We start from the raw sequence: 228,652 nt of genomic DNA, 5'->3' as shown, positions 1-228,652 counted from the left end.
ACAACAAAATTCACGACGTTTCGGCCACAACACAAGTGGCCTTCATCAGGTGAAGGGACCGGACTGTCCAGAGGACAGCGTTGGAGTGAACAAAGTCAAGCGCAGTCGCCTCCTTTAAGCTGTGTGGGTGTAAACAGAAAAAAAAACGCCTTGACAAAGGAATTAGCATAACATGTAAAGCTGTGCAAGCTTGGAGTTAGCATAAAAAATACATTAGCACCACCGTGAGAGTTTGGGATGCCACTAATTGAATAAACATACTGTATCATTAAAAATTACTTTAACGTTTGGTTCGATTTAGAACATCTTTCCAATGGTTGCTTAATTTGAAACCATCTTCTGCCGAAGCTGATCACTGTTACAACGCTGTGGGTGATCACGATATAGTCTTCTCCGATATCAAGGTTCTCTGTAAACCCACGTGTTTCTGTCAGAGATTTGTTCACGAGGCAATTCAGATTTACAAACACAGACACAATTTCAACGAAGAAGATGGTTTCAAATTAAGCAACCATTGGAAAGATGTTCTAAATCGAACCAAACGTTAAAGTAATTTTCAATGGTACAGTATGTTTATTCAATTAGTGGCATCCCAAACTCTCACGGTGGTGCTAATGTCTTTTTTTTATGCTAACTCCAAGCTTGCACAGCTTTACATTTTTAGCTTATTCCTTTGTCAAGGCGTTTTTTTCTGTTTACACCCTCACAGCTTAAAGGAGGCGACCTGCGCTTGACGTTCTTCACTCCAACGCTGTCCTCTGGACAGTTGGGTCCCTTCACCTGATGAAGGCCACTTGTGTTGTGGCCGAAACGTCGTGATTTTTGTTTTGTCTTTTACCTACGTGACTTTACCGAATAGAACCAAAGAGTATGGATCCTTGCAGTCACGAAAGCTTCAAATCTAGCGTATCACTCACTCACACTCTCACACTCACCTACTCACTTACACTCACTCACACTCACCTACTCACTCACACTCTCACAACAACCGCCGTGGCGGTGACGTCACCACGACGCTTGTGCCAGGCCATGTGGACCTTGAGGCCACGTGAAGTGTCGAACGGCCGCTGGCAGGAGGTCACGGGGCAGACCCAAGTGCCACGGATCGACTGACTAAGATGACTGAGATGACTGGCTGATGCACCACCTGAGCCCCCTACTGTGCCAACCTGCTGTGCTTTAGCCACCCGGCGCTCTGCTCGTTGTTGTGAGCGTCGCTCATCCGCCCTCCGTTGTTGTTGGAGGGCAACTACCTCCAACTGCCCAGTAGCGTCCTTCACGAGCCTCCTCCACAGAGGCCGATCTTGACACCGCTGGTACCGGTCATCGGCAACTCCACTCAGCTCCACGTCCTCCTGTACCACATCACTCCATCTCTATTCTCTAGCCCGTGCCGCGCCTATTTAGCCCCCTCGATCCGGCCGAACAAAAGCTGTTTCGGCATACGGTGGCTGGGCATGTGGGCTACATGACCCAGCCAACGCAGCCTTGCCCGCCGGAGGAGCTCACCGATGGGACCTTGCCCAGATCTTTCAAGGATTTGTGAGCTCCTCACACAATCCAGCCTGGTTAAACCCAGGATGGATCGTAGGCAGGCCAGCCTAAATGTTTACAACCGGCGAAGATGTTCCATTAAGGGGGTCCACGTTTCGCAAGCGTAGAGAAGGGAGGGAATGACCGTGGCCGAGAAGACCTGAAGCTTAGTGCGGAGCGACAGACCAGGTAGCTTCCACACAGCGTTACGCAACAAATGAAAAGAGATTGCCGCTCGACTGATTCGGAGTGGGACCTCTGCTGTTAAACTGGAGCCAGTCATAAGCACACTGCCCAGGTATGGGAAACTCTCCACTCTCTCCACAACTGCCCCATCACCGATTGGGAGTTGTGGGGGTGGAGTGTCCGATGGTACAAAATACCCAGACAGGTGCTTAGTTTTGGTGGGGCTGATGGTAAGGCTCCATCTCTTAGTGGCACGCTCCAGTCTCAGCAGCAGCGTCTCCAACTCCTCTGAATGAGCAGCTATTACCAAATCATCGGCATACATAACGTGGTTTAGCAATAGGGAGCCATCCCTTGACCGCACCCGGGCATTGATCAGCCTCCCATTATATCTGTACCAAATGGAGATACCCTCGGTACAGCTATTGAAGGCTTCACGAACTACGTGGTCAAGATAGATGTTAAATAATGTGGGAGCCAGAGGACATCCCTGTCGCACCCCAAGGTGGACAGGGAATGGCTCTGACTCCCGGCCACGTAGTTTTACCCAGGCCCGCTCACCATCATGAAGGTCCTTAATGGTCGTGAGCAGAGGGTCAGGGACTCCAAAAGCACGAAGAACAACCCAGAGCCCAGGCCTACTCACTCACCCACTCACTCACACTCACCTACTCACGCTCACTCACTCACACTCACTCACCTACTCACACACTCACACTCCCTCACTCTCACACACTCACACTCTCACACCCACTCACCTACTCACTCACACTCACTCACACTCACCCACTCACTCACACTGACTAACTCACTCACACACTCACTCACCCACTCACCTACTCACTCACACTCACACACTCACTTACTCACACTCACACTCACTCACTCACACTCTCACACTCCCTCACACACACTCACTCACACTCACTAACCTACTCACTCACACACACTCACACTCACTCACTGACACACACACACTCACTCACACTCACTCACACTCACTGACACACACTCACTCACACTCACTCACACTCACTCACACACCTACTCACTCACTCTCACTCACTCACACTCACTCACTGACACACACTCACTGACACACACTCACTCACACTCACTCACTGACACACTCACTCACACTCACTCACTACTCACTCTCTCACACTCACTCACTCACCTACTCACTCACTACTCACCTACTACTCACACCCTCACTCACTCACTCAATACTCACTCTCACCCACTAGTCACGCTCTCACTACTCACTCACAAACTACTCACTCACCCACTCACTACTCACTCACCAACTTACGCACGACTCACTCTCCAACGTACCCACTACTCACTCACAAACTCACCCACTACTCACCAACTCACTCACCAACTCGCTTACCTAAATCACGAACTGACGCACCAATCACGAACTCACCTAATTCTCGGAACTCGCCTAAATAATTTTACTCACCAACTCACCAACTCGCTCACTCACCCGCCTCACCAGCGTGAGCCCAACACGGGCTCAGCGCCTCACCTCCCTCAGCTGCGATGTTGGCAGCGGCCTCGCAGTGCACCTAGCCTGGCACGCACACCGAGCTGGTGGCATCGACGGGGAGCGGTGCCAACATCGGTGATTATCTGAACCGGTCCTGGGGTCTCACCTAGGTCGACTGAGCCTTAAATAAGTACCTGGTGTGGTGTGTAAACGTCACTTACTGGGAATACAAAGGCGGCCGGGCGTGGTGCTGGCTACTCGCGCTCACAGCACTTGCACCGCCAGCACGTGCAGGCTCTACGGAGAATGTTTGTGTTTGCGTGCAGTAAAACTCTGGTAGTCCGGCGAGGTGAAATGCACAAAGCATGAACGTGTTGTGTGTACGTACGTTGAACTTCTTTCGCACAACCGTGCTAATCTGAGTTATGGGGGATGGACAACACAAAAATCAGTTCTAACACTAAACACAAAAAAGCAGTTCCAGATAAATGTCTTCGATGATTTAAAAGTGCATGGCTCCAGCGGCTTCCTAATATCGGTAGGAAGAGCGTTCCAGACGGCCGCAGAAGCGCATCTCAAAGCGCGTGATGCGGTGACCGCCTTTGCTTGACGGTTAGCCAAAAGCCGCCGCTGCTGCTGCTGCGAGGATGATGATCCGAGTTCGCCCGATGGTGGTTTACGCTCCTTGACGAGATCAGCGAGGTGTCGCGGTCCATTCTTGGCAAGCGCTTTGTGTGTGGTGAGTGCGATCCATACTCTTTGGTTCTTTCGGAAACAATCGCTGAAGTAGCTGAAGTAGCAATTGTTTCTTGCCGTGGTTATCCCGCCTGATGACGGACGCTTGTGTTGCGTCCGAAACGTCGCAGATTTAATTTATTGTATTTTACACCCACGTGACCTTACCGAAAGAACCAAAGGGTCTGGATCCCTGCAGTCACGAAAACTTCAAATCTAGAATGAGTGCGACCTCGCGACGTATTCGTTCGGCAATCAGGAACCCAATGCAGCTCGGCGTGCACCGGACGTACACGGGCGTCGGATCTTTTGCACTGCCCCATCAACGACCAGCGCCAAAAGGGTTTTGGCGCACGCTGCAGCTTGCCGTTTTTTTGCCAGACGTCCCGAAGAGTAGCGAGTTGCCACAATCGAATCTCGTCGATCACGATGCCACACGCCCCAGTGTTGGCTGTGTCACGACTCAATGTGTCGTTGAGCCCTGATATGAAACTTGCAGGACCTGACTATATTTTGCACCTGGGGATCCATGTACGTCTGTCTCTATCCATGTGTCGAAACGATTTTTGTTTTTTTTTACCAGGTGAGGCCCCATGAGCTATGTAGCTTTTTCAGAAGCGACCTGGCCGCAAATAATAGCTCAACGAAGCGGCTTATGTGGAAATTAATAGCAGCCAAATAATCTAAACGCACGCCGATTCTAAATGTGATGGGGAAATCCAGGCAACCCGGGTAAAATCCACACGAGCACGGAGACATAGAAACTCCAAATATACAGGGGTCAGGGTCGGGATCACACCCACGTCCTTCCTGTATAACCAGGCGAGGCAGTTCGCAGCTCGCCAACGTGGCGTCCAATCTTACCCGCATCTCTCCGTGTTCTGCATCACCCCACGTGCCGATGGAAGCGCCCAGGACGTTGAGATTCACGACGAAGTGGCACAGGGCAGCTTCACAAATGTGACCGGTTTAAACCCTGGAATCATTTGATCGGTTTTCATTCTAGAGCAGGAACATCTATCTAGGTTGGTGTTCACGTAGTTAATTGAGGTTCCAAGGGCTCGGGTTTTTGGTTCGACTGCCAGGCTCCGATCTCTGCACGCGGTTTTCGGGTGCCAGACGCAAGGGAATGGCGGTCAGGGGGGACGATGCGGGGAGCCGATACCGGCACAGAAAAGAAGCCGAGCGCACACAATGCACCACCACCGGCAGTTTGATAAATGCGCTTTATTGAATTACGAAAACATTCTGCAATTGCAAAGGTTAAAGCAACGTCAAAACGTTTTAGATCTGTCACGGCACACTTCTGAAATGCTAAAGCATGGCGGCGTGGACGGATGGGCGACGTTTCTTGATTTGAAAGCGACGGCCCGTAACTTACTCGCGAGACAAACCAAAAGCTGAAGCGAGCTTCCTCGCGAGCCATGATCTCGCGGTCGTTAAGCGGCGACTACATTCGCATCATGATAAGAAGTTTCCCCCCCCCCCCCCACTAACAACTAACGAAGTATCCTATAACAACAACAAAAATGAACATATAAAAACGTCACTTGTTAAAACTTGGCCACGGTGGAAGTGGAACCGGTCGCCCCGCGCTGCAACGGCTAACCGAGTCTACGTGTCCGCTTCCAAGAGGCTGCGCAAGTAACGCTCGTAGCAGCGATCGGCCTCGTTCCCGGCGCGGATCTGCCGCCTGAGACGAGAGATGCCCCGGGAGAGCGACTCGGACGGGTCCCTCACCCACCAGGCCTCCCCCCCCACCTCCTCCTGGGGCTCGTCCAAATCCACCTCCCAGTTCTCTTGCGGCAGCAGCTGTAAAAACAGAATTAGTCGGCGCGTTGCTCTCCTGCAGCTCAAACGAGCCGATGAGGCATTGGTGCTAATCTTCCTGTTTGCAGCCCTGCCACACAGCCGGTGGTGGAAATTTGCACATTTCTAAATGGGACAAAAAACAATGTTAATCTGTCTAAAAAAATTGGTACTAAATGTATCAACCCCAAAGGGATGATGATGATGGGGCTGAGTGTACTCCCAACTTGGATTTCAACTCACGACCTTGGCATGGGGTGGAAGCCACTTGTGTTGGCATGGAGATATGTTCAGCCATTATTAAATAATGGAAATATGAAAACGTGTGAAACGCCCTTTAAAGATACGCTCCTTGAAAATCCGAAATTCATCCAGAGCACCTAAGGCACGATTCCTGCTTCAAAAGCGATTTAATGTAGGGATGCACAAGTTCTGTATCACAAGCACAGGGTACATATGGTACCAGTCACATGATAAGACTCAACGGCTGCCATCTGCCAACGCACCCTCACAACCTTGACAACTACCTTATTGTCTCACACTGCCACTGTATTTATAATTACTTTTTAAATTTGACATAGCGGTGTAATTAGTGACACTGCATCTCAAATACTGTAGAATTTGTAGCGTGCAGTTTTCACGCAGACGCGCTGGAAACCACAAGCAGTAAGGCAGCCAGAAGTTGTGCCAACATTTGCTCAAGGTTTGTGGTCCTACTTCCGGATGTTTGGCCAATTCCATGAATGCGTGTTTAAACTCATGCGTGCGAGTTGGGAACACTCAATTCCCGTATAGATGGAGATTGGTCAACAGTTGCCGGACTGCCTTCATAAGCTGGCCATAATCCAGGAGATGGTAACCTCGATATTCACAGGTAGGAAGGAGTTTTACAACATTTGTGTGATCCACCAACCCTTGCATTGGTGGATGACCATGGTGGATGACAACAACAGTCTGGAGGTGGTGCAGCACAGCTACCAGTGCCTGGCGGTAAGTCCACAGATGTATTGTGTGTACGGTGAGCGGCAGTGGAGCGGTTAGCACACTGCGCTATGAACCCGGCGACCCGGGTTCGATTCCCGCTCACGGCCAACACCAGTGACGATTATCTGAACCGGTCCTGGGCCTCCCCTAGGTCGACTAAGCCTCAAATGAGTACCTGGTCCAGTGTGTAAACATCGCCACTGGGGAGACAAAGGCGGTAGAGCGTGGTGCTGGCCACCCACCCCCTCGTGTACCGTTCCAGGCTTCATAGCTGCTTGCTAACAGCACTTGCCCCTACAGTCTGTTAAGGCTATATGGGGAATCTTTTTTTTTGCATGGTGAACTTCTTTCGCACCGTACGTAGTCAACCGTGCTAATTTAAGGTGCAGGGGAAGGATAACAAACTGAACACAAAATAAGTTCGAAATAAATTACTTTTCAAGTGCATAACTCCGGAGGCATACCTAATTACGGAAGAGCGTTTCAGATGGCCGCAGAAGCGTATACGAAAGAGTGCGATGCGGTGACCATCTTTGTTCGATGCCCAACCAAAAGTCGCTGCTGCGAGGATGACCGGCGTTGGCGTGATGATGGTTAATGCTCCCTGACGATATCAGCGAGGTGTTACCGTATTCGCAACGGGCGGTCGCAGTGCTGTTTCTATCACAGCGGCGTGCAACTCACCTTTGCTTTCGCGGGGGTGCAGGTGAGCGAGCTTGCCGACATCTCGGGCGGACCGCAGAGCCACGCCGAGAGCTGCCGCTCAAAGCTGCAACGATGACAACGACTAAGACTTCACGACAAACGCAGGGAGCCCAGTTCCTCCACGCGGTCGCGCAAACGGATGCCACCGAGTAACGGGTTCGAATGAAATTAAAAAAAATCTGAACGCATCCACTGCGCGTGCGGCTTTCCGGGCTGGGCGGCGCGTCGAGCATTTCTTCAGGAGTTACAAAGACGACCCCCCCCCCCCCCACCCCTGCAGCCTCCCATCCCCCCCGCCTCCCAAAAGCGCTTCCCAATTCAGAGCACTGCACCGATTATATGCGGCTGTGGAAACTTATCGATAGAAAAGTCATTTCAAATTGGAAAACGTTCTGTCAAATAATTAGACTTGCCATTTAACGCAACATAGCATGTAAACTTGGCACTCCGCACCCAGTTTTCCACCGGTCAATTAGCCCAAACAAATTTGGGTCCTAAACACCACCACCTGCTGATTGGTTCTTGTGGATAGGGAAATGTACAGTGAGTCCTAACAGTGGAGATAAAACGTCAACAGCCTCTTTGCAAACATTTATAAAAAAATGTTCACAACCCATCATCCACACAGCCTTCTGAGGTCGTATTTCAGCAACCTTAGTTCCATAATGCGAACTCTGTACCGGTTTTAACATTCAACGTCTCATCAGCAGTCAGGCTTGCTTAAACCAATGTAGGTGAACTGCCAGATCTTTATAGTCAAGGACTCTCCTCTCTATAAGACATGGCGGCTCCTAGTTCAACAGAAAACAGTATCGTACGTAATAATAATAATCTTATTTCAATTGACATGGCACTTTTTTAAATGCCTCAGCAATTTAAAAAGTGCTTTCCATCGAATCTCGTGTCAACACAAGGTGACTCGGCGGCAGACTGCGAGTGGGCCGGAGCCTGCCAAAAGGAGACGGGGATTGGTGCTCTGTGCTATCTCACTTGAGGAATTTTAAGGTAGATCTTGCAAGAGCGGCCAAATACTCTGAACGGGAAATGTCGACTCCAAATTTGGAGGAAAAAAACCGGAGGACCCGGAGAAAAAACCATGCGGCCACGGGGGGGGGGGGAGGGGGAGAGAGAGACACGCAAACTCCAAATACGCAGGCGTTAGGGTTGGGATCAAACCCACGACCGCCTGTATACCAGGCGAGGTAATTAACATCTCGTCACCGCGGTGCCCCTTAAGCCAACGTAATCACGAGCGTGGGCACGCAGTGCAGTGTGGGAGACCGTGCTGTCGTCATGTCACACAGCCTCACCTGGCGTTGTCCTCGCGCTCGAGCTGCAGCGCCTCCTGCAGCTCGGCCGTGAGCGACTCCGGCAGCAGCTCCGCGGCACCATCCACCACGGCAAAGTGGACAGGCCGCCGCCGACGCCGACGCTGCCCGACGTCCGCATCCTGCTGTGATCTGCAAGGCAGTCGCCAACTTTACGAGCCCCATCAGCGCAAAGTGCCTTTTGCGTTTAGTTTGTCGTCTTTCCCTCGCACATCCGATTAGCATGGTTGGCTACGTACGGTGCAAAACAAGTTCAACATACATACACACATAGCACGGTTGGCTACGTACGGTGCGAAACAAGTTAAACTTACACGTACACATAGCACGGTTGGCTACGTACGGTGCAAAATAAGTTAAACTTACACGCACACATAGTACGGTTGGCTACGTACGGTGCGAAACAAGTTAAACTTACACGTACACATAGCACGGATGGCTAAGTACGGTGTGAAACAAGTTAAACTTACACGTACACATAGCACGGTTGGCTAAGTACGGTGCGAAACAAGTTAAACTTACACGTACACATAGCACGGTTGGCTAAGTACGGTGCGAAACAAGTTAAACTTACACGCACACATAGCACGGTTGGCTAAGTACGGTGCGAAACAAGTTAAACTTACACGCACACATAGCACGGATGGCTAAGTACGGTGCGAAAGTTCAACATACACGCACACAGTACGGTTGGCTACGTAAGGCGTGAAAGAAGTTCAACATACACACATCCGTACAGCACCGACCGCGGCCCAACCCTGAGTAACTTGCACTCCACGAGTGCGTTCACACCACCATAGTTCAACGCGTTCCACCTTGAAGGCCATCGCAGGTTCATGAGGTCGTTGTGATGGATTGTGGCTTGTGTAGAACATGTGTGCACACACACTGCGCTCATAACGCCTAACACGAGGGTTTTATGCAAGGTCTCAAATTGGAGGAAACGGTGGGCGCAGTGGTTAGAGCACTGAACATCGTGGCTAATATTGCTGGCAAGCGACGCCCGAAACGGTCCTGGGCGCTCTCTTCACCAACCCACACGAACGGGCGTGGTGAAGTATAGTCAAACGATCCCCTTGATCTGCCTCTCGGTCAGGATTTGTTAGACCACGGGTTGGTGATGTGCCAAGAACCAGTTCCGATATAATTTATCGGCAAGTACTCTGTTAGATGTGGACCGCCTTTAATGCGAAACTCTAACACACGCCAATTATTGGGTGCCGCGGTGGCGAGATGTTAACTACTTCGCCTGGTATGCAGGAGATTGTGGGTTTGATCCCGATCCTGATGCCTATTTTATATTTAGAGCTTGCATGTCACTTCTCTCTCTCTCCCGGTGATCGCGTGGATTTTTAATTGGGCCCTCTGGTTTTTCCCTCCACATTTAGAAATACGCGCTTTAGAGTATTTGGCTGCTATAAATTTCCACAAGATAAGCCGCTTCCTGTTGAGCTATCATTTGTGATAGCTAGATCGCTTTTGAAGAAGAGCTATACAGCTCGGTGGGGGCCTGACCTGGTCAAATAAAAAATAGTTAATCGTTTTTTTCCAGTTCTATTATTCTCTGGTGTATGGTGTATGTACGTGTTCAAGAGCGGCGGCGGCCGGCGTCTGTGGCAGCGCTTGTGCACGTACCGAGCGGCCCTCAGCGTGGCTGCCTGCGCTTCCTCCCACGCGGCCGGGGGCCGGTAGCTGTGGAGGTCGCGCTCGAGGTAGTAGACCAGCGCGTCGCCCTCTTCGCTCAGCGCGTCTGCAGGCGGAACGGCGACACGAAGTGGCAGGGCCGCAGCCGTGAGGCAGCGGCACGCCAAACGCTGCGCCCTGCGCGCCTTGCACCACACACTCCGCGCCTTGCACCACACACTCCGCGCCTTGCACCACACGCTCCGCGCGTGTGCTCCGTCGCTGGGCGAGACGCGGATTTGGCGCAACAAATTAAATCTGCTCGATTTATTTTATCCTCGGAATCGTTAGGTGTAAAGAGCGGAAGCGTAAAACGTCATCTCAGTCGGAACGCGGCAATTGTCATTATTATGAGTCCACTTTATTGCCCAGGAAAGCCTTCACTGCTTTTCTGCAAGTGAATGCAGAAGTGCAAAACGAGACCTTGGATATTAAGTAAAACATAAGTGGCAAATTATTTTAAGTACTGTTTTAAAAAATATTTTATTGTAAATTTATTGATGTTCTATTAAATGTGCTTAAAAAATATTTTTCTGCATTTTATTACATATTGGGACCAAAATGTTTTCCATAATAGACGTCAATGGGAAAACATGGCTTGATATACTGAATTTATCTTCACGGACAGCTTTTGAGGAACTCGTCTGTTCCGTTATCAAGGGATTCCCGTAATTGTTCAAAATTGGCTAAATTAGGATGATGACACCAGCAGACGATGACCTACCACCCCTCTTCGAATGACGTCAAGGGACCGTTGACATCCACCACGAAGCAGTTGGCGTGTCGTTATTTTTTTTACGGTTGATACACAGACACCACGGTATTAACTCGGGCGGCCGGTCGAAACCAATCCGGGAACCTCTGCAAGCGGCGAACGCGCCACCGCCGGGCCCGCGTCCTCGGCCCCAATTGCGAGCACGGGGCATGTCGAGTGCGTGCACCTGGAGAGACGTGTTCCATCTCGAGGAAGCACTCCGACAACTTGTGTCCAACGCAGCAATCGAGCAGTTCGTCCCACGGCACGGCACAGCGCACTCCGAGGCGCCGCTCCTCCTCCTCCTCCTCCTCGTCCTCGTCCTCCCCTCCCCCACACGCACCGCGATTCGCGTCCCTCTCCATGCCGGCTCTCTTCAGAATCCGTGCCAGGTTTGACAACAGCACCGGCCGGGACTCCACGGAAGCCACGCGTGGCACGTATTTCTCCAGGGCGTCGTCGACGGTCGACCAATCGGCTGCGTAGCCAGGGGAACACAGGACAGCGCCGCGCGGGTGATTGGCCGAGACCGTTATGGGTGACGCGCGATTGCGCTGCATTGACGCTGTGCACAACAACGTCTTTGTAGTTTCAATCTCAACTTGGCTCAACGTGAAATGTAAATGTGCAGCCCCTGCAATTGATAGCTCGTGCACCGACGGCAGAAGGGCCTCCACTAAAGCCAACTCTGGAGGGTATTTCGGACTCCTCTTTCAAGCTGACCGAGGGCCGGCGTACCCAAATTTTACCCCACCATACGTAACCTGCCCATCGACTGGGATGCAGCCATTAATGCAGCTGGATGGACAGTGGGCACGGTGGTGAGAGATGGGAGAAACTGCCGCACCGAGACATGGAACTGAACCGACGCCCTCTGCATCCCAAGTCCGGTGCGTGCAAACCGCTAACCCTCACACCGCTGCGGGAGCTCCCTTCGTTCATCAGTTAATAATGGGGAAAACGTTTCTTCGTCGCTCGACATTCCTTTACACGTGTGGGAAAATTCATAAGCAGGTGAGGAATTCCGTCTTGATGCGCAAAACTCCAGCAGCAAATTGCGCACTTTGGTTGGCGGTCGACGTTCGAAGCGGACCGCGACCCCCCCCTCCCCACCCCGTGGTCGCCCCCCACGATGCGTGGATGAAACACATCGGTCGAGACGTAGCCAAGAGCGGTTGATGCGAACGCTAGCGCAAGAGGTCACACGTTTGGCGCAAAGCTCCTTCGCCAACTGTGCGGTGATGAACGAATGAATATTTCGTTTAAATAAAAACGCCTCGGCGTTTCTGGCGTGGGCAACCCCCCCCCCCCACCACCACCTTCTTGCGGGGGCGGCGGCAGCTGGAACCCCATGAGGACGGCCTCGAGCCACCGCAGGTGCCGCGGCGAGTTCCAGCCCAGGTGGGGCGGCAGGGCCTCGGCGCGCGAACCCCGGGAGAACTCCGCCGGCGGCCAGGACAGCGCGGCCAGGCTCGCGGAGCAGGCGACGGCCGCCAGGTGGCGGATGACGCCGTTGTACAGCTCCACGATGGCCTGGGGAGACTGCAGCGGGACAAGCGCAGCGCGGCATCCGCGCACGGCGAAAACCACAACACGCCAGTGATGACTCGCAACAAAGCTAAGGAATAAACAGTTCCACAGCAGTGACAATGTAAACCTCGTGTTGCTGGCGAGCTCCTCCGCCCGCGTCGAGAACCCGGTTGAGCAGACCACTTTGTCTCGTCCACACTGCGCTCAACCACCAGACTTGTTGGCCACGACAACTCATTCACCTACTCACCCACCCAAGCCACCCACTCACACACCCGTCCATCCACTCGCCGACTCACCGCACTGCAGGTCACACAACACTTATCTTGCCGATTCTTCTCTCAAACTGCTTCAACTATTGAATCCCCTCCAATCATCTCTTTACTCAAGCTTTTTATAATAACGTCGCTCAATTCAACTAACATGTGAATTCTTAAGTTAAATCACTGATAGTGCCGTTTGTTGCTGGCTCCTTGAGGTCTTGGGCCGCTGGGACTGTGGTTCAGCAACTGTGTTTAAAATAAAAGTATGGAATGAATTATTTTATATGTTTCGTTCAAGCTATCGTTTTTTTTTTATACATGTGGGGGATACGGAGACTTTATACATGGTGCTTTACAGTTCTCAGTGTCTCCTTTGAATACCACAATGCTCGAGGAAGTAAGTGAACACCGGTGAAATTACCGTTAACATGTCCTGACAAAATCTCCACTTCCAGAATGAAACGGTCGTCACAACAACCGACGGACGTGAACTACGGCCAAGGGCTTAATAAGATACGAATGAGCAAAAACAGATATGATGTGCAACAAATTTTCTCATCAAAACTGAAAACTCAACAGTACAAGTACAGCTCGGGTAACCACTGAGGGAGACACGAGATCAAACCGATGAAACGTAGACGAACCCAAGGCAGGTGGAGGAGCTTTTGAATCGATTTGATCACGAAGAACAAACATGCCGACGTGTACTCTTTGGTTTTTTCGGTAAAGTCACGTAGGTAAAAAAATTAAATGAAACAACTCAATTAAATCACGACGTTTCGAAGGCAACACAAGCTTCCGTCTTCAGGTGGAACCGTCACAGCAAAATTACTGTATCAAGTGACGAGAGCTCTCAGAAACACGACCTTATATACTGGTTAAGGGGAGGGGGGAGGAGCCAGGATGGGCCATGGAGGGGGGGGGGGGGTTATAAGCTGGTGAGGTAACGCCTGGAGCTGCAGCTGAGGCTTTGCGATGTAGATGGCGGAAGTAGATAAAGCAAGCCAGGATTAAGCCGCCTTTTGTTATGCTGCCGGGTGGGTAAAATTCCCAAACAGGCAAACAGCGTGTGAAAAGCTAAAAAACGTGTGGTAATGCTGATGGTAGTGTGTGGAGCTGGGGGTAACACACTGACCTACGATCGGTGTGCATTACCAGACTCTCCGGCAAGTGTAACGACTTAGACACTGCCAAGGAAAACTGAACCACCCAGAGAAGTCTTCAAACGAACACGGAGAGCGCGCACGCTTGGAAAATTACACCGAGAAACTGAGGTAGGGCGAAGAAGAGCTAGAGTCTCTCGCCAGGGAATGGGTGGTCTGGACCGGCCAACTCAGCACGCTGCAGCCGCCGCAACCCTCACCAGGACAATAGGACTGAGAAACGAATGAACGAACTGACGTAGGAGTGAGAAGGACTGCAGCAGAGCAGACCCCCCCCCCCCCCCCCCCCCCAAGGGGTGGCGGCGGGTGTGCGGAGTCTTTCATCTAACAGTGGATAAACAACGGCCGACGATGACCGATGACGGCCACAACAAAACAATGTAATAATAATGTACCCACGGTAAAAAGCTCGGGCGGACTGCGCTGACGAACGAGTTATACGCGGAGAAGCTACACCCAGTCACAGTGGACGAGGCGAGGCAAGGCAAGGCAAGGCGGACCTGTGGCCCCGCTTGGGCCCGGCGGCGGGCGGCCTGGTCCGGGTAGAAACGGCTCCCAAACTCTCGGCAGACACCCTCCTCCAGGAAGCCACGCACGGAGTCGCAGCAGAGAGGCGGCGGCGCGGGGCAGCGGGACGCGAGCCAGCGCACGGCCTCTTTGAGCTGCACGGGGACACGCGGCACACGTTCACTCTCGGCGGGCGGCAGCGGTGGCGACAGAGCAATGGTGGTGCAGCCTGTTCTATAACACGGCGGGGTAGTGGTTGCGCTCCTGAAGAGCACCGCGTTGTGGGATAATCGCGTTATAATAAATCATGTATAATGTAGGGTGAAGCACGGTCCACAGTAACACGAGAGATGTGTACGCAGGCTGAACAAATCCAGAATAAGAGTTTGTTTTGGGTTAGATCGCATGAATATAAATGTGTCGTTAAACCCGCCACCGCCCAACGTAGCCAATCGGTAAGGTTTGTCACGTGAACAAAACATGCCAATTCGGTACTCGTTCAGCACATCGATGTGTTGGAGAGTAAACCCACAACATTTACAATTCGAGTACGACGTTTCAACGGTAATTGCAACCAGCCTCATCAGGAGACAGCCAGAGCAGTGGATAAATCCTCCTCCTGTTTCGGTCTTAAATAGAGGGGTGAATATGACGTCGTCACTTGTGAGCCAATCAGGTGCTGCGTCTGGTGGTGGCGGGTTTAACGACACATTTATATTTATGGGATTTTATCCAAAAAACATCTAAAGGTTAATATTGGTCACGAAAGCCTACGTGTTAAACAGGCTGAATAAAGACTGAGGCGCGTGAGTAGCATCTAGAAGAATCCAGCAGCATCCCGCCTCATCTGATGCTACGCCGAGGCAGCCGTACAACCGCTTATTCCTGCTCGCGCGACGTAGTTCCGTTCGCTCGATATCAAATTTGCATCCTCGTTATAAAAAACATGTGGTCCGATACATTTCTCACATTACATCCAATTCAAGTTATGAAAACAACACGCAACATTTTCGGAGAACGGGCTGTAACCGCTCGTGCCTCACATCGAAAAGATCCTGTTCGTACATTCAGCATGGGTTTGTTACTTGTTACACGCAAATGACTCGATTGGAATTGCCCGTAGCGACATCCCCCCGTGGGTCGGGTGCAGCAAGGCGCCGAGTGTAAATGCAGTAGCGGTTTACGGTTTGCAGACGCATTTACCGTTTGGTTGGATTGAAGGAAGGTAGCGTCTTCAGCCATGTGCACGACCCTGTAGTCGCTGATCCTCCGATTGGCAACCAGTTCCTTCAAACTCAATCCTGCATACGAAACACACAATGGGGTCCGCAGTAAAGGTTTTGTCGCGTTAGATCGCGTAAATATGAATGTGTCGTTTAACCCGCCACCACCCGACGTCAGCCAATTAGTAAGGTTTGTCACGTTATGACTACAGCACACTGGAGTGTTGGAGAGTAAACCTACAACATTCACAATTCGAGTACTGTGACGTTTCGCTGGTGATTACAATATCCGATCTAACCCAATTTTGTAAACATTATGGAAAATATTGGTCGCGAACGCCTACGTGGTAAACACACAATGGGGTATTAACACTTATATTAAAGGCTATTATATTTAAATGGTGATTATAGTACGTCTCCTTTCCATATCTGTCACTGCACATGAATCACTTAAGATTTTTTTACACATACCATCAGCCACACGACCTTCTTGGAGTGCATAATATCAGCAGGGTTGGTTCATTAGAAGCAAACTCTGTATTGGTTTCTGATCAGCAGAGTCAGGCTCGCATACACCAATGCTGATGAACTGCCATATATGTATAGGTAAGGACCCTGTCTATTGGACAAGGGTCCGAGTTTGGCGCAAAACGAAATCATACCCAATACAATATTGTAATTTGCTCTATCAGATCCATCTGAAACCCACTGACTGAGCAAATGTAACCACATCTACGAAAGCCGAATGGGAATTGAGCCAGGAGCTACAGGCTGCAGTCGCAATGACAAGAGATAGAGAGATGAGCTGCGCCAGGCCGTGATCTCGGTTTGATGGAACGGGGGGGGGGGCTCCTTAGCACACTCGCTCAAAAATATCGCCCTCCCATTAAATTCCTGGAAAACATCTCCCCCCCCGCCCTCTTCCCACCCCTCCTTTTTTTCTTCCCCTCCTTCTCCCCGCCCCCTCTACTTAACTTTAGTTCTTCCTCCCTTGCCTTTCCCTCCCTGTATAAAAGTACATGCTCCCGCTCGCGGTCCCCACCTATACTAAAAAACTAAACTATTTATATTTAAAAAGGTAAGGTCCACTGAGCTATATAGCTCTTTTTCAGAAGCAACCTGGCTATCACAAATGATAGCTCAACGAAGTGGCTTGTCGTGTGCAAATTTATAGCAGCCAAATACTCTAAACGCACGTTGATTTCTAAATGTGGAGGGAAAAAACGAAGGACCCGGAGAAAAATCCACTCGACCACAGGGGGAACACGCAAACTCCAAAGATACAGGCGTCAGGGTCGACCTCCTGCATACCAGGCGAGGTAGTTAACATCTCGCCACCTTGGTGCACCTAGGTGGGGCAGTGAGCCCAATGTCTCCCCCCCCCCCCTCCTCTAAACCCAGGAGCGTAGAGTTTGGGAACTTCTGTCCGTGGAGTTTCTGTGCTCTCTTCCCCCACGTCCCGGTTTGTTGTGCTCTGTAACGGGCTCGTGTTGAAACACAATGACAAACAAAATAATCCTGGAAAACCCTGCATGAGTGCAAGCTCTTGGGACCTTTCCTGCTCCACACTAATGATGATCTATCTTTTATCCCATGGTTAATACAACCGTGCCATCGTCGTTAAGTCTTGGGACAAAGTATCGAAGGCTCGCAGAGCTGCGTTTACCCGTTGTGTACGGTAATTGTCCATAAGAGAATATTTCATAGAGAAGCTTCTCAAGTTCCTTACGGTGACACCATCGTTTACACACGAAGGGGTGCACTTTGTCGTATGACACGAGAACTGACAATGTAACATTCCTAAAACTGAAAATGTGGCAAAATTATCTGAAAAAACAGATTTAATATGGTGTTTATTGTGAAGACCATGATGACTGGGCTGACTCCACCAACTCGCTGAACTTGAGAACTCGGTGTAACCACAGGCCGTGGCTGAAACCCGGATTCAAACCGAAGGCTGCTCTCCCAGCGTTAGTGGCTTAATGGCTTGACCCGCGATCCATTCGGCCTCCGCAAAACAAATTATTTTCGCTGAATAGGCTGCGCCCATAGTGCAGTGCGCTGGGCGATTACACCATCAATCAGTTAAACTCCTACAAACCTGCACAGTGACGGAACAGCTTCAACACCGTCATGAGTAAAGAATGGCCATCAGTGCCCATGTTCAATGCAGACATACGTGCACCCACACAACCGTACTTATTACAATTCACGATTAAAGTCAACTTCGGCACCGAGTCCTAATGAGCATTAGAGACTCACAAAGTCTTACCGTGCTCAACCTGCCGGGTGTCCAGCATCCGCGCGGAGTGCGGCACTAGCACGGCCACGGGCGTGGGCGGCCACCGTGGGCCACCCTCCAGCGCCTGCGCCAGCTGCAGCCGGCCGCTTTCCCAGTACTCTTCTTCGGGGGTGGCGCAGGGCCACGCGGGCGCGGTCATGCTGGGCGCACCGACGCCGCGGTGGAGCCCTCTTCCAGCCTCGGGCTCGGGGAGGAGCAGCAGCACCGCGCTCGTTCCCAAGAGGGCCCGGCTCTCCTCCGCTCGCTTCGCTTCCGTCGCGCTCAGCGTTCTCTCCATCAGCCGTACGCACACGTGCGCTGGCACTGCGTTTCGGAGACTGGATCCCCGGTCTTCCTGTTCCAAGTCTAGAATGAGAGCATCGCAGCACAACGTTATAGCTGATCCCGCAGCTGCTGCGGTCGACACGCGGCGACCTCCGCAGTCTGCCCTGACATTCTCTCGCCATCCCCCTTCAGGGGCTTCTCTTCTCCCTGGTGGCCGGCTACAATGCCGACAATCGGCCCTCCATAGCCCTGCACGAGTGTCCCACCCGGGGCAGCCATCCCCGTGGCTCATCGTATCTACGTTGACCTGCCCCACCTTCCCATCCGGACTTCTGCAACGCTCATCCTGTCTTGCCACTAATTTCCCAGCATATGTCTCAGGTGCCTGCGCTCGTTTTGCCAGAAACGTTTCTTTGAGCTGCTTCAAGGCCGGCTGGCTGAGCCACACATTAACACCGCACTCTCCTGCCTCGAATCTGCCTTTCCCTTACACTCAACACTCATCTCGAATTACCACTGCCATAACGTTCACTGCATTCCAAATCATTGTATGTCCTGGATGCAATTGATGACGAAACCACCCGATCGTCACACTCACTCATTGAGTCTTCTCCATTCGCAGCATCAAAGCTGCTTGCTGATGTGCTCCCGGGTGGGCAGCGCACGGTATAAAGCGACAGAGTCTTCAGAGATTCCTCCTCCTCAATCTCCTCCTCAGTCCCCGCAGCCCGGTGATTTGTGTCCACATTGCCTCGCTGAAACTTGATCTTCAGCCATCGGCACAACAGCCTGCAAAAAAAACCCGACAGCAGGAGCAGCCGGTATGATCTCGACTGACGCCTGTAAATCCAGTGGTCTCTGCCAAGGATGTGACGGTGACTTCGATTCATCCATTCACATCAATGTACCGATTGCGCCCGTAAGAAGCAACCGTTTATGAAAATAGGTAAGGTATATGTAAAAGACGCACCCCACGCGATGGACAAACCAAGAAATGAAAGAAATGAGACGGGGAAACGGCAAGATGAGAATTGGTCCTCGAGTTGAATCATGGCTCCGAATCGTGGCATTCACTGCGGTTTTCATTCACTACAGCCTTCAACCACCACAGCGTTTATTTCCCCTCTATGCAGAGCCCGAATCGCGTGAGCAATGAACTCGTGAATCCATCGGCAGCACGGCAGTCCCTGGCGAGCCGTATGTGCGTGTGTGTAAGCCAGAGTTGACTGAAGGGCCACGGTGAGTCTCTGTACAGCACCCACGGTGCCACCTTGCAACTTTTCTTCTCTGAAGGGGTTGGAGTTTATCTGCACCGTTTCTTTCTCTTTGCTTTGACAGCTAATTCCTGTAAATGTATCTGGGTAGCACATTAACAGCGCTGATGTATTTATGCTCCATTTCTCGCTGTTCTGGGGATTCGAGGCAGATAGTGGCAGCCTTGATGCGCTCTTTACAACATCTTGGGAGTGAAAATGCTGAAAACACTAAATTTGGTGCCTTTAGAACTCACCTGTCCTGTTTTGACCTTGCTCTGCTTGGAGGTAGCAAGAGCAGCAGCTTCCAGTAGAGAGCGGGCTGTGGGCTCGGCACGCTGCTCACCAGTAGCTGGGCAAGGTCCAGCGGGGCCCACACAGCCTCCCTGTCAGGAACACGTACGCACACATGCTTACATGGACACACACACCTTCATGCACGTGACGGAGGCATTGGGAACAACAACTCACAAAGATGAAACCCGGTCCAGGCTTTGCCCCGAAGACCTTTGGACTAATGGACTTAAATGTTATTATATTCAGTAAACTACTTGAATCCGAGCCTCCTTGCCCTCAAGACGCAGTAGTCTTATTGGCCCACTCTCTCTAGCCACCAGAGTGCCATGCTCTGACCTATAAATGTTCAGATCTCAGTGCCAGAGCCAGTGGAAAAATAATAAAACATGCCTCGAGTACTCCCACCCTACACCCCACCGCCATCACCCACTCGCACCGAGCTCCCTGGTACCCCCCATCTCCACCCTCCCCATATTACGATGTAACTATTTATATTTTACCTGGTAAGGCACACTAAGCTGTACGGCTCTTTATCAGAAGTGACCTGGCCACAAATGATAGGTCAATGAAGTGGGGTATCATGTGGAAATTTATAGCAGCTAAATACTCTAAATGTATGATTCTAAATGTGGAAAGGAAAATCGGAAGACCGGGAGAAAAATCCACAAGACCACAGGGAGAGAGACATGCAAACTCCAAATATACAGGCGTCAGGGTCGAGATCGAACCCACGACCTCCTGCATATCAGGTCAGCGAGTTAACATCTCTCCACCGTGGCGCTCCACAGTGCCCCCCACCGGTCTCCACGTCTGAGCTGCAACAACTGCATCACCACAGAGGACTTCTTCAGATAATCGGAGCCACCACCTCTTCATGGTGTCGCCATCATACACGTCCACTGCCATTAAATTCTAAATCACGACTTGGTCATTAAAAAATGCCATCTCCTTCAAGAGTAGGTTAATACTGTGAGTGAAATTAACCGATAAACACATGTCATATGTTTCACAAAGTAGGCCTACTGCGTAACCGGCATCATTGTCAGATTTTGTACCATTTTCAAAAATCACTCGTAAAAATTCCTTGATGTCGAAACGCAAAGCGATTGTTGCCCCCCCACTGTGAAATCTTTGAGCAGGACACTCCTGAAATCGGGTCTCTCTTGGGTAAACAAGTGTCAGGTAAATGTAACGTCAATCCGCTGGTCACAGCACAGCACAACGGTCATACCCGAGAAGTTTCCGGTAGATGCTTTGCACATTGATTTGATGAGCGACTTGCTTCCTGAGCGAGAACAGGCTGTAAACACACAAAACATCACGCCCAACGGAGACATGAGTTACACAACACGTCCAGGAGAGGATTCCCTGTCATGGTCCCCGCTCATCATCTCAGATGACTCGCCACCGTTGGTGGTGGGGGACAGGGCGTGTTCGGACAAACCACGTAACGTGACGACAACATGAGTGCGCATCCTGGGGGCTTTGCAGAAACGCAACGGCTTCTGCCAGGGGTACCGCACGGTAGACAGCAGTGGAAATTCGTTTCACGTACGATGTCCCCCACAGGTTTGCGTCTAACTCTATTAAGTTACGCAATTAAGCACACGGAGTATTTTTTACAATTACGGTTCATTGTTCAATTAAATTGGGCAAAAATGTCTCCGAGGCTCTGTACCTGCCTGAGGCTCGCTTGTAATTACCAACACATGCCGACTGGTACCAGCGGTGTCAAGATCGGCCTCTGTGGAGGAGGCTCTTGCAGGACGCTACTGGCCAGTTGGAGGCAGTCGCCCTCCAACAATAACGGAGGGCGGAGGAGCGACGCTCACAACAATGAGCGGAGCGCCGGGTGGCTAAAGCACAGCAAGTTGGCACAGTAGGGGGCACAGGTGGTGCATCAACCAGTCATCTGAGTCATCTCAGTCAGTCGACCCATGGCACCTGCTGGGTCTGTCCCGTGACCTCCTGCCAGCGGGCATTCGACACTTCACGTGGCCTCAACGTGCACATAGCCTGGCACAAGCGTCGTGGTGATGTCACCGCCACTTAGTGGTGAATGGCGGTTGTTGTTGTCTACACCAGGTGCAGGTACATATCTATGCCATAATGATTACCTGTGGTTGTGAACTGAATTGTTGTGAGACTGGTGAGTGGTGCTTATCTCCACCGGTGGCCCCGAGGCCATGCAGCGACGCGTCACGATTTGAGCGTGGCATCTAAATTATTATACCAAAAGAATAACCGTAAACACTGTGCTTTAAATAGCCGGCATCCTAACTAATGCAACATTATTCAATTTCATGAAGCAAAACTAACATTTATCACTTCTAGCTATATTAAACAATCGGAATGTTGTGGAGCTGAAATGCCGGTTGGGGGTTGACTCGGCAAATTGTCCCTCCTCCCAGAGCCGCTACAATAAGCAACACTTGGTGGGAAAGCCAACATCGATTGTCCTATGGGGAGAGACTCTACCGCCACAGGAATGTAGAAATTCCACCACTGACTTCAGCTTTTGAGCAGCAAGCCGCAGTCTCCACGTGCAGCCTTTTAACCGCCTGCCGCCCTCGCGCTCGGCACCTGCTCGTGTCGATGTGGTCGCGCGGCTCGGTGCCGTCCTCGCGCTCCGCCTGCGGGAAGTGGCTGTGGTGGAAGGCCGACGCGCAGTAGGCCGGCGCCGCCGGGAACGTCAGCATAGACCTCCGCAGGCGCTTCCTGGCGGCCAGCCTCGTGCTCCACCTGCAAACAACAAACCACCCGAGTGATATCTCGAGCGCTCAAGCGATGGGAATATCTCATTCCTATGTCGGGGGCCGTGTCTATCCGTAGGACAACCGCTGTTCGAGATGTTAACTCCCTCGCCTGGTATGCAGATGTTCGTGAGTTCGATCCCAACCCTGACGCCTGAAAAAATGGAGTTTGCATGTTATCCCTGTGGATTCTTCTCCGAGTCTCCCTCCGGGTCGATAAAATTAGTACCACTCGTGGGAAAGTCAACAGGAATTAAACTTAACGTGTTTATTTTACCAGGTAATGGCCACTGACCTATATAGCTCTTGATAGCTCAACATAGTGGCTTATCATGTGGAAATTTATAGCAGCCAAATACTCTAAACGCGAGTTTCTAAATGTGGAGGGAAAGAACTGGAGGACCCTGATAAATATCCACACGACTAATGAGAAGATGCAAGCTACTAGTACATAGCTGTCAGAGTTGGGATCGAACCCACGACCTCCTGCGTACCACGCGAGGTAGTTAACAAGTCCGAGCCACCGTGACACTGTCCTGGCACCTTGAAAATGACGAATTTGTATATCCTTATATTAACGTGGAAAATCATCTTTGATGTGAAGAACTTTGCTCATACGCATAATGTGTCTACAGAATCGCATGAAGAATCTCTTGGAAATACGTTGGGGGGGCATACCTGTGGAAGTACTGCCTGGTACGAGACAGCGACACGGCGGCCGCTGCCAGGGCGAGGCTGCGAGCTCGCTCTCGTGCTCCCTGCTGCAGCTGAGTGACGAGCTCTGACACCTCTTCAGCCATGACCTGTTCCAGCAGGAAGCCGCTGACCTCTTCACCGCAGCGCGAGATCCGCTCCCTCAGCATCTGCTCCTCGGCGAGACTGCGCGCCCAACAGCCATTCCAGCAAGCGTCAGCGTGGGGCATCGGCACCGGCGATAGACAACGGGCGACCATAAAGCCACCTGAGTTCATCCGCATCTTCTCAAGACCAGGCTGGACATGCACTGAGAGGAACAAAGATCCACAAAACATACACAGTCTGTTCTTCTAGAACATGGTAGTTGCGTTCCTGGAGAAGACCCCGTGATGGAAAAATGGCTTTGTAAACACATTGCTGCGGAGGGAGCTGGTAGGAACGTTGGGTTGCTCGGTCAGTGGCCAGGGTCAACGGCGGCACCACGTGGTGTATTCCGCAAATGTGCCCGACTGTGAGGGCGGGCACAAGCCGGCATGAGTAGGTTAAACGTTGAGTTTTATAAGGGCACCACGGGGTGAAAAGCCCCTCCCCACCCAGCCCCACCCCTCCCACCCAGCCCCACCCAGCCCCGCCCAGCCCCACCCTCCCCACCCCTACCCTCCCCACCCTCCCCACCCAGCCCCTCCCCACCCTCCCCAGCCCAAGCCCACCCTCCCCTCCCCACCCAGCCCCTCCCCACCCTCCCCTCTCCACCCAGCCCCACCCCTCCCATTTTATCCGGGTGTCCGGATACACGTGGACAGACATCCACAGACATACACAATTAATCCCCTGCCTCCTGTGAATTAATCCCGGTTGGGATTCCAGTCCACTACGTTTCCTATCAGTATAATATAGGGTACAGCACCGTCCGCGATAACACGTGAGGATGCGTACGCAGGCTGAAGACTGAGGCACTTGGGTAGCATCTAGAAGCATCCAGCAGCATCCCACCTTGTGAAATGCTACGCTGAGGCAGTCGTACAAACGGTTATTCCTACTCGCGCGACGTAGTTCCGTTGACTCAATCGCGTTATATGCAATTCGCATCCACGTTATACAAAAAATTTGTTCACTAATACATTCATCGCATTCTGTCCAATTCGCGTTATGAAAACAACACGCCATTATAGCAGAACAGACTGTACAGACCTTATCTTGTAGACACGTGCGGAGTGTGCCCCAGGCTGCCTAACATGAGTGTACGTACGGGTTTGTTAGTGAGGATGAGGAAGTGAGGGCTATGTTCCAGTGTGCCATTATGAAACTCGAGCGAATCGAAATCGCTCCCATTCGTTTTAACTCGCCAATGTCAGGAGGTGTCGCGACAATGTCGGAGTGCCTAACTGCGGTGCTCATTTATAGGTACGCATCTAAAAAGAAGCGGTGTTTGGATTGCATCTTGCTTTAATTGCATATATGCCGACTTAAAGCTTTCGTGACTGCAGGAATTAATAATCTTGGGTCGTTCGGTAAAGTCACGTAGATAGCTTCACGCGAAATTGATTTCTCTAAGACGAAAGTACTTTGCAAGCCCACTGGCTATCAACAAAGATTCGTTCATGAAGCCACCCATATATATAGACAGAGACACAATTTAAATCGAGAAGCTGGGCACAAACTGAGCAATCATTGGAAGGACGTTATTAACCAGTTTAAGTCATAACTGGCTGTGATGTTTCCATCCTACTTTCCGATGTTAGTAGTTATTTTCGACTCTCTGGTTTTACATTAACAGGTTAAATGCCTTTACATTAAAAGGTTAAATGTCTCGCTAACACAGCCATCTTACATTGGCATGCTAATCTCTCACAATACAATGGCCACCTCCGCAGCTTCGTCGTTGTGGAGGTAGCTCTCCGATCTTACATTGACATGCAAATTTCTCACTTTAACATCACTAGCCCCGCCCACTTCGCTTATGACCCTTGGGCTACACCCATTTCAAACCTTTAAAACATCCTGCCTCAGCAGCTTTCCCGCTATTTTTTTTTCTTCTCCGAAGGACGATTGCTTGTGTTGCGATCGAAACGTCGTAGTATTTTGAACCTATCTACGTGACTTTACCGAAAGACCCAAGAATATGCATATACAGTAAAACCTTGGATTGCGAGCACAATTCATTCCGGAAACGTGTTTGTAATCCAAAGCACTCGTATATCAAAGCACTCGTAGATCAGTTGTGATCACGTGATGCTCGGCAGACAAAGCGTCTATACCTACTACTCGTATTGCAAGACCTCGCTCGTTAATCAAATTAATATTTGTTAAAAAAATTTGCTCGTCTTGCGAAACACTCGCAGACCAAGTTACTCGCAATCCAAGGTTTTACTGTATGCCATTCAACAAAATTCTTGGCATCCAAAATAAATAAAACTTTCAAATAAACAAGTGTAAAACGTGTTGAACAATTGCTTCCTCCATTTCTGCACGTGTAAAGTAGGAACACGCGCACACACAATGTGAACATTAAATGTTTCGTCATAGATCTTTGGGTCACGTAAGTAAAACGTGAGCAGTAATAAAAAAAATATTTACGAATCATATTGGTCGCGAAAGCCCGTATGTTAAATTAATTGTTATGGGGCGCCACGGAGGCGAGATGTTAACTCCCTCGCCTGATATACAGAACGTCGTGGGTTCGACCCCCCTGACGCCTGCTGTATATTTGGAGTTTGCGTGTCACTCTGCCTGTGGTCGCGTGGATTTTTCTCCAGGTCCTCCGGGTCATCCCCTCCACATTTCTAAACATGCATGTAGATTATTTGGCTGCTATACATTTCCACGTTATAAGCTACTTCGTTGAACTATGATTTGCGATAGCCAGGTCACTTCTGCAAAATAACTATATAGCTCCGCGCGCCTTCCCTGGCAAAATACAAACAGTTTAGCGAGTTATATGCGTTGTATGCGGACGCGGCCAATTGCCCATCAGCAATGCACGAGCTCACCGGAGCTGCGTGGCCGCGATCTCGGAGAGCAGAGCAGATGCCACTTCCTCGGTGAGTTCATGGCAGATGGCCAGCGCAGCGTGCTCCCGCACCTCGGCACGCAGCCTGTACACGCATGCACACGCACGCACGCATGCGCACGCACGCGCACACACGCACATATGCGGCAACATGTAATCGGGTCACCGGCAAGACAGCCACCACAGCATCAGCAACACTTCCATCTCTAGTATCCCGCCTCTAATGCTTCCTTAATGGCCCACAAGGAGAGCATCCCAATTGAAACGATTGCAGGGAATGTCTGCCCTTCCTTTTAACCGCGACTTCATGTAGAACAAAACGTGGCACAAGAGCGCATCTCAAACAACAGGTGTCACACCATCGGATGAAAAATCAACAAAGTAGAAACATTACGATCAGATAATTAGCATTTTTTGCCACGGCAGCAAAAACGAAGAGTTCAATGGCACGAGTGTGGTGCGGCTCATTCACCGCTCTTGTAAGATTTTCTGTTTCTCCTCGGCGATGCATGCACTGCCGAGCTCCCGCACGGCTTCCAGCGTGACGTCTTCAGTGAGCGCGCTGGCAATGCCCTCTGCGCACCTGCGGCACCATAGCCAGGCCCCCCGAATGCACCGTGGTGGAGATAGACATTATTACAGAGTCCAGGACAGCAAGCTTCGCAGCTCAAGTTTTACATCATAAGAAAACGGCCATTATCATGGGATCATCATAAAATGATCAATTTGGCCTCACCCAAAAATAAATTATGAATCTAAAATATTTCAGATACAAGGTTTCAGGTGTCATCTCAAGGTTACCTAAGACACTAAGGCTGATCTGGGTGAGTACTGGACACACAATGGCAGTCCGAGAGATTATTTGACCAAGGAAGAAAGTGGCTCTCTTTCTAGGCCACCTGACTCATGATGGCAGTACAAGTAAAATCACGAATATAATGAGCCAATAATGTCCGTGTGTAACGCACGTGACGTCACTCCACGTCGACCAGCCCCCCCCCCATTAATAATCATGAACGGGGTGACCTCACTCCGCATGAAGATGGGGTGGAAAGGAATATTTGTTTACGCAAATTATCTTTCATTTTGACTTTTCTTTATTAAGCTTATAAAGAAATCAACGCAGCAACTAATATAACGAGCCATAAAAGGCTGTGTGTGTGTGTCCCGTGCGTGACGTCACTCCACATGCGCCCCCCCCCCCCCCCCATTATTATTCATGTGTGCCTGGATCTTTTGACTAACGCAGAAGGTCGAGCGGCGATGATCAATTTTTAAAGCAAATTCGCTTTATAGAAAGTGAAGGCAATAAATAATTATACGCTGCATCACAGTGCACTTGGTGCCTTTGATTTCTTCGGCACGTCCAACAAAAGGCAAGTGATCTACTTTACGCTTCCCAATTATTCTACAATGAACATTTCTCTGCTACTTTGCAGACACTGTATCGAATTCCAATTGTTTTCAATCCCAGCGAGCGGAAGATAAGCATCAGAGGGGTGCATTGCAAGTAATGAATGTCCGTTAAATACTGTACTACTGTGACATTACGTCAGGTGTTTTATGACATAGTTGCGCGCAACAACCACTGCCATTCATGCAGTGCTGCGGTCAAATGCTGTGACGTGTTTTATGACTTCCTTTTGTGCAACATTCACTGCCATTAATACAGTGCTACGGTGAAATGCAGTGAAGTGTTTGATGACATACTTTTTGTCAATATTCCCTGCCGTTACATTTAGACAAGATACAATTATACTCTGATCAACTTAATCCTAACTCTAATGCTCCTCTTCGGTCTTCGTTATTTGCTAAGTTACTTCAGACATTATCAGCACTCTACTTTCTTCACTCTGCGCTATCAAGCGGCCATCGGTGAAGATAAATTTGTGAGTTAACAGGTTCAGGTGATTTGAAAACAGTGCTCAAGTGAAGTTACAGGGTTTTTTTTAATTATACAGCCAAAGAGATTGTTGTTTGCCTTTGCCTATTGTGTAAGATACCGAATAGTCCCTGGTCAAATTTGTTTACCAAATTGGATGCTTCTTTTGCCTCTATGCTCGCTAGATTTGGCCCCTCTGCCCCTATACAGTGTCTAAAAAGCCGTGTCAAAATCTAAATATCCTCGGTGGCTCAAATTGTTCATCAAGGATAGTCAACTGCAGGGAAACCTTTTGAACAGTGATAAGAAATTAACACAAAATATCGAATCCCGAGAAATCTTTTAAAGTCCTTAATTTCATGTAATAACTGAAGAAAAAATATTTGTGCTACATTTCCTAATAAAATTAACAATCACACAATAAAACGTTAATTTACATCTTTAATATTACAGCTTCCATCATAGGACAGGCTAACAAAAGCAAGTGGAGAGAACGCACACAAGCAGAAAAGGTTCTCGAATGTGGATGCAAGGTACTATAATGTACTCAAACGTGAACCTGGACTAACATTAGAATAAAATATCACAAGACGAAAACAAACACGTGATATTCTCATGAAAACAAGCAGAACAGTCAATCGATTGCAAAGGACGGGCATTCGCAATAGGCGAGTGAATGGGTTCACCTGACGATACCACACGAGACGCGCACACACGCGGCGTACACACACGCACGAGACGTACACACACGCACGAGACGTACACACACACACGCGGCGTACACACACACACGCGGCGTACACACACGCGGCGTACACACACGCGGCGTACACACACGTGACGGGGCCTGCGCATTCGAGTCGAAGGCTGCAGCGACATTCCTGTCATTTGTGTCGGAGACAGGGACAGGAAGCAAGCGCGTACAGCGGTGGCGACATGTTTTTTCCATCGCCTGGTATGCAGGAGGTTGCGCGTTTGATCACGACGCTGACACCTGCTGTATATTTGGAGTTTGTGCGTCTCTCTCCCCGTGATCGCGTGGATTGTTCTCCGGGTCCTCCGGTTTTTCCCCCCACGTTAAGAATCAACACGCATTTTGCATTGTTTGGCTGCCATAAATTTACACGCGATAAGCCATATTGTTGAGCTATCATTTGTGGCCAGGTCGCTTCTCAAAAAGAGCTACATAGCTCAGTGGGCCTTGCCCTGGTAAAATAAAAATACTCCCAAAAAATGGAAGGCATACCCATATGCGAGGCTGAAGTGGCGCATCACCTCCACGGCGAGCTCCCCGCTGAGCTGGGGCACCACGGAGAGCAGCAGCTCTCCCCACACGGACTCCACGACCTGGCACACACCGCATGATCACGCGTCAGTCACGTCACGCACAACCACAACAAGGCGCCAACGTGACGGGACAGATGCGCGTCCCATACACGGACCTCGACACAGAAAATTGAGCCAAATGACAACAACAGAAGCAACCGTAGATGTTGGGGGGAGGGGGGGCAGATGTAATAAAAATGAGGATGATGATGTCGACGATGATCGGTACTGCCTTTATATGGCGGTTGCCTTGAAATGACTCTATAAACTCAAAAGCCCTTTACATCATATCTCATACCGAACATTCGAAGGGCAACCCCAGCAACTGCTGTCCCTGTTATGAACAAGGTGACTCAGCACCAGTCTGAACATTGGACATTATTCTGCCAGTAGGGGGAGATCATTGTTTCCTCTGTGTATTCCAAATTGAGTGATTTGTGGATATTTGTAGAAATTTTGAGAATAAGTACCCCGACGCCGATACACAATGGGCTGCTTGTTTTAAATGACATCAGGTGATCTGTAACGACCACTGCGAAGCAGACGCCGCACAGTAAATTAACGCACCGGAAGGAGTAACTGGGGCGGCCCGTCAGATTCGAATTGTAAAACTCCGTAACAAGTGTTACCGCTGGGCCATGTTACAACCACAATGTGGCCATCTTTAGTGCAATGATGTCAACTCAACTATTTTTATTTCACCAGGTAAGGCCCACTTCGCTATATAGCACTTTTTCAGCTCAATTAAATTACTTATCATGTGGAAATTTATAGCAACCAAATACTCTTAACGCATGTTTCTAAATGTGGAACCTGGACAAAAACCAACTTGGTTACGGGGAGAACATGCAAATTCCAAATATAGAGGTGTCAGGATTGGGATCGAACCCACGACCTCTTGCACACCAGGCAAGGAAGTTAACATCCCACCACCGCGGTACCCTTCTCGCCACTGTGAGCAATAGCACTCCTCTGAATGTGCAGCCATGCGTCCGTGTGTTAGTACGGTGACGTGGCTCAGCAGTAGCGCAATTGCCACTTGTAGCAGAGGTTGGTGGTTCGAGCCTGTGGGCGCCCTAGTTGATGCACGGTGTTAACCACGGTATTAACCATGGTATTAACCGCGTCGGATGGGAGCGCTTTTTCAGAAAGAAAGTAGGGCCATGTGTGCCAGCGTCAAGGTCCAAAATTGAGAGAGCTAAAATGGCTTGGAAATTACTTCATTAGCAAACGCAAAGCAAGCGTTGTCCCTTGTTGCGAAAACTAAGCAGGAACCTCCTGAGAAAAGTCTTCAGCCTCAGCGAGGCTTTTCATGGGTCATCGAAAATATTAACAATCATAAAAATGTGTTGGAAAGTCACCTTGGTGAAGGGTTGAGCAGCACGTTTCACCAAAACACACACATTTTTGTAGGCAACTTAACTAAGGCACCAACACACCGTTTCGCCCTGTGGTGCCCATCCTGTGAAGCCCACCCTAACCCCGGCTGCGTGGCGCGTGCACTTCACCTGCTCGTCAATGAGCGCAGGAGACCGAGCAACGGCAGCGACCGGAGCAGCAGCAACGGCAGGTGGAGGAACGGCGATAGGCGGAGGAGCGGCGGCGGGCGGAGGAGCGGGTGCAGCGGGCGGCACCGGCACGGCCGCGGCAACCCTCGGCGGGGCGGCCGCGGCAACCGACGGCCGCTGGGGGGGGGGCAGCGCCGATATTGGGGCCACGGCGTCCGCCGAGGAGCCTCGGCCCTGGGCCGACATGCCATCCTCGCCACCTGGCAACGGAGGAGGCTCCGCTAACTCACTGGGACGCTGAGGCTGCGCACGCGCATGACACGGAAGGGAGGGCGGGGAAGGGAGGCAGGGAGGGAGGGAAAACGATGCATTGTTAGAGCCACAATCATAGTCGTCTGCAGCTGAGATAGGAAGCAGAGGTCACGGTGGCTCAGGAGGTGATGGTAAAGTGGGTGAGGAAATTAACAGCAAAGTTCACGCCAATGTGAGCCTAAGATTTCCCGCACCTCCGATGATCACGGTTGGCTATGTACGGTGCGAAAGAAGTTCAACATACAAACATATGGGTAATGTCGTCTATGCCACCGCAGCATGCAGTCACTTCCTGCTTTCTACCTTTCATAGTCAACATCCAAGCACTAGTCTGTGCGTCCATCGTGATATCCCACCATCTGGTTTCAGGTCTTCCTCTTGGTCATCGCCCTCTAGAGTGCCACTCCCAATTCCTATCGAGGCAACCTGCCCTCCTACATTCTGCACACTTTTTTTTACTATTTTAAAATATTTGTACTATTTTGTATTTTACCAGTTAAGGCAACTGAGCTGTATAGCTCTTCTTCAGAAGAGACAAATGATAGCTCAACGCAGTGGCTTTTTGCGTGTAAAAACAGGAGGGGGGCCTGGAGCAAAATCCACGTGACCACAGGGAAAGAGGCACGCCAACTCCAAATATACGGGTGAGGTAGTTAACATCACGCTACATGCCCCGGCCACCACAATCTCCTTTGCCTAATTAAAGCCAACATCACTTCCTCACGATGCCAAAACGAAAAAAAAACAGCTATTCTCATTGGCGTATAAACTCCCATTGTGGCACAAATGTATTCATCAACAAAATACCCTGATTAAACCACAGACAATGTCAAAGGGAATACATTTGATGTACCATTTAAAATACATTTCACTGGATGGTGCTCAGGGTCAAAGGCTCAATAAATATAGTGTTGCAGCTTGTGAGTACGCGAATGCAATGCAGCATACAATTTCTATGCCCCATGCAATGAAGTATGTATTGCTGTAGAAGGATACTGCATCTAAGCTGGACGCAAAGAGTGACCAATGTAGAAGTAAGAGGTTGCACAAAGACGACCTGATGATGCAGGCAGTGATGAGGAGTAATCTGGCACTATTTGGACACATATGTAGGATGGCCAACAGGGAAATTACAAGTGTGTTGCTCGGAAAAATGGAAGGAACCGGAAAGAGAGGAAGACCGAACAGACAATGGCTTGACGACGACGACATAAGAGATTGGTGACAGAAAAATGTTGCACTACTTAAGCATATTGGCACAAGACGGAGAAAAGTGGAAACAAATGACAAAATGTGCAATGGACAACCTACGGGCTCTCTGCCCATGGATCGGGATGATGATGACGACGATGCAATGAAAGCAGGTCTGGCCCACGTACCCTCCCTCCCTTCAGATGGACCACTGATTACGCCAGCCAGCTGAGACACGGTGCCACTCGACGAGCTCACCTCTGGAGAGAACGCGGGGAATGAAGTGGCGGCGTCGGGCGCATCTTGCTCGGCAGGTGGCGCGTGAGAAGACGCGCGCTCAGGAGGCTCCGGGGACGCGGGAGCGCACGCTTGCGTCAAGACCGCCGGCGCAATCTCCACGGGAGCCACGGCCTTGTGCGAGGAGGCCGCCGCCGCGGTGGCGGCGGCGGCGCCCAGGCTCACCGCCGCCCTCTCCGCTGGTGCCGACTGAACGGTGGCAGGAGCACGTTTTGGGCTACAGGCCGCGGGGGTGAAGGTGAACTCCATATCCTCCACGAGCGGAACTCCTCTCTCCGCAGGCTTTCCGAACACAGGGGTATCCTTGGGATCTGAAAACAACATTCAAAACACAACCACTCTCAGGACAAAAAAAACATATATGAAGACTGGTAGTGCTAAACGTGTATGATGGTAAATACAAAAAAACCTATACCATGGAATGGATATTGGCCAAATGTCACAATGATGACAAATTACCTGCAAATTACTGCATTGGGATTACACAAAGCAGCAACATCACTGCCAGATGACACAAACTCGGCAGGACCTGCAGCAATCGCGGGCGACGGCGTCAATGCCACGCTCCTTAAACCTCAATTGAAAACTCCTTTCGTCCCAACTGCAGTTTGTGTTTAGTTAGTTTTCCTTCCACCACACCACGAATAAGCACAGTTGGCTGGCTATTTACGGTGCGAAAGAAGTTCAACATACGTACATACACATGAGTATGGGTCTCTGTGGGTCTCTATGGTTCTATACGGGTCATTGGATCTCTGTGGGTCTCTATGGGTCTCTTCCTTCCCATATTAGGAAGTCACTGGAACAATGCATTTTAAAATAAAAACTGAAAAATCATGCTGTGTCTAGTTTGTTGTCCTTCCCCCACACCTACGATTAGCACTTTTGGCTACATAAGGTGCAAAAGAAGTTCAACATACATACATATACGTATGGGTCTCTGTGAATCTTTGTTGGTCTCTATGGGTCCCCTCCTCCTGACATTAGGAAGCCACTGGAGCTGTGCACTTTTAAATCTATTGAAAATTAATGCTTTGGTGTTTAGTTTATTGTCCTTCCCCCACACATCCGATTAGCACGGTTGGCTGGCAATGTACGTTTCAAAACAAGACAAACGTACGCAGACACGCACGCACCTTCAGCGGAAAAGTCGCCCGCGTACTGGCCCTGGAGGTCGAAACTGCTGCTGGGCACGTGCCGTGGAGCTCCGCCGAGCGGCGCCCCGTTCACCACCTCTCCCAGCAACGTCGTGAGCTTGCACTCGATGAAGGAGGACTTCTTCATCGCCAGGGTGCACTCCGGTTCGATGAACGACGAGCGATTCAACTCCACAGTCCTCCACACAGACACGCACACAAGATAAGTCAGCATTTCTAGGGGTTGTTGTAAGACCATGTCAACATGACACAATGTAATCGGTCATTGTGGTGAAAATAACAATGTAAATAAACCTACAGGATGCCTCCTTCCCATATCAGTCCCACCGCTTACAAAAAAAAACAAATATTTTTTTACGCATTCCATCAGCCACGCGGCCTTCTGGGAGTGCATAATTAGGGCACTGTCCAGTTTACATTTAGACATACCTTGCAATTCTTGTTCATATTTACTCTACTCCTACTCTGTGACGTGTTTACATTGTGTGCGTCATTTCCCTTGTCCCAATGCTGCTCTTTTGCCAGGTCTCTCTCTCTGTCTCTCGTCACCGTCACGGATGGGGGGGATGGGGCACGAGTTATTTCCCACCAAAAAAATTGGACGGTCGCAATTATCCACTCCGTTTGTTTCACTCGCAAACACACCGAGTCGGAAACTGCAGTGCCGAGGGGCTCATCGTATCAAGCAGCTCTCGGCAACCGCCGCCATCGTTCATCCACCGATGTTTTAGTGGGGACGCACGCCTGGGGGGGGTGGGGAGGCTCTTACTCATCGGTCACATTGAGGCCGTAGTGGGAGAAGAACTCGGCAGCTTCCTTCTCGCTCGTGAAGAGCAGCGTGTGCATCATCTGCTGGAGCGGCAAGCTGGAACTCCGCTGTGGCACCGTCAACGCCACGTTGAGGGCCTTCAGTGCGTCACGCCGGACCTGCACGACCCAATCACAACACATTAACTCGCGAATCGACGATTGAAACAAATGATTTGTCGATGCAGCCGGTTCTCCGATAACGTGGAAGTGGCGTTCCTGGAGAAACACCGCACGATGGGAAAATCGCGTTATAATAAATCATGTATAATATAGGGGGTAAAGCACGGTCCGCGATAACGCGTGAGATGCTTACGCAGGCTGAACAAAGACTGAGGCGAGTGTGTAGCGTCTCGAAGCATCCAGCAGCATCCCACCTCGTGTGATGCTATGCCGAGGCAGCCGCACAACCACTTATTCCTACTCCCGTGACGGAGTTCAGTTCGCTCCATCCCGCTAAATTGTATCTGCGTTATAATATATATGTTGCCTCATACATTCATTGTGTTATATCAAATTCGCGTTTTGAAACCAAGCGGCGTTATAAGAGAACGGACTCAACTGCGCTGTGGCCTTAAAAGGAAAATAATGAGACGTTTTGGGTAAAGGCCCTTCTTCACAGCACAGAGATGCCGGAAAGGTAGCAGGAGTGTTTCTGTTACTCGTACCAGCACAGGAGGAGCGTGTCAATGCTTCTCTAGGTATACCAGGACGGTGTGGATACGGTGGGGAGTATCGTCTCTCACACGCACTCATTCGCACCTGGGTGAAGTATCTGTGCAGTAGGCAAGCGTTTAGGTAGGAGGCAGACTTCACCAACTTGAAGAACCGAACGAAGTTGTTACTGTTGAGCGCTGAAAACACTTGCACGGCAAACTTCACCGGTGAAGAATTTCTTATTTCCTCTCGAAACTGCTGCACCTCTCTGCCAGACACACAGTCCACACAAACATAAGCGCATTACTCGCCATCCACTGTAAGCACCCAAATTTAATTCGGGCAGTTTCATTCACTTACGACAACTCAACAGCCCCAAAGCACGATGAACAACATCAACAGGCAGACAAGACACCTCTTGTTCCCATTCATGGTCCTTGGGGTCCCCCGTACCAACCAAAGTCGATAACCACTGACATGATGAGGAACGGTAAGCTAGTGCACACATGCAAGGATAGCATCATACAACGAGTCACAGTGGTGAGATGCGAACTTCTTCGCCTGGTGTACAGGAGGTTGTGGGTTCGACCCCGACGCCTGCTGCTGTATATTTGAGTTGGCATGTCTGTTGCTCTGTGGTCACGTGGATGTTTCTCCGGGCCCTCGGGTTTTTCCCTCCACATTTAGAATCAACATCATGCGTTTACAATATTTGGCTGCTATAAATTTCCACGTGATAAGCCACTTTGTTGTGCTGTCACTTGTGGCCAGATCGCTTTTGGAAATGAGCTATACAGCTAAATGGGCCTCACCTGGGAAATTGAAAACGGTTTTTTTTCAACGTGCATGTTCTCCCAATGGACAAGGCTAGCATGCCAAGTGGTGAGCTCACACCATACATATATGGTCATGGTTTGTTGAGGTACGAGGAAAAAAAAAGACGTAGACAAGTGGAGAAGACGCTGACTAGATCTTTTGGGTATGATGGACAAATTATGACGCAGGGCCAACCGCGTCAATAAAATGCCGCTTCGACGATGGTAGCAGCAAGACAGCCGCTGCCACCATCGTCCACTGCCACCATCGTTCGCTGCCACCATCGTAGCAGCGGGAAAGCCGCTGCATTCCGGTGTGCCGCTCGATGCTCACGTGCACGGCTTAGTGCAAATTGTCACTTAAAGGATCACGGCACCGAGGTTACCCAAAGAAACTGGACAAACAACTACACACCTGCACGGTAATTGAAACCCTACATTACACGTGACGGTAGTTGGTGAGAATAAAAAAATATATATTTGGCAGATAAAGAATTAATCTGCTGAATTCATAGAAAAAACAAGGAAAGTAATAATTTATGTACAAATGGAAATATACTCTATATGTGGGTTTTGTATGGCGTGACAATGTTAAAGGGAGGAAGCCTGGTCTTCGAGCAAAATAAGTTCCTTGTAGCGTCTGCTGGAGAAGATGGTGACGGTCACACGATTTGTAATGCATGGCCTCTGCACGTGCTATATATACGCACTTATACATGCGTTTGGCTGGGTCTGATATCCACTGTTTAAACGCACACTGTGAGAGTCACAGATTTTAAATATTTGTATGCATGTATACCTAGTGTGTTATGTGTGTGCAAGTGTACATTTAGTGGGGAGCGGTGACGCAGTGGGCAGTGGGCAGTGCGCTGCGTTACAAACCCAGCAACCTGAGGTCGATTCTCACTCGTGACAAATAAGAGGCAAATGTGTGATCCGGTCCTGGTCCTGCCTTATGGTAACTAAGCCTTAAGTGAGCACCTGGTATGGCATGTGTAAATATCACTACTGGGAAAACCAAGGTGGTGGAGAGTGGTCTTGGTCACCCACCACCTCGTGAGCCGTTCCAGCCTTCATAGTTGCTCGCTAAAGGCACTTACAGCCTATTAAAGGCTACACGTGGCATCTATCTCTTTGTGTATGCTATACGACACGCTTGCTGTGTGTGTGTCAATCGACAGCCGGACAACCCTTGAAGTATTCAACAAATAAAAAGAGCAGAAGATTTCTGTCTGGCCGGGAGCACCTGAGGATGTCTCCATGGTTGAGGTTGAGCAGCACACTGTACCCTCGGAATTCTGGCTCTCCGGAACAGTAAATACCCTTATTGGCCAGGTCCTGGTACATCTCCTTCAGACTCTGCAGACATTTGGTCAGGTTCTCGTTGTTTATCTTGGGCTCAAACGTGGCCATGGGCTGCTGGCAGAGGTGGTGTGCGCAGAGCACGTGGAACCGGGTGCACTTCTCGATCAGGGACACCGAGATGGGTTCACACAGGTGCTGCTGTGTGATATCCTGCACACACACACACATACGTGCAAAACAAAGATCCCCATTATAGCCTTCACACACTGTTAGGGCAAGTGCTATTAGGCAAGCATCTATGAAGGCCGGAGCGGCACACAAGGGGGTGGGTGGCTAGCACCACGCCCGGCCGCCTTTGTCTCCCCAGAGGTGATGTTTACACTACACTAGGTACTCAACTGAGGCTAAGTTGACCTAGGGGAGGCCCTTAACCGATTCAGACAATCGTCACTGGTGTTGGCCGCGAGCGGAAATAGAACTCGGGTCACCGGGTTCGTAGCGCATGATGCTAACTGTTACACTACTGCTCCCCACACACACACAAGCACACCAGGGGAATGTGGCTTCAGTAACCTTCCTTCACTGCTCATGCTTTGTTGTTTATAGTTACGAAAAAGCATGCTGACATTTGTACACAATCTGTACCCTTTAAGAGTATGGCCCTCACAGACAACAGATAGATAAGCAGACAATAAATACACCACATACCCAAATGCGAGTCTGCGCATAGAATGCATAATTATTTTTACACATTCCATGAGCCACACAGCCTTATGGGGTGGCATATATATTGTTCCAGCCGCATGAGTTCAACACAGGAAAACTCTAGGTCGGTAATGACAAGTGCCTGCTGCGGTCTGTAACTTCAGCAGTGGGAAGACAAAGGTGACCGGGCGTGGTGCTGGCCACTCAACAACCCCTCCTCGTGCACTATACCAGCCTTCATAGGTGTTCACTAACATCATTTAACCAAAAAAGTCTGTTACGGCTATATGGGGGATCTTTGTCTTTGTGGAGTTGAGTGGTGGTGTGTGGAGGCGAGTGGTGGAGAGTGGAGGTGAGTGGTGGTGTGTGGGGGTGAGTGGTGGTGTGTGGGGGTGAGTGGTGGTGTGTGGAGGTGAGCGGTGGGGAGTGGAGGTGAGTGGTGATGTATGGAGGTGAGTGGTGGTGTGTGGAGGTGAGTGGTGGGGAGTGGAGATGAGTGGTGATTATGGAGGTGTGTGGAGGTGAGCGGTGGAGAGTGGAGGTGAGTGGTGGAGTGGAGGTGAGCGGTGGGGAGTGGAGGTGAGTGGTGATGTGTGGAGGTGAGTGGTGGGGAGTGGAGGTGAGTGGTGGTGTGTGGAGGTGAGCGGTGGAGAGTGGAGGTGAGTGGTGATGTATGGAGGTGAGTGGTGGGGAGTGGAGGTGAGTGGTGATGTGTGGAGGTGAGTGGTGATGTGTGGAGGTGAGTGGTGGGGAATGGAGGTGAGTGGTGGTGTGTGGAGGTGAGTGGTGATGTATGGAGGTGAGTGGTGGTGAGCGGTGGTGTGTGGAGGTGAGTGGAGGTGAGTGGTGGTGTGTGGAGGTGAGTGGTGGTGTGTGGAGGTGAGTGGTGGTGTGTGGAGGTGAGTGGTGGTGTGTGGAGGTGAGCGGTGGAGAGTGGAGGTGAATGGTGGTGTGTGGAGGTGAGTGGTGGGGAATGGAGGTGAGTGGTGGTGTGTGGAGGTGAGTGGTGGTGTGTGGAGGTGAGTGGTGGTGTGTGGAGGTGAGCGGTGGAGAGTGGAGGTGAGTGGTGGTGTGTGGAGGTGAGTGGTGGTGTGTGGAGGTGAGTGGTGGTGTGTGGAGGTGAGCGGTGGAGAGTGGAGGTGAGTGGTGGTGTGTGGAGGTGAGTGGTGGTGTGTGGAGGTGAGTGGTGGTGTGTGGAGGTGAGTGGTGGAGAGTGGAGGTGAGTGGTGGTGAGTGGAGGTGAGTGGTGGTGTGTGGAGGTGAGTGGTGGTGTGTGGAGGTGAGTGGTGGTGTGTGGAGGTGAGCGGTGGAGAGTGGAGGTGAGTGGTGGTGTGTGGAGGTGAGTGGTGGTGTATGGAGGTGAGTGGTGGTGTGTGGAGGTGAGTGGTGGTGTGTGGAGGTGAGCGGTGGAGAGTGGAGGTGAGTGGTGGTGTGTGGAGGTGAGTGGTGGTGTGTAGAGGTGAGTGGTGGTGTGTGGAGGTGAGTGGTGGTGTGTAGAGGTGAGTGGTGGAGAGTGGAGGTGAGTGGTAGTGTGTGGAGGTGAGCGGTGATTAGTGGAGGTGAGGGTGGCGAGTGGAGGCGAGCGGTGGCGAGTGTATATATGCATGTGGACATCTCTGATCGAGTCTGCCGCCGTACGGTGTCAAAGCTCCGCTGCGCGTACCTTGCGGATTCCTCGCGTGCGATTCCACACAAAGTCATACCACTCGGCCCAGTTGTCCTCCCCAATGTTCATCACGCTGTTCACGAGGTACTGCATCGTCATGTCGAGCACGTGCGGCGGCCGCAACTCGTGCGGCAGAGGCTCCTCCTGGTCCGCCGACGAGCGACTGTACTCCTTGATCACCGCCGCGTGGTTCACCTACGGCGGCAGACCGCGGCGGAGGGCGGGGGGGGGGATGCGCGCCGCGCGTATCGGACGTGAGGTTTCACCGCCGGCACGTGGGGCCGCAGTGAGAAGAACGCGGTGGCGTCACTTTCGTAGGCCCCGGCGCCGCAGGTTCAACTCCCGGATGAGGGGTTGAACCAACTTGGCCCATCACCTCCACAGGGAATGCGAGCTTCCCTTGGTGGGGCCATCGAGAGTGGTCATCGCACGGGAAGGCTGATCCCTGCCATAGGAACGTGGCGTTTCCCACGACGGCTTAGCGTCACTGTTTGACGTTTTACTTAAGATTAATCGTAACCGATTGCCATCATCAGCCGTTGCCTATCCGCTGCTGGATGAAGTCCTCTCCTCCAAGCCGTCATCATCCCTCAAGCTCCCGCAATGCCACAATCTATCCCAGTCCCTGCGTATGAGCTGCTCCAATTGCTCCATCTCCATACTGGAAGGACTCTCAGACAGAGTCCCTCCCTTGGCCGCCACTCCACTATTAGTACTGACCACTGGCCATCACCCCACCTTCTATCAGTGTGTTGTGGCCACGTCAACCTTAATCAGCTGCCAATATGATGTCTCCAAATTGTGTTTCTTCTCTGACCCATTAATCCAGGAGCTCAGAGCAGATCTCAATGAAACACGTAGGCTTTCGAGACAAATATTATCCATAAGAGGTTTAATTTGTATCAGATAGCGAAAATATAAATGTGTCGTTAAACCCGCCACCGCTCAACAGCCAATTAGTAAGGTTTCTCACGTAAACAAAACGTCCAAATAAGTTACTATTTCAGCACACCTGTGTGTTGGAGAGTAAACCCACAACATTTACAATTCGAGTCCCGTGACGTTTTGCCGGTAATTAAATAAAATGTTGATACAATTTTTTTTTTACAAACTACTTTCGTACTCTTTGGTTCTTTCGGTAAAGTCACGTAGATAGAAAAAATAACTAATAAATCACGACGTTTCGATAGCAACACAAGCCATCGTCTTCCGGTGAAACAATACAGCAGGCGGACTGCTGAGGAGGAAATGTAGCGAGAGAGCTACTGTAGCTGATGGTTATATAAACGTTTGTGGTGGGTTCAACCCAACCGTGGCTGATCACGATGATTGCTCACGCAATCATCGTGATCAGCCCGGTTAATCAATTGCTGGACGTAGGCCTCCACAAGCCGTTGCCGTCTCTCAGGTCCTGCAAAGTACGTATGTACGTTGAACTTATTTCGTACCGTACGTAGCCAACTTTGCTAATGGGAAGTGCGGGGGGGGGGGGGGAAGGACAACCAACTAATCTAATCCAAAACCAAGGCAACTGGCGCAATGCTGTCATCGGCCACCACCACAACCACAGCAGCAGCAGCAGCGGCAGCAGAGACCGCAGAAAAACTGGTGGCTTACCTTGTCAGTGCCCGGGATCACTTCATAAATGCTGAGCTGTTTCCTTATCTCCCTCAGGTACCGCTCCTTCTCAGGACACATATCCGAACATGTCCCTACGATCGCCTTGGCCTTCTCCAGTTCAGTGCGTCGTGTCCGGGCTTAGCAAAAAAAGAAGAAACAAAGAAACACAAGTCACAATCAATTTCAAAAGTAACTCATGTCACTTGAAACAGGTTGCTCTTCAATTTCCACTTTGTTTCCTTGTTGCGGTTTTATTCGTGTTTTGAAAACTGGTCTTGCAGTCATTTCGCTTTTTCAGTTTAAGTTACATATAATTTTTTTATCCGAATGCTAAAAGTCCAGAATAGAACGTGGCAGGCGAGTGTTGTAGATAGGATACAGCAAGAACGGCTGCGCTGGGCGGGGCCGATCGCCGGGACGGGCATCGGAGTGGTCTCAACGAGTCCGGCGGACAAAAGACCAATAAACTAAAACTGAACAAAAAAATGATTTTACCAGGTAAGGTGCACTGAGCTGTGTAGCTCTTTCTCAGAAGCGACCTGGCTATGACAAATGAAAGTTCAACGCAGTGGCTTATCACGTGAAAATTTATCGCAGCCAAATACTCATGAACGTACGTCGATTCTAAATGTGGAGGGAAAAACCGGAGGACGCGAAGAAAAATCCACACAACGACAGGGAGACACGCAAACTACAAATATACAGCAGGCGTCTGGGTTGGGATCGAACCCACGACCTCCTGTATACCAGGCAAGGTTATTTAACATCTCGCCACCACTTCTGGTACGTGGCATCAGTAACACATTGTTGTGTTTGAGTGGCAGCATCCAAGCCTCGTGGAGCAAAATAAGGAAAAGAGAGTGGGACAGCGAACTCAGCAGATCATTGTGAGAGATGAGCACTCTACCGTCGCACACATTCTCATTCTTTAGATTCCAAGTCCGTACCTTGTCTCATTTGCTTGTCTCTCAACTCCAGCAACTGGTACTTCTCCTCTGAATTTCCGGCAGCGGAGCCCTTGAGATGGGCAAGCGGCACGGTGGTGAACTCCTCCTTGGCTGCTGCCCCGCCCCGTGACACCTTCACCGGGAGCTCCACGCTCTCGGCGGCGGCGGCGTCTCGTAACGGCTCCAATCGTTTTGATGGAGACCTGGTGGACAACACGTGCTTTAAAATCATATCATCACACAAACACCGGTGCTTTTGCCATGGCATCGGCATGGGCTATTACCAATCAACTGTTAAAGTGTCAGAAGTATTCTCAGAAAACCCACGCAAGATCATGGCAAGGTAGACATTGTTTTACGAAATTAGTAACACAACTTCAAACTCAAGTTACATTTATACTCGATCATCCTAGTGAGATAAATATTGACCCCGTGTTTCACATCTCTGTCGATTTCTTTCTCTCTCCTCTCTATCAGCAAGCCTTCGGTGGTTTCATTTAATTTCCTCTATTGTTATTTTTTTAAGCCCTTTTCCCCAATTTCAATGCACTCTCCATTATAACACTCGCACACATTGTCTCTGCAAAGTATTGGAAACTGTTGCTGTAGAGTCACGTAGAAGGGAAACAATAAAATAATAAAAATATAAAACAATAAAATTCTCACGACGTTTCGACTGCAGTCGACTGCAAAAATAACCAAGAATATGAATCCCTGCAGTCATGAAAGCTTTAAATCAAAATGTGTTGCTGTAGAGTTTATCTAAAATGTGTTCTTGTGAAAGGCTCTGTTTGTAATAGCTTTGCCCTCTCTTAGGCTATGTGTGCCAGTATGTTTTCCCTTCCTGTGTTGAGTTTGTTGAGGACACAGCTGTCTCTCGGGGCATGCCATGGTAGTAAGATGTTAACTATCTTGCCTGGTATATAGGAGGTCGTGGGTTCGATCCCGACTTTGACGCCTGTATATTTTTGAGTTTGCATGTTCTCCCTGTGGTCGCGTGGATTTTTCTCCGGGTCCTCCGGTTTTTCCCTCATTTAGAAACATGTGTTTTAAATTTCCACACGATAAGCCGCTTCGTTGAACTATCATTTGTGGCCAGGTCATTTCTGAAAAAGAGCTTTATAGCTCAGTGGGCCTTACCTAGCAAAATGAAAAAAAATTGAGGTTTTTTTTTTAACTCTGGAGATTCTCTGTCACTTCTAATTCACCACTTGGGCATCTCTGTTTCCAAGATGGTTCACCAGCGCCACTACTAGACAACTGTGACCTACTGGATACCTGTGAAAAATAGTTTTATAGCTCATTGGATTCCTCCAGCATAAATACATATTCTGATTAAACCGAATAGGGCGCTTGTATCTCTTATTCCCCCACTCAAATGCCAAATGTACCAATGTTACAGAAGTAATATTAATTCTGATGTTGCCTTGGTAAAGAACGAACATCGACCGATAAATCGGTGCATTTGTTACACTGGTCAACTAGACGTAAGTGTAAAGAATGGACCACGACAAAGGTTTTGTGCTCAGCGCAAGCCCCGCGCACGTCTGGAACGCACGACGGCTACACACTTTGTTCCACACCTGGTCTTGGCGGGTTCCCGCGAGGTGAGGTGTGTGGATGTCGCAACGCCGCTCGCCTCTTCTGATCTGCCGGAGGCCTCCTCTGGTTGGCAAACTGCTGCGGATACTTGCCTGAAGCCTGCTTCGATGTCTTCAGTCGGCTCCACGGGCGACTTAGAGATAGAGCCTGGAGAGCGAAAACGACGTTTGGCATCGAGTCAACAACATGCGTGCTGCTGCTTTCGCTTAGTCTTACCCATAATGCTCCACAGGAACATGTGATGAGTTCGTGTTGTTGCATTATGTGCGTTGAACGGGGTGTTCATGTTTTTTACGAAGTGCTCTTGGTGCCAATGACACCTGGCAATTCAGCGTTCGTTTATAAGGTCGGCCTGCTGATGAGACGCACGAAGTCAAAATCGCTCAGGAGTTTAATTGCTTAAACAAATTCTGCTTGATAACATGTCTGCAAAACGAATAGACCCATGGACTAAACTACCATTTACGTGATGGACAAGACAATGAAATTTCACTTGCTTTTGCTTGTACCCACAATGCACAATGAGTGTGTGCGTGTAGAATAAAAACTGTGATTGACAAGGACAGGTGGTGGTGAAGACAGAGGAGAGACAAAGCCACGGCACACGGCAGGGGTGCCAATGCGGCCGCACGGCAGCACGAGACGCGTGGCTACCATCCAGCATCCATCCAGCAGTGGACTGTGCCTAACATTCCAATATACAATGTCTAAATTGTTAAATAATTAGCTACACTAAACGACTGATCAACTTATAGTACTAATAGTAATTTACAATTTCAAACTTGTGATGCGCTCCACGGTATTCGCTCGCATTCAAAGAGGAGCGAAGACCTACAGACAAGCCTAAAGGCAGGCATACTACTGGGAGCAGGTGCTAACAATTGCCCAAGCTCTGTGATCCTCTGCACAGGTATCAATCGAATTCCGAACGTTCAGTTGACGAAATTTCGCGGTTTTTTCGCAATTGACAAATCATGGACACTTTTCAATCAACGAAATCGAATTTCCGCATTCACAAAATTTCACTCCGGCACGCGCCGTCAAGATTATCCAAAAGAGAAGCATCCAGGAGGCTGCATCGTCATCCACGTCAACATAACGGTGTCCCTGCAGTGCAACAGTAACAACGCCTCCACAACGCCTTTCAAGTCATTTCCAATATGCAGATCTTTTGCCGAGTTCCCTAAAAAAAGGTTAATTACAGTAAAACCTTGGATTGCGAGTAACTTGGTCTGCGAGTGTTTTGCAAGACGAGCAAAATTTGTAAATAAATATTAATTTGATAAACGAGCGAGTGTATTGCAATACGAGTAGTACGTATAGACGCTTTGTCTGCCGAGCGTCACGTGATCACAACTGATATACGAGTGCTTTGATATACGAGTGCTTTGGATTACAAACACGTTTCCGGAACGAATTATGCTCGCAATGAAAGGTTTTTCTGTATTTTAGTTTTTTTTATTAATTATGATGCAATCATTTAATATTTATGTTCATCATTATTATTATTATTTTTGAATTGTGAAAAGTGATAAAGGTATCTATTTTTTTTAGTTTAGGAGTAGTTGGAATGACTGAACACATCCCTATTTTTTCGTATTAAATTCATAGGAAAAGGCCGTTCCCATTGATGACATTTAGTTTTACACGTTTTTTGAATAACGTATTCCTTTTGCAAATAGAGGGATACCTGTAAATGAAATATATATATGAATGTACTTTCAGGCAATTAATGAGTGTTTATACATTTAACAGGAAACAACAGCATCTGAGAAAAACGCACACGTGCCAAGGGGCAACACTCTATTCCATACAGATGGACAAGGTAGAATCAACATTTGATGTACTTCATCCTCAACATCCACAGAAAGGAAGTTTCACATTTGTGTGATCCACCAGCCCTTTGCTGCTGCTGCTGCCTCCACATTGCTGGATTACAGGCGTGCACCTCCACCGCCCGGCTACACGCATCCAGATAATTATTTAGCTTTAAAAAAATGTATACCAATTATTTACAGCCTTATTCCACTGCTGGATGAAGTTCCCCCGACACTCCGGACATTGGGGAAGTTTGCCCATATACATCTTCACCATGCCGATCAGTGCGGGACCAGTTCTGATATTGCTCGCTACCGTTGTTAGCCGTGGCCAGGAATCAAACTCTGGTGGCCAGGTTCATCGTACAATACGGTCGCCACTGAACCACCGCTCCTCCGCGAATATAACCCGAACAATGAGATAGTTATTCAGACTACTTAAGTGGTGAGATAGTCAATAACCTCGATGCGTCGTCAAAGGTGGGTGTACCTGATCGCCGACGATACCAATAGAGAGACACTTCCTTTCCTCCAACTTTCCAACCTTTCCGGAGTGCAGCGCTGGCCAAGGCCTGTGTAGCACAGCCAGAACAATCCACGTCAAATCAAATGGTACTTGGTTAAAAAAACAAAAAAACAGCGAACATATCATCTCGGGCAACATCCCCACAATCAGTGTATGACGGTGTATGAGCTATACATTAATATGAACCGTCTGCTCCACAGTGGATACCAAAGATCCCGTGACGTCATGAAAAAAAAGAGTAGGGCATTGTGTGCCTGGAGTCAGGAACCAAATTTTCCTAATTACTTGCAAATGACTGAACTCGATAACACCCAACTGCGATGTCTTAAGCAGGACCCTCCCTGAAAAAAAAGAGAGATTTCTTGAGCCTCCATGAGGCTCCTGCGTAAAGCGAGCCGAGTAATAACAATGGTAGAGTAGCAGTAGTTGCGAGAACAGTGGCACTCACGTGATCTTCGAAGTGCACGATGGCCTGATTCTTCTGCGGGTGGCAGCTAATGCGACGCACTTTGCCGAACCACGCCCGCACGGCGTCTCGCGTGTTCCGCTCGGGGGGAACGTGCTTGCACACAATGGAGCACAGTTGGGAGGACGATGGTGATGGCGAGGCCACGTCTAATGGAGGACTCTCAGAACTAACTTTCTTGATAAGCAGGTTTTTCACAGACCCTGCAAAACACGAAAAAGAAAAGCACATTGACACTTTTACCACTTTAAATTACAAAGCACGGATATGCAACATAATCCATAATTATGGTAAAAAAATGTTCCACGAAACCCGTTTATACGAACTATTCACAAAAACTCGGCACTCTCCACATTTTAAGCGTTTACATTATCGAGTCAATTCACTGGTGCCACAAACAATTCCACTCCGGCTCAGGAACAGTGCACCGAGCCAGATGCGATGGTACAACAGGTGGCACGCTTGAATGGAACAGGGTTGTTATTAAGAGGTGATGAGATTTTAAATAGCAAAAACATATCACCAACCAATCAATCAATTACTCATAAACCCTCTTTTGCAAATGACCATACTTGAGAAATACAATTTACATTGTAATATAGAGAGCCCTCCTTTGTCAACTTCCTTTCTCATCCCATGATATCACTGACGTCGGAAAATGTAGTTCGACTTCATCAACGGTGATTGCCCTATGGAAATACTCATCCTGTCATAGCAATGACGAATTTCCACCACCGGTCCAGGCCGCACACAGGAGACAAGCACCACCTAAGTGCTTATCTGAGCAGAAACTCACTTTGAACATTGGGTCCATCCTCAAACAAACAAACAGCCAGAGGGAGACCACGGTTAAGCAGGAACTCAATCTCAAAAGCAGGGCAGATGAATAAGGCAGGGGCCGCTTGCTGCATGCAGGCATCTCTGACAGACCTTGCCAGGATACAGGGAATAATAATGGTACAGATTTGTACTCAAATTGTAAATGTTGTGGATTTACCCTCCAAAAACACCGGTGTGCTGTACGAGTAACGAATTGGCATGTTCTGTTTATGTCACAAGCCTTACTAGTTGGTTGTGTAGGGTGGTGGCGGGTTTATTGACATTTATATTTACGCGATCGATCCCAAAAAAACGTATGGATATCAATGACATCTCTCGAAATTCCAATAAAATGTATAACTATGATGAAAGCGAATTATAATAATTGGAGAGTAATCCAATCAGACAACACGATTGGTTGTTAAATCTTCAGTTACAGATGTAGTGGCTTCAACTGAGTTGCAGACGTACTCTTGGATGCAACACATTAAACACCAACACACGGGGTAACTGCCCCTGAACAGAATAACAACCTATGGTGTGACCACCAGGCTAACTACACTAATTACAACGTAACTAGCTCCAACGGACCAGGTCCAACAGCTCGGGTCCAGGTCCACGTGTTGGAGACTCTGCAGGACGTAGAACGTAGACGAAGGTTTCTTCAGGATGAACAACAACCCCGGTCCCTCTGGCGGGGACCTGGCTTAGATTCTCTGCGGCGTAGCTGGCTCCGCCCTTGGCCACGACCACCTTCCAGAATCCTCGAACACGATCTGGACCCAGACCAGGTGACCACCCGGAGCCCCCACTTGGGGCCCCTTTGTAGACTTAACCGGTCAGGTGTCCTCTCGGGTCAACCAGAGTGCCATGACCTTTAGTAACCCCATTATTACGGCCAGCACTCTAACACCCTACCATGTAGGGCTGGCACTACACGCCAAGCGTGATGCCATGCAGCGCTATCAATCAGCGCTGATCGAACCCCTCTAGGGCCGGTACTACACCCACACCAGAGTGCAATACACTGCACGCCATGCCTCTCCCGGGCCGGCACTACAACACAGTGACAGCCCGTGATGTCACTACACAGGGATGCAGAGATCTATAGAAGGTGATGAAGAAACAGGTCAGAAGAGAACAGGAAGATGAGGAGAGTTGTACAAGAAATGTTAGGATGTGGGGGAGAGACACGGGGAGATGAGACGACATGGGAAAAGGGGGCAAGAGATACGGATATAACAGACAGGCGAACAACACAGGAGAGACGAGGCAATGTGAGGGAGATCGCTGCTCTCATCTCACCTCTTCGCGTTCTCCGTTGTGAAGCCTCCATCCTCGTCTTTTTTGACTGCTCGGCGACGTCATGACGAGGTGAAACGGAGTCCTTTTTCATTCTCTCCGCCTGGAATTTTCTTGCTCCGCTTCCGTGAGCCACGGAGTCTTCAACGTCCTTTGCAACGCTCCCCGCTTGTTGCTTTGTCAACACGACCGCGAGGCTCGAGTCCTTTGTGTTGCCTTTTTTCCCCGGTTTTGGTTCCCTGCTTCTCATCTTCGTCACCTCCCGCTCCGCGTGGCGATGCACCAACGGTTTGTCTTCGTCCACCCTCAATTTCTCGTAACCCTGATGCTTCCTTGCACCCCTCTTAGTCCCGGGTGCCTCGACGTGCTCCCGCGAGGTGGAGGGTTCAGCTTTATCTGCACGACTCTTGTCTCTGCCGTCATAATCAAGCGGTCTCTTCGATGCCCTTTCCCTCTTGTTGGCCTGGCAAGCGTCCTGCAAAGCACGGCTAAAGAGGTTCCCCCCCCTCTGAGCCATGCGTCCCGTTCTCTTCAGCGGAGGTTTGTCGCTCTTCTCCTTACCTTGGGGAGGTCGCTTCCTCTCCTCGAACCTCCTGTCTTTAGACGCGCCAAACAACGTTCCGGACGCAGGTCCGCTCTCGCGGTCACTCTTCGGGAATGCTTCAGCGCTGTACTGTTCGGTTTTGGACAAATTCTGTTCCGCAAAACGTTCTTTGTTTAACGGGAGTCCGGTACCTTTCTCCTCCTCCTTCCTGGCACCAAATAATAAGCTGTTGGAATCAGGATGGTTAAATGTGAAACCTGTAGCTCCACCGCTGCTGGCGTTTGATGTATTTGGATTTGTAAATCTAAACGTAGCGGTGTCAGGCGCCGCATCTGCAATTTTCCTCTCAGAAGCTTCCGATACGTGGTGCGATTTGTGTTCATCTGGTTTGCTAAAACTGAAAGGCATTGCTCCTAATCCTCTGGAGGCAACCAGAGGCTGCCTGGAACCGGTTTCCTGGTTCACGGACACTTCAATACCGAAGTGAGCAGACGAGCCAAAACCCTCTGGGGCAATGTCAAAAGGTTTGGCCATGTTATTTGACCTCGCGAATCCAGGACCAGTGGGTGGATGGTCAGAGCCTTTGTTCTGAGACGGCTGTTCATTGTTCACTACAAAACGTTGCAAGGTGATGTTGGGGATCATTTTTTTACTCTCATCAAAAGGCTGGCCGAAATTTAATTTGCCCGTTTGTTGATAGCTCACACCTCCAGACTGACCAACTCTGGTGGATGGAAGTTGTGAAGCAGTGTCAACCGAGGACTGAAAAAATGTATTCCGGGACGGGCTGGAAAATGTTGAGCTCCTGGCATTACCGATTCCAGTTTGCCGCGAGCTATTTGCACCTAACAGACTATTAGAGCTCATCCTTAAAGGACTAAAGCCTTGACTCGTCGGTGCATTAAACAGTGAACCACCGAGCCTTGCCTGGCTTGAGGGCTGGCCGAAGAACGCACTCTGACCCGCGTTCATGCCATCTCCTCCTAAACGTCCATTAAGCCCAGAGCCAACAGACTGCCTCGTGGCGACGTTGAATCCCGAGGTCTGACCAAAAGCCGGAGGGGCTCTTGTCTGACCAAAGGATGAGACTGCCGGCTGAAAGAAGGAGACTCCAGCGTTGCTCTGACCAAAGATCGCGTTGGAAGGCTGCTGAAACGCGCTGCTCTGCTGAGAAAAAGTATTACTCGACTGGCTAAAGGCTGGTGGCTGCTGAACGAACGTTGACGAATGCGAGGCGGTTCCATGATTGGAGAGGGCGTTGAATGGTAAGGAACTTCTTTGGCCAAAAGCCTCGAAGCTTGGCTGACTTGTCAGGGGCGGTGGAGGAGGCTGGCTTGACGAGTTGGCAATGCCAAATGAAAAGCCGGTGAAGCCAGGGTTCTGCATGATCTCCCAGGCAAGTGAGAAGGGGTGACTTTACACCCTGCTCGTGGAACTGTATTCGATTTTTTTTTGTTACAAAAATCTGCAACGTAAAAAAGAACACGGCGGGTTAGAGGTACGTATCAGCGAGTTACATGTCACCGATTTAGATGTCACCGGCTCAACACCGACACCTTCTGCTTCCTCTCCCGCTGTCCCCTTTGGAATTCCCTCCCAATCATCGCCTCGACGAATCTCTGATCACACCACACAACCTGATCATCGTAAGTAACCTTGCTCTCAGTTCCAGAAGAACCGTCTTCACGCTCGCCGATTACAACTCTGTCCGTGCCACGTTCGTTGCCGGACCAATTGTCGCCGTCGTCGGGGCCCTGTTCCCAAGTGACCTGGGGTTCAAATTAAACAATTTAAAGATGTAATTTCCGCAGCATTATCCGGCCCCAGCCCGCGATCCCTGCAAGGGTGTAACAGCCACGTGTAGTAGTAGCAGCAGCATCTTGCACGTGAGTTCACCACTTCTCGTCGTTGTGTGTACACACTCTCGGACGAGTCCAATTCATTGACCGTCACTGCGTTATTACTCTCTGCTCGCGGCAACTTTTCAAAGAAGAATAAGAGAGAGAGACACACACACGGCGGCGGGTATACAGCAGATAACAACACATTCTGACAGGTAAACAAGTGACGGAGTAAACTGCGTCTATTTAGTTAATTTATCCCGCTTAGTCGTTCGTTAACAACACAGTTTGACTGCTGTACGTTTTTTTTGTCACCAACACATTCCACAGCGACCCCATTCCCTGCCAGATTTAATCAATAATCAGTGTCTCTGTTGTCCCGTGTGTCTATGTCCACCCCCGCCTCTGTTGTCCCCGCGTCTCTCCCCGTGTCTCTGTTGTCGCAGTGTCTCTGTTGTCCCCGTGTCTCTCTCCGTGTCCCTCCCCGTGTCTCTGTTGTCGCAGTGTCTCTGTTGTCCCAGTGTCTCTCTCCGTGTCCCTCCCCGTGTCTCTGTTGTCCCCGTGTCTCTGTTGTCCAAGAGGCTCTCTCCGTGTCTCTGTTGTCCCCGTGCCTGTCTCCGTGTCTCTGTTGTCCCCGTGTCTCTCTCCGTGTCTGTCTCCGTGTCTCTGTTGTCCCCGTGTCTCTCTCCGTGTCTCTCTCCGTGTCTGTCTCCCTGTCCCCGTGTATCTCTCCGTGTCTCTGTTGTCCCCGTGTCTCTCTCCGTGTCTCTGTTGCCTCCGTGTCTCTGTTGTCCCCGTGTCTCTCTCCGTGTCTCTCTCCCTGTCCCCGTGTCTCTCTCCGTGTCTCTCTCCCTGTCCCCGTGTATCTCTCCGTGTCTCTGTTGTCCCCGTGTCTCTGTTGCCTCCGTGTCTCTGTTGTCCCCGTGTCTCTCTCCGTGTCTCTCTCCCTGTCCCCGTGTCTCTCTCCGTGTCTCTGTTGTCCCCGTGTCTCTCTCCGTGTCTGTCTCTCTCCGTGTCTCTGTTGTCCCCGCGTCTCTCCCCGTGTCTCTGTTGTCCCCGTGTCTCTCTCCGTGTCTCTGTTGTCCCCGCGTCTCTCCCCGTGTCTCTGTTGTCCCTGCGTCTCTCTACCCGAGTTGTCTTCTCGCCGCCATCTTCTCTCGAAGCTCCGCGTGACGTCATCAGGGCGCGCGCCGCGGATTCAGCACGGGGGTGGAGGGGGGTGTCGCGATATGAGTATCGCGACACGATAGATATCGCGATAGGACGAATATCGCGATACGATAGATAGCGCGATATGACGAATATCGCGATACGATAGATAGCGCGATATGACGAATATCGCGATACGATAGATAGCGCGATATGACGAATATCGCGATACGATAGATATCGCGATAGGACGAATATCGCGATACGATAGATATCGCGATAGGACGAATATCGCGATATAATGAATGTCGTCAAATGACAGATATCGTTGTATGAAGAGTATCGCGATAAATCGTGACTTTTATTGCGATATCAAGAATATCGCCACGCATCGCGAAGAGTGTCGCGACGTGAAGAGAGTCGCGACGTGACGGCGATCCCGAACTTCCCTCGAAGAGCAAACGAAACGACAACAAAACTCGACCACAGCAAGATATCACCCATTCATCGTCTATTGTGCAATGTTAACAACACCACTCGCTGTGTACTCGAATTGTAAATGTTGTAGGGTTTTACTCTGCAGCAGAGCCGCGTTGCTGTACTCGTAACGAAATTGACACGTTCCGTTTACGTCCGCAAACCTTACCGAGTGGCCGTTGTCGGGTGGTGGCGGGTTTAACGACGCAACATTTACACATTTAGGCGATCTAACCCAAAAAACCTCAATTACGGACACCCGCTGAGGCTTGTGGTGCCACGATCGCGGAGCAACTCAACAAGCACCGCGATTCCCTCCTGCTGCTGCACCGTTAACTGTGGGGCGTGCACATATTAACATGTTAATACTCTTATATAAGGGCACAACTTTACCTGCGATGAACGCCGCACTCTCCGTCGTTTTCATGCAGGGGGCGATGCAAACCTTCACGCGCCCACTGCATGAACGACGGAGGCGCAGGGACAGACGTTCGATCGCGTTGGAATCGATCTGCAGACGGCGGTCTTCTCGCACGGCCGGCAGCTCCGTGTCGCCTTGTCTCGATCCCCGCAATCCCAAACGGGTGGAAGTCCTGACATCCTTGGAGAGCTCTTTGGTCTTGGCCATGGTGGAGAGTTTGGAATCTGATTGATTGATTGCTTCTGTGGACTGGTGTCTTTTATACAGGTAACGAGCTGAGATTAGGAGCACTCCCTTTAAGAGTGTGCTCCTAATCTCAGCTCGTTACCTGTATAAAAGACACCTGGGAGCCAGAAATCTTTCTGATTGGGAGGGGGTCAAATACTTATTTCCCTCATTAAAATGCAAATCAATTTATAACATTTTTGACATGCGTTTTTCTGGATTTTTTTGCTGTTATTCTCTATCACTGTTCAATAAACCTACCATTAAAATTATAGACTGATCATTTCTTTGTCAGTGGCCAAACGTACAAAATCAGCAGGGGATCAAATACTTTTTTTCCCTCACTGTATAAGCTTTTAATAAATAAGTAAAATTATCTAATTCACAACATAATACAATTCAAAGACGTTTCATTTTAAAACTTCAAAACGGAGCATCGGGTGCTTGCGTGAATGCGTCGTTCATGTGCAATTTTGTTTCTGACTTTCCCGGCCGAAGGCCGTAAATGGTAGTTATTTTTTTAACAACCCCTAGTTAAAATATAAGAACCCCCAGTTAAAATATAATCGCCCGCAGGAGCGCGTGTTCGCGCGTCCGCTGTAGTGTTCACTGTGGGGCGTGCGCGTGTGAGAATATAATCGCCCGCAGGAGCGCGCGCGTGTCCGCGCCGCCGGGTCAGCGTTAGGGGTGGTGTGTGCAAGCGAGTGAGGACGAACCCCTGTACAGCGGTAAGCCAGTTAAGCCAGCCATATCTCTCCGAGAGGGCGCTAGCGCGTGGAGGACTGATCACCCGATCGGTGGGGGCCCAGCACGAGCCGAGCGAGGCGGTGGAGGAGGCAGTGGAGGGGGCGAACGTCGCGGCCCCACCTACCCAGCGAGGGCAGGTGGGGCGAACGTCGTTCCCCACAGGCTCCCTCTCACACAACGTGATCTAGCGGGCAGCTCGCACACAACGTGATCTAGCGGGCAGCTCGCACACAACGTGATCTAGCGGGCAGCTCACACACAACGTGATCTAGCGGGCAGCTCACACACAACGTGATCTAGCGGGCAGCTCACACACAACGTGATCTAGCGGGCAGCTCACACACAACGTGATCTAGCGGGCAGCTCGCACACAACGTGATCTAGCGGGCAGCTCGCACACAACGTGATCTAGCGGGCAGCTCACACACAACGTGATCTAGCGGGCAGCTCACACACAACGTGATCTAGCGGGCAGCTCACACACAACGTGATCTAGTGGGCAGCTCACACACAACGTGATCTAGCGGGCAGCTCACACACAACGTGATCTAGCAGGCAGCTCACACACAACGTGATCTAGTGGGCAGCTCACACACAACGTGATCTAGCGGGCAGCTCACACACAACGTGATCTAGCGGGCAGCTCGCACACAACGTGATCTAGCGGGCAGCTCACACACAACGTGATCTAGCGGGCAGCTCGCACACAACGTGATCTAGCGGGCAGCTCACACACAACGTGATCTAGCGGGCAGCTCGCACACAACGTGATCTAGCGGGCAGCTCGCACACAACGTGATCTAGCGGGCAGCTCACACACAATGTGATCTAGCGGACAGCTCGCACACAACGTGATCTAGTGGGCAGCTCACACACAACGTGATCTAGCGGGCAGCTCACACACAACGTGATCTAGCGGGCAGCTCACAGACAACGTGATCTAGCGGGCAGCTCGCACACAACGTGATCTAGCGGGCAGCTCACACACAACGTGATCTAGCGGGCAGCTCACACACAACGTGATCTAGCGGGCAGCTCACACACAACGTGATCTAGCGGGCAGCTCGCACACAACGTGATCTAGCGGGCAGCTCGCACACAACGTGATCTAGCGGGCAGCTCACACACAACGTGATCTAGCGGGCAGCTCACACACAACGTGATCTAGCGGGCAGCTCACACACAACGTGATCTAGCGGGCAGCTCACACACAACGTGATCTAGCGGGCAGCTCACACACAACGTGATCTAGCGGGCAGCTCACACACAACGTGATCTAGCGGGCAGCTCACACACAACGTGATCTAGCGGGCAGCTCGCACACAACGTGATCTAGCGGGCAGCTCACACACAACGTGATCTAGCGGGCAGCTCGCACACAACGTGATCTAGCGGGCAGCTCACACACAACGTGATCTAGCGGGCAGCTCGCACACAACGTGATCTAGCGGGCAGCTCGCACACAACGTGATCTAGCGGGCAGCTCACACACAATGTGATCTAGCGGACAGCTCGCACACAACGTGATCTAGTGGGCAGCTCACACACAACGTGATCTAGCGGGCAGCTCACACACAACGTGATCTAGCGGGCAGCTCACACACAACGTGATCTAGCGGGCAGCTCGCACACAACGTGATCTAGCGGGCAGCTCACACACAACGTGATCTAGCGGGCAGCTCACACACAACGTGATCTAGCGGGCAGCTCACACACAACGTGATCTAGCGGGCAGCTCGCACACAACGTGATCTAGCGGGCAGCTCGCACACAACGTGATCTAGCGGGCAGCTCACACACAACGTGATCTAGCGGGCAGCTCACACACAACGTGATCTAGCGGGCAGCTCACACACAACGTGATCTAGCGGGCAGCTCACACACAACGTGATCTAGCGGGCAGCTCACACACAACGTGATCTAGCGGGCAGCTCACACACAACGTGATCTAGCGGGCAGCTCACACACAACGTGATCTAGCGGGCAGCTCACACACAACGTGATCTAGCGGGCAGCTCACACACAACGTGATCTAGCGGGCAGCTCACACACAACGTGATCTAGCGGGCAGCTCACACACAACGTGATCTAGCGGGCAGCTCGCACACAACGTGATCTAGCGGGCAGCTCACACACAACGTGATCTAGCGGGCAGCTCACACACAACGTGATCTAGCGGGCAGCTCACACACAACGTGATCTAGCGGGCAGCTCACACACAACGTGATCTAGCGGACAGCTCACACACAACGTGATCTAGCGGGCAGCTCACACACAACGTGATCTAGCGGGCAGCTCACACACAACGTGATCTAGCGGGCAGCTCGCACACAACGTGATCTAGCGGGCAGCTCGCGTGGACGTGGAGTGCCTCCCCTGCGGGTGAGTTTGCGCCTTCAGCAATCCGAGGTTAAAGTCACCACTTGAATGGACACCAAAGATCCCCAGTAAAGACTCAACAGGCTGTCCGGGGCAGGATTGCTGTTAGCGAGTGGCACCTATTGAAGCATCGTGCCCGGCCGCCTTTGTCTCCCCAGTGGCGATGTTTACTCCACATCGCCCCGGGTTTACTCGCCTGAGGCCGAGTGGACCTAGGGGAGGCCCAGAACCGGTTTCAGATAATTATCTAAAACCGGTTCTGAAACCGGTGATGCTGGGTTCGGTGACGCTCCCCACACGCACAACAACAATCGCCATTCGCCACTAAGTGGCGGTGACGCCATCACGGCGCCTGTGCCAGGCTAGGTGCACGTTGAGGCCACGTGAAGTGTCGGACGCCATCCGGCAAGTCACGGGGCAGACCCAACATGGGCCACGGGTCGACTGACTGAGGTGACTGCTGGCCGATGGCACCACTTGTTTCACCTACTGTGCCAGGCTAGGTGCACCAGGAGGTCACGGGGCAGACCCAACAGGTGGCACGGGTCGATTGACTGAGATGACTGGCCGATGCACAACCTGTGCCACCTACTGTGCCAGGCTAAGTGCACCAGGAGGTCACGGAGCAGACCCAGCAGGTGGCACGGGTCGATTGACTGAGATGACTGGCCGATGCACAACTTGTGCCACCTAATGTGCCAGGTTAGGTGCACCAGGTCACGGGGCAGACCCAGCAGGTGCCACGGGTCGATTGACTGAGATGACTGGCCGATGCACAACCTGTGCCAGCTACTGTGCCAGGCTAGGTGCACCAGGAGGTCACGGGGCAGACCCAGCAGGTGCCACGGGTCGATTGACTGAGATGAATGGCCGATGTACCACCTGTGCCACCTACTGTGCCATGCTTGCTGTGCTTATACGCCCGGCGCTCCGCTCGTTGTTGTGAGCGTTGCTCCTCTGCCCTCCGTTGTTGCCTCGCCACCATGATGATGATGAGAGAGACGCAAACTCCAAATATACAGCAGCAGGCGTCAGGGTCGGAATCGAGCCCACGGCCTCCTGTATACCAAGCGAGGTAGTTAACATCTCGCCACGAGTTAAGGGAATAGCGCGTGAGCCGTGGCGAGTGTGTGGCAGTAGAGCGAAGTGAACTGACGGGCAGTTGTTTTAACGTATCGTCAAGCGCGTAGACATCTGCAAGCATCCTCCACCTGGGCCATCCATGACAGAGTAACCCGCGTTATAACAGGGTTGTTAGTGCTCCTGTAACTAGTGCCGCCCATGCCATTGATTCCACCAGGGCTGTTTGATGTTTAAAAAGTGAGCGACTCGAGGCCTTGGTGTCACCGACTTCCCCCCCCCCCCACCCACAAAACTTTAAAGCAAGGAATACAACAACCACATGGGGCATCTGGCGAGCGAGCCCAGAGGAAACGTGCAGACCCAGATTAAATCCCGTGTGTCACAGGAACCACATTCAGTGAATCGTACAAGCAGCAGTCCCATAGGGAAAATGTCCGGTAGGCCAGTACATTCCAATGGCCGGTCTGTGTGTTGGAAACTGCAAATGTAGAGTAAAAATATATATTGTATTCAAATAATGTTGTACCTGTAATGTGAAGGCTTCATTGCTTATTTAAGCTCTCAGTTGCCATTACATCCCCATAGATTCGGCAGCCCCAAAGGAATCTTCTTCACCGGCCACCCATTCGTTTTTTGGACCTAGTCCAAATGGGCCAATGAAATCGCACGGCAAAATCAAGCCAATCTGTCACATCGCAAATCTAGTACTACAGTTTGTCATCGCACAACACATTTCAAAAACATAAATAATTGCCCATGGCCCGAATTTGAGCCGGTGTGTTTATAAATGCCTGGGCCGAATTTTAGTCCCAGTCCGTCGTCAGTGCATACAAGTCGGAAACCACGGCAGCCAAGCATCTCGAGCCGCGGTAGGATTGAGCTGCATGTGGGCGGGTCGTCCTTCTGTTGCCTTACCTTTCAAATTGTCATCCTGCACATACACAGCGAGATGTACAACGCAGATAAAACAAGACACAAATAACGCAAGTCTATTTAAGAAAATAGCTAAATATATTTTATTAATTTGAAAAACAAAGACACATGTTTTGTAATATTAATTGTAAATACCTGAATTTGAAACACCAAAGAATTTGGACAAACTAAATCAAGAACAAACGTGTTTATTTACAAATACAGACATAAATTACATTTAATATTATTCCTGTGAATAAATACTCAAGTAAAATGCAAATAAATCCAGAGTTTCTTCAACATGACATCACATAAAGGTGAAGAAGAGTTGTGGCAACGACGCTGTACTGAAACTAAAATTTGATTTTAATTTACCAGGTAAGGCCCCCTGAGCTATATAGCCCTTTTTGAGAAGCGACCTGGCCACAAATGATAGCTCAAAGAAGTGTCTGATAACGTGGAAATGTATAGCAGCCAAATACTCTAAACGCATGTTGAGTCCAAATGTGGAAGCAAAGACCGGAGAACACAGAGAAAAATCCACGCGATCCACGGGGAGAACGTGCACACTCCAAATATACAGGCGTTGGGGTCGGGATCGAAACCCACAACCTGCACAGCGGGCGAGGCAGCTGACATCTCGCCACCGTACTGGTTTCATTTGGAGTCTTCACAGCCTCGTCGTGCCGCGTGTGGGGTGGTCGTAGCGCGAGCCGTGGCCGATGGCGACGCGTCGGGGTTGAGGGAGGCCCGCAGCGTGCCGACGTCACGTGCTCGCCGGCGGTGCGGTGCCCTCGTGCGGTCGACGAGCCGTGACGCCCACCGTTCCACGTGCTTCGTAATGCCTCGTCGACACCCGTTATACGACCAACTATCTGCGGAAATCGGAAACCTGACACAAAACCCGCCCGAATCTTGACGTTATTTTGTTTCACGAGATGTGCTTAGAAATACGTACATTGAAATGTATTTCTTGAAAAAGTAAATACTTAGAATAATACATTTAAAGTGCATTAAAAAAGTCCATTAAAAAACATGAAAAATGGTAAGAGATGCAGACAAAAGGATATATTTAAATAAATTTTCACAATAAATAATTAAAGAAGCAGACATTCTGCAGTAAGTGTGCACACAGGAGGTTCCATGTGGAAGCACAAGAGTTCACTCCCAGAGTGGACACTGCTGCACGAGACGGGAAGATCGCGATGTGCCGAGAGTCTAAATGTAATCACATCACAAGTCGCTACACACGGAAGAGGGGAAGGAGGGTCGAGAGCCTGGCCTCGTTGAGGGGAGGGAGGCAGTGCTACAGTGGCGAGATGTTAACTACCTCGCCCGGTACGCAAGAGGTCATGGGTTCGATCCAGACCCTGACGCCTGCTGTATATTCGGAGTTTGCGCGGCAATCTCCCTGTGGTCATGTGGATTTTTCTCCGAGTTTTCCCCTCCACGTTTAGAAACAAGCGTTGAGACTACTTGGCTGCTATACATTTCCACACGATGATAAGCCACTTTGTTGAGCTATCATTTGTGGCCAGGTCGCTTCTGAAAAAGAGCTACACAGCTCAGTGGAAGCTTACCTGGGAGGGGGGGCAGCAGAGGGGCGGAGTGGCAACCACCTCAGACACAAGAGTTAAACACAAGCCGGACTCTATCTTCATTCACTCTTGTTTCCTATGGGTTCGATCGTGCATGTGTAATGCGAATGTTTAACTAGAGCCCTCCATCAACCCGACAAAGCGAATCAAATCAAGTTATCAAGAGGGTAAGTTGATTTGGTTTGTGAACAACACCCGGAATGTGGAAAGGCAAGCAACATTTTGACAATTTATATGCGACGCTTCGCTGGAGAATACTGCAACAGCTACCATCACCAGCTGTTAGCAAGAGTTCAGATCTCGCGTGAATGAGCTTCCTGAACAAGATCCTTTAGTAGGTGCAATGACGTTTTCGCCAGTCAAGCACATCATCTAGTTTAATCATTGGAGTTGCTTTCTGGCTGACTGGTTCGAGTGGTCCAATACGGTGAATCTATTTAGCTGACTGTTCCATGAACACTTATGTCAATGATAACATTGTTTGTAAAAATTACCTGGACAATCTTCTTTGGTTCTTTCGGTAAAGTCACGTAGAATGAGAATAAAATAATAAATAGTTAAAATAAAATAACACAATAATATTCCCAGGACGTTCCGGCCACAACACAAGCGGCCTTCATCAGGTGGAGGACAGACAGTCTCGTCCCTTCACCTGATGAAGGCCGCTTGTGTTGTGGCCGAAACGTCGTGGGAATATTATTGTGTTATTTTATTTGATCAATTTATTATTTTATTCTCATTCTACGTGACTTTACCGAAAGAACCAAAGAAGATTAATCCTTGCAGTCACGAAAGCTTTAAATCGATACCTGGACAATATATCAATAATTCTACAATGGTGGAAATTGTAAAATCTGATATATAAATATCGTAATGTAAGTTTATATAAAATAGCTCAACTTCGAATGGAAATATCACGATTTATGGACAGTTGCACAATGTTTAGCAGTAAACGGTGCAAAATGTGCAGCGGTCAGCCGTGCGCGCTCACGCCCCAACCTCTTGCCGAGGGCGGCCGCCCGCTCCCTGCTCGCTGCTCCCTGCTCGCTGCTGGTGCAGCTCTCTCTCCCGCTGCACCTCGCTCTGCAGCTGCGTCTCCCTGGCCTGCGACGCTCCCAGCTGTTCGGCGAGACGCCACACCTGCTCGTCCTGCGAAGACGACGACTCCGCTCGTAAATATCCCGCGCGCACGTCAATGCAGATCCAGTCCGACATTTGTTATGAAGAACAGAGCGGCACATGAAAGCTGCGTTCTCGCGCAACCGTGCCGTGTGCGGGCATGCAGCAGCTGCGGGGGCACTATGCTGTTGGTGAGGATTGAGGTAGTGGCGATGGTTTTCACTCCTGCATTCAGGGCCAGATAAACTTAGTTGTAGTTAATAAGCAATGGATTTAAAAACTCACTTAAGACCACTATGGTACCATTATGGCTCACTGGGCATCGATGCTCTACAAATTTGATGTTAAGTTAAATGCCGCCCGTACTCAACATCTCTCGTTATACTCCAGCACTTACTCTACTCTTCGGTCCCAAAGTCGTAACAGTTGTGTGTGCGCACCGTACATGCGTAGTACGTCTATTACGTGTTGCTGTGTGTACGTGAGTGTATACGTGTGTAATGACATGATGACACCTGCTGGCTGGGAAAGGGAGGCGCGGGTACGGGCACCACTAAGACAACATCCAATCCGAAAGGGAGAGGTATCTGGGGCAAAGGTCATAGGCAGGGGGGGGGGGGTTGGCCGAGATGCTCCGGGAACCTGCTCGAAGGTTCCACGATAGGGCGTGGCCGGAGGCGGAGCCTAGCCGCGCCTGGGGAGATATAAGCGGGGGGCGGACCCGGGGCTCGGGGTTCGTGTGCGGGGTCTTGGGTCCGGACCGCGTCGCCGCTCGCCGTCATCTCTCTCCGTCGTCCGCCCACGTGGAAGATCTTCTGCGGGGCTTCCATCGCCACCCTCGTCACGCCGCCAGCCAGCGGCCGAGCGAGGGCGGTGGGACCGCGCCGAGTGATCGGCCGTGTGTGTAGCCAGTAGAGACGTTAATGTCTAAGTGTTGTACTCAGAGTGAGAAGGTTCAGGTTGGCCTGTGTTGTGCCCGTGTAAGAAATAAAAGAAGCACCCTCGACACGACGTGTCGCGGAAGTCGCTCATGACACATGTATACATTGGGGAGCGGTAGTGTGGCGGTTAGCGCGCTGCGCTACGGACCCTTGGTCCCGAGTTCGATTCCCGCTCCCGAACAACATCAGTGACGATTATCTGGACCGGTCCTGGGCCCCCCCTATGTCGACTCAGCCTCAAATGAGTACCTGGTGCGGTGTGTAAACATCGCCACTAAGGACAAAGAGGCGACCGGGCGAGTGCTGGCCACCCACCCCCTCGTGTGCCGTGCCGGTCTTCATAGTGCTCGCGAACAGCACTTGTCCTAACAGTCTTTTAAAGGATATACGGGGGATTTTTGTATGCATTACGTGTGCGCTACATGTTCATCAACCGACATCCCGGCAGACTCCCCTTGCAAACGAGGCGTTCCATCCCAAGGGGATTTTTTTTCACGTTAAGTGTGTGTTTTTTAAATCGCTGCGTGCCTTCTCTCTGTTGAGGCTCTCCCTCTCCTCGAGCTCCTGGTGGAGTCGTTCCACCTCCCTCTGCAAGTCGACGAGGCGGCACTCAAACCCATCCGCGCGGGCGCGCAGCTGCAGGCAAACCTGGTGGGAGACGTGCCGAGCGTTTTTATTGTTATTATTGTTCCTCCGCCCGTTTACCCAGGAGGGCATCGCCGAGTCTCAAGACTTTTTCAAGAAGCTCCTGCCAATTTTTCGCCGCAGCGTGCCACGTTGCTACGTGCATAAGCCCAGTGCCGTCATTTGCAGGGAACGTTTCCACATTTCGGATGTTTGGCCAATACCGGTTACATTATATGACTGTTGTAGTTATGGGAGGAAACTGGGGAATCCAGAGGAAACCCATGCAGAACAGGGGGAGAACATACATTCTCCACACACTATCACTCCCACTGCAGAACAGGGGGAGAACATACATTCTCCACACACTATCACTCCCACTGCAGAACAGGGGGAGAACATACAATCTCCACACACTATCACTCCCACTGCAGAACAGGGGGAGAACATACAATCTCCACACACTATCACTCCCACTGCAGAACAGGGGGAGAACATACATTTTCCACACACTATCACTCCCACTGCAGAACAGGGGGAGAACATACAATCTCCACACACTATCACTCCCACTGCAGAACAGGGGGAGAACATACAATCTCCACACACTATCACTCCCACTGCAGAACAGGGGGAGAACATACAATCTCCACACACTATCACTCCCACTGCAGAACAGGGGGAGAACATACAATCTCCACACACTATCACTCCCACTGCAGAACAGGGGGAGAACATACATTCTCCACACACTATCACTCCCACTGCAGAACAGGGGGAGAACATACAATCTCCACACACTATCACTCCCACTGCAGAACAGGGGGAGAACATACAATCTCCACACACTATCACTCCCACTGCAGAACAGGGGGAGAACATACAATCTCCACACACTATCACTCCCACTGCAGAACAGGGGGAGAACATACAATCTCCACACACTATCACTCCCACTGCAGAACAGGGGGAGAACATACAATCTCCACACACTATCACTCCCACTGCAGAACAGGGGGGAGAACATACAATCTCCACACACTATCACTCCCACTGCAGAACAGAGGGAGAACATACAATCTCCACACACTATCACTCCCACTGCAGAACAGGGGGAGAACATACAATCTCCACACACTATCACTCCCACTGCAGAACAGGGGGAGAACATACAATCTCCACACACTATCACTCCCACTGCAGAACAGGGGGAGAACATACACACGCCACACTGAAAGGCACCCGAGTTGGAAATTGAACCCAGGCCCTTGTTGCTGTGAGGCGCCGAGTGTCACCACTGCGCTTCCACCCTCCCAGCCTTAATGAGCATCTGGTGCGGTGTGTAAAAACATCAGCGCTGGGGAGACAAAGGCAGCTGGATGTGGTGCAGCTGGCCACCCACCCCCTTCGGGTGCTCTACCGACCTTCATAGGTGGCTCGCTAACAGCACTTGCCCCGACAACGGTCTTTTAAAGGTTACATGGGCGATCTTTGTCTTTGTACCTCACGTAGGCTTGTCAGTGCCTGAGACTTCTCCTCTGACTTGGCCTGCAGGGTGATGACCAGCGCACGGTTCTTCTCACCTTCCGCCGTCTGCTCCTTCAGCTTGGTGTTCAGCTGCTCGCACCTCGTCTCCATCTGCAAAATCTTTGAGGAGCAAGATTGGAAGAGAGTGACGTTGGCAAGCATGGTGGTGGCAGAAGTCTTGGTGTCAGCCTGAGCTCACGTTATCTTTGGTGCTGCCGCTGCAACTGGTATTTTATTTAAGTGCAACATTTTCATTAAACATCTCTGCCGGACTTCTATTAGTCCCCAGGTGAAGTGGTAATTTGGATGGATTCAGGTGACGTTTTCTAGGGTGATCAAAGAACGAGTGCCGAAGTTGACTTTACAAGAAAACGCTTTGACTGACGGTAAATTGTGCAATTCCTCCGTCTCAGCCTAGGATCGTCAGCAGCCCAGGTTTCACACGGACAGTCCAATAATCGATATCCGTGTTTGGGTGGCAGGAATCGATTTGTACGGAGGCATGGTGCCGGTATTGTGTTAAAAACGCATCACAGGATACCGCACAGTTGTTAATAGGCCTAGGCTGACTGAGAAATCCGAGTAGGGTTGGTTGGCTATGCAAGAGGCAGCAACCCTAACTGGGCCGCAGTGAGTAGGACAAGCACCTGAGTAAAGTACCACGGGTGCCCTGAAGAGGTCAGAGGGGAAAACTCGGCAGCGGAAAGGGGCCGGCGTCCAGTGGAGAGACGCAAGGATTTACGGCGGGCTGTGTGGACGGGACGAGCAAGTGGGCGCGCGTTCCACGCTCTAGCCTCCCGGTGTGTGGGACACCCCTCCCCGTGAAGTCCACGGAGCCCAGAGACCCAGCATTGCTGGGTAACCCTCCCGAGTGCGTCTCTGCCGGAACATGCGTCGGATAGAAGCCACGGGATGTCTCCTCTTGAGAGAACTCGGGTGTAGGAATAAGTTTTACCCTTTTAACTGGCACAAAAACTGACACCTTTATTCAAGGCATCATGTTTGCAATAACCACAACACAAGCAGTCAAAATGCAAACAAAAAAGAGACAACTCTGATAATAATATGCACTGTCCTTGAATTTGATTAGTTCACACCCGAGACGGCTTTTCTTAGAGCCTAGTCTCCATTGGTGTTGGACCAGAAGACGCCAAAAGGCGTGGACCAATCAAATTCAAGGACAGTGCATATTATTATCAGAGTTGTCTTTTTTGTTTGCATTTTGACTGCTTGTGTTGTGGTTATTGCAAACATGATGCCTTGAATAAAGGTGTCAGTTTTTGTGCCAGTTAAAAGGGTAAAACCTATTCCTATATCTTGTTACTGGCAAAGGAGGTCTCATAAAGAACTCGGGTGGTCAATGAATAACACTTCATGAGGAAGCCAACAGGGTTTGTCATACGGATAGATCTGCTCCCATCTTAGGAATGTGGAATTTCCACCACAGGCACAGGGCTATAAACAAGAGATGAGCACTAATGCCACAATTTGAGCAGGAAATCACTTTGGCCTTGTCTCTCATCATCAAGAGTGGCTGTTAAGAACTAAAGAAAGTGTCCTTGCTCTTTTAACATTATGCTGAAAGCAATCTGCGTGGTTAAGTACGACGTGGCCTCGCGGATGCGGAGCACGCGGTGTCTGCCGGCGCCACGTGGGGGTGAGAGACGCGGAGCGGGAGATGTGGAGCGGGAGATGTGGAGCAGGAGATGTGGAGCGGGAGATGTGGCGCATGAGATGCGGCGCATGAGCGGTGCGAGCTCGTAAATGACGCGGCCCTTGAGCTCGTGTCGGCTGTCAGTGCCAGCACCTGCTCCTCTTTTGCGTCCACCTCCGTGCGGAGCGACACCACCTGCTCGCTCACTCGCCCCTCCAGCTCCGACAGCTGTAGGGCACACACACAGACGCGCGCGTCGTCGTGGGGAGCTGCTCGCCGCGCGCGTCTCAACCGCGTGGTCCGACAATCATGACCTCTATTTGAATGAAAACATCTAATGACAAGCCACTACATTAAATGTCATTAATGATTATGCTTGGCATACCCAGAAAAGCCCTACTGAGTCTTACTGAGGCTCTTGTTAAGTTTTCGCACGAGATTTGATCTAATTTTGTTTAAGCAGGCGAAAATTGGTGAAACAAAAAGAGACCAGGATAGATTCTCATTTGCAATCGTGGCCTGGGCTACCAAACTGACTAAAGCAAAACTAAAGAAAGTATAGCACTGAAACGAACAGAAATCAGGGCAAAAGCAACAGTGTCACATGAGAACTCGACATATATTACACGATCATAAATCGATGTGAAATAATGTATTCCCTGTAGCGTAGGGTGCAATGTTGTAATGTTTAATCCAAAGTGAGTTATTTGCAGGTAATTTTTCAACATTGAAAAGTTTGGCCAAATCTATTTACTGTACATTGTATGTTTTTAACCTGAAGGAAACCCATGCAGAACACGGGGAGAACATACAGCAATAGCTGCTATTTTAACCATGAAGTGGCGGTGACATCACCACGGCACCTGTGCCAGGCCAGGTGCACTTTGAGGCCACATGATGTGTCGAAGGCTCGCTGACAGGAGGTCAAGGGACAGACCCAGGCGCCATTGGTTGACTGATTGAGATGACTGGCAGATAGACCGGTTGTGCCCTCTACTGTGCCAACGTGCTGGATTTTAGCCGCCCGGCGCTCCGCTTGTTGTTGTGAGCATTGCTCCTCTGCCCTCCGTTGTTGCTGGAAAGCGACCGCCTCCAACTGCCAAGTAGCAGCGTCCTTCACGAGCCTCTTCTACAGAAGCCGACCTCGACACCGCTGGGACCAGTTATTGGCTCCATCTATCCAAACACTCCGATTCATCCGCTTACAATCTGTAGTCCAGGGGGAGTCATATGAACACTAAGAGGCTGCCCCGCGTTGTTGACGTTGTGCAGCTGCAGCACGTGTACCTGCGTGGCTCTAGCGATGAGCTCCCGTTGGCGCTCCTCCAGTTCCACTTGCAGCTCCTCCACCTCCCGCTCCCTCTCGCGCAGGGAGCCGCGAAGCTGACTAGCGGCACACAGAACGCAGCGCCGCATTGCACCACCTCGCACCCTCACACCACGCCACCTCTCACCACGCCACCTCTCACCACCACGCTACCTCTCACCACGCCACCTCGACACCACGTCACCACTCACCCCCACGCCACAACCTATGGAGTGACTCATGCTGCCAGCTATGGCCGAAAAGTTTGGACGTACACGTTATGTATATCGTTTATTGTTAAATTTGAATCACTGTTCCTATGATTACTGTTACATTGCTTTTATAGCTTTATTTTGCTGTTTTCGAAAACATATGGTTAAGCCATGTTTCTTGTGGAAGTGCGGAGTTGGCCTGATAACTTTAATATAAATTGTCTTATGGTTGTTATTGTTTGACTTGCATCACACTGGGATTTTTTACACAGCGTTGTAATACGGTGGGTTTTTTTTCTGGAAGATTTGCTGGTTCATCCAGGATGTTTCTGTTGCGCGTCGTCACTTTAAGATGTTCTTTTGTTTGTTGCGGTTGCACCTGAGTCAAGAGCCGCATGGCTCACAGGGCTATACCTAATAAATGAAACCTCACCACCACGCCACCTCACCACCACACCACCTTACCACCATGCCACCTCACCACCACGCCACCTCACCACCACGCCACCTCACCATCATGCCACCTCACCACCACGCCACCTTACCACCATGCCACCTCACCACCACGCCAGCTCACCACCACGCCACATCACCACCATGCCACCTCACCACCACGACACCTCAGCACCATGCCACCTCACCACCACGCCACCTTACCACCATGCCACCTCACCACCACGCCACCTCACACCACACCACCTCACCACCACGCCACCTTACCACCATGCCACCTCACCACCACGCCACCTCACCACCACGCCACCTCACCACCACGCCACCTTACCACCACGCCACCTCACCACCACGCCACCTCACCACCACGCCACCTCACCACCACGCCACCTCTCACCACGCCACCTCACCACCACGCCACCTCACCACCACGCCACCTCACCACCACGCCACATCACCACCATGCCACCTCACCACCACGCCACCTTACCATCATGCCACCTTACCACCATGCCACCTCACACCACACCACCTCACACCACCACCACAAACCCATGACCAATCATCTGCTCTGTCTTTATAACAATAACCACACAACCGATTTAGTTTTTAGAATTTCTACCTGGAACCAAACCAAATGCTCGTTCGCTTGCCAAGCGTCTCAACATCTATGCAAGTGGTTCCGCTGGGTCGGTGGCGACCGGCAGGCGACGTGAAAAAACGTCGCCTTGCAAGGCCGCACCCCCCCCCCCCCGCGCGCTCCCCCACCCCCCTCACCCGTGACTCTCCGCCATCGAGTGCAGCCGCCTGTCCCTCTCGTGCAGCTCCGCGTGCAAGCGCCGCTCCGTGGCACGGAGCTCCGTGCTCAGCTCTGCGGCCGCCAAGCGCTCGCGCTGCAGCTCGGCCCGCGCCCGGCCCAGCTCCTGCTCCGTGTCGCCCGCCTGCTGCAGGCCGCGCGCCAGGCTGTCCTGCAGCTCCGCTGCTGCGGGGGGGGGGGAGGCGGGGGGCACGTCCAGGACGACGATCGTCCCCACCCTGTTGAGACGGTGCCCACCGCCCCCCCCCCTCCTCGCCAATCAAGGCCACGTGTCCCCGCCCCCATCCCGCCGCGTCGAGCATCGCCGCGTCTCGATGCCATCACTGGCGGGGAACCGGTGGATCGGCTTTGCGGCCCCTTTGAGATCCCACGGGCCACAGTGAGATTCTGCGTATGCCCAAAGTGCATGGATTTATTTAAGCCGTGACGGTTAAAGTCACGGACACTGGGGGGTGAACCGGTGGCGCAGTGCCATGTGCACTGCGCCACAAACTTGAAAACCTTAGTTCCATTCCTGGTCACAGCTAACTAGGTCGATGAGGGATGTCCGAACCGGTCTTGGCATCCCCGTTTACTGGCCCGCGATGACCGGTGCGGTGAGGCATGCTGAACAGGAGCTCCCGCCAGGTGCTGGCGCCCACCGAGCTGTGTCTTGTGACGGAGCTCGTTCTCGGCCTGCTTGAGCGTCGCCAGCAGAGACAGTGCCCGCTCGCCCTCCCGGCTGCCCTTCTCCCTGGCGCTGCCCAGCTCGGCGCGCGCCCTCGCCACCTCCTCCTGGCCGTCGCGCACGGCCGCCTGCAGCTCGCTGCCAGGGGCGAGATAAAACCCTGTGAGCCCCCAGAGGCCACGCCGCTCTCGGCTTGCGCGCAGCACGTAGCCCCCGTGGCATCTTGCTGTGCGTGTGCGAAAGCAAACCTCAAGCGGATACAGAGTTATCAAACGTGACAGACACACGCGCCCAACGTTAAACGATGCGGAGTTCGCACAAACTGTGGACCAGCTGGCTCAAAGTTAAGTTGCCGATGAGAGTGGCGCAGTGATGACAATCGTGCCACACAACAAGAAGCTCCTAGGTTTGATTCCCGCCTTTCTGTGTGGAGTTCTCCTCCTGTTCTGTAAGCGTTTCCTCATGCAATGTAACCGTTATTGCCCAAAATATTCGAAAATACTGAAACATTACCTGCAAATTACTCAGTTGGAATTACACGCAGAAACATTGCCTCCTACTGAAAAAAAGGATCCCAGGCAAAAGAAAGTCTTGAGATGTAAACAATGAACGATTATAAACTATTATCACGTGAAAATGTAGGGCAACCAGATACTCTAAACGCGTGGCGTTGATTCTAAATGGGGAGGGAAAAACCGGAGAGCCCAGAGAAAAATCCACGTGCGCACGGGGACAGAGACGTTCAAACTCGAAATATACAGCAGGGGTCAGGGTCGGGATTGAACCTACGACCTCCTGCATAGCAGGCGAGGTAGTTAACATCTCCTAGCCACCGTACTGGTTTCATTTGGAGTCTTCACGCCTCGCCGTGCTACGTGTGGGGTGGTCGTAGCGTGAGCCGCGGCCGCCTGGCGACGCTTCGGGGAGAGAGGGCCACAGCGTGCCGGCACCCACGGTGGCGAGGCTTCCTGGGCGAGCGCTCGCGTGCGACTCGAGTCGAGCCAGACTCCCCAACCTGACGCTGCTGGCGAGGGTGGCTCCGCGCTCCCTCTCCTCGTGGAGCTGGCTCTGCAGCGAACGCTGCTGCTTCGCGCTCTGCTCCCGCTCGCCGCGCGACTGCTCACGCTCCGCGTGCAGACTCTGCTCCAGGCCGCACACCTGCCCACACACGTCACAGCCGCGCACGCCCACGCGAGGGAGAACCAAGAAGGGAACCGTTGCAGAACAGGCAGAGAACATATAAGCTCCACGGAGAGAGGTGCCCGAGTTAGGAATCGAACCCGGGCTCTTCTACCGGCGAGGCAGGAGTGTGACCACTGTGCCACCAAGGGTCACAACCGTAGTGCCCGATGTGCTATCGGGGGAGTGGCCCGTAACTCTGGTGATGCCCAAACCGTCAAACGCATCGCCGACGAGCGTGCCCATCCACGCACATCCTCGCAGCATTGCTGCCATCCATGCAGCGTCTCCCACCTGGGATTGGTTGTGTGTATTGTTTAACTTCTTTCGCACCGTACGTAGCCAACAGTGCTAAATGAAGGCGAGTGGTTGGGGTGCCGCGGTGGCAAGATGTTTACTCCCTCGCCTGGTATGCAGGATGTCACGGGTTCGATCCCGATCCTGACGCCTATTGTATATTTGGAGTTTCTGTATTTGGCTGGTGTAAATTTCCAAGTGATGCGCCACTTCTCTGAGCTATCATTTGTGGCCAGGTCGTATCTGAAAAAGCGCTACGTAGCTCAGTGGGGCCTTAGTAGATAATGGTGGGGGGGGGGGACCTTAAAATGTAACTATGACTACTATAAAAACCGTTGCTTTTTCCCCCCACCCCACCATGCCATACGAAAGATAGAAAGCGACAAGAGAGAGTGTCTCCCGCAAAGAGCGAGGGGGCACTCCACCTGCGTCTGCAGCTGCGCTTGCGCCTCCTCCAGCGCCTCGACGCGTGCGGCGCCCAGCGCCAGCATGGTGTCGCGCTCGCACAGCGCTCGCCGCAGCTCCGCCGCCTGCTCAGCCGCGTCGGCCACGGCGCCGTTCAGCAGCTCCAACTACGCACGCACGGAGTCACGAAGATCACCACACACCGCCACCACCCACCCCCCCACCACGCCCCACGCCCCACGCCGTAGAGCCTTTGCACAGACCGTTCGTGAGCGCCCATTAAGAAGGCCTCACTCATTATACATGGTTTAAGGGTCGCACTCGTTACACACGAAGTGCTCGTCACAAATGAACCACAACACGTTGCTGATCTCGTCAAGGAACTCCGGTCATCCTCGCGGCACCTTTGAGGCTGGCCATCGAGCAAAGAGAGTCACTGCTTCGCACGCTTTCGTATTCGCTTCTGCGGCCGTCTAGAACGCTCTTCCTTCCGATATAAGGAAGCCACTGGAACTATGCACTTTTAAATAATCTAGATTGAAAACAAATTTCTTTAGAACTGCTTTTTGTGTTTAGTTTGTTCTTCCCCCGCACCTCCGATTGGCACAGTTGGCTACGTACGGTGTGAAAGAAGTTCAACACACGTATAAACATATGAGTATGGGTCTCTGTGGGTCTTCATGGTTCCATACGAGTCATTGGATCTCTGTGGGTCTCTATGGGTCTCTTCCTTCCGATATTAGGAAGTCACTGGAGCAATGCATTTTAAAATCAATATTGAAAACTCATGCTTTCTGTGTTTAGTTTGTTGTCCTTCCCCCGCACCTCGATTAGCACAGTTGGCTACGTACGGTGCGAAATAAGTTCAACATATAACGACACGGAACACGTGAGGGTCGGTGGCCAGATATTTATATACCCGCACCAGGTACTCATTTAAGGCTAAGTCGACCATCAGGAAGGGCCAGGACCGGCTCAGATATTCATCGCTGATGGTGGCCGAGCGGAATCAAGCCTGGGTTGCCGGGTGCAGAACGCACTGCGCGAAACCACCATCCCACCACTCCCCATTCACACACCAATACAGGGTGCTTAAAAAAATGTTCATACTTACGTGGGACTGTCGTTTTTAATGGGAAAAGAACGGATAATACACTGTAACATGATAACAAATGTATGTTAATATCTTCAAAAAGTCCGAGACTCGCCATCGTTGTCAACACATTCCCTGAATCTTCTCCACGTGGTCTCCAGTGCCCGGAGGCGGCACATTTCACGTGGTATTGTTGCAAATTCTCCGGAGTGTTCACATTTTTTTCAAGCACCCTGTATATGCCGACTATTGTACTCGTACAATAGTCGGCATTACCGGGTTATGAACATACACATCACGCAGGCGATTTACCGGAATGATCACTCATAAGGGTGAGATCTGGAGCATCCTCCTCTTCTGCAAGCAGGAGGAGGATGACGAGTTGTTTTGACATGGAGAGATCTGCACAAAGCGCAACGATTCCTCCAGCTTCCCGATCGCACAAATTCTTCCGTGGGTGCGATACGCAAAGTTGCACACGTCTGTTGCCATCCGCTCACCTGCTCCATCTTGGCGCGTAGTTCTTGCTGCGCCTGCTGCAGCTTCTCTTGGCAGCGCACACGCTCCGCCTGCTTGGTCGCAAGTTCAGACTCCATTTCCAGAGCCTCGAGGAATGGGATGTAAACATTTAGATTTGAGGTTTCCGCAGCCTTGGTTAAAAATTCATATTTCAACTTAATTGGCGTGTGAATGTACTTCATCATTTGTCTGCTGCTGTTGCTATTATACAGACTGCTGCTGCTGTACAGACTGCTGCTGTTGCTATAAAGACTGCTGCTGTTGCTATACGACTGCTACTGTGGTAATACATACTGCTACTGTTGCTATACAGACTGCTGCTGCTATACAGACTGCTGCTGTTATACAGATTTCTGCTGCTGTTATACAGACTGCTGCTGTTACACAGATTGCTGCTGCTGCTATACAGACCGCCTTTATCTTCTCTCCCATAATAAGCTCAATAACACGGGAGTAATATCAGCCCTCGAATAATATTTCGGATTTTATTTGTAAAAAATATATATAAAGAGAAAGCAACACATTCAAGTTAAAACTGTCACATGTAACTGACGTAATAACACCACACAGACGTCGTCACGTCACGGATGGACGACAACCTCTCGACGCCGAGTTGGTCACAGGGGTTTTGTGACCATACTTCTCCACTGGACAGTCAGTGTGAATGGCGAAGGAAACCGAACTCGGGCTGCCGAAAACTTTAATACTTTATTATCACACTTCTACGGGGAAGTTACCGTTGTAATTATGTGTAAGATGTGCCCTTTTTTGAGCTGCCGTTTTGTATTTACAAGAGGTGGTCCTTTTTTGAGCTGCCGTTTTGTATGTGTAAGATGTGCGTGTTTGAGCTGCCGCTCTCGCTCTGGCCCCTCCCCCCCTCCAACCGTATTTCCTATTTAAGCTTCTGTTCATCCCTCCCCCCCCCCTCTCTCTCTGCCTCCCTGTCCGTCTTTCCTCCCTCCTTACCTCTTGGTGGACTTGTATATGTATTTCTACTGACCGTGTACCTCGTATTTTTCATTCTATCTATGCTGGTATGTGCAATCGAAAGGTTGAACACGAAATTTAACACTTCTGAAATTCGTGGTCCGCCAGGAAGTGTCTAACTGTGTTGTTGGCCTGACTGGATGTGCTTTACATAATGTTTTTTCAGGTTTGTTGAATTCTCGTCTCTCATCTTTTTGTTGTATTTACCTTCGTTATTTGTTCTTGACACCTGATGAAGATCGCTTGCGTTGTGATCGAAACGTCGTGATTGTTTTTTGTTTTAATATAATTTTATTATATTTCTACATACTTGACTTTATCGAAAAAAAACGATGAGTAATTTCATGCAGTCACGAAAGCTTTAATACTTTATTAAGTTCAACATGCATACATCAACATACCTTGGCGGAAGCGTCCGCGAGCTTGCGCTCCGCCAGGCCCAGCGCCTCCTCACTGCTCCCCCGCTGCCTCCTCGTGTCCTTACCAGGGGCACCATGCGCACACGTTACCACCAACTCACTCCGCTTTTACCAAGGGAGCTTACAAACAGTAACAGCTATTTATTTTTGGTAATACAGAGTGCTTCAAAAAATGTTAACACTTATATGTTAATAGCTTCAAAAAGTCAAAGAGTTTCCCACTTGTGCGCCATCGTTGTCAACACGTGGCCTGGAATCTTCCCCAGGTGGCCTCCAGAGCCCGAGGGCACATTTCTTGTGGCGTTGTTGCAAATTCCCGGAAGTGTTTACATTTTTTTGAAGCACCCTGTATATATGCATAGAAAAGGTATTGTAAACATTGCTTACTCTCAACCGAGTCGCAGACGGACTCTTTCGAGGCAACACATTACAAAGGGTTAACTGCCCCTTCACCAGATAACAACCTACGGTGGTGGACCACCGGGCTAACTACACGAATTACACCGTAACTAGCTACGTAACCACCGGGCTAACTACACGAATTACACTGGGAGTAGCTACAACAGACAGGACCCCAGCTTGGGTCCAGGTCCACTCTTCTCGGACGTAGAACGTAGATTCTTCAGGATAACCACAGCAACGCTGAACCCCGTGTCCCTCTGGGGACCCGGTTTGTATCCTCACTGGTCGTGGCTGGCTCCGCCCTTGGCCACGACCACCTTCTCAAACCCTCTAGCAGGATCTCGCCCTGACACGTGACCACCCCTAGCCCCCACTTAGGGCCCCTGTGTAGATCTTACCCGTCACGTGCCTTCCAGGGTCAACCAGACTGCCATGGCCTTCATTAACCCCATTCATGGCCGGCACCCTCACACCCCCCCCCCCCCCATAGGGGACAGCACTGCACGCCGAGCGTGGTGCCACTTGGCGCTCTCTATCAGCGCTCACCGAGCCCCTCTAGGGTTGGTACTACACCCACATGTACGGGTGTCCGCGATGGCAATACATCGCACGCCGTGCCTCGCTAGAGCCGGCATTACCCAGTGACATCCACGATGTCGCTACATACGTATTTATACTGGAGCAATCCGATGAGCTGCAATGCTCTTTTTCACAGATGTCCAATGGGGGAACGGGGTGGGAACGTTAACACGAACAATTCAAAAACACGACAGGAGACCAATACGTTAAAGTGACACGCACGCGTAACACGGAAAACCACAGATGGGCAGGGAAGGTAGCCAGGAGCAGCGCCAAGCATTCGCCCAAGCTCTGCGGCTCTACTTCCAGATGTTTGGCGTGGGAGGAAACCGGGACACCCGACGAAAACTCACGCGTGCGAGGGGGGCAACATTCCATCCCCCATACAGGTGGAACAAGTGGAGGTCATAGTTTATATTCTGCTTTCTCGTGGCGTGCCAGAGTACAGTCCCTCCCCAACGCCCATGGGAAGGGAGTTTCACAACATCTGAGTGATTCACCAACATTCGCTGCAGCCTCCAGTGCTGGATTACAGGCGTGCGCCACCACTGCCCAGTGGATCGAATCATGCGCATGAGAATCAATAATTCATTATTTCTGTAAGTGATATGCAACACAAATCTGCCAATGTTGGGGGTTAAACGGCTACAGGTGCCGCGGTGGTGATTTGTTAACTCCCCCGCCCGGTGTGCAGGAGGTCGTGGGTTCAATGCACACCCTGACCCCTGTATATTTAGAGTTTGCATGTCTCTCTCCCTGTAGTCGCGTAGATTTTTCTCCGGGTACTCCAGTTTTTCCCTCCACATTTGGAAGAAACACGCGTTTAGAGTATTTGGTTGCTATAAATTTCCACACGATAAGCCACTTCGTTGCACTATCATTTGTGGCCAGGTCGCTTCTGGAAAAGACCTCAACAGCTCTGCGAGCCTTACTTGGTAAAATCTTAAAAAATTGTTACGTTTTCACGTAACAAAAGATGGCGTTTATACACTGGGATAGGGGTTCTCAACCTTTGTTGGAATGGTGGCCCCCCCCAACCGAGACCACTGGTCCCTGCACCGGCCCCCCCTCAAGGCGCCCACAACACATCTCCACCACTGGTCGCACGAGTCGCTCGAACACCGTTGATCAAACTGTAGCGGACATCCTCTCAGGCACGGTTCCCCTCCTTTGGCTGCCAATCCATCGTGAGGTCTCACCCGCCGGCCAATGTGCCCTCCAGCCCACGACGTGCCCTGCCCAAGTGCGCTCACGTTTCCTGTCATTCAGTAACGCAACCATCCGTTAATGTCCACTTTTTCAGAAGGCAAGAAAACCCGACGTGTTGTTAACTTTTGGAAGGAAGCACTTTCCTCTGTGCCGGTTATTGCCTACAGGCAAGTTTTTGGTCAAGAGGCAAAAAATCATCGTGGGTCACACTCAAAACGGTGGCAGCCGCTGCTGAAGGTGGGGCGCTATTCACACGGCCCAGAAGTGATTCCAGCGCAGCAGCAGCAGCTGCAGCTGCACGGGCTGCACCCAAAACCAAGCGTGATGGGACGTCCTTCCAATTAACTCCAGGCGAGGCTCAATCCGGAGCGCGCAAAGGACGTGGTGACACCTGTAGCCTGCAGGAGGTCACCGAGCATTTCCGAGTAATTTCCCCTGCACGGTATCCACGCCGCAGCCCGAACCTCCCTCCCATGAAAGGCTTTCACGACCCCCCCCCAGCCCACTCGCTCTGCTTAAATTTGCTCGTTAGTGAGCATTGCGCCGATGGTGGTGGCAGCCGTGAGCACGCAGGCTCATCACGTACCTCAAGGGACATCTGTAGCTCCTGTGCACGCAGCTTTTCACGTTCCAGCGCCTGGCGATGGTCAGCAACTTCGTTCTGCGCACTCTGCATTCTCTTCTCGGCCTGCTCGGCCATCTTGCACAGCTGCGTGAAAACCGACATCATCAAAAAAAAGACATCGGAATCAGAATCTTAACTCATCCTGGAGAAATCCGACGAGCTATGAAGCTCTTTTTCACAGGCGTCCAGTAGACGACACGCCTTCTCCTTCCCATATCTGTCCCTCCACATCAACAATACCAAAGTAAGTTGTCACGCATCCCATCGGGCCACGCTGCCTAATGCCAGTGTATCAAATCAGCAGCACACAAGCAAAACTCTGGACCGGTTTTGACGTTCAGTGTCTCATCGGCAGTCAGGCTCGCTTGCGCGCGTGCGTGTCTGCACGTGCGTCTGTGCGTGCATGTCTGTGCGTGCGTGTCTGTGCGTGCGCGTCTGTGCGTGCGCGTGTGCGCGCGTGGCCATGCGTGTGTGCGTGCATGCGTGCGTGCGTGTGCGTCTGCGCGTGCATGCTTGCACTGCCACTGCGGGTGTCCCACCGTTGCCGCGCGTCGCTTCAGGTCCGCCACCTCCTCGTCGTGCTTCTCCCTCGTGCTCCCAGCAGCTCTCTCCAGCTCCTGGGCCTGCTCACGAAGGCGCCTCTCCAACTTGCCCAGAGCTCGCGTCTTACTCTGCGAGCGCCAGCGGCAGCACACGGGGAGCACCACATCTTAACCACTGCGACTTAAACCGTTTCGCTGTTGTCCACAAGCAAATCCTTGCGCTCGAAATCAAAACATAGTCCCCCCCTGTTCCACGAGGGTTTCCTCCGGGTTCTTTGGTTTCTTTCCATAGCTTAAAAAAAAAACACATCCCGTGTAAGTGGTGTTGGCCAAACATCCCAATGTCGAAGAATGAAAACACGTCAGAGGCGACTTTGTGGGCAATAAGGGGCATTGTCCGAAATGTCGCCTCTCACGTGTTTGGTCGTCTTTGAAGGCGGCGGCGTTATTGACGATGGCATCAGAGTGTCTGTCATCCGCGCTCGTGCGCAGGTGCCAACGCGGTGTAGCAAGCGGTGTGCGAGACACGGAAGGCGAAGGGGGTGACTTTATACTTTGTCACGCCCGTGGACGTTTCGTTTCCTTTTCACCGTTGACATTTTGTGAAGTTCGATGTACTTCTGAGTGATTGCAATTGTTCAGAAACTTGACCGACCTGCCCGATTGGCAGAGATGTTACATCTGAAGAGCATGAGTCAGAGTACGATATGAGACATTGGACTGTACTTACAAATAGCGAAATTCTCACACACAATGTAAATGGTATTGGATAAAAATCACAGGAAATGACCCAATTGGCATGACACACACAGGGCACCATCACCCTACTGCGAAAACTTGGCAGGACCCTCCTGCAAACATCTCAGTGAGGCCATCTGTTTAAGTTTAATAAAAAAAAATACAACCTTGACGACAAAATTTGGTTAGAAACACCGATTTTTCAGGAAACACATTTGCATTTGTGTCATCTCAACATTACTTGCAATGTGAGTAATTTGCAGGTAATTTTTCGATTTAAAGCTTTCGTGACTGCAAGGATTCATCTTCTTTGGTTCTTTCGGTAAAGTCACGTAGAATGAGAATAAAATAATAAAATAACACAATAAAATTCTCACGACGTTTCGGCCACAACGCAAGCGGCCGTCTTCAGGTGAAAGGTACAGAACTGTGTTATTTTTTCATTTTATTCTCATTCTACGTGACTTTACCGAAAGAACCAAAGAAGATGCAGGAAATTATTCAGCATTGTGATGTTTAACCCCATACCGGTTACATTGTGGGGGTTTTAGTTTTTAGCTATGGGAGGAAACTGGAGTTTGCATGTTCAAGTCGGGGATCAAACCCAGGAGGGCACGTTGCCGCTGCACCGCAACACCGCCGCTGACGGCGGTCGCGCTCCACGGTAGACCGCAGCGTTCGCCGGCAACGCGCGGATCTCACCTCCACCTCGCGCTGCAGCTCGGTGCAGTGCCCCACGCTGGCGTTGAAGGCGATGGTCTTCTCCTCCAGCTGCCTGCACAGCGCGGCCATTTCACCCGCCCCCTTCTTCTTCTGCGAAGCCGAACAACAGGCGCGAGCTGAAGCCACGCAGAAGGGCGACCGATGAGGCAGTACTCACCGATTCGCTTACGGTTACTCGCTTAACCACACTGGAGACCAATCCACTGCCTTATCGCTCTTTTATCACTCGTTCATTCCAAGAAACTCACGGTCTTCCGCAAAGCTCATGGTCCACAATAGATCACGTCTACTGCACAGGCCAACGCGGCAGATGCGGTTACCTGATGCACGAACGGAAATTTGAAAACTCTCCAGCGGTGTGCGACTTTGGTCAACCAGAACAGAGACCGACAATGCATAACGACGCAATTCCCCGATCCACAGATAAGAAGTCGACATCACAGAAATACACTCCGCTGCTTCCGATGCGGTTGTCTGGCTTGACCACCTGAAAGTGAAACTGTGGTTGTTGCTCTGCATCTACATCAGCCAGCCATACGAAAGAAGGAGACTCGTCTATAATGAGTAAAGTGGTTTGTGGTTCCCGTGAACTCAAGGCAACGGTCGTTGCCCACCATCGTTGACTTCCCCAACAAAGTGGTACTCGGTAACGGACAGCTTTCCCCCCCCCGCCCAATCATAGGAACGTGTAATTTCCACCGCAAGCTGAGGGCTTTAGACAGAAGATGAGCAACCACCCCACTGCTCAGTTGGGCAAGGGACTTCCCATCGACTCGCTCCGCTTCGCGCCCACAGAGATGACATGCCAAGGGGGCCTCTGGCGGCAGCGGCGGCGGCGGCTGTGACGTACCTGCGCCTCTAGCTGGGAGGCCCTGCACGACGCCTGCGAGAGCTGGGACTGTAGGGAGGCCGCAGAGGCCTCTGCCTCGCGCAGACGCTCCTGCAGCGCCTCGGCCATCGTGTCCCCGTGCAGCCTCGCGTCGTCTGATCCGAACGGGGAAACATAAGCCGAGCGCGACGGCAGCTGTGCTTCAGCACCAGCGTTCCTCGAGGCAGCCTCTCCCGTGCCCCGAGATGACCGTTTGGTCCACAAAACGAGCCGGACGCGTTTAAGGTAAAGAGGTTTACATAAACAAACGACCCCCACTGCCACTGTGTAGCATATTATTACATGCCAGGGACTCTATGAGATGATGGGACAATAGTCTGAGTCCATAATTGGCAATAAGTAATGGCAAAGCGGTTATAAGTGACTCGCAGAATTGTGCGCAGTTGCGTACACAGAGTCCACGACTTCCCTGAAGGCATCAACACCTTCAGCGAGCGCGATGGCGATCACACAACGCGGTTCGAACTCGACCCTCGATCGATGGCTGTGCCATCGCCGCACACGTGTCGAATAAGAAGCAAGGGACAAGTCCTTACTTACTAACAACTCCTTACTAACAACTCCTTACTAACAACTCCTTACTTACTACTCCTTACTTACTAACAACTCCTTACTAACAACTCCTTACTAACAACTCCTTACTTACTAACAACTCCTTACTAACAACTCCTTACTTACTAACAACTCCTTACTTACTAACAACTCCTTACTAACAAGTCCTTACTTACTAACAAGTCCTTACTTACTAACAACTCCTTACTAACAACTCCTTACTTACTAACAACTCCTTACTAACAACTCCATACTAACAACTCCTTACTAACAACTCCTTACTTACTAACAACTCCTTACTAACAACTCCTTACTTACTACCAACTCCTTACTTACTAACAACTCCTTACTAACAACTCCTTACTTACTAACAACTCCTTACTAACAACTCCTTACTAACAACTCCTTACTTACTAACAACTCCTTACTAACAACTCCTTACTTACTACCAACTCCTCTTTCATTTTTCATTGCTGGAGAGGTTGCCCCCCCCCCCCCACCTAAAAATCCTGGCTCCCCCATTGGTTGTTTTTGTAGTCATTTGCACCCGAGAAGCTCGTAGTCTGTGTGGACGATGCGGGGGGGGGGGGTGGTGAGGGGGTGAGGGATCAGGAACGTAACCGCGGCGTCCCTCCCGCTGTGCGCGACCGCCGAAGCCGCACGTGGCCGAGCGCGCGGCCGCGTCGCCGCCCGGCGCGTACCGTCCGTCTGCGTTGACGACGCGCTCCTCCGATGCGCTGCCGGACACCGACTGCTCGGGGCGCCGCTCTGCAGCGCTTCCAGCTCCCGATCTTTCTTGCCAAGCAGCGACCTGAAGGGAAGCGCACGGCTCGGCAATGAAAAGCCCCTCCACGCTCGATCGGCTGCGCGGCAGTGCTCGGCCTTGCTTTTGGTTGCGAGTCAGGATTGAAAATTCCATATTGCAATACAATGGGCCTTTGCACAACACTTATACTTTATACCTATTGTAAAAAATAAATGACAACTGAACACCTCAGTTTTTGCAGTAAATATCATAATAATTCCGACTTCCTGGACCGTCATTCTGACTACCAAGGATCTTGTCCTATAATGCATGACACAGATTCAAACGAAACGTCGTATCTCGTCGATAAATCTGGTTATGAGAATTGTTCAACTTACTGGTGCGAGCTGAAAATATAATAACCAACGGGTAAAACGCTTGTGCACGTCACAACTTGGCTGTGTCGGGTGGTGGAGCGTCACAGATTCGGTGAAATCGTTACATGACCGAACAGAAAAATGTATTACGAAGATATTATTTAAGGACTAAAAATACATAATGATCCCCCGAACAACCAAGGTGACACATATTGCACGTTGAACACAAACCTCAGCTCCGTGATGTCATGTGAGCAGAGGCTGGCAGAAGGCGGCGTATCCTCTTCATCAGGCCCACATTTCACATTGCATGAGGATGAAGGTTTCCGTTCCAGCAACTAGAGAATAAAAATAAAACATTGGTGACGCTTACATAGGAACCGAAACCTGCGCTCCAGAGCAGCGTATGTACGTGTGTTTGCTGAACTTCTTTCGCACCATACGTAGCCCACCGTGCTAATCTGAGGTATGGGAGAAGGACAACTAATGGCAAAACGCAGTTCGAAATAAATGAGTTTTCAATTGAGATTTAAAGTGCATAGCTCTAATGGCTTCCTAATACCGGAAGAGCGTTCTAGATGGCTGTAAGAAGCGCATCTGAAAGCGCCACGCAATGCGGCGACTGTCTTTGTTTAATGGCAAAAGCTGCTGCTGCTGCGAGGATGAGCGAAGCGTCACGTGATGATGGTTTATGCTCCTTGACGAGATCAGCAAGTTTCGATTCAAAGCTTTCGTGACTGCAGGGATTCATCTTCTTGGTTCTTTCGGTAAAGTCACGTAGAAGGGCAATAATAAAATAATAAAACATAATAACATAAAATTCTCACGACGTTTCGGCCACAACACAAGCAGCCGTCCTTTGTCAAGGCGCTCTGCTCCTCCCACCCAGCTTAAAAGAAGCTGCCAAGCTTAGCAGTGTTCATTTGAGCGCTGTCTTTCCGACAGTTCTGTTTCTTCACCTGAGGAAGGCTGTGTTGCGGCCGAAACGTCGCGAGAATTTTATTTTATTATGTTTTATTTTTATTATTTTATTATTTCCCTTCTACGTGCCTTTACCGACAGAACCAAGAAGGAGAGATCAGCGAGGTGTTGTGGTTCATTTGTGGCGAGCGCTTTGAGTGCAACAAGTGCGACCTGAGAATATATTCGTTCAGCCAACGGAAGCCGAGTAGAACCAAGGCCAAATGAGCATTGAGAGTCGTCCCACAGCTTAGCTCGTTTCCGTTGTACAGTGTGTTAGACAGCATTTCACATCACGAAGTATAAGGTAGTGGATGACATTTCTGAAAAAACACAGCACCTCCCTGGGACCCCCCCACTGTACAGCATTCCCATCTCTGAGGACGAACCGCGCAAATTATTGCATTCTTCAAACGTTGCGCTTAACGTAAACGCAACTCACTTGCTTTTGTTTTGCAACACAGCTGTGTAGTCTGTTCTCCTATAACACGTGTTGTTTTTATAACTCGAATTTGATAGGACGCGATGAATGTATGAGGGAACACATATTTTATAATGCGGATGCGATCTGGATATAACGCAATTGATTGCGCGAGTAGGAATAAGCGGTTGTACGGCGGCCTCGGCGTAGCATCACACGAGGAATTGGGATGCTGCTGGATGCTTCTAGATGCTACCCACGCTCCACAGTCTTTGTTCAGCCTGCGTACGCATTTCACGTGTTACCGCGGACCGTGCTTTACCCCCTGTATTATTTATTATAACGCGATTCTGCATAACGCGGTGTTCTTCCGGAATGCAACTACGACCGCCGGCCCACTGCCCTTCCCTCTCGCTTGGAGTCAGACACAGAGATACGCCCTGACCAAGGCTATTGCAACAACTTTAAAACCTACGGTATGTGTTCAGAAAATATGATTTGAGAAACCTCTGTGATCACGGTCATCGCTTCTGTCCGCTCGTATTCTCAACGACACTTAGCCATCTTACCGGTTGCGTAGCCTCCAGCTCCTTCTTCAGACGGCAAACCTCGGCCTCAAAGATCTGGCAGTTTTCTTGTAAAGTACTGCATAAACAAGACAAAGATTTCCCCCTGCAGCCTTCACAGAGTGTTGGGGCAAGTGTTGTTAGCGAGCCAGGATGGTGCACGAGGGGATGGATGGCCAGCACCACGCATGGCCACCGTTGTCTTCCTAATGCTGCACCAGGTACGAATCAACCTCGAGGAGGCCTAGGACCAGTTCAAATGTACGTCAATGATGTTGGCCGTGAATGGCAATCGAACTCGGGTCGTCGGGTTCGTAGCACAATGTGCTAATTAACCACTTCGCCACTGCTTCCCATAAACACTCGCACACAGGACCATTCATATTCAGCTGGGTGAGAACCCATTGGAATTACAACATTTTTTGTATGTGATTATATCTCAACGGTCTTCAATTGCCATTTTTTTTAACAAACAGAAGGCATCCACAAATGCCCAAATGGACGAAGACATGAACATAAAACCACGGCCTCCGTACGGTGTCGATGACAGGTGCGCTCACCAACAGGCTAAGGAGCAGCCCTGCCACCGCTCGCTTGCGGCAGAAAACTCCAAGAGGGTACAGCCCGATCTCCTCTAATGCGTGTTGCTTTCATAATGCGAATTAGATATAACATGCTGAGTGTGTAGTGACGTACATGGAGTCACTATGGCGTTTAGCGCCAGCTACTGTCACAAGAGTGGAACTGTGGGTCTTGGCACCAGAGTAAGCATGGCATGGAAGCGGGCCCTAGGGGGCGTGGTTCTCGGGAGCATAAAAGGGAAGTCCCAAGATCAATCGCGGCTGTCTGCTGGAATGGAACCCGTCGGTGCTACGTCTCTTCGATCCTCGGTCTTCGGTCATCACATTCGGCATCGTGGATCAGGTGGTGTGTTGGCTGACTGACCCAGTTCTGTAATAACCCAGTCGTTGTATAGTTAACCAGTTGTTACGTTATGTAGTTACCCTGTTGGAGTTGTGTAATAAACGTGTTGCCTACAAGTTCAAGTGCGGGCCTCCGTAGAACCCACTATAAATATATTAGGGAACATTATTTTTTTATAACGCTGGATGCAAATTGGATATAACGCCAACGAAGGAACGGAACTACGTCGCGTGAGTAGGGATATGCGGCGGCCTCGGCGTAGCATCACACGAGGTATTGGGATGCTGCTGGATGCTTCTAGACGCTACCCACGCGCCTCAGTTTTTGTTCAGCCTGCGTACGCATCTCACGTGTTATCGCGGACCGGGCTTCACCCTAAAATATATATTATTTATTTATCCACAACGCGGTTCTCTTCAGGAACGCAACTCCCGCCGCGTCATAGGAGAACAGGCTGTAATCGGTCTACTCTTATGCGGTAAGCAAACGCGTTGGGAGAGGTGGGAGTTACTCACGCTTTGCCCCACCGCACGCAACCTGCTATATGACCTACCAATTGTGGTGGTACCCGTTTATAATGATGGGTGGGCGAGAGGCGGTGGGACTTTGAGAAACCTGCCCCGTTGTTTCAACTGCCGCGCACGGGAGTTCGAATTGAATGGCCAACTTCTGGATGCCAGGTCCGGTGCACGAACCATCACACTGCTGTAGCAGCTCCCTACGCACACCAATAGGCTTATCCAAATCTTACCAGTTTGCCGCACTTAGCGCGAAGAAATATCGAGTGACAAACGTAATACCGTTACATTCTGAACCGCATCTATCTGCAAGTTTCAAAATGTTGAGACACACAGCAGTGGCTCCACACAGCACACACTGAGTAGACGGCACACACTCTGTAGTTAGCACACAGCACACAGGCACACAACTTGTAGACGGTACACACCACCGTTTACACAACACACAGCACACATCATGTACACAACACACAGCGTGTGAGGAGAGCGACTTACCTGACCAGCAGTGTGAGTTCGTGGTTGTCGGAGACTACACCAGCCCGCTGCTCGCTCACCGAAGCGCACTCCGACAGGGCCCGGCTCAACTCTGACACCAGGGACTGTTCTCTGCTGCGGTACTACAACACGCACAGCACGCGCGTGAAGACACACACACTCATATTCTTAGCTCTTTCGGTAAAGTCACGTTGAAGGGAAACAATAAAATAATAAAATATATATGAAACAATAAAAATTCTCACGACGTTTCGACCATAACACAAACGGTCGTCATCAGGTGTGTCGGTTTGCATTTATTTATTTTTAAACGGTGTATTTATCATTGTTATAATTCAGTAGGCTCACATGACATTGACTTTTCCAAGACAGAGGTTCTTTGTAAGCCATCTGGCTACCATGAGAGATTCGTTCATGAGGCTATCCACATATACAAGCACAAAATTTGCGCTTTAGCCGCCGGGCGCTCTGCTCATTGTTGTGAGTGTTGCTCCTCTGCCCTCCGTTGTTGCTGGAGGGCGACTGCTTCCAATTTCCCAGCAGCGTCCTTCACAAATCTCCTCCACAGAGGCCGATCTTGACACTGCTGGTACGAGTCATCGGCAAGTCTAATCAGCTAAACATCCTTCTGTACCACATCGGTCCATCTCTTCTCCAGCCCATGCCGTGCCCGTTTAGCCCCCTCTCTCTGGCCAAACAGAAGCTACTTGGGCATGCGGTGGCTGGGCAAGCGGGCGACATGACCCAGCCAAAGCAGCCTTGCCTACCAGAGTAGCTCACTGATGGGACTGTGTCCAGCTCTTTCCAGGAGCTGTGAACTCTTCACACAATCCAGTCTAGTAAAACCCAGGATGGATCGTAGGCAGACCAGCCTGAATGTTTTAAACCGGCAAAGATCTTCCTTTAGGTCTCCACGTTTCACAAGCATAGAGAAAAGAGGGCATAACTGTGGCCGACAAGACCCAGAGCTTTGTATGGAGCAACAGGCCAGGTAGCTTCCACACAGCGCTACACAGCTGATGAAAAGATAATGCCGATCGACTGATTGGAAGTGACACAGTCACACACACTCGTATACAGATATCACTGCACCTAACAAGATGTACCCTACTACACGCAATTACAAAAGGTCATCGCATCACACGTACAATTGTGGATATAATGTATGATCACAGATACCAACAAATATGACATACAATACAAATGGACAATCCTGTATGTGCGAGCATGTGTTCCTATGTATGTGACAAACATAAGGGGAGCGGTAGTGTAGCGGTTAGCGCGCTGCGCTACGAACCAGGCGGCCTGAGTTTGATTCCCGCTCACGACCAACACCAGTGATGATCATTTGAACTGGTCACGGGCCTCCCCTAGGTCGACTCAGCCTCAAATGAGTACCTGGTGTGGTATGTAAGCATCTTCACAGGGAAGATAAAGGCGGCCGGGCGTGGTGTTGGCCACCCCTTGTGTGCCGTGCCGCCCTTCATAGGTGCTACTCACTAACGGCACTTGCCCCAACAGTCTGTGCAGGCTATACGGGAGAACCTTGTCTTTTGTGACAAACATAGAATAGCGGGATGTGCGTGTGTCTGTGTCTGTGTGTGTGTCATATACAGACCTGCAGGAGGCTCTGGTGTGTCTGTGTGTGTGTCTGTGTGTGTGTTGTGTATAGACATGCAGGAGGCTCTGGTGTGTCTGTGTGTGTGTCTGTGTGTGTGTTGTGTATAGACCTGCAGGAGGCTCTGGTGTGTCTGTGTGTGTGTTGTGTATAGACCTGCAGGAGGCTCTGGTGTGTCTGTGTGTGTGTTGTGTATAGACCTGCAGGAGGCTCTGGTGTGTCTGTGTGTGTGTCGTGTACAGACCTGCAGGAGGCCTTGGTGTGTCTGTGTGTGTGTTGTGTACAGACCTACAGGAGACTCTGATGTGTCTGTGTGTGTGTCTGTGTGTGTGTCTGTGTGTGTGTTGTGTACAGACCTGCAGGAGGCTCTCGGACAACTGGGCCCGGTAGCCTTGAAACGAAGCTTTTACCTCCTGCAGCTGTTCAGACAGTTCACGTTTCTCCGCATCAGCCCTGCAAGGCCAAACATGCTCAGTTTATACAAATACACCTCGGTTGAGCGCTGCTCTGCGTTTGGGACAGTATTGTGTTCCTAAAATAATTCAGGATTAGACCGCGTACTTTTGAATGTGTCGTTAACCCAGCACCACCCAACACAGCCAATTAGTAAGGTTTGTCACGTAAACAAAACGTGCGAATTAGTTTCTAGTTCGGCCACCGGTGTGTTGGAGAGTAAAACCACAACATATTCTTGGGTCTTTCGGTAAAGTCACGTAGATAGGTTCAAAGAAAGGAGCAAGAAACCACGACGTTTCGATCGCAACACAAGCGGTCGTCATCAGGAAAAGGGGGGTTTAGCCTCTAAAGGCAAACTGTTTATTTAGGTTTGAAATGGGCGTAGCCCAAGTGTCAGCAGCATGGGCGGGGCAGCTAATGTTCATGTAACGGATTAAAAACGGTGTGCCCCAGCATGTAGGGGGGTGCTAGAAGGTGATGTAGGGCGTTGTAAGAAGTGATGGTACTCGTAGAGGGCGACGATAATGCTGGTGGTGGGTGGGCTTCCACCAATAAAGGGCTACTGGTGGGCAGTGATGGTCCCGGTGGTGTGCTTCCTCCAATTAAAGGGCTGCCAGGTCTAAAATGGAAACATTATAGCCAGTTATGACTTAAACTGGTTGATAACGTCCTTCCAGTGATTGCTAAGTTTGTACCCATCTTCTCGGTTGAAATTGTGTCTATGTCTGTATATATGGATGGCTTCATGAATGAATCTTTGTTGATAGCCAGTGGGTTTGCAAAATACCTTCGTCTTAGATAAAACAATTTCGTGTGAGCCAACCGCATTAAAACAACGATCAGCCACGGCCGAGGTATTGGTCCTACCGTGTTTCAGATCTGCCTTATGTTCACGAACACGGTCCGAGACATGTCGCTTAGTTTCTCCAATGTAACTACTGCCGCAGACACAGCTTAGTTTGTAGACGCCGGGGTATTGCATGTCAGGGATCACATCCTTCACAGACGGGATCAGATCACGAATTTTACGTACTGTACTCTTTGGTTCTTTCGGTAAAGTCACGTAGAAAGAGAAATAAAATTAAATAAAATAATAATAGAATACGACGTTTCGATTGCAACACAAGCAACCGTCATCAGGTACAAATGAATGAGAAAACAAACTTAGTAAACTTGGAAATACAATGCAATACAACACAGAGAGTCGGCCAACACAACAGTCAACACCCCACCTGGTTGATTACGTTCTTCCAAAGATTGTGAAATTTGAGAGAGAGAGACAAAACACAGACACGGAGACACACAGACAGACACACAGAGACACACACATAGGCACACCTGTGTGTGTTACTTGCTTTGAACCTATCTACGTGACTTTACCGAAATACCAAAGAATATGAATTCCCGCAGTCACGAAAGCTTGAAGTCAAGATAAAAACCACAACATTTACGATTCGAGTACTTTAACGTTTCTCTGGTAATTACAACAGCCTCATCAGGCGATTTTATCCAGAATGATATTGTTGCCAGGAACCCAAGGCTGGCCACACACTGGATCTCCCTCGTAGAACAGCTGGGTAACTGGCTAAGCGGGACCATCCGTGCAACAAATCAAATGAAATCAAACACAGGCACCGCTGCACGACCTGCGCCAATGACACTACCGCACGCACGGATGCTGTCTGTCTCGAGGGGAACATGCCCATATTGTAACTGCGACTGTCATTCCCACTGACCCACGCGGCCAGAAGCCAGGCAAACGCACACACAAGCGTACACAAGCACACACACGCACGCACGTGCACACGCGCGCACACACACGCACGCACAAGCACACACACGCACACACAAGCGTACACAAGCACACACGCACACACACAAGCGTGCACAAGCACACACACGCACACACAAGCGTACACAAGCACACACAAGCGTACACAAGCACACACACACAAGCGTACACAAGCACACACACGCACACACAAGCGTACACAAGCACACACACGCACACACACGCACACACAAGCGTACACAAGCACACACACGCACACACGCACACACAAGCGCACACAAGCACACACAAGCGTACACACGCACACACAAACGTACACAAGCACACACGCGCACACACAAGCGTACACAAGCACACACACGCACACACACGCGCACACAAGCGCACACAAGCACACACACGCACACACAAGCACACACACGCACACACAAGCGTACACAAGCGTACACAAGCACACACACGCACACACAAGCGTACACAAGCACACACGCGCACACACAAGCGTACACAAGCACACACACGCACACACGCACACACAAGCGCACACAAGCACACACAAGCGTACACAAGCACACACACGCACACACAAACGTACACAAGCACACACGCGCACACACAAGCGTACACAAGCACACACACGCACAAAGACAAAGACAAAGATCCCCCATATAGCCTTAACAGACTGTAGGGGCAAGTGCTGTTAGCGAGCACCTATGAAGGCCGGAACGGTACACGAGGGGGTGGGTGGCCAGCACCACGCCCGACCGCCTTTGTCTCCCTAGTGGCAATGTTTACACACCGCACCAGGTACTCATTTGAGGCTGAGTCGACCCAGGGGAGGCCCGGGACCGGTTCAGATAATCGTCACTGGTGTTGGCCGTGAGCGGGAATCGAACCCGGGTCGCCAGGTTCATAGCGCAGCGCGCTAACCGCTACACTATCGCTCCCCACACACACACGCACACACACGCACACACAAGCACACACACGCACACACAAGCGTACACAAGCACACACGCGCACACACAAGCGTACACAAGCACACACACGCACACACGCACACACAAGCGCACACAAGCACACACAAGCGTACACAAGCCTACACAAGCACACACACGCACACACACGCACACGTACACAAGCACACACGCGCACACACAAGATACACACGCACACACACGCACACAAGCGTACACAAGCACACACACGCACACACAAGATACACACGCACACACAAGATACACACGCACACACACGCACACAAGCGTACACAAGCACACACACGCACACACAAGATACACACGCACACACGCGCACATGGAACCAGACAGAGGAAGAGCAAAGACGCACCGACCTCGAGCGCAGTGGCGCAAAGTCAAGGGAGCCGTGACGCCGGAGTGAGATGGGAACAGGTGGAGAGATCTCGCTCCGCCTCGCCGAGACGACGGTGGAGGATGGGGAGAGCGTGGACACTCACTGCTTGGTCCACGCAGCCCTCTCGCGAAGCTCGGCTCTCAGTCGTTCGGCGTCGCGTGTGAGCCGCTCGCACTCCGCCTCTCGCTGCTGACCACGCTGCTGCACCAACTCCAACGCTTCCTCCGCAGCCCTGACTCGTGCAAACACGGGGCATTCAGAATCCCAGAAACACGGGGCATTCAGAATCCCAGCAACACGGGGCATTCAGAATCCCAGCAACACGGGGCATTCAGAATCCCAGCAACACGGGGCATTCAGAATCCCAACAACACGGAGCATTCAGAATCCCAGCAACACGGGGCATTCAGAATCCCAGCAACAAGGGGCATTCAGAATCCTAGCAACACGGGGCATTCAGAATCCCAGCAACAAGGGGCATTCAGAATCCAAGCAAAACAGGGCATTGACAATCCCAGCAATACGGGGCATTCAGAATCCCAGCAACACGGGGCATTCAGAATCCCAGTAACACGGGGCATTCAGAATGTCAGCAACACGGGGCATTCACAATCCCAGCAACACGGGGCATTCACAATCCCAGCAACACGGGCATTCAGAATCCCAGCAACAAGGGACATTCAGATTCCCAGCAATACGAGGCATTCACAATCCCAAAAACACGGGGCATTCAAAATCCCAGCAACATGGGTTTGTGTACTGATCAACACAGTGGATATTAAAGATCCCATGAGATCATTCGAAAAAGAGTTGGCCATTGTGTGCTGGCACCTTGGTCCAAAAGTATCCATAATAGAGGTTTTTGTTGGGCAAGATCACACCGGTGTGCTGAACTAGTCACGAATTGGAATGTTTTTACGTGACGAAGCTTACTAAAATTTACTGTACTGGGTGGTGGCGCTTTAACGACACATTTATGTTTACGCGATCCAACTCCAAAAAAAACCTCTATTGTGAAATTACTTTATTGGGAAGTGTGCAGAAAACTGTCAATCCCTTCAGCAAAAACTTGGCGAGACAGGCTTGGATGAATAATAATAATAAATACACCATAATGGTGGCAATGCTTTCTCTGAACGCTCCTGTCACAATCTGCTCTGAGATTTATTCAGAGCCCCCTCTTCTTTCTGGGCTCACTACAATCTTCTAAAACCGTCCGCGAAAGGCTTCGCAAATCCTCCAGGTGTCAGGACAGTGACGACGGTCCCGTCTTAGCGGCACGCAAGCTCATACATTCAAGTCCACACGCTAGAAACCACACCCAAGCTGATGCTCACGGAGAAAAAGTGGCGGGCTAAGGGAATGTTCCCATCGACTAGTGTGCAGCAGTCAGCGGGTCTCCTGACGACAGGCACATACGAACCTCCTCATAGCATCTTGCTCTGCGGATCTTAACTCCAAGCCTGCCACCCTGTCTTCCACATCTCGAGACCGTTTCACAATGGCAGTCAAGTCACCTTCCAAATGCGTTATCTGTAACATAAAACATACACGCATACATATATACGTATCTTGTCATGAAACACACAGACATGGAAATCAAACAGTTGCAGGAATTTGCAGATGCAATTTTTTGTAGTTTTTGTTTGGAGGGACAGACGATGATCGTGATTCACGTGTGCCGTGTACCCATGGCATGGCTATGATTGTGAGCAGGAGCACTTAGCGCCTCTGATTAGCACGGTTCGCTACGTACGGTGCGAAAGAAGTTCAACAAACTTACACATGCGTACAACTCTGCTTGAAGTGTGACTCTTTTTTATTATCCTCTCGGTTTCGAGGTCGGAATTTCTGAGCGATTTCTAGTCAACTTAACCATATTTTCTTTTACCAGGTAAGGCTACACTGAGCTATATACTGTAGCTTTTTTCAGAAGCGACCTGGCCACAAATGACAGCTCAACAAAGTGGCTTATCCGGTGCAATGTTTGTAGATAGCAGCCACATTCTCTAAACGCACGTTTACTAAATGTTGAGGGAAAAACCGGAGGACCCCGGAGATAAAGCCACGTGATCATGCTGAGAGAAAGAGAGACGCAAACTCCAAATACACAGCAGGCGTCAGGGTCGGGACCGACCCCACGACCGCCTGCATACCAGGCAAGGAAGTTAACATCCCTCCATCGTAGGAGAGCAGCTCACCCCCTACACGAGCATCAGAACCGAGGTGCTGCTGACGTGCCGAGCGTGCGCTCGTACCGCCTGTACGACAGGGGCGCGACGCCGATACGCACCTCAGCGTTGGCGCTATCGAGCTGTTGAAGCAGCAGGTGGTTCTCCGTCACCAGAGAAGAGTTTTCCGAACACAGGCTGATGAGCTTCCGTCTCAGCTCCAGGTTTTCCTCATCTACGCGTGATACAGGTGGCATCTGCACGCCCGCACGCACAAATGCCTGTAGTCCAGCACCGTGGAGGCAGCGAAGATTGGTAAATCGCATCGACGCCGTTAAACTCCCTGCCCGTGCGTGGGCGGTCGAGGAGGTGCCATATGTTGGCTTGCCGGGAGAAGGCGGTACAACAAGTGTGGACTCCACCCGCTCTGCGTGTATGGGGGAAAGGGCGCTGTTGCCCCCCGCGCGCATGCGTTTTCTCCACGAACTGGCCGATACCACCTTCGTATATATTGAGGACGACAGAGCTTGGGAAATTGTTGGCACTGGCCCGACGCCCTCGCCTGCGGTTCCTCCTCGAGTCTCCGAGTCGTTATCTCTGCCCGCGAGTGAGCGAGCGAATGGCGTGCGGCGGCGACGCCTTACAAGTTGAGATCATTATTAAAGAAATTATTTCCACCAAACCATCGCCCCTGAAAACATCACGATGCAGCACTGAACGTGGTCCACACACCCATGTCGACGTTGTGTAGTCTGGTGGCAGGCTACACATATTGATATTCCACTGACTTTGCAGAGTTTAGCCTCGTACGTACGTGTGTACGTTGAACTTCTTTCGCACCGTACGTAGCCAACAGTGCGAATCGGAGGTGCGTGTAAACACTAGAAAACTGAGCATATCGAATTTAAGCTCAAAATACATTAACGATGCAGGTGGGTGTGATTCTCCCGCATTAGGGAGAATCAATTCATTCTCATTAATATTATTAATTCTGCTTGTTTACCCAGAGAAGCCTCACCGAGTCTCTCAGGAGAGTCGTGTCAAGTGTTTCGCAGCAGGGGTCGATGTTGCTGCTGTGCGTGGGGACGGTCCTCGGCTCGCGAACGACGGGTTACGTTGCTGAGACCCGTTCGCACGTCGATTTGCTGGTAATGTTTTATTTACCGCATAGTAAATAAAACAATTAAAGTATTTTCACTCACCTTGAGTCCTGATGCTGGCTTGCTTGTGGGAAGGGGGGCGGCACACTGTCGCTGTGCGTCACGCGAGATGCCGGAACTCAGTGCACCTCGCGGAGGATCGCTCCGGCGAGTAAAATAGTTCCGCGTTCGCAAGTCGGATGGTCAAAAATAATATTTTTATGGCAGTTCGCTCGTAAGTGCGGATGCTATTAAGCGGGGATGTTCGTAAAATCGGCCGTTCTTATCTTGGGGACTACTTGTGATCCCAATGCAATAATGTTTCAGCGTTGGCATTTTTGGCCAATGCCAGTTACATCGGGTGTTGTTTTTATGATTCAAAGATGCAATTAAATTCCGGAGTATGTTGTTTAACGTGGCAGTGAATGGTAGCTTCTCCAGAGGTCGCACTCATTGCACACGAAGTGCTTGCCAAAAATGAACCTCAATACCTTGCTGATCTCGGCGTGGAACATAAACCACCATCACGTGCACTGCGGTCATCCTCATGGCAGCTTTTGGCTGGCCATCGAACAAAGATGGTCGCTGCACCGCGCGCTTTCAGATGCGCTTCTGCGGCAGTCTGGAACGCTTTATTTTTATGCACTTTTACATCTAGATTGAAAACTCATTCGTTTAAAACTGCCTGTTGTGTTAAGTTTGTTGTCCTTCCCCTGCATCTCCAATTAGCACGGTTGGCTTTGTAAGGTGCGAAAGAAGTTCAATATACATACATGTAGGGGTCACAAGAACTGATGACAATGTATACTGCTTGAGAAACATAGTAACTTGCAAATGCCACATGTTCAGTTTTTTTGTCTCAACATCAAAACTAATATTCTCTACACAAAAAACTCGGTATAGGTAAAAAAAAATTACTCTTAATACTCTGAACTGTTGACAAGTTTACTTTCTGTGTATGTCGCGCAACCTAACTGCTCAATTCCACCGGTTTTAGTGCTTTGTGAGGTCATTAGAGTTGACCAAACATCCAAATGTAGGACCACTGAGCTCGGGCAATCGTCGGCGCTGGTTCTGGCCGCCTTTTCGCTCGTCTGCCATTAAAATTAAACGGCGTTTTGAGATGCAAAGTGCTGGATAAAATCAGAGCAGCAGCAGCAGCAGCATTACTGCAGACACGAGACTTGCGTTATTTGTGTAAAGCAGCGCTGGCAAAAGAAGGCACCTTGCTGGTGGGCGTGGTCTCCACCACGCGGCTTCCACCTCGCTGTGAGCAGCTCCCGTAACGGAAGTCGTCGTCGAGGGCGCCACTGCCGACGGGTCGCTCCGAAAGGTCATCCAGGGTCAGATCAGGGATCTCTGCATCCTCACTAAACACACGCCCATTCACTGGCGAGATTGCTCACTGTTGGTATTCATCTTAACACCCGTTTTATTTGCCAGAAAGGGTCAAACCTATTCTCATTTTTTCATACAAAAATAACAATCATCATCATCATCATCATCGTCGCACTTATTTACTCAGGAAAGCCACACTTAAGTCCTAAGGCACTTTTTTAAAGGATGGGTCCTGCATCGGGATGCTCGGCCAATACCGGTTACACGGTATGGGAGGTTCGTTTGTTTTTTTAGCCATGGGAGGAAACCAGAGGGCCCGCAGGAAACCCATCCAGAACACGGGGGAAGAACATACACACTCCACACCGAAAGGGACTCGAACCCAGGCCTGTGCTACAAGGGACGCGGTTCTTCTTCTTCTCCTATCGTACAGCACGATGACGTAACAGCTGAATGCTAAGGTCCTTCGACCAACCCAAGGCGGCGGTGGCCGCCGTACGGGTCGCAGCGATAGCGCCAGGGTGTGCGTGCGGGGATGGCGCTCGCCGTCGGCGCGATGCCTTTGACGAGGGAAGCGCGTGGCGTCCGTCGTGCGCCGATGCCCGCCGGCCCGGCTGACTCACGAGCGCTCGCTGGCCGGGCGGCGAGGGCCCAGGCCCTGCAGGCTGCGCTCCGTTTGCCTCAGCATCTCCTGCAGCGAGCGCACGTTGCCCCGCAGCCGCAGCTCTTCCGACATGGCCGAGACGTCTCCCGTCACCTGGCAATGAGCGGGCGTCTCCGCCTCCCTTCACAGGTCCATCCACGTAACACACACTCAAGTACTTTTATACACATCCCATCAGCCACGCAGCCTTCTGGGGGACAAGACAACAAATATGCCCTCTCCCACCCCCTCCTAAACTACACATGATGCATTTTGATTTAAAGCTTTCGTGACTGCAGGGATTTATATTCTTGGTTCTTTCGGTAAAGTCACCACGTAGAAGGGAAACAATAAAATAATAAAAATATAAAACAATAACATTTTCACGACGTTTCGACTGCAACACAAGCAATCATCATCAGGTGTGAAAACCACAACAAGAAAATGTAAAAAAAACCGCCACTCTTTTTACATTTTCTTGTTGTGGTTTTCACACATGATGATTGCTTGCGTTGCAGTCGAAACGTCGTGAAAATGTTATTGTTTTATATTTTTATTATTTTATTGTTTCCCTTCTACGTGACTTTACCGAAAGAACCAATAATACAAATAACTCAACAAGGTGGCATATCATGTGGACATGTATAGCAGCAGCCAAGGGGCAGTCCATAAATGACGTCACGCACCTGGGGGGCGTCAGACATTTGTGACGATGTGTGACGAGGGGGGGGGGGTGAGAAATGTGACGTCACATCAAAATGCGCAACTTTAAATAGAGTGCAGCGCCACATTAAATACGCACTACAATGACAATAGTTTAAAGCGATTTGAAGCATGTTATATTTTCAAAATGGAAATGTTTTTTTTGGGGGGGGGGGGGGGGGTGACAGTGCTTTGTGACGTCATATTTGAGGGTGGTCTGACTTTTTGTGACGCCGTGTGACGGGGGGGGGGTCAAAAATCGTCCAAAATCGCGTGACGTCATTTATGGACGGCCCCCAAATACTCCATCCGCACGTTGATTTTAAATGTGGAGGGAAAAACCGGAGGACTCGGGATAAAAAAAATCCAAATCAAATCTACAGCAGGCATGGGGGGAGATCGCACCCACGACCTCCTCCTGCATACCAGGCGAGATAGTCAACATCTCCTAGCCACCGTGCTGACCAGCACGGGCAAAAAGTGTGGAACGACTTCGACATTCAGCATCTCATCGACGAGACCGATTGTACACAGTGTCTGGCACAACGCAAGATCATCGTTCGCGCCCTTGTGCGGCAGAGAGAATCTAAGTGACGGGTAACGAAGCGGAGAACAATGAGGCTTCTGCACACAATTACGGGACGTTTACACATCTCATGTTTACACATCCCGTAATTGTTTGTTTACACGTCCCGTCAGCCACTCACAAGGCAGTGGGGTCACGCAATCGGTGGACAAGGAAAGGGGTCGTCCATAAATGACGTCACGCGATTTTGGCAGATTTTTGACCCCCCCTCCCCCCCTCGTCGCACGGCGTCACAAAAAGTCAGACCCCTTCAAATATGACGTCACAAAGCTCTGCCTCCCCCCCAACCAAAACCATATTTCCATTTTGAAAATAAAACGTGCTTCAAATCGCTTTAAACTATTGTCATTGTAGTGCGTATTTAATGTGGCGCTGCACTCGGATGTTGTAGGAGAAAACATTTAGTAAAAAGGAGGCGTTGGAAAGCTGAAATTTAGCATAAAATTCACTTGAAAATATTCAACGTATAACTAAAACTGCAGATGTTCAGAATATTATATTGAAATTCTCTTATAATTATAAAATATTAAAAGTAATTCTAACTATAACAAAAAAACTTGAAACTTAGTAATAGAACGAAGCAAAATGGAGAGTACAATTATAACAATCACATATTCATTCCACAGAATGAAAAGCCCTGGAAGAATCATTAAAATAAAAATGTTTTTAATAACAATCATTAAAAAATGACAAAATGTATGCTTCTCCAATCTCCCATGGAGAAGCAAAATGCTCCTTCATGGCATAAATAAAAGGTGACCTTGGTAAATTTAGAAAATCAAATATAGTAGTTAATAATGAAAATTTATCAAAATTAGTGTTGTTATAACAATTATATTTTATATTTATTTAAAATTGCGCATTTTGATGTGACGTCACATTTCTCAAACCCCCCCTCCCCCCCTCGTCACACATCGTCACAAATGTCTGACCCTCCCCCCCCCCCCTAGGTGTGTGACGTCACTTATGGACGGCCCCTAATCACGCTGCCAGACAGACACGGGGTGAAGGTGGCACGAGACTCATAGGGGAGTGAGACACGGAGAGTGAGACACGGGGAGTGAGAGTGAGACATGGGGAGTTGGAGCGAGACACGGAGAGCGAGAGACACGGGGAGTGAGACACGGGGAGTGAGAGACACGGGGAGTTGGAGCGAGAGTGAGACACGGGGAGTGAGAGACACGGGGAGTGAGAGTGAGACATGGGGAGCGAGAGACACGGGGAGTGAGAGACACGGGGAGTTGGAGCGAGACACTGAGAGCGAGACACGGGGAGTGAGAGACACGGGGAGTTGGAGTGAGACACGGGGAGCGAGAGACACGGGGAGTGAGACACGGGGTGTAGGAGACACGGGGAGTGAGAGACACGGGGAGTGAGAGTGAGACACGGGGTGTGGGAGACACGGGAAGTGAGAGTGAGACACGGGGTGTAGGAGAAACGGGGAGAGACACGGGGAGTGAGAGTGAGACACGGGGTGTGGGAGACACGGGGAGTGAGAGACACGGGGAGCGAGAGACACGGGGAGCGAGAGACACGGGGAGTGAGAGTGAGACACGGGGAGTGAGAGTGAGACACGGGGTGTGGGACACGGGGAGTGAGACACTGGGAGTGAGACACGGGGAGCGAGTGACACGGGGAGTGGGTGACACCGGGGAGTAAAGTTGTGCTCACCTCTTCCTCAGAGGTCTCCGTGGTGTCTGTCTCTGTGTGTCGATGTCCGTCACTGTCTTAGTGGGTCTGCTAACTCCCTCTGTCTTTATCAGTGTCTGTATGAGCCTCAGTGTGTCTCTCTGTCTCTGTGTCTCTATGTCTCGGACTCTCTATGTCTCGGACTCTCTGTGTCTCAGACTCTCTGTGTCTCTCTGTCTCTCTCTCTGTCTCTGTGTCTATGTCTCTGTCTCTCTGTCTGTCTCTATGTCTCAGACTCTGTGTGTCTCTGTCTCTATGTCTCAGACTCTGTGTCTCTGTCTCTGTGTCTCTCTGTCTCTAAGTCTCTGTGTCTCTCTGTCTCTATGTCTCTGTCTCTCTGTGTCTCTGTCTCTATGTCTCAGACTCTCTGTCTTTATGTCTCTCTCTGTCTCTATGTCTCAGACTCTCTGTGTCTCTGTCTTTATGTCTCTCTCTGTCTCTATGTCTCCGAGTCTCGGAGTCTCCGCGTCTGCCTCTGTCCCCGCGTCTGCCGCTTCAAATCGCGCCACTGCGTCACGTGATGACTCCCCACCAATGGGTGTCAATGTGTGAGCACAAGTGCAGTTCAGAATGCCAGATAAGAGAGATTACCTCTAGATCTGGGGTGGTGCTGGGGTCAGGTGAGAGGGATTACCTCTAGATCTGGGGTGATGCTGGTGTCAGGTGGGAGAGATTACCTCTAGATCTGGCGTGGTGCTTGTGTCAGGTGGAAGGGATTACCTCTAGATCTGGCGTGGTGCTGGTGTCAGGTGGAAGGGATTACCTCTAGATCTGGCGTGGTGCTGGTGTCAGGTGGAAGGGATTACCTCTAGATCTGGTGTGGTGCTGGTGTCAGGTGGAAGGGATTACCTCTAGATCTGGTGTGGTGCTGGTGTCAGGTGGAAGGGATTACCTCTAGATCTGGCGTGGTGCTGGTGTCAGGTGGAAGGGATTACCTCTAGATCTGGCGTGGTGCTGGTGTCAGGTGGAAGGGATTACCTCTAGATCTGGTGTGGTGCTGGTGTCAGGTGGAAGGGATTACCTCTAGATCTGGTGTGGTGCTGGTGTCAGGTGGAAGGGATTACCTCTAGATCTGGCGTGGTGCTGGTGTCAGGTGGAAGGGATTACCTCTAGATCTGGTGTGGTGCTGTTGTCAGGTGGAAGGGATTACCTCTAGATCTGGTGTGGTGCTGTTGTCAGGTGGAAGGGATTACCTCTAGATCTGGTGTGGTGCTGTTGTCAGGTGGAAGGGATTACCTCTAGATCTGGAGGCGCTGGCGGTGGTGTTTCTGTACGAATTTGAGTGCCGCAATCACGACCAACAACAACAATAATAACAGCGGAGGGTGTTGAAGGCGGGCACTGGGCTTCTTCCCCAGTCTCAAACGAGTGCTGCGGTGTGCCAGCAACGGGGCGTGGTGCTGTCCACCCACCACCACCACCACCTCGTGTACCGGGTCACCGGCTGCTGCTCGCCGACAGCTCTTGCCCCAGCAGTATCCTAAAGGCTATACGGGGGGGGGGGGTCTTTACTTTTGTTCCGGAACAGGGGCGAGATGTTATCTCCCTCTCCGGGCCCTGCGGCGGTGTTCCCCTGTTTCATTTTCATTTTTTAGGTACTAAGCTTTACTACCCCGGCTTCGCCCGGGACTTGGATTCACGACGCCCGGCCGCCTTTGTCTCCCCAGTGGCGATGTTCACACAGCAAGGCAGTTACTCGTTTGAGGCTGAGTCGACCTAGGGGATGCCCAGGACCGGTTCAAATAATCGTCACCGGTGGTGGCCCGTGAGCGGGAATCGAACTCGGGTGGCCGGGTTCGTAGCGGGGCGCGCTAACCACTACACTACAATGCGTTACGCTTCCACACACACACACAGACACACACACAGACAGACACATACACAGACACACAAACACACACAGACACACACAGACACATACACAGCGCGCTAACCACTACACTACAATGCGTTACGCTTCCACACACAGACACATAGACAGACACATACACAGCGCGCTAACCACTACACTGCAATGCGTTACGCTTCCACACAGACACACACACAGACACACACACACAGACACATACACAGCGCGCTAACCACTACACTACAATGCGTTACGCTTCCACACAGACACACAGACAAACACAGACAGCGCGCCAACCACCACACTACAATGCGTTAACGCTTCCACACAGACACACACACAGACACATACACAGCGCGCTAACCACTACACTACAATGCGTTACGCTTCCACGTGCGCGGGTCACGTGACAGATTTGACGTCACAGCTCACTTGCCGTGCAAAAAATAAATGCATTATTGAGCTCCCCGCCCCCCCCCCAAAAAAAAAGTTAATTTTCATAATTGTTGCATGGTGTACAGTCTGGAAAGTACCCACATGGCAAATGTCAAGTTTGTTGCATGTTGGGAAGTACGCTAAACATTTTGAACAGACACACATAATCACAACTTTGCCTTTTATATATATGGGGATAACCCTGTGAGCCATGCGGCTCTTGACTCGGGTGCAACCCGCAACAAAACAAAAACACGAACAAGAAAACATCTTAAAGTGACTACGCGCAACGGACACATCCAGGAAAAAACAGCAAAAGTCTTCCAGAAAAAAAATATTTAAACGCTGTGTGCAAAAATCCCAGTGGGATGCAAGTCAAACAATAACAACCATAAGACAATTTATATTAAAGTTATCAGGCTAACTCTGTACTACAACAAACAAACATGGCTCAACCAAAAATTTCAAAATCACCAAAATAAAGCTATAAAAACAATGTAACAGTGATCATAGGAACTGTGATTCAAATGTAACAATAAACGATACACATAACATGTACGACCAAATTTTGCGGCCATAGCTGGCTGCATGAGTCACTTAATAACAGCAGGAGTATCAGTAGAAGTATCACAATTTTTCAATACATTTCCACGCGATGAGCCGCTTCTTTGAGCTGTTAATTCGTGGCAGCCAAGGTCGCTCGTGAGAGAGGGCAAAAAAGCCATACAGCTCAGTGGGCTTTACCTGGTGAAATTAATTTGTAGTTTTTAGCACAGCAGTTTGACACGGGAATCCACTCGACCACAGGGAGAGAGGCACGCGAACTCCAAATATGTAAAGCCTGGATTTTCAGGTAGGGGGGGGGGGCAACCCCTCCAGCAATGAAAAATTAAAGAGGAGTTGTTAGTAAGTAAGGACTTGTCCCTTGCTTCTTATTCAACGCGTGTGCGGCGATGGCGCAGCCATCGATCGAGGGTCGAGTTCGAACCGCGTCGTGTGATCAGCACCGCGCTCACTGAAGGTGAATGCCTTCAGGGAAGTCGTGGACTGTATACGCAACTGCGCACAATTCTGTGAGTCGCTTATAACTAATTTGCCGTTACTTATCGCCAATTATGGACAATTGTCCCATCATCTCATAGAGTCCCTGGCATGTAATAATATGCTACACAGTGGCAGTGAGGGTCGCAAAATGCCGATTTATTACTAATAAACCCCAATGATCGGATCATTGGGGGGGCACGTGCCACCCCATCCCCCCCACTGGCTCCGCCAGTATCATGGAACCGTCGACCAGTTGAGGAGGAGGTGAACGTCTCGTCACCGCGGCCACGGAACTTCGGTGTTTACTTTCGCCATGTCCGTGAAGAATTTAATTTGCTTGCTTCCCACCAATACTGTTCACGGAAATCGGGACAGTGACCAGGAACCGTGACTCGGGACCGTGACTCGGGACCGTGACCCAGAGCCGTGACCTGGGGCCTCGTTCTGCACCGATGCCTCGCAATGGCTCCAACGTCCCCTCAATCGTTGAGCACGGCCTTTCTGGAACGCACTCTCCGAACGCACTTAACATGAACGGCTTCACCGTCACTGCATGAAATGTCCAATACCGTCCCTGAACACGAGGACATTTAGAACGTTTTGGATTTTTTTTACCATCGCAGGGTTGGGTTTTGCGATTTGTCAAAAAACGTTTGACTCAAATCTGTCAACACGCGATTCAAATAGCCTCATTGTTATCGTTTCATCTTGGGTGGGCAGCAGAGTTGTCGACTGTTGCTTGCTGCCAAACCCCGAGGCGTATTTTGGTTTTCCGGTTCCCCTCCGTTCATTTCTTTGGGCTGTTTTGTTGTTACGGCAAAAATGATAACATCCAAGACCTATTGGCGGCCTGTTACCGACGCTGCCTCCTGGCCTTTGGCCTGGGCTTCTTTTCACCCGTGGAGGACTCGACCAGGCCCTGCCCTGACCCCGTTAGTGGCGCTTAGAACTGGGGCCTTGGGTCGCCACTTCTCCCGTGTTTGACCCGGACAGTCTCCGACTCACCTGGTGACTAAGAGAGAAAGAGATAATCACTCTCCCAACTCACCAGGTGAATGAGAGACAGAAAGAGATAATCGCTCTCTGACTCAGAAGGATGCTAACTTTCAGGGATAATAAACAAGGTGAGAAAACCAATATAATGCAGATAGGTGCAACGCTAAAACTCGTGAAAATATATATAAAGGCGGAGGTTCGATTTCTTGGACATGGCATGAGAAAACAAGAGACTGAATTTTATGTTTTGACGGAAAAATCATCGGTACAAGAAGCTGGGGAAGACAGCGAATTAACTTACGTAAGCGGTCTGATCAATGCAAGGTTGCTGAGCAAATATAATGGACAGAGCTAAATTGAGAAAGGCCATGATCGCAGGCATCTTTGAGAAAGGACATCATGGCACACAGAGAGTGGCAGGAATGGATATGTACCGAGATTTGGTTCCAGTATTGCTCTGCGTACGTACGTTGAACTTCTTTCGCACCGTACGTAGTCAACCACGCTAATCGGAGGTGCGGGGGAAGGACAACAAAACTAAACACAGAAAGCAGTTCTAAATGAATGAATTTTTAATTGCGATTTAAAAGTGCATAGCTACCTATGGCTCCCTCATATCGGAAGGAAGCGCATCTGAAAGCATGCGGTGTCCGAGCCGGTCTTGGTTCGATGGCCAGCCAAAAGCCGCCGTGAGGGTGAGCGGCGTTTGCGTGACGCTTTATGCTCCTCGACGCAAGAGGTATCGTGGATCATTTGTGAAACTCAATGAGAGTGAATAGGCCCAGGCTGAGCGAGAAGCGTGTCTAGGCTTGCTCTGCAGTGGAGAGAACGTGGCCACCCTGGCGTCTTGAGATGTCGCTGTTCGTGTACCAATTAAAATTCTTCTTAAATGTTCAGCATGCTCAAGATGTTTACATCTATCTGGCCACTACTGCTGCACATGTAAAAACAATTGCACAAACACTTAACAAGATGTATTTATTTCTTTTTAAGGACACATTCCATGAAAAATACCAGAGTGAAAAGTCTTCTGAGCATAATGGCACCAGTAACAAACAAAAAAACTGTTGAAAATATAAAACATGTAACACCCAACAAAATAGTAATCTTAAAAATACTGTTTAGATTTTTTTTAAACATACATTCCATAATTTAAGAGTAAATAATTAAATTTGTTTTAAAGATATGGACAGAAAGAATTATAGTTTTCTTAATCTTAACACTGTTCTTAAAAAATATGTAAATCAAAATAATGTATTGGTGTATGTACAAAAGCTTGCTCTTCTGGTAGAAATAGTAAATCTGCGGTAAACGAGGTACGAGCAGGCCAGGGATCAACGCCTCCTCCTCACGCTGCTCCCTGCAAGACAAACCCCAGCGGCGTGAGGCTGGGCACGGGCAAAATCCTCGCAACAATCGCACGGCTTCCATTAGTTGTCCACACAGCGAGCGAGCATTCAAGGGGTTTTTATATGCCAGAAAATATTTCCGTGTTCGATAAGGAATGCGCATAAAACTTCCCCATTTCTTGGATGCTAAACTAAAACTAAACTATTTTTTATTTTACCAGTTAAGGCCCACTGAGCTATGTAGCTCTTTTTCAGGAGCGACCTGGCCACAAATGATAGCACAATGCAGTGGCTTATCATGCAGAAAATGTATAGCAGCCAAATAATCTAAATGAGGACCCCGAGAAAAATCCTCACGACCACAGGGAGAGAGACATGCAAACTACAAATATACAGCAGCAGGCGTCAGGTAAGGCCTACATAGCTCTGGACTTTTCCTGGTAGAATTAAAATTGTTTTTTATAAAAGTTTTTCAATGGCCTGCTCCTGCGAATGACATGAAGGGATCTTTAACGTCCCCTGTGAAGCTGACAGTGCGTCATATTATTACCAGGGTGGCCATTCGATTCGAACCGCGAACCTCTGCAACAAGTGGCGAACACGCTACTGACTGCGAGGTCACATCACCTTCTCAAAGAGATTCTAATCCGGCAGGCCGGTCCTGGTTAACGCATGAGGGTCCCGGCGACATCATTACCAGGAGAGGAGGCCGTTGTTGCGTGACGTCTTCACGCTCCGAATTGGGAAACAAAAAAACCCTCGCAAATCGCTTCGTTGGGAAATACGCGTGGCAACCATCGTCACCCGACTAAGAGCAGGGCATCTCCTGCAATAGAGTCCTGAGACTTTCCTGGGCAAACGTGCGCGGTGACAATGATGATGCGCGATTCACGAACGACATCTCCTGCGTGATGGCACGGCGGGCGATCGCCCCCCACATTACCTGGCTCTGCGGCGGGCGGTGGCCCAGTCTGTACGGGTACAGCACCGCGATGCCCACAAAGCTGAGGATGATGGGAGCCGGAGCCATGAGAACTTGAAGTGTGAGCATCACATTCTTGGGCTGCTCCACTCCCCGTGGCACGTACCCAGCGAAGCTGCGCACACACACACACACACGCGCGCGTGCGTGCGTGCGTGCGCGTGAGTTCACGAGCCACTCATGGCTACACGCCTTCTCTAAGTAGCAGCTGAAACCTCCGGAAATGCTGTGAAATGTGTCAAGATTCAGGGCTGTGCTGAGAATCAAGAATCAATTGATTGTCTCGTTTTTACCATCTAATTGTTATTGTTTGTTAGTTTAAAAAAAAAAATCTCTGACCTATGTTTAGTCTGGCCCGTGTCTAGTCTGGCCCATGTGTGTCTGGCCTGTGTGCAGTCTTCCCCGTGCGTGCCTGGCTGCGCCTGACTGGCCGTGCGTGCCTGGCTGCGCCTGTGTGGCTGCGCACGTGTCTCTATCCTAACAGTCACCTAAGGCAGAGGTTGGAGATGCCCAGCGTGGCCCCCACTGCGAACTTGTTGAAGAACACGAAGAAGGAGTAGAAGAGCGCCTCCTGGCCCGGGTAGTCTCCGTGGCGCTGCCGGAAGTCCGTGATGGTGTCCGGCAGCATGGACCTGCAGGCGGACACGACGAGTCATGGTGAGTCGCGATGAGACGCGGCGAGACACGGCGAGTCGCGACGAGTCACGACGAGTAACGGGCGGGCGAGGGTCCGCCGCCGAGGTGGTGTCGACGCGGTGGGCCTTACCAGGGCAGGAACGACGCGGTGGCCACCGTGATGCCCGACGCGGCACACACCACGAACGCCAGCGGGTCGCTGCTCGGTGCCAGTACGATGGTGATGAGGAACGGTATCCACCACTGCAGCGCACAGGTGAGCACAGGTGGTTGTACAGGTGGGTACAGGAGTGCGCACAGGTGGGCACAAGATCAACACACACTACGATCACGATGCGCACCGCGTAACACACGAAGCGTTTTAAAATTCTAAAATAGTAGAACCCAGAACAGGCTCCCGCTCAGACACAGAGCTGCTTCAGCAAGCAGCGATCTGCCAGATTCGGTGCCACGCGTTGCCCTCTCGGCTCATTTAGACCTCTCATTAATGCTCGTAGACACGACGTCTGGCCGGGTCGGGGCGGGTCAGGGCAGGTCGGGGCGAGTCAGGGCGGGTTGGGTAAGGGCGGATCAGTGCGGGTCGGGGCAGGGCAGGGCAGGCGGGTCAGGGAGGGTCACCCACCTGCAGAGGAAGGAGAATGGAAACAAATCTACAAAAATATGAGCCGGAAACGAGCCGCGTTAGCGGTGTCAACGCCGGGGGGCATGCGAGCGAGCACATACCAGCATTCCGAAGATGATCATGTTCTTCTTCTGAATCCTCTTGAGCATCCACTGGCTGACGGGCAGGAAGAGCACGGCAGACACCTGCAGGCAGCGAAGCGGGGCGGGAGCGGACGCCGTTAATCACGCACGCCGAGCTTCGCAAGGGTCACCGGCGACGAATGCGATCGTCATCACCGCACTGGAAGATTCGCTGCTCTGAATTCACTTCTCTGTTGTTATCAAGGTGGTGACACAGGGAAACAGTGTCCATCCATTAAGTGGACAGTGGGTCTTATGACTGAATATATTAACACAAAGACGGTCACTGCACCGCGCGCTTTTGGATGCGCTTCCGCGGACATCTGAAAAGCTCTTTTTGCCAATATTAGGAAGCCACTGGAGCCATGCACGTTTAAATCATCATCTAGATTGACAAACTCTTTTGTGTTTAGTTTGTTGTCCTTCCCTACGCACTTCCGACGAGCACGGTTGGCTACGTACGGCACGAAAGAAGTTCAACATACACACACACACAAACCTAATCGTGATAAGGAGCACTCGGGAGTGAGGCCTCAGCTTTCCTCAATGTAAAACGCGATTAATGGGGCTGCACGCGCGCTCAGGCACAGGCAGCGGACTCCAGCGTGGTGCCAACCGCGGTGCCGTCTGAATCGGCGCCGCTTGCTTCACGAACAGAGTGTGGGGCACTTGACCGGACGAGATGAAGGCGCGCGGCCTTCCAATAAAAACCACAAGAGAGGTTGTTGGGTCAGATACCGTCAAAATAAACGTGTCGTTAAACCCGCCACCACCCGACACAGCCAATTAGTAAGGTTAGTCACGTAAAAAAAGCGTGCCAATTCGTTACTAGTTCAGCACACCGGTGTGTTGGAGAGTAAAACCCATAATATTAACCCACAGGATTAACGCGAATGTCACTTGTCAAAAAAACGCACTTGGGGTGCGGCGATCGAGGTTTAAGGCAAAAGAAGCCAAGCGTGGTGATGTCCGTCAGTCCGTCCGCTAGACGGCCCCATTGAGGAGCGCCTGCCGGGAGCGACAGCTCATTAGAGCGTGTTGTGTCGCCACTGTGAGCGGGGAACGATTTTTGTTGCGAAGAAGGGCAGAGTTGCTCGACATGAACGCGTTCAATTTCGATTGAAAGCTTTCGTGACTGCAAGGATTCATCTTCTTTGGTTCTTTCGGTAAAGTCACGTAGAATGAGAATAAAATAATAAATTAATAAAATAAAATAACACGATAAAATCCTCGAGACAGTCTCGTCCCTTCACCTGATGAAGGCCACTTGTGTTGTGGCCGAAACGTCGTGAGAATTTTATTGTGTTATTTTATTTTATTAATTTATTATTTTATTCTCATTCCACGTGACTTTACCGAAAGAACCAAAGAAGATGAACGCGTTTGTATTATTTGTCAAGATTCGCCGAAGGAAAGAGCGGTGGCACTCCGGGTAAAGGGGGAATTTCAACTCTAGTTTCTCTCTCGCTCACCTGGCCTGCAAGCTGCTGCCGCTACTGCTGCACAGTGCGGGGACGAGGCGACACGGGGAGGGAGACAGAGAGAGGGGGTGGGGGGGGGAGCACCGCTGGGAGGAGCGTGCGGAGCGCGATGCGGCCACGGGGAGGCAGTGCGAGCCTGCGCGGGGCCCGCCGGGGGCCTCGCCAACGCCGGGAGCGCCGCAACGCGGCTCCTTGGCAAGACGCCGGCAAAGTCTACGAGCGGACCGCCCCCACCCCCTCCCCCCCTCCCGCGTCCGTCCCTTCACTGACAAAAGTTTTTGTCTTTTTACACATCCCACCAGCCGCACAGCCTTATGGGAAATTATGCACCTCCCAGAAGGCCGTGTAGTGGCTGATGTAGTCCTTAATGCATACTTTTGCATGCGTAAGCCAGACATGCGGAGGCGCAGTGTCTGCTCACCAACGAAGTTCGTTCTCCGCATTGACGTGCGTGATTACTCGGTGTTAAGACGCTGAGGGGTCGAATGCAGCCGAGTAAACTGCGCAGGAACACATGTGATGTTAACTCCCTCGCCTGGTATGCCGGAGATCATGGGTTCGATCCCGACCCTGACACCTGACGCCTGTATATTTGGAGTTTGCGTCTCTCTCCCCGTGATCGCGTGGATTTTTCTCCGGGTCCTCCAGTTTTTCCCTCCACATTTAGAATCAACATCATGCGTTTAGAGTATTTGACTGCTATACATTTCCACACGATGATAAGCCGCTTTGTTGAGCTCTCATTTGTGGCCAGGTCGCTTCTGAAAAAGAGCTACACAGCTCAGTGGGCCCCACCTGGTAATATGAAAAGTTTACAGTTTTAGTTGATCGCAACCTGTCTGTGACGAGTTTTATAATCCAAACGAGTGGCACGCGGCGGCACCGAGTTCTCAAATTACATCAAAGGATGAAAGTTCACAGCCCAAGCATCTGCCCGACCAATCGTCTCTCTGTGCGCCAATCATAAAATGAGCGCGACGGTCGGCAGTGGCTGCCCTACAGCTTGGACGCGAGGCTTCCACCGTGGGCTTAGGCTATCGGTGGCGACGAGCAGAGCCCCAGACAGACACTCGGAGGTGTCACAACTGCAAACCTCTAGGCACTGTTCACCAATGCAGGTCGCAGGGTCACCAGCGCCAAAGCCCTCGCGTGGCAACGTCCTCAACCCTCGCGTCCCACTCCGGCGTCTTTACGGAGCGCAGTGAGTTCCACGCACGGCCCTTCCGGCGTCCTTTACGACGCCACGCATGGCAACGTTCCAGCTTCGTAAAATATATAACCGTGAAAACGACACGACCTTTGAATGTCTCCCGATCTGGGTCTGTGGGAAGCTATGGTGGTGAGATGTCAACTACCTCGCCGATATACAGGAGGTCATGGGTTCGACCCTGACACCTGTTTTATATTTGGAGTTGGCGTGTTTCCTCTCCCCGTGGTCCCGTGTATTTTTCTCCAGGTCCACTGGTTTTTCCCCTCCACATTTAGAATCAACGCGACAAGCCACTTCATTAAGTTATCATTTGTGGTAGCCAGGTCGCTTTTGAAAAAGAGCTCGGTGTGCCTAACCCGGTAAATAAAAAAAACTGTTTATAGTTTTACAGAACCGGATCAGCAGTACAGCCGGCAAGCCTACAGGCTGCTGGGGGCGCGACCTGCCTGGGACACCGCGTGACGCACGATCACCCCGATGAGGCCACCACCACCACTTATGCGTGGGTACTCCGTAATACGCGTGGTCGATTTAATGTGGACGTACGGCGGCGCTTGCTTGGCCTTACCAGCACGGTGATGACCATTATCTGGAACTTCCCCTTCATGCACAGCACGTGCTCGAAGAACAACGCCAGGTTCCCCTGCACCAGCTGGGGAGGGCACGGGACAGGGGGACGATGGGGTCAAGGGTCGGGCGTTAACCCTCAGAGCAGCGCGGGGGCTCTCTGCGGGAGATGGAGGAGCCCCCCAGCGGTCAAGCCGAACCATCCTGTCACAGTTGTTGAGCACACGAGCAACAAACAGCGCTAACACAGCAGCCTGGGGTCACACGACGCACAGCAGCCTCGCCCTGGGGGTCACATGACGCAGCAGCCTCGCCCTGGGGTCACATGACACACAGCAGCCTCGCCCTGGGGTCACACGACGCACAGCAGCCTCGCCCTGGGGGTCACATGACATACAGCAGCCTCGCCCTGGGGTCACATGACACACAGCAGCCTCGCCCTGGGGTCACATGACACACAGCAGTCTCGCTCTGGGGTCACATGACACACAGCAGCCTCGCCCTGGGGTCACATGACACACAGCAGCCTCGCCCTGGGGTCACATGACACACAGCAGCCTCGCTCTGGGGTCACATGACACACAGCAGCCTCGCCCTGGGGTCACATGACACACAGCAGCCTCGCGCTGGGGTCACATGACACACAGCAGCCTCGCCCTGGGGTCACATGACACACAGCAGCCTCGCCCGGGCCACTGTTGGTTGTCATAAACGTCAAGCGAGCGTGTAAAGCAGTGGTTCTTAACCTTATTGGAGGTACTGAACCCTGCAAGCTTCATCAGTGCATTCACCGAAACCTTCGTAATTGGAAAAAATAAAATATTATTTCTTCAAAATATGCAGTGAAGCCGAATGGAAGGTATTCAACACAACAACCGCCGTTCACCACCAAGTGGCGGTGACGTCACCACGGCGCTTGTGCCAGGCTAGGTGCACGCGCGATGGCGCCCGCCCGGATTTGACGCAGGAATTGCCGTGATCGCCGATGAGGCGGCAGGAGTTGATTGGGCCCAAGATCTGCCACCGCTGGCACCGTTGTCGTGTTGAACTTTTTTTATTGCGGCAAGTGCACGATCTCCTCGTCCCCGGTGTGACTGTCGGTGGTTAAGGTGACCTCCTTCCTGCCAATAAAACTCAACGTGTTTGTCGACAATGATCTACTTCCTGCCGAGGGTTACACGTGACTGCGGCGTGACGAGATTGGCGCGACGAGGTTGGCACGACGAGGAGCAGAGAGGGCGCAGGGGTGGGGAGGGGGGGGGCAAGGAGGAGGCGCCGGCGTGTCACCTGCAGCGCGATGGAGGTGCTCACGTAGCAGCCCATGAGCAGCAGGTAGGGCCTGTAGGTGAAGATGCGGCGCATGCGGCGGTGCAGCGACAGGCTGCTGGGCCGACGGTTGAGGTTGGGCGAGTCTGCGCAAGACAACGCGAGAGCCGCGTGAGTGAGTTAGAGTGTGAGTGAGTGAGCATGTGAGTGAGCGTGTGAGTGAGTGAGTTAGAGTGTGAGTGAGTTAGAGTGTGAGTGAGTTAGAGTGTGAGTGAGTGAGCGTGTGAGTGAGTGAGTTAGAGTGTGAGTGAGTGAGCGTGTGAGTGAGCGCGGTGTGAGTGAGTGAGTTAGAGAGTGAGTGAGCATGTGAGTGAGTTAGAGTGTGAGTGAGTGAGCGCCGTGTGAGTGAGTTAGAGTGTGAGTGAGTGAGCATGTGAGTGAGCGTGTGTGTGAGTGAGTGAGCGCGGTGTGCGTGAGTGAGCCCGCGCGCTGTGCGTCATCGAGCGCCACTGCCGACGGCCCCAACGTTCTGACGCGCACACCAACGGCCAAGGCACATTCGGCAATGACACCGTAGCCTTGACGGGAACGCGACTGCACAATTAGCCCCCTTTCTCCGTAGCACGTCGAAGGAGGGTCACTACCATGAACGTTGTCGCCTCTTTCGTATTTTTCCTCAAGGCCACGAGGAACGTGCACTCATTGCACACACAAAGTGCTCGCAAAAAGTGAACCACGAAATCTCGTTGACCATCGCGTACACTCTGGCCATCCTCGCACCGGCGGCTTTTGGCTAACCATCGAACAAAGACGGTCACCGCCACGCGCGCTTTCAGATGCGCTTCTCCGGCCGTCTGGAACGCTCTTCCCTCCGATATCAGTTAGCCACTGGAGAGATGCACTTTTAAATCTAGATTGAACACTCGTTTCTTTAGAACTGCTTTTTGTGTTTATAATGATGTCCTTCCCCCCGCACCTCCGATTATTGTGGTACATCTACGTACGGTGCAGAAGAAGTCCAACATACAGTACATCCAGTGGCGGGTCATTGTTTGTGCGGGACAAAGTCATTTGTTTCCCCGCATACAAAACCGCAGGGAGCAACAAGTCAAGCGGAACGTACTGGGCCATGAAGGCAGTCACGAGCGACTGAACAAATAACCACATTCACGTGTCGCAGGTTGAAGGACACTTTTATATATTTACGCGATCCAACCCAAAAAACCTGGATCACTGTCATTATTTGTGCTCGTGTTGAACCAATGCTGCTGAAAATGATGCACTCCCAGAAAGGTCTGCGTGGCTGATGGGACGAGTAAAAGATATTTGCATTTGAGTTTTTTTTTTTATCACGCGGAGGCACAGAGATGGGAACGAGGCGTCTCGTCCGCCGCCGTGATGAGAACGCAGCGGGAAGGGGGCAGGCTCCTTAATAACTGACGAGGAGAGTAAGAATCAAATGAAAATTCGTGCAGGTGGAGAGTACGTACGGCATCGTGTGTGTACACTTGCGTGTACACACGCGTGTGTGTTCACTAGCAATGCAGTTCCGATTAAATCTAAATGACAGGATCGGTGGTGTAGGGATCAGCGCTGCTCTGCACTACGAAGCCGGCGACCCGAGTACGATTCCCGCTCGCGGCCAACACCGGTGACGATTATCTGAACAGGTCCTGGGTCTCCTCTAGGTCGACTCAGCCTCAAATAAGGCGGCCGGGCGTGGTGCTGGCCGCCAACCCCCTCATGTGCCGTGCCGGCCTTTGTAGGTGCTCGCTAGCAGCACTTGCCCCTACAGTCTGTGCAGGCTACACGGGGGATCTTTGTCTTTGTCACGAGCAACGCAATTCCAATGAAATGTCAACGACGACGTTGAGTTGCCGCGGCTGCGGTCTCGGCGTAACGAGACGCCGAAGCTACGATCCGTACGCACGGCGCGGACAGCACACGCGGTGGCCTGACAGCGAGGTGGGAGGCGACGTGCAGCCGGGGGAAGTCTCGCGCCGGAGAATGAACGATGGAGCGCTGAGCGTGCACCTCTCCCCGTCTTAATTCTAGCTCCTCCTGTCAGGATCAGCGCCCCCTCGACTCCGCCGCGCGAGGTGGGAGGCTGCCCCCGCTGGGGTTGCTGCCCCCTCTGGCCGGGGACACGGGGACACGGGGACAAGGGGACACGGCAGCCCCCCAACCCCCCACCCTCCCCCGTGCGGCCGACCCGGTGGAGCGGCAAACTCTGCGCTGTTATCGCCCCCGCTCCCCCCCCCCCCCCCCCCCCCGCTGTGGTTTGTTATCCGGCCGCTTTCCTACGCCGTGGGGACGAGGAGCCTCTCCACGCGCACCGCCCCCACTTCCCCTCCCCACGAGGCGGTTCTTCTCGACCGCGCGGGATCATCGGTTCGAGCCGACCCCCCTCGACGGGGATTTGAACTCGGAACCTCCCGGCTGCGAAGTCACTCGCTCACGCGCTTGACCGACGAGAACAGCGGGAGCAGGGTGAAGAGAGCGAGCGGAGGGAGCGGAGGCCTTGCGGGGGCCGTGCGCCGCCACGGTGACCGACCCTTGATCTCGCGCACTCCCAGGAAGAGGACGATGATGCACGCCAGGTAGATGCTGCCGATCACCACGGCCGCCGTCTTGTAGGCTTCCACCAGGGAGGCCTGCGCACCCAACGCACGCACGCAGCGGACAGAGCGGAAACGCCAGCGTCGACACGCACGGCCGCACGACGGCGCAGCCTCCGCGGCTTCCAGGGCCCGTGAGGTAGCCGCACCCCCCCCCGGCACGCACCTCGGAGGCACCGCCGCCGCGTCGGCACTCCGCGTCGCGACCGCGATCGCGACGCCGCGTGTTTGGCCACGTGCGCGTCAGTGGGCATCCCCGCCCCAAGGGATTCTCCGGGTGAAATATTCGAACGCGACGACCGAGCGCCAACTCGCCGTGCTCCGCAGGCGGAACCGGGGCATTCGCCTCGCGTTCGCCTCAAACTCGAGCTCGGAGGAGGGGTTCACGCGAGCAACGCGGAGCCTCGCTCGGCGCTCGGCTGGGGTGCGGCCCGGCGCAGCTCACGGAGGCCGGCCGAGGGGGGACGGGGGACGCCGCCAACGTCACACGTCGGCGGAATCACCGCCACGCTCACCGCCATCGCGCTCGGCAAGGCGCCGGCACGGGGGCAGGCTGCGCACGGCACTCACCGGGCACGGCCGCACGGACACTCAACACCGCACGCACGCACACACACACACACATTCCTCCCGCCAGCATGAAGCATCGCCCGCGTGCCTTCGTTTGACATCTTGGACCTGAAGGCACGCCCGCTCAGTTTCCAAGAATAAATGTCTCACGCTGTCTCGCTCTCACTCGGAGAAAGTCCCGGCGGCAGCAGCAGCAGCAGGAGCAGCAGGTGGCGGCACGTGCCAACTTGTCGGCTCGGCAAAGAGACTTTCTCTGGGACGTAAAAGCAGCACATCCCTGAAAACGGTCACGGATACTGATATCGTGCACGCGCCACCGACACCGTTCCTATGGCGCAGGCTGCCATGACGGCGCTGTGGGGGCGATGTTGCTACGTGGTTTTACCGAATTTTTTATATTTTGCCGGTGATTTTTCTAATTGAGACAAATCTGGACCATGCCACCGGCACACGCGGCCAGTTCTCTCTCTCACGTAACGTCACGGGCGGCGCGTGGCACTGCGTTAACCGACACGCCCGCGGTATTCACCAGGGCGGCCGCTGGGCTCGGACCATCAACCGCCAACAAAGCAACGAGTGCGCTCTAAAAATCGCTTTCTTCCGACGCTCCACCGGGGTTTAAACGCGCCACGACTCCCCGCTCGCGAGCGTCTTTGCGGGGAGAAACCCTTGGATGGGCAAGAGGAAGCGCCGCGTGCCTGGCGACGAGCCGTTATTTTTAGGAATGCGCCAAGCGACACCGCTTGCGTCCTCCGCGAGGCCAACTCCCTGTCGCTGGTTTCAAGCCGCGTATTTTTAAACGTTTTTTTTTGGTTGGTCTTATTTTATTAGCCCAGTCGCTCGCTCGCTCGCTCGCTTGCTGACACGTTTAGCCGGCAAAGATGCTAAAAACGAAATCCGTGTTCATAACCAAGGGCGCGGTATTCGGGTCTTGAACAAACTTTCCAGGACCTCTAACCTCCGCTGCACGTCCGCCGCTTCCCTTTCCTCGTCCGCTGCTAAAACCCCTTCTCCGTGCCTTCAGAACATCTGACTCTGACCACCGCCACTCTCAATTCCATGGCTTCCCCGAAAACCCTCTCAGCTCCAACCTCCAACGGACCTGGGATGGTCCACTGCAAGGCCACCTGTACACATTACCCCGGCTCCCGGCTTCCTGCAACATCGCCTCAACTCCACAATCCCCATCGCCGTCGTCAACATCGTCGCCCTGAGCGACCCGTCTGGACGCTTCGTTTCACGTCGCCCCCCTGGCGTGCCCCCCCCCGCCCTCCCCGGGCGGTGAAGAGGGCCGGCAGTGGCTGGCCCCCGGGTTATGACTGCGGGCGTAGTCACGGCGGTGATAGTAGAACCCTTCTCAACGGCGGTAATTAATTAGTTCCACAAAACGGGTTATTTCGCGATTCGGTCGTTAAGCAGAGAAATCTATGTTCACGGGTTAATTCGTTCGGATAGCATCGAAAGTTACCCTTTTTCACCAAAATGAACGTACTTTATAATATTTAAGCAATGGATATTCATACATAAGGATACTAACAACATTATAATCACACGTGGTTAATCAATGCATTAATTAATATTTACTGTACCTGCAACAGCCCGTCGTTAACAGGTGAATGATCAGTAAGCGAATACATTGGGCTCTTTGGAGGCAGACTAATGCCCCAGGTCACTCTGGCATATGATTCTCAATATGCTCTCTTGAGTTCTCACCCCTCGTGAATAAATAAAAAAATATCTCCAGCAGCCAAGGGGGGAGAGCCACAGTCAGCCTCTGCTCAACAGGAGGCCACGACTTCTCTGCTCCTGCAGCTGCCGCCATGGCTATTCCCTCCCCCCCCCCCCGAATCACTGTGGCCAACGACTGCGTTAGGAATCTGGAGGGATCTCACTTATTCAGAACTTCCGGTGCAATTCTATAGATCTGAGGTGGTTCACGGATCGGGTCAAGCATTACGGAGGAGGACAGCTTTTCCACGCAACACGCGAACTCCGATCACCCTCGCAGTAGGTTTTTTGCCTGGCCATCGAACAAAGACGGTCACCGCATCGTGCGCTCTTCCTTCCGACATTAAGAACCCTCTGGAGCTATCCACTTTGAAATCTAAATTAAAAACTCGTTTCTTCAGAACTGATTTTTGTGTTTAGTTTTCTGTCCTTCCCACCGCACATCCAGTTATCACGGTTGGCTACGTACGGTGCGAAAGAAGTTCAAAAAACCACTTGCTTGCGTTTGTGCGATGCTCAGCAATTCACTTGCATAAGAATCCTATTTTACGTCGACCGCCACTTGGCGGTGGCAGAGGGTTGCCCGTGTCCCGTGTCCACCACCGCCCCACGTGAGCCGGGACTGTGTGGCGGTGGCGCCGGCTGCGGGCCCTCACCCACCATGTCGTTGAAGGAGGAGTTGGAGGCGTTGGCGGCGTGCGGCGACGTGCACGTTCCATTGCTCTCGATGATGCCCCTCGTGCCACCCTGCAGGCCGTACGCCTGCAGGATGAGGCCTTGCACCAGGGCCCCCACGAGAATGCCCACGAGCTCCAGCGTCATCCCTGCCACGGCGCCACGGGGGGAGTTCAATCGGAACGGTGCTCTCGGCCGTATTTTATACGTATTTTTTTTCTCCAGGTAAGTCCTGCTGAGCTATGAATAGCTCCTTTTCAGATGTGACCTGGCCACAAATGAAAGTTCAACGAAGTGGATTATTACGAGGAAATTCGTGGCAGCAGCCAAATACTGTGAATGCGTGTTTCTTCTAAATGTGGAGGGAAAAATGTGGAGGGCCTGGAGAAAAATCCACGCGACCACGGGGAAAGAGAAACGCAAACTCAGGGTTGTATACCAGGCGAGGTAGTTAAGATCTCCTAGCCACCGTGGCTAGGAAGTTAACATCTCGCTACCCAGGAGAGCATCGCTGAGTCTTAAGACTCTCTTTCGGGAGGGCCCTGCGTAGTTTTCGCAGGAGGGGGCGATGACTGCCGTGTGTTTCCCAACCAAGTCATTTGCAGGTGATTTTTCAAAACAGCCTACTCTACTTAGAATGACGAAATTGGACCCCTGACGTCTACTGTGAAGCAGGCGGCACGTAGTATATTATGGTTAATTTTCCCGGAGTATTAACCATGGCATAGCATATTATTGTAAATGTACGCGGAATATAAACTCCGGGTGCATTAACCATAAATTTACCAGGGCAGCCTGCAGGATTCGAACCGCGAACCTCAGCGAATGCGTCACGAACGCCCTGGGCGTCTCGCGGGCCGTAGCGGAGGGATGGGTGGGGGAGGGGGGGAAGGATGGGTGGGGGAGGGAGGGAGGGAGGGAGGAGGGGGATGCTTACTGTGCGCGGTGGCTGAGTCTCTTTCTTTGGAGTCGCGGCTCAGGAACATGGTCATGGCCGCGTACGGCACGTGCAGCGTCTGAACGCGAGGAGAGTGGGGCGTAGACAAGCAGGGCATGCGTCAGCGACCCAGCGTCGTTACGGCGCACGCGCGCGCGGCTACGTTCGCACGACACCTTTTCTGACGCGCCCGACTGTTTGTGCTCGCTGGGTCAGCAGCGAGCACGAAAGTGAAGCCCGCCGGAGCAGCGGTTCCAAAACTCGTAATCGGGCGAATTGCCCGATGATGCTGGATGTAATTACCAGCGAAACGTCGTACTCAAACTGTAAATGTTGTGGATTCACTCTTCAACACACCGGTGGGCTAAAGTAGTGAACTAATTGTCTTTTGTCAACATGACACTTTTTTGCTGATTGGCCGTGTCGGGTGGTGGAGGGTTACGACACATTTATACATAACGCGATCTAACCCAAAAACCTTTATTATGAATAATATTGGTCGCGAAAGCCTACGTGTTAAACTGGTTCCAAAACTGTCTTGCGCCCGTGGACCAAGCTGATCTGCGGATGGGCACGCAGTGAACCAGCTGCTCCCGCCGTAGCGATCGACATTGCAGGTGCCACAAGAGTTACGCGGAGGCCTTCCCACGGCCTTGCCGGCCGGCGGACTGGAGGCCGGGGACCCGCTGCTCTTTTCACGACACTTTGTGATATATTTTTGTTACTGTTTTTATTTTACATGATAAGGCCCCACTGAGCTACGTAGCTCTTTTTCAGAAGTGACCTGGCTATCACAAATGATAGCTCGACGAAGTGGCTTATCACATGGAAATTTATAGCAGCCAAATGCTCTAAACGCGTGATGCTGATTCTAAGTGTGGAGGGAAAAATCGGAGGACCCAGAGAAAAATCCACGCGACTACGGGGAGAGAGACACCGCAAATTCCAAATATACAGCAAGCGTCAGGGTCGGGATCGAGACCCACGACTTCCTGTACACCAGGCGAGGTAGTTAACATCTTGCGACCCAGGGGAGTCTCAAGCCTCTTTTTCAGGAGGATCCGCCATAGTTTTCGCAGCAGGCCCACGCACGATCATTGCACGGACGTGCGGTCTGCAGCGTGAGCGGTGAGCACGGCTGCAAGGTGACGGCGCCATCTGCTAACGGCTGCGATCCGGACGGCGCGGAGGAGGGACGCGGGGTGACTCACGTTGAGGAACGTCTTGAAGAGGCAGTAGGAGACCAGGTACCACCACACCTTGGAGGACGTTTCCATGTGGAAGTTGGGAACGTACCACAGCAGGAAGTAGAAAATTACTGCGAACGGCGTGGAGCAGACGATCCTGCGGTTGGAGACACACGGCACAGCAGGCGACCGAATATAGTGTGTTCTCCTATAACGCGGTAGTTGTGTTCTCCTATAACGCGGTAGTTGTGTTCTCCTATAGCGCGATAGTTGCGTTCCTGAAGAACACCACGTTATGGAAAAATTGCGTTATGATAAATAATGTAGGATAAAGCACAGTCCGTGATAACACGTGAAATGCGTACGCAGGCTGAACAAAGACCTAGGCGCGTGGGTAGCATCTAGAAGCATCCAGCAGCATCCCAATGCCTCGTGTGTGACGCTACGCCGAGGCAGCCGTGCAACCGCTCATCCCTACTACAACGCGATGAATGCGTGTTTGGCCGACTCCACTGTTGGGTGTCTATACACCCGGAGAACACCCAAAGGTTGGGTGGGGGGGAAACGCTCAATCCCCGTACAGATGGAATACTGATGGAGATTAAGCGGCGAGCTTGTGCTGGAATGCCGTGGTCAAGCCAGGAGGTGGCGCCTCTGGACACCCACGGGGCCCTGGGAGGGAGGGAGGGAGAGCAGCGCATGCTGGGCCCACATATGCCGGGGCACAGTTCCCAATCACAGGGTCGTGAATTAAAACCACCTCGGCCCATCGTCTCTCTCGCCGGGATCGTTCAAATGAAACGATAAAACTAAAACAACGTTAACTATTTTTTCTTTTACAAGGTAAGGCCCCACTGAGCTATGTGGGTCTCTTTCAGAAGCGCCCTGGCTATCACAAATGATAGCTCATCGCAGTGCTTATTGTGTGGAAATTAATAGCAGCAGCCAAATACTGTAACCGCGTAATGTTGATTCTAAATGTGGAGGGAAAACCGGAGGACCTGGACAAAAATTTACGTGACCAAATATACAGCAGGCATCAGGGTCGGGATCGAACCCACGACTTCCTGTACACCAGGCGACGTAGTTAACATCTCCAAGCCACCATGGCACCCCAAGTGTTCACCACATTGCCGGGACTTCAACAGAGCGGTTATCAGTTGCAGACCTCCATCCACAGGAATGTGGCCCCTGCCTGCCGGCCAGGAGAACCGAAGTCAAAACCTCGTGTGGCTGTCCAGACGAACGGAGCTTCAGTTTGAAGAAGCGCAGAAGCGTGGAGCGCTTCTGGTGACAATCTCAAGGTGGTGAGGGCGTGAGCCGGGCACGAGCTCACCAACGCGTCCACTTTAGCCACGAGGATTCCGCTCGGTCCGGCCACTACGATCGAGGGACGTGTTTGCGTGTGGAGCTGTTGATCAGATTTGCTAACAGCGACGGGACTTAACAAAACTCGCTCAGGAACTCATTTTCTTAAGAAATGCTTTTCGTGTATAGTTTGTTGTCCTTCCCCCGCACCTCCGATTAGCATGGTTGGCTACATACGATGTGCGAAAGAAGTTCCACATACAAAGAAAGACAAAGATCCCCCATATAGCCTTAACAGACTGTTGTTAGAACTGTTAGCGAGCACCTATGAAGGCCAGCACGACACACGAAAGGGTGGCCAGCACCACGCCCGGCCGCCTTTGTCTCCCCAGTGACGAATGTTAACACACCGCACTAGGTACTCATTTGAGGCTGAGTTCACCTAGGGGGAGGCCCAAGACCAGTTCACATAATCGCCAGGTTCGTTGAGCAGCGCGCTCCCCACACACGCACACGCACGCACAGGAACAATCGTCGGTGAGCCGACGCCAGCAACTGCCCAAGCTCTGCCGTCCCCTACGTGTTAACAAGCGTCCAGCCAGTCGATGATGAGCGTTCAGAAACCGGAGCGCCCGGAGAATGCCCGAGCCCGCACAAGGGGGCAACAGAGTTCCCAAAGCTCCCCGGGCGCAGTGGCAGCGCTCACAGCCTCACAGCAGAAGGGCCTGAGTTCAATTCCCCCTCTCGGGCACCTCTCTCTGCGTGGAGTTGGTATATTCTCCCACCTCCCCCCCCCCCCTGTTCTGAATGGGTTTCATACAGGTTCCTAGGTCTCAATCTATACCCCCCAACTGAGTGCTACTGGGTATTGCCCACGCGTCCCAATGCTAAGAAGGGAGCGATGGGATGTTTGTACAAATGTGTTTGCACGACCTTGTTCCTGCTTAGCCGGGGTTATGGGCACCTCGACGCCCATGGGAAAGGAGCTTGAACCCCGTTGATGTGATCCACGAACCCTCGATCGACTCAGTTTCTCAACGAATGAAGGTACTTGTGTCACTGTTAGGTATGTACACGCTAAACTATCCATAGAGTCCGTAATACAGGGGTTTTTGTTTGGGTTAGATCGCGTAAATATATAAATGTGTCATTAAACCCACCACCACCCGACACAGACAATTAGTAAGGTTTGTTACGTCAACGGAACGTGGCCAATTCGTTACTGGCACAGCACACCGGTGTGTTAGAGAGTCAAGCCAGTAATCACAACTCGCTTCATCAGACGACAGACAAATATGGCTGTCGCCTGATGAAGCTAGTTGTAATTACTTGTGAAACGTCGTACTCAGATTGTCAATGTTGTGGCTTGGCTCTCCAATACACCGGTGTGCTGTGCCAGTAACGAATTGGCACGTTCTGTTTACGTGACAAACCTTACTAATTGGCTGTGCTGGTGGCGGCGGATTTAACGACACATTTATATTTTTACGAGATCTAACTAAAAAAACAACCGTGTTATGGATAATATTGGTCGTGAAAGTCTACGTGTTAAACTATCCATGTCGTACCTTCAAACGAAAGTCACTTTGTTATGCTCTGCTGAATGAAAATTACAGACGAGCCGTGAAAAGTCAGGGCAAGGCACTGCATGATTTGCATTGGTATCGTGGGTGAGATGTGGCAAGCGTTGAGAGTGGCATACACTCAAACACGGGTTCATTCTCTGAGGCCAACACAAACATTTTGCCGAGGAGGGGGGAGAAGGAGGGATGGGACTGCGGGTGAGTTGAAGATTGTGTGCGTCGCGATTATGAAATGAGCCGCTCTTGGCGCAGACACGGTGCCGGGGCGACAGGGAACACCGCACGGGAACGTCACACGAGAATGTCACATGAGAACGTCACACGAGAACGTCACACAGGAACGTCACACGGGAACAGCACACAGGAACACCGCACGGAAACACCGCATGAGAACGTCACACGAGAACGTCACATGAGAACATCACACGAGAACGTCACACGGGAACGTCACACAGGAACGTCACACGAGAACGTCACAAGAGAACGTCACACGAGAACGTCTCACAGCAACGTCACACGAGAACGTCACACGGGAACGTCACACGAGAACGTCACACGGGAACGTCACACGAGAACGTCACACGGGAACGTCACACGAGAACGTCACACGGGAACACCGCACGGGAACGTCACACAGGAACGTCACACGAGAACGTCACACGAGAACGTCACAAGAGAGCGTCACACGAGAACGTCACACGAGAACGTCACACAGGAACACCGCACGAGAACGCCGCACAGGAACGTCACACGGGAACGTCACACGAGAACGTCACACGAGAACGTCACACGGGAACGTCACACGAGAACGTCACACGAGAACGTCACACGAGAACGTCACACGGGAACGTCACACGAGAACGTCACACGGGAACGTCACACGAGAACGTCACACGAGAACGTCACACGAGAACGTCACAAGAGAGCGTCACACGAGAACGTCACACGAGAACGTCACACGAGAACGTCACACGGGAACGTCACACGAGAACGTCACACGAGAACGTCACACGGGAACGTCACACGAGAACGTCTCACAGGAACGTCACACGGGAACGTCACACGAGAACGTCACACGAGAACGTCACACGAGAACGTCACAAGAGAGCGTCACACGAGAACGTCACACGAGAACGTCACACGAGAACGTCACACGGGAACGTCACACGAGAACGTCACACGAGAACGTCACACGGGAACGTCACACGAGAACGTCTCACAGGAACGTCACACGGGAACGTCACACGAGAACGTCACACGAGAACGTCACACGAGAACGTCACAAGAGAGCGTCACACGAGAACGTCACACGAGAACGTCACACGAGAACGTCACACAGGAACACCGCACGGGAACGTCACACAGGAACGTCACACGAGAACGTCACACGAGAACGTCACACAGGAACACCGCACGGGAACTCAAGACTGTTTATTTCACAAGCGTCCTGCCAAGTTTTTTGCAGTTGGGAGCCCGCGATGTTGTTGCTGCTTGTTGCCATGTGCACCTCCAACTGAGTCATTTTCAGGTGATGTTTCACAACCGTGATTTTTATCCAATAACATTTACATTGTGTGTGCTTGCTTATTTTCGCTATTCGTAAGTACAGTCCAATATCTCATATCGTACTCTGACTCATGCTCTTCAGATGTAACATCTCTGCCAAGTTTCTGAACAATTCCAATCACTCAGAAGTACATCGAACTTCGCAATATGTCAACGGTAAAAAGGAAACGAAACGTCCGCGGGCGTGACGAAGTATAAAGTCACCCCCCTCGCCTTCCGTGTCTCGCACACCGCTTGCGACACCGCGTTGGCACCTGCGCACGAGCGTGGATAAGAAACACTCCGCCGCCATCGTCAACGACGCCGCCGCCGCCACCTTCGAAGACGACCAAACACGTGAGGGGCGACATTTCGGGCAACGCCCCTTTCTTGCCCACAAAGTCGCCTCTGACACGTTCTCGAACTCACATCCTCCTGTACAGCAGGCGAGGGAGTTAAATATCTCCCGGCCACCATGGAGCCACGGGGAGCCGGCCCACGGCAGACGCCGCCTCACCGGCTCCGAGTTACCCCCCTCAACTGTGCCCGGCCAAATCTCACCACCGCGGCCACGGCGGAAACACGGCTCTCGTTTTACCCAAATCTCCATTGCAGATGAGCGCGGACGAACGATGATAATTAAATCTCCTTCGTTTTTTAGACGCTTGGGCTCGATGTTTATCCAAGAGCGCAATTCCCCACGAAGGAATCGATCGACGGAGAAGCTGAAAGCGACGAGCAGCACGGCCACAACCCAACACGGGGGGCTGCCGATTAGGGACCTCGCCGTCGCGTTCTCATGCTCACCATCGACATTTAAAAACCACCGACGACAACAACAACAGGAAAATATTTACTTCGGAACAAGTGAATACGTGCGCACGTGTTCATGGACGCGAGTCCCTGGGCGCCCTTGCTACGACAGACTCCGTGGTCGGGTCGGAGCGGTAGAGGCGCCGGCATGAGCAGCCTACGAACCCGGCGACCACAGTTCGATTCCCGCTCACGGCTAACACCCAGTGACGATTATCTAAATCGGGTATGCGCTTCCCCCAGGTCGACACAGCCTGAAATGAGTACCTGGTGCGGTGTGTAAACATCACCACTGGGGAGATAAAGGAGGCCGGGCGTGGTGTTGGCCACCCACCCCCTCGTGTGCCGTGCCGGCCTTCACAGGTGCTCGCTGACAGCACTTGCCCCAACAGTCTGTTCAGGCTACACGGGGGAGCTTTGTCTTTGGTGCTGGTTAAATAAAAGCCTCTCAGGGGGAGCACAGTCTGAAACGCGGCTGAATAAATTCGTGCACTTCCTCTTTAGGTCTTTTGATCTTCACTCCGTTCACCCCGCTCATTAGTGCCCTGTTCACCCCGCTCATTAGTGCCCTGTTCACCCCGCTCATTAGTGCTCTGTTCACCCCGCTCATTAGTGTCCTGTTCACCCCGCTCATTAGTGCCCTGTTCACCCCGCTCATTAGTGCCCTGTTCACCCCGCTCATTAGTGCCCTGTTCACCCCGCTCATTAGTGCCCTGTTCACCCCGCTCATTAGTGCCCTGTTCACCCCGCTCATTAGTGCCCTGTTCACCCCGCTCATTAGTGCTCTGTTCACCCCGCTCATTAGTGCCCTGTTCACCCCGCTCATTAGTGCCCTGTTCACCCCGCTCATTAGTGCCCTGTTCACCCCGCTCATTAGTGCCCTGTTCACCCCGCTCATTAGTGCTCTGTTCACCCCGCTCAGTGCCCTGTTCACCCCGCTCATTAGTGCTCTGTTCACCCCGCTCATTAGTGCTCTGTTCACCCCGCTCATTAGTGCTCTGTTCACCCCGCTCATTAGTGCTCTGTTCACCCCGCTCATTAGTGCTCTGCGAGCAGTGCTGATGATGCTGATGATGACGTGGGAGAGGAGATATCGATTTGCAAAATGAAAACGAGCGTGCGAGGTACGAGCCTCCCAGGAGGATGACGATGAGAGTAAGCCTCCTGCTTGAGGCCGAGGCGCCAGCACGCAGCGGACGATGCGTACGCTTGAGGTTCGTCCGCCCGCGGTAATAACCGGGGGGGGGAGGGGGGGTGTGGCCTGCCGAGTCGGAACCACTAACCTCCTCCTCAACAGCAACCTGCGGCACGGACGGTCGAGATTGACCACAGAGTGGCGGCCAAGGGAGAGGTTTGGCGCCCCGGAGGACGCCCAGCGAGGAGACGGAGCGACGAAATCGGAGGAAATACCACCCCGGAAGACCGTCCAGCGATAAGAGACGGAGCGACGAAATCGTCTGGCGTGTAGCTGCTGGGCGGATCGTCCCATTGAAGGAGCACGGGGCACGGCCGCCAGCTTGGGGAGAGGCCTTCAATCCAGCAGTGGAGAGATCGTGGCTGATATCACGACGAGCGGCCGCGCGTCACGCCGTGACATCGTCGGAGGCGGTCGCGTGTATCGCGACGAGCGATATTTTTCTGATCGCCTGATTTTCGCGCAGCGCTTTGATCAATGTCCCTAATAGCAAAGCCGCTTTTTATCCTGCAACCTCGTCCGTGCGGATCGTCCCGACGGCCACCATCACCACGCGAACCATCAAGTTCAGCATCACCACGCAAACTATCGCAGTCACCATCACCACGCCAACTCCGCTCCTTCTCGCAGCAGCAGCAGCAGCGGCTTTGGGCTGGCCATCCAATAAAGATGGCAGTCACGGCAATCTCACGCTTTCGGATGCGCTTCTGCGGCCGTCTGGAACGCTCTTCCTTACGATATTCGGAAGCCACTGGAGCTACGCACTTTTAAATCATCTAGTACAGTGGTTCTTCACCTTTCCTGCAGCCTGCACCCCTTTGGTTATCAGAAAGGGCATCTCGCGCCACGGGGTGCGTCCACCCCAGGTTAAGAACCACTGATCTTGATTGAGAAACTAATTTCTTTAAAACTGCTTATTGTGAGTTTGTTGTCCTTCCCCCGCACCTCCGGTTGGCTGCGTACGGTGCGAAAGAAGTTCAACATACACCCGTACGTACGCAGACAGACACAGCTGAGCTACAACGCTTCCAACCTTAGTGGGAAAGTGTTAAGTGGACACAAAACTCACCAAACATGGGAATAAAGCAAGCTGCCTCTGCCTCTGCTATCGAGAATAAACACAAAAATAACTATTTAGACACGGGACGAAGCTGTTTAAGTGCACCAGGATGCAAGAGTAAATACAGTTCACTCATCGGGGAAAATCGTGCAAACAAGCCAACCTGCTGCCGACTGCAGCTTTGTCGGACTGCGCCTCCACGCTCTGAAACCCTCCAACCCTCAACCCCGTCCATGCAAATACTTCCAAATCTGCGGTTGCCCAAGATTGCCGACGATAGACACGCGTGCCCCCTCGCCAAACTTTGCACTGGCTATAAACAAAAGCAACAGAAAATCAACCCAGCAACAGTTAGTCTGTGCAGGTGACAGTTTAGCAATCAAAGTGAGTTCCTCACCAAACGAGCAATCGGGGCAATGCTCATCTCCCGTTTACAGCCCGGAGCCAGCCGTGGAAATTCCACATTCCTATGGCAGGGATGTTGCTCATCCACGGGATAACAAATGTTGACTTCACCACAAATTGGTTTTCATTTTCCGGGATGTTGGGCCGAGTGAAGCCCAAACCGGATCTTGAACTCTCTGTGAATATAACCGGCCAGGCAAATGGGACAGCGGGTCTGTCTCGCCGACTGCCATGCCATGCCGTGGGCAAGCTACGGGGTTACGTCCGCCGTGAGCGCGCTCGGAGGGACGCCGGGCGACGCTGGCGACGTGCCGTGGCGATGATCAAGAGAGCTAATGCCAATTCGCGCGAGATCCGTCCGCCTTTTTCGGCCGACAACCCAACGCCCGCCGATTTGTGATGACGAACGGGATAAACGCTGCCACCCAGAGTCCACAGGGCTCAGCAGAAGCCCCTCGGCTTGGAAGCCCAAATATTTACCGAAGCCCTGGCGGCGATGCCAGCTATCTCTCCCCGGCGCTCAGCTGTTTGCTTCTTCTAAGTTCCCGTGCCCAATGGTAACAGCTGTTGTGGATGTCACACGAGCGGTGTGGGAAACGGCGGTCGGCACGGTACGGCCGATCCTCGACAGCTCCTCCACAACGGCCGTGCCGCGGGCATCGGCGGCGATGGCCGGTGACGGCGATTTGGCTACGTACGGTGCGGATTAAGTTCAGCATGCGTACATATACACACAACCTCCTGTATACCAGGAGAGGTGGTTAACATATCGCCAAACCTCAAAACTCGCTGCACCAATAAGCGAGCGCAATTAATTTACTCGATTGTAAAATGTAATTTCCGAAAAAACGCAGTTGCCCCGTGTCTCGTTAGCATTTCCACGGGCACGACTACGACGAGCGCGTGGACGAGCGTGTGGACGAGCGCATGGACAAGCGTGGACGAGCGCGTGGACAAGCGTGGACGAGCGCATGGACGAGCGCGTGGACGAGCGCGTGGACGAGCGCGTGGACGAGAGCGTGGACGATTGTGGATGTGCCAGTAAAACACAGGCAAGGACTCTCTCTGCACGTTGCAAGTGTAAATCATTACAATAATTCTAAGGAACTATTTTTAACTATGTTTATTTTACCAGGTAAGGCCCACTGAGCTATGTAGCCTTTTGTTAGAAGCGACCTGGCCAAAAATGAAAGCAGAGCGAAGTGGCTTATCATCACGTGGAAATGTATAACAGCCAAATAACTCTAAACGCACGTTTCTAAATGTGGATGGAAAAACCGGAGGACCCGGAGAAAAATCCAGGCGACCACGGGGAGAGAGACACGCAAACTCCAAATATACAGCAGCAGGCGTCAGGGTCGGGATGGAAGCCACAAACTCCTGCAAACCAGGCGAGCTGGTCAACATCTCGCCACCGCAGCACCCCGATGCGGGCCCTAGATTCCACGCACAACCCTACGCAGCGACGCGCGTCACACACCGCCCCTCGCTCACGCAGGGGGACGGACGCACGACGCACGACGACGCCCCCGAGACTGAGCGTGCGCTCCCCAGCCAAGCGAATGGCGGCCGCGCAGAGCTGGCGAGAGTGACGACGATTACTCGGCCGCGATCCTGCCAAGAATCGGCTGAGCGGGCGGGCGCGAAGGCCCGGCGGCGGCAGCGCGCCAGGCGACCCCACGCGCTGCGACCGCAGCGGTGGCGGCAGGCGGGAAATAAGACTCCGCGAGAGCGTCTCCTCTCTCGGTCTCGAGAGCGTCTGCGGATTGGAACGCAAAATACAAAAAAAATCGAGGAACGAAGCGGAGGGATCGCGGCGAGGCGGTCGAGGTTTGGCAGTGTCCACGCGACGAGCGTCGCGCGGCACCGTGTGACTAAACTAAAACCAAACTCTCTTTTTATTTCACCAGGTGAGGCCCACTGAGATATGCGGCTCGCTTTCAGAAGCGACCTGGCCACAAATCATAGCTCAGCGAAGTGGTTTATCAGCACGTGGAAAATGTATAGCAGAGAAACAATCTAAACGCGTGATGTTGATTCTACACGTGGAGGGAAAAACCGCAGGACCCGGAGAAAAATCCACACGACCACGGGGACGCACAAACGCCAAATACCCAGCGGTAGGCGTCAGGGTCAGGATCGAACCCAAACCTCCTGCATACCAGAAGAGGGAGTTAACATTTTTGTCACCAAGTGACTCGATAACCAGGTGACTAGGTTATCAGGTGACCAGGTAACCAGGTGACCAGGTCCCCAGCTCACCAGGTAAACAGGTGACTGTGATCAGGTGACCAGGTAACCAGGTGACCAGGTCACCAGGTAACCAGGTGACCAGGTGATCAGGTGACTATGTGATCATGTGACCAGGTGACCAGGTCACCAGGTGACTAGGTAACCAGGTGACTAGGTAATCAGGTGACCAGGTGATCAGGTGACTATGTGATCAGGTGACCAGGTAACCAGGTGATCAGGTGACTATGTGATCAGGTGACCAGGTAACCAGGTGACCAGGTGATCAGGTGACTATGTGATCAGGTGACCAGGTGACCGGGTGACTAGGTGATAAGGTGATTATGTGATCAGGTGGCCAGGTGATCAGGTGACTATGCGTCGCTGTCGTCAGAATGCTCAATGTGCCGCTGCTGTTGTTGGGAGACCGCTGGCCGTGGCAGCGCTTGAGAAGCGAGGCTGGGACGGGTCAACCTTCTCTCTGGCTACGCTCAGCAGGGATTTCTCTTAAATCTCGCAGACAGATTTTTATTCCTTATTAGTTTGAGACGAACAAATGCCCACGCGGATACAGCAGCCGACGGTAAATATCGCTCCGTTTATCTCCAAAGGGAACCAATATTTCCGAGCTCGAGCTTAATGATTAGCATGCCGCCTGACTCGAGACTCGTGAAGCAGCACCACCCTCCAGGCTCATGTTTCCGGCTTTAAGATGTTAACAGAAAGCACATGAGAGCAGCAGCAGCAGCTTCAGCTGGCCCCGGCCCTGGGCCGCAGCCGAGCGGGAAATGACGCGAGGAGGATATCAAAGGCCCTGCTTGCCCGCCACCGCCACCCCGTGCGCTCAGCTCACGCCATGCGCTCGTCGTCGTTGTTGTGAGCACGCGAAGCCCAGCTTGTGGACACATTTCGCCGAGAAGGAAGGTGGGGAGGGGGGGGGGCACGGGAGGCCACCAGCGCCGCGGCCCACTCAACGTAACTTTTGTGCAGGCCGTTGTCAGCGTTGATGGGATAGCGCAGAACAGCGCGGCTTGGCAATGAGCAATGGGCCCATTTATGTTTTTGCAAGGGGTCAGTGACAGGGATGAAGAGAAGAGAATGTTACTCTGGTAGCCTTCGCTGGCTTGGGGAATTCTTTGCTTGATTGCAGAATTTGATATCTTTGGTTCGACGAACGCCGCTCCACGGTGCGCCACGGAACTGTGGGACCGTGGGATCACGGAACTGTGGGGCCGTGGGGCTGTGGGGCCGTGGGGCCATGGGGCCATGGGGCTGTGGGGCCATGGGGCCATGGGGCCGTGGGGCCATGGGGCTGTGGGGCCATGGGGCTGTGGGGCCGTGGGGCCGTGGGGCCATGGGGCTGTGGGGCCGTGGGGCCGTGGCGCCATGGGGCTGTGGGGCCGTGGGGCTGTGGGGCCATGGGGCCGTGGGGCCATGGGGCCGTGGGGCCGTGGGACCGTGGGATCACGGAACTGTGGGGCCGTGGGGCTGTGGGGCTGTGGGGCCGTGGGGCCATGGGGCCGTGGGGCTGTGGGGCTGTGGGGCCATGGGGCCGTGGGGCCGTGGGGCTGTGGGGCCGTGGGGCCGTGGGGCCGTGGGGCCGTGGGGCCGTGGGGCCGTGGGGCCGTGGGGCCGTGGGGCCGTGGGGCCATGGGGCCGTGGGGCCGCACTCCGCACAACCGTTGGGAATCCACCGTTGAGAGCGGCGTGAGCTTTGCTCTTGGTGCACGGTGCTCCGCCACGTTGTCCGTGGTACATTCTAAACAACGCAATTGTCACGAATCTGTAGCCTCAAAGGAAAACAAAATAAATATAAAAAGAGGTGAAGTTTTGTGCAATGGCCACTCTTCAAAGCACATATATCATGAAATATAAATATATGGTATACAGGAGACCCTTGAATATCGCGGGGGCTATGTCCTTGGAAAGTACCGCGAAAGCCCAAGCCGCGATATTCAATACTAAAGCCGCATTACCTAAATCATGGGGTTGGTGACACGGCAACCAACAATAGACTTCACAATTGAAATAAGTTACGTACTGAAAGTGCGCGAGCGAATGAGTGTGAGAGTGTGCGAGTGAGTGTGAGTGAGTGTGAGAGTGTGAGTGTGAAAGCGTGCGAGTGAGAGTGTGCGAGTGAGTGAGTCCAGTCGTCTCAGTCCAGTCGTCTCAGTCAGTTGACCTATGGCACCTGGGTCTGCCCCGTGACCTCCCGCCAGCGAGCGTTCGACACTTGACGTGGCCTCAAGGTGCACATAGCCTGGCACAGGCGTCGTGGTGACGTCACCGCCACTTTGTGGCGAATGGTGGTTGTTGTTGAGTGAGTGTGTTTGTGAGAGTGTGCGAGTGAGTGAGTGTGTGTGTGTGTGAGTGAGCTTGTGTGTGAGTGTGTGTGTGTGAGTGTGTGAGTGAGTGTGCGAGTTAGTGACTGTGTGTGTGAGTGAGAGTGTGCGAGTGAGTGAGTGTGTGAGAGTGTGCGAGTAAGTGACTGTGTGAGTGAGTGTGTGAGTGTAAGTGGCAGGTAACGTGGGCAGCAGAACCAACCGGTGGGTCTCCCACCGCCACTTCTCCAGTCAGAGTCTCCACGTACGCCCCACTCGATCCCGTGCGTACAAGTCGCATGTAAACTGAAGAGTGACCTTTAAACCCAGCAAAGAATAACAACTCAATTTGTAACAAAATAGAATGGACAAAATGCCTCCACATTTCCTCCACATGAAAATAATATATTACTTCTTACACAACTCATCAACCCAAACGGCCTTCTGGGAGTGCATAATTTCAGCAGGCGTACATTTATATATTATTTATAAGACGCACATTGATATATTTGTTGTATTTTAAGTGGAGGTTCAGAGTCTGCTTACGCGGCTTGCTATTTACATTCTCCACGGCGGCGCAAGTGGGCACCTTGCGAACCGTATCTGCACGGTTCATTGTGCAGTTTCAAATCCAGATGTTTGGAGCGCACATCCAGCAAACCGACGACGTTCATCGGGGGAGGCTAAACGCGATGCCAGACGGCGCACACCGACGCCGCGTCGAACGACGACGACGCCGGGGAAACGCGACGCCCGCGGTGGGCGCAGGGTGGGTGAGACGTTCAGGGTGGGTGAGACACGCAGGCTGGGTGAGACGTTCAGGGTGGGTGAGACGTTCAGGGAGGGTGAGACGCGCAGGGAGGGTGAGACGCTCAGGGAGGGTGAGACGCTCAGGGAGGGTGAGACGCGCAGGCTGGGTGAGACGTTCAGGGTGGGTGAGACGTTCAGGGAGGGTGAGACGCGCAGGGTGGGTGAGACGTTCAGGGAGGGTGAGACGCTCAGGGAGGGTGAGACGCGCAGGCTGGGTGCGACTCGCACCTCCGGCCGTCAGCTTGACACCGCCGCCCGCGGGGCAAGGCGGCGGAGGTGGCTGCTGCGGCGCGCCGTCCGCGGATAAAACCCTCGCCCGGCCCCGCGCATACCTTCCCCCGGCGGGGGGGAACGCGAGTAATTCTCACGTGACGGGGCCAATCCCTCTGTGCCAATCATCGCGGCGGCGGCGGCTGCTGCTTTGTGATCCGAGCGGCACCGGCAGCCGGCTGCATTTCAGTCCCGGAGATCGCGTGGCGTCTCAAAACGCTCGCCGCTTTCCTTCACTCTCGCGGTGCGTCGCGGCGATACCTCCGCGGTGCGGAACGCAAGCACATGCATACGTGTGTGTGTACGTACGTACGTCTGTGTGCATACATACGTGTGTGTGTACGTACGTCTGTGTGCATACATACGTGTGTGTGTGTACGTACGTGTGTGTGTACGTACGTACGTCTGTGTGCGTACATACGTGTGTGTGTGTACGTACGTATGTGTGTACGTACGTCTGTGTGTGTACATACGTCTGTGTGTACGTACGTCTGTGTGTGTACGTGCGTGTGTGTACGTACGTCTGTGTGCGTACGTACGTGTGTGCATGTGTGTGTACGTACGTGTGTGTACGTGTGTTTACGTACGTGAGTGTGTACGTACGTGTGTGTGTGTACGTGTGTGTGTACGTACGTGTGTGTGTACGTGTGTGTATGTATATGTACGTTGAATTTCTTTCGCGCCATACGTAGCCAGACGCGCTGGTCAGGAGCCCTCGCATCGTCACAAGGAGTCAAATAGAACGCAACCGACGGAGCCTTCGTGCTAACTAGAACCCATAGAGAGAGAGAGGGTCCCTCACGATGGTCATCTGGCGCTTCCCCAGCTTTGGTTTCAGCGAGCCTGACTGCTGATGAGGCATCGATTGTCAGAACCGGTCCGCAGTTTGCTTGTGTTGAACCAACGCTCCTGAAATGAGGAACTCCCAGGAGGCCGAGGGGCACGGCCGATGCGCTTTGTAATCAAATACTTAAGCATTTGATTACGTGCGCTGTGTGTTGAACTTCTTTTTCACCCTGCGTCGTCGACCGTGCTAACTGGAGGTGCGGGGGTGGGAGGGGTGACAACAAACTAAACACAACAACAACAAGTTCTAAGGAAATGCGTTTTCCATCTCGATTTAAAGGGGACGCACCGGGATTGCGGGGTTCACATCGCTCAAGCAGGCGGGCAAGGCAAGCGGGACTGACCTGGCTCAGAGTGTAAAGCACAGCCCAACGGTGCTCAGAGCAGAAGGGGGGTATCAGGTGAACTGACAAAACACGCGCACGTGCGCGCGCGTTGCGCGACGTGTCAAGATTCCGGGAAGGCGGAGCGGATTTCCCAGCGAGGCCGCCTCCTCACAAACCGAGCCACCCCCCTCGGGGGGAAAAAACGAGCGGCAAAAAGCGAAGCCGGGCGACTGAGATTCCCCGGCGGTGGCACAGCGTGTCAGCCCGCGGCCCTACAGGGTTACACGCGGCTCACCTTTCCTTCATCGCCGACTCGCTGGACAGATCTGCAACGGGCTACCGGCATCTAAGTGTAGCCGGTCGCGCGACTACTGCAGGCGACTCGCAATAAACTAAGCTAAACTAAGCTAAACTATTTTTGTATTCTGCCAGGTAAGTCCCACTGAGGCTATGCAGCTGGGTTTTTTTTTCTCTTTCTCGAAGCGACCTTGAGCTATCGCAAATGATAGCTCAAACGAAGTGGCTTATCGCGCGCGTAAATTTATAGCGGACTAAGTGGTGCCATTCACCACGGAGTTGACACATGCGCGCACGCCCACCACTTTAATAGTTGCAATTAATTGTTAATTGCCGTACAAGCTTGCTCACGCAAGGCCCTGTCTCTCTACGAGGTGTGGGAGGTGCGGGCGGGGGGGGGTGGTAGCTGCTGCCAGCGCGATGAGTTACGGGGGAGCACCGCTCGCTCCGCCCGTTCCCACGTCGCGTCGCACGCCAGCAGCAGCAGCGGCGGCCGCCACCGCCGCCGCCGCCGGCTTCCCCACCGGCAAGCAAAGGTGGAAGCGCAGCCCTGCAACTGGCAGGTCACAACGCTGCCGGCGGAAAGGCCTCCCCGCAGGGGTCGCCCCCGGAGCGGAGCTCGGGAAAACCTGCGGCTCCCTTTGAGGGACCTGCCTCGTGATGTTATTCATTGAGGGACCACCGTCTCTCGTATTCGCCTGCAATGTGTGGCTCTTGAAATATTTAGGGGTTTCTTTTTTTTTACCGAATTCGATAAAGATGGCCCTTCTTGTTATTTTGGTTGCCGACCCCCTGCTCTGGAGAGAATACCTATACTTAAATAAACGATTGTTATTATATTCTTTGGTTCTTTTCGGTGAAGTCACGTAGATAGAATAAAATATATAATAAAAATAAAGTGAATAAAATTGCTATTATTTTACCACAAGCGAACCGGACTATTGCAAATGACAGCTCAACAAAGTGTCTTGTCACGTGGACATTTATAGCAGAGAAAAATGTGTGGAGTTGATTCCAAATGTGGAAGGGGAAAACCGGAGGATCCGGAGAAACATCTAGACTACCAAGAGAGAGACTCTCCCCTTGGTAATATACAGCAGCGGGCGTCAGAGTCGGGATCGAACTCAAGACCTCCTGTATACCAGGCGACGTAGTTGACATCTCGCCACCGCTGGCCAAAATGTCTTGGAAGAGGTGGATAGTGCCCACACTTTACCCCACCGATCGACTGAAGGCGAACTCATCCATGGCGCTGGACGAACAGAAGCGGTGGGGCCGATTCTAAGCAAGTTGCTCCGCCGTTTCGACCGCCGCGCCAAACCGGCGACCCTCTGCATTTGCGCGAGCTGTCCGCCCGGAACCCCGCGAGTACCATCCCAAGCGATCGGTGGAGCTTGATGGGATCTGGAACCGGCGCTCTTGTAAGGCACGGGGGGGGGGGGGGGGATCCAGTCGATCACCGCGGGGAAGAGAGAGCGGCCACGACAGCGTACTTCTGCATTTGTCCGCGAACGCGCCGTGAACGCCGTCACGCCGTCGTTCCGGCGACACGCATTGCACAGCGAGCGCCGCGAGTGTGTGAACGACGAGTGTGTGAACGACGAGTGTGTGAACGACGAGTGTGTGAACGACGAGTGTGTGAGCGACGAGTGTGTGAACGACGAGTGTGTGAGCGACGAGTGTGTGAGTGACGAGTGTGTGAGCGACGAGTGTGTGAACGACGAGTGTGTGAGCGACGAGTGTGTGAACGACGAGTGTGTGAACGACGAGTGTGTGAACGAGTGTGTGAGCGACGAGTGTGTGAACGACGAGTGTGTGAACGACGAGTTGGGACGAGAAGAGCAGCGAAACCCGAGCTGGAGCCTCGGGATGCGCTAAATCAATGAAAGACGTTGCGGGGGGGGGGGAGAGCGCCAATGGGGAGGGGGGTTCTGCTGCAGTGGTGCACGGTGGCCGGTACGGGTTTTCATTTCCCCCGAGCACCCCCTTGCCCTTTTGCCAAGGATCAGACCCGCACAGGGGGGGGGAGGGGGGGGGGGTGGGTGGGGGGCAGAGCTGCAGTGCCGAGCTCGGCGCAGGTGCCGGGACGCGACTCCGAGCGATGGGCCGTGGGGGACGTGCCACCGCTCGGCCACCGACACGCCCGCGGAGTGGCCGATGGGGGTGCCCCTGTCCAGTCTGGTAACTGCCGGAGCTTCTTGTGTGTGTACGTTGAACTTCTTTCGCACAGTACGTTGCCAACCGTGCTAATCGTAGGTGCGGGGGAGGGGACAAACAACACTAAACACAAAAAGCAGTTCTAAAGAAATGAATTTTCAATGAATTAAAAGTGCTACAGTGGCTTCCTAATATCGCAAGGAAGAGCGTTCCAGACGGCCACAGAAGCACATCTGAAAGCGCGCGATGTGGTGACCGCCTTTGTTCGATGGCCAGCCAAAAGCCGCCGCCGCTGCTGCGAGGATGAGTGGAGTGTCACGTGATGATGGTGGTTTTATGTTCCTTGACGAGATCAGCGACGTGTCGCGGTACATTTGTGGCGAGCGCTTCGTGTGCGATGAGCGCGACCTCGTGCCGTATTCGTTCGGCAACCGACTTGACCTCCGTCTCCCCAGGTACAATCTAAACTTAGATTTGACGTTTTCGTGACTGCAATGATCCACACTCTTTGGTTCTTTTGCTAAAGTCACGCAGGTAAAAAAATTAAACGAAGTTAATAAAATCACGACGTTTCGGAAGCAGCACAAGCCTCCGCCATCAGGTGGGATAGTCACAGCAAATTACTTCTTGCTGTGACTATCACACCTGATGACGCAGGCTTGTGTTGCTTCCGAAACGTCGTGATTTGATTAACTTTCTTTTATTTATTTTTTACCTACGCGACTTTACCGAAAGAACCAAAGAGTACAATCTAAACCGTCGCACGAGGCCACAGGCCGAGAGCTCGTCGGCACGGAGACCAGCGCGAGGAGGCTGGTGCCCAAGGGCCGCGCGCGAGTTCGCGCTCAGCTCGCCTGACCGATCGATGCTGAGCGCGCGCGGCACGAACGCCGTGGCGGCACGCCGGGCTCCGCTCGGGGACGAACACGGGGACCGGGCCTGTGATGTGCGACAGGCGGGCCCGGCAGAAGGCGCTGCTGGAGTTGGTTTGAGCTGATTGCGATAATCGTACAGTGAGCGCGACTGCGGGGGGTGTTTTCAATGGAATTTTTCTCTCGCGATGAAATGGGGGCATCATCGGGAGGTGATGGGGCCTCAAGGGAGAGTTGGGAATGCCGTGGAACAGTTTCGCGTTGTCCGGCGTTTAGAGCGCGCCCCGGCAACTGCCGCAGTTGCCGGTCGCGTATTGAGAGCGCAGGCGAGCAGAGCCCTCGCATCATCGCAAGCAGTCAAATAGAACACAACCCACGAGCCTTCGTGCTTACGAGAACCCATAGAGAGAGAGGTTCCTTCCAGATGGACATCTTTATAAACGCAGCCTCGCCGTGCCGTGAGCTTGGGGAAAATGTTTCCTGAGACGGATTTATCTTTTGTTTACCGTAGCAAAAAACTGGTTTCTTTAATCAATGCCACCCTCCTATGCCCCTGTCCCGCAAACCTGCGGCAAGACGCTCCATTTAAAGGGGAAGAAGAACGATAGAGAGAAACGACCCAGCGACAAAGTGCGAGTTGTCCAGCGGAGGCAGGGACCTGGCCTCTACCAAATGACACGAGAAGGCAGCAGCTCTCCCCCAGACTCGCCGCGTTTGTGAAGGAGCCCCTTGGAAGCGCAGAGGACAGAGGAACCCCACACGTAAATCTCAATCAGTGTGCGACTCATCCGGCCGCCCGGCTGCCCGCTCGTTGGGGGGCAGCCGGGCGGCCGGTTGTCTCGCTGGCCAGCGTGTGCTCACGGTTAGAGCAGCCTCTCCCCCAGGGGGTTTGCTCGCTGCAGCGGTGCCCCGCATGCTCCCCGCACGCTCCCAACAGCTGCAGGAAACGGATGCCGCCCGAAACCACGCTAATGACTCCGGTCGAAGGCTGACCCAGTTTACGTACAGCGTCTGACAGAGCAATCAGCGCACCTCCGCCCGGACGACCTCTCGGCTGATGCCGCTCAATATGACTTCATCTGCGGCGATCGCAATCGATGAAAGGGAGCACGGCTTATTTATTTATTTACTTGCACCTGGACGCGCCGTACATCACGGAGAGTGCCACGGCCGGGAGCTGCTGCGCTTCCTGCGGATGGCGTCACGGAGAGCAACGACGTCACGATCGTTCACCTCCAAGAGACCGACGGCGAGAGGCGGCTCACACACGTGGGGGGGAAGAGTGGGGAGGGCGGTGATGGAGGAGTGGGGAGGGCGGTGATGGCAGAGTGGGGAGGGCGGTGATGGCAGAGTGGGGAGGGCGGTGATGGCAGAGTGGGGAGGGCGGTGATGGCAGAGTGGGCAGGGTGGTGATGGCAGAGTGGGGAGGGCGGTGATGGCAGAGTGGGGAGGGCGGTGATGGCAGAGTGGGGAGGGTGGTGATGGCAGAGTGTTGAGGGCGGTGATGGCAGAGTGGGGAGGGCGGTGATGGCAGAGTGGGGAGGGCGGTGATGGCAGAGTGGGGAGGGCGGTGATGGCAGAGTGGGGAGGGCGGTGATGGCAGAGTGGGGAGGGTGGTGATGGTAGAGTGGGGAGGGTGGTGATGGTAGAGTGGGGAGGGTGGAGATGGCAGAGTGGGCAGGGTGGTGATGGCAGAGTTGGGAGGGTGGCGATGGTAGAGTGGGGAGGCTGGAGATGGCAGAGTGGGGAGGGTGGAGATGGTAGAGTGGGGAGGGTGGTGATGGCAGAGTGGGCAGGGTGGTGATGGAGGAGTGGGCAGGGTGGTGTACAGCAAAGTGCCTCTGTAGGAGATGAGTTGGGGGTAGAGGGATCGAGGCACCGAATATTTGGGGTTTGCGTCTCTCTCTCTCTCTCCTCGTCGTGTTTGGCTGCTGCTATAAATTCCCACGTGATTGGCCACTTCGTTGTGATTTCATTTGTGGCCAAGTAGCCTTTTTTAAAAACAGCAACATAGCTCAGTGGGGCCTTGCCTGGTAAAATAAAAATAGTGCAGTATACTAATGCCCTTTCGGCATTACACGCGCACTGCGTTTCACAGAGGGCCCGACACGTCGACCAGGGCAAGTGGTTAAGACTCCGACTCCAAGTGCACGGCATCCCTAGAAGCTAACGTTCACCCTGCTGCTGCAGCCACTGCGTTCACACTCGGCCGCGCCGCCGAGTGTGAACGCTGTTCACCAGCATTGGTTTCAAACAATGCTGGTGAACATTCGTTTGGTTTCAACCAAAACCTTGTTTTTAACCAACGCTGCTTAAGATATACGGTCACTCCCAGAAGGCCGTGCGGCTGTCGGGATGTGTAAAAATATTTAGATTTTTTTTATTTTGTTCCGCGGAGAGACAATATGAGAAGGAGGCGTATTGTCGGCCTCTTTATTCTGTAACGTCAGTCTGGATGGAGGCAACTGCACGCCGAGGTCCCACTCCTGCGGGAAGCCGCGTAATGTCATTTTCTTCCCTCCGCGTGTACCCACGGCCTCCTCGCTTCATTCCCCCACACCGGCCCGGCGTTCCCCCTCCGCTGCACCTGGGCACGCCGCTCGTGTTTGATGAAGTTTGCGCCGCCGTCAATTTTGCGTGCCTGCCCTTGCACGCACGAATGCACGCACTGTCCGCGCGTGTCAAACGTGGCCTTTAAGCTCAACGATCGTGGTTCTCTCTCAGGGCAGGCAAGATTCGACCTCTAACCGACCTCTCTAACAGCGAGCGAGCGACCGGTTCTCCGGGGAGTTGGCAGGAGACCGGCGCGGTCTCCTGCCAAGGTGGCGTCAGCACGCGGTTGTGGAGATTGAAATAATGAGGAGGAGGAGGAGCTGTGTGAGCTGTCGCTGCTCGTTTGTCTCGCTCGTGTAAAGGTTATCCTCTCTCTTACTTGTCATGTCCCTGGATGCATCCACGAAAACCAAGAATTGCTCACGTTGCGTGGCCTAGGCTACGGCGAATTTTGGGAATGGTGACTGCGCATGCCGTAGTCCTAAACATATGGTGGCCGTACATCGTAAAATGCTTTTTAGAATTGTGAAATATATTTTCGGTGCTGTAATTATAATATACTATACGATATATTAAATGAATAAAAGATCAATGTACCTATTAGCCAGAAAAACGCAAGTTTGTAGATTAGAGTGGAATCCAGATAACGGCCGCTTGGCAAGTGGCACACTATGCCAGCCTCGATCAAACGCTTCAGAAATATCAAAGCGCTCCCATCGTAGACTCTGCAACCAGGCCCACAGGCTCCCTGTAGACCTTGCAACATTTTTCAGGACCACCGAGCTAAATTTATTTCGATTTGTTAACTACCTCGCCTCGTATGCACAAAGACCTGGGTTCAATCCCAACCCTAACGCCTGTATTTACTACTATAATGAGCCAAGAATGTCTGTGTGTCCCGCGCGTGATGTCACTCCATGTCGGCCAGCCCCCCTCATTAATACTCATGAACAGGTGACGTCCTATGCAATTGGTTCTTTCGGTAAAGTCACGTAGATAGAACATTTGTAATAAAAAATTAAGCGAATAAAAAATAATAAAATAATGAAAACCAAAACACTAATGTAGACTGTAGCTTGGTTCAGGTGACGTTCTCCACATGGATCACTGAAAACTAAACACTGGCAGATTACAACCATTTTCACGACGAGCCGAGACATTATATGGCATAGCGGAATCACCAATAATACGTTTCATCGACTAAACGGCACTCGTATATATTCTACAGACTGCAAGAGATACAGCAGCGAGTACAGTGTCCTCGTTGATCACCCCTTACTTGGCGGATGGCCGCGCTTGTTTACTATTGTTAACATTTGGTGAAGACGTGGTCAATGCCGAGCGTGTGCCACGAGAGCCCGTGCGCGTTGCTGGGCCACAGAGCCGCTGGGCTGTGGTGCCACAGGGCCACAGAGCCGCTGGGCTGCTGGGCCGCAGAACTGCTGAGCCGCTGGGCCACGGGGCTGCTGGGCCGCTAGGCCGCTAAGCCGCTGGGCTGTGGTGCCACAGGGCCACAGAGCCGCTGGGCCATGGGGCTGCTGGGCCGCTAGACCGCTAAGCCGCTGGACCGCTGGGGCACGGGGCTGCTGGGCCGCTAGGCCTAGCTGGGGCTGCTGGGCCACGGGGCTGCTGGGTCGCTAAGCCGCTGGGCTGCTGGGCCACTAAGCCGCTGGGCCACGGGGCTGCTGGGCCGCTGGGCCTAGCTGGGGCTGGGTCGCTGGGCCGCAAGGCCAATGGGCTGCTGGGCCGTGGGGCTGCGTGTGCATCGCTGGGCTGCTGGGCCGTGGGGCCACGGGGCCGAGTGCGCGTCGCTGGCCCTTGAGGATGGCCGTGCTGCTGCCGCGGTCCCCATGAGGTTTGGGCGGACGCTGCCGTTTGCGTGAGCTACCGGCGTCCGCAGATCGATACGAGGAGAACTGCAGATCGATACGGGGAGAACTGCAGATCGATACGGGGAGAACTGCACATCGATACGGGGAGAACTACAGATCGATACGGGGAGAACTGCAAAAAAACTAAGACAAAGATTCCCCGTATAGCCTGTGACAGACTGTTGCGGCAAGTTCTGTTCGCGAGCACCTATGAAAGGTTGGCACAGCACACGAGGAAATGGGTGGCCAGCACCACGCCTGACCACCTTTGTCTCACCAGTGCTGACGTTTACATCCCACACTCAGTATTCATTTGAGGCTGGGTCGACCTAGAGATGACCCAGGACTGGTTTTGATAATCCGTCGCTGGTGTTGGGCACAGACACACAGACAGACGTATTATTATTATTACTACGTCTGTGTGCGCACACTCTCTCTCTCTCCCACCGTGCACACGGCAACATCAGAGAGAGAGAGAAAAAAATTGCTCACGCGGGATAATTGCTTCATCTGAAAAGTAATTTATCCGGAGGAAGTTCACCGCCTTAAAACGTTCCCGCGATTCCTCCGAGACGTTCAGTTTCCGCGCGGTCGTTTCAAGCGGGCGGGCGGCGCTTGAAACGACCACGAGCGAGCGAGAGCCTCCGGGCACATCAGAAAAAGTCGCGGCGCTGTCGGCGCGGCGCTGTCGGCGCAGCGACGACACCGGCGGTGAAACGTGTCCCAGTGGCAGGACGTCCCTGCTCGGGTGAAAAACAACGACGATGAGCACCAAGAGTGCGATGGCCGCGTCGTGCCGGTGCCACCGATGGCGCGGCCCTCGCTGGCGCCGGACGAAGGCTTCGACGCAAATCGTACATTTCCTCATTGCGACGCGCATTTCGCAAGCCGCAACGAAGCGCGTTTCCCAGCATGGCACTTCCAAGCCATTGGGCAACCGAGCGCGCTCGCGCTCGTCACGTGCGCTCCTTGCCACACGCGCGCACGCGCTTTGGACAGAAGCACGCATCCCGATGGACACGTTATCACAGACGGGGCGAGTCCGACGTTGACAATGCCAACTGCAGGGCGAGCACTGTCAGCGAGACAGAGACCCGAACAGCGACGGCACGGAGTGGCGGCGAGATCACCACCACGGGGGTGGGGGGCACGTGCCAGGCTGGGTGAACTTTCAAGTGTCGAAGGATGGCTGGCAGGAGGTCACGGGACGCACCAAGGTGCCACGGGTTGACTGACTGAGATGACTTGGAGATGCACCACCTTTGTGTGCCCTCTGCTGTGCCACATAAACAAAGACAAATATCCCCCAATATAGCCTTTACAGACTGTTGGGGCAAGTGCTGTTAGCGAGCACCTATGAAGGTCGTCACGGTTTTGCAAGGGGGTGGGTGGCCAACACTACACTCGGCCGCCATTGTCTCCCCAGTGGCGATGTTTACACATTGCACCAGGTACTCATTTGAGGCTGAGTCAACATAGGGGAGACCCAGGACCGGTTTAGGACCGGTTCAGCCAACACCAGTGACGATTATAATCGTCAAATGGTGTTGGTCGTGAGCGGGAATCGAACCCGGGTCGCCGGATTCATAGCGTAGCACGAACCGCGACACTACTGCTTCCCAACACACACACAAAGGCACACATACACACAACAACCGCCATTCGCCACCAAGTGGCGGTGACGTCACCACGACGCTTGTGCCAGGCCATACACACACATACACACATTCAAACGCCCACGAGACTCGCACAGAGCTGATCAGGAAAATCCTCCAGGGATGCGTTGTGAAATTGAGATTTAATCGGCGACACTCATTCAAGTTGCGGTCGGATAAACCATTGGGCAATTCCAAATGCACCCTCTGCGTGTGGAAACTTGCAAAGGGGGTCACGCGGAGTGCCATTGGATGACAATGGAATCCCTGCGGTCTTTGCATGGCCAGTGGACCTACCGACGGCGTTCGGCTCGGTTGAATCTCGCCACGGGTCTCCATCGCCCACGAAGCTAAGCTCCAAATTAGGAGTGGGGACGTAGCGAGATCGTAAATACCGTGACGGTTTGCATTGAACATTGCTCCTGTAAACTAAACAAAAAAACTAAATATATTTTTTATTGAAGCAGGCAAGGTCCCGCTGAGCTACGTGGCTCTTTTTCAGAAGCGACCTGGCCATCACAAAGTACAGCTCGATGAAGAGGCTTATCGTCGTGTGGGAAATGTATGGCAGCCAAGCTACTCCAAACACGTGATGTTGATTATGAATGTGGAGGGGAAAAACTGGAGGACCCGGACAAAAATTCACACGACCCACGGGGAGAACATGCAAACTCTAAACATATATAGGCATCAGGGTCGAACCCACGAGCTCCTGTATACTAGGCTCGGGAGATAACATCTCACCACGTCATGGTTTCGTTGAAGTGGTGAAAGTCATAACAACAAAGGATAGTAATCATCCTTTGTCAATCCACTGCCGGACGAATGCCATCTCGCTCAAGGGGGATTCGTGTGACCATCCTCCACCGCACTGATCCCGTGTGGGATTATGCCAAGAATTGGGCACCGGTTCAGATATCACTCGCCGCTCACGCGAGCTGTGGCTGGGAATCAAACTCAAGTCGCCGGGGATTACCGCAGAGCGATAGCGCACCAACGACTGCACCGCCGCTCCTCCCGCGAGGGTAAGAGGCCAACGCCGTTGCTCGCCCCTCGTTGTTGGGCGTCTCCACCAGGAGTCGATCGTTCCCTGGCCACGCGAGTCGTCCCCGTCGCCCCCTCCGCTGCCTTGCTTGCACGAGAGGGGGGGGGGGGGCGTTGCCGGAGCCGCGCTGGAGCTTGCGCAATGAGTGGGGAGGGGGGGGGGGGGCGGCTCCCGGCTAATTCCACTGAGTGCCAACAGAAGCCCCGAGGGCGCAATTGTTCACCGAGTGCGCGCGAAGCGCGGAGCGGCGACGATGAACGATCACGTAAACTCACTTTGAGCGCGCGTGCCACTTTTACGACCGTGCGGGCAAAGTCCTGGCCCTCGGCGTCGTTTGGTTCCCGCAAGCCCAATAGGCAATGAGGAGCGCGTTGCCCCAGGGAACCGGGCAGCGCTCCATGGGCAGCAGCCGCGCGGGTCTCGCGAGCGGCCGCACGAACGCTGTGAGCGATGGGAGCTGCGCGATCCATCGGTCGCGCTCTGCTTGCCATGCCTGTTAAGGCCTGGCAGGGCCTGGCAGGGCCTGGCAGGGTGCGGCGCAGGTGGTGACTCAGCCTTAAATGAGTGCCTGGTGCAGTGTGCAAACATCAGTAGTGGGGAGACAAAGGGTTAGGGCATGGTCCTGGCCACCCACCCCCTTACAGGTGTGCCATGCCAGCCTTAATAGGTGCTACTCGCTAAGAGCACTTGCCGTGAAGGCTACACGGGGGATCTGTGTCTTTGGTGCGCTCCGTGCTCCGTGATGAGCATTGCTGCCACGGCCATCTCAGGAATGGGCTCTGAAGAGGAATGCAAATTCTTGCGGAAATCCGCAAAGCGGATAAATAAATAAAGAAGTGGGCTCCAGGACGATAAAAGGCTCCCCCAGTGACCCACTCACACGGAGCCAGCGAGGGGGAGGCCTGCGAACACTTCGTGTGTGTGGGGGGCAACCCCTGGCTCCCACAACGCCTCTCTTATGCCAAGGATGGCATGACGGCACCGTGACCCGGAGATGATGGCCTCTGGACTTCTCACAGTGTGCTCCACAGTGAGGTCCACGGTGAGGTCCACCATGTGCACCCTACACTGTGGTGAATACCTTAACGTGCTGGCATTGTGCATCAGTAGTGGCTGTCCTATGGGAAAACAATAAGAAATGGGCCCCGCCATAGTCACGTGGAGTTTGTTCCATTGACCAGAAATGGAGTTTGGGCGCTGCCAATTGCTCAATGAAAGCAGCGGATCTCACTTTGCAACTCTTGTCACTACGCCACCCCTGCTGTCCGCTGCATTCCGCGGTTATTCTACTCCGCTCCAGCGGAGCGTTAAGACGCGGGATACGTTTGCACAGACGAAGGAAGGGGGGAGAGCGGGGGCTCCTGAATAATTGAGCGAGGAGTGGAGTAGGGGAGCGACGCTCGCCTCGCGCGGAGACACAGAGGTTGCGATCGCTGCTCAAATGCCAGCGGTGCGTAGAGCACAACGCAATCACGGGCGTCGGTGTGGAGAATATCGGAGACAAAATATTTAAAAATTATCAGACAGCTTGCTGCCTTTGAATATTTGTCGCGCGGCCTTGTGGGAGTGCCCAGGTTCCGCAGCGTTGAGCAGGCGAACACTGAGAAGTGGATGGATGCCCAGGGTTGATCTGTTTTTTTTTACTTCGCAACAAGGACTCATCTGGAGGCATTGGAGCTGATCCAGTTGAAGATAGGAGGAAATACTCCGAGAATTTATGAGACGAGGGATCTGAACAGAACAAGGAAAGAAACTGATAAATCATCATTATCTCCTTGTCGGAGTAGCCAGAGAGAGGACTGCGGGGTGACCTTGCTGGGATCCGGCCTGGAATGGGTAGTGCAGAGATGTTTGGGACGGAGGCAGCAGAAGGCCGTTTAGAAAGGGAGAGTTCGCCAGGTTTATAGTCACGTGGGGGTCGAAGAGAGTGCAGGGCAGGAGAGCGATTAAAGGATTGCACGTCTCGTAAACAAGGCAGCAGCCGAAGCGCTCGTGTGAGGTGCGTGCGGTGCACGGAGAAAGAAGTCATCACGACCCATCTTTTTACGAGTCACCGTGAAACGCCGTTGGCAGACTCATTCACGCGGCGCCGCTCCCAGAGAGCCCATCGCGCCGTGTTTTTTATGGCCACAAGAGAGCCACAAGACAATCCGACTAAGTGCCGATAGCCACCGACGCCCATTGGCCACCACGGTGACCTCACAGTGGTAGCCACCGACGCCCATTGGCCACCACGGTGACCTCACAGCGGTAGCCACCGACGCCTATTGGCCACCACGGTGACCTCACAGCGGTAGCCACCGACGCCCATTGGCCACCACGGTGACCTCACAGCGGTAGCCACCGACGCCCATTGGCCACCACGGTGACCTCACAGCGGTAGCCACCGACGCCCATTGGCCACCACGGTGACCTCACAGCGGTAGCCACCGACGCCCATTGGCCACCACAGTGACCTCACAGCGGTAGCCACCGACGCCCATTGGCCACCACGGTGACCTCACAGCGGTAGCCACCGACGCCCATTGGCCACCACGGTGACCTCACAGCGGTAGCCACCGACGCCCATTGGCCACCACGGTGACCTCACAGCGGTAGCCACCGACGCCCATCGGCAACCACGGTGACCTCACAGCGGTAGCCACCGACGCCCACTGGCCACCACCGTGACCTCACAGCGGTTTGTCGCCATTTTCGCTCGCTTCATAAACGCGCGTCTCGCTGGGAGTCGACTTTCATTCGCAGTCTATCCCCACCCCCCAAAATGTTGGGTCCTCGCAAAGATGATCACAAACATCGGGCGTGGGTCAATCTGCAATGCCAAGGAACTTGGCTGCAACTGACATTAATTTAGAGCAGATCCCAAGCAGATGAGCCTTGCTTGGATTAGCAGCCATCCGTAGATTATTCACGACGACTCTTGTTATTCCCGAAGAGGCTCACACCGAGTCCCAAAACCCTTTTCCAGAAGGGCGCCGCGAGGTCTGCGCAGTACAGCGCGATGGGCGCCACGTGTTTCCCAACCCGAGCAATTCGCAAGTGCGTGCGTTGGACTTCTTTCGCACCGTACATAGCCAACCGTGCTGATCGGAGGTGCGGGACCCAACCCAAAAGAAACCAAATGATGTATTCTCATATTGGTTGTGAAAGTACTATGTATGGAATTGTAAAACAAGCCCATCGTTTTGTTCCATTGCCTACAGGCATTGCACCATGGTAGCCAGAGACAGAGAAATATAAACATAATTCGTCTATCGGATTCCCATTATGCTGAATTGGCCGTGCCAGGTGGTGGAGGGTTCAGGACACACGACCCGCACGGCACTCAATGGGCCACGCTTCTTCAGATTGGCGTCGCGTCATCTTTCACGTCCACTGTGAAGCGGACGGCGCGTGGCCACCGTGCGGTTGTTGGTGCACGACCGCAGCATTAACCAGGGCAGCCTGCCGGAGAGGTTGGGACCCTGAGCCTCGGCGCCACGGCCGCCGAGCGGCGTCTCCGCTCCCAAAAGCGGGGGGCGGGACACTAGGGGGCGACATTCGACATGCAGAGGCCGCGCGGTTTGGTAAACGTGTGCTTCTAAGAACACCTGCAGTATATTTATTGAACGTGTGCATGATGAACTTCTCTCGCACCGTTCGCAGCCAAGCGTTCAATCGTCATGACACATTCATTGCATGTGAAATTCGTTTGAAGAAAAGAAAATAGCAAACTTTAACCTCAGACAGCGAACGGGACCCTCGTCCTGGGATCGCGGACGCTGCCCTGGTGTGCCCACCACGGTGGCCGCAGGGTCTCGGCACGCGGAACGCCGCCTTCCCTTCACGCCGCCGAGGCAGCAGCGGCGGTGCCGCCTCCACGCCCTCGACGCCGGCCGTGAAGTCAGGAAACCCCCCCCCACTACCACCACGTGACACGGCGGAGCCGCGCGTGTACGGACCCGCGGCAGGGCAAAGCGGTCGATGGCCATGCGTTGCTCGCGAATGCAAAATAAAGAGCAACGCGCGTGGCGGTGGTGGTGGTGGCGGCGGCGATGGCGGTGGTGGTGGCGGTGGTGGTGGTGGCGGTGGCGGTGGTGGCGGTGGCGGCGGTGGCGGCGGCGGCGGTGGCGGCGGTGGCGGTGGTGGCGGTAGCGGTGGGGGCGGCTGTGGTGGCAGGGCGAGCGCAGGCATGGCCCAGCGAACGTCCGGTGAGACGAGGCCTGAGGGCCGCTCGAGACTCGCGTCGTGCAAACGACGCCACGACGCGGATAGCGGAGCGGCGTCTGTCACTTCGCCACGTACAAGTCGAATGAGCCGATACCCAAAAACTTATTCAATTCACCTTACGTTTCAACTGTGACACATTTTGCAAACGGTAACAAAGTTAGAGTTTAAAATCACGCATTTTTTTGGGGGGGGGATCTCGTCAATTTCGCCAACGGAAGAATTTGGCTTCGAGCGCCACGGCTGTGGAAGCCGCGCACAGAGGGCGCATTGTGGCGCTGTCAGCCGCGCCAATCCGCGCACAGCCATCAGTCAGCGCGGAACGTCGCCGGGCGGTAACGACGGGGGCTGACACGCGCCAAAGACGGCTCCTGCGGCGGCGGCGATATGCCGAGACACGCGGGGCTCGGCTCGCGTACGGACAGAGGCGACCCCCCACCCCCTCCTCCTCCTCTGCGTCCCACGTGGACGCACGAGACACGGCACGAATGGATACGTTGCAAGGTCGCGCTCATTGCACACAGAGTGCTCGCCACAAATCAACCGCGACACCCCGCTGATCTCGTCAAGGAACATCAACCACCATCACGCGAACTTCGGTCATCCCTGCAGCAGCAGCAGCGGCTTTTGGCTCAACCATCGAACAAAGGCGGCGGTCACCGCATCGCGCGGCGCTTTCAGATGCGCTCCTGCGGCCGTCTGGAACGCTCTTCCCTTCCGATGTTAGGAAGCCCCCGGGAGCTGTGCACTTTTAAATCATCGCGATTGAAAACTCATTTGTTGTTGTCCTTCCCCTGCACCTCCGATTGGCATGGTTGACTGCGTACGGGGCGAAAAAAGTTCAACATATATGTTCAGACATTCAGACGTAGTAGTTTTCACCTTTTGTGCTTCACCCGTGTTTGGCCGCGACTGTGCGAGTTACTTCATTGCCGGTTCTTGCTAAAGTTTCCTTCCTTCCACCCAGTCTCCGTCGGCCACAAAGCTAAACTCTCAATTAGGAATGTAAACGTGACGAGATCGTAAATACCGCTACGGTTTACATCGATCGTTGTATTCGAGCGTTGCTCTTATAAATTAAACAAAAAAACTATAAAAATATATATAATTCTACCAGGTAACACCCACTGAGCTATGTAACTCTTTTTCACAAGCGACCTGGCCACAAATGACAGCTCAACAAAGTGGCTTACGGCGTGGAAATGTATCGCAGCAGCCAAATATTTCCCGAAACGCGTGGTGATGCTGATTCTAAACGTGGAGGGAAACACCGGAGGACCCGGAGAAAAATCCACGCGACCACGGGGAGAGCGCCGGGCACAGCCTTGCCGGCGAGGATTTACAGCCGATGGTCACGAATTCGCAGCGAGAGCCGCTTCAGAACAACGTCAACGCCACAACATCGTCGTGTCAGGCGGCGGGGGCGCGGGCGGGCGGCGGGGGGGGGCCGTGATTCGCGCGGGGCTACGGCTTTAGTGATTTAGCGCTGCTCTGAAACGTGGGGTGTTGGGTTACGGCCCGATGACATTTATTGACAGATACTCGGTGGCGCTTGGGAGGCCGGCCCGACCAGTTAGCAGTCGACTGGAATGTGGTAACAAGGGGCCCGTCGCTGGCTCAGTGAGCGTCTCACGGCGGAGGGGAATAATAATAATAAAATACTTTTCAACAATTGATGAGGAAGGGACAACAGGAAACCCAGATCCCAGAAAGCATTACTTGTCTATCTATACCGGAGAATTGTGGAGTATGTACGTTAGAGATGTAAACTGTGTTTGTATGTGCCAGTACGTGTTTGCTGTGTGTATGTGCCAGTATGTGTTTGCTGTGTGTGTATGTGCCAGTATGTGTTTGCTGTGTGTGTATGTGCCAGTATGTGTTTGCTGTGTGTGTATGTGCCAGTATGTGTTTGCTGTATCTGTGTGTATGTGTCAGTATGTGTTTGCTGTGTGTGTATGTGCCAGTAGGTGTTTGCTGTGTGTGTATGTGCCAGTATGTGTTTGCTGTGTGTGTATGTGCCAGTATGTGTTTGCTGTGTGTGTATGTGCCAGTATGTGTTTGCTGTGTGTGTATGTGCCAGTATGTGTTTGCTGTATGTGTGTGTATGTGTCAGTATGTGTTTGCTGTGTGTGTGTATGTGCCAGTATGTGTTTGCTGTGTGTGTATGTGCCAGTATGTGTTTGCTGTGTGTGTATGTGCCAGTATGTGTTTGCTGTGTGTGTATGTGCCAGTATGTGTTTGCTGTGTGTGTATGTGCCAGTATGTGTTTGCTGTGTGTGTGTATGTGCCAGTATGTGTTTGCTGTGTGTGTATGTGTCAGTATGTGTTTGCTGTGTGTATGTGCCAGTATGTGTTTGCTGTGTGTGTACGTGCCAGTATGTGTTTGCTGTGTGTGTATGTGCCAGTATGTGTTTGCTGTGTGTATGTGCCAGTATGTGTTTGCTGATGGTGTGTACGTGCCAGTATGTGTTTGCTGTGTGTGTGTATGTGCCAGTATATGTTTGCTGTGTGTGTACGTGCCAGTATGTGTTTGCTGTGTGTGTGTATGTGCCAGCATGTGTTTGCTGTATGTGTGTGTATGTGCCAGTATGTGTTTGCTGTGTGTGTGTGTATGTGCCAGTATGTGTTTGCTGTGTGTGTGTATGTGCCAGTATGTGTTTGCTGTGTGTGTGTCAGCTAAGCCCCTGCAGCAGGAGTGTCACGGTTAGCGCACTGCGCTACAAGCCCGGCAACCCCAGTTCGATTCCCACTCACGGCCAACGCCAGTTACGATGATGTTAACCGGTCCGGGGCATCCTCCGCTTGGCCAACTCGGCTTCAAATGAGTACCTGGCGCGGTGTGCAGTAAACATCACCACTGGGGAGACAAAGGCGGTCGGGCGTAGTGTTGGCCACCCACCCCCTTGTGCGCCGTGCCGGCTATTATAGGTGCTCGCTAACAGAACTTGCACCTACAGTCTACACGGGGGAGCTTTGTCTTTCCTGACCCTCTGCAGACCCTGCATACGAGATGCTCCATCTCAACGGGATTTTCCAGGTGAAATATTTTAATACATTTAGCTGCTTGGTGTGGGAATCGTAGCTTTTGGCAATTTCAATTACCCAGGATAAGTGAGCTTTTTCTAAACCGGGATAACCAAACGGAAAAGGCGAATGCGGGTTAACATACAGGGGGTGTCGAGTCGGAGGATACGTGGTGGGTCAGCAGAACACGTACGGGACGTGATCGTCTTCGTACGCGGCTTGGTAAAGTTGAAGCTATCAACACGAACGTGAAGGGAAAGTTTTGGCTAAACGGCGGAGTGACGTCTGTGTTCACCCACGGCCCGGAGAGACGGACTTGCAACAAGGGGCGGAGCGACGCGGCCCAGCGGTGGTCGCGCGCTCACCGCTCACTGCGGAGCCTCGTGGGTCAGAGCCAGCGGCCGCCCCCGGTCGTTACTGCGGCGGTGCGATGGCCGTAGCGGCGATGCCCCGCGCCGTCTGCAGTGGACGTTAACGATCCGCTGGCGTGATTCGCAAGGGTAGGCCATCGCGTGCCGGCATCAAGGCCAAAATGTTGCCGAATTTCAATATCACACCGCAAATTACTCAGCTGGGATAATGCAAATGAAAACGTCGCCCCCTCCTATGGGGGGTAGGGGGGGGGGCCCTCACTGGCAGCCTGATGCCCCGGGGTCACTCTCGCCAATGAGACCCATCGTGTTCTCACCCTGGTTAAACAAAACTGAATAAACTAAACTGCTGGAAATGTCATGACAAATATACGGGAAGCAATGTGGAAAGAATGGAAGCGCGTTTCTCTTCCATCCTTCCGGGTGCCTACAAAGCATGGCACGGGGAAGCTTCTCACGTTGGTAGGGAGCCACATGAAGGCTGGAGAAGGATGAATTGGGGGAGACACTGAGGGTGGCTGAGCAAAGCAGAACTCTGAAGACAAGAGTGCAGGAGACTGCCAGGGCCGATGTTGCAGGCCGAGCGTTGACTCTGCGGCAGTTCTTGGGGAGGGGAGTCGGGTGGAAGACAGCGGTGGTGAGCTGTGGGTTTTGAGTGACAGCGTCGAGATATAATCTGCAGTTTAATTTTTCCCACAGGGCGATACTGTCACAGTCACTCGCAGGTATGCACGCTGCGGGGATGGTTATCTGTACACTGACAGGCCTGCCGCGGTAATCTGGGGCATCAAACAAAAGGCGGACAATTGCTTTGAGAACTGATATTTACAAACTTATCACTATTGCAGGTTGTGTTATGATGTTAATTTAATTCGGGCCATTCTCAACTCAAGGCGTTAAAGGAGTCATGGGGTCGTGTCTCTAGGCTTGATGAGATGCGGCGATACTGCAATATCGATCGCGATGCCCGTTGCTCAATCTATTTTGTAGCGTACTTCGTCTCCTGGCGAAAATATTTATGGCATATGAAATAACACGGTTCTAAAAGTGAACAGCACTTACACATTACAATTCGTGCTTTTGCGGAAAAACAAACCGGAGTCATTGACGGCACGGTGGTCTACATGGCGTCATCATTTTAGTAGCTCGATCAATTATTTATTTAGCGTGTAGCTGATACCCCCACGTGCGCCCCAAAGCATCGCAGATTGTCATGTTGGAACGAGCGGAAGAGCGAGGGCAGTGAAGGAGCTCTTAAGTTGGTATTTCTACTGGAGGTACTGGAAGTACAGCAAGGTATAAAACCAATTAATGCAGTAATCAGGCTAAATACCATTACAAAAGTTACGGGAAACTTGATATTGTGACAATTATCGTATCGTGAACGTTCACGCCGTATCGTGAAACACGATACGGCGGGAAGCCAATCGGAAGTAATTCTATCCACTCGCTGCATTGCTGGTCGCTTGTCACGCCGCACTCTGTGTTGTGTAGAAGTGTGGGGTAGAGAGGGGAGATGTTGATCACCGGGATGTCACCAATTCGTCATCAATATTCACGACGTTGCCGAGCACGGCACATCGCGTCCATCTCGTAGTGTTCCTTGCGCTCTGTGAGCGGTGGGCGGTGAGCGGTGAGCGGTGTGGGGTGAGGGGTGAGCGGTGTGGGGTGAGCGGTGTGGGGTGAGCGGTGAGCCGTGGCGGGTGAACGGTCAGCGAGGGGACAAACGACGGTGCGCCGCCCGGCTGGGCCCTCCCCGCGAGCGGTCGTTTTTCGTGAGCGTTCGTTTTTCACAACTCCTCGCGAATAGCTTCTTGGTGGCGCCCGAACCTCTGAAGGCGTTTTGTGCGCCGGGTGTCCACGAGCCAAACCGCGTGGCCCTCCTCCCGCGCTCGCACACGCACGCACGGACGCGCAAACACCCTCGCCAAAAAAAAGCGGACGCCTCTACAGTTTGATCGAGTATTTCGCTGCCAGGTGACAAAAAACACTTTCCGCCTCGGATCAATTTCTGACCAAACCATCTTCCCGCACGGCCCGAGGCATCTCATGCCCCGCGCGGAAGACATCGGGCACGACGGTCACGTATCTCTCGCGCCCGACGAAATATTTAGCGGGGCGACGACAACGACGACAACGAGGAGGAGGAGGAGGAGGCACGGGTGCCTCGGTGACACCGGGCGCTGCGGTATTTTCCCGCTGACACCGCCGGCGAGATTCGGTGAATGGGGCGCTGTGTGGAGGCTCCAGAGAAAAGCAGAATTCGGCGTAAATCTGGGGCACGGTGTCCGCCGCGCGCGACATGAATGGCTGCTGTGGTCGGCAAACCCGCGCGGTGGGGAGGGGGCGGGGGGGAAGAAACTTCATCGGCCACCAGAGTTTGGCCACGTGCTTGATTTACCAAATAGGTGTGATGTGCGTCGGCGTGTAGCACCTCTTGTTGCTCCTATTTAGCGAGATGGTGCGGGAATGAAATTGGTTGCTACATTTCTCTCGACCAGGACATTCACAGCACCGCTTTAAAGCTGCTCTACGCCGAATTAATCTCTGCGCAAGAGACAACACAACATCTTCATTCGCGTCGTAGTGGAGGACAGTACGCTCCCTTCACGTATCTGTCCCTCGATGTACAAAGAAAAAACGTTTTTTTTCACACACCTTCTGGGGAGTACATTATTTCAGCAGCATAGTTTCAACGCAAGCAAACTCTATACCGGCTTCCACACTTGGTGTCTCATCAGCAGGGCCGGCAGAGGGTGCGTAGCGCAGGGAGATCGGTGGTCGTGATTGAGAAGCTGGTCGTGTCCCCGCGAGACGCGTGCCAAACACCGTGACGGAGACGATACGGAGTGGCAACTCGAGCGGCCTCGGCGAATCGCCGCGCATGTGCGCTCAGGCGTGACCCCCGTAGGCCGTGGCCCCGAATCAACACAAACGCCAAATTCGTCCTATTATCCACGCATCCTTAAGTTCCCATGGGTATTAAATGAGTCCGGTTATCCGGGGGATTTTGCAGATGACAGGTGCTACGTGGCAAATGCACTCTGGTGTCTGTGTTCATCCACAGGTAAGAGGAACGGCGGAAAGTGGTCTCTTGGAGGCACATAAGAGTGGCAAATGCATCTCAGTATACGCATTCAGTCGCGGCTCCTGAGTGTCTCTGCTGACCCTGACTCTGACCGTGACCCCTGACCCTGACTCTGAACATGACTCCTGACCCCTGACCCCTGACTCTGAACATGACTCCTGACCCCTGACTCTGAACGAGACTCCTGACCCTGACTCTGAACATGACTCCTGACCCTGACTCTGAACATGACTCCTGACCCCTGACCTCTGACTCTGAACATGACTCCTGACCCTGACTCTGAACCTGACCCCTGACCCCTGACTCTGAACATGACTCCTGACCCCTGACTCTGAACATGACCCCTGACCCTGACTCTGAACATGACTCCTGACCCCTGACCCCTGACTCTGAACATGACTCCTGACTCTGAACTTGACTCCTGACCCCTGACTCTGACCGTGACTCCTGACCCCTGACTCTGAACTTGACTCCTGACCTCTGACTCTGACCGTGACTCCTGACCCCTGACTCTGAACATGACTCTTGACCCTGACTCTGACCGTGACTCCTGACCCCTGACTCTGAACATGACTCCTGACCATGACTCTGAACATGACTCCTGACCCTGACTCCTCCTGACCCTGAATGTAATTCTGACCACGACTTTTCCTGCCAGCTGCAAGCTCTGTGCTCGTCGTCTGTGATCATTTTTCAGAGCCGATGGAAATGGGTCAGGATGAATGGCAATTGACGCGAAATGAAAACCCGGGTCTGTTTGCCACAGATTCTATTATGACTGCGCCTCACCCTCCGCTCACCCTCCGCTCACCCTCCGCTCACCATGGCATGAAGCGGCCGATGCGAGTTCGAGGGCTCCGGCCAAGGAGAAGGCCCACGGCAGGGTCAGTGCACGCGTCCCACGCCCGTCCCACAAACAGGATGAGCGACACGTGGTGAGCATGCATCTGTGACACACAGACAGACACACAGACACACACAGCGCGCGGGGTGAGCCTGCATGCACGAGTGTATTCTTTAAAGAGTGCATTATTTCGCGCATCTCAGGGGCTTGCATGGATTATGCAGGCCCGTCAATCCCACAACCTCACAACGGAAAAGAGTCGTGACGGAATCTGAAGGTGATTTCTGTATTCGATAAATACAGTGCACGTGCAGCGATTAAATTTAATACGAGGATGCGAACCCAGACTCTGCTCTCTCGTCATGTGCCACAGCGAGCGCATAGAGAAGGCAAAACTGCCAGGGTGGCGAGATGTTAACTCCCTCGCCTGGTATGCAGGAGGTCGTGGGTCCGATCCCGACCCTGATGCCTGATGTATATTTGGAGTTTGCGTTTCTCTTTCCCCGTGGTCGCGTGTTTTTTTTCTCCGGCTCCTCCGGTTCTTCCCTCCACATTTAGAATAAACGTCACGCGTTTAGAGCATTTGGCTGTCCTAAATGTGCACGTGACAAGCCACTTCGTTGAGCCACCATTTGTGTATAACCAGGTCGCTTCTGAGAAAGCTATATATAGCTCAGTGGGGCCTTACCTGGTAAAATTAAAATAAATAGTTTGAGTAATAGTAAAAAATTGGACCCTGGCTGCACAGCCACGAGTTCCCCCGGGTTGCGTGCCAATTTCCCACTGGTGGTGGTGCGGTAATGGATCTCAAAAATCGGTCACGAAATGAAATGCCAAGAATCCCCCTTGGGGCTGAGCTGACTCCACACTGTGAGAACAAAGCCCCCTCGAAATTAATCTCGCGTAATTGACACGCGGCACAACCGGATTTTCACCGCAAATTATTACACATTGTGCGCATGCTGATCTTCCTTCGCGCGGCACGCAGCCAACCGTGCCCATCTACGGCCCCGTTTATAAATCACAACAATCGGTCGCGAGAGCCCGCGTGTAAAATGAACACGAAACATCTTCGCTATTTTTCCCCTTTTTTTTTGGGTTCCCCCCCCCCCCGGGGTGAATCTACTGGCTGATGATGAAGGGGCCCGACCGGTTCCCGTGCGACTGCGACACCGGGGCTCTCTCTCTCTCTCTCTGCGTGACGGCTTTGGCTTTGGGGAAATGTCAGGACGGGGACTCTGCGTGCGTGCGAGCGCACGCAGAGAGGGAGGTAAAAATAAGGTGGCGGATTAAGAGGCGGCGGGGCCACGGGCAGGCCAGGGAGTCGTTACCTTGACAACGTCGAGCAGGAAGATGGTGAGGTAGAAGCCGACGACATTCTCGGTGATCTGGTAGGGGGCGCCCCCCACGGCGAAGCACAGCTTCGTGCACCGCGATAGCCGCTGAACCTGCACCGGCACAGCCCCCCCCCACCACCCCACTGGTTTCACATCACCGCCATCGTCACACCGTACACCTCACACTCGCACCCCACGTACCATACATTACACACACTGCATGGCTCACCATATACCACACCCACATGATACACCGTTCATAACCACACATAATATATACACCACATGCTCATTGCAGAACACGTGCTATACACCCCACACAATATGCATATCATGTACCGCACATTGTACACCATGCATACACGTTGCACACCACACAATGTGCACATCACATTCCACGTATTATACACATCACATACAGTGCCACACATTACACACTAAACACGTTACACACCACACTCTACAGTACACATCATACACACTACATTGGCACACCACAATGCACCAGCACCTCATGCGTGGCGCATGACAACACCACACCACATGCTGCACGTACAGGACTCAGCTCTCTATCATTCAGCACCACACACACTGCACAAGACATACTCGACTGCGTCGTGCTGTGCAAGGCGATGACACATCGTTCGTCTAAATTGACTCTTAACTCTCCCGAGAACAAGAATTGAGGTTACAAAGCGTTTGCCGTTGCAGCACCAAAGTTTTGGAATAACACTGCTTTCTCCTTTGGGCATCACGGCGAGATGTTAACGACCTCGCCTGGTATACAGGAGCTCGTGGGTTCGATCCCGACCCTGACACCTGCTGTATATTTGGGGTTTGCATTTAGAATCAACGTGCGTTTAGAGTGTTTGGCTGCTAGAAATGTCCACGTGATGAGCCACTTCGTTGAGCTGTCATTTGTGATAGCCAGGTCGCTTCTGAAAAAGAGATCATAGCTCAGTTGGGCCTTACCTGGTAAAAATAAAACACAAATATTAAAACACAAATGTTTAACTTGCATCGTAAAGTAATTGTATTTTTTTACTTGCTATACAGCAAGATAATACGACAAATCGCTGACCTTAAACAACCAGTCGTTCATGAAAGTTGAAGGCGGTATAGTACTATAGTAATAGAGCAAGTGCAGAATCACTGAACCGGAATTTATAGCTTGAAAGCATTTATGCGCGGGGCCTCTAGAAAGTGCCGGGCCCGTAGCTGCTACTACATATGTAGTAGCTGCTATATATGTAGTAGCTGCTACATATGTAGTAGCTGCTACATATGTAGCTACTTTTGCTCCTACGATAATCCGGCACTGCATTTGACCTTGACAAATCTGCAAAGATGGATATACGAGGGCAATTTGTACTTCCATGCTATATATTTTTTCGATTTACTTGCTTAACTTTTCTCTGTCTTACTCTTCCTTCCTTCCTTTGTTGTACTATTTGTTGATGCAACCCGCTGACCCGTCCCTTCCGGACGTCTGTGAAAAAGGGCTTCGAAGCTCATCAGATTCCTCCGGGATACACAAAAACAAAAGATGTGGATCCCGATGCAGCTGGAGTGCTGTACCATACAAAGGTGGTCTGTGTTGCAAAGCGAATTGAGCATTGCAGGTCATCGCGACAAATACAAACCTCACCTTGCTAGGCCTCGGTAAAAAACAAGGCGATTTAAAACAAAAATAACGACTGGGAATTCTGTTGGAGGAGATCAAACACCCGAGGTTTTAGTGAAAGTGGACAAATTGCGCGGTATTTTATACACGATATAGATTTCTGTTGAACAAGAGCCCCCATATCCAAACAGGGTCTGGGCAGTTCACCGGCATTGGTTCAAGCGAGCGCCCGGCCTTGCCGACGAGACGCCGGAGTCATACACCGGTCACAGAGACGGCTTGTGTCGAAACAATGTCGCTGAAATGATCGCACTCCCAGAAGGGCATGTGGCTGACGGGATGCGTTTACGTGGACGTAAATGTCTGCGAAGGAGGCGAACTGTCTGGTTATTTTGCTGCTGTGGCTTGCTCCTCCGTACGTTGCCTACCGCTGTACCGAGGAGGAGGCAAAGTGTGGCGGAGGCAGGTGTCACCCCGCCACTTGAATTCGATTCCCGCTCACAGCCAACGCCGGTGACGGTTATGTGAACCGGTCATGGGGCCTCCCCTAGGTCGACTCGGCCTCAAATTAGTACCTGGTGCGGTGGAGTAAACATCGCAAATGGGGAGACAAAGGCGGTCGGGCGTTGTGTCGGCCACCCACCCCCTCGTGTGCCGCAGTGCCGGCCTTCATAAGTGCTCGCTAACAGCACTTGCCCCAACAGTGTGTTAAGGCTACACGGCGGATCTTTGTCTTTGTCACTAACACCAAGAGTGAAAGTGGCTTCTCCAGTTCTTTGTGAGCACCGCAGCCTCGCACGCATCCCAGGGCATTGCCTCCGATCGCTATTATCTGTGGTCACAGTTGACCCCCGAAAAAAACGATTACTGTATATTTATTCTGGGTTTGTCACGGACACGAGGAGCGACACAGAAGTGGTGGCAACATCGTCTCTGCTACTGTGGACCTCACTGTGGAGCGCACTGTGAGAAGTCCAGAGGCCATCATCTCCAGGGCACGGTGCCGTCATGCCACCCTTGGCCTAAGAGAGGCGTTGTGGGAGCCAGGGGTTGCCCCCCACACACACGAAGTGTTCGCAGGCCTCCCCCTCGCTGGCTCCGTGTGAGTGGGTCACTGGGGGAGCCTTTTATCGTCCTGGAGCCCACTTCTTTATTTATTTATCCGCTTTGCGGATTTCCGCAAGAATTTGCATTCCTCTTCAGAGCCCATTCCTGAGATGGCCGTGGCAGCAACGCTCATCACGGAGCACGGAACGCACCAAAGACACAGATCCCCCGTGTAGCCTTAACGGAGTGTTGGGGCAAGTGCTCTTAGCGAGTAGCACCTATTAAGGCTGGCATGGCACACCTGTAAGGGGGTGGGTGGGCAGCACCATGCCCTAACCCTTTGTCTCCTCAGTAATGATGTTTACACCCTGCACCAGGCACTCATTCAAGGCTGAGTCGACCGAAGGGGATGACCTAGTACCGGTTCAGATCTTCGCCAATATGACTTGTTTTGAGCTAGAATCGAACTCGGGTCGCCGGGTTCCTCGCGCAGTGTGCTAACCGCTGTGCCACAGTTCGCCGCAGCAGCAGCAGCAGCGGCTCACAGCAGGAACCTGGCTCAGCGCCAGAGCGCGGAACCCAACCGCACAGCCAGCGTCTCCAACCAGCACGTGGCCCAGCATGGGGCCCAACGCAACGCCACTGGATGCTCTTAACACGTCGTGGAAATTCCACATTCCCATGGTGAAGGAGAGCGTCTCCGTAGGACAACCACTGTTGACTTCACACAAAAGCGGCACTCGCTTTATCGACTCGGGAATGATGATGGGCCAAGTGAACCCTGACCGAGAATTGACCTTGTAACCTTCCGATAGTGAGTCAAGTGCTGTTCCACTGTGACACCTGGGCAGGACATTCAACCAGAAATCTACATTAGCGATCACCGTCACGCTGCTGGACATCTGTGAAAAAGAGCTTTATAGCTCATCGGATTCCTCCAGTATAAATAAGCATTCTGATTCACGGTCCATGCTCGAGTGAAGCCGAGGCTCATCCTGGCCACTGCTGCATCCCTTTCACTCATTCTCCACTTTCAGATCTGTGTTTTGCAATTACAGGGTTTTACACATTTGTTTCAGTTCTAGTTCAAGTGAAAATGTCTCACTTAAGTCTGTTTATAGTTCAACGTGTTTTGTTTAGAACGTTTAAAATACCACAGCCATTATTGCATGCAATATTACCGACTGCCTTAACGTGGGACTTGAAGAGAGTGCTCAACTCGGAATCTGAACACTCCCAAGCGAGGCTCTGTGAGCCACCACCCGCCGCCACCCCAAGCGGAGTAGGAGATTATTACCGCGCGCGTTGTTGCCGCTTCAATGCCAGAGGCGGCCATGGCATGCGGGGCGCACCTGTGCGGCGCACCTATGCAGCGATCACAATGGGGCACGCGAAGCCACCGCAGCCTCATCGCGCGCCCACGCCCCGATTCACGCTCCCTTTCGGCCGACGAGGAAATCGCCACGGTGACGAGCGTGGAAACTCCCCAGTGCGGGGGGGGGGGGCAGGGGCGGGGGCAGCGACCCGAGCCGCGTGCTCTCCGGGCCCCTCGGCGGCGACCCAGCGGCTCGCGTGGCACATACGTTGAGCGTCTTCCGCGCCGCACGTAGCCAGCCGTGCCAATCGGTGGTGCGGTGAACTCGGGTGGTGGGCGGACGTCTCCTGCGGCGCCACGCGGGCCGCGTTGCGAGCGAGTTCCACGGGACAGTCGAGATCAGTATCAGAATATTTACTTATGCTGGAGGGAATCCGATGAGCTATAAAGCTCTTTTTTTTACAGATGTCCAGTAGGGTCGGGTACACAATCGGAGTGCAAAGTATAGGAAAGGTAAACAAATCTTTAAAAAAAATGTACAAATTAAAGTAAATTATGTTTATGTTACCAGGTAAAGCCCACTGAGGGATAACTTATTTTTCAGAAGCTACCTGACCACAAATGATAGCTCAACAACGTGGCTTATCAATTCAAGTTCCACAAACAAACATTTGTTTAGCTTTTTGGGAAAAGTACACTATGCATGTATTTTGACTGATACGGCCAGGTTTCGGTTTGAATTATTTTAGCTCGCGTGTACAAAACCTCACGTAGGAAGTTCACGACAACTTGTGGGTTGTTTGTTTTAGCTGAAAAAAGATCTTGTTGCCTTTCTACCTCTATGGCAATAGAGCAATTTTCACAGAAACGTGACTTCATAATCGGCCTAAAGCAACGTTGGACCCAGTCCTCCACCCCGCCTTGTGCTTGATTCGTTGCGATCCCTGGAGGCGCAGCGCGGCTCCATTGCGCCCGTTGTGTGCAAGGCTAACACGCACTCTGGGAGGGAACCGGGGAACCGGGAGGAAACCCATGAAGACCAGGGGGCGAGAATAGAAAATCCCAAACACAGAGGCACCCAAGTCGGGAACCGAGCCCACGCGCTTCTCGGTGAGATCGCTCGCCTCACCCCTGTGACTCAACATTCTTTGCTTTTCAAAATATTTTTTCCGCTTCTGAATTCACTTACGTGACCCATACAGATGAAAATACCTTTGCAACGCACCGCAGTTGGAATACCGCACCCAAGTTGCTCCCTCGCCAATCTGAATTCGGTAATCGTTTTTATTTCCGTCTGGTTTTTAACCTTTCCCTTTCAACCCCGTGCTTTTGTTGACACTCAGGAGCTGAAGGAAAGCGCGACTCCCGTGTGACCCCCGTGTGACCCCCGTGTGACCCCCTGTGCCACGCGCCACCCGTGTTGACCTCGACAAGTGGAAACACCTCGTTGTGACGAGGCACGTAAAACACGCTGAACGAAAACATTGAGAGCGGAATAAACACGGAGCAAACCGTTCGCGTCCGTGGGCCTAATCATTTGCGAGCTAATTATATTATCCTTGGGGTTTGGCCAATCCGAAATTCCAACCGTTGCTTAGGGGTCAACCTTTCCTGTTTTCTGCAATATCACCATAGAAATGTGGAATTTCCACCACTGCCTCAGGGCTATCCTCCCCGCTAATTTAAATGGCAACCACTTTCACTTGTATCTCTTGCACGCACAATGCACTGCACGTGCGTTTGTCGTGAAGGACGCTGCAGGAGTGGCAGCAATGGCGTCACGGCTACGCGCGGAACGGCGACGTGCCTCTGGCAGTGGCGCTGCGAGGGCACAAACGGAGGGGAGACTCCTCCGTGGCATCCCCACCGCTCTGCTGCTGAGGCAGCGTGTCGGCGTGATGAACCGTGCGGGCTGACCCTCTCCACGTGTTGCCCACTCTGCCGTCCACTCGATCAATTCATCTTTATCGCACGTGCCAATATCGCCTTCGGTAAAGTAGTGCTGTCACGTGCGCATCGCGGCGGAACGGGAGCAGCACAGGGGGCAGGCAGCAACAGGGAAGAGAAAATAAACCCTCACGACCTCAGAGGCTCAGATCGAATGAGGAAAGAAAATTGGAACCGCGCGCAATGAATAGCATAAAAAAGGTAAATAGTAAAACAAAAAATGGGTACATTTAAACTCCCTAACATCTGGAAAATCAGACAAGCAGGGCCAGGGACACAATGCCTCCCCCGATGCATAAATTATCTACAGGGGTCATTCTGAAAGCGTCATTTGGCGGAATTGCGGTTTGTTTTTGCGGAAGATCGGCTCACACCCTCGAACTTTGCGGCTCGTAAAGAGCCGACCGGCTCCGCGGCTTCGAAGACCGAATTTCGTCATTGACCCCCCGCGCCGTGCCGGCCGGAGTGGTGGTGGGCCGGGGGTGGGGGGTCAAAGTTGCGGCGGTGCTCGGACACAGCCACAAAAAACTTCCCAACAGTCCCAGTGCCCGGCCACAGCGGGAAATCGCGACGCCGCCACGTTGGCAGGGGTCGCGTGCGGCAAGGCGGCGTTGGAGGACGCGTGGGTCACCCGCTGAGCCCAATTGTTAGCGAATACTCCGCGCTCATTTACATGCAGCTCAAGACCTCTCGGGGCGAGCTCTGCTTTCCGAACGTCAGATTTAAGAATTCTACAGGGTGAAATGCATCAGGTTAGAACGTTGCTGTGATAACCTGAGCTGACACCACTTTAACAGCGTTACCGGAGTTATTCCCGATGATGGGTGGTGGCTCACGTGACGGCAGACTCCACAGCGAGTGCGAGCGTGTGCCAACTATGACCTCAGGTCTGTTGCTGACCAAATGAACGCCTGAAATCCGTTTGACACCACACAACCGAACGTCCGCAAAAGCTGTCTGTTACGCGGATGCCTTTCAACGGATGGCGCAGTGGCGATACTCGTGCCTCACACCAAGAAGCCCCTGGGTTCGATTCCTGACTTGTGTGCCTCTGTGTGTGGAGTTTGTATGTTCTCTCCCCCCTGTTCTGCATGGGTTTCCTCCGAATTCCCAGGTTTCCTCCCGGATTGGCTAAAGCACACACACGCACGCAATCCAACCGATATTGGCCAAACATCCAAATGCTCCAAAAAGAACCTTACGAATTTACTCAATTGGAATCACACACGAGGCGGTAGACGCATCGTGTTAAACAGACGCATCATCCCCTTCTGCAAGGGCTTGGCAGGACCCTCCTGTAAAATAGTCTTGAGACTCGGTGAAGCTTTGCTGGGTAAACACGCGGTAGTAAGAGTAGAAAAAATATCATATGAGCACTTCACTTCTGGCATTGAGAGCTCACTCCATTTGGCAGAGTATGAAAACACGTTAAAAGGGGAATGTGGCCATCGTTAAAGGTGCAATATAATGTACAGTAGTCGTGTTTGTTTTCATGTTTGGAGTCTGCTACTTCTTCCCTGCGGAACCAGTTGGGTAAACAAATCTTTACGGCTTTAAAATTGCACGCAATGCAAACACAAAGCATCCACTCAGTGTTTAAAAGCAGTGACCGCTGAGCATTGATTTAGGCCAAAGCAAGCACGTGAGCTCTCTAGAGGCGCCTCCTCTGTGCAGTGTGTGCAACATTAACTTGACGCGTTTCCAAACCGGGAGTATATTTTATTATCGTGACGAAGTAAACAAACTTGGCAAACAGCGATGTTTGAGGGCAAAGGCCCCGGTGAAAGGAACCTAGTAACGCGACGCACACCGGGAGTGATAGTCAGAGGCAATTGAACTAAAAACTAAAACGAAACTATATTTATTTGATCAGGTAACGCCCACTGAAGCCATGAATCTCTTTTTCAGACGCGACCTGGCCACAAATGATAGCTCAACGAAGTGGCTTATCACGTGGAAATTCATAGTCGCCAAATACTCTAAACGCGTGATGTTGATTGTAAATGTAGAGAAAAAAAACGTGATCACCCGGAGACAAATCCACGCAACCACGTGGGGAGAGACACCGCAAACTCCAAATATACAACAGGCGTCAGGGTTGGGATCGAACCCACGACCTCCTGCACACCAGGCGAGGTAGTTAACATCTCACCACCGCGGCGCCTAATATGCCCCCTGTTTAGAAGATGTCCCTGTTCGCAGGCAACAACCCGGCGCTGTGGCTGTGACCGCGCCTGACGCGAGAGCACTGAGGGACGTTTGTGCCGGCCACCCCCATCATCACATCCACAGTGTTCGGCACTCTCACGGGCAGGACTGAGATGACGTTATCCGTGGAAAAATCACAGATTGGCCTAGCAACGAAAATTCACGTAAAAATGAATAAATAAATAGACATGTTTTTTACAGTATTATCTCGTGGGTGCCAGGTAAAGACTAATTTAGAATGAGGTCTTAAAATTCCGTACAATAACTGAGTGGTCGAGGCCTCTGGTCCACGTGTGTTTGTCCATGATGTCGTCAATGTTGACACATATTTGTAATGTACATTTTCTACCCTATTTCTCGAGGGTTTTAAAATAGAGTGCAAATTCATATTCTCCGTATGCGGTACCTGATGTTCCGATAATGGACACCTCGGTATCAATCCATGCAAAGCCCAACATCCGCACGACGAGTCTTCCTAATATTCAGACTCTTTGTTCACCATGGGGGGAGCGAGCTAAAGGTAGCCAGCACATCGATCCGAATATCCGTGCCTTACGTTGGCAAGACGTGGCGAGACATTCAACCCAGCAATGTGCGCTACCACGCAAGATAAGGGGAGGCTTGCAGATGATACAATCCATGCCAAGCGCTCAGAACATAAACCCAGAGGAGTTTCACTATTTATCCAAATAATTGAATTGTAAATAGTTCAATCGTGATTTGAAGCTTTCGTGACTCCAGGAATCCATACTCTTTGGTTCTTTCGGTAAAGTCACGTAGGTAGAAAATAAAATAAATCATGATGACGGACCGCTTGTGTTGCGCCCGAAACGTCGTGATTTATTTTATTTTATACCTACGTGACTTTACCGAAAGAACCAAAGAGTTTGTCAAAGTTTGTAAATAGTTATTCATATTAAAAGCCATACAATGCATGTAAAAATGCACTTTCACTTAACTGCACTGACTACTGGCGATACGAGCCATGTTTATTGTGCCCATTTAAATGAGATCCTTTTCTATGAACAAGCGGAGCAATGACAACAATAACGGCACTTGTGGCAAACAGGGTGCAGGTGATGCGCGGACCCCGCAACCACAGCGGGAGATAACGCTGCCGACTTGTGGAATGTGGATGGCAACCAATGCCGGGAGCACCAGGGAGGTTCATTTGTCGCCGAATATTCTTGGGTCGCTGGTAGACTGCGACCACAGGCTCAGAGCAAGGTCTGATGGTTGTGGTGTACCGGGTACGGAATTGTTTTGTGGGTGGGTGACAAGGACAGGCCCAGGTGCCATGTCGCTACCCCCCCCCCCCCCCACATCAAGTTAGTTTGCTAGAGAGAACTGTACTAATTTCTTAGCACGGTTGGCTACGTACGGTGTGAAAATAAGTTCAACATACATACACTGCACTATGCAATACACAACACACTACTTGAAAATAGACTACACACTATACTACGTACAACACAACACCATACTCGTCCACTTGACTTTCGTCGCTTCACTCTTTCGGAAGTTTTCAATTCTAACCACATTTCAAATGTCTTCCACGTGGCTTTCCACGACGTTCGTGCCACGCGCCATCTTTTTCGTTCAGTCTTTGAAAAGAAATCGTCCAGTGAGCAGCTCTTATAATTTGTGTTTATTTATATATTATTAACACTCTCCCTATTTCTGTGATTATACTGTAAACTGTTCATAGTTATATTGTATATATAACAGTATAATACTACAGTGTTCATAGTTATTTTCGTGATAATAAAACACGTGGACAGTATTCATACCGTGTTTTTTTTTTGTGATTACTGTAAACATACTTATTTTTTGTGCTTTAATATATTCATAACAATAGGTTCTAAGTGTGGTGAGAGGAAAGCTAAAATAACGCATGAGGTTCTCAATTTGCATGAAAACCTTCACATAATCGAACTGCACGAGCAAGGCTAAATAAAGGCTCTGCTTTGACATTCGTCAATTTTTGACATTTCGTCCACGCTCTCTCTGGTCCCTAACCAGATGAAAGTGCGAGGTGTTTCTCCTCCTGTACAAGAGAAACAACTTTGACACGCCACCCGTGATTCCTACTGCAAGGTTGACACTCAACTCGTCTCGCTGTAAACCCTCCTCCAGCTGTCCACGACCCCCTGACCGGGACGCAAGAAGTTCCACCCCGTCCCAAGGGATTATTTAGTACTCCAGGTGATGTGCTCGAGGAGATCAACATTTATTACAAGAATAGTAACGACTTGGCAGTACGGACGTGACACACGGTGTCGGATTAAGCTAGTGCGGGGCCTGTAGCATGATTTTATAAAGGGGCCTAACTCTAATAAAAACATAAATATTGAAAAAAACAATTTTTTTACTTGCACAGTAAAGTAATTGTATTTTTTCATTTGCTATACAGCCAGATAATACGACTAATCGCTAACTTTAAACACCCAGTCGTTCATAAAAGTTGAAGGTGGTACAGTACTATAGTAATAGAGCAAGTGCAGAATCACTGAACCGGAATTGAGAGCTTGAAAGCATTTAGCGCGGGGCCCTTGAAAGTGCGGGGCCTGTAGCTATACATAGATAGATAGTAGCTACTACATATGTACTACACTACTACACGTGTAGCTACTACTACACTACTACACGTGTAGTAGCAGCTACTACTACACGTGTAGTAGTGTAGTAGTAGCTACTACACGTGTAGTAGCTACTACTACACTACTACACGTGTAGTAGCTACTACTACACTACTACACGTGTAGCTACTACTACACTACTATACGTGTAGCTACTACTACACTACTACACGTGTAGTAGCTGCTGCTACACGTGTAGTAGTAGCTACACGTGTAGCTACTACTACACTACTACACGTGTAGCTACTACTACACTACTACAAGTGTAGCTACTACTACACTACTACACGTGTAGCTACTACTTATGCTACTAGGAGAATCCGGCACTGCTCCAGGAGATGTGCTTGAGGAGATCAACATTCATAACAGTACGGACGTGGTTACACCATTGTGGCTCAGCCCCGCACTAGAAACAAAGACAAAGCTCCCCCGTATAGCCTGTAACAGACTGCTGGGGCAAGTGCTGTTAGCGAGCACCTATAAAGGCCGGCACGGCACACGAGGGGGTGGGTAGCCAACACCACGCCCGGCCGCCTTTGTCTCCCTAGCGGCGATGTTTACACACCGCACCAGGTACTCATTTGAGGCTGATTCGACTTAGAGGAGGCCCAGGACACTACCGCTCCCCATAACACACACACGCACACACACACACGTACACACACACACACGTACACACACATATTCACACACACGTACACACACACACATTCACACACACACACGTTCACACACACGTACACACACACATTCACACACACATTCACACACACACACATTCACACACATTCACACACACACACACACGTACACACACACACGTACACACACATTGCTTTGTGGCACAGCGAGCACAATAGCCACACAGATCTACAGCATCGCCAACGGCCGTGGCGGCGGCTGCTGCTGCTGCCACGGCTCTCGTGTTGGCCGTGCCAAGTTGCCTCGCACAGCCCCGCACAGCCCCGGACATCACCAAGAACACAGACAAAGATCCCCCGGACAGCCTTTAACGGGGATTTTAGGGCAAGTGCTGTTCAGGTCGGAAGCGCACACGAAGAAGGGGGTGGGCGCGGGTGGCCGGCACCACGCCCGGCCGCCTTTGTCTTCCCCGAGGCTGTTGTATACACCGGCGTGCCGGGTACGCATTTCAGATCGAGTCCACCTAGACGAGGACCGGTACCGGTTGAGACAGTCCGCCGCTAGCTGCGGTGGCCGCGAGCGGGAATCGAAGCTCGGCCCGCCGGGTTCGTGGTTGGGGTGTGAGCATCCTGACCGCTGATCCCTCTTCACACCACCAACACCCCCACCAACAACAACACAACCATCACACCCACCAACACCCCCACCACCACCAACACCCCCACCACCACCAACACCACCACCAACACAACCATCACACCCACCCCCACCACAACCATCACACCCACCAAAACCCCCACCACCACCGACACAACCATCACACCACCAACAGAACCAACACACCCACCCCCACCACCACAAACACAACCATCACGCCCACCAACACCCCCACCAACACCACCAACAACCATCACACCCACCACCACCAACACAACCATCACACCAACCAACACCCCCACCAACACCACCACCAACACAACCATCATACCCACCCCCACCAACATCACCACCACCAACAGAACCATCACACCCACCCCCACCACCACCAACACAACCATCACACCCACCAACACCACCACCAACACCACCAACACCACCACCAACACAACCATCACACCCACCAACACCCCCACCAACACCACCACCACCAACACAACCATCACACCCACCCCCACCAACACAACCATCACACCAACCAACACCACCACCAATACCATCCCCACCAACACAACCATCACACCACCAACACAACCATCACACCCACCAACACCCCCACCACCACCAACATCACTACCACCAACAGAACCATCACACCCACCCCCACCAAAACAACCATCACACCCACCAAAACCCCCACCACCACCAACACAACCATCACACCACCAACACAACCATCACACCCACCAACACCCCCACCACCACCAACACCACCACCAACACAACCATCACACCCACCAACACCCCCACCAACACCACCACCACCAACACCACTACCACCAACACAACCATCACACCCACCCCCACCACCACCAACACAACCATCACACCAACCAACACCACCACCAACACAAACATCACACCCACCAACACCACCACCATCACAACCATCACATCCACCAACACCACCACCAACACAACCATCACACCCACCAACACAACCATCACACCCACCAATCCCACCATCACAACTATCACACCCACCAACACCCCCACCACCAACACAACCATCACCAACAACCATCACACCCACCACCACCCCCACCACCACCAACAGAACCACCACCCCCAACACCACCAACACAAACATCACACCCACCAACACCCCCACCACCCCCAACACAACCATCACCACCACCCCCAACAGAACCACCACCACCACCACCCCCAACAGAACCATCACCACCACCCCCAACAGAACCACCACCCCCAACAGAACCATCACCACCACCCCCAACACAACCATCACCACCACCCCCAACAGAACCACCACCACCACCACCACCCCCAACAGAACCATCACCACCACCCCCAACAGAACCATCACCACCACCCCCAACAGAACCATCACCGCTGTGCGCAGGCGGTGTCAGGGCTGTCACCTCTCCATGGAGGCGGCGGCTCTGCGCGAGGCTCCAGACGCCCGCCATGAGCGGCTGCTCAGCGGCACCTCCACAACAACTCCCTCTCTGTCACGGCTCCAGGTCGGGTCCCACCACCACCACAACTCCCTCTGTCACGACTCCAGGTCGGGTACCACCACCACCACCACCACAGCTCCCTCTGTCACGACTCCAGGTCGCGTGCCACCACCACCACCACCACAGCTCTCTCTGTCACAGCTCCAGGTCGCGTGCCACCACCACCACCACAGCTCTCTCTGTCACAGCTCCAGGTCGCGTGCCACCACCACCACAACTCCCTCTCTGTCACGACTCCAGGTCGCGTGCCACCACCACCACCCCCTCACGCCGCCGGGGCCACGTGCTGACTGACTGTTGTTATTCACGCTACGGAGTCACCCGCCTGCCTGCCTGCCCGCCCGCCTGCCCCTCCACCTTCCTCGCCGTGTCGGTGTTTGTACTCTCGCCACAACGGCGAGAGTACAAACTACACACTACACTACACACTACATACTACATTACACACTACACTGCACACTACACTATACACTACACACTACACTACACACTACTCTACACACTACAATACACACTACACTGCACACTACACTACACAATACACACTACACTACACAATACACACTACACTTTACACACTACACAATACACTACACAATACACTACAACTACACTACACAATACACTACACAATACACACTACAATACACACTACAATACACACTACACTACACAATACACACTACACTACACAATACACACTACACAATACACACGACACTACACAATACACACTGCACAATACACTACACTACACACTACATTACATACTACACTACACACTACATTACATACTACACAATACACACTACACTAAACTATACACACTACACAATACACTACATAATACACACTATACAATACACACTACACTACACAATACACACTACACTACAATACACGACACACTGCACGACACACTATACACACTACACTACACACACTACACACACACACTACACTATACACACTACACTATACACTACACTACACACTACACTACACACTACACACTTCACTCACACCACACACACACCCTACACACCACACACACACTACACACACACCACAGACACTACACTCACACCACACACACACTACACACACACCACACACACTACACACTCACACCACACACACACTACACACACACCACACACACACTCACACCACACACACACTACACACACTACACAATACACACCACACACACACACACACTCTACACTCACACCACACACACCACACACACACTACACTCTACACAATACACACCACACACACACTACACACACTACACTCACACCACACACTCACACCACACACACACTACACACACACTACACACACACCACACACACTACACACTACACTCACACCACACTCACACCACACACACACCACACACACACTACACACACCACACACACACACACCACACACACTACACACACACACCACACACACTACACACACCACACGCACACACACTACACACACCACACACACACACTACACACACCACACACACACACTACACACACCACACACACACTACACACACTACACACACACACTACACTCTACACACAATACACACTACACTACACACACTACACACACACCACACACACAAACTACACACACACTACACACACACACCACACACACACACTACACACTCACACCACACACACACACTACACACACCACACTCCACACACAATACACACTACACACACACACCACACACACTACACACACACACACCACACACACACCACACACACTACACACACTACACACACACTACACACACACTACACACACACACCACACACACACTACACACACACCACACACACACCACACACACTACACACACACACCACACACACACACTACACACACACTACACACACCACACACACACACTACACACACTACGCACACCACACACTACACATACACACCACACACACACCACACACACACACTACGCACACTACACACACACACCACACACACACACTACACACACACTACACACACACACTACACACACCACACACACCACACACACTACACACACACACCACACACCACACACACACACTACACACACACTACACACACACACTACACACACCACACACACCGCTGTTCCAATAACTCCCGCCGCTGCCTCTCGCAGGGGGCTCGAGCATGCGGGCTGCTGGCGGCTTCACGGGGCGTGAAAGCGTTCATTCTTCATTCATTCAGTCTTCATTCATTCATTCTTCATTCATTCATTCTTCATTCATTCATTCTTCATTCACTCATTCGCTCGCCACAACGTTTACCGTCGGCGGCCTGCGACTCACAACCGCGCGCGTTCACGAGTCACGCTCCTCGCTCCGACCCCCCCCTGTGGTGTCGCGGGGACTCGGGCGACCGCCACGAGACTTTACTCTCCCCGTCCGCGCTGTTTGTTTCAGCACCGCAGCGCCGCGCTCACAGTGACAGGCGGAGCTTGATGGGGGGGGGGGGGGTGTTTGCGAGCACCTAGCAAGGCAGGAAACGGTGCACGTGGGGGTGGGTGAACGATCAAGCGGCGGTACTGCCCGGACGCCTTTGGGGCCGTCCATAAATGACGTCACGCGATTTTGGACACCGCACCAAGTACTGATTTCAGGCTGAGTCGACCTAGGGGAGGCCCTGGACCGATTCAGATAATCGCTGTCACTGGGTATTGGCCGTGAGCGGGGATCGAACCCGGGTCACAGCGCGCTAACCGCTACACTACCGCTCCCCACACACACAACAACACACACACAACACACACAGAACACACAACAACACACACACAACACACACACAACACACACAACAACACACACACAACACGCAACAACACACACAACAACACACACACAACACACACACAACACACACACAACACACACACAACACACACACAACACACACACACGGGATCACAATCATGGCCATTGTACTCGCACACAAACAGTGCCCCAATGTAGCACGCGCGACCTGTAGGGCCAGGTGCTCTTAGCCAGCAACGCCTATGATGAAGAGGGGGGTGGCTGACAACACGCGGTGGTGGTGCGACTGCGGTCGTCCAGAACAGAGACCGTGCAACGCATATACCGACGCAATGCCCCGGTAGACGTCGCTCTGCATCTACATCAGCAGCCATACGACAAGAATAAGAAGAAGCGACTAACCCCAGACACACGCCACGTGCTGTTACCGTGCCCGCATTATTAACTCGCTGCTGGTCTCGGCGGTGAACGTGGTGTAGGGGTTAGCGCACCGCGCTACAAACCCCGAGTTCGATTCCCGCTCACGGCCAACACCGGTGACGATTATCTGAGTCTCCCCTAGTTCGCACCCCTGGTGTGGTGTGTAAACATCGCCCACTGGGGAGACAAAGGCGGCCGGGCGTGGTGTTGGCCACCGACCCCCTTTCGGGTGCCACAGTGCCCGGCAACCTTCGTGGGTGGTGCTGCTACTCGCTACGAACAGCACTTGCCCCGACAGTCTGCTACAGTGTGTGTGTTCTCCCCTTGTTCTGCAGTGAGAGTGTGTGGAGTTGGGATGTTCTCCCCTTGTTCTGCAGTGAGAGTGTGTGTGGAGTTTGTGTGTTCTCCCCTTGTTCTGCAGTGAGAGTGTGTGGAGTTGGGATGTTCTCCCCTTGTTCTGCAGTGAGAGTGTGTGTGGAGTTTGTGTGTTCTCCCCTTGTTCTGCAGTGAGAGTGTGTGGAGTTGGGATGTTCTCCCCTTGTTCTGCAGTGAGAGTGTGTGGAGTTGGGATGTTCTCTCCTTGTTCTGCAGTGAGAGTGTGTGTGGAGTTTGTGTGTTCTCCCCTTGTTCTGCAGTGAGAGTGTGTGTGAAGTTGGGATGTTCTCCCCTTGTTCTGCAGTGAGAGTGTGTGGAGTTGGGATGTTTTCCCCTTGTTCTGCAGTGAGAGTGTGTGGAGTTTGTGTGTTCTCCCCTTGTTCTGCAGTGAGAGTGTGTGTGAAGTTGGGATGTTCTCCCCCTGTTTAGCAGTGAGAGTGTGTGTGGAGTTGGGATGTTCTCCCCTTGTTCTGCAGTGAGAGTGTGTGGAGTTTGTGTGTTCTCCCTTTGTTCTGCAGTGAGAGTGTGTGGAGTTGGGATGTTCTCCCCTTGTTCTACAGTGAGAGTGTGTGGAGTTTGCATGTTCTCCCCTTGTTCTGCAGTGAGAGTGTGTGGAGTTGGGATGTTCTCCCCTTGTTCTGCAGTGAGAGTGTGTGGAGTTTGTGTGTTCTCCCCTTGTTCTGCAGTGAGAGTGTGTGGAGTTGGGATGTTCTCCCCTTGTTCTGCAGTGAGAGTGTGTGTGGAGTTTGTGTGTTCTCCCCTTGTTCTGCAGTGAGAGTGTGTGGAGTTGGGATGTTCTCCCCTTGTTCTGCAGTGAGAGTGTGTGGAGTTGGGATGTTCTCTCCTTGTTCTGCAGTGAGAGTGTGTGTGGAGTTTGTGTGTTCTCCCCTTGTTCTGCAGTGAGAGTGTGTGTGAAGTTGGGATGTTCTCCCCTTGTTCTGCAGTGAGAGTGTGTGGAGTTGGGATGTTCTCCCCTTGTTCTGCAGTGAGAGTGTGTGGAGTTTGTGTGTTCTCCCCTTGTTCTGCAGTGAGAGTGTGTGTGAAGTTGGGATGTTCTCCCCCTGTTTAGCAGTGAGAGTGTGTGTGGAGTTGGGATGTTCTCCCCTTGTTCTGCAGTGAGAGTGTGTGGAGTTTGTGTGTTCTCCCTTTGTTCTGCAGTGAGAGTGTGTGGAGTTGGGATGTTCTCCCCTTGTTCTACAGTGAGAGTGTGTGGAGTTTGCATGTTCTCCCCTTGTTCTCCAGTGAGAGTGTGTGGAGTTGGGATGTTCTCCCCTTGTTCTGCAGTGAGTGTGTGTGAAGTTGGGATGTTCTCCCCTTGTTCTGCAGTGAGAATGTGTGTGGAGTTTGTGTGTTCTCCCCTTGTTCTGCAGTGAGAGTGTGTGTGGAGTTTGTGTGTTCTCCCCTTGTTCTGCAGTGAGAGTGTGTGGAGTTGGGATGTTCTCCCCTTGTTCTGCAGTGAGAGTGTGTGGAGTTCGGATGTTCTCCCCTTGTTCTGCAGTGAGAGTGTGTGTGGAGTTGGGATGTTCTCCCCCTGTTTAGCAGTGAGAGTGTGTGTGAAGTTTGTGTGTTCTCCCCTTGTTCTGCAGTGAGAGTGTGTGTGAAGTTTGTGTGTTCTCCCCTTGTTCTGCAGTGAGAGTGTGTGTGGAGTTTGTGTGTTCTCCCCTTGTTCTGCAGTGAGAGTGTGTGGAGTTGGGATGTTCTCCCCTTGTTCTGCAGTGAGAGTGTGTGTGGAGTTGGGATGTTCTCCCCCTGTTTAGCAGTGAGAGTGTGTGTGGAGTTTGTGTGTTCTCCCCTTGTTCTGCAGTGAGAGTGTGTGGAGTTGGGATGTTCTCCCCTTGTTCTGCAGTGAGTGTGTGTGTGGAGTTTGTGTGTTCTCCCCTTGTTCTGCAGTGAGAGTGTGTGTGGAGTTTGTGTGTTCTCCCCCTGTTCTGCAGTGAGAGTGTGTGTGGAGTTTGTGTGTTCTCCCCTTGTTCTGCAGTGAGAGTGTGTGTGGAGTTGGGATGTTCTCCCCTTGTTCTGCAGTGAGAGTGTGTGGAGTTGGGATGTTCTCCCCTTGTTCTGCAGTGAGAGTGTGTGGAGTTGGGATGTTCTCCCCTTGTTCTGCAGTGAGAGTGTGTGTGGAGTTTGTGTGTTCTCCCCTTGTTCTGCAGTGAGAGTGTCTGTGTAGAGTTTGTGTGTTCTCCCCTTGTTCTGCAGTGAGAGTGTGTGTGGAGTTTGTGTGTTCTCCCCATGTTCTGCAGTGAGAGTGTGTGTGGAGTTGGGATGTTCTCCCCTTGTTCTGCAGTGAGAGTCTGTGGAGTTGGGATGTTCTCCCCTTGGTCTGCAGTGAGAGTGTGTGGAGTTGGGATGTTCTCCCCCTGTTCTGCAGTGAGTGTGTGTGAAGTTGGGATGTTCTCCCCTTGTTCTGCAGTGAGAATGTGTGTGGAGTTTGTGTGTTCTCCCCTTGTTCTGCAGTGAGAGTGTGTGTGGAGTTGGGATGTTCTCCCCCTGTTCTGCAGTGAGTGTGTGTGAAGTTGGGATGTTCTCCCCTTGTTCTGCAGTGAGAATGTGTGTGGAGTTTGTGTGTTCTCCCCTTGTTCTGCAGTGAGAGTGTGTGTGGAGTTTGTGTGTTCTCCCCTTGTTCTGCAGTGAGAGTGTGTGGAGTTGGGATGTTCTCCCCTTGTTCTGCAGTGAGAGTGTGTGTGGAGTTTGTGTTTTCTCCCCTTGTTCTGCAGTGAGAGTGTCTGTGTGGAGTTTGTGTGTTCTCCCCTTGTTCTGCAGTGAGAGTGTGTGTGGAGTTTGTGTGTTCTCCCCCTGTTCTGCAGTGAGAGTGTGTGTGGAGTTGGGATGTTCTCCCCTTGTTCTGCAGTGAGAGTGTGTGGAGTTGGGATGTTCTCCCCTTGGTCTGCAGTGAGAGTGTGTGGAGTTGGGATGTTCTCCCCCTGTTCTGCAGTGAGTGTGTGTGAAGTTGGGATGTTCTCCCCTTGTTCTGCAGTGAGAATGTGTGTGGAGTTTGTGTGTTCTCCCCTTGTTCTGCAGTGAGAGTGTGTGTGGAGTTGGGATGTTCTCCCCTTGTTCTGCAGTGAGAGTGTGTGTGGAGTTGGGATGTTCTCCCCCTGTTTAGCAGTGAGAGTGTGTGTGGAGTTTGTGTGTTCTCCCCTTGTTCTGCAGTGAGAGTGTGTGGAGTTGGGATGTTCTCCCCTTGTTCTGCAGTGAGTGTGTGTGTGGAGTTTGTGTGTTCTCCCCTTGTTCTGCAGTGAGAGTGTGTGTGGAGTTTGTGTGTTCTCCCCCTGTTCTGCAGTGAGAGTGTGTGTGGAGTTTGTGTGTTCTCCCCTTGTTCTGCAGTGAGAGTGTGTGTGGAGTTGGGATGTTCTCCCCTTGTTCTGCAGTGAGAGTGTGTGGAGTTGGGATGTTCTCCCCTTGTTCTGCAGTGAGAGTGTGTGGAGTTGGGATGTTCTCCCCTTGTTCTGCAGTGAGAGTGTGTGTGGAGTTTGTGTGTTCTCCCCTTGTTCTGCAGTGAGAGTGTCTGTGTAGAGTTTGTGTGTTCTCCCCTTGTTCTGCAGTGAGAGTGTGTGTGGAGTTTGTGTGTTCTCCCCATGTTCTGCAGTGAGAGTGTGTGTGGAGTTGGGATGTTCTCCCCTTGTTCTGCAGTGAGAGTCTGTGGAGTTGGGATGTTCTCCCCTTGGTCTGCAGTGAGAGTGTGTGGAGTTGGGATGTTCTCCCCCTGTTCTGCAGTGAGTGTGTGTGAAGTTGGGATGTTCTCCCCTTGTTCTGCAGTGAGAATGTGTGTGGAGTTTGTGTGTTCTCCCCTTGTTCTGCAGTGAGAGTGTGTGTGGAGTTGGGATGTTCTCCCCCTGTTCTGCAGTGAGTGTGTGTGAAGTTGGGATGTTCTCCCCTTGTTCTGCAGTGAGAATGTGTGTGGAGTTTGTGTGTTCTCCCCTTGTTCTGCAGTGAGAGTGTGTGTGGAGTTTGTGTGTTCTCCCCTTGTTCTGCAGTGAGAGTGTGTGGAGTTGGGATGTTCTCCCCTTGTTCTGCAGTGAGAGTGTGTGGAGTTGGGATGTTCTCCCCTTGTTCTGCAGTGAGAGTGTGTGTGGAGTTGGGATGTTCTCCCCCTGTTTAGCAGTGAGAGTGTGTGTGAAGTTTGTGTGTTCTCCCCTTGTTCTGCAGTGAGAGTGTGTGTGGAGTTTGTGTGTTCTCCCCTTGTTCTGCAGTGAGAGTGTGTGGAGTTGGGATGTTCTCCCCTTGTTCTGCAGTGAGAGTGTGTGTGGAGTTGGGATGTTCTCCCCCTGTTTAGCAGTGAGAGTGTGTGTGGAGTTTGTGTGTTCTCCCCTTGTTCTGCAGTGAGAGTGTGTGGAGTTGGGATGTTCTCCCCTTGTTCTGCAGTGAGTGTGTGTGTGGAGTTTGTGTGTTCTCCCCTTGTTCTGCAGTGAGAGTGTGTGTGGAGTTTGTGTGTTCTCCCCCTGTTCTGCAGTGAGAGTGTGTGTGGAGTTTGTGTGTTCTCCCCTTGTTCTGCAGTGAGAGTGTGTGTGGAGTTGGGATGTTCTCCCCTTGTTCTGCAGTGAGAGTGTGTGGAGTTGGGATGTTCTCCCCTTGTTCTGCAGTGAGAGTGTGTGGAGTTGGGATGTTCTCCCCTTGTTCTGCAGTGAGAGTGTGTGTGGAGTTTGTGTTTTCTCCCCTTGTTCTGCAGTGAGAGTGTCTGTGTGGAGTTTGTGTGTTCTCCCCTTGTTCTGCAGTGAGAGTGTGTGTGGAGTTTGTGTGTTCTCCCCCTGTTCTGCAGTGAGAGTGTGTGTGGAGTTGGGATGTTCTCCCCTTGTTCTGCAGTGAGAGTGTGTGGAGTTGGGATGTTCTCCCCTTGGTCTGCAGTGAGAGTGTGTGGAGTTGGGATGTTCTCCCCCTGTTCTGCAGTGAGTGTGTGTGAAGTTGGGATGTTCTCCCCTTGTTCTGCAGTGAGAATGTGTGTGGAGTTTGTGTGTTCTCCCCTTGTTCTGCAGTGAGAGTGTGTGTGGAGTTGGGATGTTCTCCCCTTGTTCTGCAGTGAGAGTGTGTGTGGAGTTTGTGTGTTCTCCCCTTGTTCTGCAGTGAGAGTGTGAGTGGCACTCTCACTGCATCCCAACTCCACAGAGAGGCTTCCGAGTCGGGAATCAACCCCGGGAGCTTCTTGCTGCGTCGCCACTGCGGCACGTACCCACAACATCACTGCACTGCAAGAAGAACCTCACAATTATCTAGCGAAGTTTATTTACTCGATGGAAATAGAAATATTGTTATCATTAACAATAACCAACCGGCACTCGTGTGCACTAATAATAATGACGACGATAATGGTCGCTGTTGTTTGAGAAGGAAGGAAATGATTTTAAAGGAATGCAATTAGGAGAGTTGCAAACAACCACGAGGCGACCCCACGGAGGGGGGGGGGGGCCTGGGGGCCCGGGGCGGGCCACCCTCCACCCTCGTCCCGTGGCCCCTAGGCGAGTCGCTGCCCCACGTGGACGGGCAGCGAGGGGTCCAAAATCGGTTGACGAATATCTGAACCGGTCCTGGGCCCTCCCTTCGCCTATGTCGACTCCAGGTGTGCGTGCCGGGCGGTGGTTGTTGGCGTACCCACAGTGCGGGCCTTCGTAGGTGCTGCTCCTCGCTACTACGAACAGCGCTGTGGGACCTCAGTCTCTTGGTAACTGGGCTGCGTACAAGCTACGAGACAAACACGCGCGTGCGCACACCCCTCGTGGCCTGTGGATGGCGACTCTCTCCAGTCCACGTTCAAAGAGACGTTGGCTGAGTTTGCCTCTGCGCAACAGCATCTACTCAGCCTCGGTGCGCGTTGTGCGAAACCACCAGTTCGGCAGAACTGCATTGTGTGAGCGTTGCTTTTGGGACTGACGGCCGCTCGCTGGTTTATTTCTCGTGACTGGAAGCTCGCGTCATTTGCACGCCTTGAGTAATGATCGCTGTCTTCAGGCAAGTGCTAACGGGGACCTCCCAGAGTGCACAGGCACCAATCTTCTACACGCATGAAGCGTACGGCAGCGGGCAACAATGTCTGGAACGCACTGATGAGTCCCAATAAGAACAACACCAGTGCACAGCGGTGTCTGCTTCACCCGCTCGCTGTCGGTTGTCCACATCTGCACGGTATAAAATTACCACAATGCAGTTCTTCTGCGTCTTGTTGTTGTTGTCGTCGTCGTCACGATGCGTCTCCGCGTTACTTACAGACGTGACGAGGGCATCGCCTCGTGCGCCGCTGCACTCACGCGTGCCACGATCGCCGCCAAGGCCCAGAGTGGGCAGGCGGGCGGGGGATGGATGGGTGGAGACAGCGCCTGTCATCCCCGAACCTTTATTATTTCCGCTTTCTATTAAACGTTTAGTGCAGGTTGTTGTTGGTGGTGGTTGTTGTTGTTGTTGCGGTTGTTGCTGTGGAAGTTGTTGCACTAAACCAGGGGTGGGCAACCGAACAAAACAAGCGGAGCCATTCTTTTCGAATTCGGTAACAAAAAAACCCCCCTCAATATTTCAAGAGCCGCAACGCAATGTGAATAACGCCACGAAGCGGTCCTTTAAAGAGCCACCGTTTGAGCATGCACGAAAACGTTGCAGCGAACGGGGGGACGGAGGCACACACGCGCACATACACAAGCAGCATGGCAGTATCGTTGGCAATGACATTGCTGCTGCTGCTGATGCTCATATTGCACCCATCACGTGCACATTTTTAGAGTGCTGCGTTTAAACACGGTGCGTTTTTCGCAAAAAGGTCGGCTCTTCTTTTTCAACTGTGAACCAAACCCGCCACACGTTTCACAGTCAGCACTCGGTCTGTTACCGGTGATAAAGTACAGATCGATTTCTACCTCCCGAATACAGAACAGGTGGCAACCCTCCTCTATACAAGACAACACAAACCCCAGAGTGAGTTCCCCAGAGTAAGTTCCGGCTCAAAGGAGCATTTGATGCATTGGTTCTCATCCCCCGCTTCGAGTCCTGCGCCGCCAGTGGTGAGATTTCTACATTCCTATGGTGGGGACAAGTCTATCCATGGGACATTCAGCCCCCCACCACCACCACCACTACCACACCTCCCCAATGCTGTGAGGGCCTCTGACAAATCCACTCGAAATGTTCTCGACCTCATCAGGTCTCAGCAGCTAAGCGGGGTGGGGGGCTGGCGACGGGGTGACCGCCACGCACGCCGCCAGGTCGGCGTCGGAGGCAGCCAGGTAGTGGCTGCCTCGTGGGCCGCTGAGGCCAATTCAGCGAAATACTTTGTTGCTTTGTTGCGCTGTGCTTCTGTGCTCCCCGCCTTCAACTCACACCGACCGGCGCGGTGAAGCGTGGTCCACGTAACCTCTGCGGACCCACGTGGCGTGGCCAGGGCCCTCATTCACCGGTGGATTAAACGGTTACTGTCCAGGTCCGAGGAGGAGCAAACAATCTCTCGGTCCTGGAATACCGCCACACGAACACCATGCCAGAAATTCCACGGGATAATAGTGTAAGCGACGCGTACGTCGAGGACTGAATGTGGCAGTGTTGTGCCATACTCTCTGCAACAAACACATTTTTTTTTCCCTCTGAAGTATTTTCAAGTAAAAGTTGAGGCTGCGGCTCACAATCCGGCAGGTGCGTCCGTGTGTGGGTGTGTGGCGACTCAGCCTCAAATGAGTACCTGCTGCGGTGTGTAAACATCGCCACTAGGGAAACAAAGGTGGCCGGGCGTAGTGCCGGCCACCCACCCCCTCGTGTGCCGCTCTGGTTTTAATCGGTGCTGCTCGCTAACAGCACTTGCCCCAAAAGTATTTTAGGCTATAGAGGGGTGCCATGCTGCGACGATGTTAACTACCTCGCCCGGTATACAGGAGGTCGTGGGTTTGATCCCGACCCTGACGCCTGTATATTTGGAGTTTGCATCTCTCTCTCTCGCCGTGGTCACGTGGATTTTCACTCCGGGTCCTTCGGTTTTCCCTCCACATTTAGAAACATGCATTTGGAGTATTTGGCTGCTATACATTCCACATGATAAGCCACTTTGTTGAGCTATCATTTGTGGTCAGGTCGCTTCTGAAAATAGAGCTATATAGCTCAGTGGGTCCTTACCTGGTAAAATATAAATAGTAGCAATAGCATATTTGTCTTGTGTGTGTGGCCAATTTTGTGTAAGTTTCTCGACACTGGGCACAAGTTTGGGGTGCGTCTGACTACGCGGAGCGGCTCACGATGCGGAGATAACCGGTAAATGTGGTGAGGAATCGGAGTCTGCGATGGATGCAGCGCGCGCGTGTGTGCGCGTGTGTGCGCGTGTGTGCGCGTGTGTGCGCGTGTGTGCGCGTGTGTGCGCGTGTGTGTGCGCGGCATGCAGAGCGCAGGTGGATAATAACCGTCGCTGGATTGGCACCCACGGATCAGAGACCAAGGGACAGAGAGTGCAACCCAAACGGGAGGAGACTGCAAGAAGAGACCGTGAAGATCGGGTGTCGACCTGCAACAGCCGCACATATCTCGCGGAAGGAAGCGGCGGCCAGGAGATGTGGTGGCATCAACGGTGTTGGGTGCGATGGCCTCGGGACCTGAGTAATAATTCAACAGCTAAGAAGGCCCACATGGCTTAAACACAGGGCCATGATCGACTCTATTATATTTCACCTCACATGTATTAACCACATTTGTGAGCAAATTGCGAAACAAATGCCACTGCCTTCAAACCAAAATGCGGTGAGACACAGCTAAAGGCTCTCCTCGCCGCTTACCAGCAAAGAGGGCACTTAGAAGTAAAATATTGTTACGACTAGGCCGAGACATAATTGTGATACGGCTCGTGGACAGCTCTCTTACAACCTAAAATGTATTTACAACAAATTGTACCTTCATGAATATTAAACGAATATAAATCCGAGTTCAAACACTTGACCAAATTAACGTCTGCAAGTTGACGTGTGGGGGCGTGTGCCGCTCGTATCTCTTCAGCGAGGCGGCTTGGCTGCCGACGGCGCGTCCTCAGCCCCCGAGATTGACGGCGCGCGACGCGCGGCTCGTGGGGGCTGGGTTTCCAAACCGCGCGCACTTCGCGCCCGGCAGTCGTGAATTCCCGCGGGGCCGGTAGAAGAGCAATCGCGCACGCGACAGATCGCAGACACGCCTTGCGCGTGCCCTGGTTTACGCGGCGGTGCCTCGGCGGTTTTGGATCGCGCCTGTCCCACCGCTGCCGCAACGTTCGAACTTATCCGCGAATGAAGGGAGCGAGGCGATGGAAGGTAGGACGTGGAATTCACGGATCAGAGGTTGTCGTATGTTGAACTTCTTTAGCACCGCACCGTAGTCAACCGTGCCGATCAGAGGTGCCAACCGTATTGCCCTCAGGCCACGTGAAGCGATCTCAGGTCCCGCGTTATCCCAACCCAGCATCTCTACTACGTTGATCTCTGCTGCGTCAAAACCGTCCAGCCACGAAGCGAGAATCCAAAAGCAATGCGGTTAAACGTTACTAATAACCGTGATGGATCTCCAATAATTATAAACGCCATCTCCCCTTGCTCCCCCGCGTCCCCCGCAACGAGGTGAGCGCCTAAACTTAACAAAAAAATTAAGCATTTTGTTTTATTTTAACAGTGAAGGCCAACTCGAGCTGTATAGGTATTTTTCAGAAGCGCCCCCGCCACAAATTAAAGCTCAGTAAAGTGGATTATCATATGGAAATGTATATAGCAGCCACACAATCGAAACTACGTTTGTAAATGTGGAGAGAGAAACCGGTTGAACCGGAAAAAATCTACAGCAGGTGTCAGGGTTGGGATCGAACCCACGAGCGCCTGCATACCAGGCGAGGGAGTTAACATCTCGCCACCGCGGCAAAATGCGTTTGCATATTTGCTCGTACCATAGTCCTTCATTTGCTCTGTTTGTATCTCCCCACCCCCGACTCATGGACTAATGGGAGTATAAAAACCTTGAATCATATTTAAAAAGTCTTACAAATACTCTGTTCTAATGCATTGTTTGTAGTGATTGTGCCCCGTGTGGCTTTGTAATCTCGCCACCGAGGCACCCAGTTTGCCTGCAAAAAAAAAGGATGACAGGACTTAGACAGTTTCTGAAATTGAGGTTTTCTTACCAACTTAATACATGTATAATGAAGACTTTTCATTGATCTCAGACGGTTGTTCGGGTTTCCTCCGTGTTCGAGAGGTAAGAGAGATTCCATGATTTCTCACTTCTCAAGGGCAACGCTGGACCCCTTTGAGTGCGAAACCCACGAACTTTCTCCTGGCGCCCCACACAGCGCGTCCCACCACACACACACACAATGCGTGTAACTGCAACGAAAGAGCCACTTCTTACGCGTCGATCGCAAACCCCGGGGTTGGAATGGACCGCAGAGGTCAGGCGTTGTACATGGGACCAGCGCCGTGGTTTGTCACGACAGATTCAGCGACGTCTCCTCCTCCTCATCCCCTCGCTTCCTGCACTCGTCCTCTTGCCAAGAGAGGTCAGGGCTGCTGTGTATTCTATCTTTTGTGGAAACTGTACCCGTAGCTCGCTATTCACGCCGTTGTTTCTATGCATTCATCATTTTCTCGTGCTTCTGAAAGCTATTTCTGTCTGCGCATTCTCGGTCGAACTCCAGCGTGTATTGTACGACGCACGCGACTTGCTCACCGCTGTGTTATGTGTGTGGCGCCGACGCCCTATTCAGCGTTGTTGTTCCTTTAAAAGGGCAAGAGGATCAGGTGGAACCGACCTGAAAAGTTGTGCTGTCTTATGTTTGGTAATACGCTATCGAAGTGTGTCTAGGCGTAGACAACTACCTGGTATTTCAGATTCTCGATTAGAATTTTATACAGAAGGAATCCGATGAGCTGTAAAGCTATTTTTCACAGATGTCCAGTAGGGACACGGGGTCAGAAAGTCACAACAACAAACAATACAAAAACACCATAGCAGTGCAAAGTATAGGAAAGGTAAGCACATCACTTAAACTAAATATACAAATAAAACTAAACACTATATTTTTTTACCAGATAAAGCCCACTGAGCTATATAGCTTCTTTTCAGAAGCGACCTCACCACACACGGAAGCTTAATAAAGTGGCTTATCACGTGGCTTATCACGTGGACATTTATAGCAGCAGCCAAATACTCGAAATAATCCAGACGCGTGTTTAGCTTGAATAGCCCAAAAATTAGCGAAATTTACATGGGTACAGCAACTCTAGCAAAACAACCGGAATTTATTTCACGGCAATAGGTTAATTTACACTTGCTAAAATTCACGGTTGTAAAATCATTGTTGCAACTGTGTGTGTAGTTGACATCGAGCATGAGTTTGGGAGCGTTGCCTGGATGGTCAGCGTGAGCCAGGGGCGACCACGGTAGTGCACAGAGTGGGGGCCGCTACGGCCAAGCCAAGGAGCTGAGTTGGAAACTCCCGGTGCAGGGACGGTCAACGCACACATTTGAGGTTCGTCTTCAGATTCCTCGGCGGTTTTCCGGTGGTGGTAAAGAGTTGGCTGGGTGCAGTGCAGATTTCCCACTGAGGGTTTTACTAAACTAAGCTAACCAGGCAAAACAAACTTAACTTTTTTTTTACCAGGTAAGGCCCACCGATCTATATATCTCATGTTCAAAAGCGACCTGGCCACAAATGATAGCTCAACGAAGTGGCTTATCATCATGTGGACATTTATAACAGCCAAATACTCTTAACGCGTGACGTTGATTCTAAATGTGGGGGGGGGGGGGAACCGAGGAGAGAGAGACACCGCAAACTCCAAATATAGAGCAGGCGGTCAGGATCTGGATCGAACCCACGCCCTCCTGACCTACAATCTGAGCGAAGGTCACAATGTGGGGTCTCGCGCGAGGCACCCACCACCCAGTGCTCGTCGAGCAGCAGAGCGATGCTGGTGCCGGGCCGAGTTTATTTGCCGTTGGATTTGCGCACCCCGAGCTGACGAGGCCACCTCACGGAGCCCTGGGTTGCTCGCCGCGGCTTGACCCGTCGAGAGAGAGGGGGGCGTGCAGGGCGCTTGTGGATGTCACTCGCCGTGAACTCTGACGATGAGAGGTGACTCGGGGTCCCCCCTCATCCACGTCTCCTGCACGCCTGCACTCACCCTCACTCACTCATCCTCACACACTCACTCACCCTCACTCACCCACCCTCACACACTCACTCACCCTCACTCACCCACCCTCACACACTCACTCACTCTCACTCACTCATCCTCACACACTCACTCACCCTCACTCACCCTCACACACTCACTCACCCTCACTCACCCACCCTCACACACTCACTCACTCTCACTCACTCACCCTCACACACTCACTCACTCTACTCACCCACCCTCGCACACTCACTCACCCTCACTCATTCATCCTCACACACTCACTCACCCTCACTCACCCACCCTCACACACTCACTCACCCTCACTCACCCACCCTCACACACTCACTCACCCTCACTCACCCACCCTCACACACTCACTCACCCTCACTCACCCACCCTCACACACTCACTCACTCTCACTCACCCACCCTCACACACTCACCCTCACTCACCCACCCTCACACACTCACTCACCCTCACTCACCCACCCTCACACACTCACTCACCCTCACTCACCCACCCTCACACACTCACTCTCACTCACCCACCCTCACACACTCACTCACCCTCACTCACTCATCCTCACACACTCACTCACTCTCACTCACCCACCCTCACACACTCACTCACTCTCACTCACTCATCCTCACACACTCACTCACTCTCACTCACCCACCCTGACACACTCACTCACTCACCCACCCTCACACACTCACTCACCCTCACTCACTCATCCTCACACTCACTCACGCTGACTCACCTTCCCTCACACACTCACTCACCCTCACTCACCTACCCTTACTCACACACTCACCCAACCTCACTCACACACTCATTCACCCTCACTCACTCACCCTCACTCACTCACACACTCACTCACCCTCACTCACTCACCCTCACTCAACAACAACAACAACAACCGCCATTCGCCACTAAGTGGCGGTGACGTCACCACGACGCTTGTGCCAGGCCATGTGCACCTTGAGGCCACGTGAAGTGTCGAACGCCCGCTGGCAGGAGGTCACGGGGCAGACCCAAGTGCCACGGGTCGACTGACTAAGATGTGCCCCCTACTGTGCCAACCTGCTGTGCTTTAGCCACCCGGCGCTCTGCTCGTTGTTGTGAGCGTCGCTCCTCCGCCCTCCATTGTTGTTGGAGGGCAACTGCCTCCAACTGCCTAGTAGCGTCCTTCACGAGCCTCATCCACAGAGGCCGATCTTAACACCGCTGGTACCAGTCATCGGCAAGTCCACTCAGCTCCACGTCCTCCTGTACCACATGACTCCATCTCTTCTCTAGCCCGTGCCGCGCCCGTTTAGCCCCCTCGATCCAGCTGAACAAAAGCTGTTTAGGCATGCGGTGGCTGGGCATGCGGGATACATGACCCAGCCAACGCAGCCTTGCCTGCCGGAGGAGCTCACGGATGGGACCTTGCCCAGATCTTTCAAGGATTTGTGAGCTCCTCACACAATCCAGCCTGGTTAAACCCAGGATGGATTGTAGGCAAGGCTAGCCTAAATGTTTCTAACCGGCGAAGATGTTCCATTAGGGGGGTCCACGTTTCGCAAGCGTAGAGAAGGGAGGGAATGACCGTGGCCGAGAAGACCTGAAGCTTAGTGCGGAGCGACAGACCAGGTAGCTTCCACTGATTCGGAGTGAGACCTCTGCTGTTCAACTGGAGCCGGCTATAAGCACACTGCCCAGGTATGGGAAACTCTCCACTCTCTCCACAACTGCCCCATCACCGATTGGGAGTTGTGGGGGTGGAGTGTCCGATGGTACAAAATACCCAGGCAGGTGCTTAGTTTTGGTGGGGCTGATAGTAAGGCCCCATCTCTTAGTGGCACGCTCCAGTCTCAGCAGCAGCGTCTCCAACTCCTCTGAATGAGCAGCTATTAACAAATCATCGGCATACATAACGTGGTTGAGCAATAGGGAGCCATCCCTTGACCGCACCCGGGCATCGATCAGCCTCCCATTATATCTGTGCCAAATGGAGATTCCCCCGGTACAGCTATTGAAGGCTTCACGAACTATGTGGTCAAAATAGATGTTAAATAATGTGATAGCCAGAGGACATCCTTATCGCACCCCAAGATGTACAGGGAATGGCTCTGACTCCCGGCCACGTAGTTTTACCCGGGCCCGCTCACCATCATGAAGGTCCTTAATGATCATGAGCAGAGGGTCAGGGACTCCAAAAGCACGAAGAACAACCCAGAGCCCAGGCCTACTGATGGTATCATAGGCCTTGACCAGGTCAATAAAGCAGAGATGTAGGTCTTGCTGGAATTCCCTACACCTCTGCTGTAGCAGACGGACAGAAAATATGGCATCTCACTCACACACTCACCCACCCTCACTCACACAATCACTCACCCTCACTCACACACTCACTCACACACTCACCCACCCTGGGGAGACAAAGGCGACCATGCCAGGGCGCTTGGCCTACGTGAGGTGCCACTCGCTAACGGCACTTGCCCCAACAGTCTGCCGAGGCTATACGGGGAATCTTTGTCTCTGTCACCACGCAGCAGTGGAGGACATCATGCCCGGGACGGGGGCTAAGGGGGGGGGGCGGTGACGCAAGCGCGGGGGACGAGTTGGGGGGGTTGCACCCAGTCCTCACTCTCTCGTTGGGACATCGTGGGGGAGCTGTCGCAATGAGCGTCGCGAGCAGGGAGCGGGGGGGCGTGGGAACGTCGCAGTTGCAGGGGCCGAGGCCATTGCGCAATTGGTGGCGCGGGATGAGCGGAGTCGGCGTGGCGGCTGTGGTCACACAGAGCGCGCGACGCGGAGCGAGGTGATGCCCGCGATGCGCAGATACGAAGATGGTGACGTCACGGCGGCGGCGATGATGATGACGATGATGACGACGATGATGATGACGATATGACGATGATGACGACGACGACGATGATGATGACGATGATTATGATGATGACGATGATGACGATGATGACGACGACGACGATGATGATGACGATATGACGATGATGACGACGATTATGATGATGATGACGATGATGACGACGACGACGATGATGACGATGATGACGACGACGATGATTATGATGATGACGATGATTATGATGATGACGATGATGACGACGACGACGATGATATGACGATGATGACGACGACAATGATGACGATAATGATGACCACGATGATATGACGATGATGACGACGACGACGACGATGACGAAGATGCACTACTCAGCGACTGCTCCTGCTGACGCCGTTATCTGGCTCGAACACGTGGACGTGAACTTGCAGCTGTGGCTCTGCATCTACACCAGCAGGCGTGCGATGACGAGAAGATGCCCCCCCCTCCCCACAGAGCCCCCCACCCACAGAGCCCCCCCCCAACACCCCGAACGTGGCACGGACGACGTCCCCAGCGCAGCGCCCCCAAGGCACCGCGTGCAGAGCGGGAGGGAGGATGGAGGAGTAGGAGGGGGGACGATGGAGGAGTAGGGAGGAGGAGGAGGATGGAGGAGTAGGAGGATGGAGGAGGAAAGCTCCTCGCCTGGGGCTGCACATCGGCGCAAGCCATTGTGTGAACACACCGAGCAGGCCACAAATCGCCGCGCGAACAAATGGGTGGCCGGTGAGGAAGAATCTTTTGTGGGGCTGCCGAATCTATGGGGGGCTTAATGCCACCCGAGAGCGGAAATAAGCGACGAAGCGTTCACATTCGAGGTACTGAAATATTTTTTTTAGTAATTAACAACAACAAAAAATGTCATTACTCTGATGGCATTTGAAATTTCCCCCAACGCAGAGCGCACCATGGGATTGGACCGTCCCGTGGGGCGTTTCCCCTGTGGGACCGCCGCTCCACAGGCCGCTTCGAGCACCACGGCGACCAGACGACGAATGTCGACATCGCCACAGAGTTTTGCTTGCGGTGAAGCAATTAAAAAAAAAGTCGCGTAATGTAGAAAAATAAAACAAAACAGAAAAAAATAATCTATCACGACGTTTCGATCGCAGCACAAGCGGTCCGTCCTCAGGTGACCGCTTGTGTTTTGCGACGTTTTAGCGAAAGAAGAGCATGGATTCCTGCAGCCACGAAAACTTCAATTGAAAGCCGCTGAAATTATGGCGCTCGTGGCGGGAGGCGGTGTGGCTTATGGGATGTGTACAGTAAAACAATCTAAGTAATAACGGATACGGAGAAGGGGGCGAAGTGTCCGCGCATTTATTTTGTCGCTGAAGTCTGTGGCGCTGATAGCGGGGAAGAGCGGTGCCCATTCCTCCCGAGCGGTGCGGAGCCACTCTTAGGTTTCCCCTATAGCCACTCTTAGGTTTCCCCTATAGCCACTCTTAGGTTTCCCCTATAGCCACTCTTAGGTTTCCCCTATAGCCACTCTTAGGTTTCCTCTATAGCCACTCTTAGGTTTCCCCTATAGCCACTCTTAGGTTTCCCCTATAGCCACTCTTAGGTTTCCCCTATAGCCACTCTTAGGTTTCCCCTATAGCCACTCTTAGGTTTCCCCTATAGCCACTCTTAGGTTTCCCCTATAGCCACTCTTAGGTTTCCCTATTGCTGCGACTCTTTGGTTTCCCCTATAGCCACTCTTAGGTTTCCCCTATAGCCACTCTTAGGTTTCCCCTATAGCCACTCTTAGGTTTCCCCTATAGCCACTCTTAGGTTTCCCCTATAGCCACTCTTAGGTTTCCCCTATAGCCACTCTTAGGTTTCCCCTATAGCCACTCTTAGGTTTCCCCTATAGCCACTCTTAGGTTTCCCCTATAGCCACTCTTAGGTTTCCCCTATAGCCACTCTTAGGTTTCCCTATAGCCACTCTTAGGTTTCTCCTATTGCGACTCTTAGGTTTCCCCTATAGCCACTCTTAGGTTTCCCCTATTGCTGCGACTCTTTGGTTTCCCCTATTGCGACTCTTTGGTTTCCCCTATAGCCACTCTTAGGTTTCCCCTATAGCCACTCTTAGGTTTCCCCTATCGCGACTCTTTGGTTTCCCCTATAGCCACTCTTAGGTTTCCCCTATAGCCACTCTTAGGTTTCCCCTATAGCCACTCTTAGGTTTCCCCTATAGCCACTCTTAGGTTTCCCTATAGCCACTCTTAGGTTTCTCCTATTGCGACTCTTAGGTTTCCCCTATAGCCACTCTTAGGTTTCCCCTATTGCTGCGACTCTTTGGTTTCCCCTATTGCGACTCTTTGGTTTCCCCTATAGCCACTCTTAGGTTTCCCCTATAGCCACTCTTAGGTTTCCCCTATCGCGACTCTTTGGTTTCCCCTATAGCCACTCTTAGGTTTCCCCTATAGCCACTCTTAGGTTTCCCCTATAGCCACTCTTAGGTTTCCCCTATAGCCACTCTTAGGTTTCCCCTATAGCCACTCTTAGGTTTCCCCTATAGCCACTCTTAGGTTTCCCCTATAGCCACTCTTAGGTTTCCCCTATAGCCACTCTTAGGTTTCCCTATAGCCACTCTTAGGTTTCTCCTATTGCGACTCTTAGGTTTCCCCTATAGCCACTCTTAGGTTTCCCCTATTGCTGCGACTCTTTGGTTTCCCCTATTGCGACTCTTTGGTTTCCCCTATAGCCACTCTTAGGTTTCCCCTATAGCCACTCTTAGGTTTCCCCTATCGCGACTCTTTGGTTTCCCCTATAGCCACTCTTAGGTTTCCCCTATAGCCACTCTTAGGTTTCCCCTATAGCCACTCTTAGGTTTCCCCTATAGCCACTCTTAGGTTTCCCTATAGCCACTCTTAGGTTTCTCCTATTGCGACTCTTAGGTTTCCCCTATAGCCACTCTTAGGTTTCCCCTATTGCTGCGACTCTTTGGTTTCCCCTATTGCGACTCTTTGGTTTCCCCTATAGCCACTCTTAGGTTTCCCCTATAGCCACTCTTAGGTTTCCCCTATCGCGACTCTTTGGTTTCCCCTATAGCCACTCTTAGGTTTCCCCTATAGCCACTCTTAGGTTTCCCCTATAGCCACTCTTTGGTTTCCCCTATAGCCACTCTTAGGTTTCCCCTATAGCCACTCTTAGGTTTCCCCTATAGCCACTCTTAGGTTTCCCCTATAGCCACTCTTTGGTTTCCCCTATAGCCACTCTTAGGTTTCCCCTATTGAGACTTTTTGGCTGCTCCCTTTGCGGGCAGGTGATTTTTTAAACTTAAATCTTAAACGTCACTTTAACGTGAAGGTAATTGATTACTTAAATCTTAAACGTCATTTTTACGTGAAGGTAATTGATTACCGTAAATGTGGCAGGGTCGCCGTGGAATGTCTTGGTGACGACAAAGTGTACAACAGTCAAACCGTGTTGTTCACGAATAACTAAGCGGGGGAAATAAACTAAAGAGACACAGTTTATTCCATCATTTGTGTACTTGTCAGAATGTGTTGTTGTTGTCTGCTGTATACCCGCTGCTGTTGCTGTCTGTTGTGTACAAGGGGCTGTGCGTGTGGATGCGGCTCTCCCAACTATTTTGGTCAAAGTCAAAAAACCCAAATCAACGTCTCTTCTTATTCTTCTTGTTATTTGAAGGTTACCGCGACCTCCGCTCCCGCCAGCAGATGTCATTGTGATCGCTTCGCCTCCGTCATATCAATGTGGAAATTCAACCGCTGGCTCAACCACTGCCACAATCCCTCTTATCCTCTGTAATTGGGACACAATGCACGCGTGCATCATCATCATCATCAACATCATCATCATCGTCGTCGCAGCGTCTGGCGCGCCAGCACAGACAGCTGATTGCTCAATGGTCTCAAGCAGCATGAGCTCGAACTTTAGTGCAGGTGTTGGAAAGCGGTCCTGTCCAGTCTAACAGAGCGGACACTCAGCTACTAGCACGGCAACTCAATGCACTCGGTCGCAGATTATTATTATTATTAATACTATTAAAACATTTTATCTTACAAGGTAAGACCCACTGAGCTATATTTTTCAGAATCGACCCCGCTAACACAAATGATAGCTCAACGAAGCGGCTTATCAGGCGGAATTATTTTTTTTGGCGGTATCAGTCGCCGCCGACGTGAGCCTCTTGCCAGGGAATCCAACTCGTGTGACTTGGGGTTCACAGTGGCGTGTGCCAATTGCTGCGCCACCGCTCCACGCCGCGCCGCTCCATCATCCCGACGTCATTTAGCAAACTGAGAGCCCATTGAGGTTCATGGTCGTTCCGGGCAACATCTGAGAGTGTGTGTAGGTGTGTGTGTGTAGGGGTGTGGTGTAGGTGTGTGTGTGTAGGTGTGTGTGTGTAGGTTTTGGTGGTGTAGGTGTGTGTGTGTAGGTGTGTGTGTGTAGGTGTGTGGTGTAGGTGTGTGTGTGTAGGTCTGTGTGTAGGTGTGTGTGTGTGTGGGTGTGTGGTGTAGGTGTGTGTGTGTGTAGGTCTGTGTGTGTAGATGTGTGTGTGTGTAGGTGTGTGGTATAGGTGTGTGTGTGTGTAGGTGTGTGTGTGTAGGTGTGTGGTGTAGGTGTGTGTGTAGGTGTGTGTGTGTAGGTGTGTGTGTGTCTGTGTGTGGAGGGAGCGGTGGTGTAGCGGTTAGCGCGCCGCTCTACGAACTTGGCGACCCGGGTTCGATTCTCACTCACGGCCAACACCCAGTTACGATTATCTGAACCGATCCTGGACCTCCCCTAGGTCGACTCAGCCTCAAATTAGTACCTGGTGCGATGTGTAAACATCCCCGCGAGGGAGACAGGCGGCCGGGCGTGGTGCTGGCCACCCACCCCCTCGTGTGCCGTGCCGGCCTTCATAAGTGCTCGCTAACAGCACTTGCCCCAACAATCTGTTACAGGCTACACAGGGGATCTTTGTTTTTTTTCACGTTAGGAGCTTGCACCGGCTGCAATGTCCCGGCACGGCGACGTTTCTCGTGACGGTGGTGATGCCACAAGGCTCTCGTGGCCACCGCCACCCCCCCCCCCCGATTCGGTAGAGCCACTCCCACGCCCCCTACCCAGCAGGGCGCCCCGGTGTCCCGCCCGCGATGGGCCCTGCACGGCCTCGTGTCCCTTATGGCCCAACCAGGGCCACTCCCCTCCTGAGCGGTTAATATCACTGCTGTATAAACTTTTGTTTTATTTTACCATGTAAGGGCCTCGGCTGAGCTGATGAAAAATAAGAAGAGGTTTTACCCTTTCTGGCAATGAAACACGTAGGTGTTAAGATGTTCAAATACCTTTGCAAGGCATCAAGTCTGCACGAACTCCACGTACTTGTGGCAAAACATGCAACCAAAAATACTCTGATAATCATAGATGCATTGTTATTGGCGAAAGGTCCCGTCTACGTGACTTTACCGAAAAAGCCATAGAATATGAATTCCTGCAACCACGAAGGTTTTGAGTCAAAATGTATTGTCCACTGAGCAGTGTCGCTTTTTTTCCGAAGCGACCTGGCCACAAACGATAGCTCATGTGGACATTTATAACTGTCAAATACTCGAAACCCATGTGTCTAAATGCGGAGGGAAAAACCGGAGGACCCGGAGTGAAAATACACGTGACCACAGGGCGAGAGAGAGATGCAGGCTCTAAATATTCAACAGGGTTGGGATCGAACCCACGACCTCCTGCATACCCGGCGAAACAGTTAACATCTCGACACCGTGACGTCATGGCGGCCCCACACACGACTGCGCTCGTGTCCCCTACCCCCATCCTAGACGAGCTGGATGTGGTCTTGGACTGAAGAAAATAACATTTCTCAATCCTCGCGAGCTGTCAAAGCTTCACGCGGGTCCGCATTACAATATTCAGCCACCAGCGCCGCAGCCGCAACTCTGCGCTGCACGCATCGGCATAAGCAGTCCGCCCAGCGGCAGACGTGCGGCGGTTGCGGGGGGGGCATCACGTTCGAGCTGCAGTTCGAGCGTGCGGGTTGGGTAAAGTGTGGGTACGCCCGCCTCTCCGAAGACCTCCCCGTGAGCGGCAGACCGACGACCGTCAAGCGGAGGGCCTTTTGGGAGCGAGCGGTGGGGCACGAGCCGGCGCTCGGATGCTGCGTCACGGTCCGGCTGAGCAACGAGGGCAAATTTAGCGCGCGGTGTCTCGTGCCGCGGTGCCTCGTGCCGCCGTGCCGTTTGGTGAATTCGTCACGGACGTCCCAGCCGGAGTCAGCTCGCGGTTCTCGACTTTCGGAATGGGCAACCGAACCCTCTGACAACGGTGTTGCGATCGAAACGTCGTGATCTATTATTATTTTTCTTCTTCTACCCACGTGACTTTACTGAAAGAACCAAAGAGTATGGATTCCTGCAGTCACGAAAGCTTCAAATTAAGAAGGGCAGCACACGCTGCACATTTTCGGATGAAAACTCGCACTTCGCCTCCTAACAGTGTGCTGTGTCGCCACACAAACTCTCGTTTACCCCCCCTCCTCCCAATATTAGCACGGTTGGCTACGTACGGTGCGAAAGAAGTTCTACATGCACACATCGGCAGGGGTTCCCTGCGTCCGGCGCGGCGTCTCAGTGCACAAGATGCGTTCCGCAAACCGCGAAGGGCGCCGTACAGGACGGAGCTCATCCAAGTCGATCCGCACGCTCGATGTGGCCATTCGTTATTGGTTTATTGGCGCACTAAAAAAAAATCGATCGCAGGCAGCGGAGGCTGCGCTCCTAACCCACAGCGGTTCCCCACCCTGGGCACCGCTGCGGGGTTTCTAAGCCGTCAACCGTCGGTGGACGATTTGATGCTCGGCTCGGCCAGCCGAGATGTGGCCCTGGGGCAGCAGGCAGCGGGCATCGGCGTGCCACCGGGACCCTGAGCGCCTTGAGCCGCCCACGGGTGACACCGCAGAAACGCCACTGCCCCGGCTCGGGACAGCGGTGGAGGCGCCACGTCAGTCTGACTTGTCACCGCTGAATAGAATCTGGGCGTTGGTAGCTGGCGACGAATCTGTACAATACGCAGTACGGCTGTGAATGCGCCATCTGAGAGCAATAACACTGGCAAAGAATGCGCGTCTCCCTCTCTCGATCTATGAGAAGAAAAAGAACCGACTGCGTGGGGACACGACACGGGACACGACACGGCGCTCCCGATCAGCGTCACGGTGACGAGGACGCCGAACGAACGACCGCGCACGCAGCAACACAGAGTACACACAGAGTACAGAGTACACACAGAGTACACACAGAGTACAGAGTACACACAGAGTACAGAGTACACACAGAGTACAGAGTACACATAGAGTACACACAGAGTACAGAGTACACACAGAGTACAGAGTACACACAGAGTACACACAGAGTACAGAGTACACACAGAGTACACACAGAGTACCGAGTACACACAAAATACGCACAGAGTATAGAGTACACACTGAGTATAGAGTACACACAGAATACACACAGAGTGCAGAGTACACACAGAGTACACACAGAGTACAGAGTCCACACAGAGTACAGAGTACACACAGAGTACACACAGAGTACAGAGTACACACAGAGTACAGAGTACACACAGAGTACACACAGAGTACACACAGAGTACAGAGTACACACAGAGTACACACAGAGTGCAGAGTACACACAGAGTACAGAGTACACATAGAGTACACACAGAGTACAGAGTACACACAGAGTACACACAGAGTACAGAGTACACACAGAGTACACGCAGAGTACAGAGTACACACAGAGTGCAGAGTACACACAGAATACACACAGAGTATAGAGTACACACAGAGTACACACAGAGTACAGAGTACACACAGAGTACACACAGAGTATAGATTACATACAGAGTACAGAGTACACACAAAATACACACAGAGTATAGAGTACACACAGAGTATAGAATACACACAGAATACACACAGAGTACAGAGTACACACAAAATACACACAGAGTATAGAGTACACACAGAGTACAGAGTACACACAGAATACACACAGAGTATAGAGTACACACAAAATACACACAGAGTATAGAGTACACACAAAATACACACAGAGTATAGAGTACATTGAGACTTAGTGACCGTGCCCACTGAGGCTCAGTGACCATGCGAAAGAAGCCACGTGGAGACCGGGGCGCTCGCTGCACCTGCCTCAGCGTGCGTGGGCAGCCTCGCCTTGGCGGCGGTGGGGGAGGATGCGTGGAGATTTCGCTACAAAGGCAGCTGATTAACACCCAGCTCACCTCGCCTCACCCCACTCCACCTCACCCCACCTCACCTCCCTCCACCTCACCTCGCTCCACCTCATTGTGAAGAGGCAGCGAGCGGCTGTATCAGGGGAGTGTTCACCAGCTCACGGTGACTAGGAGATGTTCACGACCTCGCCTGGTACGCAGAAGGTCGTCAGTACGATCCCGACCCTAACGCCTGCTGTATATTTGGAGTGTGCGTGTCTCTCTCTCTCTCTCCTTGGTCGCGTGGATTGTTCTCCGAGTCCTCTGGTTTTCCCCTGCACATTGATAATCAACATCGCGTGTTTAGAGTATATGGCTGCTCTACATTCCGCGCGATGAGCTACTTCTCGTTGAGCTATCATTTGCGATATCCGTGTCACCTGGAACATTTTAAATCGTAAAACATTCTAAATAGCAATCAAACGCGGACTCCTCTTGTCCGCAAACGCGACGGTACGAGGGTGGAATTTTCCCTTCGTGTAATTCCTCAACAGAGAAATCGTTTCGAAGGCATTCGAACCATTCCCGTGTTTACACCCCGGTAAGTCCCTCCTGTCTCTGCTGCGAATCATCGCTCGTGCAGCGCGGCTGGCACGCGAGAATCATCTGCGCGTGCCAGCCGCGCTGCTGGAGTGCGTTGCAGCAGGAGAAGTGAGTGCGTTACAGCAGGAGAAGTGAGCGCGTTACAGCAGGAGAAGTGAGTGCGGTACAGCAGGATAAGTGAGCGCGTTACAGCAGGAGAAGTTAGCGCGTTGCAGCAGGAGAAGTGAGCGCGTTACAGCAGAAGTGAGCGCATTACAGCAGAAGTTAGCGCGTTGCAGCAGAAGTGAGTGCGTTACAGCAGAAGTGAGCGCGTTGCAGCAGGAGATGTGAGAGCGTTACAGCAGGAGAAGTGAGCGCATTACAGCAGGAGAAGTGAGTGCGTTGCAGCAGGAGAAGTGAGTGCGTTGCAGCAGGAGAAGTGAACGCGTTGCCGCAGGAGAAGTGAGTGCGTTACAGCAGGAGAAGTGAGTGCGTTGCAGCAGAAGTGAGCGCGTTGCAGCAGGAGAAGTGAGCGCGTTACAGCAGGAGAAGTGAGTGCGTTACAGCAGGAGAAGTGAGTGCGTTACAGCAGAAGTGAGCGCGTTGCAGCAGGAGAAGTGAGTGCGTTACAGCAGAAGTGAGTGCGTTACAGCAGAAGTTAGCGCGTTGCAGCAGAAGTGAGTGCGTTACAGCAGAAGTGAGCGCGTTGCAGCAGGAGATGTGAGAGCGTTACAGCAGGAGAAGTGAGCGCATTACAGCAGGAGAAGTGAGTGCGTTGCAGCAGGAGAAGTGAGTGCGTTGCAGCAGGAGAAGTGAACGCGTTGCCGCAGGAGAAGTGAGTGCGTTACAGCAGGAGAAGTGAGTGCGTTGCAGCAGAAGTGAGCGCGTTGCAGCAGGAGAAGTGAGCGCGTTACAGCAGGAGAAGTGAGTGCGTTACAGCAGGAGAAGTGAGTGCGTTACAGCAGAAGTGAGCGCGTTGCAGCAGGATAAGTGAGTGCGTTACAGCAGAAGTGAGTGCGTTGCAGCAGGAGAAGTGAGCGCGTTGCAGCAGGAGAAGTGAGTGCGGTACAGCAGGAGAAGTGAATGCGTTACAGCAGGAGAAGTGAGCGCGTTACAGCAGAAGTGAGCGCGTTACAGCAGAAGTTAGCGCGTTACAGCAGGAGAAGTGAGCGCGTTGCAGCAGGAGAAGTGAGCGCGTTACAGCAGAAGTGAACGCGTTACAGCAGGAGAAATGAGTGCGTTACAGCAGAAGTGAGCGCGTTGCAGCAGGAGAAGTGAGCGCGTTGCAACAGAAGTTAGCGCATTACAGCAGAAGTGAGCGCGTTGCAGCAGGAGAAGTGAGTGCGTTACAGCAGGAGAAGTGAGCGCGTTACAGCAGGAGAAGTTAGCGCGTTACAGCAGGAGAAGTGAGCGCGTTACAGCAGGAGAAGTGAGCGCGTTGCAGCAGGAGAAGTGAGCGCGTTACAGCAGGAGAAGTGAGTGCGGTACAGCAGGAGAAGTGAGCGCGTTACAGCAGGAGAAGCGAGCGCATTACAGCAGGAGAAGTGAATGCGTTACAGCAGAAGTGAGTGCGTTACAACAGGAGAAGTTAGCGCATTACAGCAGGAGAAGTGAGTGCGTTGCAGCAGGAGAAGTGAGTGCGTTGCAGCAGGAGAAGTGAGCGCGTTGCAGCAGGAGAAGGGAGTGCGTTGCAGCAGGAGAAGTGAACGCGTTGCAGCAGGAGAAGTGAACGCGTTGCAGCAGGAGAAGTGAGTGCGTTACAGCAGGAGAAGTGAGTGCGTTACAGCAGAGGTGAGCGCCTTGCAGCAGGAGAAGTGAGCGCGTTACAGCAGGAGAAGTGAGCGCGTTGCAGCAGGAGAAGTGAATGCGTTGCAGCAGAAGTGAGCGCGTTACAGCAGGAGAAGTGAGCGCCTTGCAGCAGGAGAAGTGAGCGCGTTACAGCAGGAGAAGTGAGCGCGTTGCAGCAGGAGAAGTGAATGCGTTACAGCAGAAGTGAGCGCGTTACAGCAGGAGAAGTGAGCGCGTTGCAGCAGGAGAAGTGAGCGCGTTACAGCAGGAGAAGTGAGTGCGTTACAGCAGGAGAAGTGAGTGCGTTACAGCAGAAGTGAGCGCGTTGCAGCAGGAGAAGTGAGTGCGTTACAGCAGAAGTGAGTGCGTTGCAGCAGGAGAAGTGAGCACGTTGCAGCAGGAGAAGTGAGTGCGGTACAGCAGGAGAAGTGAGCGCGTTACAGCAGAAGTGAGCGCGTTACAGCAGAAGTTAGCGCGTTACAGCAGGAGAAGTGAGCGCGTTGCAGCAGGAGAAGTGAATGCGTTACAGCAGAAGTGAACGCGTTACAGCAGGAGAAATGAGTGCGTTACAGCAGAAGTGAGCGCGTTGCAGCAGGAGAAGTGAGCGCGTTGCAGCAGAAGTTAGCGCATTGCAGCAGAAGTGAGCGCGTTGCAGCAGAAGTTAGCGCATTGCAGCAGAAGTGAGCGCGTTGCAGCAGGAGAAGTGAGTGCGTTACAGCAGGAGAAGTGAGCGCGTTACAGCAGGAGAAGTTAGCGCGTTACAGCAGGAGAAGTGAGCGCGTTACAGCAGAAGTGAGCGCGTTACAGCAGGAGAAGTGAGCGCATTACAGCAGGAGAAGTGAATGCGTTACAGCAGGAGAAGTGAGCGCGTTGCAGCAGGAGAAGTGAGTGCGGTACAGCAGGGGCTGGGTGTGCGAGAGAGCGAACGCTAACATCGACTACCACCCGTCACCTTTGAAAACTCATTCCTTAACAGCTGATTTATGTGTTCGTGTGTTGTCATTCCCCTGCACCTCCCGATGAGCACGGTTGGGGACGTACGGAGCGAAAGAAGTTCAACATTCGTACGAACCAGCGGCAGATTGCGCTAAAAATAATCATCAGCGTCCTTGTAGAGAATAAACTGAGTCGTAAATATCCCCCAAAAAACCTGTACTGTGGACAGATATTTACTCCTCCATCACATATTTGTTCCTCCACGTAAAAAAATAAAACTAAGCGTTTTTTTTTAAAAACACTTCCTTGCCTATAAGAACGGTCATCACCTAGAATATCTGACAATTGAGCATCGTTGCTTCAAGGAGACCTCTCCTCGCGAGGCACCGAATGTCGGGACTGCTCCAGCGGGTTTCCTGCGCTGCACAAATTCTGCTGAATTGATCCACTCGCAGAAGAAGGCCGCGTGGCTCGTGGAGATGAGTGCAGAATGACTGTCGCTTTGTATTTTTTTTTTAATATTTAATGCGACGATACATCAACGTGACGGGAGGGGAGTTGTCTGCTCGTCTGAATCGCGGAACGAGACGAGAGCCTTGTGGTTAAGGGGATCTCTGATTCCTGCCCGACCGCGCTGCGTTCTCTCGCGAGGAAGCCACAAGCGTCGTGAGCTCTGCCAATTCCCCAGCCCGTGCCTGGAGTCCATCACCCGGGGTAGGGGTGCGGCTGAGGGTGCGGATGGGGTGCCTCATTCCTGCGTCACCGTGATCTTTACAGGACTGTGGTTTTTTATTTATTTTAAACTGAGCAGTAGAAGGCGGTGCAGCAAGTAGGTTGATGCCGGTGTTCTCACAACACAAGCACTCGTCATCAGGTTGGATAACCACAGCAAGAAACAACGGCTGAAGTAGACGAGAGATCTGCCGTGGCACGAGGTTATATAGTGTAGGCCTCGGCAGTAGGGGGGGAGAGAAGGGGGGGGGCAGAAAGTAGACCCCGAAGCAGCACCCCCCCCCCTTCCCCTTCTCTCCCCCCCCCCCTGCAGACGATCTCTCCAGCGCTGACAGTGTTCTCTTAAGGCACTCACGCGCGATCTTCTTCTTCGTCTTTTTCTTCGTCTTCTTCCCGTTATTGTCGTACGGCCAGCCGATGCAGATGCGCAGCACCGACTATAACTTCACATCGAGGCGGCCAAGCGCAGTGAAAGGCGTCAGCCGCGACGTCTCCTGCTCTGTCGTCGTGTTTGTGGATCGGGACATTGCGTCGTGACGCGTCGTGACGCGTCGTGACGCGTCGTACCGGTCTCTGCTCCGGATGACCGCGGTCGCACGCTAGCGGAGAGTTTTTTTTTCCATTTGTGCATCGACAAGAGCTACGGTTTAGGGCGGACCACGAGCTTCGTGGAACATCAAACCCCAGGGATCTTCAATAAATAAACAATAAACGTGGTGGGCAAACAGAGCACAGAAACCCCCGAGTGAGTGTTTGAGACTCAGCGATGCGCCTGCACAGACAATGCATGACAATTATTAACAGGTCCTCTTTGCCCAGGGGATTATTTGGCACCAAAGCAAATCTACCGGGAATGCCAGTTATTTGTGAGAAAAAAACATGTATCCTAACCGCTTGGCATTCACCCAGCGAGGTGGCTCAGCGTTGGAGCGGTGCGGCTCCGCATCTGAAGCGCGCGAGTTCAACTCCTGTTCCCTTCGACCCATCGTCCCGATAACACGTGGACTTCTTTGTCACGTGAACTCCGCCTGCGATCAACGCGGCGGATGAGGAGGATGTCACCGCGTAGCGACAAAGCCCAGAGCGCCGCGAGTGTGCGGTCAGAACTCACGGGCTGCAGGGTGGCACGCACAGCGTGATGCGTGGCACGCGCGGGTGGCACGCGCAGCGATTGAGGTCGTGCTGCCCGCACGGCACTGAGCAGAGCGAGGAGCGCACGGAGCTCTTGGCAGTGGTGGAAATGTAAAGGTGGAAGTGCCGATACGAAGCCTAAAGTTGTCCTGCAGCAGCAGCAGCAGCAGCTCATGTTCACTGGCACTCACACGCACAGATACACTCGCACGCTCACTCTCACTCACTAACAAAAACAAAGATCCCCCGTATAGCCTGGAACAGACTGTTGGGGAAAGTGCTGTTAGCAAGTAACACCTGTGAAGACCGGCACAGGACACGAAGGGGTGGGTGGTCAGCACCACGCCCGGTCGCTTTTGTCTCCCCTAGAGCCACCTGGCTATCACAAATGAGAGCTCACCGAAGTGGCTCATTACGTGGACATTTATACCAGCAGCCTAACACTCTAAACGCGTGACGTTCATTCTAAATGTGGAGGGAAAAACTGGAGGACCCAGAGAAAAATCAACGCGACCACGGGGAGAGAGACACGCAAACTCCAAATATACTACAGGCGTCAGGTTCGGGATCGAACCCACGACCTCTTGCATATCAGGCGAGGTAGTTAACATCTCGCATTCGGCCACCGACAGATGCAAAATCCACGCGCGGCCAGAATGCTGCTGCCTGGGTTGTGGTCACGCGTCCATGTACTCAAAGGGTCTTTCGCGCAGACTCGCGTGTCCCAGAAGGTCGTGGTGGGCTGTCAATAAATTTCGATTTAAAGCTTTCGTGACTGCAAGGATTCATCTTCTTTGGTTCTTTCGGTAAAGTCACGTAGAATGAGAATAAAATAATAAATTGACAAAATAAAATAACACAATAATATTCTCACGACGTTTCGGCCACAACATAAGCGGCCTTCATCAGGTGAAGGGACGAGACTGTCTGGAGGACAGATGAAGGCCGCTTGTGTTGTGGCCGAAACGTCGTGAGAATATTATTGTGTTATTTTATTTTATCAATTTATTATTTTATTCTCATTCTACGTGACTTTACCGAAAGAACCAAAGAAGGGCTGTCAAGAGTTTTGTTTGAGACACCTAACCTTGGCGAGGGGACTCAACGCGTTCGATTCCTTCCGGTCGCACAGATTCCGATGCTGCCGGATGTCCGGCACAGAAGCCTGGCGAATTCTGTAGAAACCGCGAGATGTCGGTTTAGTTTGTTGTTTATTTTTGCGAGACCTTGGGAGAAGCCGGCTTCCGCCAGTGCCTAAATGAGGCTCAATATTTACTACTCCTGGGCCTCTTAAGATTCATCAGATAGTGAACGGCACGTGCATTGACTTGAGAGTTGTGCGCCAGGGTTAACGGTTAACAGAGCGATGATTGTACCCCCACTGTGGGTCATGCTGTGGGATCAGCTCCTCCAGGTAAAAAACTAAAAAAAATTTTTACAACCTAAGGCCCACTGAGCTATATAGTTCTTTTTCAGAAGCAACCTGGCCACAGATGATAGCTCAACGAAGTGGCCGATCATGCGAAGATTTATTGGGTGCAAACTACTCTAAACGCACGTTGATTCTAAATGTGAAGTGAAAAAACGGAGAACCCGGAGAAAAGGCCACGCAAGCACGTGGAGAACATGCAAACTCCACTATATACATGCGTCAGGGTCGATCCCATGTATTCCTGTATACCAGGCGAGGTAGCTAACATCTCGCCACCGTGGCGCCCCACGGTAATTCACCCCTCACACTCATCTGTTAAAAATGCCCCAAAATAACTTTTTAAAATTTACTTTTTTTCATTCGGTTTAATGTTTTCAAACGTGTACACAATGTTACGTATTTATTGTACTCATGTTAACAATGAAGTCGATGTTGAGGCGAAGCGCTGCTCGGTCCCGGTCCCCGTGACCTCTGCACGAGACGACGCTCAGCTCCTCACCCCTGGGCCCTCAAGATGCCACCTGGAGCCGTGAGCCCGGTGGCTAGGAGATGTTAACTGCCTCGCCCGGTATACAGGAGGCCGTGGGTTCGATCCCGACCCTGACGCCTGCTGTATATTTGGAGTGTGCGTCTCTCTCTCCACGTGGTGAGATGTTAACTGCCTCGCCCGGTATACAGGAGGCCGTGGGTTCGACCCCAACCCAGACGCCTGATTAATATGTCAAGCCTGCGTGTCTCTCTCTCCCCGTGGTCGCGTGGAATTTTTCCACGGGTCCTCCGGTTTGCCCCTCCACATTTAGAATGAACATCGCGCGTTGAGAGTTTTTGGCTGTTGCTATACATTTCCACGTGATGATGAGCAACTTCGCTGAGCTGTCATTCGTGATAGCCAGGTGCCTTCTGAAAAAAGAGTTGCATAGCTCAGTTGGGCCTTACAATGTCATATAAAGAAAATCGTTTACTAGTTTTAGTTTAAAGTCACGGTGACCACCACCCTGCCCTCTAGCCCAGTGGTTATTCTCAACCTGTTTTGGCTTCTGTCAATCGCCTTGTTGAATGTTGTTTCAACCGAGTAACCCCCTTGCCTGACCCATCATGGTTCTGAGAAATACAAGCGGAAAATAATGAGTGTCAATATTTTAACCGATTGCCCATTTCGTGAGGTATCCTAACCGGCTGGTAACTAGAAGCGAATACAAACTCAATATACTCTTTGGTTCTTTCGGTAAAGTCACGATGGTATAAAATAAAATAAATCACGACGTTTTGGGCGCAACACAAGCGTCCGTCATCAGGTGGGAAAGCGATGGTCTGCTGCTGAGGCAGACTGTTTTAAAAGGTTTAAAATGGGTGTAGCCCAAGGGTTATAAAGAAGTGGCCGGGGATAGTGATGTTAATGCGAGAGATTAGCATGTAACTGTAAGATAGAAGAGCAGCCTCCTAAACGAGGGCACGGAAGTGGCTATGTTAATGTGAGGAATTAGCATGATGTTAATGTGAGGGATTACCATGTTAATGTGAAATCTTGTGTTGCACCCGAAACGTCGTGATTTATTTTATTTTATACCTACGTGACTTTACCAAAAGAACCAAAGAGTATGGATTTCTGCAGGCACGAAAGCTTCAAATCACAAACTCAATATATTCAACGTACGGTCTGCACGCATCGTCTGTTTGGGTTCGCTGGTTACTCTTGTAGACCACATTGCTTACGATCAGTGAGTTTATAAAGGTGTATTTTACATCGTTCTAGGTTACCATGTGGACTTTTTTATCGTGGTTATATTGGCAGATGCATAAGTCATGATTCACTAATGACTGACTCACGTATGATATGCCACACGTTTATAAATAACCTCACGTACCACTCTCTGGGACATTGCCACGTAACGTCTCAGCCCCCAGGAAATAAACTAAACCTCAACTACGTTTTATTTGAGCAGGTAAGGCCCGACTGTAGCTCGTTTTCAGAAGCGACCTGACAGCTCAACGAATTGGCGGCGTATCACGTGGACATTTATAGCAGCAGCAGCAGCAGCCGCAGCCTCTAGACGCGTGCTGACGCTCATTGTTAAATGTGGAGGGACAACCCCGAGGGCCCGGAGACAAATCCACGCGACCACGGGGACAGAGAGACACCGCATACTACAAATATACAGCAGCAGCAGTAGGCGTCGTCAGGGTCGGGATCGAAACCACGACCTCCTGCATACCAGGCGAGGTAGTTAACATCTCACCACTTGGAGAGAGACACGCAAACTCCAAATATACAATAGGCGTCAGGGTCGGGATCGAACCCACGACCTCCTGTATACCACGCGAGGTAGTTAACATCTCCTAGCCACCGTGACACCCCAAATGTAATTTTACGATTATGCCACGTCTGTAGAATCTAACATCATTGACGATTTTGCCTCTCCCGCCCATACGCACTGATTGTATTGCACGGTGCACTGTGATTCGTAGACACGTTCTGTTCTATTATCATGTCGGCCATCATTGCCGAGTTCACAGTGTTGGGCCTTATGGGCAGACTGATCCCTGTCACGGTCATGTGGAATTCACAGAAACACCATTGCGTCACGCGCGCTCCAGCAGAAGATGCTGACGTCTGCACGTGTACACACACCACGCGTACACGTGTGTGTGTACACACACTAGTGACGATTATCTAAACAGATCCTGGGCCTCCCCTAGGTCGACCCAGCCTCAAATGAGTACCTGGTGCGGCGTGCAGTAAACATCGCAACCCACCCCTTCGTGTGCCACAGTGCCGGCCTTCAAATGTGCTGCTCGCTCACACCACTTGTCCTAACAGTCTGTTAAGGCTATACGGGGGATCTTTGTCTTTGTACACGCACAGCCAAGCACACGCCCAGGCGATGTATCTATACACATACACAATACACTGAACTTCTTTCGCACCGTACGTAGCCAACCGCGCTAATCGGGTGCGGGGGAAGGACACTACTAAACTAAGCACGACAAGGAGTTACGATCAAAATGAATGCTGCAGCTGCCACAGGCGCTGTCTGCCGCCGAGCCATCCCGCCCGACCGGTCTCTACCCAGGGCCGTGACCCCCAGCGGCAGCGCACTTGGCCTCGCTGGCCCCGGGCTACACGCGCTCTTCCCTCCCTCTCCGCCTCTCTCTCTCTCTCTGCCTCTCCCTCTCTCTGCCTCTCCCTCTCTGCCTCTCTCTCTCCGCACCCTCGCTCTCATTCCTGGGTCGGCTCCCAGTCATTCGCCGCCTTGGCATCGTCGATGTCCGTAGCACCGGTTAGCGAATGCTCCCCCAGCGCGTGCTTGCCAGTTAAATGGACAGAAATTAAAGTCTCCAGTAGGAGTGGTGGTGGTGGTGGTGGTGCGATCGCGGTCACCCAGAACAGAGACCGGTACGACGCGTCACGACGCAATGCCCCGATCCCCAAACACGACGACTTTGGAGCCATCGCAGCTGACGCTTTTATCTGGGCCCGACTGCCTCAATGTTTAATTATAGTGGGCGCTCTGCATCTGCATCGACGTCCGTACGACAAGAAGACGAAGAAGACGATCGAGCGTGAGTGCCCGTCTACTGCTCAGCTACTGCTCCTTGTTGTTATTATCTGGATCGATCGCCTGCACGTGACACTGCGGTCGATGCGATGCATCTACACCATCGGGCGTACGGCAACAAGAAGACGAAAGAACGTCTTGCCCACCGCTCAACTTTCTCCTCTCTCTCCAGCGAGCCGCTCGACAGAAGTCGCCACTTCCTCCACTGTCGACCAAACGACAGCTCGCTCAGCCTGGCCCCTGTCGCCAGCACGGTGCAGGTGGCAATGTCCAACACGGCCAGATCTCGATGCGAGCCATTCCTGCCATCCAAGGGCAAATCACACCACGTGGCAACCCTGCACTAATACTAATTAATCGTCGAGGCATCGGTAATTATCTCCCTGTCTACAGCCCTGAGCCAGTGGTGAAAGATTCGTATTCCTATGGCCATTTTACAAGTTCATCCACAGGACAACTTCCCCACAAAGTGGTATCTATTTTTACAATTTTATCAGACCCCAGAGAGAGAGAGATATGATGGATGGGTCGATTCAACCCCCGGCCAGGATTTGAACGATCGCTGAGACCGCCGCGCCACCTGGCCGCACGACACGCGAGGGTTTCGTTTACAGCGCGGGCATGGGGAGCGGAGTCCGAACCGAGGTGGCGGGAGATCGTTCCGCCGTTCTCCGGCACAACCAGAACGTGCAGCGTCTAGCCGCGGGAGCGGGGGTCACGCAGAGTGGGGGGCACGCAGGGTGGGGGGCACGCAGAGTGGGGGGCACGCAGAGTTGGGGGCACGCAGAGTGAGGGTCACGCAGAGTGGGGGTCACGCAGAGTGGAGTGGCGCTGCTGTACCGTCAGGGCAGCAGCAGCAGCAGCAATGAGCCGGGGCTAATCTAAAATGTCTCTGGCAGGGTTCGGCAACGTTTCAAAGAGGAAGAAGAGCCAGAGTCAGGTTTGTGTTTGATTTTGTCTTTGACCAGAGCCGCATCCACACGCACAGCTACTTGTACATAACACACAGCAGCAGAGGGTATACAGCAGATGACAGCAACCTCCATTCTGACTATAATAAACAAGATAGCTGATGGTATAAGCTGCCTCTATTTAGTTAATCCCCCCCCCCCCCCTTAGTTATTCGTTAACGAACACAGTTTGACTGCTGTACATTTCGTCGTCACCAAGACATTCCATAACGACCCATTTCCTGCCATAGTTAATCAATTGTTTATTATCTTTGCGTTCAATTATGTTTAAGATTTACGGGATATTTTTTTTTCTTTAAAAAAAAAACGACTGTCCGCAAGGGCGGCGGCTGGGGGGCAGCCAAAGAGCCACAAGGGGTGGGGGGGGGGTCAAAGAGTCACCGCATGCGGCTCCTGAGCCGCCCCGCGTGTTGCCAGCCGCTGGTCGAGAGCCTGGGGCTCTGGCGAGGATGGGACCCGTCTCTAGGTTCGCGGGTTCAACAGTGCGGAGGGAGGAGGAGGGGGCAGGAGGATGCGGGTGGGTGGGGGGGCTGCTGCTGCTGCTCTCGGAGGTGCCAACCTTCTTGAAAGGCGGCGTCTCATCGAAGCCATCAGGCAGTGCGCCGGCGTTGTGTTGAAGCGAGCGTGAACGCTGATGAGACACCGGGAGGGTGAAACCTGTCCAAAGTTATTTAAACCATTGCTGGTGAAATGTGTAAGCGAATAAACTGTTGAACTAAAGTTTTTTTATTTTTATTTTACCAGGTAGAGGCCCACTGAGCTATGTAGCTCATTTCAGCAGCGACGTGGCGATGGCAAATGATAACCCAACGAAGTGGGCTCATCACGTGGAAATGTCTCGCAGCGAAATATTTAAAACGCATTTTGATTGTAAATGTGGAAGGAAAAACTGTAGGGTCCGGAGAAAAATCCACGCGACCACGATGAGTCACGATCGGGATCGAACCCACGACCTCCTGTATACCGGGCGAGGCAGTTAACATCTCCTGGCCACCGCGGTCCTAATACTCGGGTCACGTGGAGGGACGCATATGGGAAGGAGGAGGCGATCTGTCAGCTTATTGATTTTAATGCCACGATCGGCTTCGCAAAAACGAACAAAGCGCCGAACCTAGCGAGCGAGACAGCCTCGGGGGTTGTTTGCAGCGACGCGTTCCTCCACACACACAGAGCTACACACACACAGCTACACACACACACAGCTACACACACACACAGCTACACACACACACACAGCTACACACACACACAGCTACAAACACAGCTACACACACAGCTACACACACACAGCTACACACACACACAGCTACACACACACAGCTACACACACACAGCTACACACACAGCTACACACACACAGCTACACACACAGCTACACACACACAGCTACACACACACAGCTACACACACAGCTACACACACAGCTACACACACACATAGCTACACACACACACAGCTACACACAGCTACACACACAGCTACACACACACAGCTACACACACAGCTACACACACAGCTACACACACACACAGCTACACACACACACACAGCTACACACACACACAGCTACACACACACACAGCTACACACAGCTACACGCACACACACAGCTACACACACAGCTACACGCACATACACATCTACACACACACACAGCTACACACACAGCTACACACACACACAGCGACACACATACACAGCTACACACACACGGCTACACACACACGGCCACACACACACAGCTACATACACACACAGCTACACACAAAGCTACACACACACACAGCTACATACACACACGGCTACACACACACAGCTACACACACAGCTACACACACAGCTACACACACACACGGCTACACACACACAGCTACACACACATACAGCTAGACACACAGCTACACACACAGCTACACACACACACGGCTACACACACACAGCTACACAACCACAGCTACACACACGGCTACACACACACAGCTACACACACATACAGCTAGACACACAGCTACACACACAGCTACACACACACACGGCTACACACACACAGCTACACACAACCACAGCTACACACACAGCTACACACACACAGCTACAAACACACACGGCTACACACACACAGCTACACACACACACAGCTACACACACAGCTACACACACAGCTACACACACACAGCTACACACACAGCTACATCACCACACGCAGCTACACACACACACAGCTGCACACACAGCTGCACACACACGGCTACACACACACACACAGCTACACACACAGCTACACACACAGCTACACACACAGTTACACACACGCACAGCTACAAACACAGCTACATCACCACACGCAGCTACACACACACAGCTACACACACATGGCTACACACACACGGCTACACACACACGGCTGCACACACACAGCTACACACACACACGGCTACACACACACAGCTACACACACACGGCTACACACACACAGCTACACACACACAGCTACACACACACACACACGGCTACGCACACACGGCTACACACACACACAGCTACACACACATAGCTACACACACAGCTACACACACACATTGATATTGAGCTCCTCGACACATCGCTGCCATACACAAGACGAGAATGACACTTGGAGGTAGTCAGTCACGAGCGTCCTCTGTGGAGACTCATCAGTGACGACGTCAACTCTGGGACCTGCGGCCCCCCACCCCCAACCCCCCTCACCCCCACCTCCCAACCCCCCACCCCCCACCTCCCAACCCCCCCACCCCCCACCTCCCAACCCCCCCGCACTGACAAGGCAGTCCACGAATGGGCACCCCCGTCAATACCTCGCGCACATTTCACCGCTGGGGCTAATTGGCAGCGGTCGTCGCCGCGATTCAATCAAGAGGGACGCGCGCACGAGTGACGGCCGCGACGTCCCGACGCCACGGGCCGTGGCCTTCGCGATGGCTTCGCTGCTGCGCGTTGTCGCCCTTCGTGTCACGGCCCGGCCTGCCCACGCTCGTGGCTGGGTAGATGTTAGCTCCCTCGCCTGGTATGCAGGAGGTCGTGGTTTCGATCCCGAACCTGACGACGCCTACTGCTGCTGCTGTATATTTGTAGTTTGCGGTGTCTCTCTCTGTCCCCGTGGTCACGTGGATTTGTCTCCGGGTCCTCGGGGTTTTCCCTCCACATTGTACAATGAACGTCAGCACGCGTCTAGAGGATGGAGCACCCGCATCCTCTAGACGAGCTACACGGCTCAGTGGGGCCTTACCTGCGCAAGTAAAACGTCGTTTAGCGTCAGTTAATTTCCTGGGGGCTGAGCCGGGAGTGTTTTTTGTTGTTGTTGTTGTTGTGCCAACCCTCAGCCTCACTCATCCCTTCGTCTCACTCGAATCCATTCACACTCTCAATGCCCCCCCCCCCATCTCTGTCCCCCCCCCCCCCCCAGTGCTTTCGTGGCAAACATTCAGACATCGCAAGCGGCGATCGCGAATCTTCTCTCTGGGCTTAGCGTCACGGTCATCAAATCATCAGCGTAATGAGCGGCGGCAAGCAGCAGCAGCATCATCAGGCGCGGCACGGGTCACGCGTGGGTCACGTTGAGCGGCCACCGATCGTCGATCGAACCGAGGTGAGAATCGCCATCACCATCAATGTGAGAAGCTGGCCAGGCCACCGTCGACAGACGCCAACGTTCCCGAGTCTGCCTACCGTGTGAGCGGTTTGGTGGGTTTGCATTGCCAGCGGTAAACGGTAACCGAATGGAAGAAGATAAAAACACGCGATACATATATATTCAAAACAAAAGCGGTTACCGGTTAGCAGCAAGGAATATGATTCTGCGGCAACGCAGCGTGTCGTGTTCCCCTCGCCACGCGAGACGCGAGGGCGAGAAGGCTCAGACCGCCGTGCGGTTTGTACTCCCACGCCCGCCAATCGCGTGCATCAATATATCACGGGCAACGGTTACCGGTTTGCTGACTTTTAGAAAAGTTAATCGGTTCTAAAAATAATCGTTACCAGCGTGGTCATCAGACGATACTGACAGCTGATGTATCAAACAGGGACACACTCACTATTAGAGACACTCACCAGTAGAGACACTCACTAGTAGAGACACTCACTAGTAGAGACACTCACACTCACCAGTAGAGACACTCACCAGCAGAGACACTCACCAGTAGAGACACTCACTAGTAGAGACACTCACCAGCAGAGACATTCACCAGCAGAGACACTCACCAGCAGAGATACTCACCAGTAGAGACACTCACTAGTAGAGACACTCACCAGCAGAAACACTCACCAGTAGGGACACTCACTAGCAGAGACACTCACCAGTAGAGACACTCACCAGCAGATACACCAGCAGAGACACTCACCAGCAGAGACACTCACCAGTAGAGACACTCACTAGTAGAGACACTCACCAGCAGAGACACTCACCAGTAGAGACACTCACCAGTAGAGACACTCACCAGCAGATACACCAGCAGAGACACTCACCAGCAGAGACACTCACCAGTAGAGACACTCACTAGTAGAGACACCCACACTCACCAGCAGAGACACTCACCAGCAGAACACTCACCAGTAGAGACACTCACCAGTAGAGACACTCACCAGCAGAAACACTCACCAGTAGAGACACTCACCAGCAGAGACACTCACCAGTAGAGACACTCACCAGCAGAGACACTCACCAGCAGAGACACTCACCAGTAGAGACACTCACCAGTAGAGACACTCACCAGCAGAGACACTCACCAGCAGAGACACTCACCAGCAGAGACACTCACTAGTAGAGACACTCACCAGCAGAGACACTCACTAGTAGAGACACTCACTAGTAGAGACATTCACCAGCAGAGACACTCACCAGCAGAGACACTCACTAGTAGAGACACTCACCAGCAGAGACACTCACCAGCAGAGACACTAGTAGAGACACTCACCAGTAGAGATACTCACTAGCAGAGACACTCGCCAGTAGAGACACTCGCCAGTAGAGACACTCACCAGTAGAGACACTCACCAGTAGAGACACTCACCAGCAGAAACACTCACCAGTAGGGACACTCACCAGTAGGGACACTCACCAGTAGAGACACTCACCAGCAGAGACACCAGCAGAGACACTCACCAGCAGAGACACTCACCAGCAGAGACACTCACCAGTAGGGACACTCACCAGCAGAGACACTCACCAGTAGAGACACTCACCAGCAGAGACACCAGCAGAGACACTCACCAGCAGAGACACTCACCAGTAGAGACACTCACTAGTAGAGACACCCACACTCACTAGTAGATACACTCACCAGTAGAGACACTCACCAGCAGAGACAATCACCAGCAGAGACACTCACCAGGAGAGACACTCACCAGTAGAGACACTCACCAGCAGAAACACTCACCAGTAGAGACACTCACCAGTAGGGACACTCACCAGCAGAGACACTCACCAGCAGAGACACTCACCAGCAGAGACACTCACCAGTAGAGACACTCACCAGCAGAGACACTCACCAGCAGAACACTCACCAGTAGAGACACTGACCAGTAGAGACACTCACCAGCAGAAACACTCACCAGTAGAGACACTCACCAGTAGGGACACTCACCAGCAGAGACACTCACCAGCAGAGACACTCACCAGCAGAGACACTCACCAGCAGATACACCCACACACGCTACTGGTTTACAACTGGGAGCGATGCTCCCAGCGGTCTCGCGAAGTTCGCACGGACTGGCAGTGAGCCTCACCTACTAGGCGGGCTGTCTCTCTCTCTCACCTGCTAGGCGGGCTGTCTCTCTCTCACCTGCTAGGCGGGCTCTCTCTCTCTCACCTGCTAGGCGGGCTGTCTCTCTCTCTCACCTGCTATGCGGGCTGGCTCTTTCTCTCACCTGATACGCGGGCTGTCTCTCTCTCACCTGCTATGCGGGCTGTCTCTCTCTCTCACCTGCTACGCGGGCTGTCTCTCACCTGCTACGCGGGTTGTCTCTCTCTCACTCACCTGCTGCGTGGGGTGTCTGAGCGCGGCTCCGCGCAGCCTCGCGTCCCCGCCGTTCTGCTGCTGCTGCAGCTGCTGCTGCTGCAGCTGCTGCTGCTGTAGCTGCTGCTGCTGTAGCTGCTGCTGCTGCTGCATGTCGCCTCCCGCTGCCCACCCTGGCTCTCCCGCAGTCCCCGTCGCGTGGCCCGCGGGAGCCGCCACGGTGGCGTCAGGGGGCCCCGGAGTCGTCCTGGGAGATCACGCGGCAGCAGCTGCTGCTGCAGGAGACGAGGTTGAGGAGGAGGAGGATGAATGGCGAGGAGACCGCCTCATCTCACGTCGCCAGCGAGGCGCGGTGACAGCTCTCCGATGGCAGTCGTCGATTGCGGAGGCGCGGGAGGAGTCGCATCGCGGAGGAGCTCAATACTTTACCACCCCCCACCCCCAACTCCCTCCCCTCCCTCTCCTCCCTCTCGCTCTCTCCTCCCTCTCTCCCTCTCTCCCCCTCGCTCTCTCCCTCTCTCCTCTCGCTCTCTCCCTCTCCCTCTCGCTCTCTCCTCTCTCCCTCTCTCCCCCTCGCTCTCTCCCTCTCTCCTCTCGCTCTCTCCCTCTCCCTCTCGCTCTCTCCTCTCTCCCTCTCTCCTCTCTCGCTCTCTCCTCTCTCCCTCTCGCTCTCTCTTCTCTTCCTCTCGCTCTCTCCCTCTCTCCTCTCTCGCTCTCTCTTCTCTCCCCCTCGCTCTCTCCTCTCTCCCTCTCTCCTCTCTCCCTCTCGCTCTCTCCTCTCTCCCTCTCTCCCTCTCGCTCTCTCCTCTCTCCCTCTCGCTCTCTCCTCTCCCTCTCGCTCTCTCCACGCCCCCTCTCTCGCTTCGCTCTCTCGCAGCACCTGGGGGAGCGAGGCGCGACCTCGCCGCGGTGGATGTCACTCAGCCACCGCCCGCGGCGCGAGAGCCGACGGCGCGCACGGGCGAACGCGCAGCGCTCTGGGGGGCCGTTGGGGGGGGGGGTTGGGGGGTACCCCGGGGGTGGGGGGCTCCAGCGGGGTGTGTGTGTGGGGGGGGGGGCTCTCCCTCACCCCCTCTCTCCTTGTGGCGTCTCCAGCTCCGCGCTGCCCATTGGCCGCTCTGCATCGCTGTGATGAGCAGCAGCAGCAGCAGCCTGGACGCGTGGACACGGGGGGAGGTTTGGGAGTGGGCTATGGGACCACGCTGGGGAAGTATGCTCGGCTTGACGCTGGTGCACAAACAACGGCGGCGAGGAGCAGCAGCGGCAGTGGTGGTGCGAGTGGACGAGTGGCGAGTGGACGAGTCGAGGGTCGAGTGCGGGAGTGGTGCGCCTCCTGTTGGACTCGCTTGGCTGCGCGTCGCTGCTGCGTGGTGAGACGAGGGAAAGATTCTCCCCTCCCTCCCTCTCTCCTTTTTTACGATCAGAGGAAACAAGAAGATGCTCGGTGTGGTCGGCACTTTGCTTCGTTCATCATTTCGTTTTTTTTTCGATGCTTTTCTTTATGTGCCCCCCCCCCCCTGTTTAAATGAAAGATTTCACAAAATATTTCACGCTCTGCTCTGCTCTTTATTACCCCTTCCCTCTCTCTCTACTCCCCACTCTCTCTCTACCCCCTATCTCCCGACTCTATGTCTATGTTCCCCCTGTTTTCTATGTAATATTTTATTTATTTTTTTAGCTACAAGTCTCTCTCTCGTGGGGGAGCGGTGGTGTAGCGGTTAGCGCTACGCTGCTTTACAAACACCGGCCACCGACGCTGGTGAGGATTGTCTGAATAGTTCCTGGGTACCCCCCCCCCCCTCCCCGAGGTAGACAGCCTCACGTGAGTACATATCTGGTACGATGTATAAACATCGCCACGAGGAAGACAAAGGCGGCCGGGCGTGGTGCTGGTCACCTACTCTGTCGTGCGCCGTGCCGGCCTTCATAGGTGCTGCTCGCGAACAGCACTTGCCCCAACAGTCTGTGAAGGCTATTAGGGGTATCTTCGTCCTTTGTGAGTGAGTGGGTGAGAGTGAGTGGGCGAGGAAGTGTCTCTGTGCGTGTGAGCGCCAGTGAACACGCGGGATCTTTGTCTTTGTCTCTCTCCCGCCGAAGTTTCGCCCTCGTGGGTTCTCGTCCGCCTGCACGGCCACAGCCGAAGGACGCCACCACTTGGGAATCGCCACGCGGCGTTTTGCGGAGAAGAACGGCGACTTTTTCCTGCATCTTACCCTCCACGTGGACATTAAGGACGTATAATTTTTTCTTCTATTTTTAATTTTATCAGGTAATGCCCCACTGAGCCACGTAGCTCCTTTCCAGGAGCGACCTGGCTATCACAAATGATCGCTCAACGAGAAGTGGCTTAAATGTTCTTGCCGTTGGTTTTCACACCTGATGATGACTGCTTGTGTTGCAGTCGAAACGTCGTGCGAATTTTATTGCTTTATATATATCTTATTATTTTATTGTTTCCCTTCTACGTGACTTTTCCTGAAAGAACCAAGAATAAGTGGCTTATCGTCGCGTGGAAATTCATAGCAGCGGACAAATTCTCTGAACGCGTGATGTTGATTCTAAATGTGAAGGGGAAACCCGTAGGGACCCGGAGAAATATCCACGCGACCACGAGAAGAATATTGCAAACTAAAAAAATATATACACAGGCGTCGGGATTGGGATCGAACCGACGACCTCCTGCATACCAGGCGAGGTAGTTAACATCTCGCCACCGTGGCGCCCACGTTAACACATCTCATCAGCCACACAGAGCTATTTTATTCAGCAGCGATGATTTATTTTAAAGCAAAACTCTGGGCCGGTTGCGACATTCAATGTCTCAGCAGCTTCGCTTGAACTGCTGAACTGCCAGATGTGTATAGGCGAGGGGGTACCGCCGATGTGAGTTCACTGTGTCCACTTCGTGTCACCGGGGTCACGACTCAAGACACCCCCCCCCCCCTCTCTCTGATCAGACACCACGTGGATCTCACAGGACCAAGATGTTAACTCCCTCGCCTGGTACACAGGAGGGCGTGGGCTCGATCCCGACCCTGGCGCCTGCTGTATATTTGGAGTTTGCGGTGTCTCTCTCTACCCGTGGTCGCGTGGGTTTGTCTCTGGGTCATCCGGGTTTTCCCTCGACGTTTATAATCAACGTCACGCGTTTCGAGTATTTGGTTTGTGTAAATGTCTACGTGATGATGATGATGATCAGGGGCGGAGCCAGGGGGGGTGACAGGGGTGACATTCTGCGTATAAGTGTACGACACTCGGTCTGGCGGACTCCGTGCAACTGCATTGTCAGAGTGTGTCGCCAACCGATGGCGTCTAGTTCAACAGCCTGACTTTCTAATCATTCTTGAAATTAAAATTCGTTGAATGTCACCCCAGCCTGAAATCCTGGCTCCGCCCCTGATGATGATGATAAGCCACTTCGTTGAGCTATCATTAGTGGCAAGGTGGCTTCTGAAAAAAGAGCTATGTAGCTCAGAGGGACCTTTACCTGGTAAAATAAAATGTTGATGGTTTTTAGTTTAGAGAGGCCACACTTGGGCCGCTCGGAGCGCGCTAGCTCCCCTTCACCCGTGGCGATGGATTTATTGGCTCGTAAACACCCAGACAGGGGCGCCTCTTACCCCGTATCTATCACTCCAAACACAATACACGAGGATTGTTTGCACACATCCCAATCAGCCACGTGGCCTTGGGAAATTGATTTTTCTTCAGCAGCATTGGTTCAACGCAAGCATAACTCAGGAGCGGTTTCGATTTTCGGCGTCTCATCAGCAGAGTCGGGCTTTTGTGACAGCGATTCCCTCGGGAGTGGAGGCGATGGCGACGAGAAGCCTCGAGCGGAGCGCGCCACAACGAGACGCACACAGCCGCTATCCACTCACCCACCCACCCAATCACTCACCCACCCACGCACCCACTCACCCACTCACACACTCATACACTCACTCACCCACCCAATCAGCCAATGAGCCACCCATCCAATGAGCCACCCACCCACTCACCCACCCACCCACGCACCCACTCACTCACCCACCCACCCAATGAGCCACCCACCCACTCACCCACCCACCCACTCACCCACCACCCACGTACTCAACCACTCACTCATCCACTAACTCACTCACCCACCCAATCACCGACGCACCACTCACCCACCCGCCCACCTACTCACCCACCCACTCACCCAACCACCCACTCACTCACCGACTGACCCACACCCATTGACTCACCGATACAGCCCTCCATACCCAGGTAATTCACAGTGCGTTATGGCCGGGTACAGGTTGAGTTAATGAGTGACACGCTGGCATGTATGGTGAATGTTAATCATAGTGTACAGCCGTGCATACCAATTTGAGTGAGGATGAGTGATTGAGCGATTGAGGGCGAGTGAGGTGAGTGAGGTGAGCGAGGGTGAGTTAAGTGAGGGGGAGTGAGTTGAATGAGGTGAGTGAGGGGGGTGAGGTGAGTAAGGAAGTGAGGGTGAGTTAAGTGAGGTGATTTAGCGAATGAGGGTGAGTGAGTTGAATGAGGTGAGTGAGTGAGGGGCAGTGAGGTGAGTTAGAAAGTGAGGGTGAGTGAGTTAAGCGAGTTGAGTGAGGGAGTGAGGGGGGTGAGGTAAGAAAGTGAGGGTGAGTGAGAGTGAGTTGAGGGAGTGAGTGAGGGGGAATGAGGTGAGGTAAGGAAGTTAGGGTAAGTCAGCGAGTGAGGGGGGTGAGGTAAGGAAATGAGGGTGAGTGAGGGTGAGGGAGTGAGTGAGGGGGAGTGAGGTAAGAAAGTGAGGGTGAGTGAGGGTGAGTGAGTTGAGTGAGGGAGTGAGGTGAGGTAAGGAAGTGAGGGTGAGTGAGCGAGAGTCAACCATATAGTGTATGTGGATGCTCTGGTGATTGCTGCCCACTGAGAATGAGTTTGAGACGCTACTGCTGAACCTGGAGCGCGCTACTAAGATATTGGCCATTACCATCAGCCCCACTAAAACAAAGCGCCTTGCGTGGCTATTTTATTTCATCAAATGCCCCACTTCCTCAGCTCCCCATTAGTGATGGGGAAGTTGTGAAGAGAATGGAGAAGTCTCCGTACCTGGGAAGTTGTGAAGAGAATGGAGAAGTCTCCGTGCCTGGGAAGTTGTGAAGAGAATGGAGAAGTCTCCGTGCCTGGGAAGTTGTGAAGAGAGTGGAGAAGTCTCCGTACCTGGGAAGTTGTGAAGAGAGTGGAGAAGTCTACGTTCCTGGGAAGTTGTGAAGAGAATGGAGAAGTCTACGTTCCTGGGAAGTTGTGAAGAGAGTGGAGAAGTCTACGTTCCTGGAAAGTTGTGAAGAGAATGGAGAAGTCTACGTGCCTGGGAAGTTGTGAAGAGAGTGGAGAAGTCTACGTTCCTGGAAAGTTGTGAAGAGAATGGAGAAGTCTCCGTACCTGGGAAGTTGTGAAGAGAGTGGAGAAGTCTACATACCTGGGAAATTGTGAAGAGAATGGAGAAGTCTCCGTGCCTGGGAAGTTGTGAAGAGAATGGAGAAGTCTCCGTGCCTGGGAAGTTGTGAAGAGAATGGAGAAGTCTCCGTGCCTGGGAAGTTGTGAAGAGAATGGAGAAGTCTCCGTACCTGGGAAGTTGTGAAGAGAGTGGAGAAGTCTCCGTGCCTGGGAAGTTGTGAAGAGAGTGGAGAAGTCTACGTTCCTGGAAAGTTGTGAAGAGAATGGAGAAGTCTCCGTACCTGGGAAGTTGTGAAGAGAATGGAGAAGTCTACGTGCCTGGGAAGTTGTGAAGAGAGTGGAGAAGTCTACGTGCCTGGGAAGTTGTGAAGAGAATGGAGAAGTCTCCGTGCCTGGGAAGTTGTGAAGAGAGTGGAGAAGTCTACGTTCCTGGGAAGTTGTGAAGAGAATGGAGAAGTCTACGTTCCTGGGAAGTTGTGAAGAGAGTGGAGAAGTCTACGTTCCTGGAAAGTTGTGAAGAGAATGGAGAAGTCTACGTGCCTGGGAAGTTGTGAAGAGAGTGGAGAAGTCTACGTTCCTGGAAAGTTGTGAAGAGAATGGAGAAGTCTCCGTACCTGGGAAGTTGTGAAGAGAGTGGAGAAGTCTACATACCTGGGAAATTGTGAAGAGAATGGAGAAGTCTCCGTGCCTGGGAAGTTGTGAAGAGAATGGAGAAGTCTCCGTGCCTGGGAAGTTGTGAAGAGAATGGAGAAGTCTCCGTGCCTGGGAAGTTGTGAAGAGAATGGAGAAGTCTCCGTACCTGGGAAGTTGTGAAGAGAGTGGAGAAGTCTCCGTGCCTGGGAAGTTGTGAAGAGAGTGGAGAAGTCTACGTTCCTGGAAAGTTGTGAAGAGAATGGAGAAGTCTCCGTACCTGGGAAGTTGTGAAGAGAATGGAGAAGTCTACGTGCCTGGGAAGTTGTGAAGAGAGTGGAGAAGTCTACGTGCCTGGGAAGTTGTGAAGAGAATGGAGAAGTCTCCGTGCCTGGGAAGTTGTGAAGAGAGTGGAGAAGTCTACGTGCCTGGGAAGTTGTGAAGAGAATGGAGAAGTCTCCGTGCCTGGGAAGTTGTGAAGAGAGTGGAGAAGTCTCCGTACCTGGGAAGTTGTGAAGAGAGTGGAGAAGTCTCCGTACCTGGGAAGTTGTGAAGAGAATGGAGAAGTCTACGTTCCTGGAAAGTTGTGAAGAGAATGGAGAAGTCTCCGTGCCTGGGAAGTTGTGAAGAGAATGGAGAAGTCTCCGTGCCTGGGAAGTTGTGAAGAGAGTGGAGAAGTCTACGTGCCTGGGAAGTTGTGAAGAGAATGGAGAAGTCTCCGTGCCTGGGAAGTTGTGAAGAGAATGGAGAAGTCTCCGTGCCTGGGAAGTTGTGAAGAGAGTGGAGAAGTCTACGTGCCTGGGAAGTTGTGAAGAGAATGGAGAAGTCTCCGTGCCTGGGAAGTTGTGAAGAGAGTGGAGAAGTCTACGTTCCTGGGAAGTTGTGAAGAGAATGGAGAAGTCTCCGTGCCTGGGAAGTTGTGAAGAGAGTGGAGAAGTCTACGTTCCTGGAAAGTTGTGAAGAGAGTGGAGAAGTCTCCGTGCCTGGGAAGTTGTGAAGAGAGTGGAGAAGTCTCCGTGCCTGGGAAGTTGTGAAGAGAGTGGAGAAGTCTACGTTCCTGGAAAGTTGTGAAGAGAGTGGAGAAGTCTACGTTCCTGGAAAGTTGTGAAGAGAATGGAGAAGTCTCCGTACCTGGGAAGTTGTGAAGAGAGTGGAGAAGTCTCCGTACCTGGGAAGTTGTGAAGAGAATGGAGAAGTCTCCGTACCTGGGAAGTTGTGAAGAGAATGGAGAAGTCTCCGTGCCTGGGAAGTTGTGAAGAGAGTGGAGAAGTCTCCGTACCTGGAAAGTTGTGAAGAGAATGGAGAAGTCTCCGTACCTGGGAAGTTGTGAAGAGAATGGAGAAGTCTCCGTGCCTGGGAAGTTGTGAAGAGAGTGGAGAAGTCTACGTACCTGGGAAGTTGTGAAGAGAGTGGAGAAGTCTCCGTACCTGGAAAGTTGTGAAGAGAGTGGAGAAGTCTACATACCTGGGAAATTGTGAAGAGAATGGAGAAGTCTCCGTACCTGGGAAGTTGTGAAGAGAATGGAGAAGTCTCCGTACCTGGAAAGTGTGCTTGTGACCAGCTCCGGTTTGGCAGCGTAACGCTGTGTGGAAGCTACCTGGCCTGTCGCTCCACACGAAACTTCGGGTCTTCTCAGCCACATAATTTGCCTCCCTTCTCTATGCTTGCGAGACGTGGACCCCCCCCCCCCCCCTCCAATGGAACATCTGCACCGGCTCAAAACATTGGGGCTACCCTGCCTACGATCCATCCTGGGTTTAACCAGACTGGATTGTGCGAGGATCTCACAGATCCTTGAAAGATCTGGACACATTCCCATCAGTGAGCTCCTCCGGCATGTGGACCGCATGCCTAAGCAGGCTTCTGTTTGGCCGCATAGAGGGGCCTAAACGGGAGTGGCACGGGTTTGAGAAGTGATGGAGTGACGTGGTACAGAAGGATGTGGAGCTGAGTGGACTTTGTCGATGACCGGTACCAGCGGTGTCAAGATCGGCCTCTGTGGAGGAGGAGGCTCGTGAAGGACGCTGCTGCTGAGGAATTGGAGGCAGTCGCCCTCTAGCAACAGCGGAGAGCGGAGGAGCGACGCTCACAACAATGAGTGGAGCGCTGGGCGACTGGAACGCAGAGAGTTGCCACAGTGGGGGAGGGGGGGGCACAGCTGGTGATGCATCTGCCAGTCATCTCGGTCATTTGAGTCAGTCAACCCATGGCAAGCGCCGTGGTGGCGTCATTGCCACTTGTATGAATGTGGAACGTAGCCAACCGTGATAATCGGAGGTGGAGGGGGGTCGACAACACTTATTGGTGAACGGCGGTTGTTGTAAGCGAGGGTGAGTGAGGTGAGTGAGGTGAGTGAGAGGGTGAGGTGAGTGAGGTGAGTGAGAGAGTGAGGTGAGTGAGGTGAGTGAGAGAGTGAGGTGAGTGAGGTGAGTGAGAGAGTGAGGTGAGTGAGGTGAGTGAGAGAGTGAGGTGAGTGAGAGAGTGAGGTGAGTGAGGGAGTGAGAGAGTGAGGTGAGAGAGTGAGGTGAGTGAGGTGAGTGAGTGAGAGAGTGAGGTGAGTGAGGAGAGTGAGAGAGTGAGGGAGTGAGGTGAGTGAGAGATTGAGGTGAGTGAGAGAGTGAGGTGAGTGAGAGAGTGAGGGAGTGAGAGAGTGAGGGAGTGAGAGGGTGAGGTGAGTGAGAGTGTGAGGGAGTGAGGTGAGTGAGAGAGTGAGAGAGTGAGGGAGTGAGAGGGTGAGGGAGTGAGGTGAGTGTGAGGTGTGTGAGGTGAGTGAGAGAGTGAGGTGAGTGAGGTGAGTGAGAGAGTGAGGGAGTGAGGTGAGTGAGGTGAGTGAGAGAGTGAGGGAGTGAGGAGAGTGAAAGGGTGAGGTGAGTGAGGGGAGTGAGGGAGTGAGAGGTGAATGATGGTGCAGGAGCGAGGGTGAGTGAGGTGAGTGTGAGGTGAGTGATGGTGAGTGAGAGAATAAGGTGAGTGAGGTGAGTGTAAGGTGAGTGAGGTGAGTGTGAGGTGAGTGAGGTGAGTGTGAGGTGAGTGAGTGTGAGGGTGCGAGGGTGAGTGTGAGGTGAGTGAGGTGAGTGAGAGAATGAGGTGAGGTGAGTGTGAGGTGAGTGAGGTGAGTGTGAGGTGAGTGTGAGGGAGCGAGGGTGAGTGAGTGTGAGGTGAGTGAGGTGAGTGAGGTGAGTGTAAGGTGAGTGAGGTGAGTATGAGGTGAGTGAGGTGAGGGTGAGTGTGAGGTGAGTGAGTGTGAGGTGTGTCAGGTGAGTGATGGTGAGGGAGCGAGGGTGAGTGAGTGTGAGGTGAGTGTGAGGTGAGTGAGGGTGAGTGTGAGGTGAGTGATGGTGAGTGATGGTGCGTGAGTGTGAGGTGAGGGTGAGGTGAGTGTGAGGTGAGTGAAGTGAGTGTGAGGTGAGTGATGTGAGTGTGAGGTGAGTGTGAGGTGAGGTGAGTGAATGTGAGGGAGCGAGGGTGAGTGAGTGTGAGGTGAGTGAGGTGAGTGTGAGGTGAGTGTGAGGTGAGTGAGTGTGAGGGAGCGAGGGTGAGTGAGTGTGAGGTGAGTGAGGTGAGTGTGAGGTGAGTGAGGTGAGCGTGAGGTGAGTGAGGTGAGTGTGAGGTGAGTGATGGTGAGAGAGCGAGGGTGAGTGATTGTGAGGTGAGTGAGTGTGAGGTGAGTGTGAGGTGTGTGAGGTGAGTGTGAGGTGAGTGAGGTGAGTGTGAGGTGAGTGAGGTGAGTGTGAGGTGAGTGTGAGGTGAGTGAGGTGAGTGTGAGGTGAGCGAGGGTGAGTGAGGTGAGTGTGAGGTGAGTGATGGTGAGGGAGCGAGGGTGAGTGAGTGTGAGGCGAGTGTGAGGTGAGTGAGGTGAGTGTGAGGTGAGTGAGGTGAGTGTGAGGTGAGTGAGGTAAGTGTGAAGTGAGTGTGAGGTGAGTGAGGTGAGGTGAGGTGAGTGAGGTGAGTGTGAGGTGAGTGAGGTGAGCGAGGGTGAGTGAGGTGAGTGTGAGATGAGTGATGGTGAGGGAGCGAGTGTGAGGTGAGTGTGAGGTGAGTGAGGTGAGTGTGAGGTGAGTGAGGTGAGTGAGGTGAGTGTGAGGTGAGTGAGGTGAGTGTGAGGTGAGTGAGGTGAGTGTGAGGTGAGTAAGGTGAGTGTGAGGTGAGTGAGGTGAGCGAGGGTGAGTGAGGTGAGTGTGAGGTGAGTGTGAGGTGAGTGAGGTGAGTGTGAGGTGAGTGATGGTGAGGGAGCGAGGGTGAGTGAGTGTGAGGTGAGTGTGAGGTGAGTGAGGTGAGTGAGGTGAGCGTGAGGTGAGTGTGAGGTGAGGGAGTGAGGTGAGTGTTAGGTGAGTGATGTGAGTGTGAGGTGTGTGAGGTGAGTGAAGTGAGTGTGAGGTGAGTGTGAGGTGAGTGTGGTGAGCGAGGGTGAGTGAGGTGAGTGTGAGGTGAGTGATGGTGGGGGAGCGAGGGTGAGTGAGTGTGAGGTGAGTGTGAGGTGAATGAGGTGAGTGTGAGGTGAGTGAGATGAGTGTGAGGTGAGTGTGAGGTGAGTGTTAGGTGAGTGATGGGGAGGGAGCGAGGATGAGTGTGAGGTGAGTGTGAGGTGAGTGAGGTGAGTGTGAGGTGAGTGATGTGAGTGAGGTGAGTGTGAGGTGAGTGTGAGGTGAGTGAGGTGTAATGTGAGGTGAGTGAGTGTGAGGTGAGTGAGGTGAGTGTGAGGTGAGTGTGAGGTGAGTGTGAGGTGAGTGAGGTGAGTGTGAGGTGAGTGTGAGATGAGTGAGGTGAGTGTGAGGTGAGTGTGAGGTGAGTGAGGTGAGTGTGAGGTGAGGTGAGCGAGGGTGAGTGAGGTGAGTGTGAGGTGAGTGTGAGGTGAGTGAGGTGAGTGTGAGGTGAGTGAGGTGAGCGAGGGTGAGTAAGGTGAGTGTGAGGTGAGGTGAGCGAGGGTGAGTGAGGTGAGTGTGAGGTGAGTGTGAGGTGAGTGAGGTGAGTGTGAGGTGAGTGATGGTGAGGGAGCGAGGGTGAGTGAGTGTGAGGTGAGTGTGATGTGAGTGTGAGGTGAGTGAGGTGAGTGAGGTGAGCGTGAGGTGAGTGTGAGGTGAGGGAGTGAGGTGAGTGTTAGGTGAGTGATGTGAGTGTGAGGTGTGTGAGGTGAGTGAAGTGAGTGTGAGGTGAGTGTGAGGTGAGTGTGGTGAGCGAGGGTGAGTGAGGTGAGTGTGAGGTGAGTGATGGTGAGGGAGCGAGGGTGAGTGAGTGTGAGGTGAGTGTGAGGTGAATGAGGTGAGTGTGAGGTGAGTGAGGTGAGTGTGAGGTGAGTGTGAGGTGAGTGTTAGGTGAGTGATGGGGAGGGAGCGAGGATGAGTGTGAGGTGAGTGTGAGGTGAGTGAGGTGAGTGTGAGATGAGTGATGTGAGTGAGGTGAGTGTGAGGTGAGTGTGAGGTGAGTGAGGTGTGATGTGAGGTGAGTGAGTGTGAGGTGAGTGAGGTGAGTGTGAGGTGAGTGTGAGGTGAGTGAGGTGAGTGTGAGGTGAGTGTGAGGTGAGTGAGGTGTGTGAGGTGAGTGTGAGGTGAGTGAGGTGAGTGTGAGATGAGGTGAGCGAGGGTGAGTGAAGTGAGTGTGAGGTGAGTGTGAGGTGAGTGAGGTGAGTGTGAGGTGAGTGAGGTGAGCGAGGGTGAGTAAGGTGAGTGTGAGGTGAGGTGAGCGAGGGTGAGTGAGGTGAGTGTGAGGTGAGTGTGAGGTGAGTGTGAGGTGAGTGTGAGGTGAGTGTGAGGTGAGTGTGAGGTGTGTGAGGTGAGTGTGAGGGAGTGAGGTGAGTGTGAGGTGAGGGAGTGAGTGTGAGGTGAGTGTGAGGTGAGTGTGAGGTGAGTGTGAGGTGAGTGTGAGGTGAGAGTGTGAGGTGAGTGTGAGGTGAGGCATTGGGCGCCACCCCCGGCTGCTGTCGCCGTGCGCCCACGTCACGTGGACGCCCTGCGCCCCCTACGGGTTGTGGGCAGGGACGCGGTCGTGGGTGCGGATCCACGCGTCGCCAGGTCGCGTTCGCTTGCAAGAGGTTCGTGGTTTGAAACCGGTCGGCCGCCCTGGTTAATACCGCGGCTGTATTAACCATCATGTAGCTAAAACTGCTTTTTGTGTTTAGTTTGTTCCCTCCCCCCCCCCCCCGCACCTCCGATTAGCGCGGTTGGCTACGTACGGCGCGAAAGAAGTTCAACGTACACGTTTACAAAGACAATATACTCCGTGCTGCCTGTCTCATACTGGACGTTAAAGATCCCGTGACGTCATTTGAAGAATGCTAAGCCATCGCGTGCCGGAGTGAACGTCCAGATTGGCCAAGCACCAACAGTTAACAACAAACTACTTAATTGGGAAACACGAGTGCTGTCACCCCCCCCCCCCCCACGGTGAAAACTTGACAGAACCCTCTTGAAAATTAGCCTTGAGATCAAGAGAGGCTTTTCCGTGTAACCCAGTGGAGTCAAATTAACAGTTGGAGCACCACGACGTAAAGATGTTAACTACCTCGCCTGGTACACAAGGAGGGCGTGGGTTCGATCCCGACCCTGGTCACGTGGATTTTTCTCCGGGTCCTCCGATTTCCCCCTCCACATTTCGACTCAATGTCACCTGTGTAGAGTATTTGGCTGATGCTATAAATGTCCACGTGATGATGAGCCACTTTGTTGCGCTATCCATTTGTGGCCAGGTCGCTTCTGATAAAATAGCTACGGAGCTCAGTGGGACCTGGTCAAACACAAATGTGTTTTTAAGAGCTTTAGGAGTAAACTGCACAAAATTCACATCAAAGTGTTTCATGTTCTGGTTCTTTCGGTAAAGTCACGTAGAAGGGAAATAATAAAATAATCAAAATAAAATTCTCACGACGTTTCGGCCGCAATGCAAGCAGCCGCCCTCAGGTGAAGACACAGAGCTGTCGGAAAGACAGCGCTCCTAATGAACAGACAGCGTCCTAATGAACAGTGTTAGGACGCTGTCTTTCCGACAGCTCTGTTTCTTCACCTGAGGACGGCTGCTTGCGTTGCGGCCGAAACGTCGTGAGAATTTTATTGTTTTATTTGCATTATTTTATTATTTCCCTTCTACGTGACTTTACCGGAAAGAACCAAGAAGATGAATCCCTGCAGTCACGAAAGCTTTAAATCTAAAATCAAATCGTGTTTTATCGTGTGCAGAGCGCTGGGGCAGCAGTGTCACGTGCCACCAGATCTG

At 52.3% G+C, this 228,652-nt stretch overlaps 3 protein-coding genes and 2 long non-coding RNA genes across 10 annotated transcripts; 2 read left to right on the top strand and 3 right to left on the bottom strand.

The window, feature by feature from the left end:
- Positions 1-5,158: 5,158 nt before the first annotated feature.
- MCM3AP (minichromosome maintenance complex component 3 associated protein) lies at positions 5,159-52,818 on the bottom strand. 3 transcript variants are annotated; one of them, XM_076067200.1, is made up of 32 exons: positions 52,711-52,773; positions 51,397-51,510; positions 49,201-51,206; positions 47,059-47,279; positions 46,575-46,656; positions 44,249-44,414; positions 42,666-42,868; positions 41,716-41,855; positions 40,096-40,293; positions 37,669-37,937; positions 35,713-35,875; positions 34,913-35,070; positions 34,123-34,322; positions 32,948-33,297; positions 31,187-31,489; positions 29,599-29,699; positions 26,943-27,053; positions 26,451-26,555; positions 23,443-23,643; positions 22,595-22,753; positions 21,243-21,311; positions 19,972-20,100; positions 19,060-19,250; positions 18,168-18,542; positions 15,876-15,973; positions 14,666-14,827; positions 12,526-12,751; positions 11,397-11,687; positions 10,408-10,522; positions 8,755-8,904; positions 7,424-7,508; positions 5,159-5,758 (listed from the first exon to the last, which is right to left on the bottom strand). In XM_076067200.1, exons 3-32 carry the CDS (start codon positions 51,125-51,127, stop codon positions 5,561-5,563), a joined length of 7,146 nt encoding a protein of 2,381 aa, XP_075923315.1. In that variant the 5' UTR covers positions 51,128-51,206; positions 51,397-51,510; positions 52,711-52,773; the 3' UTR covers positions 5,159-5,560. The 3 variants fall into 3 exon arrangements, with proteins under 3 accessions (XP_075923315.1, XP_075923314.1, XP_075923316.1); XM_076067199.1 differs by lacking the exon at positions 51,397-51,510 and having other exon boundaries at positions 52,711-52,818; XM_076067201.1 differs by lacking the exon at positions 51,397-51,510 and having other exon boundaries at positions 12,529-12,751; positions 52,711-52,818.
- Positions 52,819-59,168: 6,350 nt separating this feature from the next.
- On the bottom strand, positions 59,169-100,116 carry LOC116942573 (uncharacterized). 2 transcript variants are annotated; one of them, XM_032954642.2, is made up of 27 exons: positions 99,548-100,116; positions 96,569-96,730; positions 95,833-95,977; positions 93,591-93,725; positions 92,721-92,830; positions 91,401-91,529; positions 88,032-88,128; positions 86,058-86,179; positions 84,124-84,199; positions 82,405-82,511; positions 81,753-81,862; positions 80,461-80,594; positions 79,590-79,700; positions 78,147-78,278; positions 77,569-77,691; positions 74,775-74,852; positions 73,368-73,472; positions 71,795-71,941; positions 70,909-71,051; positions 69,868-70,031; positions 69,187-69,391; positions 67,726-67,825; positions 66,592-66,666; positions 64,761-64,904; positions 63,162-63,281; positions 61,573-61,722; positions 59,169-59,867 (listed from the first exon to the last, which is right to left on the bottom strand). In XM_032954642.2, exons 2-27 carry the CDS (start codon positions 96,679-96,681, stop codon positions 59,847-59,849), a joined length of 3,096 nt encoding a protein of 1,031 aa, XP_032810533.2. In that variant the 5' UTR covers positions 96,682-96,730; positions 99,548-100,116; the 3' UTR covers positions 59,169-59,846. The 2 variants fall into 2 exon arrangements, with proteins under 2 accessions (XP_032810533.2, XP_032810534.2); XM_032954643.2 differs by having other exon boundaries at positions 96,569-96,726.
- A 4,737-nt stretch (positions 100,117-104,853) lies between these two features.
- LOC116942572 (sodium-dependent lysophosphatidylcholine symporter 1-B-like) lies at positions 104,854-215,838 on the bottom strand. Of its 2 annotated transcripts, XM_076067203.1 has the most exons (15): positions 215,411-215,493; positions 171,392-171,581; positions 157,865-157,981; positions 156,512-156,636; positions 119,864-119,996; positions 118,653-118,731; positions 117,701-117,864; positions 114,679-114,778; positions 112,146-112,270; positions 110,860-110,943; positions 107,580-107,663; positions 106,987-107,099; positions 106,709-106,852; positions 106,182-106,335; positions 104,854-105,249 (listed from the first exon to the last, which is right to left on the bottom strand). In XM_076067203.1, the coding sequence occupies exons 2-15, from the start codon at positions 171,437-171,439 to the stop codon at positions 105,238-105,240; spliced, it is 1,482 nt and encodes a 493-aa protein (XP_075923318.1). In that variant the 5' UTR covers positions 171,440-171,581; positions 215,411-215,493; the 3' UTR covers positions 104,854-105,237. The 2 variants fall into 2 exon arrangements, with proteins under 2 accessions (XP_075923318.1, XP_032810530.2); XM_032954639.2 differs by lacking the exon at positions 171,392-171,581 and having other exon boundaries at positions 215,411-215,838.
- On the top strand, positions 106,787-110,937 carry LOC142924627 (uncharacterized). The gene is made up of 2 exons (XR_012941739.1): positions 106,787-106,877; positions 110,683-110,937. It is a non-coding gene; the product is annotated as an uncharacterized LOC142924627 (long non-coding RNA).
- Positions 215,839-216,417: 579 nt separating the features above from the next.
- LOC142924626 (uncharacterized) lies at positions 216,418-228,096 on the top strand. 2 transcript variants are annotated; one of them, XR_012941738.1, is made up of 3 exons: positions 216,418-216,759; positions 217,487-226,326; positions 226,362-228,096. It is a non-coding gene; the product is annotated as an uncharacterized LOC142924626 (long non-coding RNA). The 2 variants fall into 2 exon arrangements; XR_012941737.1 differs by having other exon boundaries at positions 217,487-228,096.
- Positions 228,097-228,652: the final 556 nt, after the last annotated feature.

Source organism: Petromyzon marinus, chromosome 15 (assembly GCF_048934315.1).
Source record: "Petromyzon marinus isolate PM22_M1 ecotype Great Lakes invasive population chromosome 15, UKy_Petmar_22M1.pri1.0, whole genome shotgun sequence".
Taxonomy (NCBI): Eukaryota; Metazoa; Chordata; class Hyperoartia; order Petromyzontiformes; family Petromyzontidae; genus Petromyzon; species Petromyzon marinus.
The sequence above is the reverse complement of the archived record's forward strand: the minus strand, read 5'-3'. Positions and strand labels throughout refer to the sequence as shown.

Excerpts from the sequence above, each read along its gene's own strand:
- LOC116942573 (XM_032954642.2), bottom strand. The coding sequence starts at position 96,681 with ATGTCGGAAGAGCTGCGGCTGCGGGGCAACGTGCGCTCGCTGCAGGAG. Across the intron at positions 79,701-80,460 it reads CCTCCCAGCTAGAGGCGCAG|AAGAAGAAGGGGGCGGGTGA; the intron begins GTACGTCACAGC and ends TCGGCTTCGCAG. Across the intron at positions 64,905-66,591 it reads TGGACGCAAAAGAGGAGCAG|ATTTTGCAGATGGAGACGAG; the intron begins GTGCTGGCACTG and ends TGCTCCTCAAAG.
- MCM3AP (XM_076067199.1), bottom strand. The coding sequence starts at position 51,127 with ATGCAGAACCCTGGCTTCACCGGCTTTTCATTTGGCATTGCCAACTCG. Across the intron at positions 23,644-26,450 it reads ATCGCGGCCACGCAGCTCCG|TCTCGCCGAGGAGCAGATGC; the intron begins GTGAGCTCGTGC and ends TTGGGCGCGCAG. Across the intron at positions 21,312-22,594 it reads GACCACATCGACACGAGCAG|CCTGTTCTCGCTCAGGAAGC; the intron begins GTGCCGAGCGCG and ends GTGTGTTTACAG.
- LOC116942572 (XM_032954639.2), bottom strand. The coding sequence starts at position 215,542 with ATGCAGCAGCAGCAGCAGCTACAGCAGCAGCAGCTACAGCAGCAGCAG. Across the intron at positions 157,982-215,410 it reads TCAGACACCCCACGCAGCAG|GTTCAGCGGCTATCGCGGTG; the intron begins GTGAGTGAGAGA and ends GTGCCGGTGCAG. Across the intron at positions 110,944-112,145 it reads GCACCTCCATCGCGCTGCAG|CTGGTGCAGGGGAACCTGGC; the intron begins GTGACACGCCGG and ends TGCCCTCCCCAG.